The sequence below is a fragment of the Centroberyx gerrardi genome, chromosome 1, assembly GCF_048128805.1.
Source record: "Centroberyx gerrardi isolate f3 chromosome 1, fCenGer3.hap1.cur.20231027, whole genome shotgun sequence".
Lineage (NCBI taxonomy): Eukaryota > Metazoa > Chordata > Actinopteri > Beryciformes > Berycidae > Centroberyx > Centroberyx gerrardi.
Window position 1 is genome coordinate 28,564,824 of NC_135997.1, and position 288,358 is coordinate 28,853,181.

Genomic DNA, 288,358 nt, shown 5'->3' on the forward strand with positions numbered 1-288,358 from the left:
ATTTTACTGCTAATACTTCTATACTTTTACTTAAGTAAACTTTTGAATGGAGGACTTTTACTTTTACTGGAGTATTTTTCCATTATGGTATTCCTACTTTTTCTTAAATAAAGGATTTGAGTACTTATTCCACCTTATTATTACTTATTCCACCACTGCAGGCAGTTCATTCTTGAATGTTGTACAGCAGAACTAAATTAGTATGTTGTAATGTCAAACTCTTGTGACTCTCACAAGTTACCAGAGCATTCCATGTAACTTCTGACCGCTGAGAGTAAAAAAGAGTGTAAAAAATGATTTTTCCAAAAAGTTCCTCTTGGGGATGGAGCCGAAAGTGCAGCAGCAGTTCAAGCATGCAATAAAAAATGTCTGCCGGATTCACAGACTGTAAAATCCCGGTGTCAGAGTGGCCAGCAGTGAGTCAAAGTTCTACCTTATTTTATGTTTTGTCACAAATATTCCCACTTGTCTCTTTTTTGTTCCTATCGTGATGAAATCTTTGAAAGGTGAGGAAATTCAGTCGACTATTTCAGCCCAGCCAGAAAGGTTCGGGGCTGTGAGACACGCTGCTGCTTTGAGCTTTGGGTTGAAGTCATTTCAAAACGGTAATTTTCCCCTTTCTCTGCGAGCAGGTTACCTATAACCACTCTGTCAGCTTTCTGAAAAATCCTCGGCAGGGGATTGCCAGCTATAAAGTGTGCATTAAATAGATCTATCATGGAGCCAGATCATTGGCCGGGACTGGCACTGGTCTCCAATAATACAATCTGCTCTCTCCAATTTCAAATGACAGACAGGGAGACTGGGACAATAAACAGATTTTTACCTCCTCTACCTCTTTCCCCCTCCCCCCCCTCTCTCTCTCCCTCTCTCTGTCCCAGGCTTTTTCCTGTTACTGTTTGATCATCAGATCTGTCTGTTTCACATAGCACACTGAACGTTTTCAATTTAGCAAAGCTATGATTATGTTTCATATTGCTATTATTATGATGAGAGAGAAAAAAAATCCAAAGTGTTGATGGTCTGTTTTGTTCTCTCATTGTACAGCTGCACTCTCTCTAACCTCACCACCGGGACTGATTTGCGTATGAATGTGTTTTTCTGTTTCACCAGTTTAATTTTGCAGCCCCAGCTCTGAAATGGGGTCCGTGGAACATTTCGAGGTGTGCTTTTTCAACACAATAATGGATTTGCAGCAGAGAGGACAAAAGAAAAGGGCTCTTCCTTTCAGGTGGAAGGAGGCAGGCTGTTAGAGACAGGTTGCTCGGAGAGCGGCGGGATTATTCCACTGTTTCATGTTGAACGTTATCATGGGCAGGCAGACTGATGTGGGCTAAAACCAGCAATGCATCACAACACCTCACCAAGGTCAAGCACTCTCTCTCTCTCTGTCTGTCTCTCTCTGTCTGTCTCTCTCTCCTCCAGTCGTTCGGGTAAAAAAAAAAAAAAAAAAAAGTGAGATGAAATGTCAAGAGCGGAGTGATTGCCTGGGAAGGGGAGATCCTAATTAACTCTCTCTGGTGGAGATCTCCCTCTCCCTCTCTCCTGCCATGTGTGTGTGTCTGGCTGCATCTTTCATCTCGTCCCGGCCGCCTCGCCTCCGAGGATGCGGCTCCGCTTACAAAGCCGACGAAAGGACGGAGCGAGACGGAGAATGCAAAGGTCAAAAAATAAACAGTTGGGCTCTGAATGACAGTCTGTCTCCTGGGCCCGGGGACAGACAGCGACCCGACCACTGCAGGACTACAGCCAAAGCAGAGCAAGTGACATCAACTAGGGTTAGACCAATATATGGGGTCAATATTGGCCTTTTATTAAAAATGGGATATCAGCCAGTCAGTGTTGTCCACCACTGATATAATGGATATGATTCAGTTTGCTTGATTCCATATTTGCGGTATAATTACTGCTACATTAATTGTTTAGGGGAAGCACTTAACTTGAATTGATATTTTGATTAGATTCCACACAAGTATGCATGGACATTTTCATATTATTATCATTATTATTATTTTGGGTTTCAATGGTGAGTTTAGTGTCACATGATGGTCTAAATGCGGCTTTTCCACCCTGACAAGCATTACATTCTGGGGGAAACACTGAATACCTTTAATTATTTGTTATTTTCAGCATGAAAATGGTCAAATTTAAAGTCAAGTTTATTTGTATAGCCCTTAATCACAATTACAGTCTCAAAAGCTTTCACAACGGACCCATTATGAAAACAGTAAATGGAAACAACACCCCCCAACCTTACACCCTCAATGAGAACAAGGAAAAACTCCCATGGAAACCACATTAGGAAAAAAGAAATGGAAGAAACCTCAGGAAAGACGTTGACTATTGGCGCAAAATATCGGCTATCAGAAGCCTCAATCTAAAAATAATCGGCATCGGCCTTCAAAAACCCGAATCACTCAAACTCTTACATCAGCCGGAGCTGCCGTGCGCGCTGCCTTCCATTCTGGGAAATGATGAGAAACAGGAGGCTGTGGATCTGCGGAGGCCCGTGGAGGAAGCTTCTCCTGGGACGGATCATCAGCAGCCTCCTGCAGAGTTCACAGATCAAAGCCAACCAATTATAGCAGGACTCACACCACTCTATGTTCATGAGAGGAACCCGGCCACTCTGCATTGCATGACTGTAACCCCACTTCTGCTACTGGCTAGTCTATCCCAGTTACTACCTGCTGTTTTTTGCACTTAAAGGATTCCTCTGGTCTTGGTGAAAGTTGTCTCAATTTCCAGATTGGCTTCTCTACCTTATGAAATTGCTGTTGTTTTTAGTTTTTACTTTTAGACTTTACATAATTATCCAAACTTTTGAAAACCAAACTAGCTTGTTACCAGTAGCTCAGTAGCTGGGACAAACTGTGTGATGATAAAGCTGGCTTATTCCACACTGACTGTTTTCAGGCAGATAAACACTCTTTCATATTTATAGTAATACACAGTTATAGTATTTATGTCAAGTGATATACATAATAGTCCACTGTCTATTGTAAGTCTTGTACTGTGCCTTTCACTGTCTGTTCTGCACAATGTGTGTCAGTATGTACTGTCCACATGTCTCTGCACAAATGTTACAGACAAATTCTGTACAATTACTTGCCTGAGGAATAAAGAGATTCTCATTCATTCAAATTGTCACCCAATGAAAATAAGTATTTGTCTCAATAATACTGCGAGTCAAAATAATTGACCCGCATGCATGTGGGCGGGAACTTTAATCTTTTCCTGTTTTACATTCTATTCATCTTATTTCATTCATTTAATTTCATTCATTTAGCAACACGCTAATCCTGTCAACATAAATCTCCACAGATGCCCACTCGTGTTCACCACCACAGGCTGCGGAGGAAACCAATCATGTATTAAATTGATGGAGCCCTTCATTGCTCAGTATATTGAAGTGGGCCGTATCGATAAAGGTCAAGTGCTCAGTGAAATGTATTGAGGTGCCAAGAAGTTATCCATCAGCCGAGTCATGGATGTGGCATGCATGGTTAATGAAGCCGGGCCGGCCATCACTATGTGTCATCTGGGCACTTTATTGACGGACGGTAACCGCACTGATTCCTGTAAAAAGCATCTTATTAAAATGGCCATTATTATAAAAAATACATACCAGTATTAGAGTACACTAGAGATGATTACAGAGCAGAGGGCGGATTGGAAAAGATCTCTAATTATCTTTGTTATAGACAAGGCTAGATTTCAGTTTGTCATCTTGATGAAACTGGAGGGTTCGTGATATTGATCTGCACCTGTTTGCATGGATTGACAGTAAGCTGATACAAAGTCCTTTTTTTTTTATGAACATGCACAGCGATGAGTCACGATGAATGAATCATTTTCTTTATTTGTCCATGTTGGATACACAATAAGACAAAATAAACAGCAAAAACCTGGTAAAACACTGCACAGCTTCTGGTCTGAAGTAGCACTTGATTGAATGAGATGCCGTCTGGAAAGCATAGTGTCTCCCGCTGATGTTTATCAGGCAGGATATTGAAACGGGAATGGGTTCTGTATTATTTGATTTTGCGACTGAGCCACGTATTTCCCCTCTTGGCAAAATTGCATTTCCTGTAACCGTGCATACTTTATCAAACTCTTGCCTTTCAATTTGTGTCAATGTCCCTTTTTCAATTGCACAAAGTCGGTACATTTACAAGAACTGCTCAAATGAAAAGTCATGCTACAGCAGACCTGTTATATTTTTCTGCACATTTGTTAAACCAGTGTTGTCGTGGATGTCTCAAAAGATCATGTGAGAAAGAAGAGGAAGAAAGGCAGACAGAGTGTACAGTAAAGTGGATATACAGTAGATTATGTAACTGTACGTTTCAATAGGCCTTTAACAGTGCGTTTTGCTGAGAGTGTCTGAATACATTAGATTTCTTGATATGCAGATATTGCCTGTCCATGTCAAACCGTTTGTCTACAGCAACCTTATTTGAAATTTCAAATACAAAAGATATGCACCTACCTATCACTTTGATGCCTCCCGTACAAACATACATTAGCATAATCCTGTTTACATCCAGAACCCCTGAAAGAATCATGAGCTGAGAGGACCTTGAATTTACATTAGTGTTGAGAGTGCTGCATTAACAGCAGTACGCTGCTGTATTGTGTTCAGCCGTTGACTGACAGGAGGCAGACCCTGATGCATGGCTTCAGCGCCCGAAGTTAGAGGCACTCTTCACTTTTTGAGAAGAGTTACACTTTTTAGCCCCCACACTTCTACAGGAGTTCAGCAGCTGTCAACCTCAGCATCAGCTGTCCAGGGAATCTGCTTTCACCAACATTAAGTTTTTCCAAGTCAATAGAAGTATTACAAAAAGGCAGCTTAATACAATAAAAGTACCACCCTGACACAGGGCCCGGATCTACTAAAAGTTTGTGCTAGGGCAGAAAAATCTTTTTTTTTTCTGATCTACTAACACAGCACACAGGGCATTGGTGCTTGAGAATAAAATGGGTCAATCTAGGCCAATCTTTGCTTTTGTTAGCCTTTCATTTGTGGGTTCCCAGTTCTATCTGTGCCTATATTCATTTGTCTTAGTTAAATACCTGGGCCTCATGGGACTAACTGCAGATGCAGTTGTTCTTGCACTGCGCCTTACATTGCACCATGTTAGTAGATCTGGGCCTAGGTTTTCTAAATGAACTTGAGCGATGGTGTGTTAGGGTCAATGAGTGGTCAATATTGGCGTGTCGGTGGTTTTGAGATTAGACAGCTGGGCTTGTGTCCAGAATGCCAGTTAGAGTCCTCAGACCAGCTGGAAAGGCGTGGGTGGAGAAAGTGAATGAATAACATGCCCCCTTTCCTCACAAACTATCATCAGAGTTCATCAGAGTTCATCAGAGTTCATCAAAGTTCATCAAAGTTCATCAAAGTCAAAGTGCCCGAGAGCAAGGCACTTATGCCCATTTGCTCCAGTGGGGCCAACAGTGGAAGACTGTGGTTATACTGGGCAGCTGCCAGGTAGGAATGTGTGGAACTGTGAATGAGAATGAGAAGAGAAAAAACAAAACACCCTAAAACACACTAAGGGTTTTTAATAAACAGCTATTGGTGATGTACCCAGCATGTCTGGGTCCATTGTTGTGTTTGGTGGTGTATTTTTCTTATTTCTGTGGATAGCTGGCCAAAAGTCAGAGCACGTCGAGATATTTCCAGCGCAACTACAGTGGAGTTTGATCACAGACAATTTGTCAGCTATCTCAGACATCAACAGTAAATGTCAAGTTTTGGTGTCAGTCCCTCAGAATCAAAGAGCGAGAGCTTTCTAGACCCATTCTGCACCGACATTCAACAATCATACAGGGAGAAATCTATCCTAAGAGAGGAGAGAGACCAATTTCTCCACTGTAGGCTCAATAGACCAGAATGCAATGCAGCCACAAGACGGGGTGTGTTGGGTGCAGCCAGGATCATAGACACGCCAAAATATTCACAAACTACTTGGCTAGCAAGTCATACTTGCCCATAAACCCACCTTTGAAAACAAGTTCAGACCCCGTCTCTGGAGGTTGTTGAAAGACATTCTGTGAAATGTAGGAAATAATTCAACTGAAGTAGAAGTAGACGAGGCATCCTACGAGTAAATTACAATACTTCATCAGAACATCACAGACTGATGATATAACAATGTAGGAGTACGGGAGGGTGGATTTTTCCTTTAATGAAAAAGCGCCCGCATACTCAGACAACCTTTACTGCATTAATAAAAGTTAAACAAACATTTGCTGACTATTCATGAACTCTCGCAGAAGAATGTGTGCTAAAAAAAAAAAAAAAAATGTTACCATCAAAGAAAAATATACTTTAACTGTGTAAAAGTTGATAGGATTGAAATGCAGACTGTGTTAGCCCATCCTGGGTCATGCTGTTCCCATCCCTGCTGTAGTTTCTGCTCTCACCAGGGAGCACTATTGAAAATCTGCAACCCTCCACTATGTTCCTTCTCATCTTCCCTCCCCCCTTTCATCTCGACCTGAGCGTTTGGTTTTACGTTAAAGTGAAGTCTGTCTTCTAAGCCTTGCTGAAGGAGAGACAAGGTTCTTTGACTCCCAGCAGATCTGAGATGTTCCTGACGAGACCCTTTAACAAACTACACAGTTCGCTGAAGCTCCACATGAAACGGTTTCCTGACGTCTGCAGGATCGCAACGCTCCTCGGTGAACTTGCCAGGAAGGGTTTTGTGGGGCCGTTATGATTGTTATCTGTTATTATCCAGATTAAAGACAAAAGGTCCTGGAGAATTTGCTAACAGCGTCCCCAATGTTCCTGAGGAAACACGATCAGCAAAGTCTGTATCTTCTTTGACAACACAAAGGAAAACTCGTCTTTATGAACTTGTGTCTAACTGACAACTTGGTATTATCTAACTGACAACTTGGTCCTGCTCTCATTATGCTATAGTAGTGTTATTCATTTGTTTTCAATATGAATTCTGCTGACTCTGTATTAGGCAGCCGCGGAAGTTTTCCATAACGTTATCATGTTGCCTCATTTGTCATTAGGCGCTCAGGAGGAGCGCCTAATGACACCTAATGTCCCTCCCTCGCTCCATCCCTTCCTTCCTTCCTTCCTTCCTTCCTTTCTTTGTATGTTTATTCAAAAAAAGGGTGCGCTCCTACACCAGGCAGTACGGTAGAATTTACAAGCAATGCAGAAGCATTGAGAAACAGAATGTGAGAAGGGTGTATACCCTAAAAACACTACCGCTCTTGTATATTATATGTATCTTGATAACTTTAGATTTTAATTTGCTTTCATACTACATATAATTTAATTTGTTTATATATATTTCCATACCGTACATAATATTCATTCATTTTTTTGTTCTACCACTGTTATTTTCCACAACTGTCATAGCCTACATGCTGTAATTCAACTTTTCATTCATCTATTTCTACTTAATACATTCTAGTGTGGTAATTGTCAGTTGTGTAATGTTTGATATCATCCCATTTGCTATATTACTATTTATACTGGACTATACATATCACTTTACATACATACAGTAGACTATATACAGTATATCACTACATATAGACAGTAGACTATACATATCACTACATACAGACAGTAGACTATGCATATAACTACATACAGACAATAGACTATACATATAACTCTACTTACAGTTCAGTCACAGTGTGCATTCTGGTAGCATCATTATGTTAAAGTCAGCTTCAATACATTATTCTACTTTGTTTTGACATAAGCTTATGGTTTGTTTGATTTGTTTGGAGTGCAATTTCTATTAACTCAGGAAAAGCCCTCTCTACAACAACTTGCGAGTATTTAAATGACAAATATTGGATTAAGAGCAGAGACAGAATACAGCATCTGTCCTACCCAGCAGCTCTTTGCTTTCCTCTACAAGAGAAGAAGTCTCACATTAATGAGCCCTGTGTACCCAGGATGCTTTGGGCCAACATTGACTTTTAGCTGTTTACTTGACCATCTCCCCACGGTAAGCTGTCCTGTCAGACAAGTCTTTATGATGTAATTAAATGTTTGCATCAGACCACTGAAGGACTTGAGCCGGTTGTTGTAATTGAGGGTGAATTAGCAGCGTGGCAGGCTGTCTGCTGAGAGAGCCGGTGAGGATGCTGCAGGGCATAGAGCAGTGGCAGCAGGCGAGGGAGCGGGCCCTTGTTGTTCTGTAGAGAGGGAAATATTAAAGAAAAGACAGGAGTCAGGTGCCTAACACACCCTGTGACGGCCGAAGTGGAGGTCCTTTATATCACATTTTCTTAATGAATTACACTGGAAATAAGCAGCACTTCTCAGCGCTGTAGGATGTAATGCTGGAAAATATTAGATTTTGATGATTTTGGTGATCCAAAGCTGCAGAGACTTTGCATTTGGATTACTTAAAGGAATAGTTCACATAAATGTTTTATATTTTTTTTGGAGAAGGCTGCTACGGAGTCATGCTGCGAAGCTCCGGGAGTGTTATATGGACTAAACTTCACCAAAGTTTCAACTGGCATGGGGAATTGAAAAAAAATGTTATTTTTGGGTGAACTATTCCTTTAACTTACCTTTCGGGTGTTGGCTCCCTGCATCTTGAAGCCAAATTTCATCCTCACTAACCAGAAATCACCATAAACTCCACCTTCCAAGGACACGCACAAATCAATACATGAATCCCCCATTCCATAATTTACAAGAATATTGAATAAGGACTTGCAAAAGCTTCTTTCTGTGGCCTACTTTTACCATGTCCACCTCCATTTGTGTATATATGTGTATATATGTATGCATATGCAGTATATATACAGTATATATATGTATAGATGTATACTTGCTCATATTTTGGTGCAATTGTTTACCTGGCTATGTGCTAAAATGTCTTTTTATCTCACAATGTTTTGATACTTTATTATGTGACTATTTATTATTTTTTCATTTTTATCATGATGTGTACCTTTTAAACTAAACACTGTTGTGATGCTCACATATTTCAGATGACTTGTCAGCTGCCATGTGAGTACTTGATAAACTTAAACTTTAATTTACAAAGCTGATGAATTTGCAGGTGAGTTTGTCATTAAGTGATCCAAAGCTGATTGAATTTGTATGTAATCTGAATCCTTTCATCTTAATGAAAGGCATTGGTTAGCATTGGTGATGGCCAATTGAATTTCCTTTCTTTTGAGGTTTTTGACAAACACTAACGTTTCACTTAAATTGTAGTTTTTTGTGGTTAATCCATTTTAAGAGTGAACTCCTCCAAACCAATGCTCAACCCCTCCACTCACCACTTGCTTATTACTTTACAATTGCCTCATGCTACTCATTCTTATTTTGGTGTTATCCAAACTAAAACTGTTACTGAAAATAAAGGTTTCATTCCAATATATTATTTGTCTGTTTCCTGAAAAGAAAGTTTCGCTTGACATTTTGCTTGTTGGTGATAATGAAGCGTCTTATGGCAGACCTAAAAAGGAGCTGTCTTTACTTTTATGTCGAATATTTAAATATTGATCCATGAACCTACTGTTTTGATATTGGACTGGTGTCTTTTGAAACACTTATGCAGAATATTATGTTAAGTTTGATCTCTCTTTTTATATGATTTTGATTCTATCGTGATTTCATACACTGTTTTACCCAGTTCTTTTATGGGATTTTCTGAAAAAGATATTCTCAGTCTGAATGGGAGTAACCTGGTAAAATAAAGGTTAAAACTGTTCCAGGCAACTTTGCAGCTTTCTCTGGATGGAGCGCTCGCTCGCTGCTGTTTGTATTTCACTCCTAAGTTTGGATTCGTCACTCCCTGTGGCTGGAGACGATTTCCCACAGTGTCCATACCAGACAGCAGAATTTCATTTGGGCAAATAGGTCGTATCTACGGTGTCTCAATCACAGGGAATGCAGTGATTTAGGCTGATAAGACAGGTGTATTTACACTTAAAAATCGCCTAGAGCAGCTTTAAATGAACTAAAAAGTAGAAAAGCTAACGGCGCCACAGTGAAAACAGAGTCGGCGTTCGGCCATGCTCAGACAGCATGTCATTGAGAGCATGTTTCCCTGGTTGATCTGTTAGCGGTCGGTCCCTCGGGCCTCCTCTGATGTCCCTCTGACACTATCTGCTATGCTGCAGTCAGACAAGCGGACTACATGACTAGGAAATCAACCAGGGGAGACTATTTTCTTCCCCCGATAACATCGCCCCGCCACTTTGCCAGCCTCCCCGGCCACTATTCAGCACTCCGCTCTTTTCATTTACAAACCGCAGAGGATAACAGACAGACGGAGTGTGTGGCACATGCATGTGGGAGCAGCTGAATGCCAGTCGCTTCTGATAATCCGCTCAAAATGGTGAGGTTCTGCGTCGGGTCTGGTAACACTACACCAGTCAAGAGTTTTTTTTATTTATTTATTTATTTTTGATGGAGGCGGTAGGTATGAGGAGAGGGACGCAGTGACGGGATGCTAACTGTTGAAGTGCCCTTGATTAAGGCATTTAATCCCCCAGTGGGCAACAGTAGAAAACTAAAGGTTAAAAACGGAGAGAGAGGCTTGAAGCTTTGGTGGGGTTTCATTCTGGGTTATGAGGTGTGTGTGTGTGTGGTTCTAGATTCATGGATCTTAACCACACCTCCATCGCTGGATTCATTCTGTGTGCTACTGTCAACTTAGAGCAGTCATGTCCTGAGGTCTCCTGGTCCAGAAAAGACAAGTGGACACAGATCCCTGCTGCATAGCGACTGAATGGTTTGACATGGGAAGGGCAGTTAAGCAGACCAGCAGGCTTCCATAAGGCTGTCAGAGCACCAGGAACCTCTCTCTTAACAGCGTCGGCCTCTTTTCCTGACTATTTTCAATCTGAAGCATGCGTCGGTGCACGTTCCTGACAACACTGAGAGCTTAGCATGTCTTTAGCACTGAGAGAGCCAAGAGCTAGAAGTTAAAAATATTTCAACTTTTAGCAAAAAAAAAAAAAAAAAAAAAAAAGCGGCGTGCTACAAACAGGATTTCAATAATCGCAGAGCAACAGCAGGAGCCGCAACCAGAGTTTCCCACAAGCATGTCTTAAAAAAAAAAAAAAAAAAAAAGGAGCTCAGTGGACGCAGCTTTGTTGGTTCCTGGGGCTTCGCGACCCTGTCGCCCCCCCTCTCTGCAGACCCTCCCTTTCAAACACATGTAAACCGTCCATCTCATCTCCAACCAACACTCATCCCTTTGTACATCGGCATGTTTATTCATGACGCGCCTCTCGCTGTGGCACATCAAGAGGTTGCTGGAGGAAGAGTGGCAGGGTGCTGCGAATCTCCACGCTGACAACATGTCAAAGGCAGACAGACGCACAGGGGTAAAAAAAACAAAAACGCCTGCATTCAATTGCTGTACAACGCGATATGAAATGAGCGCTCAAGGCATTATGCTTGATATGTGCGGCAGCGGTACATACAAATAACTTCATCCAGGTGACGGCTGGAGCGTTGCACATTTCACAGAGATAAACACGCTCTGTTCTCCATCGCTGATTCACGGAGACAAGCCGACGCAAAAAAAAAGAAGACAAGGCGGATCAAAGGCGCGCGGAGCAACAATGTCACATCCTGTAGACAAACATGGCGGACCCTGGGACTCCACCGCCTGTGGCAGCGCGTGCTATCGGTAGCTGATTGCCGTGAAAGCTCTCCTTCATTTGTCAAAGGAGGGCAGACAAGGAGACGGAAGAGACAGACAGAGAGAGAGAGAGAGAGAGAGAGAGAGAGAGGACATATGACTCACAGGAGCGGTGGGTTTCCACCTCCTGCCTCTATGTTGGCCCTATGTTTGAACATGAAGCGCTGTGAAAATAGCTCTACCTCTCTTACGCTAATGGGGCCTAAGGTTAGACGTCCTGAATAAGTAATATGGGGAAAGTAACACCGCCGTGGCCAGGGAGTGTCTTCTAAGCCTCTATACATAATTCAGTCCAAAAAGGAGAAAGAGGCTCTTTTCACTGCAGAAGGTGCTGTCAGGTTGTTGCATATTTTCTTATTCAGCTAACTTTGGCAGTGGGGGAATGCAGTATTCTCCTTTCTAACAAAGGCAAAGTTAGATTGTAAATTTCAATCTCCTAGAGAAGGGGGCAGTTGAGGATAAGAGATAAAGGATCTGTCCGTGTGTGTGTGTGTGTGTGTGTGTGTGTGTGTAGTGGGGGTGTTTTAGCTCCGAGGAGGATGGCCTGCTCTCTGAGTCTGATGCACTGCTACTGTATCACTACCGAGGGATTTACAATAATGTCACAGCCAAGTCTGAGAGTCGTGAAAAAAAAAAAAAGATTTACAGTTTATGCAAAATCTTATTATTATACTGACACAAACACATGCGCATGCCCACACGCGCACACAGGCACACGCACACACACACACACACGCACAGACACACACAGCAAATGTGGGTAAGACGTTGGAATTACTGAGCTGTGAGGCTATTTGAATTTAGAGCGTGTCTAATCTGTATATCACCCAAAATACGAACCAGCGCCTTCACAGCCATGCAGGCAGGGCAGTTTTACTGCACGCGCACACACACACACACACACACACACACACACACACACACACACGCACACACGCACACACATGGCAGAACGTCTAACAAATGCCTGTGAGCCAATTGAGAAATGATTTGTTGAAAATCCTACTGTTAATGGACTATAGATCTTAAAAATATTTGTCCCGAGGCGTATGGGCAATGGAGCTCCACTCAAAAGAGGCAGACTGCAGAACAGACTTCAAACATCTTCATCATCACTCACAGTCCTCAAAGTTAATTGGTTCTTAATCCTTACATCACACATCCATAATCCCAGATCAAAATGCCTTTATAGGTTGAAGGCCTAGAGTTCCTCACAGCAATAAAGTTGAGCAGACACTGAGGGCTTTGTGATTACACTCCAAACTTTGAGGTCGGGGCAGGTACATAAATTAGAGGGGCAAAAAAAAAAATAAAGAAGGGGTGAGGGTCTCTTGACATGACCAAAGTTAATCAAGACTGTACTGTCTATATGTATAGTCTACTGTCTATGTAGTGATATGTATAGTCTACTGTCTATGTAGTGATATGTAGCTTATAGTCTACTGTCTATGTAGTGATATGTATAGTCTACTGTCTATGTAGTGATATGTATAGTCTACTGTCTATGTAGTGTTTGCATAGGACTGGCATTATGCGGGCACCTCATATAATTAACAAATTATTCCCCAACCTTAGCGTTTGGTGAATAGCATTCACACGAAATAAGGAAGTTCACTGAAACCACTCTTGCCCCCCATCAAATACAGCTATATAAGGTCAAGATTTCACAATTTGTCAGTTTACACTGAAAATGCATTCAGAATCTCCCTCCATTTTTCATGACAGGAGGAAGAAAGAAATCAAAGAAGAAGACAAAGAATCTCTGTCTTGACCAAAATAAGGTAGGTAACTTACACCGGAATTTTGATGTTAGTAATTACAGACATGGCAGATTTGCACAGGATTAAAATCACTGACAATCTCTTTGATCTCAATTATTACAAAGCACTGGAAGTTCCCATATGTATCAGTCCCATGCAAACAGGGCTTAGGATGAATTCCTGTCCAGTCATTTGACTTGGTGAGTAAAGACATTTGAAATGTGATGATGCCATTCACATGGGACAACCTACACAGCCAGTCTGACGTTACTGTCACCATATTTCCCCGGGTCCTTGCCATAAGGAGAGCGTCTTAAAGGCTTATTTGGCTTTCTCATCTTCCGTGACTCTGATGCTAAACAGAGAAGCACATGGATCTATAATACTGTAGTCTTCTCTCTCTCTCCTGCTGATACAATGGAACCAGTTCCTCTCAGAAGTGGTACAACAGTGTGGCATCAGTGCTGCAAGCATGCTACATCTGTATTATGCTCATGATGCTTGTGATGTTTTATTCATCTTCATGCAGAAGGAAAGGATATGCACATTGTTGTCCATTCTTATCAGGACTGATCAACATCCTCCTCTCAAATGCCATTTTTACAAAGTTGCTATGGCAACAGGTTGTGTAACTTCCACCGTGGGACTTATGAGTACGGTGGAATATTAATTCGGTTTTGCAAGTAACACCGATGTTGTCGGCAGTTGTAAAAAAGGTGTTTAAACTCTTGAATGTGGGTTAATTAACAGACACACGGTTACACTATGAAAAAAAACAAAGCTGATATTTTCTATGGAAATTACTGACATGTTGCTCTACAACCCGAGCACTGTTGTGGGAGAGAGAGAGAGAGAGAGAGAGAGAGAGAGAGAGAGAGAGAGAGAGAGCTTCATGCCTGATGTCGCTTGAGCTAGGATTATTCACAATAAAACAGCAGCCAGGTATCCATTCAGTTGATGTCGTAGTTAAAGCTTATTCTACTGTTCCACTTGTTTTAAGTTGCTCTGGATACGACGGCTAAAGGCCTGAAATGTAAAATGTAAATGAGGCCCACAAATGCCTGCTGACTCTCACAGAGATTGCAGAAATTCTGCTGCGGAGCCACAGGTGGGTGGAAACTGCTCGACATAGTGATGAAAAGATGGATAAACAAATTCACCTGTTCTCGCTACTGTTTCCCTTCCCAGCACTTCTGTATCCACAATCACTCTAGGGTCACAGCAGTATTTGTTCCATCTATTGTCTGGGTGCTGTGACCTTTGACCTCCTTACTATTAGTTGCTTGTAATGTTGATGATGTAGAAATTGAAGTTTATTCTACATTGACTTTCAGCCAAAGACCTAAAATGTCAATGATACCATTGATGGCAAACAGTTTTGTGCTAAAACTGAGAAAGAAACAGAAATATAAGGGTTCAGCTGTTTTCATTATAGATTGAAATGTCTACTTTACATCTATAATATAACAAACTAGCAACAGCCTTTCTATTAATATTTGCAATATTTGATACTACTAAAACTACTTTAAATGGCCTTACAGTGGCCATATTCCAGTGTATCAGCCTGTGTATTAACCTATGGTGATGCATTGTCAGTACTCTCTAAGCACTTAAAATCATACATAATACATGCTGAACGTACCTCGTGGCGTTGCTCCCTTACCTGTGAACTTCAAAGGCTTCTGCAGGAGCAGTCGAAGGTGTCGGTGAATTAGTCGTGACTCAGTCATTGGCGGGTTAAAGGCCCCCAGGCAGCTTCCTTCCATTCCCACGTCCCTCATGCAAAGCTCCGACGACCTTCTGATTGACAGGCCGGCGAACGGGGGGAGGTGGGGGGTGGGGTGAGGTGCAGTGCCTGGGAGCTTTCAAGCCACGGGATTGGACGAGAGCTCTCTATGTGCATTCTAATAAGACGCCGCGTTCCACGGGACTTGGAGCGATCCAAGGTTAATCTAGATGTCAGCACCTGCTGAGTGTGCAGCAGATTGCTGCGGGGTGACATCCCCCATCTTCCCTCCGCTGTGGAAACTTAATGCGGCAGCTGAATCCTCCCTCCCCTGCAGGAGGAAGCGTGGAGGTTGGTATTTCGGTGCCGCCGTGCATGACTGTACCTCCTGGCACTTTGGCTGCTGACCTGCTTACTTGCTTGCTTGATTGCTTCCCATCCACTCTGGCCACACTCCCAACCTCCTCCATCATATTCTCGAAAGCATTTGAAGAGCTCATTTTTCAGGATGGTGTACAGTCATTTTGGGAAGAAAGAAAAAAAAAATCACCACCTGAAGTTCATTCTTTAATACCTCAAAAATATAGGGGGATCCGGTCTGTCAATGTGTCACCATTGAACTTGTTATCAATTGGAGTTCGTAAGAGCAGGTGACGTTCACCACCCATTTCCACCCACTGTCGTGACAAGACACACAGAATGGAGCTGTGCACAGTCTCACTGAGAAAATACAAACAAACGCTGAGAAAAGAACCTGAGCTTCCGCTGATTTATTTTTTCAGTTGTTCTGTATCAAAGGAAAGAAAGGAAATCCTGCTTCACATGAATACAGTTCTACAGTCATACCGCAGTGTGCAGCCTGGACCGGAAGAAGATACTATACTGTGTACTGCACATACTATAGCTGGTCTGAATTGCAGGGGCTCATTCAGAGACACAAAAACAGCCAAACCATCACTAAGGAGCAGCACCCACTTGACCCTGAACAATTATCTCGACCAACCGCTGTATTTAGGAGCCACCTGAAGCCACGGAATCTCATTTCAGTGGTAATTTTCACCCATTCTCCCACAGTGGAGTCACTTAACCCACTGAAACCTTCTGAATCTCATCCCAACCCCCCCCCCCCTTCCTGTCGCGCTCTCTCGTTTAATCCTCCCAGCACACCACCGCTTTTACATTTTGTCAAAATTCATTTATTTTCCCCGCAAATCAGCCTAATTAGAGGGAAGGCTTGTGGTGGAAATACGTCTTTATTGCTGTCATCATCAATATCACACTCCTTATCTGGGTCACTGCGCACTGATTGGCTGCATGGCAAATGGAGTGGAAATTTCCCATTTTGTTCCGAGCCTTTCATGTTCCAAAACGCACGCCCACTGGGGGAAACGATGTGCATATTCAGACGTGGTAAACAGTTAACAGGTCTGCCTTTTTTTTTTTTTTTTCGAAACACCTTGTTGTTGAGAGAAGAGAAAGAGATGCAGAAATAGAAAATAGGCAAGATAAAGGTTAGCCCGTCTTCTGGGGACTGAAGGCTCTATTCAATCACACTTGATAAGAAAGCCTTGGGGATTAGTCAGAGGCATTCTCCCTGTGTGGTGAGAAGGCGGCATTGGGTTCAGGTACTCGACAGAAACGCTGTTTACAGTGTGATAGCACCGGGGAGCGCTCTGCGGCGGAACAGGAAGCTTATGATTTCTCAACTTATCGCCAGGAAGGAACCATTCTCCATCGAGCGGCGGCGGGCAATTTCGCATTCAAGGTCAGTACATTGGCTTTCGTGTCTGCGGGTAAGAAAGCAGCGAGGCATTTTGATTATATAACGAGCGCATCCTCGGCGTAGCCTCTCGTTTTTGTTTCTCCAACCTCTTTCCTCGCAAATAAGCCCGCCTCTTCATCTCCGCATCAGAGAACAGACGCAGAAAACCCTCAGCCTCCGTTTCCTGTCCTTGTGCATTCTGCAAAGTCTCCACAGTCATCAATCAAGTTCAATACCTGCTTATCCGAGGCGAGCTGACACAGCTGAATACAGTTCTACAATACAATACAGTACAATTATTTTGACGAAATAAGACAGGCCATCTCCAGTAGCGAGAGTGAATCACTTCCTTGTAGTCATTCAGTGTTTTTAAAAGCAACAGACGAGGGTGAGTCACAGATACTTTGGGTGAAATACTTCAAGGTGAATGCACTAGTTAGAGCGATTTAGAAATGATGCCTTTTCTGTAAATGTTTGCGGTGTCACCCAAACGGCTTGGCAGTGTGGCAACACTTAATACTCAGAAGCATATCTGCCCAAAAACCCGACATTTTCACTTTCAGTGCATTTTTCAGAAGAGAGTTTTTGCTGCATTCATGTGACATGGGAAAGACAGTGGATACCGGATTGCTACTTGAAAAAAAACTGTTCACCTCAGCTGTCAGTGGGTAAATACTAGTTGAAAATACCATACAGCTCAGCTTTCAGTTTGGAAATACTTCTAGAAAATGTCGTTCACCTTCAGATTCCAGCTGGGAAATGCTGCTTGGGAACTGAAGATTTGGCGATGGATGTCGATTTCACTGATTTCCTGAATTGTGACGTCACCAACAAGGACATACCTGTACTCAAATGTAGGGAATGACATATTCATTTTAGTCATTTTATGATCACAACTCTTGAAATGCCATGGCAGGATACAACTACTTGAGTGCCACAAACGATTTTTTGTTTGTGGTTGACGTTGCAATGTTTGGTATGCTGTAAAAACATGAACTCAAATGTATCATCACTAAGTGGTTGTGTGTTATCATGAGCAACTAAAATCTACATCTACAATCTCCAATCTACAAATTTCAATAATGCTTTTGACGGCTTCAAGCGAGTTTGAACGCATGAACACTTCGTCATTGCTTTTAACCATCAAGTTGTTTCAATGGTTGTTCCCATCAGGGGCGGAAATTACGGGGGGGACAGGGGGGTCCGGACCCCCCCTTCCTGGGACTAACAGAGAGTTGTCCCCCTCAATATATCATTGTAAACATAACTATATAATTTTAAATAATATAATAATATGCATTGAAAGCACTTGTGCTAATTATAGACGCAAAACAATGCGTTTTTAAGTTTCGAAAGATTGCGTGCCCCCCTCATACGCCTCACAGTGGTTTGGTCCACTGCCTACCTGCCTCCCCGAACCCCCCCACACACACATTAGCCCTCGGTACGAGTGTCTGTGGAGGATCTCTGGAAGTGTGTCAGTGGTGGCTGACCTCCAGTAAGAAGCTACTTTGCAAAGGTTAACTTAAAACAAAGGATGTGTCTGACATTTTTCTTTACTTCTACGACTCAATAGAATAAAATACATTCACAATTGTAACCAGACTACATTTTGTTCGCTCCATTACCTCGCGGTTGAATCTTGTGCGTCAACGTGTTGGTACGGAGCAGCCGCGTCTCCTAATGCATGTATGTGTATGGAGGCAGGAGGTCTATCCACAATTAAAATCATCATAACTCACTGAATTTTCGACCGATTTTCAAGCGGTTTGGTTTGTTACAAATGCCAGACATGTATTTATGATACAGGATACTTGGTTAAATTAAAATGCCGGTTTTCATACCAAAATACTTTATCTTTTGTAGATGGTAACAGTAATATTTCTATAATATAATATTTAAGATTAACTTACCCTACGTAATTAGGTTCTAAGTATATTATTTTTTTCTTACTGCATGTAAAATGGCTGCCACTATGTTATTTTGTTCATAATTTTGGAAATAAATGAAGACTTAATTAATAAAAAAGACATAATTACAACAAACATTATGTTAAAATATAAGTAAGTTTCTGGCAGGCTTCATAGCGTTCTGGACTTTTACACATTGACAGCAAAACATTAGAGATCTGCTTTTTCGGGAAAACTAAATCTAATTAGGCATATATTAGCTTTAGTTCAGTTAATGGGTGTTGCATCTCACCTACTACTGTAAATAACCTGCATGCTGTGTGTGTGTGTGGGGTGTGTGTGTGTGTGTGTGTGTGTGTGTGCCTATTTGTCAGCCAGTCAGTTAAAATGGCAGAGAAAAGAAAAACAGACATCCGATCATTTTTCAGTGCACCGAAACGCCAAGTAAAAAGACCCCACTAATATCAAAGGCAATTTGATAAAATCTTCATAAGAAAGGAATGAAGTGCTTATGGAAATGTTTCATAATGGACCTCTATATACATTTAATACAACAGTACTTTTGGCGGCACCTTTGGTGTCCCCTTCAGGAATTGCTCTTGAGAAATTTTTCTGTTTATTGTCCCCCCCAACAGTGAAATGAAATATCCGCCCTTGGTTCCCATATGACATGAATTCCCAGAAATGACCTCATATTGTCATTGAGATCTCTTTTTCCAGAGACACAGGTGATTTTGGTACCAATCCTCTTGTCACATATTGGGTAAGGTGACCAACGGGCCAAACTCCAAAAAAGTCAGTGTATTCCTTTAAGAAGACACCTATATTTCCAACCTTAATGGCTCAAGCTAGGCATGGAGAGGCTGGGTTAGGTCAGGGTTGGTAAACTGAAGACAGTCTTTACACTGGAGACCGCAGGGAAGTGGAGACTGGACACCACAGACACACACACAAAGAAACCTAAACACACGAAACACTGGGTAATTGCAAATCAATAAACAATTACAGTACCACCATCATAACATACTGCACACTGGCCTCGCATCCCTCAGCGGCCTGCCTGTGTTTCCATTTTCTCATTGTTTGTAAGAGAAGAAGCAGAACAATAATGGAAGGACTGCAGTACAGTATGTGGAGACCAGCCAATCAAGCCTCAAGGTAGAAGAGGCTGTAAAGGCTGTGTGTCTTTTCGTTGTCAGTGTGAAGGTGGGAACTCGAAGTCTCGAATGCTTCACGACATGCCATATGTTCCCAGCTATTGCCACAATTTTGAAAAGTACCAATTAAATAATATGTGCTTCTCATATAATTGTACAATTCCACATAAAATAACAGTTGATGTGCCCTTGAGCAATGTACTTAAGACTGTGGCTGTGCTGGGCAGTTTATGTGAATGTGAATGAGTGTGAAGCAAAGTGGGGCTGAAAAAACATGTGCATTTGTGTGTTGGAGGAGGTAATAATGCTGGTGAAAGCATGAATTACCGAGTTAATCACATTGGTTGTAATTGCTTACAGGCTAGCTTTGATCCTATTTGGGTTATTGCATTTCATTGTTTCAATTCACTAATCTAATGGTTCAAAATTGGTGGTGGACCATAATTCACAGCTGCACTGTGATCTTGGACCAAACCAGCTGAGCCGGGATTGGCTCTGCTGTTAATACATGACTTCTGATTGGTGGAGCTGACTACAGGCTAGTGTTACGTTACTTCTGATTGGTGGAGCTGCCTACAGGCTAGTGTTACGTTACTTCTGATTGGTGGAGCTGACTACAGGCTAGTGTTACGTTACTTCTGATTGGTGGAGCTGACTACAGGCTAGTGTTACGTTACTTCTGATTGGTGGAGCTGACTACAGGCTAGTTTTACGTTACTTCTGATTGGTGGAGCTGCCTACAGGCTAGTGTTACGTTACTTCTGATTGGTGGAGCTGACTACAGGCTAGTGTTACGTTACTTCTGATTGGTGGAGCTGACTACAGGCTAGTTTTACGTTACTTCTGATTGGTGGAGCTGCCTACAGGCTCTTGACTCCAGTACCCAAAATGGAACAAACTACAGCAGAACGGCTGCAGGAACACAGAAGTATTGATGCAAATATTTTGGGCTGCACTGCAGGAGTGAACAACAGGCAGAACAACAGAACATCATCTAGTTCTCATGTATATCAATGGCTCTGCCAATGTGTCAGACAGGCAGTAAAGCAGGCTCTGTTTGAGTTTAGCCCACTGGCTGGTTGATGTTTGAACTGACTACATAGGAAAAGACAATACAGAATATATATAGAATATATATATAGAGAGCAGGCTGTCTGAGAACTTATAAGACAAAATACTTCCCTTGACTAGGTAGCATTCACCTTTGTCCGACTCATACATGAAGCACTGCTGTTTATTGTATACTGTTCCAAACGGTGGCCTAGTGTTTAGAAAGGCTTGATTTGAAGGTTTGATCCCCCTTGACCTTAAGTCTTCACCCTGCTGAAGTGTTCTTGAGCAACACACTGAATCCCTGAGCCTGACCTCTGACCTGAAAAGATGGACTTCTTCTACTTGGGGATCAATAGAGGATCACATCGATGCAAACTGAACCAATGCTGCTCCGCTTTATAAGAGCCAGAGGTTTGGATAAAGAAAGGCTTTTCTCACATCTTTATAAGACAGAACAAAGTGGAAAAGGAGATCGTCTGATTGTTTGAAGACATTTTCTTAAGAGAGTCACATTAATACAAAGATCTATCATGGAATACCAGTATTTTATATACTGCAGTTCTTATACCACATTTTTATATTCTGTAACGTGTACATGATAATATGCCAACTTTGCTTCAAAAAGTGTTCAGTTAGTTCATCCAAGAAAAGAAAAAAACAATTCAACTTTTAAACAATATTCAACTCACCATGAAAAGGATTACAATACCCTGCAAATGCTCACGGTCGGTGTCGTAATGTCTTTAAGCGTTTATCTTTACCACAAGAGAATACACAAAAACTGGATGCTTTGGGCAACTCGTTGGACGTGACCCTGCCTTTCATACAAAATACTTGAAATAGTTGAATGCTCGTTAATGATTAACATAGTCCCGAGGGGGACAGAGACGACACTGTGATACTATGTGTGAATTCATGTCAAGATAATACGGAAAAGATGTGAAGAGTTCAACTCCAAAAATCTATATATCTGGAAAAATTCATAATAATAAAAAAATAATAATTGCCTGAGGTTTATCATTCAAAATCTACAGGATCCAGTCTGTAAAAGTGGTCTCATTTTGCCAAAGACTTAATTACTGTACCTACTATGCTTTAAAAAGTAACATCATTTGGTTTAGTTCTTTTCTGTCAAGCAATTTGTAAGAGTGAGGGTCAAGTTTTTCAAACAGATATCTCATTTTGGAACAAAACTCTTCATGTTCTCCAGTTCATTAAATAATGACCAAAAAATGGTACGCATAAGGAAAATATACCAGGTAATTAGTTTGTCCAGTTGAGTAATTATTGTTGATGCACCATCCATAAACTAATTAACACAAGGATTTACCTGCTTCAGTGGCTTCCTCTCCGGTCACACAGAAGAGATTATATCAAAGCAACAGATGGGTGTGAAACCTCATCATCGCTAAACATGCAAAGGCCACCAGTGCAGGGAGGAGAGAATGACTGTGAGTCATGTACAGTATTGATGGAAAAATATCTGAATAGCGCAAATCTTTTCAATAAAACGAGAATGAGGAAGCCATTACGCTTCTTTATGAACCGTGTGGAGTGACAGGATCCCGACGGTGTCGATCTAGAATGCTTCGAGTTCCCGATATCTTTAGGCTGTATATGCTATATGCACACATCGAAAAATCATGATTTATACTCTCAGTTACAAAAATGTTTTCTTTAGAGTGGAAAAGCAGTTTCACACCAAAAAGCATGAATATGACAGAACAGTTTCTCAAAGCGTGTATGTGTGTTTGGGGGGGGCGGGCCGGGGGCGGGGTGAAAGATATTACTCATCGAACGCGTTGTTCTAGCCATAAAAAGCAAATGAACTGGAAAGTTAATATACGGTTTCATCACCTCTCTGTAAAATGTCATGTGGAGCCGCGGCTCCCAGGCTTCCCCCGCTCTCCAAAGTCTCTCTCATCCAGCGCCCATGGGCGTCTGAACCACTCACTGCCATTCACCAAAACGGACAACTTACCAACACCGAGACAGGTACATCCCAAGATAAATCTTCTCTAGATCAGGATGAAAACAAATATCATAGAAGTATACTTTAACCACTCAGTTCATGTACTCACAGTCAGAAAAGGGAACCAAAATAACCTCCGAAAAAATAAGTTAACATAATTTTGACACATAGAAATTTACAATATGTACATTTTTTTTCTTTTTTAAATTAAAATAGATTTGTCGGTTTTGTCTGATTGGGTAGTTCCTCTACAGAGCGTTCCTCTTCCGCCGTCCAGTGTTTATTCCACAGAGATAGAGTTCCCATGAGAGTTCGGTGTCAGCCAATCGTGAGTGCAGTAAGGCTTCCATCGTCAAGTCCCGGCCAACAGTTTGTCGGTGACGCCTTCGAACGGGGGCCGAGCCCTTTGCAACAGACATGGCAGACCCTTCAACACCTTGACAAAAAAAGAAATAAATATAAAATATATGTAATATTTCTGTATATATATTCATAAAACCAAACCCGGGCTCGATTTTTCCTCTGCTGCGTTGCCTCCATACCATCAGCAAACCGCCGCCGTTTCCCCATCGCCAGTCTGCACGACTTCCCTTTTCCTCTCCATTTTTAGTGTATTTTTTTGCAGTTTTTGAGAAAAAAAGTCTTCTTCAAACCTATACATCTTATACGTAAGTAAACAAAATGTAAAAGTGCGTGTGTTTTCGAATACTTTTTTATCCAGTATATCCAAAAGTGTTGCAGGCACTTAAGTCCTTCCCAAACTTGTAGGTGTTTTTTGTTTTTTTTTCGACAGTGGAGCAGGTTGGTTTGGTTATTCCTGGTTTTCGTGTCGGTCAGTCTGTCCGTTTGTCCCTGTCGGTCTGTCTGTCAGTCTGGCGAGGAACAGGCCGCACCGGACCGGTCGCTAGCCGAGGATGTCCAGGTAGACGGGCGTGGCTTTGCCCATGGCGAACAGGACCTTCTGAATGTCCTTAATGTTCAGTCGCTGCTGCGGTTCCCTCTGCCAGCAGCCCAGCATGACGTCGTACACCTCCTTAGGACAAACCCGGGGCCTCTCCAGAACCCGGCCCTGCGTTATACACTCGATAACCTGCGGGGGAGAAGAAGATGGAGAGGGAGAGAGAGACACTTTTCAGTTGAATTACTTTGGTTCGTACATATTGAGACACTGCTGAGACAGAGCAATCCGTCCTTTGTGGTTTGCACTAATGAAATTGAGGTAAATGAAATAAACAGAGTGCATTCGGTCATAACTTTGTGCCATACTGGTGCGTTTTGGTGCCTTTGTCGCATGTCTTCCGCCTCGCTCTCTCTTTCACAATCCTTCCTGTCTCTCTTTACTTTGAACAGTCTCTGCTGATCTCTACTCTAATTAGCTAGCTTATTCATCTCTATTTTGAAAATGGGATTTTATTGTTTGCGTCAATTCCGGGCCAATGTAGCTCAAGGGGACATAAGGAGGAGATAAGTTCTAACAAGGTTGTTGCAGTTTGTTTTGGAGTGCATTCAGACATACATCAATAACACTATCAGTCATGGGCAGTGCTCAGATGCTGAGGATTATTCATAAATACATTTTCAAAGTGATGCGACATGATGACTGTGTTTTGAAAGCCATTTATTTTCTGTTTGTTCGGGTCTTTTATAGTGTTCTCACAATAGCAAAATTTGGACTTCAGTACTGATACCAGCCCAAATATCACAGTTTGGTTCAAGAGCAATACTATTAAAAAAAAAAGAAGAAAAACTGAAACAACCTAAACCCAGTAATAACATGAACCAATATAGATAGTTAAAATGTATGTATATTTCTACCAGTAGACTTTGTTTTAGAGTTGTTTAGCCATAGAGCAATTACCAATACTGTTGAAGAGGAGGAACTGAAACTTTCCCCGCAGGACATATTTTGTTGTCACGCAATTTCATGCTCTTGCAAGCTAGCAGCACAACGACACGGTGTCAAAATGGAGCATATGATTATCTACTGTCGTCTGAAGCCTGATTTTCTGGAAAAAAAAAAGACAGTATGGCAAACCTAATCTGTGTTTATATAAATATGTGTTTACTCTGGCTTAGGCTTGTGGGTGTGAATTTTATGTAACTTGACGACAGTGAAAACCTGAAACACTATAAAATATCACTGTGGAGCTGTGGGGGAACTCTCGCACCGTTTCATCTGTTTCATCAGTTGCCGAGGTCAAACCACTACTTTCTCTCTGTTGCCGTCTTTTCTATTTCTTATGTGTCACTGACAAATGAAAGTTTAATGAGAGGCTCAGAGGCCTTGTGGGTAGACTTGCCACCCTGAGACTGAGAGGTTGGAGGATCAGTTCCTGCTGAGACACACCAAGCCTCTTTGTGTCCTAGATCACCAGCATTACAAGCAACCAATAGTAATGACTGCAAGGGTAAAAGCCACAGCGCCCAGGCAAGAGATGGAACACAGTAATCCTGTGACCCAGACCATGATCATGGATGACAGAGAACACACTACATAACCTACATACCTACATAACCTCCGATATATGTATATATTTTCAAAAGTGACAAATTTTAGGCTTTTAATTTGAAATCAACACTGCCTAACCTCCGGTCTTATCCTGTCTATCTGTAGCTGCTTGACTCAGCTGCTGATTGTGTTCCTGGAGGCGCTATGAGGCAGCTGTTCACTAATTAATATGGAAATGTGATAGATGGCTCTTGTTGGATAAAACCTTGTGATTTCAGAGTAGGGGACATTTACAATTTAAAAGTTACATGTCAAAGTATTATTGTACAACAACTGGTTTATGTTGGTTTGATATCAGGTCAAACTGTGTTGACTATCTGAGTGTCTCTGCTGGTGCTGAGAACTCTGCTGCTTGGATTAGAAATGCAGCATCAAGTCTGTCCTGACCTGTGTGGCTGTGTCACTGACAATTACATTACTCTTGCTGACAGACAATGGAAACTAAACACAATTAAATCTACCCAGTTAATGTTAATTTACTGAAACTGACAATATTATGATTAATGGGGTCATTGAGTGTCAGTCCATTATATGAGAATGATTAAACTGATAATACTATAGTATAATTTCTGGTAGAATTTGATAAAATTTGAATAATTGAATAACAAATACAATATTTGAATATATAATAGTATTCAGATAATTACATTGCCACAACATGCAGACTACCAGCTGACAACGTTACCAAGTTATGTTGTAGCAATGGAGCCTGGAACTTCACTTTTCCTGTTGTGATGATGCAAGTTGTAACATCGCCACGATGAAACTGTGGTTGTCTGATTACGTTGTCATAATGCTGTGGCTACGTAATTTGGTTGGAAAGTACTAGGTAAACAATTGAGAACCATGCATTGTGCATAGTGAGAGTGCCAGCTAAATGCCTAAAATGTAAATGTGTGTTTCAAACACTTTCTTCGCAGGGTGCATGAAATCTGGGAAATTTCAGTTTATGTCAAGCACAAGTGCATATTGATGTTTCAATTGCATGACTTGCGAGTGCAACGCGAGCTACTTGCCAGGTTATTCTTTTAGGTCAATTTAATTTTCTTAATACGCTTGCTTTACAAGAGTAATCCTAATTGAATTTTATTGATTCAAACCAGAGCTTCCAATGAAAAACCAAACCAATCATGAGTATTATGTAATGCTGCATCATGTCTGGTGGCAAAGCAGCACTAATTTATCACCTCAGTGGGCCAGCTTGATTCTCAGGAAGAAGAGAGAAACAAAATGAGGCATTGGATTAAGATCCATAATGACAACACTCATTTAAAGCTGCTATAGGAATGCTCATGCTTTCACTTTGACAAAAGCAAAAGTCACTGCTCACACCTTCCTCAATGCTTAATGAAGCAAGTTCTATTCCATTCTAGTCTACTTGGGCCTCTGCTCTGTACTATTTAAAGGATGCACTTTCTTTACTTGATGACCCAGGATCATTAAAAAAGAGTGCTGTATGTTTTTTTTAATAAATCCTTACTTGTGCCATCGATGAGAGGAATTGTTTGGAAAAGTCAAATTTGGTTCTATACCACAAAGAATAGTCCAGCAACCAACTGTTTATATGGAAATTCAGGGTAAATACAGGATGAGGGACTTCAACAATGTCTACCACTGGGTGACCTGGGGCTATGATTTTGAATGTGTGCCTTGTTTTGTGCAAAATTCCTCATGCAGTTTCACCTTTAGTGATACCTTTCCACACTTAATATGCTTCATACCTCGTTGTTAGCCAGCTGAAACCAGGGCTGCTTCCCGTAGGTGAAGATCTCCCACATGATGACTCCAAAGCTCCAGACGTCGCTCTCCGTGGTGAACTTCCTGTACATGATGCTCTCTGGAGGCATCCAGCGAATAGGTAGCATGGTGTGTCCTCCAACCTGCCATCCAGATGGAGGGGAGGGGAGAGGAGAGGAGAGGGGAGGAGAGGAGAGGAGAGGAGAGGAGAGGAGAGGAGAGGAGAGGAGAGGAGAGGAGGGGAGAGGAGGAGAGGAGAGGAGAGGAGAGGAGAGGAGAGGAGGGGAGAGGAGGAGAGGAGAGGAGAGGAGAGGAGAGGAGATCTTTATTGTCCCACCAAGGGTGGAAAATGGAGTTAGGCTCTATATCTCAGGCATGGTTAGAACACAGATTAGAAAATTCAGTCATCAAAACAGCTCCCAGCCCTTTTGGGGATTAACTGTCCTCGCATGTAACTGATACGGTGGGCTTAACATCTCATGAATGTCTGCTGTACAGTTGAATGTTGACATTGATGCAATAGAGAAAATCGCTGACTTATCTGCCACCTGCTCTGTATGTATTGAATTGCAGGATGTGAAATGCTTTAGGTTATGGTATTAAAGCATGCCTTTGTTCTTGGTGAATAATAGTAATCTGCAATCCCAGGCCGTTTCTCGAGAAGAGCTGGCATTATGCAGAGGATCAGAGTCTGACAGTATGGAAATGAATGTGCTCCAATCAGTTCTAGACACATCCGTTTCGACCAAGGGGTTAATAAAGCCCCATGCATGCCTGCTGATGGATAATCACAGCAGAAGTCTATAAAGTGAATGCGACTGCCAACGTCATATTCACTATTGTGTATGTCTAAATTCTGGTTGTCACCTACTATAGATAGCCGACTATACATATGACTCTATATGTATACATTCTACATTCAATACTCTCTAACTATGTGTGGTAATAGTAATAAAGATAACACTTGAGGCCGAGCAGATATCAGCTGTGAGCTCTCTGACGTCTTTAAACCAGCAGGACCAGAAATGAAGTCTCCCCCCGCTGTAAATCCTCGGAGGCTGGATATTAATCGATTAAACAATCATCCATTAATCATCCTCGCTCTCAGCTTCCATTAGCAGGCATTGTTTTAAAATCTATTTCCCATTCATGTCAATGGCCGCGCTTTAATCATAGCGGCGACGGGCCGGGCAAGACTGATGTGGGAATGAGCTGCAGGATATTGCAGAGTTTCAGCTCAGAATGGTGGGCCTGTATTAATTACAGGGCTCATTGTGCAGCATATACCGGGGGTCAGAGTACACTATTGACAGAAAATGTAAATAGCACAGTGATTTGATCCATGATTTGATCCGGAGGCTGTGACGGACGGCCTGCTACAGCTGAAGGCGTTGCGGATGGCACCAATTTTTACTGCATGCTGAACTGCTGCTGCACTTTGCTTCAATCCCCAAGAGGAAATGTTTGAAAGTACAAGGAGTCGTCTGCTAAGGAGCTGGCTGAGAGACACTTCAAGGAATCTGAAGTGGTGGGTTGGTCTTGTAGGCCACATTAAATACAGCACAGCACAAAATTATAACAGTAGTGTAAAAGTAGAAATTTAGGTAATCATTCACTTTTCTATGCAATATACACATGGTCTCTGCTACAGCCTGACTGATTGAACTGATAGCAAGGTAAGGACATCAGTAATAGAAAAAACAAAACAAATATGGAAATATATAGAGAATATTACCCTGGATTCCGAGTGTTTTGAATACTGCAAGGAAAAAAAGCTGTGGTCATGAATTGGAATGGTATAAACAGAGTATTAATAGGTATAAATATATAATTATATAGCCAATATGGAGATAAGTACATAAGAATTGACTATTATGATCATAGGTGCAGGCGCTGGATTCCAGCAGAGTGCTATTGTCGTAGTAGTATAATAGGGTTGTGGTACGCAGCTCAGTTTTATGTTACAGTATACTCATTTGGTTCTACTGTATAATATTCAAGAAACAATTATCTGCAGTATTAATGCAGGATAGATGCAAATGTAATGTCTTTCTGCCCTTTTCTGAACTTTAGGTGACTCAGTATATTAGCAGGTGGGTATGGAAACAGGAAAAGGCCTTTCTAACAGAATCCCCTGACACTTTGAGTCCACCAGGACAGGCCAGGCAGTCTGCTCATCAGCACATCGAATTAAAAGTTATTTTATTTCCCTTACTTGTGATGCATGCATTTTGTGGTTCTACCATTTTGATTTTTACTGTCATTTAGCTTCTGTTATCGGATTCCGTTTTAGCCTTTGCTTGCTATCTTGACATTTTTATTTCTTTCCTTGTGGGATGGTTTTATAAGCCCCTCGGGGTTTTCAGGAAGGACTCCTGCAGCGTATCGGAAACACATCTATCATCCACCCATCCGTCCATCCATCCCATCCATCCATCCAGCAATCCATTCCTAAAACCTCTAAACCACTCAGGAAAGCTACACTCTGGTATATTTCCAGATGAGCCCATTTTCCATGGTTAAGGACAAAACAAATTCATCTAACAAAACCAAATACAGCACAGTCACACACACTATAAGCTCTAAAAACATCATTAGGACAGCCTCTCAGTAGCTCGTAGCTGCATTCAATCCCACGTGGTTCCTCTGTTCTGTACCTCTGGGTTACAACACAATCAGATTCATTTAATCATAATAAGCTCTTCTCCCAACTCCATTTACCAGCTCCAACATCTGTGTGCCTTCAGTTGTGAGTGCTGTGTGGCATTTTAAGTATCGAAAAGATCAACTCAAGTCTTGCTAATTACCTCCCAGTTCTGTAGTGCGCTCATTGCACATTTCCTTTGAAAGTCAAACACAATCTCAGCGTCTCGGCTTGATGCGGCAGATGAATCTTCTGGATGTTTTAAAGAAACATGAGATTTGTCAATCTGCCAAAAGGCTGCTCCTTCCAGGGCGTTTACTCAGAACGTCCTCCAGTTTGTACACTTCATCAAATTTACTCGCCGAGTACAGGGGCTCTGCCTGTTCGCCTCTACTTGTCCTTCATCTGTAACATTCTCCCAAGTCCTGAGGGCTGCGGGAGTCGATGAAGGGTAACCTGAGGTAAAATGTACTCTAAAAAACGGCTTTGGGGAACGGTTAGGGGCTGTTTTTACTGCAAACATAAGGGAACCCCAGAAGGCTCCTTGAAGAACCCCCTCATGAACGGTTCATGAACCCAGACAGGACTTCCACAAACCTCCAGCATATGGGGGTTCTTCAAGGAACCCTTAAGGGATATTTTTATCTGGTGAGAAGGTGTTTAGTGTCCTTTTGGATCTTAGAACCCCTCAATGTACCCCTATGTTAAGAGCGTGGTGAATAAGTCAGAGTGCTGTGTAGTGTGGAGTTTCTATACTGTACAGTGATATCATGAGGCCGTACGCCTTCGTTCCATTTAACACAATTCAATATTTATACACATGGCCTGGAGGTCAAAGAGACCATTAGAGACCATTTTCTACAACAATACCCCCTATGCTGACTGTGAATCAAAATCACAGTCCATCAACTGCCACGCTCTTGGTCTTGGTGGTGTTTCAGCAAAGTGAATGGAAGGCATCATTTCACTTCCATTCGTCTTTTAGTGCAAAAATATGTCTATCTAAACAAGTCATTTAACCCTGTATTCACTCTTGTTTTTCTTTTAAAAATTGAAAAAAAAAATGCCAATGGAACAAAAATCATCTCACTTGGTTCAAGACTTTTCTTGAAACAAGTGACAATATCTTAAAATAAGTCAGATCACTCCATTTATCAAGATAGATGTCAAGATAATTTCATTTGATTTCAAGTTGAATTGCATTGCCAGTAAATGAAATTGTCTCAGCATACTAGCAGATTTTTCCACTTGTTTCCAGAAAAAAGCTCATTTTAAATGCAATATTAAATGGCTTGTTATAATGGGCTTTTTTGCAGTGTTTACAGTTACTCTGCATCCTTTCACCCCTCAGGACCTTTTTGTTCAGTAAGGTAATTTAAAAAAAAATTTCATTTAAAAGTCTAGGTTCGCTGAGCGCACACACTATTTTTCAGCTCTCCCCTCCTTCACATTCATACATTTACACACATTTACACCTGGGAGCTGCCCCATGCAACCACAGCCTGCTACTATTAAGTAGCTCCACTAGTGCAAGTGGGGGTTAAGTGCCCTGCTCAAGGGAATCTCTGCCATGTATTTGTTAAGGGAGGGGAGAGGATTTTTCTCTCATTTCCCCAGACAGGTCCAGTCACAATCCTGCTTCTCTAACCTTTAGGCTATGTAAGGGCAACAGAGGTATCAGCAGAATGTCAAAGACAGAAACGTCTTTTGACTCCTAACTCCTCCAGCTCCTCCCTGCCAGCTGAGTCCAAACCTAAACAGGTGAATCCACCAAGACCCTAGAAGACAATCGAAACTGCCTTCAGTTGTAGGACAGAGAACACAACAGTAATTAAGGTTAACTTAAATAACCTTTCTCCACATCTTGATCCATAATACCACTCTCTATCAGCACACGGGCCCCTGAGGGAGTCTTGTGCTGTCGAGGAGGGCCGGCAGGAGGAGTTTTCTCTCGCGTTTTCCCTCAGCCTCATTTGCCAGGGTGCCGCTGCAAGCCAATGGCTAATTGAACAGCGGTCACAGCCGTAGTATTTGACTTATACACCACCTGGCCTCATTAGACATGACACGTTTTAGTATTGTACACAACATTAAGCCAATATTGACGCCGAGACCACTCGCCCCGCTGTGTAAAACCTCTGGGCCACGCCAAGCTAGGTGGGCCGGAAGGGAGGCGAGGGAGTTGGCGAGGGGGCTGTATACCTATTCGTCCCCCTGTGGAGCTTTAGAAAGATTAAACAAAATTAATTAAGTTCCTGTTAGTCTAAATGACTTATCTGAGGTCCACCCTGCCCGCTGCACGCAAGGCTAAACCTCCTCAGATGCATACTAATGATCCAGGCGCCGCTGTAGAGAGCGGGTATTAAAACTGGCTGACTCTCCGCTTCCCAAATGATCGCCGCGCTATCACCTTGGGTTTTTGCGACAAGGCCACGGCAATTACTGCAGCTGGCAATGCGGGGGAAGAGAGAGAGAGAGAGAGAGAGAGAGAGAGAGAGAGAGAGAGAGAGAGAAATAAATAAATAAAACTAAACACATAATAAAAATAAAATAATTGCCCCTGTAATTATCCTCATCTTTCTCACTCAATGTCACATCGCGAAGCTGGCACTACTCTGCGGGGAGCGAGGAATGAGTCTGAGGCTTTTTTTTTTTTTTCTGTTGGTGTGTAAACTGGATTAGTGCCCTGCCTGTCCCACCGTGGCAGGGGAGTGATTGGATTAACGGCGTGGAGAGCACAGCAGCATGGCAGGGGATGGATTACCGGCCCAGTTGGGCTCTTCGATGGGCGCTCGGCGGCCTGCGGGGAGCTCTGGGAGGCCCCCGACGTCTTAAAGGGCCCCGATAACCATCTAGACACACTCTCTCTCTCGACTCTAACCCCGGCGCTATCTCTGCTCTCCCGGCTCAAACGCCGGCGAACACAAATTCACTTTTAGAGGCTATGATGTCCATTAGGTTCCTACCTGCTGAGGTGCTGCCAAGTGGAGATAAAGTGGTATCTACTCCGGCCGCTGCATGCTAGCGGGTGATGAAGGTTTCTGTCTGAGCTCCAGACACCCCCCCTTACCCCCCAACACACGCACTGCCCCTCCATTCCTACCATGCAACACATTCTACATGCATTCAGTTGACATGCTCATCCGGAGCCACTCGCTCAATGCAATGAGTAGGCAGGTAGGGGTTCAGTGTCTTGCTTCAGGACACTTCAACAGGACGCATGGCTGGTGCAGAGATTAAATCTGTGACCTTTCGGTTACCCTGGAACACCCTGGTCTCTTTATTTTTGCACCAGTCTTTTTGCTTGAATGGCTATTTGCTGCCGACTTCATAACTGCACAGTGAACGGGAAACTAGGAGCAGTGGAGGCTTGTGATGCTTTGAATTTTATGTCTCATGTGCTTTGGACAGCGGTCTAGACGAGTCAGAAGAAGAGGAGAAATGATAGAGATAAGAAAAAAAAAGAACTTAAAACCACATTGTACTGCAACAACAAGTCAAAGAATGCAGAATTTACTACCACCACCACCATTCCATTCATGTATCGGACTCCCTTATCCAGAGAGACTTCCACTAAGGTCAACAGTAGAATAATCATCAATTCCTAGATGTATTAGGCCACCAGAGAATGATCCTGTAAGACAGAGGTGCTAGGAAAGAAAAAAAATAAGAGCCAAGCAGGGAGGTAGAACGGACTTTCTTCATCCCCTCACCCAGCTGTAATAAATGTAGCCTGTGTACTCATCAGCACAAAAACTACACACAGTTTTGAGAAGCTGGCCTGATAAATAATGCAGCAAAGGAACGTCTGTTTGATCCTTGAAACGGGGGAGACCTGGGGACCATTTTTCTTCAAAGCCGAGCATCCAGTACAGGTAAGCAGAGGCTTCCTGGCAGAGTCACAAAGAACACCAAGTCCTTGAATCCAAATCATTACAGGGTCATGTTATGTTGCTTGATAGTCATTCAAAAATGCACATTCCATCTTTAAACTAATCCTATTTTCTAAGCGACTGCAGATAACTAATAACTAACTAACTAACTAACTAATAAAATTGCTATTTATTTAACCTTTATTTAGGGAAAGCTGACTGGGCATGCATGCTCTTTTTCAACACCACCCTCCTTCACACTCACACACAGTTACACTCATTCAGATGAAGAACAAAAAAACAAAAGAATGTGGAGAAGCTGAAGATAGATAGAAGACTGATCAGCTACAAGTGTCCCACAGTATAATGAAGGACTTAATGCTCAAGTGTCAGAAAAGTGGTTAAGAATGCAAGAGTGGCTTATTTCCCTGACCTTATTTCAAAGAACTGTCGTAGCTCTAGGGTCCTTTTCAGTGTTAGGGACTCTTCTAGTAAAGTTATTGAAGCCTCTGGAGAAAAGTGTGAAGAATTTTTAATATTCTTTACCAAAAAAGTAGACATAAGACTCCAGATTTCCCTCTGGCAGGAACCTATATGTCAGTGTTGGTAATTCAGCTGTGATGAGGCAAATTCTCTCCTGGTCCTAGAAGAATCAGTGTCTAACATGACAGTTTTCTCTTAAACCAAATTGAAAGGGGGGGGGGTATCCTAAGATGTGGCAATTCTTAGTATTTATGGTGATTCTGGTACTTTGAGGTGTGTAATCAGTAAGTAATCACACAAAAAAAAATGGAATCATGTTACTATGTCATTTCCCCACAGTCACCAACTATAAAACACGCTTCCTTGTACAAGCCAGTCAGATGTCTGAAATTGACCAATCAGCGCTAAGAGGAGGGCAGGCCTTCCAGAATGGCCAGCCAATCAGAGCAGTAGCTCATTAGCATAAGAAGCTTCTTATGTAAAACAACCTATTTTCTTGTAGGTGGGAAACAAACACTGAATAGCTAAAGCTATAACTAAACGATTTTTAACAGATGTATTTTATAGACACCAGGTAATTATATAAAATTGCTTTACGACTTTTCCAGATCTTGTAATGCCACTTGGAAAGAGATTAAGACCAATTTAAAGGTTGCCAGCCTTGTTCCTTAATTTTGGTTTTTAAATTGGTCTTAATTACTAACCAGTCTATTTCTGATTGAGCATAACTAAAGAAAGCTCTGAAACTATAAATGGACAGTACAAGAAAAATGACACCAGGAAATTAATTGTTAAAGGACATGAACTGTGTTTAGTAAAGCAGACAGGATGCATATTGTGCTACTAACCCTGTTCTGTATCAATTTAAGAGTGGACATGCAGCATCGGCATTACATGGTGAAAAAATAAGACTTATAAGAACTGCATTTAAGGCATTATAATATATTTTAATACCTTAAATTTCAGTGGACACACTGCATGAGATCCTCCACCTCGACTTATAAGAACTGCATTTAAGGCATTATAATATATTTTAATACCTTAAATTTCATCGGACACGCTGCATGAGATCCTCCACCTGTCCTCTAGATGTTGTTCCTGCTAAGTTTCTCAATCCGGTATTGGAGTCAGTCTTACTTACTGCACCGTTAAAGCATAGACACTTTTAGGGCATTCATTGTCATTTATACCTGCCTAAAGATGTATAATTCAGTGCTTCACTCTCACAACTCAAAAAACATTTCCAGACGGAGTGCACAGCAATGGTATAAAGTAAGCATCGGGGCCGCTTCTCTTTTGAAACGAGACAAAAGCGTTTTTCAGAGCGGGTCGAGGAGGAAGATATGAGAGATGGATGGATGCGATTTAGGACAATATTCATCTCTCTCTTGAAGTTGTTCCCTCCTGCTGCAAAGTGTCTTGGGAGTCCCAGAGGGCAACAAGCGTCAATATGACTAGTCAGCGATGGGGGGATTGTGTTCTTGGCAGGGTGCTGCTATTTATAATCACTCAACACAGGGAAAGTGTCCAATACTGTTAGGAGCTCCTTATCTCTGGGCTCTGTCAATATTCCTCAGTGTGGGCGGGCAGCGATGCTATCACAGCCACGCAACAAACAGCAGCATGAGGCTGCACATAGAGCACACACACACACACACACACACAGAAACACTCACGGAAACACACGCTACCTACCATGGTGAGGGACCTTAGGCTACTCTCTAGTTTAGTGTGAGTACATGCTGACACACACACACACACACACACACACACACACCATCCTGGATGTTGGCTTCAAACAGTGACATTGGTCTTGAAACCAGCTCTCTGGTTTCCACATAACACCAAATACAATTTCACAAGTACTATCCTCCCCTCCTCACTGTGCTGAGTGTGTGTGTGTGTGTGTGTGTGTGTGTGTGTGTGTGTATTTGTGTGTTTGTACGTGACACCCACTGTAGAGGATCCTCAACTATAACTGGCAGCCTCATCAGTGAAACTGGGCAGCTTGTTGCACTGCTGCAAAACATATTTGTGGAATCAATGAATTATTGAACCATCTAAAATTTCCTCAATACATTCACCACCGAGTTTGATAGAAGGAAGCTGACAGTTCCCTAATACTGGTTTGCCTCTCCGCTCATATGCTGTGCGAGTAAAGGGAGTTAATCCTTCTCCTCACATGTATTTCCAGCTGCAGTTGTCCACACAGTACTTTTTTTGGTAGACACACACACACACATACACAAGCACTGGTCTCATATCTATTTTTTTCTTCTCTCTTTATCTGTATTTATGTCTGCTGTTCTCTGTCAAGCATACAAGCCTGTTTGTTAAAGATAAATTGGATTGGACACACACACACACACACACACACACGTATGCAAGCACACACACACAAACACATGCTTTAGGTAAAAATGCTCTGGTATCTACCCATACATGCTCTGGTATTGAAAAAATGCAATAAAAAGAGATTTATTGATAAATGTGACTTCTTTCTCTCACACACACACTCACAATCCAATGACCATTCACACAGTAAATACACACACACACACACACACATGCATACACACAAATATAACCCAGCTCACACACTCCCTGTAGCCCTGTCATCTGTTCAAGCCTCTTGCTGCTGCTCTCTCTGTCATTCTCTTGACTGGACAGTCACAACACACAGCACTTAGATATTAGTCTTATAATTGTTCAGACAAGCACAATCAACTGATCCATTTCATCTCCTATGAGTGCGGTATCCGCCTGCTAAATCAGCTGTGACTTAGTCTTCAAAGGCAATTAGATGGAGTGTTCTTTGAGCCAAAACCAGAAAAACACACGCAGATTCATCCTTTATTTATCCAGGGAAGATTGACGGACCTCCACCCTGCAGCTTCACAGTTATACTGGGAGCTCAGTACAACCACAGTGAATTATAATATTTACCACAAAACACTATTTTAACACATCAACATATGATACAGTGAGCATGTGTGGTTTGGATTTGCTGCGTTTAACACTGACCAGATCCACAGCACTATTGAAGAGGGAATTAGCGATGGATGAATGACTCTAATATGATGCTGACAATTATTACCTTATTGAAGGAAAGGTAAGGTTGTTCCCATCAGAACTCACTCATCATCACCAACCTGATGCTTTTAAATCCACTGGATGCCAAAACAGACAGTAGGATTGGTTATATTGACACACACTCAACCAGAATGCCAACTCCCAGCACACACACACACGCACAAAATCCTACTGTGGAGAGGTTTTGATGTAAATAAAACAAAATATTCAGATTTGAATGATGAACCCACTACACAGAACAATGTACCAAACACTAAATACATCACACTAAATTTTCTTTACAATCTCATGTGTGCCGAGTGTTTACCCAGCAGTACTTCATAACTGCTGGCGATGCCCCCAGCAAAGTCCAAACTGTGGCCCAGCTGTCACGCTGCGAAAACAAAATCAAGCGCACCTAAAGTCATTTCAGAAGCCCAGACTGTTTAAACTGTCCAGAGCTGCAGCAGCCATCACTCCACAACACCCACTTATTTATTTAGAAAATGCAAAGTTCTCCAGCCCAGCACTTGCCACCTGGTTTGCTGCATTCAGAGTCGCTAATCGCGTTAAACAGTAGAGAGGACATGAATCAGGAGCCATATAAACCAGCCTCTAAGCATGGGGCTGGAGGCTCAGCGGGCTGATCTCCTACCACACTGCTAAGCCTCTCCATCCTCGCCTCCCAGTCTGAATGTCACTGGGCCGGCGCGGGGAAACTGGGAAAGCACGGTGGAGGGAGGGTTGTCGGCTCGCCTTCGAAAAGAGGGAAGAAAACAAAAAACGAGCAAACAAACAGAGACAGAAGAAGAAGCGGCAGCCTTCACCCCTTTGACAACTCTTTTTAGGTTAGCAGCGCCTGACAGGAGGAAGAAGCAGAGATTTTCTGCTCCGCTTCTATTTCCAGGTTCAACCGGCGTCATCACAACCAGCCTGTTCTCAGTGTCTCGGTGTTAATGGAAATGTAGTGAGATACGGCCCTTTGTTGCACATACTGTATCTTCCGCTGAAAACATCAAAGGTTAATTTGAAGCTAATTACACCCAAGCTGAAAGTATTGTTAACATCCACAACTAAAATGTTCCTTCTTGTGTGAGTAGTTTCTGTTCCTGTTTGGTCCTTATGGTGTGTAGTAATGCTTAGGCCATCTTGGCCTGAGGTTAAACTGCAGGAGGAGAGGCATGATGAGGGTCAATGCCCACTTTTACAGACCGGAAGGTGGGACAATTTGTTATTATTGACTGGTTTATCCTCATAGCATAGCCTTGGGGCAAAGTGACTATTGAAAACCGATTTGAAGTGTGGTGAGAGTTGGAAGTGTTTCAACCTCTAGCGCTCGGCGGTCTGAGCTCTGGAAACCCGCTGAGCTCTCAGCGCCGTTGAGAAACATGCATGAGAAACAACTCATTTTAATAGCAAATAGCATGCAAAACAGGGCAGCGCTGCGAAGAGAGGTTCCCCTCACCCTGTAGTAGTCGGTGCTGTAGATGTCCCTGGACATGCCGAAGTCTCCAATCTTGACCAGCAGGCCGTTGCCCACCAGGCAATTGCGGGTCGCCAGGTCTCGGTGGACAAAGTGCTGGGAGGACAGGTAGACCATGCCTGAGGCGATCTGGGTGGCGATGTGCAGCATCTGGGAAAGGCCCAGCTCTCCGTTGGACTGCAGCGGCTGGCCGTCCACCAGGATCATGGCGTCAGGACCGTGGGCTCTGGGTTAGAACGAAACGTAAACGTTAAGCTGGATCTCACATACAAAGATAACATGAACTTTATGGAGAACTGAGTGATATTAATAATGTTTGTCTGTTGTTTTTATGATTGGACATAGGAGCCTTTTTATACCTTTTTAGGTTTTCAAATTCATGAAGTAATAGCTTAACATACTACTGCATACCAGCATAGCAGAACCTAACCTGACCTGACCTTAAATTACTAACTCAAAGTTCCTTCCAGTACCAAACCCCTTAATCCTGGAAGTGTTAGTGCATTGCTCTACCAGTTGAGGGTAATCGGCATAAAGAGAGACTGTCAGAAATATTAGCAAGTTAGCTGTAACCTGCAAGTACCCAGGTATCTATAATTGCCATGATACATTGGGAAGTGTTTGTCCTATGTTTTGTAATTTGTAATTGCTGGTAGGTACATCAGTGGTGGTTTTGCAGCGTTTTACATACAGTACATTCCTTCCACCAAGCTTGTCAGGAATTTAACCGAAGCTCAAGAGTTTCACTAAGGTGAGTCGTCATTTGCCACAACAGGATGCCTACAGATCTGAGAAAAGGTTCTGTAAAAAACACTTCCAAATCAAGCTTCCCTGGTATAATATGTATAAATCAAGAGCTCATTCAGTACTTGGCATTTCTGGGTGACGTTCAAGAACTGATTTCCTCTGAGGAGTTCCTGTTGTTCTCATCAACACCTCGCCACTGTGATTACAGACCAGACACCATGCAGAGACGACCGACTATAACTCTCTCTCTCTCTCTCTCCTCTCTCTCTCTCTCTCTCTCTCGCTGTCTTTCTGGCTCTGTCTCTCTCAATTCTAGCACAATTCAATTTGCTTTGCTTTGTGTGTGTGAAGCTCGACTGCAGAGAGTCTAGCAGCACTTCTGTTTGTTTCTTCATAGAACATTCAACTAATTAAATCAAATGAACTGACTGAAATGATTGAATAGAATGACTTTCTCTCTCTCTCTCTCTCTCTCTCTCTCTCTCTCGCTTCTGTCTCTCCACCTCTGTTTTACTGCTTCGCCGACATCTGGCGGTGGCTAAACGAGTGCCGGCCGCCCTCCGTTCATGTGGAGGTTTTCAATCGTCAGATCAGAGTTGGACCTGCATGTCCGATCCTCTATTCATTCCCATTGATTCCCGGCACATCTCATCTGTTAAATGTGACCAACTGGACCAATAGACCGAACATCAGCCATGTCTTGCACCTTGCATGAAAGAATTTCATCATTCGCGACGTTGCCTTTCATTTCAGGAATGATTCCCCAACTGAAAGTCTTCACGCACTCTCGAACACACACACACACGCACACACATTCAAAACGTAACATGTCATCTTTTCAACTATTGCTCTCTCAAACTTCAAAAACGAGATAGACCACACACACACACACACACACACACACACTGATGCTGTCAAAGCACTTGAAATAGCACACTTCTATCCCAGACTCCTCCTGTGCACAATGACATCAGCTCCAGTGAAGCCTCCCATTACCAAAGCACTAGCTGTACAGGCGCCGTGTCGCTTTTGTCGAGGCTGATCTGAGGTCACTTCCCTCGGTACAATCTGACATTATGGAACAAAAGCACTAAAGCACTCATGTTTGCTAACCCAGAAAACTGTGAAGCTGGCTGGATATTGTATGGGCTACAGGAATTTGACAAGCTCAGAAGCCCAAAAGAATTTCACTTTGTTGGAGTGACCCCAGATGACTTTTTAAAGTTTTACATTTGCATAACATCAGCCATTCACTGGACATCTGCTCTATAGGTTTTAATTCTACGGCTGTTTGATTGGTGGTTTTTTGCCATATTTCCAAATATTCTACCAAGGCCGTCAAGAATTTAAACGAGGCGCTGAATTTAAATGAGGCACTGAATTTCATCAAGGTGAGTGGAGCAGTTAACAGGATGCCCACGGATCTGAGAAGAAAGTCTGCAAGAAACACTTAGCCTACAAATCAAGGTTTCCTGGTATAATATGTAGAAATCAAGAGAGAAACAAGTGAAGCAAGTGGAATTATCTCACCCCACTGGCACATTTTTTTTACTTGTTTAAAGAAAAAAATGCTTTTAAGACTGAATATGAGGCTGAATCATCGCAGTGTAATTAGTCTTGACCTCTGTTCCTGTTACTCTGCTGGACTACTGTCTGAACATTCATATGGTGAGTTTTTACTAGTTTACTCTTCCCCTAAATCCGATTTACTCTGTATTTTAGCTTGTTTACATTGTTGTATGTTGTTTGTCTACAACTGTTCTGTTTGTCTCAATGCTTCTTTCTTGGCCTCTTAATAAGAGATAAAGACTTCACAATGTCCTTATGTCCACAATGTCCTGTGTATTAACCTATGGTAAAATATTGTAAATACGCAATAATACTGTGTTGATGCTTCTTGAAAATTTTACCAATAAATAATGTAAGTATACCAGGGTGTAACAGCATGCTCACATTGTAAGATAAGAAAAGATTAAACAATATTGGGGAATTTAGGTCGTTGCAACAGCAAAAGTAATAGAATTCAGCAGGGAAAAATATCATAAAATAGAATATAAGAACAAAAATAGAATCTAAAATAAGCAGTAAAACAATCAAAATAGTAAAAACAATAACAAAGCAAAAACAAACAAATAAAACAGAATATAAACAATTGTGGGGTTATATAAACACATGCAACCAACAATTTCCACACACATCTAATAGTGTCTGTATGTGTGTGTGTGTGTGTGTGTGTGTGTGTGGGAAACAAGGGGAAAGAGTATGGATGACAAACACTTTTACTTACAGTTGCTACTTACACTATCAGTCACAGACAATCTCATGGGGACTAACCTGGTTAAATAAAAGTTAAACTGATGAACCCCTGGTGTCGGACTGACCTGAGGAATTTGTTGAGGTCTCCATGCTTCATGTATTCGAACACCATGATGAGAGGATCTCCGTCCACACACACTCCATAGAATTTAACGATGTGGTCGTGCTGCAGGTTGGTCAGCAGCTCCGCCTCCCGCTGGAAGTCCTTCCTCGCCGACAGGTTGGGGTCCTTCAGCGTCTGGTGGAGGGAGAACAGGCACAAAGTCAAATCTATTCAGAAAACGTTTAGAATAAACAAATATAGAGGAGGATAGATAGATAGATAGATAGATAGATAGATAGATAGATAGATAGATAGATAGATAGATAGATAGATAGATAGGGGGTTGGTTTTTAATCTTGCATTGGAGTTATGGGAGTCTGGCCACAACTTTTGACTTACTTATTTTTTTTTTACATTTTTTAATATTGGAGTGGGTTTCAATTCATTTCCAATATACTGGAAATGTACACCATGTCTTCAATTTAATGGACAAAAAAAAGGTAAGAATAAATTTGGAGATAAAATAGTTAACATGGTGATGAGTTTAGGGATTTACCAATAAGTTAGTTTCCTGCTCTGCTAATAAAATGTCAGGCAGCGCAAATTTAAAACAAATTATTTCACTTTGAAAGTTTAAGTCTTTGGTCGACTAAATGAGAACATCTCTGCAGACTGGATCTGCTAGATTTAAGTTATATTGAAAAGTAAACTTCTGGTAATGCTTTTTTGCCTCCCGCGGAATGAGGATTCACGGCGCTTTGGAAATGAATTCTTGGTGGTTAGATTCACTTAGACTGGAAAGGAACAGCGCTCCTTTGGCTTAATAGTCAAAACAGCGCAGTGTGTATTGTGGTGAGAAGCTGTCACCGTCATGAACTGCTGTCACAGTGAAGGTGCGGGGTTAGGGTGTCCACAAAGCAAATTGATTTGATCGGTAAAAAGACCAAGCAGGGCGTGCCTTGAACTCCTTTGAAGTGGAGCCCACATGAAATACCACATCTTGATGGGATGTCAGTTAGAGCCGCCAGCGTCAGAAAAAAAAGAAAAAATAACAGCAATAGCACGCCTTATTGCAGCCTCTATTGGAAGGGGGAAAAAAAGACTCGACAATTCATCAGCAACAGGAAAATAGAGCAAGTTGCCTCTCTTGATCTCCTCGGCCTTGACTCCTGCTTTCCCAGCTTGCCGGCGTTATTACAGATGGAAAGACCTTGGGGTGGAAACGCATTTACTCATATGTTCTCTTCTCGCAGTTAAGTGCTGGGGACGCTTGAGATGTACGGCAGAGTAGGTAAAACGGCCATAAAATTCTATTACCAAATCAAACTGCACTCTTAAGGAAATGTTTCTTGTCCGGGCATCCCTCCAAAACAATACCTCCAAGTGCTCGACTACAATAAATTGAAGGAAAGCGCGGCTATGAATTTTCCCTTTGTTGACCTTAATGTGGATTCAGAGAGCAGCTTCCTGCTACATCGACAGGCAGGAGGAGGTTCGACTGAAGCTGCACATCCTCCATTTTATCTTAAAGATGAAGAGGACACTCCAGAGGATGCATAATGGAAAACTGTTTAACCTTCATTTTTTTCTTAAAAATCCAGTAACGTTAAGAAAAGCAACTGACAAGCAGACGTTCCATCGTTTTAACGCTTTGTGTGAATTCTCCTGCTGTCAAGGTCGGGGAGGTTTTCTAACTGTAATCTTATCCTGGGGAGAGTTTTTGCTGAGTCTGCAGGCTCTTGTTCAGTATCACTCTGCTCCACTTCCACACATTCACACTGGGAGCGGTCCAGAACAACCACAGCCTAATGCTGTCGGCCACCGAGCAGCTGGGGGTCGGATGCCTTGTTCAAGGGCGCGGTGTTTGTTGAGGGAGAGGAGAGAGTTTCTCATTCGCTTTCCTCACAGCTCACAGCTGTCCTGGGCCTAGACTCAGTTCTGCTTTACAGAGACTTTCTCACTGACATGATGAAGGGAAAAGGTCTAAACTTCCCTGCTGCTCACAAACTCTGCATCAGCTTCTGCTCAGCCTGGTCATGAGGTCTTGCCTGGGTCCAGACCTTTGAATCCGCCCACTCCACCGAGTTGACTGCTTCTGGTCTGGCATCGTGACATGAAACAGTGGTTTCTCTCGGTTGAAAAATGATCCGTCCAATGAGCGCCGGGGGGGACTAACGATTAGCCAATCAGCGCCACGGGCGGGACTAACGCCGTTGTCAAGCTGTTGTCAAGCGTTGTCAAGCTGTGCGCCGGAACCAAGGAGAGGTAATAACAACAATGGCGACCGCTGTAGACAAGGTAGACACTGCTATCGAGGCTGTTCTAAATCGATTAAAAGTACCAATTACTTTGAAATCTGAACAGCATCTGAACTGCTTTGAAGGCATTTATTCAAAGGGGAGACACACACACACACAATATCCACAATAATAAGTAACATAAGGCTACGTTTGCACCAATTGCATAAAACCCTGGTTGGCATATTCTGATTTCTGTTCTATTCTATTTATCTGTTGTGGCCCAGGTTAAAAAATCTCATTGCTGAGGGAACAAACAAGCTTTTATATCTCGCCATTGTGTGTGCATTTGTTCAAGTGCTACTTGATCAACCCTGATAACTCTGCTTGCCTTCTATAATTCCCTGCAGTTTCCCCTGATCCTTTGTGCTCATGTTTACGAAGACACAAATCAATCCAAATGACATGACATCCAAGGCAGATCTATAAAACAGCTCCAGAATATGACAGTCAACATTAAAGCCGTCATCGTAAGTAAGTAAAATGTCCTTTGTTGCAGTTTCTTTGTCTTGCTCAGCGTGTGTTCACTCAAATTCAGCGGTTCATCCTATGTTAATGCCGAGGTATTTATAGCTTGTTACCCTTTTGATCAGTTCATCAGGATGATGACTTTGCTCATTACCTGTTAACGATGTCTGAGGAGCCAATATTCTGCTTTCATACTAATTGCTGGTCCCTGGCTGACAACAGGACCGGTTTTGGATGGTTAGAAAGATGGATGTAGGGTGGGGGGGCACCCAGCCCCAGATGGGAGAGCATTCATCCCTGGCTGAGATACTTCATCAGACCTGGTTGTTCAACACCCTGTAGCAACACCCACCAACCAGAACACACTCTCTCTCTTTCATCTCTTTCTCTGTCTATCTCTGTCCCAGTCAACTGAGGACAAAGCTCCCTAATATAACACAACAGTGATTCATCCTATATGCAGTTCATGAAAGCTTTTACATTTGCTGTTCTAAACACGCGGAGTCTGGTAAGTCTTTCCACTGGCACATAGGAAGTGATTTGTTTTGCATTTGCGGTTTGTGTGGAATAAACAGAAGAAGAACTGGGTAGTTAGCATGAGCAGTGATATCCACCATGGCTGAACAGACAGAGAAAAGAGCGCCACCTACAGAAACTCAAACTGCATCAACAGAAAAAAGAAAAAGACGTCGCAGTACTGGACACACTGTTTGATTGACAGGTGATCTCTGGGAAGAGCAGTGCAGAGACACCACAGCAATGAGAGCTTAGTGACAAAGATGGAGAGTAAATGATAATAATAAAACAAACAAAACAGCATCTCCAGGATTACCACTTTTTTCCAACGGTGCCACCCCCCCTGCCTTCAGTCTCTGACAGCAGTTCATGATAGTGACAGCTGCAGTGATTTCTCACTTACAAACTCAAATTATACATAAGGTATATATGTAAATAATAGACGGATCTGTTTTTTTTAACTATGAAAATAGTGGTGTGCTGTACATGTCTAAACAAATCTAACTGCTAACCACTGAACCATTGGCCTATTTCTGAAGCATTTTCAAAACACTACAGTATGTGTCCATGTTGGGGAAGAAAATCATTACCACAAGTTTTTTTGTTCAATACAACTAGAGGATCCAGTCTGCAAAAACCACTGAACCTTTGGTCTTATTTTTCCTCTCCTGCAATCTGTCATTCAATAGTGTGGAAACACACACACACACACACACACACTCAAGTCGTACCTTGACAGCCACCAGCATCTTGTCCTTGGTGGGACTGAGGTTGTAACACTCTGCGAGGAACACTTTACCAAATGCTCCTTCACCCAGCTCCCTCTTCAGGATGATGTCCCTCCGCTTTATATGCTGGACAACTGAACCGCAGACAGGCAGGGAACCAGGCAGACAGAGAGAGAGAAAGAGGGACAATGACAAGGATCATTTAATGAAAAACTGCAATACATTCTAAAAGGAATAAACATAATGTGCTATACTTGCAGCAAAATCTATATCAAACAAGCAGTCCCCAGAATGAAGATTTGGTTATTATCTACTCACCTCCATGGCCACCAAACACACAGCGAATGAGCTGGTTAGTTAGTTATCTATGTAGTTGGCCCCCAAAGCTCCATCTCAGCCTTCTGTTAAACTACTGAGGTGAATGGGGCTTGGTTGTTTAGAGCTCCAAAAAGGCCATAAAATTCCCAGCAAATTTATCTAAACAACTCCTGCAGCATAGTCCAAGTGTTTCGTAGCCAAACGATTGCACTGTGCCCAATTCTTTGTCTCGGTTGCCATACTACAGAAGAAGAAGACATTACTGTTTCTTCTACCAAGAACAATGCTACATAATGAAGCATTTTGGACTCGCTTGGCTACAAAACACCACTCTAAACAAACAGGATCCGTTGACTTCAGTTGTTTGGGAGAAGGCTGAGATGGAGCTGCGGTCGCTAACTCGCTGTGTGTCTGTTTGTCGCGTGAACTTCAGTGGAGTTTCCAGTGACATGGAGGTGAGTAAATAACAAAAGGATTTTCATTTTGGGATGAACTGTTCCTTTAACCCATCACACTTTCAGACGCAAAGGGCATTAACAGCGAAACAATGAAATGATGCATATCATAGGTCCTTCCAGACATTTCTCTATTCATTTAGTGATGGAATCATATGATATTATTGAACCATGGGTTGTTGTCAGTGTCACATTGTCATAGTTGCTTGCTGAATCTGGTTCTAATCTGTTATCTGTTGTTTTTGCTTTGGCAAGAACTCCTGTTGTATTTCATGCTAATAAAGCAGCTCTGAATTGAACTGAAAAGAGGAAAACAGGTGAGCGAATAAATTATAAAAGGATAGGGTGAAAAGGAGAGAGAGAGAGATAGAGGGAGAGATAGGGAGGGAGAGGGAAAGAGAATAAGATGCAGAGAGAGAGAGAGAGAGAGAGAGAGAGAGAGAGAATGGGAAGCAAGGAGAGAGAGACTGACAGTGTTGTGCATCCATTGAGATAAACAGGGAATTGAACCCCTAACCCTGGCAGTGTTAATGTCTTGCTCGACCCATCTGGCCCCACAGCACCACTGCTCACCTCTGTGTGAGACAGACAGTGGAAAGCAGTGTCTTGCTGTTAGTTTCTCCAGCGTCTTATTTCAAACCTCCTGCCTCTGGTTTCAGAGACTGGATGAAGACAAACTCCTGACAGTCGCTCCAAACTCAGGAACATTTATTCTGTCTGTCTCCGCCGCATATTCTGCCACTTAAGTCGCCAAGGCACAAATAAACTTGAGATGATGCTGGACCCGCCAAGCTGCAAATCTCTTATCTGAATTGCTTGGCCTTGTTGTTGGCATTTACACAATGCACAGGGGTACTTTCCAATGAGAAGGAAATTGTAAAGTGTGTTTTTTTGTAAATGCATTGTGAAGGGAGGAAAGTAAAAATTCATTAAACGAATAGCTGAACAGAAACAGAAAAAATCCCTTCTATCTCTCCTCATAGCTCTAATTCTATTTTTCCCCCCTAACGCTTCACTCTTACATAACAATTTTAGGGTCCAACTGTTGTCTGGGTGCTGTGACCTCTGACCCTTGATCTCTTTACTGTACGTTGCTTGTAACATTGACGATCTAAGAATTGAAGCTTATTCTGTTGTTGACCTTAATGGAAGTCCCTCTGGATAAGAGAGTCAGCCAAATGCTTAAAATGTAAATATAAGACAGAGAGAGAGAGACAGAGAGATAGACAAGGAGAGAGAGAGAGAGAGAGAGAGAGAGAGAGAGAGAGAGAGAGAGAGAGAGAGAGAGAGACAGTTGAGGAGGTGTAGGAGGTGCTGGCTTCTGAACAGAGCTGCTCTCTTTGCCTCAGTCTGAATAAAACATGACAGCTGGTGGGTTTACCATGAAAACACAGGGAACTCTCTCTCTCTCTCTCTCTCTCTCTCTCTCTCTCTCTCTCTCTCTCCATATATATATACTGCATGCATATATACACATGTGTTTCCAACCACACATTATGATTGGACTTTGGACATTCCATGAGTGGTTACAGCATAATATGTTGTACCTTAAGACTCCAGCAGTATCACTCTGCCTTGAAATATGAATGGAACAAAGCAGGCAAGGATGTTGATTGCTTAGCAACGGGGAGCTCATTTTATCGTCGGTGGAGGGCCAAAATATAATCATTAAATTAAAACCCAAGGCTTGTATTCAATGTTCGGTGTTTGATACCACTGTTAACATGTTGTATAACCATGATACAGCACAACGTTGTGTATGTTATTGCCTAAGTATACGTAATCGGTGTGGGCAAACAAGGTCCTGGGGGGGAGTCAAACCAGCGACCATTTGCTCCAGGCGTTCAGCATGGCCCTGCGGCGCCACAAAACCACAACACAGAGGGAGAAAGCATCCAGGAGACAAGTGCCTACAGCTGGAGCTCGTCAACTGTCGCACCTGATGTCAATCCCAGCTCGTCAGCCGCCCTATAAGAGAGGCAGCTTCAACCCACGGAGGCAGGTCAGCGTGGCTTCGGCTTGTCCCCCGGACCGCGTGCTGTTTTTCTCTCTTTCTGCAGATGAAGGGGCTGACGGACAGGCTGCCTCTCGACCCGGGCGACCGGCGGACACCTGAAACGCCTCCCGACTTCACCTCGCTGGGCCCTGGAGCGCTGACATCTTCCACTATCCACCGCCTCTTCCCCTCACCAGCTCCACGTTTGTCCAGTAAAGTGCCCTCCGGGGCTTGTTTTGTGCCGTATCGGCTATGTCGTCTCGCTCTGTTGCCCAACTGGTGTTTCCCCAACACCACATCTGCCATTATTCATTTCTGTTGGTCGTGCCTATGACGCTCCATCGATAGAGCAAGGCATTAACACTGCCAGGGTTAAGGGCTCCATTCCCACTGGGACAGCCTACACTAACTCACGGTGCTATGGACGCATGCTATCACATTGGGTCGAAGTGTCTAACAAATGGTGTAATCTAATGTTTCCTGATTCATGAACATTGATCACGGGTTCAGTTGTACTGTTCCTCTGTGTTTTGTTTCCTCTTCGGCGTCATCGGCCCATCTGGTCGCGAACATGACGGGAAGGTGATTCATGGAGAACGCCACCTGCTCCTCTGGCGTTCCCGTCAGACGGTATATTACCGCTATTTCTGAAATCAGCGTTAAATATGAAGAAATGCCCTAGTTTGAAAGTAGATCAGAACAGAAGTGTCTCTGCGAAAACTGGCAGCCAGTTTGCCACGCAAGAGCCCCACCAGGGACAATAACACAGCACACATCACTGCTGTCAAAGCTTCATCCTCCATGAAGTCTGCTTTCCAAGAGCTGAGAAAAACAACCTTAAGTCGATACACATGCATTTTAATTCGCAATGTGCTCTGAGTGGATTTCACAGGCCAAACGTCGCTGACACTTTCTCAGCTGATAAATGAACAGCTGAGACTCAAGTTGGAGTTTCAAGAGGTATCATCATCATCATCTTCTCCCCACTGAATTGTACCCCCTCTTCTCTCTACTGTAACTGCTCCCAAAAAATACATACTGTCTCTTTAACTCTGATTTGAATTCTTTCCCTAGTACATCTCTATCATCCATGATTATTCAAGGGTCTCTCTGGATAAGAAAGTCAGTGAAATGCCTAAAATGTGAATTTCATCTAACAGCAGATGAAGGATCAGAATCAGTTATAATCATGAAATCACAAAGCATAAAATGTATATTTTCCAATCCTTTTCTCAGAATTTAGTCTTTGCTTGTAGTCTTGATTTTCGGTTTTGTTTTCTTTCTTTCTCTGTTTTGAGATATTTTACAAGCTCCATGGCTTTTTTTTAATCTCACCTGTACAAATTAGTAATTTGCATCTCTTTTTTATCATCATATTCTATCACTGTGTTTTGTTTTTATACCTTTTCTTCTGTGTTTGTCACTATGTAAATAAGCTGAGCTGAACTAAACTAATTGTCAACCTAACCTAACTATTTTAACAATCCGACCGTCCTTCTGGAGCCTGTTGGCCTTGGCTGAGTGAGTCACATCAGTAATCACATACAGTTACAGCTGAAACCGCTGGACAAGTCCACTTTTCACTGGATGAAAAGTGTTGCTCTCCTGAAACCATTAGAGGTTACAAGCAATGGTCTGGTAGGTCAAGAGAAACCTTTGCGTTACCATACCTAGTTTGGTTCTACTGTATAACATTCAATAAATAATTATCTTGAGCACTGCCGGATAGATACTGGATAAATACATAAACTTCTACAATGGTTACTTCTAAATGGTTACCTTCATAACCTTCCATCGAGCACCAATCGCCCCCTTTTCTTTATTTCCTGGATGTAAATATTCCGTCTAGGTTTGTTTTATTCTGCTGCTAAATAACTGCTGGCCATCCTGTCTTCCCTAGTGATGGGAATGAACCGGCTATTACGGCGCTCGCCTGTCGACAGCAGCGGGGACGCGTTACTTTAACCTTCAGTTTCCTCTGCAGGCGGACTCGGGCTGCATCCTGCAGCCTATTTACCCAGAGTGGCGTGCTGAAAAGCCCTGAGATTAAATCTCTATCCCGCAGCTCAGCATCATTCATTTGTCCTGGCTCACCTGAGGCCTCGACGCCAGCAAACACTCTCCCTGGAGGCCGGGAGACGACGCAGCACTGAGATTTACTCAGCTAGTCAGGTCAGGCTGCTGGGAGAGCACAGATGTTCTGAGGGCTTTGTTCTATACCTGTCTGTGCGGGTGTGTGTGTGTGTGTTTCGACTACCTGCCAACTTTCCCCGGTGTGTGTGTGTGTGTGTATCTCTGCGTGTATGTGTGTGCGTGTGTTTTTGCCCAACTACCTGCCAACTTTCCTTTGTGTGTTCATGTGTGTGTTTCTGCCTCACAGGTGTGTGCACACACGCGTATGTTCATGGGTATTTTTCTGCTTGACAGCTTGCCTCAGTGTGTGTGTGTGTGTGTGTGTGTGTGTGTGTGTGTGTGTGTGTGTGTGTGTGTGTGTGTGTGTGTGTGTGTGTGTGTGTGTGTGTGTGTGTGTGTGTGTGTGTGTGACGGGTCAATCGATGCATCTCTGGTCTCCTGGTCATTGACAACCTGCCAGAGGCTTTTGCAGAGTAGATGCTTTAACACTGAGAAGCTGCAGCTCATTCGAAACACTGATAACATCCCAGCATACACTCTCATTTCCTGCATCAGGCCTACTTTAATACATTTGGTGACACTTTCTATGCCTATCACTCTCTCCACATTATAAAGGCACCTGTAAGGAATTATAATGCACTCACAATGCCTTATGACCATGCTCATGAGAATTTACTGATGCATTAGATCAGCACTCATAAAACATTATTGCTATAACTTATAATGAATTAAAACCACAAATGTCTTATGAATGTTTATGACTAGTTATCTATCATAAGTTGTCTGACAAGGGTTCAATATGAGTCACATTATGCTGCAAACACACAACAAAAGCATAATAAGAGCTCATAGTTTACTAAAATGATCAATGCAGCATCATACTGTAAGTTATCACTAAAGTAAAGTGAAATGCATAATAATGTATTTTAAATACGCCAAGCAACATCATTAGTTATTGTATGCATTCCGTCACCTTGATATGTTTTGTTTGGGGATTTATCTCACCTACACAAATTAGTCACGTTTTCTCCTCTTTTCTCCTCTCTGTTTTCATCATCATGTTTTGTCACTGTGACTTCCAAATAAACTGAAAGTAAAATACTCTTTTTTACTGAGAACACTGTAATGTACTTCTTTACATCTGGCATTAACATGTGTCTCATCTGGATTATTTCTAGATTTCGCTGGATTCCATATATTATACTCCTGGTGCTAACATGCATGTCCAGTGTCCACACTGAAATCAGATTGCTCTTTTCATTGCAAAACTCACATTGTTGCACATCCTCTTGTAATATTTCCCATATTATTTGGAAATAAAATGGCAAGTTCTCTACACATCACGTTACATACACTTTTTCTTACTTTTCAAATCAGAGGAAGTTGTCTTAGACAACAGGTTTACTGTAGGAAACAGCTGTGGAGAAATGAAGCTTTAGTATTTTAAATACCCCTAGTTAGTTTTAACTGACTATCTGAGCTGCCTGCCACCTCCTTGCTTTGCAAGAGCTTCCCATGAACAATTAACACTTTAAGCATTTCTTCAGTTTTCGGTGCTTATTGCTTAGTCTACATGCTGGTATATGGATTGGAAATGCAGTTGCATTTACACTTGGAAATGCGTCACCTCTGGAGGTTTGGCTGATCGGATCTTCAGTGGCTTAGGTCTATCTGAATCCAGTTTGAACAGTCAAGACGCATGTTGATGCCAGGTGTAAAGAGGGTCTTTTTTACAGAGAATATTCTAGTCTGCTCCTTTCTGACTGAGCTGAAAGAACCAATCTTGCTCTTGTGTGACAAATTAAAGTAGGTTGTTTGAATTCACAACTGGCTAGCCTGCAGGGCTGTTCTGTTTCAAACTATAATTCATAGAGCCATAGCCTTGGAACATGATAACTGCCTTTCAATCAATCTGCTCTGCATATTCATTCATTTCCAAGGCTTTCAAGCCGCCAAATTAGTCATTCGCATGTCTCCGCTGGAAACATTTTCATCTTCAAAACATCACCTTGAGCATAATTACGTCTCTGTTATAGCAAAAGCGGAAGGGACAGAGTGGGGGTCTGTCCGAGCCATGCCTCCATATTATATTACCCGCTAATAACATGGATATAATGAAAGGCTATGCTCTATACACCAACATCAAAAGCTATTGTCTAATTTCGGCCAGCGGGATGTGACAAATCCGTAATTAAAATAGCAAGCTGAGCGATAAAACAAAGCCACTTGCTGGGAGACAGGGGATCCGGCTCGATATGGATCTGTCATTAGGCTAAAGAATTGTCCTTTGCCTTTCTGCCTTTATCTCCCTAATGCGGCTACATTTCCCCAGGATTGGCCTTTTTCTGCTCGGCCCGGAAAAGAGCTGATCTCAACGAACGTCCTAATCAGCCGCGTCTCGCCTGTTTATCGCAGTCTAAGCCGAGGCCACCGGTTCATCCAGAAGATGAACCATGTGGACGGCTGCGCTTAGATCTTCGTGTATTTACATCGGCGTCAGAATGAAAACTGTACTCGCTCTGTTCTCATAACGCCTTCATCTCTCAAGTCTGTTTACCGCCGCATGCGTACGGGTCACGGGTTCAAGCAGAGGGCAGCTATAATTTGGACAGCCGCTTTATGTTGTTTCTCATGTTTTTCCAGCAGCGAGGGAAAGACAGCTGCACTTCCACTGTTCTCAGGTGTCGGAAACTGACAGCCAAGATACTTAATCTGCTCTCCTTTCCCAAACTGTGTTTTGTGTGGCGAGAAATGTTTAACCACCGCTAAAATATGTATTTTTGAGTCGGGATTGACTTGAAGATCAAAGATTCATGAATAATGCATTCAGTAAGGCACACTGGAATCAACAGTACGAGTTCTGCAGTGGGCGCTTTCCCATCGCACGCTGCTGTTTTAACAGAAGCCAGTGTGGCAGAGAGCAGCACTGTTCCTCCTCATTGTGGCTGGGACCGATTTCAAAATACAGAGAGCTGAGCAGTGGAGAGCGACGCTGTAAAACACCCAGCGGATCAGTTCTGGTAGCAGGCTGGGACTGACTGACTGGCAGATCACTGAACTATTGATGGACAGAGGTAAGGAGAGGTGTGTGTGTGTGTGTGTGTGTGTGTGTGTGTGTGTGTGTGTGTGTGTGTGTGCACAGGCATGTGTGCATATTTAGGTGTGTTTATATGTGTGTATGTGTTTCTGCATATGTACACTTGGGTATATGTGTCTATATGTGTGTGTGTGTGTGTGTTTGTTGGTGTGCATTTGTGTGTGTATATATACCATATATACAGTATATATATACATACAGTATATATATGTGTGTTTCTGTGTACACATTTTTGTGTGTGCGTGCTTGTTTATGTGTGCATTTGTGTGTATGTGTGTGTGTGTGTGTGTGTGTGTGTGTCTGGCAGCAACATATTCTCCTGGATAAGAAGCTTTCAAGTAAATGAATGAATAAATTATGGATCGGTGGCCAAACATCAATAATGAAGCCATATCTGCGCCCGGGCTGCAGCAGAGTGAAGCTCTGTGGTCGACACGCGAGACTGCAGAACAAACAGGGGGAGCGAGGCCGGCGGGGCAATCGGCACCCCGGGGCCTCGGGGCCCACCCTAGGGACCCCTGACTGAAGACACTTATCAAACTGAGGAAGAGGAGGAGGAAATTGAGGCGGCGTGGGCGGCAAGTTCATTCCACCTCCTCCATCGAGCTACAAGACCTCCCAGTACACACACACACACACACACATGTTAACACAGACACACACATACGCATACATGTAACCATGTACATGCACAAATTCATTCACACACACAAATACACATACAGGTACCTACACACATACAGTATATATATATACATACAAATATAGACAGCCATGCACTCACAAATATATGGACACTCCTCTTCCCTGTGTGTGTCCTGGGGGTAAAGAGCAAGAGATTGGCGGAGAGGGAAGCGGTTTGGAGCCATTTTGTTTTTTCCAGCCGACGGCAGAAAGCAGTGGCCATTATGACCTTGTGATGAATGCAGGGTTCATTTCCTACGCTCACTATTCAGCTTCTTTTTTTTTTTCTTTTTGCAAAGCGCGCACGTGGATTAAATACAAAGATGGCAAGAGATCGCCTACGCCATCCTGTGTATACAAAAAAAAAAGAAAAGCATTCAGTAAAGCCTATGTCAAGTAAGTCGCCTTTAAAATTCAGTTCCACGCATACGCCGGAGGTCTGATTTTCAATTCCAGGTGCATGATAATCGGGGAAAAGTTTCATTTGTGCCCACTGTCATTTATTCATTAGCTCGCAATCAAATCTCCTGTGCAAGGCATGAGGGGTTATAAATCAGTCACTGGTTGGCCATTAACAATTCATGCAATTCATAATACATAAGACCCGTCATTTATTTATCACCTCTAAATGGGATTTCCTTCCCTCTCATTGGCTCCCACTCACAAGTCAACCTCCGTAGCCTGACCGACGGCCATTTTGAGAGCGAGCCAAGATGTAAACAATGCATATCTGAGCCGAACAGCACTATGATGGCAGGGGAACGCCAGATCTATTGGCATTCGGGAGGGGAGGAGAGTCTTTCCTCTGACTAAATCCGGTCGGTTTGACTGGTATCGTCTGGAAAGGAAGCAGCAGGCGGCGGGCTGCGGCTGGCTGCTGGCACAGTTGTTTTCTGCTGTTTCTCTTGAGCAGTTGATGTAATTGTGAGTAATTAGGCTTTAAAGTGGTCTTGTCTCTCCCCAACCTGGAACATGAGTCCCAAGGGGGGAGGAGGGGGAGAGGAGGAGGAGGGGGGGTGGTGTTGCTGTCTGAACGCCAGGAGCTGGTTTACAGAAGGCTGCTTTAGTCTAAGCAGATCCTATATAAAGAGCCTGGAATTGTGCCACCAGATGCGAACACCATATGAACACGCTGACACCGTGGATGACACTAAATTATACAATTGCCCGAGGGCCCCAGCACTTCTCATTGTAAAGATAAACAGCAAATTGCAATGGAGACGCAACAATCGGAACGAGCTTCATGAAGACACGGTGCTGTTTGATATCCGGCTCTCTGGCCAGCTGCTGTTTTTCCTTTACAGTACAGAACATTTGGTGGAGTTTTTTGTCTAAAGTGCCTGGCAGTAACATAAGTTCATACATTTTTAGTATGCTGGCCCCGCAAGGAATGGCACCCCTAACCCCGACACTCTTATCCAGAAGGACTTACAATGAATGAGCAGGTATATGTTCAGTGTCTTGGTCAAGGACACTTAGAAAGAACCTACATTGGCAGTTGTGGGAATCAAAACTGTGGCCTTTTGCGTACAAGGCGAGTCTGTCTAACCACTAGGCCACCAAGCCACCCTTTTCAATGAATGCCCATCAAACCTGAGGCAAAGAGTGTAGGGAAGCCTCTTTCTAAAAGCTGTTACACAGAGATAAAAAGAATGGTTGAGATCAAAACGCATCCCTCATAGCTCACAGCTGAGTAGAATATCTTTAGGAGATCTGAGAGTCTGCGGTGTCGTGATTGAGATGCTTGAATAACATTGGCTCAGGGTCACTAGATGTCTCTATCGAGGAATATCATGTGACGTTTAGAGAATGGTTAGCAATGGTTATGCGGGACATGCCACCAGGATGGAGGAGAGGCAACACATGGGAAAGATGGCTTACAAGCAGTACTTACAAGTGGTCGGCTTGTTGCAGTTGTGTCCATGTCTGAAGTACTGAGGGTTCTCCACCACGGGGATGCGAGTCATCCCTATGACAACCGCATCAGGGCCCGCATCCAGAGTGCAGGGGGTGATAATCCCATGGTTTACATGATGAAGTGGGCTGGCAGAGTCTTCCTCCCCGCTGATCACAGCTACTGGGCCTGGAAGCACACAGAGGAAAGATGAGTTATTTTACAATCCAGTGTAGGCTTGTTGGATTATTATATATTATGAAAATATCATCAATGAAATACTGTGGTTCACTGGCGCATGCACACTAATATGATCTTAACTTGATTAAGGCAATACCTTAACTAAAGCAATTGTCATGTAAACACCTTAGTCTGATTATCTGTAAGGTTAGGATCTGTAATCCTAACTCGATTTCTAGATTTCTGCTCAATCTTTCCATTCATTCGGGCATGAAAACACCTAAGTCTGATTTCTTTAAGTTCTTAAACAGGTAGGGCCTATTCTCTCTGCACCATATCACAATAAGTCTCTCTCCAACCCACCTAAACTAAACCCATATTTTGAATTTGTCAAGTTGTGTTTTACTGTATAATCCAATGTAGTATAGGCCACATACTGTATGTAGCAGTACACATCCACCATTCAATCATTTGCTTGTTCATTTGTTCATTTATTCACCCATCTAGCCACGCATCCATTTATTCATATTTTAGTCTCCAATAATATATGTCCAAAATGAGTCTCCCACTCAAATCATCAATATAAGCGTAAATCATTATCAACATAGGCAATGCCAGTGCAACGAGGCTTGATGCTCTCTGTGGTGACTTTATCAGGTCAGTCTGAATCCAGGCTGTTGAGGTACTGCAGGGTCACGACAGCACATCCCTCTCATTAACCGCCACATATTCATTGCCTTCCTTTAATCAAACTTCAAAAAGCCCACTGACATGTTTTACTGTCAGCCGGGGCGATCCGGGACCCTGTGCTATCATCGGCGTGTCAAAATCAACACAGCGCTCTGACAACCGCAATCTTCACGGGGAGGTGTGTGTGTGTGTGTGTGTGTGTGTGCAGGTGTGTGTGTGTGTGTGTGTGGGGTGGGGGGGTGGGGGGGGGGGGGGGGGGGGGCGGGGTAGCGGTGGTGGAGGGATATGAAGTCAACAGTTGTGGGTCAACAGTGGCTGATTTAGTGGCGTGGTGACAGCGAATCTATTTACCCACAAAGTTGAGTCTCTCCCTCACCTTGACAACACAGTAAATAATAATCAAGATCCAGTCATATCAAATTATAGCCCCTCAGCCGCGGCAGATAGCTCAACTTCAGCCTCAGATGAGACTTCAGGCAGGGGGGTCGGGGGGTTAGGGGTGGGTTGACAAAATGACACGTAGGCAATAATTTCCACGCCTGGCCCACGCTTGTGAGCGTGTCGATTGCAGGCAAGCAGGACTGTCATACCTCGGCATCGGCTTTATCAGAGGGATGTGCGCGGCGGACCGCTTACTTTCAAAGCACGTATTTTCACTGAGTCACTACCTAGCAACCGCCGGAGACAACAAGCATGCTGCAGCTCTGAACCTCAGCCGACGCCTCCGACCCTGCGAGCGCGCACACACACATTTCCAGAGAGGCATACATTATGCCGTACACCGGGGAATACCGCTTCAAACGTCGGCGCGCATTTGGTCGCTTGAAATAAATTCGCCGCATTGAGTGTCATGATGAATCATGGGTGCAAGTCTTTATAGAATGGAAAAAAATACCTCAAAGGGATACTAGTATTATGGTCTGCCTTTTAATACAACATGAAATAGAATAAAAGCTCATCTGATCATATGCCAGAGCCAGATCGATGAGGCCTCAGGGAAAGGCCTGGCCTTGCTCCAATCCACAACTACAAAACAAAAAATAAAACTACAACTTGAGTCCATGGGAGATGAAGTTTTTCTGAGGAGTGAAGGGAGATTGGGCTTCTTGACTTGAGAACATCCCGAAAATTGCATTTATGTTACCTGAGTGATGAAAAGGCCCAACGGCCTCTGAGAGGGGTTTTATCATCTCAGACGCTGCCGCAGCTCTGAATGGGATTCAGGACAGCACATTTCCCCCGGAACGTCTATCTGAGAGCAAAGTTCCTCTCTATTAAACCAACTTTGATTTATTCAAGAAAAGTGAAAAATGAAATGAGCCAACTTTCCTTCTTCTTCCTTTCTTTTCCCCTGTCATCGCCCTCCACAACTTTCTCAGTGGTAATGTGGTTCATACAATGGGTAATTTCAGCCAAGCGCCTGTGTGCCTGGTCAAAGACCCATTTCAACTGTGCTGATGATTCCCGTAGGGGATTCCCGATTCAGACCTTGACTTGAGCGCTGTACGGTTGGGCTTAAGTTGGATTTTAGGCTGGAGTTACCTCGGGTAGACTCTGCCTCCTGCAAGATGACACCATGAGCTGATAAATGAAGGCGTGTCCACCTTCATATTATAATACACGGAATCTGACATTTGTACGCACCTTTCTGCATAGACCTGAAATCCTGTAACATGTCTGGCACTATCATCCGTTTCCTGATATAACAAGAAATCTGCATACTAATAAACACCAGACATCAAGTAGGACATGAATTGCTGAGTCACAAAGTTTGAAGTAATAGCCAATATCATGAAAATTAACAAAATCATAAGAAATAAGAACCATAACGATCTCAGTCCACGAAATCCTTCAGTGAATGCTTAGAATGCGCTTTTAAGCACAGACTGTTCCCTCTCTCGCCTATACGCACTCACACACAGCTTCATTTCACACACGAGTCGGCTGAATCTGTAAGGGATCATCAAAGGAGACTGCACTACCAGGACGCACGGAGGGAGCCAAGAAATCATTTAAATGTGCTGAGTTTGACAGACGGCCAGCGCGTCCAGCGTCTCCTCATGGAGAGGGCTTAGATCATTGAGGTGTGCCGTCGTCTGAAGATGATTTGCAGAGACAGATCACACAGCCAGCATCCCTCCATGTCACTCCAAAGCACATCCCTCCATGTTTCTCCAGGTAACGTGTCGCTTCAGCCCACATCCCTCCATGTTTCTCCAGGTAACGTGTCGCTCCAGCCCACATCCCTCCATGTTTCTCTAGGTAACGTGTCGCTCCAGCCCACATCTCTCCATGTTTCTCCAGGTAACATGTCACTCATGTCAGCACACATCCCTCCATGTTCTGCACTGCCTACTCTTCCTTGGCGGTGGAGCAAACGTTTCATGTTTATGAAAGGGGCAGATCGCAGGTGCATTAGCTAAAACAGCCAAATCAATTGATCAACTGTGACATTTGCATCATGTGTTTCTCAGAGTTTGCAAGTCAATCTAATTTATTCTACAGCAGCAGAGACAGAGCAGCCTTTCCCTCCTCTGGGTCTGAAAATTGACTCGTTCATTAAGGTATTGTCAGAGTGCTGGGCCAGAGGGCCCATCTGAGAACCAGGCCAGGGTGATGAATTAAGAGAGCATATGATTACAGATCGGGGGCGACATATCAGCCGCTGAATAGAATGGAAAACAATAGAGCAGCACAGGCCGCCATAGGATCTAGATGAATCAAGCAGAACAGGACCGATTTAAGCATTTTTGACATTTATTTATCTAGGAAGACTTGACTGAGCACCATATTCAGCACCACCCGCCTTTACATTCATACACTGCAAGTTAAATGTCTTGCTCAAGTGCAGCTTCGACATCAGTTGTTGAGGGAAGGAAGAACGTTTCTTGAACTAGCAACCTTTCAGTCACAAGCCCATATCTCTACTTCTCCCTATACTGCTGCCTCATAAGCATAATCCCACTGGATGAAATAAAACAGAAAACCTTTTAATAAGGCAAAAAAGAAGCTAACCTTTTTCCTTTCCCCAAATACAACAAAAATTAATGTGTCTATTCGCCATCTTGGTTTTTTTTTCCTTTTTCTCTTTTGGGGTGAGATATTTTTATAAGCCCCAGGGTTTTTTTCTCGTCTCACCTACACAGTTTGAATTTATTTCCTTCTCTCGTTTCTCGTTTCACAGTGGGGTTTTTTTTTAATAATTTTTTTATTATTATTTGTGCAAATAAACCCGACTAAAGTAAAACCTGGCAGGGGCGTTTGTCTGTGAAGCTACTTGAGCGTTTGTGTCTCTCCTTCTCTACAAATGGAATTGCTGAAGGTGATACTCAGCAAAAAAAAAAGGAAAAAAACAGTGAGCGGGTGGCTCTGTAGGGTTTTCCCTGTGGTCAGGAATAAATTGTGCGGAGTGTGATTGCTTCCGTTCCACCCCCTTGCGGTAATTATCGCACAGATTCCTTTCAAAGGTAGTTAATTAGGATTGGAATTAACTTGAGGACATGTAAAATGAACAAGAGAACATGGGCAGGATAGCTTACTGAGGCGAGGACCCCGCTTCTAGTTAGGGATGGATTTAAATCGAATTAAACTCATACGTGGGAAGGGTCAGAAACGGGGGAAAATCAAGGCAAACACCTTGTGGCGGTGTAAAACGAAAGATCGCTTCTCGAGGAAACTGACGGTTACGCCACAGCTCTGTAAAGACATCAACCAAACAGTCATAGTGCTCAAGGCTTTGTCATAAATCTACTGAGGGTAGTAATTTGCTGCTCAGCGCTGCGACTGTACAGCTCCTTTTCTCTGTTCGTCTGGGAGGCAGGCCGATGGGAGGCGGGCTGATTCTCTCGGAAACCTGCAAACATCAAATGCCGCTCGCTAACACCGGCCTTTTCAAGTGGGCTCTGAGAGGATGACTAAGCCAAGACCCTTCAACGGCAGGGCTCACGTCCCCAACAACTTTGATGCTAAAATAAACCGGGTACTAATAGCCGGTCGCCTCGCACCATTATTGAAAACCGTTATGACGGTGACGGCCGCTAGCTGAGGAGCGGCCGCTGTGCAAACACGCGGCGAGGGTAGCATTAGCGCTATAATAAGGCCGGTTAATTGCCAAATGCCACAATCGTGTGAAGAGGCCTTGAGGTTGTGTGCAAAGCTCAGATGACAACCCCCCCACCTCCTCCCCCACCCCTCCTTCGCTGCGGTGAAGGAGACATGTAAATAGCTTTCCTGACAAATAGGCTCAACCTGCTCACTCAACCCCTCCGCTCGCAGACAGGCACGCTGAACATGTGACAGCCGCGCGGGCCGGCGGCAAATCCGCGCTAACCCCATTCCTCACCGTGTCCAAATAGCAGGCTCTCTATGGCTAAACACCCCCGGACTCGCGCGCCGCTTCCCTCCTGTGAGCCACTGTGGCGAAATACTGAGCGCTAGGACAGCCGATATTTATGGCCCTCCGCAAAGTAGGCTATCGAGAATTTACAGTCGCCCCACACGGCTCAATGTGCACTCTCTTTATTGTGGTATAAACAACGGCGAACACTGAGGGGAAGGACGGCGGAGTCGAGACAGAAATAAACACACATTTGAGACCCGCTGTAAACCTATCAGTCGTCGCATCTGAAGCCACTCGTACGTCCTCTAAAATCAGCCGTCTAAACTGCGCCGGACATTATCTGCAATGACACAGTGCTGAACCAATTACAGTTGGTGTTGCCGCACATCTCTTGTCTTGATGCTCGGAATGACAGTAAAACACACACACGATTGTTATTCCGTCTCTGTTCCCACAGTGCCCTATCAGCGTTTATATCTTTGACAACGCATTACCCTGTAAGCTCCCCGAAGACAGGCGAACCAATTTTGCACAAGACTGAAAAGTGATGGAAAATGACATCATCCGGCAGCCGAGCCGTCCCGAGTCTATTCCTCCGCACGCGGGCCGCAAGGGAGTCGGGATCTTTACCAAAACAGGCCGCCGTGTTTTATTACCTGTTATGCATCCGAACGCAAATTGAAAACAAAACACGCGGCGATCTGAGAATATATTTGGAGCCGTATAAGCCTGTGCCTGGTTGGGGGTTTCATTCTTCTCCCATGGCAATGTAATCAGAAAGAGCCAAATGAAAAGCTTGTGGTGGCGTTGTTACAGGAACTAGTTTGCATCATAAACTCCGCGGTATAGCTGAGAGGACACACACACACACACACACACACACACACACACACATATCAACAACCACACGCTCAACAGCTATATTTCTTGTCGTGGCATTAGAATCTGAAATGGCCCTCCAACGTCGAGCGTCTGGCACAGCGCGCATGTAAATCACACAGGAGAGTGAGAGCCTCGTCCAGCCGCTGCAGCACACAAAATGGCCTGATGATTGTGTGCATCAGTGCTGCGGGTCAACCCACTGCATACTAATGTGACCCCCCCGCCTTGCTGGGAAGCAACAAGTGTTATTATCTGACAGAGGGACTGACAAGATATTATTTGGTCAATGTGATAAACTGTGATGAAAGATATTATTTGGCTGAAGGGATTGATTATGAGATTTGGGTCACCAACAGACAGACAGATAGATAGATAGATAGATAGATAGATAGATAGATAGATAGATAGATAGATAGATAGATAGATAGATAGATAGGTAGATAGATAGGTAGATAGATAGATATAGATAGAGCATAATGGCACTAGAGATTAACAAAAATAATTATACCAAAAGTAGATTTTGAGGAGTTTGTTTCTGCTGGCGACTGTGAGCATGGTGAATTTTGCTCCATTTTTGCTCTCCAGTGTGATGATCAAAACTACCGGATCAAATTTGGCCATATTTGCAATATCCAATTGACAGCAGGGCGGCGAGAGGAGGAGCAAGAAGGGGAGAGGGTGAAGAGGAGCGAGGGAGGGAAGAGGAGGACGGAGGAGGTTTGAGGAAGAGGGGATGTCTGATCGTCCAAGACGCCAGGCTGTGCGCTGGCATTGAATGTAGGCCATTTACACATTTAGCTTTGGTGAGCATGCAGGCGCATAAGCAGAGCTGACCAAACACTCACACACACACACACACACACACACACACCCACACACAAATGAAAGCGCTGACCCACTGTGGGGCGTCGATCAATCAGGTGTCAATGTTCTCCTCACTCCTCTCTCGTAGCTCTTTCCCTCTATCTCTCGCTCTCCTTTATTCTCTCTCCACCGTTTCCCTCATGAACTCATTTCAATTCAACGGGCTTTACGGTCGGCACGTTTCACATGTGTCGCCAAAGCGAGTGAAAGTAGTAACAGTAACAACAACGATTAGAGTATAAAATGCTAAAAGAATGGCAGCAATTGATCAAAATCGAAATTCACCCGTCATCATGCTTTACTCAAGCAACAGCTGTTTCATCATCACTTAAAAGCATTTTTTTTAAAATACTATTTCATCTCTCCCCATTGTCTCTTTCTGTTTTCCCTCAGGCTCATTGTCCCTCTCTCTCTCTCTCTCTCTCTCTCGCTCACTCTCTCTCCATGTCTCTCTCTCTTGTTTCTAGCCCCAGGAGTCTTGGTTCCTGCTTCAATCCTTTCGTGGCTGCCTCCCTCTGTTGGCGGGTTCAGGACCAGAACAGATTCGTTAGCCTGGGAGGTGGGGGGAGAGGTGAGGGGGGAGGTGGGGGTGCTAATTAGACATCTAGCCGAGACACACGAACACAAATCAACCTTCACACTCCCCCGCCTAACGCTGTCTACTGTAGGCACCACTGTGCATCGTCGCCGTTATCGCACCTGCTGAGGAGAGAGCACCGCGGGACGGGAGTGCTTACAGCAGTGATGCAGCCGTGAAGAGCCATCGCAAACGCATCCTGAGTGGTTAGAGTTTAGATTTCCGTGCAGATTGTACATTTCCCAGTGTATAGGTAAAAAAAAATAAAAAGGAAAAGGCGGAACCGAATGATCACAACGAGTCAAGACACGTTCTCTTTTTGTGGCCTGTTGGCTGTAGTGCGATGTGTATGGAAATGACTTGGCTGCTACACTGCGGGCCACCTATAAACCAATACAAATGCATGAGCACAATCACAGCTGACACTTATGGGAAATGGTGTGCTGAGCGATGATGTACAGCAGGGAGAGGTGACTTCCATCTTGTTTTTACCGCTGCGAGGGCATCATTTCCACCATAAACGGATAAACGTATAATTTCACAATTGTCTGTCCACAACAAATATTATGTCCTGTCATGGATAGATGGATAAATATGTATAAAGATAGACAGATAAGATAACAGAAATATGAATAGGATTGATGGTAACAGGAGTGGGAATTAAGCTGAGAATAATCTCCCAGCATCATTTCACCTCAGTCTGCATCCATTGCGTTATTTACTGTACCTATTTCATATACTACAGTACACACTCTGGCTGCTCCTCGGTGTGGTGCTACAGCAGGCAGGGAGACGGGGTCTTTAATATTTCAGTCAGACTCCCAGCAGACTGATGGCTTACAGGGGCAGCCATGCAGGGCGAACAGCCAAGGTTAGCTGTAACATCAGCGGCCCTTCATTTGTACCTGTGCCCAAGGAGATCGCCCTCTGCTACACCCAGAAAAAGGAGGGTTCTTCATGGGTTCTTGGGTATGGGTGATGGTTCTGCATTGAAACATAATGACTCAAATAAAATAAAATAGCTGGTAAATCAGAATAAAGCACTCAGTGTGGCTCTTAAAAACGTAATACTGCTGATTTGGAACGTTTCATGTATTATTAAATGGGTCTTTACAGCACCATAAATGGTCTATGCAGCAGCATTTGAGCATGGTGCTATAGCATGTGTGACAAATTTCCATCAAAGTGGATTAATCATTTATGCAATTGGCTCAAATAGAACTAAAATAGATTGAATTAATACATTTGAATCTACACAGTTTAATGCCAATGCATTTCAAATGTCTTAGTTTTATTAGCGTCTAAATGAAAAATTTCCATCAGACTGAAATAATTAAACTATACAATATCTGACGACATAGATCAGACACTTCAAACAATTTTAATTAATTGTATCTGTTTAAGTCTAGCTGATAATACACCAAGCAAATTTTTGCCAATACATGTAAGTTCCTATACATATATCTTCTTGAAGCTGTATTTTAGATAAAATCAACATGACCTTTTTTTTCTTAATACCTAAGAGGGTCAATGTTCATTTTTTTGAGTGTGTAGAGAACCCGTATAAAAGGGTTCTTTATAGCACCATAAAGGGTTCAAGATTTATTTATACATCAATAAATCAAGCTTTATTTATAGAGCACCTTTCATGTAGGACCGCAATACAAGTGCTCAACACTGAGACAATAAAAACAATAATAAATGAGGAAATTAAAAAACAATGTATAAGAGATAAATAACAACATAAAATACAATGATTACTTGGATATTACAACCTCCGGGAAAAGCTAGGCTAAAAAAGTAAGATTAAGATTACGTTTAAAGATGTCAACAGATTGCAGGCTGGTCCTGTAGGTTGAGACTGTAGATACTATGGGTTCTGCTATGGTACAAGTCTAGAGAACCATTTTCTTGGTAGGCGGGGTCAGCACTCTAATAATCTGGGGTTGACTGGGGTTCTAAGATCCAAAGGGAGCCAATCAGCAGTTCCCTTCTTCTAGAAGAAATATCCCTGAAGAACCCCGACATCTTCATCTGTTTATAAAAGGGTTCTTCAGGGAACCTTCTATTGCGCTCCTCTATTGCTCCCTGTAGGGAAATCCTCTTTTCAAAGGTCAGGCTCAGCTACAGAGCAGCAGCCCTGGAGCTGGTAGGGATTCAGTGTCTTACTCAGGGACACTTCAGCAGGGTGGATGGTTCCCTTTCAGTTGAAGGACAGTTTCCCTAATCACCGTGCTGGAGTTCCTTCTCCAACCCTGTGGGATTCCTCTGTGTACAATCTGAAGAACCCCTAAAGCTTTATCGCGGTACTTTTTAGAGGGTAGAGAGACTGTTACTTAATCCAATAAACATACTCCCACTTCCCATTTTGGAAAAAAGTTACCTGATGTTTTGATGTACTTTAAAACATGGTGGAGATCTAATTTTGGAATTGTCTCTTCCTAAAGAGCTGGTTACAGCAACACCACTAGATCCACTTTGATGCCAGGTCTGTACTCTTTTTTTCATTTCAAAATCCCAGAATCTTTCCAAACCTTAATTATTTCACTGGATTTGAGGATGTTGGTCAGTGTTCACTCTGATGTCTGCTGAAAGTGGCTGGACAATATGACTATCATATGGTCATTTAGACCATATCACACTCTATAGCTGAACATTATTCTACACTGCAGCTAATATGACTGTCAACTAGGCTGTATACTGTAGGTGATACCAACAAGGTGGAGAGTTAAACCTATGAGCAAAATAGTGATCCTTATACATACTCTCATTGTGCTGATTTCTATGGAGTGAAATAGTAGTGAAATTAAATTATTGCTCATTATTCTGGGGACCCCCAGGAATTCCCTCAAGGACTCCTGGGGGTCCCCGGGCCCCACTTTGTGAACCACTGAACTAGACCATATCACTCTATAGCTGAACATTATTCTACACTACAACTAATATCACAATGTGACTGTCAACTATAGGCCATATCATTCATAAGTGATGACTATCCTTCACAGCAAACAGACCATAATTCAATATGCCATAAAATAACAGAAAATGACAGTGGGTCTAAAACAGCATAAAATATGTGGATGTACATGTACTGGGACTGATCAATAGTTTATTTCAGTTTAAGACCTTGAAATAATCAAATTCATTTTCTATACTTTCTCCACATGGAAGCTTCATCCTGCCCAAACATACTGCAGGATATGTCATACTGGATGTACAAGAGCGTACAGACATTTCAAACAAAACAAACTTCAAAACTGCACAGAAGGCGACTACTGTGGCCAACGCGTTCTAAAACCGAACACATCATTACCCACAGTGGGCTGTCAGTCAGTGTCATCTGCATAGGAACGGGGCTGCTAAATTTAGCTTTCCCACTAGCCTATGTGAATACATCCATGTCAGTGTAAACACAGAGAACTGTGGACTTCACACAAAGCTTGATGAAATCCCAGCGCCTGAATTCTCCGCAAGTCAAACAACCCAAACTTCTTTTGTGACGAGCCGCGAGAGATGAACTGGGACGCTTCAGAGAAACCTAAACATGACACGAGGAAGACCGGTAGCATTGAATCAAGATGAAAGAAAGCAAAACTAAAATGTAGGTCGCCTAATCTGGCTCACTGTGACTGGGGGGTACCGAGAAAGAAGAAGGGAAGCAAACCAACTAATGCAGCCAATTAAACTTCCCCGGCTCCCCCCCTCCCCTCAGCAAACACTTCAAAGTGCTGCCATCAGCGAATGGCAATAAAGCGAATGAGCTCGCTGTAAATGGGCTTGGATGCCGAGGATGCTGAGGAAGGGGGGCTGTCAAATGGCACTCATCACACTGAGAAAACAGTGTTGTAAGGGCAAAAATGGGGAGTCCAAGCACCTTGGGAGCAAAGGCACCAAACCCTCACTAAGCCTGGAGAAACACACACCAGCGAAGATGACTCTCCGGTCAAGGCAGCAGTTACTGTGAATGGACATTACCATTGATAGGCGACGGGCTGGATGGCTGTGTTTGTGTGTGCCGCAAATGGAAAGCTACGTTATTAACGCTCTGTGTCAGAATGTCCTGGAAGAAAGAGCAATCTCGCAGCGGGAGCTCTGAAATGACACCCTCTCCTGACGACCGGCCGCTACCTCGGCTCGGCTGTTATTACGCCAAATCTGCGAAGACCGCGGAGCTGGAGTGTTTTCGTGAAATGGAGGAGAGGCCCGGTGTAAGCCGGGAACGGCCCGCTCCATAGGGGGACGGGCGCAACGAGAGATTTTTATTTTCCAGCTCCAGGTAACACTATTTCAGACAGCGGAATTGGGGCGTCTCATTACACAAAATACATTTCACACAAACCCCTTCCTTTACATAAACCCCCCAAGTTTTTCTCTCTCTCTCTTCCTTTTCCTCTGTCCTTTCAAAAAAATATTTCTCTCTCCCTCTGTCTCTGTTTCCCTTCCAGAGCCCAGCTGTTTTGCGTCCTGCTGGGCGTTGGCGACGGGACGATTTCCACACCGATCTGAGCGCCATTTAAATAAACATCAACAGGAGATGTCAGAAGGAACCTGTGAATAACGCCAGAGGCTTATCCACTTCCATGGGCCGCTTTATAGAGAGAAGAGGCATGCAGCTCTTCTCTGTCTCTCTCTCTCTATCTCTCTCTCTCTCTCTCTCTTTCTCTATGCTGTTTCAATAACCCCCATACAGCATCGCTGGTTTGGCCATGTCCATTTCTTGTAAGCCAGAAAGGCCAGTCCTCTGCTCCCAGAGGGGGGCACAGGCTCCCTGCTCCTCTGCTGAATGGAGCTCTGGAGGGTTTTCTTTATAAGATAGGCAGTCTTTTCTATGTTCACTAACAGGCTCAGTGCCAAGGCCGGCTCTTGGTTATTGTGATTACTATTCCGCAGACAGATGCAAAGGGGAAGCCAGACTGGAACACGTTGTGCACAATGCAGCAAGTGTGAAGATATCCGTGCCTGACAGTAAAGATATGTGAATCTAGGCTAGATTTTGCATGCTGGTGCAAATGGCAGTTTCCATTTACTTTAAAGGCATTTAAGTAATAATATAATAATCCATCTGGCTACTCTCTATCGCCGATTGATATAACGCAATAGTGATTCAACCTATACTCAGTTGATGAAGGCTTTTACATTTGCTGTTCTAAACGCATGATGTCTGTTAGGTCTTTCCTGGGAAAAACCCTCCTATGGCAGCAGCAACAGCATTTTATTTGGAGTAAACAGAAGAAGTGGGTAGTTAGCATAAGCAGTGATAGCCACCATGTCTGAACAGATAAAGAAGCTCAAGAAACTCAAACATCATCAACAGAAAATCCAAGGAAAAAGACGTCACAGTACTGGACACACTGTTTGATTGACAGGTGATCTGTGGGAGGTGCAGTGTATGAAACACCACAGCAATGAGCGCTTAGCAACAAAGAGACAAAAAAAATAAATAGATAAATAAAAAATCTTATTTTTTCACACTCCCATAAATCATCTCATGACCCCAAAATAAATCAAAAGGCCCCCGACCCCCAGGTTGGGACCCCCCCCGTGCCAAAGCTGCCTGCATGCTCTTTTTCATAGTCCTCCATCCCCACTACTCTCAGTTCTCTCTTTTGTATTGCGCTGCTAAGCTGTTGGCAGCGCTTGTCATTTTGTTTCATAAGTGATAGCAATTACTATTCCAGCGCCCCGGATCAAAGAGACACCAAAAGGAGGTTTTTAGACGGGAGAAAACACCAAACACTGCATCCCCCCTTCTGTTTACACTGATAGAGGCTGAGGCCTGGGAGGCAGAATGGCTCTGACTGACAGAATGAGAATACACCTCCTGTTTTTAATCCTGGAGAGGAGGAGACAAAGGAAGAGGGGAGAGGAAAGGAGAGGAGAGGAGGGGAGGAGGGAAGGAGATGAGTGTCTGGTTTTAACAGAGGGCAAACTGTACCATAAACCAGGAGGCTTCCCCCTGCTCACAGTGGATTAGTCAGATTACTGACTCTTCTTCAGGTCTGGGAAAGCTGGGAGCAGTGAACCGAGCAACAATTACACTCCTCATAATGAGACGGCAGGGCCTTGACTTCAAATAAGGAGCCTCTTCAAGACGTTCTCATGCTAAAACACAAATAGATTGTACATTTAATCCGCCCGTGTCATCTTCCCACACACCAGTGATCTTCATGATCTCTTGATTTATGGAATGAAGAGGGGTTATACTGAAACCACAGGGATGGGGTTGGGCTGCAGTGGGAGTTAGAGAGGCAGGCTTGTGACTGGAAGGCTGCTGGTTCAGTTAGTGGGGATGGGAAGCTCTTCTCTGTTGCAGCCGCACTCTGTGACTTCTGTGATTTAGGCTGATAAGATGTATTTGTTTTCATAAAAATCCTGCCTAGTGCACCTTTAATGTGATGTGCTTGTTCTGTCTTGTTTTATCACATTCCCGTCTATTTACTGTACTTTGTTGCTCTGTGAAACACTTTGTGATGAACCTGATAAAAGCGCTTTATAAATAAATTTGACTTGACTGAGATTGCTGCCGCTGCAAAGGGATGCAGGAGTTTACAGCAGCACTAACTGCTCCCTATTCCGATGTAGGGCTGCACAATATTTCAGTGCTAACAATGGATCGTGAAACCAAGTACTTGCAGTTCCTGGGACACCAGAGATTGCAGTATGGCTGAGTCAATAGGCATTATGTTCTATAGATCTACATGTTGCTTATGTTGGCAGCATCTGCATGACAAATGGACCTGAACCTAACAGCAGAGTAACAAAACGATGTAATGACCGGACCAATTAGGAAAAGAGTTGTTTATTTAGTCAGTTCATGCCTGCTTCTGTATCTAGGATTGCTCCAACCATTGAATATTAATCAGCATGCCATTTCGTACAGTCTTTGCAGTGGTATTGTTATTTGGTATTGTGATCAGGGTGGGAAATACACAACAGCCAACAGCTAAGTGTTAAATATTAGCTGTGGCTGAGAAGTTGTTCCACTCCACCAGCCACAGACGAAAGAGCTTTTTTTTTTCCCTCCATCTAAACAAAACATGTTTGGCTGGGAAAAGGTGAAGATGGCTGATGTATTCTGGTATCCATCAGCTCCTGTGTCCAGTGGGGAAAAAAATAGTTTCTTGTCATCTCTTCAAGAAGTACCTCTTCCCACTGAATGATTTCCCCTCTTTCTCTCTAAAAACTTCTCACTACAACTCTCTCCTCTATTTCTTTTCCTAGCACTCGCTTTTAGATGATCGTTTTACGGTCAGAGCAATATTGTGAAGACGCTGACGCCTTGACCTTTGCACCACTTATTTTTGTTTTGGTTGTTATGTTGGTGATCTAGGAATTAAACCTTATTCTGTTGTTGTTCCAAGCCACTCTGAATGCGAGCATCGGTTAAATGCTTTAAATGTAAATGTACATATTGTTGCCCTTGTCACGATGCTTGCACTGGAAGCAGTATTGTTGGATAAAACTGCAGCGTGGTGACAAGCTCAGTCCGCCAGCGTGCCTCGCCTCCCTTCTCCTCCCTGGACGATTCTCCCTGACAGGCGGAGGACAGCTTCCTGGCCCTCCTCCTCTCACTGTAATGGAGGTCGGATGCTGCTTTTCCACGTTTCTGCCCACATTAGCATCTCCAGTTAATTGGCACCATTTGCTCAATGGCATCGCTTGAGTTTGTAAATTACTTTTACAATTGTCACTAATTATCGAGCTCGACGAGTGGAATTGGCGCGATTGGTCCCCAGTGGAGCAGAAACACAACAGGCGGAGGAAGGATTAAGACTCCGGGGGCAGGGAGAGGAGCTGGCTAGCCAAGGAATACAGTAGCGCTACATGCTAATCAACGGAGGATTACGTGCAGATGGAGCCACTGTAGCACTGCCTCCTCCCCGCTGCATGTCTGCTGAACTACTGCTGCACTTTGGCTCCATCCCCAAGAGGAATAGTTTAAATTCCAGTTTTGCTCTCTTTTATGTTTTCCCTCTTTTCATCATCTTCTTTTGGAGGTTACATGGAATGTCTTGTAACTGGCTGGTTGAGCAATTTATGTAACACTCTATAACATTCAAGAAATCATTTCTGCACTACTAATGCAGGATAAGTACATGAAGGGGGCTTCTACCATGGATACTACTGTAACCTGCTAATCCCTTTAACTATCTTTACTACGAATTTACCAAATGATTCCGCTTTCATGCTACACAGATATGCTGATTTAAACAGAAATTTCTGCTGTAGACGTCCTGATGTTTTGGTCTGATAGCTACATCGAGACCTATCAGCGAGTGTGTTTTCCTCTGCCCTCCATAGCAAAGTGTGACACAGTGACTCCAGCAAGCCAGCAGTAGAGTCGTAGCTGCGCTGTGGGCCGAGCTGTTTACCTCCAGCGGATGATTGACACGCACGGCGCAGGGAAACATCCAGCTCAAAGAAGTCTAATAATTGAGAACGGAGCATTTATCTGAGAGACTGTTTTGTCTGTCTTGTCAGTATGAGCTAGACAGTCCGGCCCTCTGAAAGGCCAGACAATTTGTGCTCCAAATGTCATGTTGTGAGAAGGCAAACATGGCCTGGTGGAGGAAGGCCAGGCAGAGACAAAAGCTCAGGTTAAAGACGCGCCAGGCCTTATCATACAATTATTCTGCCAAAAACACACCGAGAGTAGAAACAATAGATTAGCTGCCGCACTTTGTCCTACTGGAATATGCAAAAGATAAATAGTCATCTCCAGCAAAAACATTAATCATTGATTAAAAAAAAGCGCTTTGCTTTTTGGTTTTGCTGGGGTTTTTTTGCGTGGCGGAGAGGAAATTGGATTTTGCCCTCTGGCACAACGGCAGGATCAGATTGTGGCTGCAGCAGCATGGATCTTATCTCCGCTGCAACACTGGTCCAAAACGTATTGCTGCCTCTCTCTCGATGGAAATGGGCTTCTACTGGGCTTTATTATTGATGGAGCGAAGGCACTGGACACACACACACACACATAAACACACAGCACTGTCTCTCATTCTTTCTACCTTTCTCCCTCTCTCTGCACACACACCTATCCACCCTCAAACTCACATTCACACATCCACACACCTATATGCACTATATACACACACACACACACACACACACACACACACACACACACACACACACACACACACACATAAATCTAAAAGATGCCAGCTCTCACATGACCCAGAAAGTGCGTATTGCTGCAGTCGCCATGAAGACGCTCTTAAATCAGAGCTCAGTTCCTGGAGGTGGTGTTAAATCAAGTGCGCCCACACACACGCACACACACACACACATGCACACACACACATACACACACACACTCTCACACACACACACACACACACACACACACACACACACACACACACACACACATGCACGCACACGCACACACAAATGCACTTATATGCTGTAATTTTCACTAATTGTTTTTCTTCATATTCGTATATTCCTCTCATTTGTTATTTATTGCATATATATTGCTATATTCAAAATTCTTCACTCATTTCATACTGCATGTTTTTTTGTCTAAGTAAGTTCTCCTGCTGCTACGGCTGCTATTTCACACACCCTATTACTGCTGTAATCCATACTTTTGTTACATCTACATCTACTTTATATGCTCTAACGTTTATGTAACCCCCATTTGCGCTATTCTTAATTGTATTCTATATTTCTTGTGCTTTTCTTTCTATCCTATTTCTACCAAAGTTTGGACTCATCTTATCTTACGGTTGGCCCCTAAATCACCCGGCTTCACATCCGTCAGGACTGGGGAGATTGGATTTGGAAACCCTCAGCTGCCCTTGGGCAAAAGGAATTGAACCCACTACAGTGAAATGTTCATCACAGCAGCCACAGAGGAGAGTCAGGAGAGCAGCCAGTTCACTCATTAGCTAAAACACAGCTGAGAGCCAGCTGAGCCAAGCTGACAGAGCTCCCATGATACCGCCTCCCCCTCCTCCTCCTCCTCCCTCTCTCCACCCTCCTCCCTCCTCTCTCCTCCCTTCCCCATTCTCTCTCCTCCATCCTCTCTCCTCTCTCTCCCTCCTCCCCATCGCCTCCCCATGTGCAGGGAACATGCTGTGCTCAGCAGACTGGGTTTGTGCTGTTAGCCTGTTAGCCTGTTAGCCTGTTTGTTTAGCTCATCATCACCGCACTCCCCTGGGCTGGATGGAGTTTATCTCCCCCGCCAGTTAGCTGCCACGAAACACAAACACAGAAATAAAGCCACGCTGCCAAACAGCTGAAATGCGATATTACGGTAACAGCGTCTCCGTTGAAAGGCAGAAATGCAACTTTTATAAGGTTTTTAAAAGCTTTTTAATAGGAAGTAGGAGAACTCTTTTGAGAATGGAAAGGCAGAAAAACAGGTTTTGATTAAAGCATAATAGCTGAAGGGTAATGGCTTCAATATAGATAGTGGGCCTTAGTGGATGGAGTGACTGTCCTGTAACTGAGAGGTAATGGGTTCAATCCTACAACAGACAATGTGTCCATTGACATCCATGAATCCTGAACCCCTGCCTCCTCACTCATTGTTGTACAGTGTGATACTTTATGGTTTCCTGCAGGGAAATAGTATTTTCTGTCTCCCCCCTCCACAGGGATGTCAGAGGTCAGGGTCAGCTACAGAACAGCAGCTCTGGAGCTGGTAGGGATTCAGTGTCTTGCTCAAGGACACTTCAGCAGGGTGGGAGTTTGTTAAACCCAGGTCCTTTACTACACCCTGCTGCTTTGTAAACTGCTCTGGATGAAAGTGTCCGCTCAAATATAAATGCTGCTATTGAGCTAGCAAGTTGTACAACACGCGGGACGTATTCAGTCATTACGGCACACACAAATACATAAAATGACAATCTGCCAAGAGAGAGAGAGTGATTGTTGCAGCGACTCCGAGCACAAATAGCAACATCCTGATGCCATCTGGCTGCGTCTAATCAGTGCCAGCGTCATCCATTTAGCTGCTGCTCCTGAGCGTCACGCTTCTTGATGCACGTTTGAACTCAAGACACTTCTGGACCCATTACCAAGTATTAAGGTGTTGCAGAGACGAAGAGGAGAAAAAAGCAAAAAAACGAAACACGGTGACCCGCGAGAGTGCGACCCGTGAAATTGACATAATCTGCTGCCTTTGAGGGGCCAATAATGACCTCTCATCGCAGTGTGACACACACTCCATCTTCATTTCACACCCTCTTAGAGCAGCACAGATGGCCTTGGCATTTCCTTAACAGCCTCTGAAGTCTTTCATAAGCCAGGCTGTGAATCCACAGTAGTCGACGGCTAGTGCATCTCCTGTCACCGCTCACTGTAAAATGTTGAAAAATGCAGGGAGATGTCTGGAAGGTGATCTTGGCCAGAGTTGACCTGTCATTCACTCGCTGTCTGAAGGCTTACAGGCAGCAGCTGCACGCTACTAAACCCAAGAGCAACGTTAACATACAGTAGCAACCACTGTAGAAGTCCTCCTTCCTGTATTTATCCTGCATCTATCCAGCACAATTGTGTACTAACAATACTTTTCCACGGGTTAATACACAGGTTAATGAACTGGAATAAGGCCACTGTAAAGTGTTGCTAAACCAGTCATGCTGGATAATTCATCCTGCCTCTAAAGTATCAGCTACTGCAGCTCTCTGCTCTTTAATTCATTCAAATGAATTTTGTTTTAATTGTTTCATCCTCAGCGCTCACTAACTCCATTAGTGAGGAGAGCGAGAGAAAGACAGAGAGAGGTGGGTGAGATGCAGTGACAGAGAGACACAGAGAAAGGGAACGAGAGAGAGAGAGAACGAGAACGAGAGAGAGATACAAATAGAGAAACAGACTAGGGAGAGACAGAGAGACAGTGAGATGAAGAGAGAGACAGAGAGATACTATGTATGTGTGTGTGTGTGTGTGTGTGTGTGTGTGTGTGTGTGCCGCTATGAATAATTAATCCCCTAGTTGTGATTACACAACAATTACTTTCTAACGCTAAAACTTTAACAACGCTTATGAAAGATGGAGGTTGCTTTCTCTATCTATAACACAGAGGCTGTGGTCTGCCGGTCCCAGTGGTGTGTTAATGCAGACTGGGGAGAGGCTGATGGAAACGTGGGCTGATGGGAAGATTGGAAGAGGGGCTGAAGGGAAGGATGGCTGTCCTCCATGTTTAGCAGAAGACAGACATGCCTGACCAGGATGGATTGGATTGAGGGTTACTGAGCTGCTGGATGGGATCTATACATATAGTAGAATGCTGTCACTGCTATAGTGGAATACTGTCACTGTTATACATATAGTAGAATACTATCACTGCTATAGTGGAATGCTGTCACTATAGTAGAATACTGTCACTGCTATAGTAGAATACTGTCACTGCTATAGTGGAATACTGTCACTTTTATATATAGAGTAGAATACTGGCACTGCTATAGTAGATTACTGTCATTGCTATAGTAGAATACTGTTACTGCTATAGTGGAATACTGTCACTGCTATAGTGGAATACTGTCACTGTTATACATATAGTAGAATACTGTCACTGCTATAGTAGAATACTGTCACTGCTATAGTAGAATACTGTCACTACTAGTAGAATACTGTCACTGCTATAGTGGAATACTGTCATTGTTATACATATAGTAGATTACTGTCATTGCTATAGTAGAATACTGTCACTGCTATAGTGGAATACTGTCATTGTTATACATATAGTAGATTACTGTCATTGCTATAGTAGAATACTGTCACTGCTATAGTGGAATACTGTCACTGCTATAGTGGAATACTGTCACTGTTATACATATAGTAGAATACTGTCACTGCTATAGTAGAATACTGTCACTGCTATAGTAGAATACTGTCACTGCTATAGTGGAATACTGTCACTGCTATAGTGGAATACTGTCACTACTAGTAGAATACTGTCATTGCTATAGTAGAATACTGTCACTGCTATAGTGGAATACTGTCACTGCTATAGTGGAATACTGTCACTGTTATACATATAGTAGAATACTGTCACTGCTATAGTAGAATACTGTCACTGCTATAGTAGAATACTGTCACTGCTATAGTGGAATACTGTCACTACTAGTAGAATACTGTCATTGCTATAGTAGAATACTGTCACTGCTATAGTGGAATACTATCACTGCTATAGTGGAATACTGTCACTGTTATACATATAGTAGAATACTGTCACTGCTATAGTGGAATACTGCCACTGCTATAGTAGAATACTGTTACTGCTATAGTGGAATACTGTCACTGTTATACATATAGTAGAATACTGTCACTGCTATAGCAGAATACTGTCACTGTTATACATATAGTAGAATACTGTCACTGCTATAGTAGAATACTGTCACTTTTATAGTGGAATACTGTCACTGCTATAGTAGAATACTGTCACTGCTATAGTAGAATACTGTCACTGCTATAGTGGAATAATGTCACTGTTATACATATAGTAGAATACTGTCACTGCTATAGTGGAATGCTGTCACTATAGTAGAATACTGTCACTGCTATAGTAGAATACTGTCACTGCTATAGTGGAATACTGTCATTGTTATACATATAGTAGATTACTGTCATTGCTATAGTAGAATACTGTCACTGCTATAGTGGAATACTGTCACTGCTATAGTGGAATACTGTCACTGCTATAGTGGAATACTGTCACTACTAGTAGAATACTGTCACTGCTATAGTGGAATACTGTCATTGTTATACATATAGTAGATTACTGTCATTGCTATAGTAGAATACTGTCACTGCTATAGTGGAATACTGTCACTGCTATAGTGGAATACTGTCACTGTTATACATATAGTAGAATACTGTCACTGCTATAGTAGAATACTGTCACTGCTATAGTGGAATACTGTCACTGTTATACATATAGTAGAATACTGTCACTGCTATAGTAGAATACTGTCACTGCTATAGTAGAATACTGTCACTGCTATAGTGGAATACTGTCACTGCTATAGTGGAATACTGTCACTGTTATACATATAGTAGAATACTGTCACTGCTATAGTAGAATACTGTCACTGCTATAGTAGAATACTGTCACTGCTATAGTGGAATACTGTCACTACTAGTAGAATACTGTCATTGCTATAGTAGAATACTGTCACTGCTATAGTGGAATACTGTCACTGCTATAGTGGAATACTGTCACTGTTATACATATAGTAGAATACTGTCACTGCTATAGTGGAATACTGTCACTGCTATAGTGGAATACTGTCACTACTAGTAGAATACTGTTACTGCTATAGTAGAATACTGTCACTACTAGTAGAATACTGTCACTGCTATAGTGGAATACTGTCATTGTTATACATATAGTAGAATACTGTCACTACTATAGTAGAATACTGTCACTGCTATAGTGGAATACTGTCACTGTTATACATATAGTAGAATACTGTCACTGCTATAGCAGAATACTGTCACTGTTATACATATAGTAGAATACTGTTATACATATAGTAGAATACTGTCACTTTTATAGTGGAATACTGTCACTGCTATAGTAGAATACTGTCACTGCTATAGTAGAATACTGTCACTGCTATAGTGGAATAATGTCACTGTTATACATATAGTGGAATAATGTCACTGCTATAGTGGAATGCTGTCACTATAGTAGAATACTGTCACTGCTATAGTAGAATACTGTCACTGCTATAGTAGAATACTGTCATTGCTATAGTAGAATACTGTCACTGCTATAGTAGAATACTGTCATTGCTATAGTAGAATACTGTCACTGCTATAGTAGAATACTGTCACTGCTATAGTAGAATACTGTCATTGCTATAGTAGAATACTGTCACTGCTATAGTAGAATACTGTCACTGCTATAGTAGAATACTGTCACTACTAGTAGAATACTGTCACTGCTATAGTGGAATACTGTCATTGTTATACATATAGTAGAATACTGTCACTACTATAGTAGAATACTGTCACTGCTATAGTGGAATACTGTCACTGTTATACATATAGTAGAATACTGTCACTGCTATAGCAGAATACTGTCACTGTTATACATATAGTAGAATACTGTTATACATATAGTAGAATACTGTCACTTTTATAGTGGAATACTGTCACTGCTATAGTAGAATACTGTCACTGCTATAGTAGAATACTGTCACTGCTATAGTGGAATAATGTCACTGTTATACATATAGTGGAATAATGTCACTGCTATAGTGGAATGCTGTCACTATAGTAGAATACTGTCACTGCTATAGTAGAATACTGTCACTGCTATAGTAGAATACTGTCATTGCTATAGTAGAATACTGTCACTGCTATAGTAGAATACTGTCATTGCTATAGTAGAATACTGTCACTGCTATAGTAGAATACTGTCACTGCTATAGTAGAATACTGTCATTGCTATAGTAGAATACTGTCACTGCTATAGTAGAATACTGTCATTGCTATAGTAGAATACTGTCATTGCTATAGTAGAATACTGTCACTGCTTTAGTGGAATACTCTCACTTTTATATATAGAGTAGAATATTGTCACTGCTATAGTGGAATATTGTCAGTGTTATACATATAGTAGAATACTGTCACTGCTATAGTAGAATACTGTCACTATTATATATATAGTAGAATACTGTCACTGCTATAGTAGAATACTGTCACTGCTGTAATAGAATACTGTCACTGTTATACATGTAGAACATTTTCAATGCTATAGTAGAATACTGTCACTGTTATAGTGGAATACTGTCACTGTTATACATATAGTAGAACATTTTCAATGCTATAGTAGAATACTGTCACTATTATATATATAGTAGAATACAGTCACTGCTATAGTAGAATACTGTCACTGTTGTACATAGTAGAATACTGTAACTGTTATAGTAGAATATTGTCACTGTTCAATGACATGTTGTTTATACTTCCAGCGATAGGTGATCTGTCATCGTCGCGATGGTCATTGCGCCCATCGCTGAGACTTAAATTGGATTGAACTTTGACCCCATCGCTGGCTCAGTTGTCATGACAACATTATGGAACTCTCTTATCCTAACATCGATTAATTCTCTGAGCTCAAATTAAACGGTAATCAACAGCTCTGGAAGACTGTACTTTTGTAATAGACTGTAGAATAAATCGTACACTGAGGAGACAATTTATGCTATTTATCTAGACCTGGATAAAGACAATAGATTTACTTGAATGAAACTTCTTATTTAAAAAGAAAGAGTGAAAAATAACATTGCAAAAGCAGTTACATAACATGTAGGTACATTAGGCTATTCTGCAGACTGGTTTACAAACTGTATTATTATTATTATTTTCCTTTCAAATGGTTAAATTTTCAATTAGTGCAATTAAGAAAATATATTTCGTTACATGGCGTTATTAAAAGCAGACTGTAGCAGCTGGTTGACGCGCAGTGGAGTCTGTAGGCTCCGACTCGCTTTCAGAACAGACACAACAATAAACTTCACAACCTGGGAATATTTGCATTACTTTGAACTGATGGAAGAAAAGGGTAAGAACATTACTGTTACCTGTACATCTGAGAACTGAAAGCACTTGCCAATGTGTTGTGAGCGCTATCCGCCATATATTTTTTAGACCAGACATGATTAATCAAGGCTGCCTCTGTGATCATACTAGTTTACTATAAAGACGATCAGACCCTGAATAAATGAAAGCTGCTTGTTAAGTAGATAACAGATAAGTAGATAACAGCAGTGTAGACGCTATAGCCTACTAGTGAGAACATCACCAGAAGACATAAAAGTTGTTAAGTTTTTAAGCGGTAACTTGAAAGCACTCGACTGAGTTACTTTTAATAAAGACTAACTTAGTAAAGTAACTAGTTGCTATTTAGAACTATAGTAACAAAGTAAAGTAACTAGATGAGAGCAAATGACTGAACCTCTGCGATGCGTTCTATAATCGCTCTAGTGTTTATACTTTTTATGAGCAACAGCGTCCGAAATCAAAGTTGAGCGATGATGGAATGTTGGTGACTTTGTAGCGATGTAGCGGGCGATCATAAATCGTTGTACTATAAACTGCCCTTTATACATATAGTAGAACACTGTCACTGTTATAGTAGAATACTGTCACTGTTACACATATAGTAGAATATTTTCAATGCAATAGTAGAATACTGCCACTATTATATATATATATATATAGTAGAATACTGTCACTGTTGTACATATAGTATAACGCTGTCACTGTTTTACATATAGTAGAATACTGCATATACAGTATGATAATGCTTACATTTGCACCTGGACATCATCATTGATTTAACAATGAAATGAATTGCAGTGCACTAGTTTGTATTTTGCACCAGTTCTTATCTGTCAGTATAAAAAAAATCCCTTCCCTATCCAGCGTAGGAGTGAGCGTGCAGCTCTCTACATTTGGCTGTTACATAATGTGAGCTGTTCACTGGGCTTGTGGCTGAAATTCACACTGAATTAGTTAATGGTTAGAGGTGGGCTAAAAGCCTTCACAGCATGCTACTCTCTTTCAGTCCTGAAAAATTAACCAGCATCATTCTTTCAGAACCTGAAAATCACCTTCCCACCTCTGAGCGGACGCTCTCTGTTGCGGTATTCAGAGCAAAACATCGCCCTCCACAAGGAGAAAATCCATGCTGGAACCACGCCAAAACCTTCTGGAGGAGAACTAAGGTCTGAAATGTAGAACTACACAAGTAGGATGTTTATTGCTGAGCTATATCTCTCTGTTCAGCCTGTTTCCAGAGCAAGGCTTACAGTGCAGGTCGCTGCCTCTCTATTCAGCCTGCTTTTATCAGCCAGTAGGCTGATAGTGGAGTTGTCCCTCTACTCAGCCTTTGTAGAGGCAAACTTTCTCTGTTTTTTACACTTTGAGCCAGACACCCTTTATCTGCCTTCATATTTCTATTAGCCAAGCTGAATGCTGGGCCATTTTTCTCAACCACAACCAGCCGGCCTTTAACATGGTTTCTGAGAGCTTGTTCCATGGCAACAACAAGGGTAGCACTTGGAAATGGATGATTCTGACAATTTGTAGCCGACAAGGAACAGCCAGTCCAGTATTACAAGATGTGAGGAATGCTGTCCAATCTGGCTTCCCTGTACTCCAAGAGAGTTGTCTAGCGAGACTCAGTCCCTTAATGTTCATTAACTTGGAAGAAACTCATCAGCACTATACTGCATGAGTCTATTTCAAGGCCTCATGTAAATTGCAGAAAATATGCGCGCAATAATCATTAGCAAAGTCCTCCAGGATACAGAATATATGGTTGGTAGGTTGAATGAAAGTTCAAGGCAGAAAATAAATGTGTGCATGACTACTTACTGAGCCGATACGGATTCTCTCTCTTCTCTCTCAGGCTGTCTATACTCAAAAAACTGGAATACTGCATGCACGATATCCCAGTTGCTCAAATGAACTGGCATTGGAGCCAGCAGTAGACTGGTGGTTGCACTGGGCTGTGTAAATGTTATGTAACTGCATGAATGTGAAGCAGGGTGGTGCTGCAAGAGCATGGTGCTGAGCATGCTCTTTAAATAAAGGTTGATACAGGTGTGAAAAAAGCAAAAAAAACATTAAGCAATTAAAGCAATACCAATACACTAAATTGGATCGACACGGAAAGAAAAACGCTGACGTGTCTAGATTCACAGTGCTGTTTTTCTCAATCCAAGCTAAAGTACACAAAAATTCTTTAACAGTAACACAATGGAACAGGGGGTGAAGAGTTCCAGATCAATACTAATTCAAACATGGAAATACATTGTAGAGGTTGCCCTTTTCCTGGATCTGTCCTGCATTAACCGTGAAGACAATTCTCTCTCTTGAATTTCACAGTGCAACCAAATTAGTATACATTTAAAAACAAAACTCTGGTGTCTCTAAACCAACCAGTCCTTTCCTTGTAACTTCCAATGGTTGGAAAACAACAACTCTCCTTGGGGATGCAGCCAAATTGCAGCAGTGGTTTAGAAAGCCTGCAGTAAAAAAAAAAAAAAAAGCGGGGCTTCTCCAGTGGCTCCATCTGTATGTAGTCTCCCACATCCTGACATTTTAAGGATATATTGGTGAAAACTTTGCCCATTAAAGTATTGTTAAATTCAGTAGAGAGAGCAGCCTACTGAACTATTGATAGCAAAGATTTAGAAGGAAGGAAGCTTGTAAACAGCCAGCGGAAAGTGCATTTCAACAAGACCACACTCTGCAAAGCCTGGCCTTTTGCTGTGGGTTACTTTACAATGCGAGGTACAGTGGAGCGCTCTACAGAAAGACACCGAGACAACAGAGGGCACTTAGCTATTAGCAGACCAAAATAAAATAAAAAGATAGTCCTGTTTCCATCGGGAACATCCAGTCCAAAGGAGCGACCCTGGGCCGCTCCCTCCCATTCTATATCCATCCCAGGGACACACAACACCACAGCCCGGCTCCTAGGGAAGGCACTCATGCAACTTTTAAGCGGATAAATAAGTAAAAACAGCCCCTTTTTTTGTATTTTCTCTTTCTATAAAAGGTGCAAAGAGAAGTAAGGGAAGGCACGCGAGAACGTGCTGTCGCTGAGATGCTACAGGCAGGGTCTAAATCCTTTCAGGGTTCACTAAAAGCGCTGGCAGTGGCATCGACAGTGGCGGTACATTGAAAAAACAGCAGCATACGAAGAAAGAGTGGAAGGTGAACTTTACTTCCTGAAACTGCTGTCGTTTCTGGGAAGAGATATGACAAGCGACACTTCAAAATATAAAAAAAAGAGAGAAGCACTTCCCGGTGTGCCTGTTGCTGTTTTCTTGGCAGTCCCCATCTGTCGCTGGCGTTGAAAAGAATGAATTACAGCCAATTAAGGCGGCTGGTGCTGCACCAACTGAGCAAAGGGTAAACACCATTTGTGCAGGAAAGACAAGAGGTTTGTGATTTGTATCTCTCTGTGTCTCTGTTGCTGGGTTTCCATCCAAGTATTTTTACGTGACTTATGGTGTACCAAATTAGGAAAGCTGAATGCAAATGGAAAATTTCCATAAGATTTCCTCAATATTGCAAAAGAAACTAAGAAATGGTCCAATGTTGTCAGTAAAATATCTGTCCACTACGACCTCCCAGAAATGTCAAACATGTTTCTTCCACTTATAAGTCTCCATCATGGTGTGATGGCCTTTAGTTGGTGCATTAGAATATTCAAACTAGCACAAACTGGCTCTGTACTGGCTGCACATGAAAAGCATGCAACACTACTATATACTGAGTCTTTCACCTGTATAACTAAGTTACGGACTAGAGGTAAGGGGAGCTCACACTCACAAATGGAAGAATGGAATTGCTCTGATGATGGGGCAACTCAAAAAACATTTTGCACTTGTTCACTTTAGCATGTGACTTTACTGGTCAGATGTAGAATGAGTTGGAAACCTTGCATCAAGGCTTCTCGGTTTAAGAGGTTTGCTCTTCCATTTGAATTAGAAAATTGCCAAGTCAAATAGCATGAACAATGAAAGATATGAAAGAACAATAACTCCTCACCCAACATTTCATGTGGGCAGTTTACAGTGGAGAGAGACAGGAAAGATGGGAGAAAGAGATGACATACAACATAGGTCCTTGTCCAGATTTGAACCCCTGATGTTGCAGGTACATGGTATGAACCTTAGAGCCACCAAGATACCCCAACTTGCCCAATACTATAATACTCAATTCTTCAAATATTCTTCACTTACTTTCTGCTAATTTAATCTTCCATAATCTTCTTCATACGCAAATGAGATTCAATGACGTCACACAACAGAATAATTTTCTACTGGGTTCAGTTTGCATTGACTAGAGCAATATGGTAATGTATGGAGATGTATATGGCTACATGTTTTCACAATCAAAAAACAACAAATACATTTTATAATAAATGTTAACTAGCAAGCAAAGTAGCCCAACATTACTGTGCTCTAGTTATTGCATCCACTAAGCCAGAGAGATGACATCACATTCAAATAAAATGATTATTAATAAGGTCTATATGTCATCATTGTTGCGCAATGGGACTGGACACAACCTGTATTTTTTTTTTTTTACATAGTTCTACATTCAGTCTATTTATTCAGTTCAACCCAGCTTCTGGAAACACATCTAATTCACATTGAATAGTTGCCGGATCTCAAAAGTTTGCTTAAAATTTGCTTGACATTTGGATGGAAACATAGCTGCAGTGTCTGTCTGTCTGTCTGTCTGTTGGCGGACCTGTCTCACTGCTCGGCGGCAGAGCTTAGTCTGGCCACTGGAGGCCAAGCCAGGCAGTGATGCAGTAAATGCTGCAGTGTGTGTGAGTGTGTGTGTGTGTGTGTGTGTGTGTGTATGTGTGGGCTGATCATCCCCAGGCCTGGTTCAGGTAATGTAGCGGAGAGGAGGGTAAGCCGCCCTGACACACATGCCTGGATCATGGAGGCTAGCAGACCGCCGCGGGATGTGGCTGTGTGCGTGCATGCATGTGTGTGTGTGTGTGTGTGTCAGTGATGTGAGTGGGTGTATCAGTGTGAGTGAGTGTGTGTGTGTGTGTGTCAGTGTGTTCTGTCTAAAAACCTGAAAACTGTCTATTTCAATAAAGACAAATTACTAAGGAGTAGACTGGCCATTCTCCTTTTCAAAATAAAAAATAATGATACATGAAAAATGACAATGTGTCCTGCTGAAGTGTCCTTGAGTGAGACCCCCACCTGTCCACTCTGAACAACAGCATTAACTAAATGGATATGAATGTGAACAGTGTCTGGTCACCTTGACCCGCAGCCTGCTGGCCAGTGTCAATGTGATTAGCAAATCCTATCTATGCTGCCTCATTTGACGCCGAGTGTTTGGTGTCTCAGCAGATATGGATCAGTCAACACCGGCAGTCAGCATATCCGATCCTATAGTATTAATTGGGTTAAAGTAATAATCTTTGATAACACACAATAGTGATTCAGCCTATAGCCACTTTAAGGTTAGGCTAAACAGCTGCAGACTACGCTGAGTGTAGTACAGTATGTTGGGTCAGCTCCTACATTGAGTGAAAAACACCAAAGCAATGACTGCTTATCACTAAGGTGTCACCAAAATCAGGAAGAACATTAAAGACGCATCTAGTAGTGTTAGAGAGGTTAAAGACTCAGGTAAAGGTTCACTGAGACTGCGTTAGGAGTGCAATCTGCACTTTTGTTTTTACCTCAGTTGCTTGGGCTACGAGTGCAGAGTTTTGTCTTTATCACTAAAACATTTATGCATTTCAAGTTGTGGTGCAAATAATCCCTCAGAAACAGCACTGCACAGGAAAATAGCCCCCTTCATCACCAATGGCAAGTGCAAATTTTGTGCTTCAACTTTAATCCACCAAGACCCTTGCACCCTAAAGCCCATTTATAATTGCAGCATTCTCTGATCTGACCTGCGTTTCTAGGACTGAAAACTCTCTCCCTTGCTTGCCGGACTTGCTGGCAACAATGCCTGCGTTTTGCCAGCAAGACATTATCTGATCTGATCTACAAATAATTTACACATGTATGACCATGACAGGTGCAAAGAGGCTTTATTTTTTAACCAGCGCTATTAGACAACTTTCCACTCATGGCGCACGATTTGTGAATAGCATGGCATTCTGATTTTGTCATTTTGGTGACCAAATCAATTTGTTAGAGGGGTTAAAGACTCAGTATAGCAGTGTTAGAGGGGTTAAAGACTCAGTATAGCAGTGTTAGAGGAGTTAAAGACTCAGTATAGCGGTGTTAAAGGAGTTAAAGTCTCAGTATAGCGGCGTTAGAGGGGTTAAAGACTCAGTATAGCAGTGTTAGAGGGGTTAAAGACTCAGTATAGCGGTGTTAAAGGAGTTAAAGTCTCAGTATAGCGGCGTTAGAGGGGTTAAAGACTCAGTATAGCAGTGTTAGAGGGGTTAAAGACTCAGTATAGCAGTGTTAGAGTTAAAGACTTAGTATAGCGGTGTTAGAGGGGTTAAAGACTTAGTATAGCGGTGTTAGAGGGGTTAAAGACTCAGTATAGCAGTGTTAGAGGGGCTAAAGACTCAGTATAGCGGTGTTAGAGGGGTTAAAGACTCAGTATAGCGGTGTTAGAGGGGTTAAAGACTCAGTATAGCGGTGTTAGAGGGGTTAAAGACTCAGTATAGCGGTGTTAGAGGGGTTAAAGACTCAGTATAGCAGTGTTAGAGGGGCTAAAGACTCAGTATCTAGCAGTGTTACAAGGGTTAAGGACTCAGAATCTCATTTCCTGATCAGGTTGCAGACCAGTCGGGCCCATTTCAAACTTGTTTCATTTCCAAGACTCCAATCTGGATGAACTGCTGTCGTGTGAGATGGATGGCTACACAAATCTCTGACAGACACTAGCGATGACAAATGGGAATTGAGAATGAAAATACAAACAGGAACTGATCAAGTTTATATCTGTCCCTGTTTGGTGTCGTGCTATCTTGCAATAACGTGGGCACTGTGATGTGTGAATCCTTATTCCCAGCTCCTCTACAAGTTTGCGCAACCATACTACAGAGAAGTTTGTCATTTAGTGTAAAAAGCTTTCAGTTTTCACAGTCTGTTAGGGTTTTAAAAGTTGTATAGACTGTAAGTAGCATTAGATAATGCTTCTGGACTATCTACTGAACAACCCAATCCCAAAGTGGACGGTGCTTCCTAATGGGCTTTTATCGTCATGGCTCAGATCATCACTTTGAGGAGATTTTATAGTAGAAAATAGGTAAAATAACAAAATGACGTACATTTTAGTGTACATTGGTCGCATCTACAGCAGCAGGGTGGTGCAATTTTCAACCAGAACTTCTGAAAAGATGAGAGGGGAGTATAACACTTATTACTGATACCTTGATACTGATACGTCTTTTCTCTCTCTCTCTCTCTCTGTGATCAACAACAAAAGAAGCATTATTGATTCCCTGCTGACAGAAATCTCTCTGTAAAAGAGACTTCAAAACCCACTGGAGTGGATCACAATGTGAGCGATGAGCCTGCTGTTTACACTGGAAGAAGATGTTGCAGCTGGGAGGTAAGTGGACACCGTATTGACTAGAGCAACAGGTTATCTATGAGTGCATTTTCACGTGCACACACACACACATACACGCGCACACTCGCACAGACAAAGTATCTTTCGTAAAACCATAATTACAAGCACGCGAACAGAGCGGCAGTGCATCAGTCAGGGCTGTAAATGCAGGCCAGCTAGTGGACATACCTGGCAGTGGGCCTTGAGAGGCCAGCAAATCAATTGAATGTAGTACACACACACGTACAAGCACGTACACACACACCTACACACACACATACTCCGACCACATAAAAGAAAAAAACAACAGGGTTTTTATTGGATGCCCAGAAACGGTCGGTGATCAAACTCCAACAACCAAAAGAGCCACAGTGATTTAGTGGAGCGAAAATCCAATATGGCTCCATCCAAAGGTAATGACTTCTTCAGGCCTTCCAGCTGATTCTCCAGAACAGGAGAGCGAGGGGAAATAAAACACACGCATCGGACAAATCAAGCCTTTGTGTGGTACAACGCGGACTCCTGAAAGAGCCCATATTGACATCGCCTCTCTTCAAATCAAGTCTTTTTATACCTTCAATCCCTCCCAATACCAGCGGAGACAGCGGCTGCTCCACTAAAGTCAAACTGGCTTACGCCTTCCCACAGTCTGAGGGTGCAAACCGCTGTGAGAGGAGGAACCGCGGCAGTGCTGGTAATGACAGCTCTTAGTTGTTAGTCGTTACATGAAGGCATAGAGGTGAGCGCTATGCCAACAATAAGCCGGACCGGGGCGGCAACAGCGCGGAATATTTATCCTGCATACCACAGGCTGCGGTACATTCTCCCCGAAACACTGACCTTTAGAGAAACACTGAGAAAAAACTGTAAAACTGCAAGCACTGGTAATGACTGTAATGTGCTCAACCTTCACTATGCTTCCTTTTACTGCGCTATTACAGAAATTTATAAAACTATTTGTGGCCTTGGACAAGACAGCTAACCTCAAATTGCTCCGGGGAAATTTGGGCAGAGAAAATGAATGAAAAATGCTCTTCCCTCGCTCAACAAATACCGTTGAGGTGCCCTTGATCAAAACAGGTAATATCAAAGAGCTGCAAAGGAGCTGCTCAGTAGAAGACTGAGGTTGTACTGGGCAGCTCCCAGGTATGTACATGTGGAATTGTGTGCATATTGTATTGCATTGTATTGTATGAAGCAGGGTATTGCAGAAAAATTGCATCTTCAGTCAGATATTCCTGCATAAGCAAAGTTTTAAAAAATGCCCTACAGTGTCCAGGAGCCGATAAATCACCGGCTTCACCTTCCCTGCCAGGAAACTACTGAAACCCCCTTTTGAAGCACTCTTTTGCTAAGAGTTGAAATAACTCCTAGTGTAGCACTCGGTGCTCTCAGCATTACAACATGCTACGCTCTCAACGCTGCCAGCGATATGAAAGAACGCCTTCTTTCCATTGAGAGTAAAGGTAAAAATAAGGCAGCGCTGTAGAGAGAGGATCCTGGCGGACTCACTGCCCCAAAGTCCCAGACTCACAACTCACCTCTATAACCTTCCCCTTCCCCTAACCATTTATATTTCGCTGCTATATCCATTACAAATGGAAAAGACCATCACATTTCTTAAGATTGTCTTCTGTTTTTTTTTTCATTATACACATTGTCTTATCTGTCAGTGTGGGTGTGGCCACAGGTTGTGGTGAATGGAGATGCTAACATATTGATTGTGAGTCGTGTTGCACAAACTGGATTGTGCATTAAATGAAAATCAATAAAAACATTTGATCACGAAAAAGAAATACGCACTTTCCAGACTCACAACACGCCTCTATAACCTCTCCCTCCTGCTATCCCTTGTATCTCACTGGCATATCATTGTTTTTAGCACTTAATATTGAGACAACCTTGAAAATGACTGTGGATACTGTATTGTATAGCCAAGCAGCTCTGGCAACTTTCTTTCAAATTTCATTCCAGACACACACACACACAAGCTCAAGCTCTGGCTCCATGTCTTAGAGTTTGAGATGTACCTGCTCTCTCGCTGTCTCTTGTATCATCTCAGTTTTATCATCTTCTATGCTGATCTGGATTTGTGTCTTTTGTTTTTTCAGCACATTACCAACCTGTTCGTTGGAAGCGCTTTACAAATTTATTTGACTTGCCATGACTTTTCCAACAGGTTTGTAAAGCCTCATTAACTAGAAGACTCATCCTTCATTAGAGCCAGCTTTAGGGCGACGCAATAATTGCCACCCCTAAATAATTACAGCAGAGAGTTCTTTACCGAGGTAAGTAACAAACTCTAATCCTGCTAAGTAGGTAATTAAGGGGTGGCAGTGGCTAATGCTACTTTACACCATGCTAACGGTATGAAATGAAGAACATGCGTGGAGGGGGGGGGGGGGGGGGGTGGCACGGCGGCCTGCTGTTAGAATCTACTTTGATTACAAAAAACCTAACAGCAAGAAAAACCAACAGGGATGAATGCTACAAGTCTCCAGAGAATCGAAGAAGCGAGCAGGCCGGCGTAAAACAAAAAACAACAGAGAACATCTGGTTAATGGAGTGGGATTGTAGGCTTGATTGTAGGGGGGGGGGGGGGGGGGGTGTGTGTGTGGGGGGGGTGTTGTGTGAGCTATACCCGGACTGTTTATCTCTAGAAACCGCCAAAACAAGAACAGATGCCAATACGCAGCCCGCCAACTGATAAGAGCTGTAGTTAGCGCCCGGGCGGCCAGACACTTAGCCTGAATCACAGGACCTCAGCCGCCTCCCTCCCGTCCCCTCTGCTCTGTTCTCTGTTCCCCGATCAGCGCTGCGGCGGATCGCGCCTCTTCCCTGACACCGACGCCAGGGAGATAAGCAGAACCTGGAGCTGACCCAAAATGAAAGCTCAGCATGCACAAAAGCCACATTAATCCTATTGAATTCCTCAGCGTGATAGACAGCGCCGAGTCCGCTAATTAATTCAGGATCCCTTCTGCGATCGCTCCACATAGCACACACTCATATGAGCATATGAGGTGTACATATGTGTGGGCGTATGTGTGTGCATGCGTATATGTGTTTGCATTGGAGTTTGTGCATGGCTGCATGCGGTGTACTCTACAGTAGCTGATGTAAAAGTTCCCCTTAATGCCTTCATGCATTTATCCTGCATCTGTCCTGCATTGATACTGCAGCCAACTCTTCCTTGAACGTTATACAGCAGAACCCAATTAGTATTGTAACACAAACCCTAGTGCCTCGCAACCAGCCGGCTACCAGACCATTCACTGTCCCTTCCAACAGAGAACAAAAGTTGATTTTTTCCAAACAATTCCTCTTGGGAATGAACTGTATTTCAGTAAACATGCAGTAAGAAGTGGGACTTCTACAATGGCTGCATCTGTACATTTTGTGGTGAAGAAAGGTTTTGAAGCTGGAGGGTATGGATTCTGTGCGATGATGCAACTGGCAGAAAGGGGAAAACAAAGCTAACCGCACGCTGCTAGCCTGTCTGCCTGTCTGTCTGTTTATGTAGACTTACCTTTCATACCGAATTTGGAGCGGCGGCCATATTTGTTGATGAGAACAAAGAGGACGAGGAGGAGGACGCAAGCGAAGCCCGCCAAGCCCACGGCGATGGACACCTGAGGGAGAAGCAGTGGGTCAGACTCAGGCAGCAATGGGAATTTTATGTTCACAAGATAAATATTGCAATCGGCAGTGTAATCCAGTGAATTATACCAATTGAGTAATGCAATCTGATTACTGTTGCTTTCTCAAAGATTACTCCAATCTGGAAAGAACGTGAAGTAACGCCTGTCTTGGATGTGATGTATTTCATCTGACAGACTATACTCCTCATCTACTACCCAGATTTACTATCAGTGCAGTGTGAGCCAGGAAGAAAAATTTACATTGGAAAAAAAAAAAAAATCGCAGCAGCTACTTTATAGTCACATGCTACAAAGCCTTCCCAGAGCCTTGGTCATCATCATCACCTACAACCAGGTTTCCCTTGGAAAAGATATTCTTCATCTCAGTGGGTCTAATCTGGATAAGTGAAGGTGAAATAAATAGATAGCTGAATTTTTTCAGTTACAGAGTACAATTTGACCATTATTTCATGATTCACCATTATTTCATGATTCACCATTATTTCATGATTCACCATTATTTCAATATAAAATGTTTAGGTAAATAATCTGACATGTAATCAACAAATAATCACCTATTCAACACAAATAGGAATAATCAAATCTATCTTTACAGATTACAGTAACCCTTTCACCTGACTTCCACTATTTATGTGTGCCATTAGATGGAGAGTTTTATCCAAAGCACCTTACAGTATCACGACGGTGTGTATTTTTAGATCAGAACAACTCCCCAGCTTTGGTTTCAAATGCCGTACAGAATCCCCACATCCCATTACATAACATTACAAAACAACATTACTCACTGTAGCATGGCATTACCATCATCTACATCATTAGTGTCAAAATGTACAGCTCCAAAAGAATGTTTTCGACATTGTTTTGTGTGTTATAATCTTTGTGCATCAGCGCTGCGTGTCAATGCGCTGTATAAACCCCAACTAGGGTCCTTTGGCAAACAAAAGCCAGTTAGACTTGGTTTGAAACACACGGCTCTCTAGTGAGTCCAGGGGCGACATCTTTAGAAGCTCTTTCATCAACATCATTAAGGAGAAAACTCACCCCGAATGTATCCTCATCTGGCCGGCCCGAGTCACTGTCTGACGGCGCCGAAGTAACTGGAACACAAAAACACAAAACATACGTTAGAGAAATAAAGAGAAATGCCAGAGAAATAAAACTTTAACATCTTGTGGTTTACAGTCCATTACACTAAACATATATAACAAACTAATGAGTATGTTTCACAAACTATGGTAACACTTTATTTTATAATGACCTTATTCCAGTGTATTAACATGTGTTATAGCTATGGAAATGTGTTTTAAGTATACACATAAGGCTGTGTATATTCACTGGAATAGGCCATTGTAAAGTGTTACCCACTGAATTACATTATTCACTAACTAAATAACTAATAAAAACAAATTATTTCACTGTACTGTGGTCTCTTTCCCAGTGTATTAACCTGTGTATTAGCCTATTTTCATTAAGTACTTGCAGAGTATTACAGTATACTTACAATGCATTTGTATTAACCTGTGGAAAAGTAACTAAAGTGCACATAATATTCAGTAAATACACTGACATAAGTGTTACCCAATACGTTACCTGAATGTTGAGAGTATATTACTTTACAGTTTTTCGTATTCCAGTGTATGAACCTGTGTATGAACCTATTTTCGTTAAATACTTACACAATATCACTGTGTACTTAAAACGCTTTTCCACGGGTTAATACGCAGGTTACTAGACTGGAATAAGGCCACCTAGTGTTCCCCGGTGTATTTCACCGACAGCATACTTCACTAATCGTCTCCACACAGCCAAGTGAATGTTTTAATTAATGTTTGATGAAAGTTTTTAATTGATAATTGAAAATGTTTGTGTTTTTCTCCTTTGTATTTCTCTCCTTGTGTGTAAACTGTGTTTCCCTGTGTGTTTTCCTAATGTGTTTTATTAAAATTAATTTATTTTTAATTATTATTTGTTAAATGAAATGAAAGTCCTGTAGTACTCTTGACATGGAGCAATATTCTTCTCATCCCAGGAAGTGTTTGAATCCAATATCCCTTTAAACATTGCTACATGTAGCATTTTTAAACATCAATACATCGTCAGATTAATTGGGATAGTTTGACATAATTACTGTAAACAAATGAAACTATGGTCAAGTTGATTGGTAGCCTCTATCTCACCCCAGTGGTATTGTTAATGCTGGTCAAGACCACATTTCCCATAAAACCCATTGCTTCCTGTCGCAAAGAGGAAGAACAGCACCCTCTTCCTGTTTTGTGCCATAAAGCAATATCCCTTTGTGTTGTAAAGCAATCCAGCAGATTTCATGCCAAATCCGCAAAATGCCACACAAAAAATGTAGTGTAGAGGCTGCCAATCTTTTCGGCAATGGTCTTGTTTGTTTACAATAATTGCACTAATGTCTCAAAATGAATGTGGTACTCATTTCTTGATGTTAAAATGCTGCACGTTGCACCTTTAAAAACCCAAATTTTGGCAAAGGGAAGGACAACAGTGTTTTGGCAAGTGGAGGGAGGAGAGGACTGGAAGAGGACGGACACAGAGCTATGAAATGAAATGAACTGGTGTCGGGGAAACTCCAGTCTGAGGCCTCCAGCCAGGACATCAGAGAGTAATTGTGGGCAAATTAATGGCCGCATGGTAGACTGACTGCCACTGGCTCAGACACACAGTACACTGGAGCACATTACTGTGTGTGTGTGTGTGTGTGTGTGGGTGTGTGTGTGTGTGAGCCCTAACTACCCTCTCCCCTTCCTTCTCCTCTCTCGTCCTTCTCTCCTCCTCCTCTCCTCCTCTCTTCCCTCTCTCCTCATCCTGTCCTCCCTCTGTCCTCCTCCTCTCTCTTCACTCAGCAGCATTAACATCATTCAGCCTATCAGTCTCAGTTCTGTGGCTGAACTCCCTCACATACTGCTGCTATAATGTTTCACACTCTCATCACCTAACCACCTCTCCCCCTTCGCTCGCCCAAGCTGTGTGTGTCTGTGTGTGTGTGTGTGTGTGTGTGTGTGGCAGAATGGCCGTCCTCTGCCTAATGCAGCCAGTCACACAGTCAGTGTCCATCCGTCTCCATCCAGCTTTATAATCCATGGCTGATTAGAAAGAATGGCCTCATATGGAGATGGAGGAAGACTCTGATGAAGGTCAGAGATCAGACCAGCCCACTTTGTTTAACTCCTCGACAGTGAGGCCGGCAGAACGGCCTGAGGCCAAACCACACGTCACACACAGGAGATTTATGATGCAGCGTGAGAGCAGGCCGACACATCGTTCCAGCAATATCACGCACTACTTATTCACAAATATTTACACATCACTGGCTATCAGGGTGGGACACTACCACCACACAAATGCTGGCATGTTTACACTGTAGGTGGTTAGTTAGAGGTTAGAGAAGCAGGTGTGTGAGCAGGAGGTCGCCAGTTTGAATCCCTGGACTGGCCGGACTGATCCAAGCAAGGAAAGTAAATGAGAAACGCTCTCCCCTGCCTCAGCAACTTGAGGTGCCCTCAAGCAAGGCATAAACCCCATTTGCTTCAGCTGTAAAGCTGTTTTGTGACCCACAGTAGGAGACTGTGGTTGTGCTGGGCATTTTGTCGGTTTGAACTGTATGAATGTGAAGCAGGATGCCACTAAAAAAAAGCGTATATGTTCAGCAAATCCTTCCTGGAGATTAATAAAACTGCAAGGATCCAGCTAACTCCCTTTATCTCTCCCTTTATAACTGTTAGCAACACAAAGTGACCAATTCTTACAGTTTTCACTATGGTTAATATCTTGACAGTCTTACAAAAACGCAAAATAGATGTCAGGATTTGGTCCACCAACAATGTAAAATGATTTGCTTTGGAAGGGAATCTACAAGTGGGGGGTACATGTGGTTTTCCTGCAGAACCTGGATCTGATAGTTTGGGCTGTGATTTGTTGGAACGACACCAAAACAAACAAGCAAACAAAAGCACAGATAAAAATGAATATACAAATATTCACCATATTCCACTATTTCTGCAAAAGAGAAGACAGATAAAGTCATGCTAAGTCAATAAATTGACACAAGGTATTAACCTTGGAATATTGACCATGGGGAGAAATTTGCCAGTCTTTGTGGGTTTATCCCCCTCCTCGTGAACTCAGGATGAACTGCAAGCGAACAATCTACCTGACTGAACTGTGGATGAACCCTGGCTGCTTTCCAATGAGTAGGGATCAGCTCTGCACCCTACACCCTGTGAAGGGAGATTTTAATAACAAAACAAGAAACTTTCCCAGGGAAAAGCTCCTATATGTTTGTGTTGTTTTCAACCATCTAGATTTTATTTTACGTATTATTCTTACAACAGGTAGTTTAGACCAAGCAATCCAAGCAGTAAAAGACCTGATCCGACTGTGACGATAATTAATGAATAATTCCCAACAACAGGGTTTAGTTGCAATGTTAACTCTTGCGGGAATTAGGGAGCTACACATTTCACTTTTCACACATTTCTTCCTCCCTCCTGTGTTTTCATTCTTTTAAGTACAGTACTTTGAAGAAAACCTTCCAGTAGAAAATGTGTTGGTAACCATTATATGAAAGCCATAATACCCTTGAGCATGTTATTTACTGTGCTTATGGGGACTTCAGCACTGCCAGCTGCCGGCAATGCATCACTCATCACCCATAATCACCACAGTGAAGAATGCTGTCTCTGGTATTAGTGCTATACTATCAGCTGCAATAGCTGGGTGAAAATTCCTCTTCCTCTCTACGGTATGCAACGCCCTTCACAGGCCAATTCATACCATCTTTCAACAGGCAGATATCAGCTCAGCTCACCGTCCTCGTCGATGTCCGGGGCCATGAGGAAGTGTCCGTACACGGTCTTGGTGACGGTTCCCAGAGGGTTGCTGGCCTCCAGGGTGTAGTTGCCGTTGTCGAAGTGCGTGGGGTTCTGGAAGGTCAGGCAGCCCTCCAGGTAGTCCTGGTAGAAGTCCATCTCAGTCCGGATGAAGTCGGTCTGGAGAATCTCCTGCTGCTTGTGGAACCAGCGCAGCTTGGGGTGGGGGTAGCCGCGCACCGTGAACTCGATGCAGGTGTCGTGGCGCCGCTCGGGTTCAGCCAGTTTCAGGATGACCGGAGGAACTGAAATAAGGAAGGAAGGGAAAACATTTTAGGCATTTGGCTGATGCTCCATCCAGAGCGACTTACAATGAGGGCAACAGCAGAATAAGCCTCAATTCCTAGATCATCAAAAAGTCTGATTTTCAATTCGCGATGAGCTGCCCTCTGGTATTCATGACACTGTTTTCCTGTGAAAACCTCACCAGTTTGGGTGATTTGCATGTTTTAACTTCAGTGGAAGGATTAAATGGTCCTCTATGGGTTGAGAAAATCCTGCCACCCTTGGGCTTACGAAACCCTTTCAAAAACAAAAATCGGATAACCTCAAAAATGTATGGCCAGCAGACTAAAAACAAGACTGTTTTTCTTTGTTCCTTAAAAGTTGACATTTTGGACATACAGGTCTTTTGCCTGACAGCGGCCATGAGCCTTTTGCGGTGAGTTACATATTGCAGCAGCACAATATTGGTGCAGTTAGGAAAACAAACAGATACCGGGACTCCTCTTGCTTGAAATAGATCCCCTTCTAATCCAGTCTGCTGTATAGACAGAGGAGTCTCCTCTGCATAAACAACCACACAGCCTCTCATTCCTGTCATGCAGCAACACACCTCCGAATCCACAACACTGCCAAGCTGAGAGGCAATTTATCACTTTAATACCATCAGATACATTTCATAAACAATTCATCCACTGATTTGTCTTTGCGATGAGTCACTCTTGCAGCTACATCATCAAAAGGAAATATTTGGCAGACGGCGTTACCTGGCAGTCTCTCTCCCTGGCTGCTCTGCATCCCAACCCCCCCCTCTGCTAATATTCTGTTGGTTTATGTCTAACTGGGTTTTAATAAAGCCTGCAGTCTTCTATATGCATGTATGATTAATCCTACCCATACAACCAGAACGTAGTGTGTGTGTGTGTGTGTGTGTGTGCCATCAGCATGCTCTAGCTGCCCTGTCCTGGCCTGTCATTCAGACGCCCCTGCAGCTGCCCCAAGGAATCCCCATCTGCAGTACCATCCCTGTGAGAATCGTGTGTGTGTAAGAGAGAGAGAAAGAGAGAGAGAGAGAGAGAGAGAAAGAGAGAGAGAGAGAGAGAGATGCTGACAATAATGTGTTGTATATAATTATTGTATAGCGCATTTTCAAACTAAATAATCATCTCAATAAGGCTTAAATGTATAAAGTACCTATTGTTTTTTGAAAACTGTCACTTTATAAACTGCTTTGGTGATATTGTTTCTGTTAGACAATTGCGACAATAAAGCCATTCAACTAAAATGAAAGAGAGAGTGGGTGTGTGTCAGTACAAGCATGCCTGCATGCGCATGTGTGTATGTGTGTGTGTGTGTGTGTGTGGGTGTGTGCAGAGCTGTGATTTTGTCTAAAAATTTGAGTGCAGCGAGAAAGAGAAAAAAGATAGAGACGAGAGAAAAGAAAGAGCGAGGAGGCGAGAGAGACATGAAGAGAGGGCGGCATATAGCAGCACAGCTTAACGGGAGAAAAAAGCGAGAGGAAAATACTAAATTCTCTGGTTGATGGACAGTCAGGGACCGATCCATTTTCCCCTCAGCGCGGCTGTCATCCCGGTCCCAGTCAATACAATACAAGTCATTACAGCGTTCCATACTGCTCTATAACAACATGGTGTCCTTGTGGCGCTCATACAGATGACAAGCTTTGATAACTACATGCCTTTGATCAGCGGGGACACTGAATACAAGCCTAGTTCTGCAGTGTTATCTAATGGTAACACTGGTGGCACCTTTCAAATGCCATGTTCCAGCCAGACCAGAGATAGGACATCATGGCCACCGGCGACAGAGGAGAGAATCAGTTTTGCGGGGCAGAGCTGCCAGATATTACTCCCTCCAGGCCATGGGATTAAGATTTTAAAGAAGCAGCAGAGTGACGTCACACAGGGCCCACAAAGATAGCATTCACCTAATTCCATATTAATTAGACATAAGTAACGGCAGTGTGAGGGCCTTGTGAAGAGGTACACAGAGAATTGAACACCTAACCCTGGCAGTGTTAGTGCCTTGCTAGCCTGGTTCCAGGCTCCTGAATCGCGTCTCTTCAGATTTTGTCGAGCGATTCAGAGTCTGGTGTTGCTTTAGTCAACGGCTTGTTCTCACTTGAAGAAACAATCCAGCCAATCTCTAATATTTGTTGAAATCACCCTCTTAACCAACATATTGTCTTTGCAAAGACACACAGAAAATGGCTAACATGTAGGCAATGTCAGGCTGAATAATGGAGTGGTAATGAAATGGCCATTCAGTCTGACTATCAGGCTAGTGCCTTGCTGGACCTATATAGTATCTATAGGACTAAGGGAAAGGCACATGGTGAATCATGTGAGTCCACGCTGCTGTAGAACGGCCATTGTTCCATAGAGGAGCAGAACAATGGGTCTGCAGAAGTTGCATTGTGGTTAATTACAGATTCGCTAAAGAAGGGAGCTCATCTTTGAATGCAGAGAATGTCACTTGACGGCTGGTAATTTCGCTGTCAATCAGATTACTCCCTAATCAGAGCAGCAGTTTAAGCTATTTTATGACATTTCCAGAGACAATAGGCTGCACTGGGGAGGAAATGTAATTACCATCAGAGCATGTGGTGAAAAATTAATAAGTTAATTTGCAGCACCAGCAGAGAGTGTCAACAGAAAAAAAAAATGCCTGGAGATGTACATCCATAGAGTGTCCGTCTGGAGGAAGCCCCGAAAACCAGACGTTGTGAAGCCAATCTGTCATTCCACCATGGTCCTTAGCAGCTCTGCTCCGGTAGGGAGTGTTTGAATTGGTGACAAATCTCCCCTGTCCTGTAGCGTGATGCATTAGAAAGAGCCACAATAGATCCTGCTCTACAGCAGCAAGCTTGCTACAAAGGGAAAAACGTCGGGCTCCTTTGATAAATATTGGCTTTGAATACAGTCTGTCCCAAAAATGCCCAGGGCCAATCCAAAGGGTATACTTACGTAAGAGCTGAGGTCTATAATTCATGGTCAGGGTATTGGAGGAACATGGCTTTTGATGGCGATCAAATCATTGCTTTATCATTGCTTTTATGCTGTGGAGGGTTGAGTTTTTTTTCCCTCTCCTTCTCTCTTTCCGCTCAGATCAAGGCTGTGAGGTTTCATCTGGGCTGGAGGGTGTATTCTTGCTAATTGGCTACATCAATTTCACTTGGTTTGTAACTGTGCAACACCTCATTGCATTCTAAATGTACCTGCATAATTTGGCTGTTCTCCCTGATAATGGAGATTTTTTTTTTTTTTTTTTGTCGGGTTGTAAATTATTCTCTGAGACTGGCAGTGTCATTAATACAGGATATATTTCAGTCCACAACATCGTCTAACAAGTCCATCAAAGCCGCCATCTCAAATCATGCAAAAGAATACCGCCAGGATTTCAGAAGCGCTCATGCTCCATGCATTCGCTCTGCTCACCTGCTGGATTCAAACAAGGCTTTGAAGATCTAAATGCTTTTCCTGTCTTTTTTGTCCTTTGCTGTCTGCCTGATTTTGCCCTTTTAAACCCCAAGTCAGAGGATTATTGCGGCAAACACTGATTCCTACTGTAACAGATTGGAATTGTCCTATAGAGCTTTGCAAATATCAAATAATATAAAAAATATAAAATAAATATATATATATAAAATAAAAATATGAAAAGAATGAAAAGAAAATATCCACACTTGACAATAGCTCCACCTAATGATATACATACCTACAACAATATCTGTTTTTTTTTATCATACTAATTTAGCGTAATGCAACGACTGGTGGTTGATTTAAGTCAATTTAAGATGATTTGACCAAGGACGATGCAACACAATACTGTTGCCTCTGTGACTCCCACTCATCTTTCATTAGCTGTTCAACAAGACACGAGACAGCGGTTGTACCAAGTTTCATGATTCCCAGTGTTTCAGACCTCTGCTTTAGGTCTGAACCTGTCACTGCTGATCGATTGTCTGAATAAAGATAGAAAGCCACACAAGTCAAACTCTACAAAGACTATACTTAGTCACCTCTGGCCAGGAATTAGCTATTTTCAATGGTCAGTCTAGATCACAGCCAGCAGCTATACTGTCTTTAGAACCAGGCAAAAGCTGGTCTAACCCTGATGGCCAGCTAGGTAGATAGTTTCTGAATAGTGAGCAGTAGGACGTTGATATCTGGTTCATTAAATAATTGACTGGGAGAAGACAATGAAGCTGTCAACTGGTCATATCACTCTAGTGCTGAAACTAAATGTCAGTATGTTCAAATCCTGCTGCATGTTATTTGGCCAGCTGGATAATCAGTGGAGACACAAAACCAAACCATACCAAACCATACCAGACTGTACCATACCATGGCAGGCCCCAGGCAGGCTGAAGACAGCTAATGGGGACAAGCCATGTGCTATCAAGAGCCATGTGTATGCAAGTTTTCATTCCAACCAATAACTACACCAGCTGATTTCACTGAATAGCACCTTCAGCAACAGAGGAATCATATTTTAAGCATATGGCCGACAGTTTTATCCAGAATAACTTATAAGTGAGCACATAGGTGCCCAGTGTCATGCTCAAAGATACTTCAACAAGACACATGGTATAGATGCTGTGGAGATTGAATCTATGATGTTTCTGTTACAGTACAGTTGAAACAGTATGGTACTCTCTGAGCACAATGCTGCCATGCCGCCATCTTCTACATTCTTGTCATTGTTGTCTTGGCCTCGGCCTGGTTTGTACACACCTTAGGTCTAACTACCTATAGTTTAATTTTGAAAAATCCTGAATGTGTCACACTGCGGACTCCTCAGCGGACTATGATGCATACTTGTGACATTGTGGGTTCACGTCCAGCTTCTTGCCTCTCCTCACTCCTGTCACTTCTGCAGTGCTTGTCCATTTGAAGCAGAATCTCCCTAAAGCTGTTATAGCAAACCCAAACTCACACTGCACGTTGAGCTGGATGGAGGAGTTGGTCATTCCCACCACGTTCTCTGCGATGCAGGTCAGCAGGAAGTTGTTGTCGTCTCGGCTGATGTTGAAGAGAGTCAGGTTGATGGAGTGGATGTTCGGCCAGTACACATTAGACTAGAGAGAGAGAGAAAGAGAGAGAGAGGAAATGAGAGAGAAGTTTAATAAGAAGCAGGTACAGCATGGCTAATATACAGTACAGTACATACAATTATTAATCTTTTCATCGTTAATTAAGATTAAATCCTTTTGGGAAAACTGGGTCACTGTGGCAGCAAAGTAATATGAATAGCAGAAAGCTGTATCATATTTATTTATTGTTATTTGAAGTTGCATTTTGCAGCTTCAAAGATATGAAAGCATGGGAGAGCAGTGAAGATCAGATCAATTCCAATTCTCACTGACCCATGTCAGCTGTGGACACCCGCAGGTTTTGTGTGTGTGTGTGTGTGTGTGCGTGTGTGCGTGTCTGACCAGGTGTGTGTTGATGGAGTGCAGGCCGGTGACGGTCCAGTCCACTTCTGGCAGCGGCGCTCCGGATCCATTGCAGCTCACCGTCACATTGTCGCCCTCCAGCACCAACACACTGCTGTGGCTCACACTGATCTCTGGTAGGTCTGAAACACACACACACACACACACACGCTCCTGTATATGCATATACATTTTCACAACAAATCAATCAATCACTTTCCATTAATGTAATAAATTTTGAACGAAGGATGCGGCTGAAGGTGGTTCATACACTCACACAGATACACACACACACACACACACACACACTAGCTGTCACAGGGATGAGTCACCACCAGGAGATAATACTGTGGATTCTACAGCCTCTGTCAGAATTAACACAAAACTCCTCACATCAGATTTACCCTCTGAACTCTGTTACATCTCCTTCCATTTCCTCCTCACCTCCTCCTCCCCTACTCCCTTTCACCCTTCACACTTTCCTTTCCTCTTCTCCTACTCCCTTCTCCCTCCTTTCTCCTCCCCTCTCACGCTTCATTCTCCTCCTCCCTACCCCTTCCCTCTCTCCCTCTCTCTTCCTTTCTTTTCCCCCCGCCTCTCCTACTCTCCTCCCCCCTCTCACCTCTACCTCATCTCCTCCTCCCTACCCCTTCCCTCTCTCCCTCTCTCTTCCTTTCTTTTCCCCCCGCCTCTCCTACTCTCCTCCCCCCTCTCACCTCTACCTCATCTCCTCCTCCCTACCCCTTCCCTCTCTCCCTCTCTCTTCCTTTCTTTTCCCCCCTCCTCTCCTACTCTCCTCCCCCCTCTCACCTCTACCTCATCTCCTCCTCCCTACCCCTTCCCTCTCTCCCTCTGTCTTCCTTTCTTTTCCCCCCTTCCCTCCTCCACTCCTCCTCCTCCTCCTCTTACCACAGTTGTGGATGTACATGTTGTGCAGTCGTATCTTGGACGCTCCGTTCCTGCAGTAGAGCTGCTGTGTGTGGAGTCCAGCCTCTCCTCTCTGCTGCCACAACTGGATCCACCGGATGTCACAACCGCAGTCAAACACCACACCGTCCAGACGCCTGCAGACACAAACAACAACAACAATATCAACAACAACAACAACAACAGCAACAACAAACACCACACCATCCACCTGCCCGGACAACGACAAAAATATCAACATTAACAATGACAACGATAACGCAGTCCAGCCTAATGGAGACAACACACATGACAACAGCTGCAACAACATCAACCACAGTACCAACCCCTTCAACAACAATAACAACAGTCACCATGACAACAACATGTCCTTATAAGGGAAGACAAACTACCTCAGTCATGCTTCTTCCGCCAAGCTGTGCAAATCCTTAACCCTCACCATTAACAACAGCAACAGTCACAACAATAACATTATCAACAACACTGACCTTCTCAATAACATTATCAACATTATCAATAACAACAACAACATAATCAACAGTATAAACAACAACACTATTAACGATAACAATCGATCAATATCAGCAACAGCTGATAACAACGTGGCATGCATGGCAGTCACCATAGATGTATGATTACATTGTATAATAGTTGGATTTTTTCAAGTCAGCAGACAAGAGGGGGTGAACAATGAAGGCCTGCACTGTGGCATTCAAATGCAGGAAGGTCAAAGGTCAAAGTGGTGTTCAGGCTATCAGTCTCAGGCTGTATTGAGTGGCAGGCAGGAATTATTAGGCTCCTCTCTACATACATATCATTCTAACAGCACTCTGTGTAATAGAAAGCCACATTATTCAACACGGTGAACCGCCTCCACATTTTGCATACGTCCAATTTGGTGGCTGTGATTGGCCGGTTTTGTAAAGATGAATCCCTGTCCAAATGTCCTTGTCAAGGGTCAATGTGATATTGCTGAAAGCATGAATAATGTATGCAGTGCGTCCACCATGATGTATAAAGTAATGAGAATGGATTCCCGCAGGTGGATCACACTCATATGCAGGTGCTTATAGCTAGAGCGGCCCCATTCCTGCTTCACTATGATGTAGGTGTATTCCACTGGCTAATGCTTACTGCTTACAAGGAAGCTTACACCCTACAGCACCATGCCCTGAAATCAATGCTTATATACAATAACGAAATATCATTTTAAAATATGCAGTATTGAACTTTGAATGTGATCAAATTTACATTTGTTCCATTTCCACCTACAACAAAAGCAACCACTTATGGCACATTTAAAGGGAGGGAACTTAAACTACTAAAAAAAGGTTGGAGCTGTAGAAACCATTTCACCATCACATGGGTAGTATGTGATGCTAGCAAATGTAGCATAGCAGTACGTTTATCAGAGCAGAGCGTTCTGAAAGCATTTCTCAAATACAACAGCATGTTGGATCACTGCCAGTATTGGGCCTAGCAGGCCGGCCCACTCTTCTCATTGGCCCAACCATTTTTCTCATTGGCTCAAAGAACAGAGCAGGTCAGAAGACTTAGATTGGTCAAGCATGATGAAATGTTTCGTCCCAAATACGGCCCCTTTTTTAATATAACGTTAAATCAACAGGGGTATAACATGAGCCTCTCGGGGGGGGTGGCATGCTCATTAAATGCAATGGTACATTAGGCTGCATCTCTTATTGTTTTGGGAAGAGAATTCTGATTAAGAGACATTTTTAAGAAAAACAAGCACAATTTAATTTGTTATTGTTAGGTCAAGCTACCTGAAATATCTAGCCACAAATGAATGTTCTGTGTTTTTTATATGCCTAAGCCTATTTTGCAGCCTACTTTGAGTTATTTAACTTCTTCAGCACTTGGTGGCCTCATTAATTAGGCTGAAAGTCAAGATCCTTGTTATGACACTTGAAATTGCTATTTTATTAATTGGTTTTATATGTCAGGCTATATTTCTATTGTTTTATTTGCCCAGAGAATAAACACTCCATGGCTCAGCAAAGATTTGTTGCATACTTTTTACATTTATGATCACTAAATCACTTTGACCTTGGCAAAAGGTTACACACAAGGATACCACGTTAGGCATATTGCATGAACAGAAGGAGAAACCCATAGACCAATCAGTGGTGGTATTTATGATATTAGCCGGCCTACAGCTTTTTATCTGTAAAGACAGAGCGTGGCCGTCTGCTGTCCTGTCAGCACCACGCTCCTGCACAGGCAGGGCAGAGCAGAGGAGTGTGGTGCTGAAAGGACAGCAGCCGAGCCGTAGGCCATGATGTGCACAGTTCACAGAAAATCTTGATCACTGCCAGTGGCCACACCCAGCAAGCATTTATCAAGGTAGGTCTAGAGACGTTTCAGTTTGGCTGTAATGTCTGTCAGCGACAGCGCAAACCACCAAGTCAATCATGTTAAAAAACTTTTCAATCAGTAGAACAATTAGAAGAAATGGCCCATTCACATATTTCTCTGGCACACTCAAGATTGTGATCCTGGCACCGCTACTGTGTCGGATATCAACTCATAATAACCTTCACATTCTCTGATATCCAGTTTTGCACTGAGATCAGTCCAATAACAAGGTACCTGCACAGACAGCTCCCTAACAGGACCCTATGTAGGTATTTACATAGGCCAGCATAAATAGCTGAGATTAGATAAGGATATAAGATAAAATTGGATCATTGCAGCAGTAAATAGAAGTAGGATACAGCAAAAAATAATAAAACATTAGAATAGAGCAAATGGGGGAATTAAACATAATGCAACCAAAAATTACAACACTAGAACATGTAGAAGTATAAGTATTAAAAGTATGAAATATATTAAATTGCAGCACATACAGCACATGCACAAATAAAACATGAATACAATTATATATACAATATGAAAAAAACAAAACAAAAAACAAACAACAACCCTGAAATGTATGCAGCATGAAAAGCTATATAGGAAGCTGTACAGGCGGCTTCATGCCGGGGCTGAAGGGAATCTCACTGCTAACGGTTTTCATTAAACGCTGAGCCAGCTGAACCACAAGAGGGATCAGAGCTCACCGGAGCAGGGCGGCGCGGGCTTTCCCCTCCTTATAATTATGATAATTGTTAATAAGAACCACCACCTCCATACATTACCCGCTATCCCTCTGGGCAGAGCTGATAGGGGCCAACACGCTGCTGTACAGTTAGCTGCAAACAGCAGGGAGCTTCGCAGTTCGCGCTCCAATAAGAAACCTGCAGTGCCTCGTGCGCGCGGCCTGTAACGTGGCATTGCTTTTTCCCGCAGCATCGTCTCAACGAGCAGCGAGGCAGCATGGGAAACACAGCGAACTGACAGCAGGAAGTTGATAAATGTCTGGAGGAGAGCAGATTAGACTTAGAAAAGAACAAAAGCAAACAGCGGTGTGACCCCGGATACAGAGAGGTAGCAGCGTGATGTTTCCTTGAAGCTGGCTAACGATCCACCCCGCTACTCCAGAGGAGAGGTAATGATCACCACCGGAGGCTGTTTTGCTGGGAAATGTACACACAGGTGCCTTGGCTGAGGAGCCGCGGATCGCATGCAACACTACGCCATATACCACATTGTTGCTCGCGCGCTTTGATCTCAGCTTGAGCGCGCACCTCCCTCTCCTTACGCTGTTGTCAGGAATAATTTTAGGTTTTCAAAATCCTGTGTATTTTTCAAATTGCCTTATTTTAGTCGTTTTCCGCCGCAGCGACATTGATCTCGGGGTGACTGTGTGTTTTATTTCCTGTGATCCCTGCCTCGGCGCAGAGGCGTGTGGTTACTTTGCTCTAGGTGCTGTGTTCCTCAGTGTGTTTGTGTCACTTCTATTACAGTAGGTCCGGATGTTAAGCCCCTTGGGGTGTTTTATCTCACCTGCGCAAATTTGTCATTTCTCTCTCTAGCCTATTTAGCATTGCTTTTTATCACAAGGTTTTTTATCACTTCACTTCTGTTTTATCACTGTGAATGAAATAAACTTAAAAGCGGTAACCTGCAAGGTCTTCTCTTTTTTTATTATTTAGTCTCCATCTTTGTCACTAAGCCCTCATTGCTGTGGTGTTTCTGCACTGCTCTTCCCAGAGATCACCTGCCAATCAAACAGTGAGTCCAGTACTGTGACTTCTTTTTCCTTGAGCTCTGTCCAAGGTAATAACCCTATTTATTCATAAGTGGGCGCAAAGCCATCAGTCTGTAGCATTGACATCGTATGAGTAAGGTGTTTAAAAATGGCTTCTGTGTTTACTGTGTGTAATGTGTACTTTAATACATTCTCCATCGCCGCCAAAGACAAGAAGATGGTACGTGTTCCAGATCAGCCAGTGTCTCTTCTGACTGAGCCGCCGCCATTTGTTTACAGAGGAAATGACTTCTTCATTGGTTGTTTGTTTAGCAGTGTTTTTCATTTAGGGTCCCTACCTGAAACATGCGATGCTGCAGCATTACATATTTTGGACTACACATTTCGCTAAAACGCCTCTGCATTGCACTTTGCGTTGTTGCATGCATTGCTAATGTAGAGTATGTACTGGGCGCCCTAACTCTGAAAGATGTTCAGAAAATTCAAATCAAATTTTGTTCCATTTCCAGCCACCCAAAGGTGCAAAGTATAGTCAGTCAAGTAGTAGTTGGAGATCGAGTTTTGTGTTACAATATGCCTATCTACAGCGTTTGAGAATAGGCTGTACTGGCTGTGTCAGTGCTAGCGGAGGATAGATGCAGGATAAAAGCAGGGTGGCCGCCTCCAATGTACAGTCACTCTAATACCCTTCTCAACAGCAAGAGCTTTTACAGCATAAGCATCTTCCCCTGATCCCTCTCAATTGCCTACACACACCATGCTAAGTCTGTATCATTGTTTTACCACACTGTTAGCCGCTGTTGGACCGGCCGCATCCCTCCCATGCTGTATCTAATGCTCATGTCATGGATAAGGCGTTCGAGTGTGTATAAAGAAATCCACATTTTGTCCCGTCAATGGTTCTCTCTGAGGTTGCGGCCACCTGGGCGGTCAGCGGCCCCGCAGGCTCACTCGTCGCCTGGCTTTTTTAAAACCTCTATAGCATAATTTGTCTGAAGAGCCAGACCTGACTTTGGCTTATCAACAACACCACCTGCACTGCAATCATTTAGAAGAGAGGGGACACCCGAGTCAGGTCAGGGAGGGATTCAGCGAGGAAAAAAAACGGACAAAGTGAGCTTATGGCAAGTTTATTCTTCAGAGTGAGGAGATTTTCTCTGGGACTCTTCAGATACTTGGGGAGGTTATTTTTAGATGCTAGATGTTTTATATGTATTTTATATGTGTATGCGTGTATATCTGTATGTATAGTCTATATGTAGAGTGATATGCATAGTCTACTGTCTTTATATAGGCTGATATGTATAGTGTTTTCTTTATTGCACTGTATATGAGGTCCTGTTGTCCCTGCAGTGTCACCAAGATGGATTCTCATACATTTATTGTACTTGCTGAATAAAGTGATTCTGTTTCAGATAAGTCTGACAAACTAAAGCCAAACCAAAACACACATAAACAAACCAACTGACTCCATTTTAACAGTCAGTTTCATAAGGCTTGCTCTCAGTAGTTGTCGACGGAGAGGAGAGCTTTTCTTCTTCACTTCCCCCACTCACATTCTCCCAGCCAGTCCGGAATCCGAACAGGTGATGTCTCAAACCTCCAGGCGACCGCCCACTGCTGTCTTTTCTTTTCTTTTTAATATGATAATATTCCCTTTTACTCTGCAAGTTACTGTGCAAGTCGGTCTTTGATGTTTTTAGTCAGTCGGCGTAAATGTCATGTATTTCAGTGAGAGTTCGCCCCGACTGCGATTTGTTCCTAACAAAGCGAAGGTTCAAATTTTGTAATTTACCTGTCATATAGCCCTTTGAAATGTAATGTGTAATTCATCCTAATCCACTGGCGCTCATATCAGAAGATTACAGGTTTGATCTATTCATATTCCATCCATATTCAAAGAAAAATCCATTTCGCAGTGAGAGGCGTAAATGTTTGACTTTGCGGCGGCCCCTGCTTCCCAGAGAGCTGGGATTAAAGAAGCGCTAACAGAATAAAGGGATTGGGGATGCACATTGCCTCAGGCAGATGGCTTTAGTTGCTAAAGAAGGAGAATATTTTCTCTTTTTGTGGACCAGATAGACTCAGCTTCCTCGAAGACGGCTGTGTTGGTGACTGCCGCTAGCTCGGCTTCAAATAATCTCCAATCATATCACCCTGGAAGCCACAGCAGCAGATTTAGCATTTAGCCGCCCCTTCACCCTGCTGCTGTTCTCAGGCTTATGATTGGCTGGGTTGTGCACCACACTGCAGTGGCGCCGGTCCTTTGGCTAAAGGGCACACAGACAAAGAGGCAGAGCCGATTATCTGTGTCTCATCCAGAGGCAGCGCGCAGCAGACTTCTATTGTAAAGCTTCAATGTGATGTTGGGGCCTTTTCACGGGAGCCACAAAAGACTTGAGATTATTGAGATTTCACTGATAATATTGTCATTGTTACTGATATTAAGATATTGCCGAGAGTGTGAAATATCTGTGCAGCCAACCTGCAAAACAAAGCAACTGTTTTGCAGTTACACTTTACTAGGTTTGATAAGGAGCGCCTGATAAGGAAGAAACAGTTTTAATGAAAGTTGACTGAGAGGAGCTTTCTTCTACCTCTTAAATTTCAACTGCTGTCTTCTCCTGCGGGTGGCCAAGTGTAGCGGCGCGTGACTGTTGATTCCTGCTCCGATTCTAATTGCGGGATGAGTCGCTGGAATTGACTCCTCGACTACACATTAAACCACAGGGAGCTACGCTGGAAGCTACTGCGTATGTAGTGAGTGAGCACTAGACTGCACCCGCAGCCTTTGGAGTTAAAAGGGAGAAGTCCGGCCTTCATGTCGAAGCGGCTGAACGATTGGTCAAGTGGTATGCCTCTTGACCAAACAGTTATTTTATGTACACAGACAAAAGATCACTAGTTGAGAAAGTCGACAGATACCAGGAGTTGACACTGTTCATTTTCGACTCCCAGAGTCTTTGGCTGAGAGCCAACTCCGACTCTCAAGCCTGTCGAGACGAGGGATCGACTCCTTACGGATTAATCCTCCATCACTAGCCAAACGTCTAACATCATAACACTTCCTCTTCTTGAATAAGACACCTAATTAATTACTTTAAAATAGAAGATGTATGTAGAGTTTCATTGCAAAATTGTCCAATCAGACCGCTTGGCTGAGACTACCAGTTGTTTAATGCTGAATTACACCGGAGCATCAATCCAGAGTGATGCCATCTTCTCTTCATTTCCTTGTCTTGCCTTTTGCATCAACGACCTGCAGGATGCCGGATGTGTATAAACTAGCTCCTCGCTTAATTAGCGCGTAACATATGTCACCATTTCAACATCCCCCCTCTCTTATTTTCATTTCATTTTGCATGACAAGTTGTGAAAGCAACTAGAATGTCGCTTTAAGTTCCAGTGAAGGACCTGAAAGAGAACAATGGCCCTAAATGAAATATTTCATTAATTACCCGATGAAAGCGTTTTGATTTTAAATGCTGTCTAAATAGTCATTTCATGCTTGAAAAACAATTGGTAAATTTCCAGTTCTTTGTAGGTCACTGTCAGTGTGACGCGGCTTTGAAACTGGGACTCTTTCGATGTAAAAATAAAAAATGAGAATAACACTCCCTAGCAGAGTGACTGAGATAACATGGTGTAGCGACGGCTCCGTGGCAAAAGGCCATGCTCTCTATTCGTCACATAAAATGGTAATTATTTCAGCTGGTTTGATCTTCCTCTATTTACATAATATCAGTGTTGTTTAGCAGCGCAGGCCGGCACTTATCAATGACACTGCATTGTGTATTATTCTAATAATTACAGATTAAATGCAATAGCCACCTGGTGAGCCCGCTTCATTTGGTATGATTGACTTAGCAGGCTAATATGGTGTGGGAGAGCACATAGACACAGCGAGCAGAGTAATGATGTCAGGGCCACGTCGCTGGCTCTGCCCATGATAGAGTGACTCATTTCCTATTAGCGAGGCCTGATTCCACATGGCTTCCTTCTTACATAACGCCTCGGCCCACGTCTGTGCCGCCACGCCACTCCAACTGACACCTCTTAACCAAACACGCCGAACGGAATAGACACAAACCCTCACTCCTCATCAGCATTCACTGGGAAGCGCTGGCGTTACCCTGGCCCTGCTTTCCGTGTAAAACAACAAAGACACCATTTGTACGCATCTAAAATGGTTGCTTAAGAAGGAATGGGATTGCACATCAGAGCAAATCATGCTCTGCGAGCTGGAGAGGTGATTTGGAGGGGGCAGGGTGTGTGAGCGCTCCTTACTTCGGTTCGTTGTGTGTAATGTAGTCTATCTAGGAATTTAAGCTTATTCTACTGTGGGACTCTTGTAAATCTACTGGGTAAGTGGATCTGCAAAATGACCCTGATCAAGGTCTTGCCTTGTTTTTACTGCATGTGAGTGCAATGTAAAAGCTGCACTATACAATATACAATACAATAAAATATATACAGCACTATAGACTACACATATGCAATAGTGGGAATTACAAAGCTGAGACAGGCACAAGAATAAATGGACAGTTGGAGAGACAAAAGAAAAGTTACAGAAAACTTCTCCACTGCAGTGGAAGAAGCAACTCCCAACCAAATACCAGGCACAGTGAGCGATTGGGAAACCCATCTGCCTCTGATGACATGATAAGGCAGCGGCCCATAGAGGAGTGACACCTGCGTAACACGGGTCTGTCTGGGGTCGGGCGCGAACCGCTTCCCACACCGGGTGGCTCGGGATCAGCGTTCTGTAATATCCGCGGGTCCCGTGTGTGACAGGGATATACGTCGCCCTGGGTGAGAGCGTCAGCTAAATGCCTGGAAAGTGAAAAACATATACTGTCGATGTAAGCAGGGCTTTCCCTCGGCTGCGCAGCCCGGAGTGTGCAGAGGCAGGACTACCCCAGATCAGCATTGTGCCGTGCTCTCGGAGGACCTGCCCCGCTTCTACCTCTGAAAATAGCACAATAAGGAGGCCTGCTTTAAATAGTCGCGTCTTCTATCGCATCCTGCAGCCCGGCGTCATCCGGCTATACCTCAGCTTTATCTGGCAGGAGCCACAGGAAGGAGTGCGTCCGCGCTCGGAGCGGAGCGCAGGTTCAAATGATGGACAACGCTGACAGGCGTAATGATGTGTAAATTACAAGCCGGTCTACATTGCAATGTTCTCCCCGGTGGTGAAAGAGCAAACTCATTTCATAAACACATTGATCGCTCAAATATTCATAACAAACAAGAAAATGGGGTCAGACTCCCTCCTCCTACCAGACCATTACATTTCCTCCGTGTGTGTTAATTAAGTCAGCAAATGACTTCTAAGATCACAGTGCTGCTATACCGCCTTTAGGTTCAGTCTGCCCTTTTTTTTTTTTTTTTGCCTTCTTACTTGTACTCAAACAAATTAGAGGTTTTGTACAACACAGGCAGGAATTATAATGGCATGCGGTGAAGACAATTTCTATTGAGGCAGATAGTGCGCAGGGAGCGATGATAAATTGCTCTAATCTAATACAAACAAAGCCAAAGTGAGTGTCGGAGCTCGGCGGGCCAAGTCAGACGAGAGCAGGGGACTTACAGCTCAGAGAGTTGGAGGTTCTGGAAGAGCTGCCATGACAGAGTGGTGAGAGGGTTCTTCGACAGGTTTCTGCAGAGGGAAAAACAACAAAATGAAAGAGTTAAAAACAGGCGCAGGAAGGACAAATTTAATTCTTTTACTTTTATTTCCCTCACTTGATATTCATGCATTCTCTGTTTTTTTTGTACCATTCTCCTCAGTTTTGGGTTTTGATGTCCTTTGGTTTCTGTTGCCCAGTTCGCCTGTCTCTCTGTTGGTTATTTTGATGTTTTTTTTCTCTTACTTTTGGAGTGAAAAGGTTTTATCAGCGTCTTGGGGTTTCCTCGATTCAACCCCACAGTTTGAATTATTTATTTTTTTGCAATCATTTGTATGTGCAACTAAACTAAACTAAACAAGTAGAGGAAACAAATATATAGGCCTGCATTCTCGGATGAAATAAGGCAAAGTGCTATTGACAAAGCCAGGGAAACAGAGCTGGCTGCAGGGAGCTGCAGGGCTCAGCCAACTCAATAAAAGAAAGTTGACCGCTTTCAAGTCTAATAATTCAATTGACTTAAGGAACCCCTCTGGGCCGGAAAGCCACTAAATTCAATAGCAAATGGCCAGAGACTCGTGAGTGATTTGACCAGAACCCTCGAATCAGTTTAAATATGAACATCAGCCATCCGGCCATACAATCCAGCGTCTCTCTGAGAGTATTAACACAGCAGTTTGCCATGAAGTACACAATCAAAATCCATTATCAACCCATATGGCGTCAACTCAATTAGGACGCAGGGAAAAAATTTCTACCAGATCATTTGGTTTCTGTGCTGTGAATGGTCACGCTCTCTACCTGCACGCCCACCTAATGACTCATATGTTTTGCACATTATTTTCACTTTGAACCCACCACCCAGCTCAGGGTGTGTGGGAGCTGCGAGGAGTCATCTACTCAGCCACAGTCAATGAAATCACATCAATAACATACTGTACATACACTACAAGATGGAACTTTATCAGAGACATTGAGTCATTGCATAGGATAATAGCATAGAGCAAAGAAAAATGTGATAAACGGAAAATAGCAAATAGGGGTATTAAACATCACACAACAATTTCAACACTAGAACATGTAAGGAAGAAATGAAGTTAGTAGAAATGTTTGAATGAACATATGAAAAAAGTTTGCATTAAGCCGTTGTGAGAGTGTGCAAAATGGCAGCAGAACTTTCTGACAAATAAAAAACAAATATGTATAAAAATATATACAAAATATGAAAATAAAGCAAACATATTAAAATATGCAGTAGGAAATGAATGAAAAATGATAAAAATTTGAATGATTCATACATAAATAGTAATATATGTACAGTATATACATATATATGTGTGTGTGTGTGTGTGTACGCAAGACAACAACGTTATCTTGTTAGGGTTAGTATCCTTTCAATACTGCATTTATCGGTACGAATATTTCCAGGAATCTAATTTACAGCAATTTTTTTCATTTCCATACCTTTTGAAAAACTCTCCCAACACACACACACATGCACACACACAAACACACACACACACACACACACACACACACACACACTCCACAGTAGGTTAATTTGTATGGAGGACCTGTGCAGACGTTTAACTATTAGATACTCCTATAACCAGCAGCGTCGCCATGGCAACAGGGAGCTACGGATGTTTCAGGCCTTTCTTATTTCCTGTGATACCACACACACGCACACACATGCACACATACACACACACGGACACACACACACACACACACAGACATACAAAGAAACATGCACAGACATTTATTATTTGCTGTGATACTAGGAGGAGGAGAAGCTCTCCACTGACAGCGTGTCACACACACCTGCAGGTACACACACACATCCACACACACACACGCACACACACACACACACAAATGTACAGACACACACACTAACAAACTCTGAACAATCTCACTCACTTTAAAACACACACATGCTCTCACACACACAGACACTCACGCACACACACATACACCAGTTGAAATGCATCCTATTAATAATCAGACAATACATCTTAAAAACAATGGAAACCTCTGTATATTGCGTGTGTGTTAGTTGGTGTGTTAATGTCAGCTTGGAGTGTGTGTTAGTGTGAATACGCCACTGCTCTCAGTTCACGGAATGTGTGTGAGAATATGTAAAGATACTGTGAGAAATTTCACCTCACCAAGAAAACCTGTAGTCCCAGGGGGGCTACATTACAGAATACATTACAGAGAGAGAGAGAGAGAGAGAAGGTGGGAGAGCAAACAGCAGCTCATTAAGTGATGTAGAGCAGACACACTTTAGACCACAGATCCCAAAACAGACACACTTTAGACCACAGACCCCCAAACAGACACACTTTAGACCCCAAACAGACACACTTTAGACCACAGACCCCCAAACAGACACACTTTAGACCACAGACGCCCACATATAGACTCACAGTAGACCTTGCTGAAATAGAACCCATATAGGAATATTTTTGTTGTTTATTTAGTATTGAATTGTAGAACTGTACAATGTATGTGGGGAGACAGGCAGTGAAATTAAACTAGTGCATATTTTGCTGGGGACCCCCAGGAACCTCTTGGGGGACCTCCTCAAAGATTTCTGGACCCCCTCAAAAACTTCTGGAACCCCCTCATGGACGCCTGGAACCCCCACAAAGATTTCTGGAACCCCCTCAAGGACTCCTGGAACCCCCTCAAAGACTTCTGGAACCTCCTCAAAGACTTCTGGAACCCCCTCAAAAACTTCTGGAACCCCCTTTAAGGACACCTGGAACCCCCACAAAGATTTCTGGAACCCCCTCAAGGACACCTGGAACCCCTACAAAGATTTCTGGAACCCCCTCAAGGACGCCTGGAACCCCCTCAAAGACTTCTGGAACCCCCTCAAGGATGCCTGGAACCCCCTCAAAGACTTCTGGAACCTCCTCAAAGACTTCTGTAACCCCCTCAAAAACTTCTGGAACCCCCTCAAGGACACCTGGAACCCCCACAAAGATTTCTGGAACCCCCTCAAGGACACCTGGAACCCCTACAAAGATTTCTAGAACCCCCTCAAGGACACCTGGAACCCCAACAAAGATTTCTGGAACCCCCTCAAGGACGCCTGGAACCCCCACAAAGATTTCTGGAACCCCCTCAAGGACGCCTGGAACCCCCACAAAGATTTCTGGAACCCCCTCAAGGATGCCTGGAACCTCCTCAAAGACCTCAAAGTACAGAGGTACAGAGAGAGAGAGACAGATATAAGTAAAAGACTCTTTAAAAGGATGAGTCATTTTCAGTGTCTACTTTGGGATATATGTTTACAATATAGTTTGTGTCAGTACGTGCTTTCATAAATGTACAGTTTGTTCATTGACATCTCATTTGTTATGTACTGTATACTTCTATATTTTAACTTATTTCATGGTGCGGTGAACATATGCCATTATATGCTATTTTCACTAAATATCTGCTCTAATTAGCTATTATTCATCTCCATTGTGAAAATGTGACTTATTTCATGTTCAGTGTTGAAATTGTTGGTTGTGTTATTTTTATATAACCCTCCGATGCTCTATTCTAATTTATATTCAATTTGTCTTCGCTGTATTATATTACTAGGCTATTTGCTGCTGCAATTAACCAATTTCCCCTTGGGATCAATAAAGTTTCATCTTATCTAGCGCAGCTAGCAAACAAGCTACAACAAAAAAGAAAATCAATAATACTGTAGCTGGATTAATGTTAATGCTACTATCATATAGGATATATAGGATACATTTGAGCATTTAATGCTACAACTAGTTAAAGCTTCCTTCACACACTTGTGCAGGTTTGATTCAGATGTAATTTCTGATGCAATGGTTATGGAGAGTCTATAAAATTTGTACTCTGTAATGAGTACTTCAGTTAAAAGTTAAAGTAAGCTTACTTATTTCAAACATACTCAAAAAAGTACAAATACACAAAAAAGCTCCTCAATCAAAGCAACAAGAGTCACTTTAATTTGTTACTGTCACCCTTGCATACAGATGAGCCTTGATCTGGCCTTGATGCCTAACCAAGTGTCTGAGCTACTGAACCAGAGGAGCAGAAAGACAGACAGAAAGACAGACAGACAGAAAGACAGAGAGAGAGAGAGAGAGAGAGAGAGAGAGAGAGAGATAGCACAGTCAGCATGAAGGCAAAAAGGAGGAAGGAGGATAGACTCAGGATAGACTGAAGGTGGAGGAGGAGGAGGAGGAAAGGCATGTTGGAGGTCGACGAGTTCCGACTCCCTTGTCTGGGTTTACCTTGATCTCTCCTCTCTCTCTTTGTACCAGTGTGGCAGAGAGTGAGCTGCAGAGGAGAGGAGAGGAGAGGAGAGGAGAGGAGAGGAGAGGAGAGGAGAGGAGAGGAGGAGGAAATAGGAGGAGGAGGGCGGTTGCAGAGCGTTTCTGAGCAAACGGTTAGGCCTCCTTCACATCTCTGGCAGGAAGTGTTCTGTTTTCAAAGGTCATCCTTCGCATCAGGACGAGAAATGTCAGCTAAAATTGGATTGGGGAGGGGGGTAAATGAATTAATAAATATATAAACAAATCAGCAAATAAGCCATCAAAGCCAACGGGATGCCAAAAGACAGGAGGTGAGGCGGGCCAAGCGGTGTGGAGACGGAGGCCAACGATTATTAAATTAAAAAATTAGCGGTGTAGAAAATTAATCTATTTATAAGAAAGGCAGCTCTGTTTGCAGGCTTGACAAGACAACCCCCGCCCCACACACACACACACACACACACACACACCCCTCCCTCCAGAAAACCACCACTTTGTCTGATCTGTAAAACAGACATAGCGGCAACATCCACGCCACAGTGTGTCAGCCGCAGAGCCACAAATCATCCGAGCTCCTCACCCGCCGCTCATTTGAATAAAGAATTATAATTATGTGATTCACATGAAATTTTCATTGGTTGGGTTTAAAAAAAAAAGTGCTTTACACCATCGGATGTATCTAGGTGTTAATATTGATGACAGCGTAGGCTCCCCAGCCGGAGGGCGATGGGGTGAATACTAAACTGAACCCCGGGTGTTTACTCCTCTGCAGCGGAGGTGCAGCTCCTCCTCCCTCCTTCTTTAATAATTCTGTTTAGCACAGATGCCATTGGGAAGGCTTGGCTACTCGAGAGGGTTGGCTAATTAGTGCGGTACCACTGGCAGTTACTGTCTGAGTGTAGGGGAGCTGTGCAGATTGACATTCAGGACCACGCAGAGGAAAACCAGACAGCCGCTGAGCGAGGTGTCGCAACGGATCAGCAATATGGATGTTGTGAAATCTAGTCTTCATCTGTCAGGCTGATGAGGACCTTTCGCCGCAGTAGCGCGAACTGATTGTTTCGTGATGCGCTCGCTTTCGTTCGATCTATTTTAACATAACTTTGTTAAAGCGCTGTACAATTACAGTTGTTATACAAATATTAACGCCATTTTTTTTAACTGAAATGTCTCAGGGCCCTTTATGTCCTGAGTGAGTTCCAAAAATACGCCATTCAAAATGTGATGTCTAGCTTTAAAATATCATGGGTGTCAATCTGAAAAGAAAGCTGTTTTTCTTCAGTCCTGAAAAGCTGACATTTTGGAGTAGGGAGGTTTCTCAGCAGCACTGTGCAGTTTAAGGAACAATATTAATCTCTTAACCAAGGAACTATAGTATAGCTTTCTTTTTCCCCCTGATTTTTACAGCATTTTTCAGACAGTACACATGCGTTTTAATGAAATCACCACAGCATATAACATATGGACAAACATCAGTGGATAAGACCAGAGAGGGAGTCGGTAGATTGACACAGCGCACTAAAAAGTCAGTGCAAAATACAAAGTGGTTATATAGATAGGGATGGGACAATATGCTAATCTCACGATATGATTCAATACGCGAAATGGGGTTCACGATTCAATATACCATGATACGATGTAATAAATAAAAGTTCAATGGCAAAAGTGTGACAGTGCAGAATTATTTTTTCTGAGCCACACATCTTTGTAGAAATGGCATTGGCTTGCTAGAATGCAAACAACAATTTAAAAATGTAATTAAAAAGTGCAAATAATATAATTTGGATGGAGAGCTTGTGAAATAGAGATGGGCAAGCCGTCTCATTTGTGATGACTACAGCAGAATAAAATGGAGCTAATATCGCGACTCATTTTTCTGCCCCACGATATGTATTGTCACATTTTAGTATTGCGATATATTGAATTTTGATATATCCTCCCATCCCTACAGGTAGAAGATGCCACTAATAGTGTCTGCATAAGCCTGCGCCACTCCAGCTTCAGGCATTACCGCATGTCTACACCTGATAATGCTCAGAACTTATTTCATGCTTTTCATCCTGCAGTATAACTATCTCATGGTCCACTGGTTCAATGCACCATCCCTCTCTACAGCTGAAACCTGCTGCATGCCATCTTGCCTGAATGCACATAGTGATAGAATACTGAATGTATATGAGTCGGGTGATATGTATATTCCCTCTCCAGCCGGAGCGGCAGTGTCTCCCACCCTCCTCGCAGGCTGAAAACTCATTTTTTTCCAACGTCTTACCTCACTTCACCTTCTCTGTCTGAATCACATCTCCTCTCCTCTGCTCCCTCTAAGTGCTCTCTAAAAGAATTCCTTCCATCTCTCCTTAACTCTTATTTTATTCATTTTCCCAGCACTTTGCTTAGATGATCATTAGCAATATTGTCTGGTTGCCGTGGCTCCGGCCTTTGACCTCCTTACAGTTGGTTGCTTGTAACGTCGGTGATCTAAGAATTGAAGCTTATTCTACTGTTGACCTCATTGGAAATCACTCTGGATAACAGGGCCAGGTTAATTCCTAAAATGTGAAATGTAAATCCAAAACGTTCTGATGAAAAATGGTATTGATTTTTGGCAGCAGTTTGTTCATTTCCTAAGGTGAACGCTGAGGTGATTTCCTTTCTTTCAAAGCAGCACTACTCCCAGCGTTTTCCTCATCCGATCCACCAAATACATATCATTTAAGCCCAGAAACACACCTCATCTAATCCATTTAAAACACCGTCATGGCTCTTCTCCCCACCGTCTCCATCCCCTCGTCCTTTCACTGTTCAGGATTACTGGCTACAAGATCTATTCCCTGGGCTTCCTCCTAGAAAACAACATTTTTGTTTCCTTTTCACTGACACTGATAACAGACATCAGCCAAGCGCTGACCGGCCTTACACTGACCTATCAGACCATAACCTCATTCCTACCCCATCCTCACCGCACTCATATATAATTAATGACAACAAAACAAAGTGTTTTACAAGATAAATACAAGTGTGACCAATAAATGGAAACAGTAATGAAGAAGAAAAAATATTTAAAAAACCAAAACGCAAATTCACAGGATAGTTCAAGTAAGCACCAGTGTAAAAATTCATTTTTAAATGTGTTTTAAAGGAGTTGGCCAGTCTGATCTGGTCAGGCAAGTCGTTCCACAGCCTACAAAGCTCCATCACCTTTAGCTTACACTATCTAAAGACTAGACCAGTGATTCTGAAACACGGCCCATCATGACCCCATATGTCTGCAGGATGTCTGCAGCCATCCTCTAACTAGCACACCTTCAACCATGAGGAAGACCTAATTAGTGAAATGAGCTGCTTTAGTGTTCGGTGGGAGTGAAAACCTCCATAGCACATGACTGAAAACCTCTGGACTAGGCCAGATAGCATAGTGTTCACTGTGGAAGGACCAAAAGAGCGCTGCCTGTGGATCTCAGGCTGTGCGCGGGCTCGTAGGGGGTTAAAAGCTCAGAGATGTAACTAGGCTCTAGTCCAAACCAATACAATTTTAAAATCAATCCAACATCGCACTGGTAGCCAAAGTGAAGCTAAATGGGGTTAAAATGCTGTCTCTTCTTAGCTTCTGTCAGGAGTCTGACTGCTGCATTTTGGATTGGACTGTAATCTGGATTAACTCTGCTGGTTAAAACGCAATAGTAACTAACTAACTGTAATCTGGGTTTACTCTGCCGGTTAAAACAGCTGCACAGGGAGTGACAAAATAAAAGTGTTCACAGGTAATTAAAAGAAAGAAAAGCTCTAATTTTGGAAAGTCTCCTGAGCTGTAGAAAACAGGACTGCACCGAAGGCTTAACATGTTCGTCCAGGTTTAGATTGGATTTGAAAATGAAAACAGTTGGAAGATTCATTACTAGAGAGCGGGCCAAGATGGTTTGGGATTTGAGCACTAACAGTAATGGGTCCAATAATAATAATTTCAGACTTAATCTGTATTCAGTGGTAAGAAAGTCAGAGACATCCACCTTTGAAGCTTCAGAAACAGACATGTAAAATGGCCAACTCTGATGTATTTGATGGTAAAACTTGTAAACATGTAAACAATAAAATAATGATTGAAAAAAGTCAAAATGCAATATATATTTAAAAGGTTAAAGACAATTAACACTAGTAAATACAATTACTACAGAAGTTACTACAGAGAACAAAAAATGTTTCTTCTTAAGCACAGAGGCATGGCCACTCTTCATTCAACAAGCATTCTAAAACTTCTTACATTGTCCATTCTTTAAGATGACATTTCTAAAATCCTGAAGATTTCCCTCACCTCTCCATATATGATCAAAGCATCATGGATCAAAAAATAAAGGTCTGTGTGTCTTGATGGATCTCTGAACCAAGGCCTTCCATCTCCAGACCAGGAGTAAATAGTCGAGGTGAATCAAGATGCCTTCTTGTCCCATCAAGACTGTTGATGTCAAATTTAACGGCTGAAGAACGATTCTAAAAGCAAAGTCTGCCAGGATGGAGAACAGCTAAAATTCCTGGATGTTAAAGGTGCTACGTATAACATTTCTAACCATCAATATATCATTGTCAAATTAATTGTGACACCTTGCAATAATCACTGTAAACAAATGAGATCACAGGAGAGTATTGTATTGTTAGTGCTAGTGTTTCCCAAATTTCCCATCAATCCCATGACTCCCTGTCTCAAAAAGGATGTTGGTACCCCCCCCCCCCCCCATGTGCATTTGTTTTCTCTTTCGTTTTACTGAAGAGGATAAACCATCAGCCCCTCACTTGTTCCACTATCTGCCAAGCGGTCTTCTTCCTGTTTTGTGCTGTAAAGCAATCCAGCAGATTTCCATGAAATCCGACTTGGTGGCACACAATGTAAAATGTAGTTTAGTAGAGGCTGCCAATGTTCTCAGCGATGGTCTCGTTTGTTCACGGTAGTTATGCTAATGTCTCAAAATTAATGTGGTAATAATTAATTTATGTTAAAATACTAGACATAGCACCTTTAAAACCGTATATCAAGGATGCATCGTATGTTGACTGTCAAGAATGAAAGGGAAGCCTCAAGAATCATTCCAAGACTGAAGCCTCTGTGTTCAAAACTTACACAAGAACTTTTGAGAACATAACAATAAGCGAGCCAGCAACCTCTTCTCCACCTCTGTTTATCCTTATCCTCTTATTAAGAACACATCTCTCAATGCAAAGGTGATATGCAAGCACCAATAACCAGCACTATAGAATAGGCTGTAGGCTCAGGCTATATTCACACAGTTGGCAAAAAAGTAAAATTGAGTGTAGTGCCTACTCTTACAAAACTGCATAGTCAGTGCTCGCCTTCTGGTGAAGTACAGTGAAGACTTGGGAAGAAGCTTCTCAACAGCGTCAACTAGATATTCTTGGTAATGATAATTACCTTCTATTTCAGGCATCCTCTATTACCAAGACATCACAGACCGGTCTGCCACCAGTCCACCAAAGCCTCCATGGAGACAAACTGTAAATCATCTGTGAAAAGGGTTTTTACAAGGGAGCATTGTAGAATCAGACATATCTCATGATATACTGACAGAGGTATTTCTGTGAGACAGCACTTTTACAATATTATTGATAAAGGAATAAGAAGGAATCTGATTAAAATCTCCCTCCTTGGGCAATTCAATCACTTCAAATACAAAACGGGGGAGTAGCTTCCATAAATTGTGTTGGAGGTACCGTATGGAATTCATTTCATCAAAACAGCCAAGGAGAAACTTCAAACAGCCACGGCTTCATTATAATAGAGAATATTATTCACCCTAAATCTGCATCAAGCATAGGTAAGGTTGGCTCTGGGGAGAGGGATAAAAATAGGGGATTCTTTAATCTCAGAGAAATCCTCTGGTTGTGGTGTGTGTGTGCATGTGTAGCGCTAATCTAGCAGCAGAATCCTTCTCATCTTACTTTAAACCCGTTTGTTCCTCCCTCCGCCATCCAACTGGGTCACACACCGTGCAGCATGTGACTTTGGATCTACTGTCAAAGTGCCCTTGAGCATGGCACACTAACTAACAGTAGAAGACTGTGATTGACTGTGGTTGTGGAACTGGATGAATGTGAAGCAGGATGGGGCTGCATGGAGGTCAGAGTAACTTTCCTGGAGAAATAAAGGTTAAAAAAACGAACCAAAACACGGCGGAATGTCTTGGTGGAATTGAGGCGCTGCTATCTATCCATGCTGGGGGGGAAAAATTACCTACCTAAAATGAATCAGTCAATATTTCAAAAACAGACTTTATCTCTAAACCCATGGCTATTCTGTAAGCAAAGCCCTTATGATGACTCATAACTTTAATAATAATCCATAACATCCTTTACTTTCATTCCAGAAAAGTATGATTATTTTTAAATAAAGGATATCTCGCTAACCTCAATCCTGCCATTTCAGATATTTTTTTATGAGTCCTGGCATCAACACAATAACACCAACAAATTGGTCTCCATGTAGTGGCATTGTTTGGCTGTTTCTAATCTCTATGTAATATTTTTTTTGTGTTATTTCTGCATTATTAGATAGCAATGGGAGAGAAAGGAGATGACATGAGACAGGAGGTGTGAGCCAGGATCGAACCCACGGCTCCATCCAGCCAAACCCACCTCAGGTTATCACGCTATCACAGTTAAGACATTAGTAACTGCCTTTGGAATGCAGCCCCGTAATGACATCTGAGGTTTCAGTTTGCCAGTGTAATTAAAGCAAGACAATATTGTGCACAGTCATCCGTCTACGCTGCTGATTGCAAGTGAGAGTTGTGAGTCAACGTTTCAAGACACAAGAGAACGAAGCCTTTAAGCCATAATTCTGATTATTTTTTGAGATAGCGATGGAGATGTTAATGTAGAGCGAGTAATGTAATGAAAACCGTCATCAATCTAATGAGACAAGGCGAGACGGAGCCGCCGGTGGGCTGACGGCGTTGCCACAGGTAGACGAAAACCTTTTAGCCATAATTCTGATTGTGTTTGAGAATGTTAATTATGGAGATAAAATATGCAGTCGACTCGAGGAGTAGCGCAGTGAAAATTGTCTTCAGTCTAAGGAGACAAACAGAGAGGAGAGAGGCTGAGGCGGAGGTTTATATACTCTAATGGTGGACCGGGGCTCAGGTTCCCTTGGAGAACAGTTGGATCCTTGTTCAGCTGAAGGTACACACTGCCAGCCTGTTCTGGCCTGCTGCTTTATGAAATGCCTCTTGCAGAAATCGATAAAATGTTGGAGTTGATTAAAACACCAATAAAGACACCCAGGAGTATTCTCCTTCAGACGATTGTGAGAAACTCTTTCAACCTTTCTCTTCCCGCCTGCTCTGTACTTTTCAGAGTGCCTCTCCAGCAGGCGAGTCAACAGAGCGTAATATTGTAAATAAATGGACATATTTCCATTTGTTTGCGAGATTGTAAAACTTCATTTTCGGTAATGGAAGCATGGCTCTGGAAAGTACTCTCCTGTGGCTTCAGACGGAGGTAATCATGAACCTGAGGAGCATGACCAGCTAATAAGATCCCCTTACTGGAATTTGGTTATGGAGCCCAAACAACAATAGCTTCCAATAATATCCATCCAGAAAATAGAGACCTTAAAGTAGTCAGGGGGAAGTGCCAGGATGGCAGGGAGTGGAAAGCTGATGAAATTGACTGTGTCTTTGGCACCTTTCCCTAAAGCAGGTCTCCATAAATCCCTTGGCGTGAGTCTGGCCGGCCGAGTGCTTTTTTGTCATAATCCAGAGGTTTCGGGGAAGTGATCGTGGCACTTATACCAAGCAGACCTGCATCCAAATCTACTGCCGCCCGCAGCAGACAGACAGCCCGGCCGGAATACAACATCAGGGCTTCTGTTGTGCCCGTTCGTACTTCCACTGTCCCGAGGTCTGGATTAGACATTGTTTGAGCTAATTAAAACATTACTACAGAGCCACAAGGCCCGGCCCTAGTTTTTGTCTTTGCCACAATGAGTTTTCCTCCCCACCAATAACACAGACAATAGCCGAGGGAGCTGCAGCAGTCCCAGAGAATGGACACAACTCTTCTCAGCACTAGAGGCTCATGCAATCAAAACTGTTATCGTCTGGATGCGGAGCGGGGGAATCCTGCGCCGCTGTCAGAGGCTGTACAGATGGAGCCGTTGGAGAAATCCCATTTTTTACTGCAGGCTTGCTCAAATATTACTGCACTTTGGCTCCATCCCTGAGAGGAGTGGTTTGGAAAAATCTAATTTTGCTTCTGAGCCATCGAGAGTTACTAGCAATGGTTGGTAAATGATTCAGAGATGCTAAAGTTTTACATTAGTTTGGTTCTACTGTACAGCATTCAGAAAAGAAGTGTTTGCAGAAGCAATAGGGGATAGATGCATGAAGGGGGACAGCAGCTACCACTGTATATTACTTTTTTTTGTCTACCGGCCACAGTGGCAGGTATGTCCCAAAATTCACTAGCCACTTTCACTATTTTAGCAGCCAACTAGCTGTTTAGAATAGAACAGGAGTCCAATTGATTGTACAAACTGTATAACAGGTTGTACTGCTGGGTCCAATATGCTACCATAGTCTCTTTACGCCTGTTAGCAGGGCTGAGCAATAATTCAATATTATTGCTTATTGTCTTTCAATAGAATCATATTAGAATTCAATAATGATATTGAGTTATTGTGATACATATTTGAGTATTTCTGTTTTATCATACTTTATATTACCATGCAGTTCAATGCAATGGACATGAATTTGATTATTTAACATGTGATTTAATATATGAACATACCGCGTTATTAGCCCTACCTGTTAGCATTAAAAAGTTACATAGCCAAAAATGGAAAGTCAACAAAGTTCACATGATGCACGTAACATTTTCCAGCATTAATAAGTGTTGATTTTTCAGTGACAATTATTGAGTTGAAAAGTGTTGATTAGAGAGTTGTTTGTTGTTACAGCTGATATGGCTCTGAGGCAGCTGTTCAAAACTATCAAAAGTGTAAATTAACTCTGATGGGTTTGGACTTATATAATCACTGCCGTTGGTTTTTACACTCAGACTTAAATTAACAGTGATGATGTTGCTGTGTGGCAGCCTAGCAAAATATGCAAAATAGGTGTTTAGATTAGGTTCAGAATCTAAAAATACTTGATTTGCATGGGAATCAATGTGCGGAGGTGTGTGTTCCCCGCTGGTGTGTAATTCCTGCTTACTGTACCCTCAAACTCCACTACATGCGTGCCGCGGCGGTGGCGTTGCCATCAGCATGGTGTCAATGTGTCGCTCTAGCTGTTCCACAGAACGCTTTTATTTTGACAGAGAGCAGCAGAGGGGAAAAGCGTCTGGACCAGACTCATCAATATGCAGAAGTATAGCTTTGGTATTTTTTCACACTGTGCACCAATGTGAAAGAAAAAGCTGAGCTGAAACAAACTGCAGCCAGACACTAATATAGTAGGTTACCACTATCAGCCTTTTGGAGTATGTCTGTCCCTTAAAATGTACTGTACGTACTGTACTGTTACATGAGTCAATACAACTAATATCAATTTATCACTTTATTTCTCATTATTATTCAACCACTGAGGATACAGTCTTTTTGAGCTTGGAAGCTTCCGTTGGACGCAATGCAACAGCAACACTTCGCAGCTGTGGAGCAGCTTTCGTTGATTTCAGAGGATCCATTGCTTCCATGGCTGATGGCTGTAGTGTAGCTAGTGTGCATCTCTACATGTATCTATCTCTACATGTATGTATCTGTCACTGTGGAAACCAGTAATTGAACTGCAGCAAATAGTGAAATATACCTGATTGTCTTTTTTTTTTTCTTTTTAATCAAATTTGTTGAAGCAGCTCTGGGAGACAAAACACTGATAAAGTCATTTCTAACAGGCAGACAGGCAGAGAGACAGAGAGGTAGCTGTTAGTATTCCAGTCTCGTGTGGTTTTCCTATATTACATTGTTTCTATAGTGATGCCAGGAAGTTGATTTGTGTCTGTCTGAAGCATCTGCTCTATGTGCACATCACATATGATGCCCCGACAGCAAATCGCATGTTTACTGCACACAGCATTCAAGAGCACGCGCGCCAGCAAAGCAATGACCGGGCGTGTCAGGCCTGCCCACAGTTCGGCTCTCAGTTGGCTTTTGAAAACAGAAGAGCATTTTAACAATCTGACGCATCAAATGAGGAATGCTCCGCTCATTCTTCTCTCGAGTCGGCACTCCTTCCCGTTCGTTAAAAAAAAAAAAATCGTATCTGGAGTACAGTTTCTCCTTGACAGCTCGACAATACCGGCCTCAAGGACACTCAACTTTCCACCACCCCACTCACTAACACAACAACGATGGAAATTTATGGAAATGTAGGTAAGGATGTGGGGAATGAAGATTTACTGTCTAAGCATCTTCAGTGAATGTGTTATCTTAAAGTGATGGCCTGCCACCCGCAGCTTGACAGCTACTGCATACACATGACATGGAGTCTAGACATAGGGGAGAGCGTGTGATGTACGTCATACGCAGAAAGGCCACATCAGCTTCAGCGGGGTGGGCTGAGAATCCCACTGCTGAGGTCAGAGGTCTCCCGCACCTGGAAGAACCTATTGACAAGCTAATGGATTCTTGAATAAATAGACTAAATAATTAAACAAACTGTTCGAGGTAATTAGCGAAACTGACAGACAACCAAAAGCCAGTTGTTAACACATGGCCACTGCAGGGTAGCGTAAGAAAAACAACTCTGACTGAAAACATGCAAAATTATTTCAAGCAAGGCGGCACTGCTGGAATTCTATTTAAAAGAAGCAATCATATTAATCCAACAGGAGGCTTTTTCTGAAATTCAACCGGGAACTGCATCAAAATGAATTATATTCCAGAGGCAGACAATTGGAAGTAATTACTTGACCAGCTCACACAATTATGCTGAGAATTGCTCATAAAAGCATAATAAGAGCAGATTAAAGTGGTGGAGATGACTTTGTATTCCGGTCAAATCATAGCCTGTATGATGCCAATATAAATATAAATATAAATAAGAGGGCTATAAATAAGAGAACTTCAATAGCTCACAGTGGGATCAAGGCAGCATATGTTTAATACAGATTACAGGGAATGTTTAATACAGATTATAGCTAAAGATGGCAGGTAATACAAATGCCAAGCGTCTCCACACACTGTGTGCCTACACTTTGCAGTGAGTAAACAGCAATATAGAGCTATAGATTGCCCAAAACATGAGCAAATTTATACTGCAAGAAAAGTGAATCCGTCTTAATGATCGGTAAATATAACCAGAGGTTTAGTGAACAGCAGCTGTTTGCCAACTCAACTCTGAGTAGTCACGTCTCACATCTGCACTGCCGGCAGCCTCTCTGCGATGGGAGAGATGCACAGTGACTGTGAGCTGAATGACAATGATGAATTCAGGGGGACGGACCTCATGTTTCAGAAACATAACCCTAGCAGGTGACATCCAAATCATTCCCGCTCTCCGCCGGCAGAAATGAGCACGGCGACATTCAGAACATGAAAAACGCCTCTGCCGCCCGGCTGGAGGGATTCATCCTCGCCCAGTTACAGCTGGCTCCACTCAGTGGGCTGCAGGTTGGGCCGCCTCCCTCCATTAGCCTGGAGGATCCATTTATCCTTTCATCACGCTGCACTCCTGCAACAATAACACCATCACCTCGCAATGCGTCACACATCAGGGCCGCTTTGGGCCAAGTGGCGGCTCCTCAGCGCTCCCAGTAATGAGTTATGGTTTAAAGAAGAGAAGAAGAGCTAATCACATGAAGTCAGATCAGGCACTCGGCGCTTGAAACTCTTCCTGGGCGAGAGAGGAGCGAGGAGGGGTGGATGATGGATGGGAGAGGGGGAGGGGGGTGCCGGCCTATCCTCTGACCAATGAGAGGACCAGGCAATGATGACATCACCACAATGAGGAAATACAGCATTTATGGAAGTCTTCGTAACCTTTTTAGCTCACCCTGACTCCTTGTTACAAGAGTAAATGTGCAGAATGGTGAACTCTCACCCTAAATGAAGATTGCTTTATTTTTTTTTTAATGTTTTTACTTTATAATAAAGTGACCCAAAGGGGTCAGGCTATTTCACTTTTATTAATTATTGGAAGAAGCCTAAAGGCAGCAAATATTCATTATTTCACAAAAAACGATTTACATTAAAAATATATGTTTTCAGATTCCACAATAAATCATCTCACAACAGCCCCAAAATCATTTCATAGTGGCCCCGAGTGTTTCCAGCCCCCAGACTGAAAACCACTGACTCACAGGACAAGTTCGGCGAGCATTAAAGTTTCCCCAGAATTTTCTATTTAAATATCAGGGAACAGAACCGAGAGACAGAGAAACAGCCGCTTTGAAAACAAACTGCGGCGTCCCTCATGTTGTACAGTGCGGGCAGCCTGCCAGCCCTTTGAGCTGATCCAAACCTAACTTGTAATCCCCAGTCGGAGGTCTGTCTGGCGGGGGGGGGGGGGGGGCGGGGCAGCTTGCTACATTGTGCCTGTACCTGTCTAGCTGCTGAGAGGGGATCGGGGGGGTGCTTATACAGTAACACCAGGCCTGGGCCTGCCTGGATGATTGCCACTACCGCACAGCAGCTCTCAGCAGCTCCCAGCATCCCCTCTGCCGTAGCTGTCATACACAGCCACCTGGGGCTGCCATCTTGACTTGTTTTGACGAGGCCGGCTGAGTGGAAGGAGTAGCAGGGGCAGATGGTACTGTAAAACTGGCAGGGGTGACGTGGCTGGCATGGAGCCGGGTATCCCTGCGAGTCTCAGACAGCAGGAAGCCACCTTGACCCAGCCGGGGCTGCCAGATCTTAATTCCCATCACCCCACTGGAGACAGAGGGCCGGGGGCCACGCAGATCCAGGCCCGGTGAAGACAGCTCAGACAGCCTGGCCTCCCAGCAGCCCCCGGGTCATTGGCTAGCGCTCTGCCAAACACCCTATCAGGAATATTTTCATACATCTTGGCTGAGCTCACACTGTGCGGCTCTGAGTGCAATAACCTGATGGCTAACCTTACAAATGGGCTCTTTGATGAAAGACGACAGCAGAGAGAGAGACAGGGAGGGAGAGAGAGAGAAGGAACAATGCTAAAAGACCATGGGAATGACAAAGGAAAATTACAAACCACTTCTAATGAATTGACAATATGAGGCAACACCCTTCTCTCAAAGTAATCTGGAACAATTTTCACAAGATAATTCATTGATCAATTGTTTTAAGCCACAATGAAACAGCATTTTGAGAGCATCTTACTTCCTTAATGTGATGTATTTCCTGTTGAAACAGGATATTGAGGCAGGACATAATGCAGGGAGGGATCATTCAAAAGAAGGTGGGATTGTTCAAGAATCTGTGATGGTTTTATTGGAGATAGATTTTCTAAAAAGCTAAAAAGGCTTTCTGCATATCTGAAGCCAACACAATAAGTGCTGTAATGCCGTGTGCCAAAGTATTTTCAAAACCCTTTTTGATTTTAAATAGTGTTTTTTTTTACCTCTTCCTGTTATTTGCCTTGTGTAATTGCGCTTAATAGGTGTGCAAAGCAGGCAGGTCAAGCCCGCATTGCTTCCTCCTCTCCTCTGGGGTCAATATGGAGAGGAAATGAGGAAAACAGGCCAATTAGGAGGAAAGGAACATTCAATATCTAACACCTAACACCCAACCCCGTTCCCACCCCGCCAGCCATGTTCGCCCACAGCGGCCTCAGACTGACCTATTGCTCCATTTATTCCTTGCTCATTTCCCACTTCAAACATGTTTTTTTTGAGATAAGCCATAACAGAGCCTTCATGGTGTCAAAAAAAAAAGAAGCTGGTAAAAAAGGATTAAAGTGTTGGGCATCTATAGGATTAGAAAGGAGCAGAGAAGCAAGCTGTCTGGAGCTGTACAGGAGGAGGCTCTGAAGCTGCTGTTTATTATCATACAGGAACACCATTAAAACCAGAGGCCAGAGCCGTCCTGCCCAGTCCAGGTTAGCCAGTAAGCCAAGAGCAGAGCCAGCGAAGGCTATGCCAATGTTTTACTCTCCTCTGACATGACTTAATTAAAGTGCCATAGCCTTTCTTTAACTTCTTCAGATTTAATTGGATCATTAGCAGAACAGATTTAATTACAGCCAGAGCCGAATGGTTTGCATTAAATCTGCACCTGGAAAACTTGGTCGCCTATCAAAAGCGGCACAAAGAGGGAGCAGTTTGTCAAGGAGAGGTGGCGCAGCAGACTGGCCCCCACACTTAGCTTTAGATTGAGTTTAGTTGAGCTTGCAGCTAATAAAAATGGATAACAGAAAGACGGAATATAAATTGTGCAGTTGAGACAAAGAAACCCTCTGCCACTGATAAAACCACCTCAGTCCAAAAGAAAAATAGACAACAAATACAGAAACAGAAACCATCAAAAACAGAATGTAAAGAAAAAAATGCAGCAAGTAAGGGAAATGAAATAAATTAAAAAGCCTTGATGGAGACAATGATAATGACATGAGAGGAAAAGTGAGAATGTGGTGGTGAAAGGGAGTGTGTGAGAGAGTGTGTGTGTGTGTGTGTGTGTGTGTGTGTGCAGTACAGTACACTCATGGTGACATTTATGAGGGAAGGGTCCACTGATTATCAAAGGCTCCAGTGAGTCTTCAGCTGTGATTGCCAGCATCACTTCAGAGTCTTTTAGACAGTGTGAGAGAGCCAGGGAGTTAGCACTTCTGAAAATTATCACTCAATTGCAATCCTGCCACTGTCTCATCTCTGTTGCTGGGATATGAGGCTCAAATTATTTGTTCAGTGAAACATACCAGCTATTTTGAAAGATCAATAGCCATCTAGACTATAACCATTTAATGAGGCATCTCAATAATCTATACACACTCCGCTGGCTTTGAGGGGACGCTTCACTTGATCGGCACTGAAATTTCATTGTGATAATTAGATATGAACACATACGAATCAATATTAAACAAAGAGAAAAATCACAGTGCAAACTGATGTGTTACGCTGCCATGCCTTTAGTACAAGAACGACTTTATGACTGCATGATTATGGCTAAAACAATAATCTTGACGATTGCTTGACAATCACGATTATAAATCTCAAAAATTTTGGGAACAAAATTACTTTACTGCATATTTTGCATCTTATATGAACACGTTGAATATTTTAAACCACATCAGGCATGTTAAATTAAATAGAATTCATTTTAACGTGTCATTAAAGCTGAAATCGACGATGCTGCCAATCTTCCAGAACAGAAAAACGTGGAATTGGAGCCAGACTGTAACCTCACCGCTCCACAGACAGCCATCTTATTGGCCTCCCTGAAAAAAAAAAAAAACTCTTTCCTTTTTCACATTATCAAAGTCGGTCTCCTCTATCCGTCTCTGTCACAGAGAAATCAGCCCACTGCCACAATCGCACAGCAGCACACAGCATCACACAGCAGCGGTGTGTGCGGGGCCGGAGGCTCCGTCCAGAGGCCAGCGGCAGAGCGGCAGAGCCAGCGGGCCGGGGGGAGACGGCCCGGGCCTCTCCCCCGCGGCACGGTAAACAGCAATCTGCGCGGCTGAAATCCTCATCCTCTTGTCCAAACACATCTGGAGGTTCCTCGCCCGTGTCGTTTGATTGACGGCGCCCGTGTCGGAGGGCTTGGCGCCGTGTACACCGAATGTCAGGCCTCAGCCAGACAACTGTCTGTCAGCGCGCGGGTTGTGGAGTTAGGGGGGAGGATGGAGGAATGGAGAGATGGAAGAGAGGTGAGGGGAGGCCAGGCCGATACGCCCGCCTCAGGAACGCCTCATCTGGCCTGCGGGAGCTGGCTGCCGCTGCCGTTCCCCCTTTTAGCTTCAGCCGCAGACATGCCAGCCAACTAGCTTACGCAGCGTGATGACGGTGTGCGTTCGACCCCCACCTCCGACCCCTCACTCCCCCCATCCTTCCAACATGAGCAACTTGAAAGCACTCCAGCATCTCGGTTAAGAGGACGGAGCTCCGCAGACGCGCTCCCGCACGCGGCTAACGGCAACGCTTTACTGAGATGAAAGCAGCTATTTTTGGTTTGCCGTGTCAATTCAGGTAAAGAATATGTTGTCTTGTCTCGATCATCTTTTTTTTTTTTATCTTCCTCCGGTTGTCGAACACTCGAGAGTTCAAAAGCGACGCGCGGGGGGAGAGCGGAGCCGGCGAGGTGTGGGCGCGGTGAACCGTCGGTGGGAGGTTTGAACCGGAGGCGGCGGGAGAAAGCTCAGTGTCGCAGACGCTATCGATCCGGAGGCCGGTGTCACGCCGGTTGACACGGAGTCCCTCGAGACTGGATGTCCTGTACCGCAGAGTAACTGAAGCCATTATCCCGACGCCTCCCTCCCCCCCCCCCCGCTACCCACAACCATCCACTGCCGTCTCGGAGCCAGCGCTGCCGTCATAAAGCATTAGGCTCTGTTAGACCGCTATGATCGGAGATGTAAAGATCGCCTGCACAGCCTGGCCACTCTGAGTCTTTGAGCCCGGGCCTCTAGGTGAAGGCCTCCCTCTCCCTTAGCAAGCGCTTTCACGCCTAATTTCTCTCTTTCTCCCTCTCTTGTTATCTGTCTCACAGTTTCTCTCATTCTCCATCTCTTTCTCTCTCGTTCTGTCTTCTTTCACACCTAATTCCTTTCCCTTTCTCATTCTGTCTCTCTTTCCTCCATCTCTGTTTTCAGGCCTTTGAGCCGGTCTCTCTCTCTCTCTCTCTCTCTCTCTCTCTCTCTCTCTCTCTCTCTCTCCCCTGTCTTTTGACCACAGTTCTTCTTTCAGTGTCTGCCTCACATTCTCCCCATCTCGCTATCTCGTATCAAAGACGGATTCAGTGCACAACGGCCGGCTGTCAGAGGGGACAGCACTTCATAAACGAAGCATTATTGCACCATATTCATGCACAATATGCCAAGGCATTTTCATAGCCATGCATCACTCCCACATCATTTTGCCAGGACATTGACTGAGTGAAGCAAGGAAAGTAATTAAGACCCCAAAGCGGCTCTGAGTAACACGCACACACACACACTGACAGCTTCCTCCTATTCAATAACTCAGCCTTAAAAAGGACAACCATTGTGTCTTCCAGTCGAAGCCATTGTAGAAATCCTTCATGCATTTACCCTGCATCTATTCTGCATTTGTACAACACATAGTTATCTCCTGAATGTTACACAGAAGAACCGAAGTGTGATCATAACACAAAACTCTTGCGTCTCGTAAATGACTAGCTGCCAGACCATTTCTTGTAATCTTAAATGGCTAAAAAAAAGAGAGCAAGAATGTTTTCAAACAATTCCCCTTAGGGGGGCGGAACAAAACCACAGTAGTTCAACATGAATGCATTAAAATGTGGGACTTCTACAATGGCTACATCTGTGAGTGGTTTTTTTTGGAACAAATTGTATGATAGACCCTTTTCACAAACATGGCTACACGTACTTCCGCTTGCTAACTGGCTAACGGTAATTTCTGCGCTGTTAGCATTTTGTGACCCTCGAACAAATCACTTTTTTATAGTTGTGCTGTCGTCTGACAAGAGAAAGAGAAAGATATGTCAATGACAACACCTGTATTGTGTTATAGGCTATGTTGAAACACAAAATAAAGAAAACAGGAGGCAAACTGGAGGCAAATGCGCACCAAAAGCAGCCTTTCTGCACAACGTTAGCATCCAAGACCTTGTAGCGATGGACGAGGGCTAACATGGATGCTTAAGACCTGCTGGTATCAAGTCTCATCATGTGTGTGTTTGGCCAGCCTCTCTATAGAACAGCACAGCAGAGTCACTTATCTACATGTTGCATTCTAAGCTGCACTCCTTCAGCAGCACCCTATCTGGGCTCGGTGCAATCTATTCACGAGGGTCTGGCTAGCCACAGAGCTCATTCTATAGATAAACAGGGCCAGTATAGGCCCAGAGCACGGGCTGACACCCTCCATTCACTGCCGGTGAGAGTCCCGGTGGCCAGGCCGTGGCAGATAGCCGGCTGGCGAGCAGTGGAGCATTTCTCCCCGCGGTCCACACAGCCGGCAGATAGCATGCTCCGTGACACCAGTATCAGAGGGTGGCAAGCCTCCCTGTTTGTGTTTACAGTGAGATTAGCCACGCGCACATCCAAGCGCCCGCGAATGAGGACGGAATGTAAATTTGAACTCGGTATGAATTTATGAATGTGCTGATTCAATTTGAACTGCTTGTTTGCTCTCCCAAACCTCCACGTCTGGGAAATATGCCTTGCTATATGCCCTGTTTAACTGCCGCGACTAATCTGCTTTTCTCTGTTGTTGAGTTGCAGCTTTTTCATCGCAAAGTCTTTTTTTTTTTTTTTTTGCCGTGTTGGAAAAATCCATTACCCCTACTCTAAAACAGCCAACTAGAAAGCCGTGCTGTAGCAAAGTCCAGTTTGGTTCACCTACTGTACCAACGCAGCAGCAGGCGCAGTAACAACACAACCGATGGTCCGTATCCCACACACAAGAGTGATTTCATGTGGTGCATTGTGGGTGGTGAGGTTTTGTAAAGCGACGGGGGCGGTCTACTATCAAGTCTATCATTAGAGGGAGATCCTGAAGTACCCTTCACCCCTCCCTCACCAGCTATCTCCCACAGCCGCATGGCTGCGGTGCGGCAGGCTGACCCGTGGGAGGAAATCAGGTCTACGCAACCTTTACCCACAGAGCAACGCCAACTTCCAATTTAACACACTCGGAAAGCAGATAGCGCCCACACAGTGCTCAGTGGGCAAGAGCTGTGAGAGTGTGATCTCAGCTGAATCACTGTGGGTACAAGGATGGATTCTGCCATGCCATGCGTACTCGTATATGGCATTCATTCTAATTAATCACTTCTTATGTATCATCTGATTATAAATGAAACCTCCTTTGCTGCAGAGCTCACTGGAATGAACGGTTTTGGTCTCCAAAGGCTACAGCCTCGGTGTAGGAGGAGCTCCTCCTCCTCCAGAGCAATGCTAAATTGAGCAAGGACAGGATAAGGAGAGAGAAACAGCCGTTATGCATTTCTCAAAGGATCAAAATGTCATGCGTTGACTCCCACAGTAGCAAAACATCTACGAGTGCCCACGTTGCCGGATTCATTTCTTAACGGAGTCGAATATTTAATTCAACATATTGTACATTGCTATAATCTCCAAACTGAGAGACAGAAATGTTTTAGTGGAGGAGAGATTTTTTCTTTGACAGGAACTATATCCAAAAACACAACCTTTAATTTCCTCTGTTCCATAAAATTCCCTTTGTTGGCAGATACTGTTATATTAATAAATAACAGCGAGTGATTTTTACACCAGAAATTTTAATTACTGTCTGGTGAAAGATGTTTATGTCTGACATCTATGAAACAAGATCAACTGTTTAAATTGTCAAAACTAAACTTCAGTTCGCCTTAATGCTTTAAACTCTCTACACCTGCACCTGTAGAGGTGTTTTACCATTAACTGGCACAGCGAGGCTTTGTTCACATCTGCAGCCTTTAATGAAAGTAAAGATTCCAAGATTCCCAATGACAGATTCCAACACCACCAGTAATATCAAATATGCTTGCATAAAGGCTCTATCGCAGTATTTTACTGGTGCAGCAATCTATTTTAAATCTTTATTTAAACCAGGAAAGATCTGCACAGCACTATCTGCTCTTTTTTTAGCAACACCCTGCTTCACAGTCACACTGTTACATACATTCACACTGGGAGCTGCCCAGTACAACCACAGTCTTCCCCTGTTGGCCACTGAGCAGCTCTAATGAAGCAATTGCAGTCTGTCTCGTTCACTTCTACCCTCACAAATTTCACCAGCCAGTCTGGGATTAAAACTGGCAACTCTCCAAACCGGTTACAAGTTCAATTCTCTAACTATTAGGCTACTGCCGCCTCAGTTTTGTATATATCACTCAGCATAGATATATTCCAGCTAAAATGGTGCATTAGTCATCAGAGAATATCTGACTAACACTTACTTGACACAGATAAACCTGTTTTTCTTCGCTTTGAGGCCGGTTAAATGGAGAAGTTAAACATACACTTGACAACTCGTCTGCCCACACTAGTCAGGGTGCCTGGGATGAATGAACGGTCACAGGTTCAAACCCTGCAACAGCTAATGTGTCCATCAACAACTATGTGTTCTTTTGAGACGACCTCAAGCGATACACTGAGCTCTACCTTCTCACTCATTACAAGTCGCTCTGGATAAGAGCGTCAGCTAACCGCCTACGATGTGAATGTCAGATGCTTGACACTCACAGTATATCACACAGGGCTTAGCATTCATTTACACCTTGGAGATCACCTCTCTATTTTTATGTGCCTATAAAAGTGGCGGGCGGAACTCCACTGACGTCGCAGGTGTCACCCGGGCAACTGCTTCATTTCCCAGTCAGCGTCGGCTCAGTGTTAATACCTCAAGACCCAAAGAAGTAACTCTTTCAAAAAGACAAGGAGGAGGAGAAGGAGGTATATTTTAAAGGAATGCTGAAGAGGAAGTAGAGGGTTTAAAAGCCTCGGCTGAGTAAACAGAGAATAATCAGACTTCTAATTAAAGGCGGTCTCAGGCCAGCCAGCCGGCTGACCCAAGTGTGAAAGTGACATTTTGGAATAAAAAAAAAAATAAAAAAACACGTAGGCGGGAAGATTTAATGAGAGAGAGTCTCTCCACTTCCTTCTCCCTGTGGGGAGTGACCTTTCCGACTCCCTGGTGACAACGTTCCCTCCAGATTTATTGGGCCTCTCCCTTGGCTGCACGGGAATAAAGAGAAGAGTCGCCTCACCATCCAGACGCTGACCTTTAATTTGACACAGGCGAGGACAAGCAGGACGCGCGACGCCCGGCCGACCAGCGGCATCAAATGGAAAAAGGGACCCGGCGCCGGCGCAAATGAGTTGAAAGCCCGGGACCTTGTTTGCGGTGCTTTTGTTGACGGAGTTCATTTCCATCGGCCGCTTTGTGCGGGGGGTAAATGTGTGTGAGATGAAGGCCGCGGTGGCGTAGCATGAGCGCTGGGTGTTTGTACCCAGACACATGGAGGGATCAAAGGGAGGCTGGACGGAGAGCAGGCCAACAGGACGGTGTTGAAATTACACCAATGGGTCTCCAGCAGTTGGCTGTTGTTTTAATGTATTAATCAGAGATGGGACCAAGTCTCCCTTCCTCGAGTCATAAGTCAGCAACAAGTCATAAGGTCCAAGTCACAAGCAAGTCCATAGTCCCAACCAAGCAAGCCAAGCCAAGTCAAGCGTAAGGTCAAATCAAGTCCAGTCAAATTTAATTTTAAGCTATGAACATTTGCTCTTAGACTGTATGGTACATTGCTGAACAATATGTTGAATTCAAACTGGATGTTATATAAAATAATACACTATTTTTATCAGAAAGGTTGCAATTTATTGTTATCCAATTTTACATTACACACAATCAATGAGTGAAGTAGAGAGAATGGGAAGTGCCTGGTTGACCAAAAATCCTAGATAAGAGGTTATCAGTTTGAAGTCTAATCAGAGACATTCCCACATTCTACTATCTATCAACATGGGACACATAAAATAAAATTACTACTGCTGGCCAGCACTCCGACACAGTAAAACGTCTGTGGACGCACGCACAGATACACAACTATGTCATAACCCAAAGCCTGGGTGGGTGAGCTCCATTTCCTACCGCTGGGACACCTTCCAGTGTTGTATAACCATTTTTAAATGGTGTGTCAACTCCACCTGCTGAGTGAGGTAACGTCATCACTGCTCCACAGTAGCTTGTGGCTTGTGAGCAAGTGAGAGAGCAAAACAGAGCAGACTACAATGAGCAATAAACAATAATGATTTAATAATAATGACGCTAATCCAGTCCAGTCCCTTCGCCATGCTGAGGTAAAAGAATTCACCCCTGTAGAATAAATCACTACAGCAATAATACACTTCTACAGCAATAACTATATCAATAAAACTCTAAATACAATCCAATACCATAACCCAAATCAAAATGAATTTGTAGCTTTAATTGTCTATATTTCCTTAAAAAATTCGAAGTAATTCTAACTGTAAACATCATCCAATGCAGTTGTAAATAACATATATTAAACTAAATTGTCTTTTTAGTTCGGGGGATATATTTGCAAATTTTGAGACCTATGATGAGAAGCAAGTTGAACACACAGCTCCAATATTTGATGATGATGAATACTACATTCTCACCTCATCATCATCCCTGTCTGCCTCATTACTTTCTCTCCTTTCTGTCTTTGATGCCTGCCATAAGAAGACCAGCTGATATTATCTTACCACAACAATGGCTGATCTAGTGTAACAATTCTTATGGCCATTGTTGCTAGAAACAGCCCGTTGTGTAAATATCGATACGAAACCGTCTGAGGCTGCAGCTATAATGAAAATTGAATCTTTGACCACTTTAGATGTCAAAGCAGAGGAAAACAAAATCAAAACATATTTAAGATGCTACTCTCAGCCTCACATTGATTCTTATTATCCTTCTATCCATGAGTCAACTTTACTGTCAGGGTTGGAAATGTAATTTTTTTTTAAAAAATTTCACCCGCCCGCCACTACAGAGGAGATCCTGAGCTGAACTTGTGGGCCGGTACATCTGGAGGCTGGGAAGGTTTCCATAGCAGCAAAATTGCACTTTGGCTGTCACATTCAGCTCCGGCACCACTGTAATAACAATGTGCAGATCTAACCCAGATAAGCTAAAGTTTCCTTTCAATTATTTAGCATCAATGCACACCTCTCACCCCCTCGCTGTGTGCACATCTCCCTCTTCAACCTCTGCTTTGTCTGTCGTGTGGTGGGTAAAGGGGTAGGGGTGGGGGTGGGGGTGAGGGGGGGGGGGGGGGGGGGGGGGCACTGCAGCAGATGCTGATATTCAAACACGGGTGAGAGAGAGAGACAGAGAGAGAGAAAGAGAGACAGAGACAGTGACAGAGAGAAAGAGCAAGCAATGCTCCCATTGCCAATCAGCAGAGATACTTGAGTCATTCTCTGCTCTCCTGTAAACACTACAAAGACAGCAGGGACCTGGAGCCACCAGACATCAGTGGAAAGACTCCAACATTGCAGCTACTGACAGACACAGACAACAACAAAAGCTTCAGGTACTACTAGGAGAAAAGTTAGGGTAGTAACTGGCAACATTTTCGTGTAAATAAAAGTCAATTTTGATACTATTGCTGATTGGTGCCCCAGTGTCTGGTAGGTCTTTCTATGGAGAAATCCTCTGCTATACAGGAAGTGATGTGTTTTACATTTCAGGTTTGTTTGGGATAAATAGAAGAAGAAGAACTGGGTAGTTAGCATGAGCAGTGAAAGCCACCATGGCTGAACAGACAAAGAAAAGAGCGCCACCTACAGAAACTCAAACTGCATCAACAGAAAATCCAAGAAAAAAGACGCCACAGTACTGGACACACTGTTTGATTGACAGGTGATCTCTGGGAAGAGCAGTGCAGAAACACCACAGCAATGAGCACTTAGTGGCAAAGATGGAGACAAAAAAAATAAGTCATGGATTACCACTTTAAATACTATAAATGAAGCAGCAATGCTTGTCATTAAATGTCATCTGATATGGAAGAAATGTAAATGTCAAATATTATAATTAATGCAATGGGAGACTTGAACTGATTTGAACTGAATTGTTACTGAATGTTTATTATGGTATTATTACTGTTAACAGTGGTATTTATTGATTTTTGTTGCTTTAGCAACATAGATTTCTTTCCAGTTGTGTCAGTAAAGCATTTTCTTAATTTAACTGTACTGAACTGGGTGAGGGATCCAGAGAGAGAGACAGGGAGAGAGAGAGAGAGAGAGAGAGAGATAGAGAGAGAGAGAGAGAGAGAGAGAGAGAGAGAGAGAGAGAGAGAGAGAGAGAGAGAGAGAGAACACAGCTAATAGTTGTCAGAAGTGATAAACAACCACTTTAATTAGACCTTACACCTCCTCAATTACACTCAAATTAGTTGATTACATCCAAACCGTCCACCTGGCCCGGGCCACCGGAGCAGTGATGCTTTATTTAGGAAGCCCACACAGTGCATCCATATTCACTGAAAATTATTGTTAACCAGCCAGGCTAGACTCAGCTGCATAAAATCCTCAACTTACGTATAACTGTAGGTTAACCAAGTCAGAGCATGCAATGTAATATAAAACAAAGACTGCCTCCTGCAATATTGTAGTTGTAATAAAACCTTCCCCTGCATTTCAGATATGACCTACTGAATATAGGGAAGAGGCAGTGATGTAAAGAATGGACTTGATATATACATATCTTCCCCCAGGACTTCTCTATAATCCATTTTGGGGTCACAGATTTTTTTCCATCCATTGTCTGGGTGCTGTGACCTCTGACCCTTGATCTCCTCACTACTGGTTGCTTGTAATGTTGTTTTTCTAGGAACTGAAGCTCATCCTGCTGTTACACTCATTATAAATCACTCTAGATAAAGGCGTCAGTGAGATGCTTAAAATGTAAATACTATAAGAGGTTGATGTTGATTTCCTGTTTGCACCTCGCCAGAACATTAATTCAGAGCAGTGATCAAATATTTGTGTCAGAGAGGTGTCTCATTAAAATGTATGCTAAACAAATTTAATATTGGAGAGTTAATCACAGTTTGGAGCTTGGTATTGCCTAGCACGTGTTAAATTTCCATCTGAGTCATTCAGCTGATACTCACATCTGGACTGCCTTGCCAAAGAGTTCGAGGTTCAGTGTCTTTCTCAAGGATTTGCTTGTTGATGGACACACTGGCTGTTGCATGGATTGAACCTGCGACCTTCTGGTTACAACACTAATCTCTGAGCCACCCTGTAACTACTGCTGTAATGTCTGGCCAATCAGAATCGAGGACTCTCTCAGGCTCAGATATAAACAGGCTTGTTATTACGGGCTACAATAAAAATACAGTTGGCCGATCAAGGTCACCTAATAATGACAACACTGATGCTTTGACGAGAGCCAGTATGAAAATAAACAAGGCTACAAAAAGGGATATAAAATGCAGCCAAGGCTGTGTCATTTCTATTCTATTTCTATTCCTTATGAAACAGGTTGATATTATTTTGGGATAGAGCTTGCCGGTCGGCTTATATGCAGCATAAACAAATACAAGGCATAAAAACACAAATTAAGAAGCTAGGGAAGTAGCATTTCAACATAAGATATATATATATATACAAAAGCCCGAGCTAGGAAGGATTTACACTTAAGATGTGGGTTTCATATTAACAGCACTCCCTGTTAAAGTGGTAATCCTCGAGATTATTGTTGATCGTTTTTGTTTGTTTTTTTTATTTTGGCGACAGCTTTGGTGGCAGGCAGTCATTCCTGTGTTGATTTTACACTGAGATACCTACCAGACAGCAGGTGTTTAGAACAGCACATGTAAAAGCTTTCATGAACTGGCCACAGATTGACTCACCATAGCGTCATATTAATCAGTAATGGACATCTATTTATATGAAAATGTTGCAGATTACAGTATTACCTAAAGCATCCAGGGCGCAGGGAGCTCTGCCCTTCTCACCCCTCCATGAAGGCATTGGGTGTCATCGTCGAGTCAAGGCATGCAGCACCATACATACTCAACAGAAGCACACGTGACACATTTGATCAAACAAAGAGCAGGAGAATGACCGGGGAAGTGGGGGGAGGGGGGGTTGTAATTGGGGTGGAGTGTTAATTGCAGTGATCAGGTTGGGATAAAGAGATCTTTAATCTGTTTGATTTAGCCTGTGGTGGTCTGAACCTGTGATGAAGGGATTGGCTTCAGTTCTCCCCACAAAGGAGGCACCAGTTGGGTCTCTGACGGGCCGGGCTTTCAGTAGACCTGCCCGACACAGACATCAATGAGGCCGGTCTTCTGAGGATTAGGGTTAGACATAATAATTAATCTTGTTTGACATCATCATCCTCCTCGTCACCTAGCAACCATCTGCCTGCATAAACGAGTCCACAATAGAGGCTTGTCATGGACTGTTTGGACAGGGGTTTCCACTGGTTACCATGCAAATGCCTCCATGTTGGAGGAGTGAAAGGCCAGGATGTAGTGGAGGGTAAACCCACCTGAGCTCACTTTATCCACTTTTTCATTTGCAGAATAGTAGGGATGGGATGATGTGCTTAACTCACAATATGATTCAATACAACCACGCTACGATGTAATAAATAAAAGTTCAGTGACAACAAAGTATGACTGCAGAATCATGTCATAAATCTTTCTAGAAATGGCATTGGCTTCCTAGAATAGAACCACAATTTAAAAATGCCATTACAAAGTGCAAATAATATAATTTGGATGGAGAGCTTGTGACATTGTGATGGGAAACTACAGCAGAATAAAATGGAGCTAATATCGCGATTCATTTTTCTGCCCCACAATACGTATTGTCACATTTTCTTATTGCGATATATTGAATTTTGACATATCGTCCCATCCCTACAGCATAGGGTTTACTGTTCACTGTTCAGCCAGACATAAATCTTTTATGATGTGAAATGCAGAGGATACATTATCGTGACTAGTATCAAACTGATTTAAGTTATATGAGAATAGAATCTTTTAAGGGGGTAAAGCATAAATTAAGGCTTTTCTGGAAACATAATTAATTTTTGTTTGTACTGGTGAGTGTTACATCATCGCCTCTTCCTCTTCTTTCTTGCCCTTATAATTTGAACACCCCACCACTGGACTGTAATTGGCCGTTTTCTTTTGTTTTGTCAGGGAGGAAGAGGACATCTTTTATTTGTTGTCTTCCAACATGGTCCTGCATTAGCAAGTCCATCTGCTGGAGAGACAATTAAAGTAAAGGGAGGATTTTAATAACTTTCATTCCACTCATTAAATGTTGATGAGCTCCATTAGCTCAGCCAATCACCTCGCTAGGCAAGGATTCAAGCAACACCCCCTTTTTAAAGAGGCGTACACACACACACACACACACACACACACACACACACACAGAAATGTGAACACCACACTCAGATTTCCTATGCACAAAAGAATCTACTTGAAAGTCAACACAAATCTGATAATGAGTTCGCTTTATGCCCCTAAGATATAAGATATAATTTTCAGACAAAAAAAAAAAGAATACCCATTCTTTAGTACTCCCATAGGGACTTCTCTCCCTGCTCACACACACACACACACACACACACACACACGCAGAGGGGTCTACCACACACACACACATACACACACACACAGTGCAAGGTGCAGACAGTCAACAGTCAAGCCCAACAGCAGTCACCCACACTAGAAAAGAGAGACCAAACTACATCTCAGCCGACAACTGAAAATTGCAAATGATAGTGTGTTCAGGTAAAAGACTGTGACTGAGTTCCTCGGCGTGTTTACTCTAACTAAAATTGGGGAATAACAGGCTGTCATATAGTGACACATCAGCCTTTGTTAAAGAAATTACTTTGCTCTTCCCCCCCGCTCTCTGATACTTGGCCTCCTGGACAAATTGTCAGTTCGGCGAGTGCAGACTAAATGGAAGTGCGTCTTCGGTATGTTGCTCTACCGAAGCACAAAGAACCGGGGCAGATAGGAATCCAATTATCCGAGGCAAATAATGGATGTCTCATTTAAGATGTGAGGCTGCTGCGACAGTAATAGCAGTGCCACAATTTTCTCCAGGCCGGTCCCTATCAGTGGCATCATCTTCAGTTCAACACTAACTCGTCTGCCGCCATATACTACAACCTATCAAACACTACATCAAAATACTGCGAATCATACTAAACGCTGTGAAGTCAGTGCAGGCGACAGATAGAAACCCCACAGCGGTGAACGCGGCGGCGTGCGGGGTCACAGCCGCCTTGAAACAGAAAGTGGAGCTGTCAGAGAGGCAGTGTTTACTCACATGTAGCGGAGGTGTTGGTTCTGAGCGAAGACCCGGGCCTGGATCACCCTCAGGTTGCAGTTCATGATGGTTCTGAAACAGAGAAACGGTAGAATACACATGTAACATGTAACATGGTGACAGTTACATGTACATGTAACTGTCACCAAACGACCACAACAAAGCCATTTTGTCTTTTTTCCGTTTCCTAACACACGCACACAATCTTACTTTCCCTATGATACTATGATCATTTAACTGCATCAGGGCTGTTTTAATGTTTTCTCGTTTCCCTTACTTATCCTTGGTGCAATTTGTTGAGTTTTGATGTAATTTGGTTTCAGTTGACTAGTTGACCTCTCTGTTCCTCATCTTGATTATTTTCTTATTGTCTCAGTTTGTTTTACGTTTTGTCTTCTCTATTTTTAAGGCCCAGATTTACTAAAACCTTTAGTGGGTACAAAAACCTTTGTAATGTTCAAAGTCAGCACGAACACTTGTGATAGGTGCAAAATAATTTGCTTGACCAATCAGGAGTTATGTCATAGGTTTGGCACATGCTAAAAGTTTTTGCACCCATGAAAGGCTTCAGTAAATCAGGGCCTAAGTGTTTTATCATTTGTCTGTATGTGCAAATAAACTGAAGCTAAACCAATTTTAAATGCGCATAATCATGAATTTCACTCCTGGCACCCGTTTCGTCAACCAGTTCAGGTGGACTGGGATTCAGTTCAAGACCAGGTGGACTGTTTGATGCTGTTGTCATGTTTTCAGCTGTTTAACTCGGTTGAATTTTGTGCTGACTGCTGCAGTCCGCTGCCAGGAGCCAGACTGCTGCTCTGTCTATTCTAATCCCTCTCCTCTCTTTAACTATTCCAATCCACACGTGTACGCCCTCTATAAGGTGACACTCAAATGGACTTTCAGCTTGCAGAGCGCATCTGGTGAAAGTATCAATGTTGGATTCAATCTTTCGCAGTGGCATTGAAGTCGGATTGAACTTTCAGTTATTGGGATAACACTAGTTCCAAAACTTCTTCATGTCAAGGACCCAAAGCAGAGATGCCTTGGACCACAGACAAAACCTTTGGCAAAGGGTTTGTCCCAGAAAACAACAACACTTTTGTTTTCTGTCTCTACTGTACAAGACAGTGAAACCTCCGATCAGCATTCTTATACATTCCCTCATTGTGTTAACTTGCAGGGAGTGAAGTAACTGTGAAATTAAGCTAATCCTCATTTTGCCGGGGACCCCCTGGAATCCACTCAAGGCCCCCTGGGATTCCCTGTGCCCCAGTTTGGGAACCACTGTGCTTGGCTACAATGGTAATGACTTCTAATCTTGTAATCACAGATGTCTCTCCCCAAAGAAGTCATTGACATCATCAGTGAGCGCCTCATAACACAGTGTGCTGATTATACGCAGCTGTTGGTGCCAATTACGTTCTAGGTCTGATCACTTCTCTATGGTATCTGACTGGGATGTGGCGTTTCATTACCCAACCCACTGGTTCTCAAAGTGGGGCTTCGGGTCCTCCAGGGGTCCTTGAGTGGCTTTCTGGGGTCCTCTAGAAGCTTCCAGGGGGTCCCCAGCAAAATGAGGAACCGTTTAATTTCATTGTTATTTCACTCCTAGAAGTTAGCACAATGATGTACCAAGATGAATGTTGTAATCAGGTTAACACCCTACCTATTAATGACGATTTCATACTAAATCACATCTAACAACAACAGTCTTCTCAGATGGGGTTCCTTAGGACAAAATCTAACCAAAAAGGGGTTCTGTGTTCAAATGTTTATCTATTTTGGGGTCTTGAATATGAAAAAGTTTGCGATGCCCTCATCTAAACCATTGTAAAAACTGATCACAGCTTGAGTCCCTCTGGGAAGGCATCAATTCAACCTGGACTGAGACAGATTGTGCAGGATGGATGTGGATTTAAACCTATTTGGTAAATAAAGAGTAACAGTCAAAGGAAATACAGTTGGTTTCAATATGTTATTTTAAACTAGCCATGAAATTAAGGCTTTTTACATTTCTGCCTGAAGGACATGCCTTGGAACTCCCTTGGCAAACCCAATAGAAGTGCTCTCTATCCTCTTGTCTCTGAATACAAGTGTTTTGCAAAATGTCATCTACTCTAAAATGAATCGTAGTACAAAATTAAAACAAATTATAGTGGTTTTTAAAGGATAGTAGATTGCTTATGTCCTTGGTTGAAAAAAAAAAATTTTTTTTTCAAGACTTGATCCATTATATGATAGGGAATGATGAGCTCCAAGAATAAAAAAAAAAAATCTGATCAGATGGGTTTCTTAGGACAAAATCCCACCAAATGGCGGTCTTGTATTTAAGGGTCTTAACCATGAATCGGTTTGTATGATTATTGAATGATGAACATCAGGGTGGCGCTTGTTGTTTTTTTAATCCAAAATGCATGTATACAGTTTTGGAAATTAATTCAATTATATGAGCGTGATAACAACAGTAATAACATCTGTGCACCTGTAACTTAAAATGTGAAGATATTATATTGTGATCTACTGTAGATATGAGAAAAACCAAATTACTGAATGTGTTTTAGTGCCATCTCCTTATTTTGGAACATATTTTTGTGCTAATACATAACATATCTGAATAAGCCAATGACTTATTTCATCTTTATTCACCATGAAAAGATGAACCGGGTGAAATCTAAAACTAGGTGCTGTAGCTGTCCAGCAGCTCTCCTGCAGTAATTATGCCCTCAGGCCTCCGCACCGCTAACAGCCCCAGGGAGAGAGTTAACACAGGTGGCCATGGCTCCGTCAGTATGTAAAGTATGTAAATGTAGCTCGGTCAGTCAGAGAAAGAAATTAGAAATTTGGCTGGAGAGCGCCACGCAAGGTAACAACCTTTTTCCTGGGAGGGCTGGGAGGGCTGGGGGAGCCGGGGCCCGACTTCCCGGCCAGGGAGGAGCCGCCCGTCCCCAGACAAGACAGCAAGAGAGAGGTGGTGGTAATGAGAAAAATGCTAATTTAGCGGCGGAGATATTGCACTTGGCCTCCCTGATGAGGGATCAAGGAGATCAGGTGAGAGGCCGGCTCTGACTTCGGAGGGCGAAGGGGAATATGGTTCTCTGAGGGTGGAGGGAAAAAAAAGGAGGAGGAAGAGGGGGTGAGGAGGCGGAGGGTGGAGAGAGGAGTGGTGGGGGATGTAGAGGATGTGGCCTCATAGTGCGGGTAGCAAAGCAGGAAAGGAGCGTAACATTGCTTTAAGAAGGGAAGAGACGAGAAAAAAAAATCACAAGGCTACAGCAGGGGCCCCTAATTCAATTTTCCCTGCTGCTTTTTAGCATTATTTGATCAGTGGCTGAGCAAAGCGAGGGGGATGTTCCACCGGCGTGTGACTGTCGAGAATTAAAAGCTTGTTTAAAGATCAGCTTGTGTTAGGATCAGTAACACACCCTTCACTCCCTCTTCTCTCTGCGCAACCCGACTAACACCTTGTCATCTCCTCAGAGAATTAGCCGGGATTGTGTCGCGTTCGGAGGAGTATCGGACATTAAATCCCGATGCCGCGCCGGTGATGCAACAGCTGCAGCCACTTATGCTCCGAGCTGAATCACCGCTCTCCTCTCCAGGAGAAACCCATTTGCCTCTCTGTAGCGGGCAGGCGGGCCTTATGGAAAATAGGGATTAGCAGGAATACAGGTTACACTGTCCCTCTCCAGATCCGCACCGCAGTAAGACTGAAATTCAGTGAAGTATCTCCCGTCCCTCCACATCAGATGACAGTATCAACACTCACAGTCGCTGTAGTCCAGTGTACAGCTCCATATCGACGTCTCTCAGAGTCTGCAGTCCCGTCCAGTTCTCTATGTGTCTGCAAGCAGAAAGAAAGAGAATTGTAAATGAGGGGTTCTTATTCATCTGTGGAGACAGGGGGAAAACAAAGCAGGGGGCATAGCAGGGGGGGAGCAGTCGTTTTTTTTTCAGTCCCAAGTTGCAAAATAACTGGCTGCGTGTTGTCAAAGTTCTTGAATCCATATTCATTTAAATTGCAATTATTGGAACAGTTCTGACAGAGCGCTCTCTGTTGCCCTCTGATAGATTTAATTGCCAAGAGGCTGCTTCTGAAGCTTAATCTATGTGAGGGGAAGAGGAGGAGGGTGGGAGACAGACTAAATAAATGCTGCAGATGACTTTACTTCTACTAAGACTAGCAGACTCCCAGGGAGAGCTGCAGAGTTCAGTGTCGCGGGATAAAAGCACCGGAGCCAGCGCCTCCAAATTAGCTTTAAGGTAAGAGAGCATTTGTAAATGATTTGTTTGTTGTGGTTATGAAACAGCAGTGAAATGGGCAACGCAGAGGGCACACAGGCTTCAATTAAGCTGGGGAAATGAGGAGATGCAACTGAGGACATGGTGAAGGCTTTATTGCTTTGTTTTGGAAAGAGGAAATTATGATTAAAAGCTGAAAGACACTTGTGTATTCGGTGGCATGGTCATCCCAAATATCACGTCAAATCAATGTCTTTAATCCACTGTGTCTTCAGACTGCGAGCAACATGATCAACAAGTCAGCAGAAGTCTATTTATTTCCTATAGAGCTGGGTAACCAAGGAAACAGCTGAGCTTTTTGCAGTCATCGGCTGTCAACAGCCAATCCGATTTACGTTTCCTTATTTCCTTACCGATGTGATTTTGTTTCATGAACAATAGTTCCAAAATGAACGAAAAGTTGATTACAGCTAAAGCTTCCCAGTTCTGTACAACTTTTATTTGAAAGACTGAAGGAATAAACGTCTCAAAAACGATGCTTGGAGAACAATTACTTCCATCATTGGGGTCTACGGTAAGCTTGAAAGTAATTTTATTGAGTTTGTTTGTTTATGTTTGATTAATATTTCCTAATTAGCGCTTGCCTGCTAGTGATGTTAACTCATTAAAACAACATAACGTTATGAAAGGCAATACCAGAGCAGCTAAAATTCATGATTTGCCTGTTCAAAACTTATGCATAACAGTATATATACAAACAGACACATGCATGTAAACATACATACCTAGACACACATACTGTAGGGGTACACTCATACATACACACACACACAGACACAAATACTGTACATACATAGTCACATGCACATAGTATATACACACATAGACACACATATGCATACATACACATACATGCATACATATACTACACACACATACATAGATATACATACAGTGCATACACACATATACACACCCACATGCATAAACACACACATAGACACTCACAAACAGTAGATACATACACACACACACTCATAGACACACTCATACACACTGTCTCTGTGGCCATGCTGAACGGCGACCACCTCCTCCTGCTAGGTGAATGTGTGTGTTGTGTGTAAATGTGTGTGTGTTGTGACAGCCTGGCAGCCGTGAGCTGCTTCACAACGATGGAGCAACACTGTCGATGTTCAGATGAGCGTTATTGAAGGCAGCTGATTCTCGAGGCAAAAAGCCGAGCGGCTAATATGACCCGCTAGCAGACACGACGGCTCGCCCCGGCAATGCTCTGCTTTCGCACAACACTGCCGGGCCGCTGCTGATTTCCCTGCAGACGCCCAGCGACAGGAGGGGAGGGCTGGGTGAGAGGAAATGAAGCCCTCACACTGGGATCGGATCCATGGAACAGTGTCGGGCGGTATCCCAATATGATCGTATACCGGGGTATTTGAAAATGTTTGAGCCGATCATATTCACTACCATGGTACATTATTTGTGTGTTCTACAGGGGCGTACTTAGTGATTTGGGCCTAGGGCAAAGGGAAGCACGGGGCCCCCTGAATCCCAACCCTCTCCCTTTTTAATCCATCCTCTGTTCCTTTCTGTTCTTCTGCCCCACTTGTGTAGCTTTGCTTATTTTTTATGTGTTATTTCTCTCTCAGCTGCTGGTGCAGTGGCAAGGAGAATGAGCTTAAAGTCAAGTAGCAAAATCACACTAGAAGTTGAATAACCCACTATAGCCTGACTGATTAGGGGGGGTGACCATGACTCAAGATTGAAATAATTTATTGTAACAAAAAGAGGGGTGTTTCATTTATTTCAGTAGTTATTTACTGCATTTAAGTACCATTCATAGTGCATTTAGTGCAGTTATAGTGCATTCAGTGTATTAGGCTGCAAAGCTGTGTGAAGACTAGTTTAGAGTTGTCTCAAGTGCTTTAGGTTGTGTTTTATCCAACGACTGTGCATTGGCGATTTTATCTTTTTGTTTTCAACTTTTTGGAGACTGGTTTTATTTAAAAAAGCAGAACTGAAAGGACCACCCTGTCTTCCAATTTTATTTAACTACTGATTTTACAGAATCAATCATTGGTTCAGAATAAAAAATCTTAAAGAGATTTTTGTGTCCTGTGCTGGTTTAATTTCGCAGACACCTACCTTTGCCTAATGTTAAGACCGCCCCTGGTTTTCTATTAAAATATCACATGCATATGCTTGATATTTATTAAAGGGGCACTGAGTAATCTATGACTTCTGTCGACCTCTCTTGGTGACCAGTAGGAACTGCAAAAACATCAACAGGTTTCTGGCAGAGGCCCCACCCTGCGCCCCTCTTTTCCCTCCCAAACTTCAAAACAGAGTACGGGCCAGAAAGTGAGTTTTGAAAGTCAGAAATGTCAGCACCTGGCCAAGTAATCGCTGAGTCATTGGTATTGATCAACAACCCTATCAACTCCCCACAGATATATCATAGTCATTTTGGGGCAGTAAAAATCTTACTTATTGCCCCTTTAACTCTTGTGTAGAACAGCACCACTAGCAGTTGTGGAATGCAAAATACACTGTTATTCTCCCCCGACAAGGGTGAACTAACTTTGAAACAGCCTCTCTGAGGCGAGGTGAGGGAAATTAAAAAGATGGCTACTGCAGCTGTTTGGCAGTTCTTTAAGTCGGGTTTCAGTCAAATGACATTGGAAAGCCAGTTGGAAAATACAACGATCAAATGAAGAACGCTTTAAATCGATCTCCAGACTCACAAAAAAATATTTGTCAAAAAAATGCTTACACTTCCCCAGCATATCTCCATCAAATTATAAAGACAGCAAATTCTATGAACCTTATTTCTGTGTGATGTCTGCAATTTTTGTTTTTATTCAAGCTTGTTTTGGCTGACTTGATGCACTAAAAATGTATTGATGTATTCATCACTAATATTTTTCTCTGCTCAGAAAAACAGAACAGGAATTTGGCCTCTGCAATCATAAACATGACAATATGACACTTGGCTTGCACCACTGAGACATTATTTTGTCTATATTGAGCTAAAATCATATATCCCAGTAAAATATGGAGATGATATTGTGATTATGAAAAAATTGATACCTATGTAATTTATGTGGGCCTGAAGTGTTTTGATTTGCAGCGCTGCTTGGGATTTTGCGATACAATTAATACTTTCCCCATTTTCATCAAGCTGCATTCAACAAACAGCACAGAGGAAACAGGCAACACCTCCCTAAAGACCTGAGCATGTTGTCTCTTCAAAACCTCTGATTGTCCACAGCACATTGAATATGTATGTGGATTAGACTGCGGTGGTAAAGATGAATATGAATAACAAAGATGTTATGGTAATACTGAGTCATTCAATCTCTCTGTCCTCTGTTATTCTGAGATCCTTGGAGGATGCACAAACAAAATGGTACAAAAAATCAACACTATTTGATGGAGATGCCAACAGTTTACATTTTAGACATTTAACTGGACACTGATGCAGACTTACAATGAGTGAAACAGTTCCATTAGTCTAAATTACTACACTGTCAAAATTAAAAGTAACCAATAGTAAGGAGACCAGGGGAGATATTATTACTGGAGAGACAGTGACATGTAAGTGAATACGAATAGACACACACACACACACACACACACACACACACACACACACACACACACACACACACACAAAGCTCTGTTCTTTCTTGTTTCTATCGTTTCATCTGCCTTCGGGTCATATGTTCCCTGTACGGCACTTTGTGACAAACCTGTTTGCTAAAAGTGCTTTCTAAATGAATTTGCCTTGACTTGACTTGATTAATGAGTGGTGAGTACATGGGAAATGAACAGGATACTAACAGAGCAAATTGTACCGGCAGATTCACCAGCTTCCTTCTTCCTGATGTACAAGCCTATGAAATTAAAGCCACTCTCCATCTGTTGGCGACAATCAGGTTTAGAAAATGGCCTCCAACACCAGCATCAATGTGCAAACCGAACTGGGTGGCAGCCAGGGTGGTTTAGTGCTTGAGGAGAACACCCTGAAACTAAACAGTAACAGATTCCAGCCCAGCTACAGCCATCTGTGCTGTTGAAGTGTCCCTGGGCAAGGCACCGCACCCCTACCAGCTAACTCCTTCTAAATTGGATGTGAGCATCAGCAAAAATCCAGATTGCAGTTTTCCACTTAGGCGAACATAACGAACTGTAGAGACCAGATGTTACAGAGGAAGAGGTTGCCGGTTTGAACATCAGACCAGCTGGGTAAATCTGAATGGGGAAAGTGAATGAGAAGCAAGGCACTTCACTACCAATTACTCCAGTGTGGCAGTGACCAATAGTAGAAGACTGTGGTTGTACTGGGCAGCTCCCAGTGTGAATGTGAAGCAGGGAGATAGTAGGAAAGAGCATGGAGCTCGCGGTCAATCTTCCCTTTATAAATAATGTAACAGGTGATTCATGATATTAATTAAAATTATTATCATTATTAATATCAACAGGTGACTGAAGTCAAATGAAAGCCACAGCTAATGAGCTGTGGTAAGATACGCCTGCAACATTGTGATGCCACACTATGAATATAATTACATTCTGCTACACAATCACCAAGCCATCCCCTCAGATGAAATGCATAGTAATACAGCAATAAGCAACGTGAGGCGCGGCCACACCTCGACACAAACACCGAACCGCTCCTGTTTGTCGGTAATCTCCTCTGGTTCTGCCCATTGTTTCCAATACCGCTGTCTCTCTGTGATTTACGACTTTGTTGGGATGATCTACAACGCTCGAGCCGCCGCCTTAATGGGAAAATGTTTAATAAAATAGAATGTCTCTGGTGTGTTCCTGGGATATTGATCTACATTCTGCCTCCCTCTCTGCTTTCACAGAGGCAGAGCAGCACTCCACTATACAGCCCCGGCACTTCAGAGCGGGGCGGCAGTGGCGGAGTAGCTCTCCTCCAGATTAAAGCACACGCCTAACATCAATCAGATAACCTGTTGTTTTTCTTTTCTTTTTTTTTTTTTCCCCTTTTCTTTTGTTGCTTGACTCGTAAGTGTTTACAAGCTGCATTGTAAAGACGAGGCAGGCGGACTCGTACGGGAAGGACACAGGAGAAGCAGCCGCAGAGCCACGCAGCGGAGTGGAGGCTATTTCCTTCGACAGTTACTGCGGCTGGTAGGCTGGAACAAGTCATCCTCCAAACCAATCATGAGCTACATTTGACATTCACAGCTTGTAAATGGGAATCAAGTATTACACCGATCTCTCCGGTTTCACTCGCTGAGACAAACCCACGCCTGTTGCCTCTATGCAAATGCAATCACACACACAGGCGGACAGAAGTACCGGCTTCCTTCCTAATGTATGAGCCTATGAAATTATAGCCGCCTTCCATCTGCCGGGGACAAGCGGGTTTATAAAATGGCCTCCAACACCATGCATTAATATACAAAGCCAATGTGGGATGTCTGTTTTTCAAACCTTTATTTCTCCAGGGAAGGTTGACGGAGCCCCAACCTGTTTCACGTTGACACACTTCCACACACCGAGACATTGAGAGCTGCCCAGTGCAACCACAGTCTTCTGCTGACAGCCATTGAGCAGCTTTATTGGCACAGTTGGGTGTTAAGTGTCTTGCTCAAGCGCACTTTGACAGTAATTATAGTGAGTGGGTGGGGAGGTGGGGAAGGAGAGAGGCATTTCTCATTCACTACACCCCCCCCCCCCCCCCCCCCCCCGCTGGTTGTTCCAGCTGATCTGGGATCTGGGATCACAAGAAATGAAAGGAGCATGCACGCTCAGTCAATCTTCCCTTGATAAAATAAAGGTTTAAAACAAAAATTCAAAAAAATAATGATTCAGTGCTCATATTGGCAGATAGAAACATCATAGAAATAAATGGGCCCACTGCTCTCTCCACTGCACTTTTACTGGAAAAATATGAAAACTCGGCAACAGCAAATTGTGACAATTTGTCTCAATTACATTAACAGCAGAGACTATGAGCTGGAGAATATGACATCGATATAAAAATGACAGACAAAATTGACCAAATTACAGCTATATTAAAAATGATTCCCCAGCACAGAAACGATGGATTCAGCACTTAGGATAATGCCTAAATTTTCCAGCAACTGCAGCTGAAAAATCCATGGGGACAGACAAACGGAGGGAAAGCAGCCCAACAAAGGGACTTCAGATCAATACAAGGCAAAATGAAAACATAGCATGAATGAAATTTCACTTGATTGTCTTAGTTATCAGAGGTTTCCCAGGGATCTGTCCTCTAGGGGAGGGATGGCCCAAATTACTGACGAGCCAAACAGTTGGTACTGACTAAGTGCTGGTCTCTACGGACGCGGCCACTTCAGACTCTATCGCTTTAAAACGATCTTGGAAGAAGATACATTCCCTCCTAAATCTGGTGTGATCTGAATGCAGTAGCACTACAAAGTTAGTGATTGTGTGAGTAGTTTTATTGATCATGATGCGTATCTGCACATCCTCCATAAATGCTCCTGGCACTGGACTGTAAATTTGTAAATCTGTATGTCTGTCAATAGCCATCATACTGAGATTTCTTATTAGTTAGTACAAACTCTTTGAAGACGCTCTAGCTTTAATATATTGTTTACCATATTGTAGCTATTTATTCATATCCTTGAGTACCGTTTTTAATCTTTCTTCTCCAACGTAAACCTTTTCTTTGCTGCTGCACTTACCCTGGGAAGTTCATCGTATCTTTTCTTATATTATCAAAACAATCTAACAAAGCATATTGTTTCAGAAGGTCATATTCTATACAAAACACTGAAACCTTGTAAAGAATCATCTGCAAAATTCTCAGTTGAAGAATCTTATCTTGTGTGTGTGTGTGTGTGTGTGTGTGTGTGTGTGTGTGCGCGCGCGCTGAGGTGGGGAGTGTGTCAGGACTCAACATCCGTTCTGCTGAAAATTATTAATTTGCAAACCCTGATACAGAGGCTCAATCAAGAATATTAGTAATTCTAGCAATTTTATTAATCTCTAATACCACACTCTACCTGCAGCTCTGCATGTGCAGAGGGAAAATACCTGTCAGCCAGTTCACCATTAAATCCTGCAGTGGAAAGCTAACACCGTCACAATGCCACACTGCTTGTGTATGTGAGCAGTGTGTTGGTTCTGAAGCCAAGCCAGAGCCATCAGCTCAGAGTATTTTAATGCAGCTAATATTCCCAGCCAGGACGCCGTCCCACGGCTGGCCCCAAACTGTTCCGTGTCACCGGTTTGCCGATCCAGCCTTCAGTGGAAACTACCTAAGCCTCTGAGTGTCACTGCTCGCTGCAGGCTCAGCCAATCCACAGCAGAGATTTGGCAAGGCTAAACGTCGTGGGAGCATCGGTCCGTGCTCTGAAAGGTATCAACGCTTCACACATGACTAAGCTCAAGCATTCCTGCCCAAAAAATGAAAATGACTATAATTAGTGTGCCATTTTGCCAAGTGTCATCAGGCTATGATCCTCTCCGGATTCAACTGACTACATGCTGGAGTTACTCAACAGCGGCTCAGGAGGCAATGGATCTGCACATCGACGGATGTCACAGTCAACACTATAGACCTCCATCTGCACAGGAAAACAAACACAGCGCTTGGACGCTACGTCAAACAAGACAGCTTGAGTAACCACGGTTATCGTTACACCATTAAATGCTCTTCATTTCCAAAACGCTATAGATCCATTCTGGAAAAGATAAATATGATTGTAAGTTTACCATTTAATATTCATACTATCTAGAGAGAGAGTCTGTAAAAGTGTTGTCTTCCTGTCAACCAAGGACTTAAGGTGCGTACCACTCCTAAAAAACTATCATAATTAATTTTAAATTTGTGCTGTCAAGCATTGGATAAGGTGTTACTCAATTTTCAAATGGTGGATATCTCATTTTGAAATGAATCAATTTGTTCATTCATTAACCAAAACATTTAATCAAATTCCTCACTGAATCTATCTCTTCGTGTTTTGGATCACTTGAGTCAAAAGAAAATAATTTGAACTACTTCAGGGATTGCCTGTTATCAGTATGAACACAAAAGACCAAGTAGACCACGGTAGAAACAAGGCCACAACTTTTTCATACTAGTGTTGACAACTTTTCTTCACATGCATGCATAATGTGTTTTTGAATCTGTCAAAGAGAGAAAGACAAGAAAAGGAAGGTTGAAAGAATGAATGCATTAATAAATGAACAAAAGAATGAAAGAGGTAGGAAGTAAATTTCAAATACTAAAAATCACAGTAATCCTTATATCTCAGGCTGGTGTTCATACCGTTCAGGCCCATTGACCATGAGAAGCTAGCTGGATGACAGAGGGCAGATCTTCCCATTCACAACCAAAACAAAACCTTAACGAGATTAACGAGGTTTTCTGCTGGTATCAGCAGTTACACCTTGACTCTCCTTAAACCGCTCCTGTCCTGCAGAGCACGGTAAATTTTAATCAAATAAGTGATCATATCGCACTGGATTTCTGCCAAAAATGCCATACTGCATGCAAATCTGAGAGACCTTTAGCACAGAGATATGCAATGTGTTTAAAAGACATCCCATCTGGAGGAGTGAATAATTATTGGGACGATACGCATCCTAATACAGTCCCAAAGCAGTCAGACTAATATAGTGTAGTATGTATCATTATATTTTTTCTTATAGTATGAATGGCATTATATGGTATAGTGTATAGTATAGTGTATTTTATAGTACAGCACAGTACAGTACAGTACAATACAGTATAGAATAGTATAGTACTGTACAGTACAGTGTAGTATACTATAGTACAGAGTATAGTGCTATATAGTATAGCATAGCATAGCATAGCATATTACAGTACAGTACAGTATAGTATACTATAGTATGGTACAGTATAGTGTAGTACTGTACAGTATAGTATAGTATGTTAAAGCACAGTACAGTATATTAAAGCACAGTACAGTACAGTATAGTATTGTATATTAAAGTACGGTATAGTAGAGTACAGTATAGTATAACATACTATATTACAGTATATTAAAGCAAAGTACAGTACAGTATAGTACAATACAGTACAGTACAGTATAGTATAGTATAGTACAGTACAATACCGTACTTTGTAGTATAGTATAGTACTGTACTGTACATAGTATAGTATTGTACAGTATTACAGTGCTATACTATCCACATGTAATGTATTATACAGTACCTTATAGTATAGAATAGAATAATATAGTATACAGTAGTATAGCACAGCATACCACTGTTCATGCGGTTCTCTGAGCCGAAAGCTGTGGTTTCTCCTTTGGGTGCCATAAATCTAACTGATGGGAGACAGTTGTGTATGGTGTTTGGTCTGTCTGGCATGGAGTTGTGGGTCTGCCATGGCAACATGATGTTCAACACTTTTAATTGTCCCCTGCAGACTATCAACGTGCATAACTGATTGTTTTCTGACTTCTTCTAAGTGCATGTGAGTCTATTCCTGTCCTCAGCACCTCTTTATGATTCACCTACTTATCGGCACTCAATCGTAGCGTTAATAAGACACCACATCCTACGTTCTACCAACATCTTGATGGATTGGCTTTGAAATACAATCCTCCCACAACGCGTAAAGTAAGCATCTGTTTTCTGACACTTCCATGACCTAATGTCATCTGAGGAGGAAAGGAAAGGAAAGGAAAGGAAAGGAAAGGAAAGGCCCAACGTCTAAGTAGCACTGCAGGAAGAGTCAGAAAGACAGCAAGAGAGAACAAGAGAGTTAAACATGAGAATGGGCTAGAGAGAGACATATTGTGCATTTAGCTGCATTTAAGGGGCTTTGATTACAGATTACAATGCCATCTGTTGTGCATGGTGGTCTAACTGTACATGACAGGCAGTGTATTTGAATTGGGATGCATGCACCTCCTGCTGCTGCTCCTAACGCTGCATTAAGATGCCTCTCCCAAGGCCGGTGGTCCACAGTGGGATAACTCAAGTCCCAGCAGAGACCACGGCGCACGGCTTACAGCATCAGGAGTGGATTAAATGTTCTGCGCACGTCCTTCATGGAGCTAGTCTCCTCCAATTTCAGGATATGATAAATCTGCAGCTGAGGGGCATCTCTCCTGGAGAATTCAATTAGGTAAGAAAAGAGAAGAGGATCACAGCGATATTAGAGAGCTGATCGGAGAGCTCCTCAGCCCTCCCAGTAATGAACCCCGCCGTTCCTCCACCGTGACTAGATTGATTTGACGAGCCGAGCTCAGAGTTCATCCTCTTTTTTAAAGTCACACTCAAAAGGCTGGGGTGTCATTGTAGGCGGACAGGGTGGAAGTTTGAAACTCGGAATGGGTTTGAAATATGAGTGAAGGTTTGGACGGAGGGGCCTGGGAGTGATGTGCCTCCACGCTCCAGACACCTGCCAAAGTGTTGAGATAACCTTTAAGGAACTTTGTGATCTTTTCAAACCCGGCAGAGCTGACGGATCCTGTGGACCCCGCCCGCGATCGATAACTCCACCAAGTGTAATTACTTCACCTCTCAATTATCAGTTAAATGTGCACTGAATGATCGGTCTCTGCTTACTGTCTGGGGAAGGTGGATTCATTCATAAATACAAGGCCGTGTCTATTGTCTCTGTATAAACATTTCTCTATGGTAACACTACTGACAGTGTGCACCGCATACCTACACATTCTTTATGACTCAGTACAATATAGACCACACACTGTAGAGACATTCCTTGTAACTTAAAAGTATACATAGGGTTTAAAGAACTAAAATTCAATTCATTTAATTTGTGTCATTGTTTCTATGTATTACTAAGTTGGAGTTGCAGCAGCAGTAGCGGTACTGGTATCAGTAGTGGTAGTAGTACTAGTAGTACTAGCAGTAGCAGTAGTACTAGTACTAGTATTAGTAGTAGTAGTGCTAGTTGTAGACGTTGTAGTAGTAGTAGTAGTAGTAGTAGTAGTAGTGGTGGTACTAGTAGTAATAGTAGTAGTAGTAGTACTAGTTATATTATTAGTAGTTGTAGTAGCCTAGTAGTAGTAGTAGTAGCACCAGCAGTAGTAGTAGTAGTATTAGTAGTAGTAGTAGTAGTAGTAGTAGCAGTAGCAGTAGTAGCAGTAGTAGTAGTAATAGTAGTAGTAGTAGTAGTAGTAGTAGTAGTAGTGGTAGTAATAGCAGTAGTAGTAGTAGTAGTAGTAGTATAGTGGTAGTAGTAGTAGTAGTAGCGGCAGTATTAGAAGTGGTAGCATTAGATATATATATACATTCTATCCATGTCCACATTTGCAGACGAAACTTGAGTTCGGTTCACAATCCTGAAAGTGAGTCTCAAGGATGTACCTAATTGTGCGGATATAAATAGCATAATTAGCTTTAATAGCATCTGATAAGAATCTCCATTATGAGATTACGTGACAAAGGCACTACTCTCATCGCTGTAATATAAAAGGGTGAAATTACCGCGGTTAAATGTGGCTAACTAGACCTCTCAAGTTTATCTGTATTCAGTCAGCTGTGGACTGCCGCCTAGCGTACCGCTACAGAATTCAAAAAGATGCCCAAAGTTGCTGATTATGCATAAATAATTATTTTTTTCTATTTATTTCACCTTTACGTAACCAGGTTCGTCTCACTGAGATTAAAAATATCTTTCTCAAGGGAGACCTGACCCAGAAAGCAGCATCATGACAAATGTAAAGGTCGCAGACCAACTTCATACAACACTTTGGAATGTCTAACCTTTACTTGCAACAAGGAAGAGTGCAACAAACAATTCAGTGTTGATGCTGAAACCTTTGTTGCACTGTTCCTTGTTGCAGTTAAAAAAGAACGACATTTTGACATAAATTCAAGACCTTTAAAAATAGACCTGTATAAAAGTGACTTTTGATCAGATCTCCCACCTTCCTAATCCAATCAATCCCATTAGGTGAAGCAGCTGTAATTACTAGGTTAAGGTTAAGTTACACTCCACTGCACTCCATTCCAGTCAGGACAGCAGAGTCGCTCCCTGTCTTCCAGTGTCACCTGAAAGCTCAACACATCGCCTCTGCTCTTAGCTTTAGAAGAAAATTTAAAATCCTTCCACCTCTCTCCTCAGCTCTTATTCTCTCATTTCTTTTCCTTGCACTTCTCTATCATCCATGATCATTTTAGGTCCACAGGAATATTTGCTCCATCTATTTTGTGGATGTTTTGACCTTTGACCTTTGATCTCTTTTGTATTGATCGCCTGTAATATTAGTGATCTAGGAACTGAAGCTTATTTATTTGGATTCTTTGTGATTCTCTCAGGATAAGAGCGCTAGCTAAAAAAAAAAAAATCACACTTCCTTAGCAATTATATTCTAACTAAAATACGATATCTCAGTGAATTTATGATGAATAGCCTTATTTTTCTATCAACTGTTTATGTTCAGTGCCCACTTCTGCGGCTCCTCGCCAACTTACCCTTGCATCCCTGAGGATTTCAAGAGTATAAGTGATTCATTAAAATATTATAATTTTTTTCCCTCAGCTTGTAGGAGAAAACTGAGGACAAAAATTAATTGGACTACCTAATGTTTGCCCTACAGGCTGGTACTGTGTAAAACTAAACCCTACAACATCCAGCACACCAGCATGCTTGTAGGAACAGCGCAGAGATGGAATGATACAGTGGTCAACTCAAACCCATAACTCATTTACATTTTATGTTTTAATCATTTAGCTGATACTCTTATTCAGAGACTCCCAGTGAGGTCTGCAGTAGAAAAAGATTAAATTCCTAGATCACAAACATTACAAATTATAAGGAAGTCAAGGGTCAGAGGTCACAGCACCCTGACAATAGATGGAACAAAATACTAAATGGTCATATATGTAAAGAAATGCTTGGAAAGGAAATCCGAGCAGAGGAGAAAAGTAGAACGAGTTTCTTCTTTAATTCTTTTAGCTGAAGACACGAGCAGATAAGAGCAAGTCGAGGAGGAAGATACGGGAGAGGATGTGACTCCGGGAGGAGAGGGAGGCCCGAAGTGATTCTTGAAGACTTTTCGGCTTGTGAGGGAAGAGACATCAGTTCAGTTCGTCATCTAGCAGAAGGACAGAGGGATTACAGCAGTTCTGAGAAGAGAGTGCTGGGACTCTTCAGTCACACATTGATTTAGCAAAGCTGGTTTCAGCACATAGACTGTGTGCATTAGCTGCGTCTAACAGACAGCGGCCTGGAGGTCGACGGTTCGAATCCCCAGACAGGCTAGGACGCCATGGGGCGGGGAAAGTAAACATGAAACCGTCTGAACGGGCTGAAATGGAGCACAGAGGGGAGTCGACCTTCCTCAGAGAAATAAAGCGTTGTTTTGTTTAATTTTTTTCCAATAGAGAAGACAATTTAAAACCGACGCACGACAACACAATACAGTTTCCAAGAGTTTTTTTTCCCTGTGAATACCGGAATGCAGGCTTGGGGGAAATCAAAGCAAAAGGTTAAACTGCATCATGTGTGTAACATTCTCCACCTGAGTCCCCGGCGCTAATTAGAGCTCCTGATAGATTAGCATTTCCATGTTGATGAAGGCCTCTGACAGGAGGAATTTACACCTGCAGCAAAGGAGCGAGGCTTATGCAGCTGCAATTAGATTCGGCCCCGGTGATATTTAGCCAGATGTCAAAATAACAGATGGTTATTTTTGCGGGAACACACATGGCTAACAGGGATGACGGCGAGTAGAGGCGTCCTGTTTTGGGGAGGTAAAATACACCGATACATCCATTACTGCTGCCGCATCGCAGTGGAGGGGAGACGCCATGACAGAACAGCGTTATCATCTCCTCCAAAAGAAAGATCAAAGAGGTTTTTGCTCAAGGTTTTTAGCTTATTCAATATTTTACCACAGGGAGAGATGAATTATGATACAGAAAGGCGGACTACAGAATAGATGCGGTTGGCACAGTCAGTGTGGGATCCTTTCATTACTACGCCATACACCCCTGCTGCAATAGAAACCCGCTGAAGGCTGCACCTCTACAATTCTATCTCTCCGGGCAAATCAGTAAACATCAACTCTCTCAGATTTAGTGGAACGCGGGCAGAAAGGGACATGTGGGAAATGGAGCATTATGGTAAAAGCAGTCTTGGAAAGCATTGGGAGCTTCTTGTTAAATTGCTCCCAAATTTGTCTTCTTGTTTTTTGGCGGCGGAGATGTGCAATGCAGTAACATCTATTCCTCACATACCACTCTCATAGAACTGTACAATGTCAACCAATTACCTCCAGTGGGGAACGAAGGAATTGGGGAGAGTAGAAGCTCAAGGTTGCTGAATATTTGATTTGTTTCGCTATTTCTTTTTTTCTCTTTCGTCGTCTTCCTTTCCTTCCATCTAAGCAACTGCTCTCTCTCTCTCTCTCTTTCTCTCTCTCTCTCTCACACACACACACACACACACACACACACACACACACACACACAGTATTTCATCAAAATGAGCATCTCTAACCCACTGCTAATCCATCCAGCCAGACAGGGTAACCTGAGGATACGTCCTGTCTTCTCGTCTCTCTACCTCAAGAAAAAAAGGCTTTGGCAGTTGGCCCTCGCTTCTATTTGCATGTTTTGGTTTTTTTCCCAATACTGAACATATGATTAGATGAGTCATAACTCAGCCGTATACTGCAAAAAAATTATCCATTAACCTCTCATGCTTAAAGCAAGTCAGGCAGTATTAAAAACAAGTGCAATTATCACTCCCCATTGGCAGATTGGTTTAGGAAAAATCAGATTTCAAGTCAGTTTAAATTGCTTGTTAATATGCATAGTGTACCTTGCCATGTTTGTTTCCGAATCATTTCCAGATGGCTTCTGAAATGGCAATTTCATCCAGAACCCAGTGAAATCAGCGAAATTTGCAATTTCCAAATCGCAAAAGAAGTTTTATGATTTCTTCTCAGAGGTAAAGGTGTTCCAGACAACTTCCTAAACATATCCCATCCACCCATCCACACACACACACACACACACACACACACAAACACAATTTCTAAATCAATTTCAAGCTCAGAAAAATAAATTATACATATCGCAATTGCAATATCCTGCAAAAAAAAAAAAAAAAAAAAATCACAATATATTTTTTTCTGTCAACACTGTGCAGCTCCAATATAGGAGAGACATTCTGCATAACATTGATACAATATTCACTCACTGACACTCCTATCTCCCCTCTAAATAACCAGAAGGGAACAAGTTCATCTTTCCAGTAACAATAAACACATTAGCGATGCCTGACAGGTGATGGCTCCCTCTGAAAAAAGAAGGCTCTACAGTTCACCATGTCACACGCAGACAGCTGCCGCCGCTAGTCACTTCTCTTGACTGACGTGCAAAGCAGTTTCTCCATCAAAGTCCTGTCAAAGCAGAGATACCAGGCTTCCAGATCAAGGCTAATTTTGCCAAAGCACAAAATTAGTTTGACTCCCACTGGGGCCGCTCATGCTAGTAATGTACACACTCATGGCTGTTGTTTAGCCCTATTCGCCCTGTTCGCTTGGGACTAGTGCTACAGTACGTGGGGTATTATGTGGGGACTTTGTGTGATTAATGAATTACAACCCGACCTCTGTGATTCATGAAACACACTCACATGGGATGATGAAATTCACTGTAATCACTGGTGTACGGTCAAGATTTCACGGTTTGTTACTTCTTGATTTAGCAAAGCAAAACTAAAAGTTTGTGATGAAAATGTATTCAAAATCTTTCATTATATATTCCACTACTGCTTCGATTCTTCATGACAGGACGAAGATGGAATTCTAGAAGAAGAAGAAGAAGAAGAAGAAGAAGAAGAAGAAGAAGAAACTGCATGCCAAAAACAAATGACAAGAGTTCGATTTGCACGGGATTTGTATTATCAGGTGACCTCTGACCCTAACCCTCTGTACTTTTATTACATGACATGGTAGATTCATATAGGATTAAAATCACTCACGATCTCTGCAATTAATAGAAACCCCTGCACATCCCCAGGTAACATATTTGCGATTAGGCTTTTAGTCTCAAACCTCAGACAAACTTCCTTATGTGCGAGCCTCTGCTTCCAAAATCCTCCTCCCCCTGGCTGGAGCCATGACCAGAGGTTATAACAATCTGTCCATTCAGCTTCATCAATGCAAACTCTGCACCCTCCCATTTCACTTTACACTTTAGGCATTTAGCTAAGGCTGTTATTCAGAGTGATTTACAATGAATGCAACAATAGAACAAGCTTCAATTTCTGGATTACTAACATTAAAAACACCAAATAACAAGCGGTGCAATGTTCAGAGTCATGGCACCCTGACAGCAGCACTATGACCCAATCATGGACGAGTCAAAGTGCTAGGAAGGGAATAAGAGAAATAAGAGCTACGGGTTTTTCTGAACTTCTCGATAAGAGCATATTATAGAAGCGGAGGAAGAGGATATAGGGAGGGAGGAATATGATTCAGTGAGGAGAGGGTGATGCCAGGTACTTGTGGAAAAGATGAGTTTTCAGCCTGCGAAGGGGAGTGATGGTGGAGTGACTCTGCTGTTCTGACTGGAGCAGGGAAGGTCACTCCACCATTGGGGAGCCAGTAGGGAGGAGAGCTGAGTCCCGGCGGGCCATTTACTTTTAATGCGTTCTCATCTGCCTCCACACACAAAGCGCTGTCAGGGTCCTAAAAAAAAAAAAACCCTGGTGCTCTAAACTCTTGTACGGTCGCTGCGAGTCCTGAGAATGATCGGTGAGTACGGCTGAATGGCCCGCCAGGTCCATAATGTGTTGATGTAGTACAATACGCGCCAATAGTCCGCAGACCAGCACAAATATAGATATCAAACCATCTGAGGCAATCAATAAGTAGAGGCGGCTACGACGCTCAGGGCCGATATATATCTCCCCGGTAGGAAAATATGAAGGTGCATTTGTGCCGTGATGGTTCATCCCGTCCTCGCCGCTGCCGGAGTTGGCGGTCAAGCCTTAATAGCGAGCACTGTAGAGCCATTAGTTCATCATGACTGTTTACCACCCAAACTGTTTCTCGCCGCATCGGTACACACAGCGCCTCCAACAGATCACACCCGCACTGTGCCTGTGAAAAAAAGAACGGGGCGAGCACACCGTGGCCTTATCCTGGTTAATGTGCTGCTTTGCTTTTCAAAATGAGAAATAAATAAACGACGAATAAAAACCACAAATCAATCATTCTCCCATTAGTGAACGCAAGTGTCTAGGCGAGAGCTGCTGAAAGGCTGAAGCAGGAGACATGCGTCACAGATTTTGTGGTCATAATAATATTAATAATAATAATAATAGCCCTGTGATGGACTGGCGACCTGTCCAGTGTGTTTCCCTGCCTTCTGCCCAATGCATGCTGGGATAGGCTCTAGCCCCCTGTGACCCTGAATAGAAATAAGCGGGTGAATACATCATAATAATAATAATAGCAATACACATTATTATTAGGCATGTGAGCAGACAGACTCAGTGACAGCAAAAGCCAGTCAAGGTCACGTTGGAAACAGAGATTTTGACACAATGCAGGAAGAGCAGATGAATGAAATATGAACAGAAATAAACAGGCAAAACGTGTCCTTTGAACAAAAAGGAGAAGCTGCGTCCCCCTCACCCCGAGGAGAGGAGGGGAGAATATCATCCAACAGCATCGATCAGCATGCGTGCCGAGCAGGAGAACATGGCTGAACTTTAGCGAGACCTGAGAGAGCTGAAACCGCTCTGCCAGTCGCTGCTGACATGGAGGAGAGGGGGGGTGACTCATCCTACTTGATAATACATGATGATTGATGTTTTTTTGTTTGTTTTTTTTTCAAAACGCAAAACATCCCACATGAATAATAATCAGGGGCTCCGTTAGGGGGGGGTAATGTGTCGGCAGCGGTGACGGACACAGCGGAGGTCAACTATACATCCTCACCTGGGAAGAGGTTATCTCCGAGGAAATGAACAGTGTGACAGATCAAGAGACAGAGAGAAAGGGGGGGGGGGAGGGGGCGGGGGGGGTTTCCAAGCCACCGTCATCCACACAAAAGCCTCGTGAATCACCCATCAATATCATACAGCGGAAGGAATTAGCTATAATGCTGCTTCAATGCGGCTTGGGTAAGCCAACAGATACCGTGTATAAACAGAGTTAGCTGCAATAAAGTTTCAGTACGGCTTATGCTACTTCACATTAGCCCTAATGCTTTCTGTGATTCTTGCCAGTAGATACCTTATAGCAACAGTGCTCCTTCCTCCTCCATCACCGCTTCTTACTAGTGAGCAATCACACGACACGCAAAAAAAAGAAAAAAGACAGGGAATGCACACAGGTCGCATACATAGAGTGCATGTAAAGAGATGTAAATGGATTGACTATGCACAGTAGAGACATTTCACTAGGATTCATTTTATGTTTTGCTCGCATCCAAGATAGAAATGACTGAGTTTGAATAGGCAAGATGCATGATTTTCCACTCCCTCCAATCTCCCTAATTTGATCAACTGTTGCACACGCTAGCGACACTGACACATAATCTCCTGTATAAAACCAGAAGCTAAACTAAATGTCAACAGAAAGCCAGTGGAATGCCGCTGCGTGGCTTTAAAGGGTTTTTCTAATCCTGGCTGAAAACAGCAGAGCCTTCAGTGTTTTTCACCCCTGCTTCCTCAATGCATCTTTTGATTGTTAAGGCGGGGGGGAAGGTGCTTCATTAGTATGCGTCTTTAAGGCGCGAGGGCTGCCTGCAGATGCGGGGATTGAGGTGGGAGAAGGGGGGAGAAGAGGAGGAGGGGCGAGGGGAGAGGAGGGGAGGGGGGGCGCATGGGAGAAGCTGGGTCAGTCACATGGCCCGGGACTTCTTTCACGGCATCCTCTGCATGCAGGGGATCTGAACGAGCCGCCGCTCTCTCCTCCTAATTCTCAGATGGCGGCCGTGACCTAGTTTTCACAAAGACAGGCTCATGCAAACTTGATGATATGCTTATAACAGAGGAGCCCGTCGTGCGGCGCCCGAGGTGAGCCGCGCAGTGCAGAGGCAACACAGGGTCTCTGTGGTTGGGGCCGAGCGGCAGAAGTCGTGTTGGCGCCTCCTTCCTGGCCGGTTAAAAGGCGGCGGCGGCAGCGGTGATACGGACAGCGTGGGTTTGGAGAGAGAACAAGGCTTTGGAGACTGTCAAGATCACCCCAAACCCATCAGGAGCAAACTTGGAGGGTAATACCACTTAATTCCACAGTCATTTTATAGCCTAGGACAGGCCACTCATTAATGAATCTGAGTAACTCTCTTATAAAGCTACAATGGCAGCCATCAAAAACGTCCTCCTCCTTGCATCTATCCTGCAGCTACCTTGCTTTAGTGCTGCAACAGCCGCTGCAGCCTTTTCTCTCTGAAATGCTGTAGATATAGCTGACGAGGCAGATTGTAACACAAACACCTAATCATACAAACTATTACTTCTTACCAGACCATTCTTCACAACTTCTAAAGGCTGAAAGGGGAATGAAATTGGAAATTGGAATTTTCCAAAGAATTCCTCTCAGAGGTGGAGCAACAGTGCAGTAAATAGAAGAGTAAGGATGTAGTAGAGAGTGGGATTTGTACAACGGCTATGTTTTCATGAAGCAGGCAACCAAAACTGATGTCAGACAGATGTAAAGCCTTGAGCTACTCCATGGGAGGCTGACACGACTCATATGATGTTTGTCTACGTTTTAGGCATAACTTATTTGCGCATTCAAACGATAAAAAACTGAAAAGAGAGAGGGAATACAAACTGTGCAGACGATACAAAGAAACCCCAAGGGGCTTGTAAAAACACCTCGGAAAAAAAACACACAAAAATGAAGATGACAAAGGGAAAAATCAAGATGACAAAGAGAAAAATCAAGCTTACAAACAGATACAGGTGAACTGGGCAACAGAAACCCAGACATTAAACTTAACTCAGCGGAGAATGGAACAAAACCTAAAAAATACATAAAGAACAAGTGGGTGTGTGTGTGTTCAAAGATAAAGAAAGAGGGAGAGGAAAAGAAGGTGTGTTGCTTTGCTTTCATGTTACAGATGTTATAGTAGTGGTGTCAGTTGAGCATTACTCCACCAAATTCACTCTCTGGAGCCGTACAGCCATCTGACAGTCCAGATTAGGGGGCGGGACAAACCCTTCTGACTTGGTCTCGGCTGAGTGGGCCTGAGAAACTCAGCTGTCAATATGTGAAGAGTTCATTTCCAAAACGCCATTAATCTTAAGGTCACCATTCAATATACCTGAGTAAACCAATGACCAATACCTTCCATCTTTTTAAAATGTCCAAAATTTGTTTGGATTTTCAATTAGTCATTTTGGTGGAGTAGGTATCACTTTTCTCAAATGGTGGGCATCTCATTCTGGAACAAAACCCTCCATGTCTCTACACTAATGCCCCCAAATCCATAGTCATTTATTGTACTTGGCAATTAAAGTATTTATCTGACGAACGCTCCCTGAAACAGTGTCCTAGCGGGGGGAATAAACATATTTTACAGCAAATTTAGCGAAAAGGATCTTGCACACAATTAGCCCCATGCATTTTACATTTATTAGGCCAAGCTTTCAGTCCACAAGACCTTCATCAGAGCGTACATTCTTGTAGCTTGGCCTAATAAATGTAAATTGCATGGATTTAATTGTGCAGAAGATCTCTTTCACTGTGGATCTGACTGATAATCCAGCACCTTAGCAAAGCCTCTCAGCCAGGCGAGTGGTAGACATTCAAATTCAGTGGAATTCTATGAAAAGTCACCTTTCAGCCTATCAAATCCCATTCAGAAGCCTTACTGCGAGGATTAGATACCACACATTTTACATCACATATGTGGAGTTCCTATTTATACAGCCACAGTGGAACACGTATGTGGGCTGCACAGGAGTGTAAGAGGTAGGGGAAAACACTGAATTTATGTAATGCGGTGATGCTCAATGTCTGAACCTGGGGACACTTGCAGCCCACGCAAGTCATGTACGCGGGCCTTGGAAACATTCCTGTATAAAACAGATTTCTTTGGCAGTCTCAGCTCCAGCTGGCAGATTTCATATAAAATGTCTAGTTGAAGGTGTCCAGAGATCGATAATTTCAAGCAGAGCTGAGCTGTTTTTTTTTTCTTACTTCTGGAACAAGTTTTCGAGAAAGTCAGTCTAACTCAGATTGACCCAGAATAAGTTTTTCGTTTAATTCTTGAATGTGATGGCATTGGCAATGTTCAGCTGGCGATGCAGCAGGAGCAGGATGTCTGCTGTGACGGCTTTGATTTTCTTCACCTTAAGATAACATGCCCTGTCCTGTTTGATATCACTCTGTGTCCTATGATGTTCAGACAGTGGAGCCAAGACTAGACTGTTTAATGGAATGGAATATGTTCTTTGAAACTGTCTTTTCTGGCCAGCTGGTAGGGATTCAGTGTATTGCTCAAGGACACTTCAGCAGGGTGGGGGTTTGAACCTGCGTCCTCTGGTTCAAGGACGGTTTCTCTGACCACTAGACCACCCTGCTGCCCATCAGCCTCTCTGGATGCAAAGTGTATTGATGTAAAACCTTTGTACACCCCAAAAGAATAAAGCCAAAATGTCAACAAAGCTAGAAACCTGATTCTTTAGCATATTATCTCCTTTGGTTTGTAGAGTTTTGTTCCAAAATGAGATATCCACCATTTGAAAAAAATGACACCTACTCTAAGTAAATGATTGATAGCAGTAACACAAAAAATAATAATGTGATGGTATTTTTTAAAGGATTGCTTAAGTAAGAAATGAGAGGGATCCTCCATATTTTACATATACTGAACGATACATTTCAAGTAGTTATTTCTTTTGCAAAGTAGATAAACAGTAAATCGTTTTGGACGAGAACTCTTGGTTTGTTTGCAGATAAACAGATGGCAATTTTACAAGTTCATATAAATCCCTTTGATAGAAGACAGAGTTGACATAAAAGAAGCCAAAACTATGATACTTTTGGAAGAGCCTTCTCAGCTTTTCAAAGGCAAATAGAGGACTTCTGATTTTCCCATTCACATTTAAAGAGAACAATGTCTCCTTGATGACTGCCTTAGTAAAAACAAACCACCACACACCAGCCTTTCATCACGTCTCCCAAGCCTTTATGAAAAAGAACTATAGCAATCCTATAATAAATTTTAAAAGAATACTATAAAATATCACAGCAAAACTATAAAAGATATATATTATCTTGTAGGAATATACACATTATAGTGATACCATAGGAGTTAAAAAAAAATCATTATAAACTCACTGTTGAGTATCACAGACAGATAAGTCCCTATGGGAATATTATGGGAATATTATAGTGATACCATAGGCAATACCATAAGGTTGCTATAAACTCACTATTGACTATCACAGACACACTATAGGTCCCTATGGGAACATTACTGTAAAAATCTAGTCATTTTTATTAGGGAAATGTACCTTTTACCCCTTGACTTTCACTAACTTTGACAAATTGATTTTCCCTCCCAGTGTCAGTCCTCCAGTTCCAGTCATGCCAGTCTGGTGAACGCATAAAAGGGTGGGGGGGGGGGGGTTGTTGCCGTTATTTTTTGAAAAAGGCGTTTAGTAACTGACACCACGGTGATGAGTGTATGGCTGGGTCTGACACTCCAGCAGCCTGTCTCTCCTCACGAAACAGGCTCTCAGCGGTGATAAAAGAGCCGAGGCTGAACGTCGTCACCAGTGGTGGAGATGCTGATTGCATTCAGCAAACAAACCCACACCTGCAGTCAGAGCCACACTTACACAAACCTTCAGCTGAATGTCAAATACTTCAGCTGCACTCAGAAAACTGGTTTTTGCTTCAACTATCACAGCAAGGCCTTATCTTATCCACTTAAAACAGTGACGCCTCTTGTGATGAATCTCTAATGTGAGAGAACTGGAAAACTATTCTCTGGACTTGGCAGTTTTCTCTGGCTGGCCAATCCTCCCACCAGTTCCTGCTAGGAGCCCTCGCACTCGTTTCCATCTCTACAAATTGTCCCCGTCTCTCCGTTTCCCTCAAGATGAATGAAATAGACTTCATGTTGGCAAAATGCATGCATCCAACCCCTCAGAGAGAGAGAGAGAGAGAGAGAGAGATTGATTTGTATAACAACGTGTTCTCAATTTTGGATCGTTCTGCGTTATTACAAATACTGGTGATAATTATAGACCGACGGTACTATTATAGAATACATGTTTTCAAGCCAAATAATGAATAGCTATTATAGATATTAGTGATTATGTGCTGTTGCATAGCCTACTTCATATTTTAAGCCAAATAATTAATCGTTAGCATAGATAGTGGTGATTATGTTCTATTTCTAGTAAATGCTTTCAAATCAAATAATTAATAGTTATTTTAGATGGTGATTATGTACAGCATTATAGAACAAGTAGTATAAATAGTTAATCAGCTCAGTGGTTTGAATGTATAAATAACATTCAAATGTATGAAATTGAATTGACATTGGGCAGTATTGTCTCTGAGCTGCTGCTGATGCTGTAGTGCAGGGCGGGGGTTGCTGTCCATGCTGAGCAGCAGGAAAACAACCAGGCTGCTGGCGAGGGGCCATCAAAGGCACAGTTAGTCTTGGGTCAATTGCATTAGGACGTCTCAAAGGCAAAAAGGCAATCCAATGCGTGGTTTTGTGCTTATTACAGATATATTTTCGGCTGCTTTTGAAGCCTTTTCTTCAAGTAGACCTCACTGGAAGAGTTAGCTAAATCACTAGAATGTAAATGTGAATGAAACAGGTTATATGAAGAAGAAACACTTTTCCTAGCACTTCTATGATCCATGATCTTTCTATGGGGTTACAGGAATATTATCAGGGTGCAGTGACCTTTGACCCTTGCCCTCTTCACTATTGGTTGCTTGTAATGTTGGTGATGTCGGAACTGAAGCTTATTCTGCTGCTGACCTCATTGGAAGCCTCTCTGGGTAAGACAGTCAAGCAGATGACCAAAATGTAAATGTAAACTGTACTTCAGCCCCAGTGTTTGGAGCAGGCTACCCTCTAGTGGCACAAGAAAGCGATGAACCGTCTCACAAAATAAGTTGTTGTCTTCCTCAAATGGATAAAGGGTAAATGGGAAACCAAGACTGATGGGAGGAAAAGTCTTTTTGTGCGATAAGAAGGTAGAGGAAGCCATGCAGAGAAACCCACAGTCCGTTTGGGAGATTTTTTACTTTATATGCAAATCAGCCTCATCTACACCAGAGGTCTTATTTTAAGGCCTGAGATTCGCCTTTTCTGACTTTTCAAGAAAGAAACCTTTGATGTTGGCAGGAAGGATCGATGCCAGGGAGGGGAGAGAGTGAGGGAGAGAGAGATGAGAGGGGATGAGAGCGAGAGAGGATGAGAGAGAGAGAGAGAGAGAGAGATTGAGAGAGAGAGAGGGAGAGGGAGAGGGAGGGAGGGATGGGATGCAGAATGAAAATGTACTTCTGGGGTGGAGGGGGGGGGGGCGCAGAGAGTCGTGCCGTCATCACTGCTGTAGCTCGTCTGTTTTAACCAACCCCGTCTACCAACACTATATGCAACAATAAAACATTCAAACCGAGCGTCCTGCTGTACCTTCATCTCTGTAAAAATGTCACAAGTGACGTTTTCAACAACCCCCCTCCCCCTCTCCCCCTCCTTCCTTCGCCCCCCCACCCCATCATCTGGAGATAATAAAGTTTGTCGGTCTCCGAGGACGGGAGGCTGAAATGTTACACGTTGTCCTCGCCGCACCATTTATTTCTGTTTCATTTGGTACAATCTGTTGGAGCGGTTGCAGTAGATGAGGACTAAATCAAGTGAGTGGGTAATGTGAGGTCCTCTGCAACATCCCTCTGTCATTTGGCCATGTCGGCCTGCGGTGCCGCTGCAGAGGAGCAACTTTAATTGGGGACACACGCAATTATTCAAGATTCCAGGTTCAGAATCCTTCGGTTTATTGCCACACCAGTTAATAAGACTGCTGGAAATGTGTCTTTGCGCGCTCAAGACAGACACAAGATGGGATGCGCATATACCCTCCATACAATGCATATTATCAAAGACAGAAATCAGGCCACTTAATATAGAAGTGCAAAAAGTGACAAGTGGCAAAATAAAACCTGATCAATAAATGAGGAAAAGCAATCCAATGAAAGAAAGTGCTCGTGATATGTAAAAGCTCAGACGCGTTATTGAGGACGTGACAATTAGGAATTGGGGGAGAAAAAAAAAAAAAAACGCACGGCGCAAATCCGCATCTTACTTACATGGAGGTGATGTTTTTGAATAACTCTGCTATGTCGACACTGCTCCCATTGCTCCCAGTATCTTGCAGGGCGAGTAAAGGGAAAAACCTGCCGTTGTCGGACTTATTGCAATAGATCTCTGTTGGAGAGCAGCTGCAGGTCGGCGGGCAGTCCAGCATGGAGCTCAGATAGTCCTGGAAAACACTCATCAGAAACAAAACCCTCCACCAGCAAATCCGGCTCGGATGAAACCATAGATCCATGTCTCCAAGCAGGGGGAAAAAGAGGTCCCGATGTCCTCTGGGTTTGAACAGAATAGGAGAGGAGGAGGAGGAGGAGGAAGAGGAGGAGGAGGAGGATGGTGGTGCGTCTGAATAGAGGATGCTCTATGTGAAGGTTTCTGCTGTGGATGGATGCTGTAGTGTCCTTGCGCGTCAGAGACTGGGTATAAAGGGGAAAAAAGAAAAAAAAAAAAAAAGACACCAAAAAAGGGAATTCAAAAATAAGCAAGCGTTAAAATGTGAGGCTCCACTCGTCGTTTCACCCTAAAATGCATGGTGTTTCCCCGGGATGCCGAGCTGATGTCGTCGTTTCTCTCCAAGCAGGACCAGGACGACTGGCTAGAGAGCAGAAAGACAGAAAAGGAGAAGTTGGAGCATCAAGTCCCTCCTACCGGCTACAGTCATACTGACACCTGCAGAAACTGCATGCAATCAACAGCGATTAGAACTAATCCTATCATGCAGTTTAGGAGGATGCTGTCCATATAGCACAACAAAAACCCCTCTGTGAATAGTATTATAGGAATATTATAATGACGTACCGTAGGAGATTAAAAAAAAAATACATAGGAGAATAAAAATGTATACGTAAAGCACGATAAAGTCACTATAAAATTGACAATTGAATACTTAAAATACACAATGTATGTAATCGTCTATACACTTACGACAACGAACTATCCTATAATACATTTTAGAAGGGTAAACAAATATCACAGCAAAAGTAAACTAAGCTATATATAATATATAATAGAGATACAAAAAAAACCATAAGGTATGGCAAGGTCACTATAAACTCACTATTGAGTATCACAGTCCCTAATATGAAAGAAATACATAAGATAAAAATATATATATACATAATGTCCGACAAGGTCACTATAAAGTCACTATTAAGTAGACACACTAGAAGCCCCTATAGGAATATTACAGCAAAATTATAGGCATTTTTCACCATTATAGGAATATTACAGTGATTTTCAATATTATGGGAATATTATGATTTTACAATAATATAGGTTTATTATGGTGAGACTTCAATATAATAGGAATATTACAGTGATTTTTCAATACTGAAGGAGAATTTTGATTATTTTTAATTAAAATCTCACGTGATGAAGTGTAAAGTTCTTATACAGAAAGCTCCTGAAAACTCACTGACGTCATGACGGTCAATGAGCTCTGTCTGGGTGGAGTGCAGTTCTGAGATAGTGAGCTCCAAAGTTTTGACATCCCGGCTGGTGAAACTGTTATCTAATGAAATGAAAGCTCAAGGAAGCCTGCACCCCCATGGTACTCTGAGTGTAAAGTATCACAATCCTAATACATAGCCTACATTTGATCTTTAAGAGGGCCCAAACAGAGATAGAACCTCATTATTCATCTGGGTTTGCTTCTATAATGGTACAAACACCAGTTTCAATGGGAAACTGGATGAAAATGATTTAATGGTAAAAATTAATTATCAGTGCAGTTTTTAGATGCATTAAGGCTAGATTGCATCACATTAAACTAATTTTGGTATAGTAGGCTATTTTATATTTGAAAGAGCCCAGAAAAACACAATCGTGTAAAATTGCATTTACTCTTTATTCATATTTTTCATCTTTTTGAGTTATTTTCATGTTAGCAATTTCCTGAACCCTGTTCCCCTGTCTCACTCCTCCTCTCTGCTGTTCTGTTCATCTGTCTCACTCCCCTCGGCTGTTATCCCCTGTTCATCTGTCTCACTCTTCTGTCCTGTTCTTTGTTAATCTCTCACTCCTCTCTGCTGTTCTCCTTTGCTGTCTCACTCCTCTCTGCTGTTCTCCTCTGCTCACCTTGTCTCACACCTCTGTTGTTCTGTTTCTGCTGCTCCCTGTAATAAAAAAAAAATTACAAATTCAGTATAAAAGCTACACATCTTTGTTAAACCCATCTTTGGAGCTACACACCAATATAATATTCATTCAACATCCAATCAGCTAACTCAGTGTGTCACAACAGTTTTGGTACATAAACTAGGATGGTAACCACTGGACAGGAGCTAATGTAACATCTACATACTGTAGATACGTCAGCAGATACAGAGGGGGAAAAAAAACCTAGTTAGGAAACAATAATCATTATTCTAGGCCATCTTTAGGCTATGTAGCTACTAGCCTTAGAAAATAAATGTAGCTAGCCTTAGAAAATAAATGTAGCTAGCCTTAGCTAGTTTGCGCTAGCTTGTGCATCAAGAAGCTAACTTAGCCTATTACTTGTTGGACCAGCAATTAGCCTAAAATCCTAGCTTACCCTTGATTATTTTTGTGAAAAAGTAAAAAAAAAAAAAAAAGATTTTACAAAATGAATATCATGATAATGCTAAGAAATTATTTCAATATCGATATGCAACGATATCTGCTAAAATAGGCTAATCAAAGCTTTTACAGCCTCAAAATGTAAAACTCATGTTTGGCTGTCACATACTGTCAGTTGCTCACACAATCAATTTCATAACAAAAAAAATGTCTTCAGTTCAATAAATCACTATGTAAACAAAGCCAGTAGTGGGGGAGCAGTGTTTCAACAGGGCTGACATAATGCAATTACATCCATGAGATTTGATCTATCACATCAAACAAACTACAGTTCTGTTTTACTCCAAGGATAACAAATGTTAAAATGTAAATAATTCTTGACCTCATATATATTAACATAACATGACTTTAGAATATTGGAATTTTGTCAAGCAAAGGATCTCAGTTACAGTACCTACTCTCCCTTAAAAAGCACCATCATTTGTTTTAATTTTTTGCAATCATTATATGATTATGCATCGCATTATTCCAATGGTGGATATTTCCGAGATCTAATTTTGGAACAAAACTCTTCAAATCATAAAGGCGAATAAACTGATGGCCTTATATCAAGAAAGACAAGCTTCTATTTCTGACTGCTCTGAAAAATCTACCAGAGGAATGACTTTTTCTCAACTCTGTCACTCTGGCATAATCTACCATATGGCCCAACACTGGAAACAGTCCTCATCTGATTATGTTCATTTGCTGCCGGTATTGGTTCATGTTTTTCAGCAGTGGCTCCCACCTACATTGTGACAAAAAAAATATTGGTTTTGGCACACCAAGGTGGCCTACACAGCCCCAAACCTGCCTTTTGTGCAGCCGTTTCTGCACACAGAGCAAGTAAAACAAGACCACCCATGTGCACAGACACAGGTACGCTAAAGTACAGGCCTGGAAATAAAACAAGCCCATCATCTAGAGATTAATGCTACATGTCCAAACACATCAGCCAGCAACTCATCTTTGTCCTTGGAGATTAGGCAATATTCATCAGAAAATTCCTTTTAAAATGTCTACTTTTCCACTCTGGAAGATTCATTGTGGGTAGAGGGTCAGCTGATAGCACCAACCACCTGTCACAGTCCGTCTGCCCTAATCTGACATGAAGTTTAATTTTTTAAAGAACTAAACAGATATGAAAGTCTTCTTTTCAAACGTCATCCAAAGCTCTACCAAAATGTGATTGGTTCCTCAGATGCCACCCGCTCCCGCGATCCCATTTTGAAGTTCTATTTGTCCTTGTCTTTGAAATATTTCCATTAATCAAGTCTGAAGAACTCATGAAAGATCGTATCGAGCGCATGTCAGCCTTCCATCTCCAGTCAAATGAGGATGAGTGGAGCCGCCAGTCTCTGGCTCCATTTGACTTTGGATTTCAGAATCTCCCAGGCTATCTGACTGTCTTCACTTACCATTTCAAACAGGCTGCCATCGCTCCGTCACCTTGTCAGCACCTCCCTCACTGGCGAAGCCGACCTGAAGCCAAACCATTCTCATCTGGAGCCTGACACCAAGCCTCCATCTTACTTCTTCCAGCTCAATCAATTATAGCCCTCCGTTGATCGGCCGCCGTTGCGCGAAGTCTGTCTTTTTTTTAAACGTCTGTTTGTCGTGACATCCACCTCCCTTCCCCTCTTTTCCAGCTCAATTTGTCTGTGAGAATCAATCAAGAACACCCAATATAACTGTACAGCCTTCAAAGGGCCTAGCAGGAGAAGAAGGGCTACATGAGAAGAGCAGGGAGCTGTTGAGGACTAATTAAGCGGAGGGAGTGTTCTGCCATCTCTCCAAACAGAGCGACTTAAAAGACGACACACTCTCAGATCTCTTATACACCAGAGGAAGGAGGGAGAGGCAACTCTGTGGTAAGGCACTGGAGCAGCGACTCAGACTAAAGGTTTCATGGTAGCCTACATTGTGCTTCCAGTAACTGGCTTTCACAACAAAGTACTCCTATAGCTTCAAATAGTACTGCATTTCAGTACAGAGGTGGTGTCCGTAGTCCTGAGCCAGATGTTTTTTTCAGCATAGCACCACCTTTGACAATTGACAATCTGGAAAAATTAGTAATGTGGATCTGGAAATTCAAAGTAGTTTTTAACTTGGTTGGAAACAATTCTGCACTGTGCTGTACATACTGATACATTTCTCTGTTCTGATCCTGTGGATCCCTTCATATATCTTTATCTGCACGTCCTCTACACCAGCATTCAGATATTGACTGGAGGATGGTATGAAAGACCAAGACGTGTTTGAGATAAACTTCAGAAAACTTTTCATGACACTGGGGAAATCCTCTGATCTTCGCTCCCATTGAGTGAATTTTTTAAAAAATCTTGTAGTATCGACCAGTTGTTAGAGATACAATCCTGAATTTATTTGACTGTCTAAGTATATTCACATATGTTCCTGAACTGTTTGAGTCATAGATGTTCCTTGGAAGTTCCTTGGAACTTTCTTCACCTTTCATAGCCTCAAAATACATGTCCAATTTCTGTTTACCATTCAGACATTAAATTTCAGGTTGAAATCTTTAATTTAATAAATCACAAATTAAACTGCTTGTTTAATTTGTGATTTATTAATTATCATAATTCATGATAAGCTTGGCACCAGCTTGGTGCTTTGAGAAGGCATGGCAGTCAAGTCACATTTTTTCGTTTCAGTCTGTGACTTCAATCAGGAAACTGAACCCCTGGCACAATAAAAAGGTTTCTTTAGGCTATATATTCATTTATAGGCATAGCTGACAAGACAGATAAACTAGGCTACAGAGTAATCTAACCCAGAGAAAAAAAGGTAGGCTAAAATACAGCATAAAAACACTGAGCGAAACATTACTATAACATTCCTATAGTATAGGGACTCTGTCTGTTGTACTGCATGGTGCGTTTATAGTGATTGGGTATCATTCATTCATTGGTTTCAATTGGGAAACTGAAATTTTGGTGCAATAAATAAAGAGATCATATATTGATTTTCTATGTCTTTATTGTGTATAGAGACACCCACGAGTCAAAATAGTGTACGCTTCACAGACACAAGTGGTTCCGGCAAAAATAGACAAGAAGCGTAAAAAATGGAACGGCCGCTCCCGTCCGGCTCCCACACTGCAGCCAGTGGACACAGCAACAAACATGGCTGCATGTCAGCTCTGCACACTTCTAAATGCCGAATCAAAAATGTGTCTGTTGGGCCTTGCACCTGTGTTCTCTGGTGTGGCAAACCTATGCTTTTCCAACCAAGCTAAACTCAAAGTGATGAAGCAATCAGGCAAGTCTTTATAGCTTTGTCCCACAATGGCACATGTGCAGTAGATTTTTGGAATTTTTGTGACCGACCAACCAACCGACAGAGTGACTTATACTGGCTGTTGGTCACAGCTAATAAACCAGCAGTGGGATGATAGTGTTTCAGGTGTTGTCACACTGCTATTACAGATTGGGTCTAAAGCAGTACATCTGTCTTCCATTGTTCTTTTTCCAGACTTTTATTTTTTTGACTTGACTTGAAGATTTTGGTTGGTGTACAAATATGACTAACTATGCTACAGTATATCTGTCTAAAGCTGAAGATTATTCTTTACAACAAATATCACAATACATGAAACAACAGTGGGTCCTCCATGACCAAAAATGTGTAGTCATATGTGCACTGAGTCTGAACATCATGCTTTTCTGTGTAATTCCTAAACTTCAAGACCTGTAAATTATCAAATTCATTTTCCATTCTCTTCCGGGCAGATTCTGATATCAGCTGGGGAACAAACACAGGCAGCAGACAGAGAGTCCCTGAAGGTGGTCCAGCCCCCGGTCTTCCTCTTCTGTCCAGCAACTTGTGGTCCAACCTCTAGTTTTGACCTAAAAAAAAATTGTTTTGTTTTATGGTTAAAAACTGTCAAACTACTTTCCTATCGAGATGGTTTAGTCCAGGCAGGCACGGACACAGTGTTCCTCCAGAAGTCTCAGTGTTGCAGTCCACCACAGCTCCTCATCCGCTCCTTCCCAATCAGTGAAGAACAACTGCCTGTCATGGTGAGCTGTCACTCTAAATACACAAAGCCATCTCGTCAACGCCATCAGATTCTGTTTCTAATTGCAGATCTGTATTCTCATGAGGGAAAGATGTGTCTACTTTGATTCACACAACTCACTTCATTAAACTTCTCACTTTACTGCTTGTCCACCCTACAAGAAGTGGAGTAAATGGTGGCTACTGGTAGTACACCATTGTGTTTGGATGCAGCTATATTCTCAAGTCTTTTATAGCCTACAAAAGCCCTTAGCCCTTAAGCCCGAGTCTACCATAGCCATAACTGCTAGTGAAGGGCAAGGGGAAACTATGCTAGCTAGGTGCAGCTCAGCTAGCAGCAGGTTGTCATAAAGAGCAAGGTGTGTTTTGATGTGATCGTGCCCCACGTGGGGGAAGAAAGACAAGGGTCGCGATTCGTTGAATTGAGAACGTGGATATCCAATGATCATAAATTCTAGGATGACAAAGTCACCTCATTATCGTGGGTTGCCGACTTAGATCAAAGGACCCTCTCCAGGATCTGTGTCCCACACAGAGCCGCCGCTCAGCCAGGTTAGCTTTCTTGCCCTGGCCTGCTTTGAAAACCAGATTCTTAATCTCAGTGGGATTAAATGATTAAATAAAGGTTAGATCAAATAAAATACAAAATGCTAGAAGACAGTTGACGACAGACACTAAATCCTAACCCTGACTAACCCTGACGCTGGGAGGAGAGAACCAACATGGAGTTCTTCTCATTTCTTCAGTCTTTGGAGGAACAGGTTGTGGAGAGAAACTAAAAAATAAGTATCGTTCAATACCTGTGGCCTTATTGCTGTCATTTTCAGGCTTTTTCATTGAAACCCTTCTTATGTAGAGGCTGGTATTTGTGGCTTTCATAAAGATTATTGATTGTCTGTCTGTCATCATACTGTATGTTTTTGATCAGCGGTATCAGTTCACACTATTCCCCGTACATTTCAGGCATTTAGCTCACTCTCTCATCCAGGGTGATTTATAAAGAATGAGCAGGCAAGGGATCAGTGCAGTTGCTCAAGGACACTTAGACTGGACACTGTTGATCCCCGCATTGGCTGTTGTGGGGACTGTTCCTGTGACCTTCTAATTATGGGACTCTGACCACCATCCTGCAAGGAAATGTCAATATGTAATTATTTCTCTATTTAGAACTTTTGGCTCATCTGTAGATGTTGGCTGTGGAGAAGATTGTCAAATCCCTCCTGGTTTCTCAATGCCAGCAAGCTTTCGTTACTCAGATGAGGAGAGGAACCAACACACTGCCAGATTTTATTAATATATGGGGCGGTGTCAGCCTAGAAGCAGACAAGCAGTCACTGGTTTGAATCCTCAGACTGGCTGGGAAAATCTGAGGAGGGTTTGTGAAAAAGAAACAACTACTGCCAACGTACCCTTCAGCAAGGCACTTAACCTCTAACTGCCCCAGTGGAGCTGCTCAGTGGCCGACTCTAGAAGACTGTGGTTGTACTGGGCAGATCTTGATGTGAATGTGTGGAACTGTATGAATGTGAAGCAGCGGTGGGGCTGGAAAAGAGCATGGACCTCAGTCAACCTTCCCTGGATAAATAAAAGAGTGCTGTGGAGACAAAATAAACAATAATTCTGTATGGAAGGATGAAAAACACAAGGTGTGCAGGGGAGAATTTTGCTGCTTCATTGGTGCACACTCTCACCGACTGACACTTGACCTTTTGTTCATCAGGAACTAGGTCGCAGTCCCATCTGGTCAACCCTTGGGGAAAAAGTCCAGTCTAGAAAAGTTACATTCGTTCACACACATAGGCTTCATTATTCATGGGAATTCAAATTTCTAAGTATAGCTCATTTAAATACTGCATTATTAGAATTTGTTTAAAAAGTTTAAAGAATCCATTTTCCTGTGTGTTAGTCAAGGCTAATGGAGGAACTCATCGCAATCAATCATTACAAAGTCTAATCTATGCACATGGCGAAGCACCACTTGATTTGAAATGTTTCAGCGTGTGTGAGAGGCAAGCCGTCCTCTCGCCTCGCTTTTTGGTTAAGTGATTTGTCGACAAGCTGTCACAGACTCGCTTTATTCATTCAATTCCTGTTGTCTTCTCCTCCATTGTATCTTGGCTAACGAATCCACAAAGTGAAAGGGGAGCACACCCATACCCAACATAGAGCTGCAGCATTTCAATCGACCCTAGGTACCATGTGATTTTCTATCTTATCATTTTAATAGTACACATGAACGAAATATATGAAGCCTTTCTCCCTTTATAATCACAGATATGAGGCTTCTCCACTCAGTACACTGATGTTTTATATTTTGTGTGAAGGACAGATTGTGTTCATGCAGCCCGCCTGCCAGAGGAGAGAGGAGAGAATGATGATGAATATTTTATTGTATATTTCAAAGATATCTGTATGAATATAATATATGAATTGCGGTTAAACAGTAATATTATGTTATATACATCTAATTATTATTATTTTTTTTAATGCACCTATGCTTGATTATTGCTTGTTTGTTGGTTGGTTATATTCTTGCAACACAAATTGTCCTGTCCCACCAATAAAGATCATTGGAATTAAAAATTTGAATTGTAATTCGTGAGAAAAGAGGGGAAGGGAAAAGAGAGGGGAGGAGGAGAAGGATGAAAAGAGGAGAGAAGAGAAGGAAGAAAAAAGAGGAGAGGAGAAAAGAGAGGGGAGTTGAAAAGGAGGAGTTGGGAGGAGAGAGGCGTCAGCGGGCTCCACAGTGACAGGACGTGTGACAGAGAGCTTGTATCTACTGAGATGGAGGTTTTGTTCTCCAGACTCGTCCACCATTGAGATTCTCCAGCCACTCCTGCTCTGCTCAGGATGCAGCCAACACACCCAGCAGTCCAGAAACCAAACGCACCCCACCACGACAAGCCCCATACTTTCTCTCCTTTCACATCCATTCAGCTTCCGCCATTCAAAAACGCTACAGCCAATTAGTCAAGGTAGATTACACATTATCATCCTGACCCGAGAATTAAACCCCACAGTGCCTCCGTCGGTGTAGCGGGAGAAGGATGTAATCCCCTCTGTGATGACGGGAGATTCATGTTTCTTGGCTTAAATTGGTGAATTTTAAGATTTTTCTCTGTGCGGATTTGTATCACTGTGGACTGTTCATATTGTAGCCGTAGTCTTTAAAACAGATTTATTTGCGCATAGCTGCAGACAAAACTGAGGTTTGAGGGTTAAGGCATTGTTTCATAGTTTTATGTGCTAAAAACAAATAGAGGGTGGCAAGAACCTGGCTGCTACAATGGTGATTTAATCACCTCATTTAATTTTTTACAATTCAGCTGTAACATATAGATTTGATCCCATTTGGGGTTTTACATCTCATTGTCTCAATTAAGAAATCTAATGGTTCACGAATGAGAAGTAGACCATAATTCACTGGTTTTTAATGGCACTTCGCCATCTTGGAGCAAGCCACCGGAGCTGGGATTGAATCATTTTATTTTTTCCTGTAACCTTTATTTAACAAAAAAAAAAAAAAAAGAAAAATGTTGAGGGACAGGAATTGAAACATTCACATTTCAGGTTAATCAGGTTCTTTACCAGATTTCTGAATTGCAATCAACGCATCCAACTACACCTTCAGATTATGCTGTTATTGGCTCCAAGTATATGAAGCTGACCAGAGGTAAGATATGAGCTTTGGACATGAACAGACACCAATGCTGATCTCTTTTCACATAAATTGCGGTCCTGTGCACTTTTTCTATAACACACAGTGATGAGTACCATAGGAATCTCCTTTCCTAAATCTAAGAGCTGAATGGTAGATAGCATCGAGGGTCTTAGATTACATCACCATAGTCTAAAACAGAGCAAGGTTGTGTCCACAATCTTCCATCTAGAGGACATGAGAAAACAGGCCTTGTCTCTGTACAGAAAGCTTCATTTTCAGTTTTCAGGAATCATTATAAGGAATCATAAAAGTAAAATGTGTCATCAGTCCATTAAATAATATTGAGACACTATCTCCAAATGAGCACCATTAAGAGTCTCAGGTTAATATATTGCTTCTGGTTGGTGGAGCTGACTACATGCTTGTGTTACATTACTTTTGATTGGTGGAGCTGAACACACGCTATTGTCACACTGCACTTTAGGAATTGAATGACAAAGGCTGCATGTATTTCTATATATACTGTATGTCAGTGGGCTTGAGATTGCATTTACACAGCTTCTAATGGTTCCCACATCCTCTAAGCCCATCTCTTCCCAGCATGGCCACTGGGAGGAGGGAGACACTGGGGAATGAGTCTATCACTGTCATCTGTAACCAGAAGTGATTCTCCTCAGCTGGACTTGTAACTCACCCAAAGGCCTGGTTTATAGCGGTCATCCTTCAGGATCTACAGAGGGCAGTCTGCTTGGTTACACTGCAGGATGGATGCCCCACCACCACCACCGTAAGGGCACCTGGAAGGATAGTGCCCCCACAGGGACAAAAATAGGTAGGTTGATAAATTGCCTATTTTTCTGCTCAATTCTTAAGAGTAGTGGTGGCGTATTGGCTGTGTTTTGAAAAGAGGCCTGGTTGTTTTGCTGGCTGCCACACTTATACATGATTGCAATCTTTTCTTTTCGTCCACGGTTCAAACCGCTCCAACCTGCGGTCTAAATGTCGAGCGGGGCGCAGCAGACAGCCGTCAGCCTCACTTAAATGAAACATCAAGGCATCTTCCCTGCCACCAATTGATTAAAAATGGATTAATCAAGTTTTGATTAGGGGCAGAACAGTGGAGAGATTCAATTTATCACCCGAGTCTGTTTAAAATGTAATTAAATCACAGGCGTTTGATAGATTTGAACAAGGCACAAAGGTTTTTAGATGTTTCAAATTAGCAGAGCCCTGACACCGCAGCTTCATTCACTCTGTTTAAGCTGGTGACAGCAGCGACGTCCTCGCCAGGCCTGCTGCCTGACAGCCTGGGAGAAGCAGAAGAACCTGACTGTCAGGCCTCCGACAGCACGGCACACTGTAAGAGGAAAAGAGCTTTTTAAACACGTTAACTACTGTGTTCATGAACGTGACCATTCATTACATTATATTATGTCGTCCTTCATTCACACCATACCATCAAAACAGCATTCATGTTCTGTGAAAACACTAGACAGGCTTGGACATTTTATTTTATTTTTTATTTTTTCACAATTTTTGAATAAATATAAAAGACAGGTTCAAACCAGTGCAAGGGTTTGGTTTTGCAGTTCTCCATCCTGCCATCAAAGCTCTTCTCTTTGATGCAGTTAAATTTGATTCATTTCTATCCGCCTCTCCTATGCGTCACACACACACACACACATACACCAACACACATTCACTCAATTTATTTCCCTTGCTTGTTCTTTTTACATTTTGTTGTGCCCTTCTCCTCCTTGTTGAGCTTGATGTGTTTTGTGTCTCCATTTGTCATCTTTATTTTTCTTTCATTTCTTCTGGGGTGAAAAGTTTTAGAAGTCCCTTGGGAATTTTGTCTCACCTGCCAGTTAGTATTTCTCTTCTCTCCTTTTTTCCAGTGTTTTTATCATGTATGCAAACTAAACTAAAATGTGTCCTGGCTTATACAGCGGTAGCCATTATAAAAAAATAAGTCCCTCGTACTGCACTTATCCTGCAATTATCCTCTAGTACTGTAACGCCACTGTGACCTATTCTTTCTGTAATGTTGCAGAGAGAGCAGAATAGACATATTGTTACACAAACCTCTAATCTTTCAAAATACTTATTTGAATTTCCAGAACAATTGCTTTCCAAATCTGAGAAACGGTGCTAGGATAGGTTTGACCCTGGCTGACACTCTGCAGTCAAATGTCTTTTTCCGCTATTTCCTGTCCATTTCCCCAGAAGGGGAGGGATTCTCTGTTTCCGACCTGGAGGCGACAGAAGAAAAATGTATGAAAAGATACTTTGAATTGTAGAAGGCAATCAGCTCACTGGCTGTATGATTAGAGTGGCGGCCCTGACATGGAGAGCCTCCTTGGCTTGGATAATCTGGCGGGGAAAGTAAATGAGAAACGCTCTCCCCACCCTCACCTCCTGCCCAGGTGCCATTGAGCAAGGCACTCAATTCCTAATTGTTTGTGTGGAGCACCACAAAAGAAGACTGTGGTCAGACTGGGCAGCTCCAGTATGAATGTGAAAGAGGACACAGTTGAAGAGCATGGGGTTTAAGTCAACTTTCCCTGGAGAAGTAAAGGTTAGATAAATAAAAAAATACCACTTGCCGCCTATAGGTAAGTTCCTATAAGAGTGAAAAATCTACTGAAACATCAATCTGTCACTTCACAATGCTGGTGCAGTACACAGGAGATTGGAGATGCACTCCAACTCCTTCTACACTGAGTAGGCTCTTCAAAGAAGGTGGCAGGGTGGCAGAGTGGCCGGTGACACCATCCCCTCTCAGCAGGGTCACAGGTTCAATACCCTCAACAACCAATTTGCGCCGATTACTGGCCACGTGTCCCGGCAAAGTGTCCTTGAGCAACACACTGATGCCTTAAAATACATAAATACTCTCCACTCGTGTAGAGAAGAGCTCAGTTTCATCAGCCTGGTTTCCTGCAATTTTGTGAAATGAGCACATTGTCTTCAAATGCAAATAACATGCTCTGTGCATGAAAAGTGAGAGAAATATGATTCCACACTACCAAAGGATTTCATGGAGTAGGCAGTAGTTTAAAATTGAAATAACGTGGTGGAAAGTGCCTCCAGCTCTGATGACCCAGGTTCAATTCCTAACTCATACCATGAAGTCTTCTATTGTGAGTGAAGTTTTTAACATTTTCAACCATGACCAAAATCTTACCCTAACCCTACTATTATTTGAGTTGCCTAACCCTAACCTTAACCAAAGTTGTTTTACTTGCCAAAAGTTAACTGTTTTCTAACTTTTTCATGTGACGAACAGGTGAAAACTTTGTGTCTAATTCATGCTAGTGTCACATAATCCAATTCGTGGTGGAGGAACAGAATCTTCACATAATTTGCGTCCGCAGCACATAATGTGCGCTTCAGAGTTTGTGCTCATTTCCGTGCTTTTATGAGACTGTGTTGGTTTCACAGAGCTCATTTGTTGCTTCAGAAACCTCGGGCTATTGCTGTGATGAAACACCACGTTGTGTTTTTCTGTCGATGTTCTCAATATTCAGGATCTGGGATCATTAACGCGATGCTGAATTCAGAGTTAATGCTCTGGTGTGTTGAGATGGAAATCCTGCATTCATCTGCCAGAATTAGCTATCCAGTTGCTGAGATGCGGCGCTCTGATAACTGGAAGCCAAACTCCTCTGTTAGCTTCCAGCCAAATGGACCGAGCCTGCTGGCAGCCACACCACAGACAGATAATATTCTTATTATGTACACATTCCCACTGTGGAATGATTAGATAAATGAGGGTGCATGTGTGCCTTTATTGTGCCATTAATTATTCACTACTTTTTTTTTTTACTTCTGAGTGAATATCTGTTTCATCCTGCAGGATCTTATGTGTTTTTTTCTCAGCGTAGACGTTTTTTAATGTCATGCTATAAGGTTTCCAGAGCCGCTGCGGACACACGGTGACTCATCGCCGCCCGCGACGCCACACAAGTCGATGCCTGCCGACTTCTATCGACCAATTACTCACCGGGTCTTCGCCGAGGACTCGCCGACTGAGTTGTCAGCGGTGCCACTGAGCAGGCGGTGCTGTGGTCTGTGGCTGGGATTGAATGGGGGATGCGAGGTGGAGAGGGGTGGGGGGAGCGGGTGGCTGTTCCATTGTGTTGGGCTGACAGGCCGCCGGACAGCTAGGCGGCCAGGCGGCGAACATCAGCGAACAGCAGCCCCCGTTCCGCGGCGGTGTAGCAGGTCACTTCCCGGACCTGGAGAAAATAAGGCAGTCAGACTTCATTTGTTTTGCCTCTCTGGTCCCCGGGTGAATCAAAGGGGAAGACATTTCCCGGCCGTCCCGCCCGACTGGGTCCGAGTCACTTAAGAGGTCCGCTTTCCGCCCGCTCCCTCCGAGCTTTGTTCACACATCTCGGAGACATGGCATGTTGGACAGTGGCTTAGCTTGGCCAGAATAGAAGGAGGAGCGGGAGGAGCGGGAGGAGTGGAGGAGGAGGCAGCGCTCGCTGGCAGGAAGGCAGCTGAGAGGACAAACGCCGCTGTGGAGAGATGAGAGGGAGCATTATAAAGGCCAAAGACCCAGAATAGGCCCCTTTCTGTTTCAGGGGATGAAAAAATTGGCTATAGGAGTGGGTTTGCGGGCTGTATGTGTGTGTGCACGTGTGTGTTATTGCCATTGTAGAAGTCCTCCTTCGTACATTCATCCTGTATCTATCCTGCATTACATCTTCACATACTGTATCTCCCTCTCGAGTGTTCTACAGTAGAACAAAATGAGTATATTGTAGTGTTTCTCAACCAAGTCACCTATGACTATGCTTTCAATGGGTGAAAATAGAGCAAAATTAGGTTTTTCTTCTTACTGAATTGGAGTAGCAGTTCAGCAAACATTTAGTATAAAGTGGAGCTTCTGCGATGGATAAGTGCATGTTTTCCTAGGAACCAACGGCAGGAAGAAACCACTAGGACAGCGAAGAAGAAGACATCCAGTGTGTGATAGCAACCCCCATGCTGTTAGCCAGACAGGCGTAGAGGTGAGAATGTGGTTTCCGTCACCCTCACTACACTTCAACAGGCAGCAGCTGACAGGACTAACCAGGGAGTATGGAGAGCGTTGCATTATAAGACTGTCATTCCAAAATGAGATGTCCACCCTTTACAAATATGACACCTAGTCTCAAAGAATGATTGCTGGCATGGAAGTACATTTTTTGAAGTTTTTGTTTTTGTGAATTTAAGTCACACTGAAATTAAAATGATGTTTTTGCCTTTTTAGCTCATTCTCACTATCATACCATACACCTATTTGACAATTTATACCAAAAAATTGTTTTTTTTTCCTCATAACTGTTCAGAAAATCTTTAGTGGTAACTTCCTTGTGTACTAGTAGTCATACATAAAAATAAAGTGGAACTTCTTCAGTCACTACTCTGTATATCAATAATATAATGAACATATTCTGAATGGCATTAATGATTGTCTTCATGCCCAGCACTTGCTCAGGGAAGCTTCAGTATGGGGGCGAAGGCCTGCAGAGGGACGCTGGAGAAACATGTTGTGGGCAATGAACAAAAAAACACAATTCTACCAGGACTGGTTTGTGCCAGGAATGTCAGAGAGAATACTTGGAGAAAGTATTTAAATTATACTAACAATTCAACTTATTTTATTTTTAGTAAATCATAGCTTGGCTGCAAATCATGTGATCGAGCCACTCAGTTCATTTCATCTCAGTTCCATTTAGTTCAATTCAATGTAATAGCTCACTTGATATGCTGTAGTTCAATAAAAAGTTTCTCACAGGTGACCTTTTTTCTTTTTCTTTATTTTATTACATATGGTTGAACTAAAAATGTTGAAGATCAAATCCCATTTTTTTAATCAACAAAATAAAGTGGATTACTCCGACCAGTACTGGAGGCGTAAATGTTAACTTCAGACAAGCATGAAATTCTGTTATATTCTATATTGCCTACCCACTGCAGCTCCTTTGAACCGAGTTGTTGACATTATTTAACAGTCTTCTACTGCTGGCCGCTGAGCAGTTCCTTCAGAGAGGTTGGGGGTTAAGTGCCTTGCCCAAAGGCACCTCCGCAATAGTTTTTGAGGGAAGAAGAGAGTGTTTTTCACTTTCTCTGCACAGATTTCAACCAGCCGACCTGGGATTTGAGCTGGTGACCTTTTGTTCACGGTCCTGCTTCTCTAACCCCTCGGCTACCGGACCACCAGAAATCTTTTCTGTTACAGCACTTTTTCTGCTTGAGGGTGGAATGGAGTTCCTATGTGAGAATATTTCATGGGACTACCATATGTGTGACGCCCCAACGATAAAAAAAATCTCCTCTACCTCCCTCCCTAGCACCTATTTCTTACTTTTTCCCAGCACTTCTATCATACATGATCAGGAACATAGGGATATTTGTTACATCTACTAAAAGGCTACTATGCCTACGGCCCTGGAATGTTGAAGATCTAGGAGTTGAAGCTTATTACCTCTGCCAACGGGAGTTGGACGGGGGTTATGTTTTCGCCCCATTCCGTCTGTTTGTCTGTTTGTTCTGTTAGCAGGATATCTCAATGGATAAGTTATCAATGGATCTGCACAAAACTTTGTGGAAAGTTTGGTCATGGGGCAAGGAAGAACTGATTAACTTTTCACACCGATTTGCCAAAGGGGGGCGTGGCGGTGGGCGTGGCTTCTACAAAAGGCATATAATGTACGAACAGATTCACGTAACACCATCAAACTTTGTGGCCTATCAGCAGACAGACAAAGAGGCAGTTTACTTTAATTATTGGCCCAATCAAACAACATGGGGGAACTGGAGTGCTCATTTCCGGTTTAGACATAACCGCCCTGCCAATTTGACCAAAACTTGGTCCAGTGGTAGAAGGGCAGCAATTTACAATTACAATTTACAATTTCCCATTTGGCAGACGCTTTTATCCAAAGCGACTTACACATGAGATTTTAATACAACACAAGCAAGGTTCTAGTCAGGAGAGAACAACGAGAGTAAGTGCCATAAAGATAAGTGCTGGTCCAACAGGACATAGGTACTACGAGGCAATGCATAGAGTGCATAGAGGCAGATAAAGAGTTGTTGTTTTTTATTTTGGTTTTTTTTGGTTACACAGTCCATCAGGTGAGAAGGTGTTCACTAAAGAGCTGGGTCTTTAGCCTTTTCTTAAAGATTGAGAAGGACTCTGCGGATCGAATGGAGTTTGGTAACTCGTTCCACCACCGAGGAACCACAGAAGAGAAGAGTCTGGCTAGAGACTTAGGGCCTTGTTGTGGTGGCAGCACCAGGCGCCGCTCCTTGGCAGAGCGTAGTGGGCGGGAGGGAGCGTAGACCTGAATGAGGGAGTTCAGGTAGGTCGAAGCCGTTTTGGTTGCTGCTTTGTAGGCGAGCATCAAGGACTTGAACTTGATGCGGGCAGCAACTGGGAGCCAGTGGAGGGATATGAACAGCGGAGTGACATGTGCTCTTTTGGGCTGTTGAAGACCAGACGCACCGCCACGTTCTGGATCATCTGCAGAGGTTTGAGCGTACATGCCGGGAGCCCTGCCACTAAGGAGTTGCAGTAGTCAAGGCGTGATATTATAAGCGCCTGTACTAGGAGTTGTGCTGCATGCTCAGACAGGTAGGGTCTGATCTTCCTGATGTTGTACAGGGCAAATCGGCATGACCGAGCAACAGAAGTCACATGCTCCTTAAAGGTTAGTTGGTCATCAATCATGACACCCAAGTTTCTGGCAGACTTTGTGGGAATGAGCTGAGTTGATTCGAGCTGGATACTGATCTGTACAGAGGGACTGGCTGGGATGACAAGGAGCTCAGTCTTTGACAGGCAGCATTAATGGAAACTGAACAGAGCTGATTGGCCATGTGATGGTGTCATAATTGGCTAAAATGCTTAAAAGTGCATCAGCATCAGCTACCTGTCCAAAATGTAAATATTGTCCTTACACCTCTGAATCAAGGAATTCTGCTGACAATACTGGCAGTCTGCTCCTGAAAGGAGGTCTGGCTTAGAGTGGGATTTTGGAGGTAGCAAAATACACCAGTGACCTGGTTCTCTCTCAGTTGATATCTGTAGCAGTCTGGTATCTGGTAGCGCTGTATGCTTGCGTTGCAGCTGGTGGTGTCACACTACATTCCACTACCGTTCCCTGCAATTAGCCCCCTGTGCATTAAGGTGCATGTAGACAACAATACAGCCACAGTCAGAAAGGATGTTCCTCCAAAGCTGTCAGTCTAAGAATGTGAACTATTACTTGCCTCAGTGCAATTCTGAATAAGTGGTGCCATTTTTTCAGGACTGTTTTGTTGTTGTTGTTGTTGTTGTTGTTGTTGTTGTTGTTGTTGTTTTTCCACCAACAAGACAACCTTAGAAAACGGCTGCCAAAGAAGCAATGTGGCAACATCCTAAAAAAATCTCCATAACAACTGATTCATATCAGACGGTCAGTCCTCATCTTGGCACCAGGCCTACTGCACTACTGATCAATTATCTGGCAATGGCTCAGTGTGTAGTTATCTGCACTAAATGAGCCTGACCAGTACCAACTGGAATGAAGGGAAATAATAGAAATTACAGCCTGAGAATGAAAACACTCAAAGAGAATTTGCATGGCCTTACACATTCAGAGGTGACATGGCTTCTTGTTACTGAGATAATGGATATTAGAGTTTAATAGTAGCCTGTCACGGAGTGTTTGGAAAGTAGTTACCAACACTTACAAGGGACGTGCCACCATGTTCGAGGAGCGACAGCAAAATCAAAGATTGTAACGTTATCGCCACTTCCTGCCTGATAAAACCTGGCGGCTCACTATGCTTGGGATTCTATTAAATGATCTTTTCCCCACTTTCCAGATAAATCTGAACGCCCTACCACCGCACAGACATGAGGCATTTCCGTTGTTTTGTCAAATCTAATATGTGTTGTCATTCATCCAACATGGTCGTTGTGTCCCTCATAACCATTAGTAACCACCAACCTAACACTCTGTGACAGGCTTCAGCTGCAGATGGTGGTAATACAAAGAGTCTACCAGGGTAACACGTGCTTCACATGTAGCGTTTTTTACTGCATGCTTGTAAGAATCAAGTTTTTCTCTTTTAAACTGTCAGAAGTTACAAGCAATGGTCTGGTAACTAGCTGGATGACAAAGAGTTTTGTGTGCAATATACTCATTTCCTTCTACTGTATAATGTTCAAGAAAGAATTTCCTTCAGCACTAATGCAAGATAGATAAGCACTAAGGGGGACTCCACTGTAGAAGTCTCCACTGATGCATCTATGCTACATATATTCTACGTTATTACCACAGAGGCCGTGCTATTCTTTTACAAATGTTTTAAGATAGAAGTGTACTGTACCAAAAAGTTCAAGTTCAAGTTTCTCAAACGACTCTAACTTTTGAAGAGATCATCTGAGAACATCTGAATTTGCTCCCACAGTACAAGCAATAATGCAGCATTAGTGTATTCAGTTTTATTGCAAAGTGGCATGTTGGTATGCAGGGCAACAAAGACTGAGTGAGCAGGTGAGTGTCATGCTCAAGAACACTTGGACAGCACGACATGTGTGATGGATACTGGTGCAGGGACTGAACCTGTGGCCTGTAGGTTAGAGGGCGGTCTCTCTGCCCTAATCTCTATGATCAATCTGTACACTGCAAAAAGTGCAACGTAGTTTCCCATTGCACACATTTCAAGTCGAGGCTTGAAGGAAGAGGTTTAAGGTTAAGGTAATACTGCCAATTTGGGAGAACATGGCTATTTTTCTCGAAAATAACAGGGAGCAAATCCAAAACACCTATGCTATAAATCCTGTTCTGTGTAAAAAGATGCTGTTGCCTCATTTGTACTGCAGTGCCCATCCAAGAGAGATGCTTGTTCAGCAAGAAGACGAGGCAGCAATTGGAGTGCGACATGCAGACGAGCAGACAAGGTGTAATCCATAGATAAACACTGACAAGGAGCAGGCAAACAGGAAGCCTGCAGGAGTAAAAGATGGCTGTACCTACAATACACAAGGCTGGCCAGCCAAGTCAAACAAGCCAGCTGGAGGTTGCTACCACAGCTCCATTTACATGACATTTTACATTCACTGTTTGATTGACATTGAGGGGCGCTGGCAAGGATAAAATACTGGCCTACACGCTGTGAGAAGCAGGGGCATGTTTCATAGCAACAAACATTATGCATTATGGATTTGTATACATTAAACATAACTTGGCTAATTCCCAGTCACTCAAAAGGTGAAGATAGATAGATAGATAGATAGATAGATAGATAGATAGATAGATAGATAGATAGATAGATAGAAAGATAGGTAGATAGATCGATAGATAGATAGATAGCACTTTATTAATCCCCTTGGGGAAATAGATAGATAGATAGATAGATAGATAGATAGATAGATAGATAGATAGATAGATAGATAGATAGATAGCACTTTATTAATCCCCTTGGGGAAATAGATAGATAGATAGATAGATAGATAGATAGATAGATAGATAGATAGATAGATAGATAGATAGATAGATAGATAGATAGATAGCACTTTATTAATCCCCTTGGGGAAATAGATAGATAGATAGATAGATAGATAGATAGATAGATAGATAGATAGATAGATAGATAGATAGATAGATAGCACTTTATTAATCCCCTTGGGGAAATAGATAGATAGATAGATAGATAGATAGATAGATAGATAGATAGATAGATAGATAGATAGCACTTTATTAATCCCCTTGGGGAAATAGATAGATAGATAGATAGATAGATAGATAGATAGATAGATAGATAGATAGATAGGTAGACAAAATTGTTGGTTATTGATACAAACAGTTCTAATTTTGTTATAATTCAGGACATGTGGACTGGAACAATTACACAGTATGTTACACAGTTACAAGTTACAAATTACACAGTGCAGCGGTGTGGATGTGCTGATCCCTGGACAGCTCGGTGCATTAATATCTCATTGATACCTCATTAATATGTCGTTAACATCTCATCCAATCAGCGAGCCTCTGGGCTAACCTCGGTGAAGAGAACGTCTGGGCAGGCCCAGTCAGTCAGAACAAGCCTGATCTGCAACTACACAAGAGAGAGCTTGAAGTTATGTATATCACATGCAAATCTGCAGGCAGGAGCCCACTGTGCAGTCAGGGAACCAGGTAAAAGTCACTATGGGCGACGACGATTACGAGCAACTGAACTCTGTTTCTGTCTCTCTCAATCTGTCTGTCTCTCACTCTGTCTCTCTGCCTGTCCATCTCTCCCGGAAAACAAGAAATAAGCATAGTTGATTTTTTATTTTTTTTGTGAGTCAAGACTTTAAATAACTGTGATTTTTATTTTTTTTTCCAAGACGGCAGCCATTTTCAATCTGCAGTAGCTGTGACTCTGACTGGATAAGCTAATCAGCTCTCGCCTCAGGGATTACATTCCTTATCATATCTCTGCCACCAGTCAGGTTAAGCATGCCGCCACATTGTAACTCTTTTTAATAAAGCTCCATTTTAAATCAAGATTTGGGTAAAGCCACCCACTCAGTTAATTGGTTTCTATTATATTAGGAGGGATTGTATGGCAGCCAACTCAGTAGGTCTGGCTTGGGCTAAAGTGCACCACGGCACTGCTGACTCACACATAGAGACCTCGCCGCTCCAATTTGCACCATCATTGAAAAGTACTTGGGAACTACTTTAATGCACGCCTGATAAGTCTGGGGAAAGTGCAGAGGTCTTGGCTTTTTGTGAATGTCATTACTTGGGTCATGGTGGCTGTGTGCAGGGATGTTATCGGCTCAGCTGCTAATATCCCAGTCCAGAGGATCGCTATCAGATGCCATCTAAAGGCTGAAATGGTTTGAAGTTCCCAACATGTTGCTGTGCAACGCCGAGCATTAGTGAATCCAGATGCTAATCAGGGAATGAGTTCACACACACATACACATACACACTCTTACACACATATGTTAACATGATATGCATGCACCCATACTGTAGGCTACTGCACGTCTGACTGAAAGTGTAAATACAATTATTTTAGTTGACCAACTTCAAGCTGTATGGGCACACATGCACACACTCAAAACACACACAGATGCCTCACTTGATTGAGTAAAGGGATTTGTATAGTGTCTAAAACCAAAGTCCATCAGATAATTAAGATGGTAAGTTTAAAGACCCCATGAAACGGCATCTTTACTTCCTTGATTTGATGTATTTCCTGTTGAAACAGGATGTTGGGGCGGGACATAATGCAGTGAGGGATCATTCAAAAGTGTAAACCAATGGAATATCAGTTAGGGAGAGAAAGGTAATTTTATTTGATTGAAGGGGCGGGATTGTTAAAAAATCTGTAATGGTTTTATTGGTTGGAATTAAAATGTATGCCTACTGGTGCAGCGTTCACCATTAAAAACACACTGGTTTCCAAGAAGTAAAGGTAATGGGAGTTCATTTTCACACTTAATGCCTAAATAATTTCTGTACTTGTATCAGCAACCTACTTTTGAATGACGTACTTTTCACAGGTCAAATCTTTATTGTTTGGTTTATATTACAAATCACCACATCATATGTCAGCCCCTCATCAGCAAACTACAAAGTTCTTGTACAGGCGCAAAATGCTACATCACCCAATGTGCAAATTCAGCAGTCTAATTGCAGCAGGGATCAAAAAGTCCCCGGCTCTGTTCCCCTTAAGTTAGTTACTCTCTTTGTTCTCCGTCTGTGTTTCTGTCAGCCTGTGCCTCGTCAGAAAAGGAACTTAACCGCCTTGTTAAGTCATTTGAAACTGACCTGCCAGTGCGTCAAGCTAAGCAGCGCCTTCAGGTTGACACAACTTTAGAACACATCAGTGGAGAAATGTTTTTTTAATGCAGCGCTTGGTTCGACTAGAGGATGTTAAGTCAAGTGGAATGTATTCATGAAAACACTTTCAAGAATCAGGTTTGTCACATAGTGCTTTGCTCAAAACAAAGGATACAAACGCAGATAAAAATGAGATATGATAAATCAAGGGATAATAAGACTACAAGACAACAAAACTTGAAATAGGGCCACAGCGTGTGTGAGTGTGTGTGTGTGTGTGTGTGTGTGTGTAGATATGAGAGCCAACATAAAATAGTTATAATAAGACCTGGTCTTTTAACAGGAAAAAAGCATGAATTAATGTATTTCCTAAAATATAACAGATTTTTGCTTTATATTGGTGGTTCTTTGCCCTATGACGATCACCACCTAGAAACCCTTCTATTATTTACCACAAAATCACTGCTTAAAATACCATGAGTGCATACATTTTAGTATGGGTGGCTCCAGAAGGAATTGAATCCATAACCCTGGCAGTTTTAGTGCCTTGTTGTACCCATAGAGTTACATAGGAAACAGAGCCCATAATCGTAGCGTTAGTGCCAGGCTCTACCTATTTACTAACAAAGGACCGCAGGATGTATAAAATATTCATAATTACAATTTCCATAACCAGGAAACGTTACTGCAGCTATTTAGAGCTTGTTTAGTAGAGGCCATCACTATGACCTGAGTCAGCCTCTGCCACTGATGATGCTGTTCCTCTGAGAGGCGAGGTGGGAGGAAGGATCCCAACATAAAGAGGCTCCTACGCAAATTAAAAGAGGCCTGTCACAGAGCGCTTGCAGAGTGCTTTTCAATGGCTGCAAGAGAAGAATGGCAACAAAACGAAAAATGTTATCACCTTATCCTCTCACACAAAACAAAATATATCATTCCTGTGCAGCGCTATGCTTTGTCTACTAAATGATATTTTTACATAATAAATTGTACACACAACTGTACCAATTCTTGGCATTTTCTTTGTTGAAGAACTTTTGTTGCCACTGACCACGTAAACTAACCGCTCTCCACATATTCTGTGACAGGTGTCTAATTGTAACTCAACAATTATGTAACTGCTAACTACATTAATTGTGTTCAATAGAGGCTTTGCAGTTGCATCACGAATCATCATGGCGGTCCGGTGGGGAATTAGCTGCGTGCAAGTAATGACTAAATATAACTACGCTAGAAAAAGAGAGATAGCTGAAAAAGATGGCTGTGGTGTGGGAGTAGGTCAATTCAGTCATTCACTCATTCATTTTCTCTATCTGCATAAACCTATTTAGGGTTGTGGGGGATGGAGCCCAGCCCAGCATGCCGCTAGAAGGCAAGGACACCCCGGACATCACACATGCATCACAGTGGGCCCATTCAGTAACAATATGTAAAAGTGACTAGTCTGATAAGGTCAGTTTGTTTCCAAATGTAGGTTACTGTGACACAGTAAACTGTCTTGTCTTCGGCTCTAGTCTCTACTCCAAAACATTCTGAGTTGTAGCTTGAGAAGAGTCAGCTCAGTTATCCTGAACAAACTGTTGTGTTTTTGGCTTTGTTAGCTAGCCAATTAGCCAGCAAGCTAATTTAGCAAAGCAAATGTTAATGTTAAAATGCAACTACTTCTACTAGATATGATTAGCTGTGTGCAAATCAGATGTGTTTACAACAACACAGTGAAGCGATAGTTCAGTGATGAGTTTCAGTATCAGTAATGAGTCAATCAGTTTCCAGTCAAATACAACATAATATGGCCGCTAGAGGGTTTATTACGTCACCTGAAAGCCCTCTTGGTAGTGCTAGGTCTCATCCTTCCTGTGTAGACCTGATGGGAGGATGGGTCCCTTCCTTCCTTCCTTCCCCTGCTCCTCCTCTGCATTCTCAGCCTGTTTCTTATATAACTGCAGTGACTCAGACAAGCCAAGGATCCTCATTCACTACTCAGTTAGTCTGGTTCCTGACAGACTGAGGGAGAGAGACAGACTGGCTGAGAGGCAGACTGGCAGGCGAACTTGCAGACAGACAGATAGACACATAGATAGATAGATAGATAGATAGATAGATAGATAGATAGATAGATAGATAGATAGATAGATAGATCCTGTTCTCTGACCCCCCTGTGGAGGGACCAAGAGAAAAGACAATTATACTACAGGGATTAGTGAGATAAGATTATTATTCATTATCATTTGCAAGGCATTAACACTGCCAGGGTTAGGCATTCCTTTCCCACTGGGACCACCTCTGTTAACTATATGCACCTATATTACTGTAGGTACTTTGGGTAAAAGTGTCCACCAAAATGGTGTAATCTCACTCATGTAATGTTTTCTAATTCATAAACCTAGAGTACCGGATGAGTTTCACCATTTCTGTGTTAGTGGGTTTTTCAGTGCCACCAGCCCATCTGGTCGTGAACATGATGGGAAGGTGATTCATGGAAAATGCCACCTGCTCCTGTAGTGTCTCAGTCAGACGGTATGATACCGCTATTTCTGAAATCAGTGCTAAACATAACAATTTCATTAGGAACATGTGAGTTTCCCACCACCTCCTCTCTTAAAACCCAGAGCTCTGGAGGCGGCAACTCTGACGGCCGTCACGTCCAGAACCAACTAGCAAGCAGGCATGGAAAACCAGCGCTGTATGTGTTGAATATGCAGCATTTAATTAGCAGAATAATTTAATCGGTTGTCACCTTTGCCACAGCTCAGAACAAGGTACGGTAACCTGACTGTCACAGCGGTCACTGCCACAGAAAATTCATCTATCCCATCTTATTAATAGGCTGCAGAATTTGTGTGGCGGAAAGCAGGTAGCTCTGTGTTTTATGGATAAGACCCAATGTGTTTTCTTTCTTATCAAATCAGTGTTCATTTGCACTGTACCACACACTGAATAATGTCTGATTTACTCATGAACTCGTCAGCATAGCCTAGAAGTAAGAGAAGTAGGTTTGTGACCAGAGAGACACCGGTTCAAATGAAGTGAATGAGAAACACTGTCTCCTCCATTAGCAACTAGTGTGAAAGTGCCATTTTTAGTCATTTAGCTGAGCTTGACTTGAGCTAGATAAGAGCCACATCTGCATCTCTCCTCAGTCCCTCTCATCTTTGAGTGCTTTTCATCTTAGAAAGGCAATGCCGATGTTCACTCTAGTTCTGGCTCAGAGGCGGTCGTTTTCCTTTTTAGCAAGCTTGCCTTTTAAATTAATCTGTTTCTTTTTTCTTGGATTTTCTGTTGATGCAGTTTTAGTTTCTATAGGCGGCGCTCTTTTCTTGGTCTGTTCAGCCATGGTGACTACCGCTGCTCATGTTAACTACTTCTTCCTCTGTTTTTCCCCCCCAAAAAATGCTGTTGCTGCTTTGCGGCAGAGGATTTTTTTTCCGGGAAGGAAGTACCTGCTCATAGGGATTCAGAACTGCAAATGTAAAAGCTTTCATGACCTGGATATAGGTTGAATCACTATTGTGTTACAGCAATCAGTGACAGAGAGTAGCAAAACATTGTGGATTATTACTTTAAGTTGGTAGAGAGCAAAACAAATAGGCTTACTGCTGTTATCAAAGTAAAAAGTGCTTCTGCTAAGTATTAACTGAACCACAACCAAAGTTTTTTTAGTTTTACATTGTCAGAAAATTGTCAGAAATGAGAAGCCTTTTGTTTTTTACCTTGATTTTGCTTGTTACTATATCCAAAGGAAAGTGAAAAAGTCTGATTTAATGCATTTTTATTTTAGGCCTCAAGGTAATAAAAACTGGAAAATATGAGCATGTGTGTATACATTGATACCCGCTATACATCAATGCAAAATGCACTCCACATTCGCAGTAATTGCAAGGTTCCCAATAGCGACCTGAGCAAAGGTACAGGTCCTGCCTCGACAGGGACTTGAACCCTGGACCCTCAGACTGCAGAAGCCTGATGCCCTTCCAACTGAGCTACCCATGCTCTAAAAACCACCAGATAAACAGCTGAAGCATACATCTAGACCTCGATGCTGTTACCCACTAGGATGTGATTTTCCCTTTTCCATTTCCTGACCCTCTGAAGAGCGTTCCGAGGCTTGTGGCTCGATGCGGAGGACCTCCTCGCTGTCAGGAAGGAGGACATTAAGCTGAGGAACTCCCAGCCGCTGCAGCCGAAGCCCGAGGCAGAGCTGGAATAACAGAGCGGTAGGCCTACTCTCCATCACAGCAACAGTCAAAGTTCCTCCTAAGTTCTTTGATGTGGGCGGCTCTGAATAAGCATGTGGGTGGACTGGAAATATGTTCATTAAACAGCATTGGAATGACTACAGCAACTACTTTGATCTGGAGAGAGAGAGAGAGAGAGACAGACAGAGAGAGTGCGAGAGAGACAGAGGGAGGAAAGAGGGTCTTCTTGATCATTCCAAAAAAAAAAGCCTTCATTTTCTTTCCCAAACTCAACTTTTTGGTAGCTTTAGTTATTACTTCTATTTTTTTTATTTTAGTTACTGCTTTACATTTCATGCTCACATTACGGTTTTATCCGTTGTCGGGATAAAATAGCAGCAGCATGGATTTTTTTCCCCCTCTTTTGAAGCCTTTTTCATGTTTTACTGTAATATTCTCAAATCAAGGCGAAGGAAAGTAAGTAACTCTGATATCAACTTGGTGGATTTCTCATACTACACACCCAAAAATCTCTCTAATCTCTCTGTCTTACAAAACAACGGTAACAGTAATCCTACCAGTTTGCTGAAATCGTCCTCAACTATAACCGTTTAGTCTCTCCCTGCTCACTGCAGATTGCAACACAGTCGATCTAATACAGCAGGTTGGCCTAGCGGTTAGAGAGACTGTCCCGAAACAGAAATGCCACGGATTAGATCCCCAAAACAGTCGATGAGCGTCCATCACCAGGCGCAGATGCTGTCAAAGCGTCCTTGAGCAGGACGCCGAACCCCTACCTGCTCACTCATTTAAGTCTCTGGAGTAGAGTGTCAGATAAACGTCGAAAACGTAAAGAGCTTCGTTCCAAAAATGAGGCATCCACCAGTGAGTGACAGCTACTCTTACAAGGCTGGTACTTTTTGAAGGACAGGAGATAACTTAAGTCCTTGCTTGGGAACACTTTTTACAGACGGGACCCTCTATTTTGAGTGACGAAGCTCAGGTAATCAGTGAGCATTGGGCTGAAGGCTGGAGAGTGTGACACAACAGCAAACAAAAACACAGAAACACAGAAAGAAGAAGCTAAGAAGAAAGCTAAAATACATCCTTTGGGTAAATGACATGAGCTGCGGTATCCATCTGCGTCATTTTGGCATGGACAATGTGGAGAAAACAGCTTGTTAAAGAAGGTTCAGCTGATGTTCACCTATTCCATGCCCTCTCTTCTTCCTTTATTAATAATAGAAGGGATTCATGGAGCCAGACTTGGGATGGGAAGGAGGGGAGGGGTGTGGGGGATGAGGAGGTGCGTGGGGGGACTGCATTAAATTAAATTTATAATATATCCCAGCATGTTTAGCATTCATTAAATGTTGCACCTCTCTTTTCTTAATTATTCAATTACTTATGTAGCTTTTTCAACTGAATAATCAAATTACTGCATCTTAAATGCTTTAAGTTAAATTGATGTTATATTGATGTTATATTTAGAGCATTCCCTTTATTATCTGTGTTTTTCTTGTCTTTATATTTTTCCTATATGTTTGCTCTTGTTGCATAACGCCTTTGGCAATGTAAGGAAAATCTTACCATGCCAATAAAACTCTCTGAATTGAATCAAGAATTAACAGATATGCTGTAGAGAGAGAGAGAGAGACTGAGAGATACATGACAGAGAGAGAGAGAGAGAGAGAGAGAAAGAGAGAGAGCAGCAACTTTGATCTGGAAAGAGGGAGAGAGACACAGAGAAAGAGAGAAGGGGGGGGTTCTGGCGTCGCCTGCATACCCTGAGCTCCAATTAGAGTAATGCAGAACGGAGGAGGAGGTGTGTGTGTGTGTGTGTGTGTGTGTTTGTGGGGGATCAGGTGGAAACGAGGTCACTCTCTCCCTGAGATATTTACAACCCAGCATGGCCGCCCTGACCAACAAATGGACGGCGACGGCCCAGAAAGAACACACTCCTGATTTGGGGCCTGCTGACTTGACAAAATGAAAAACTCTGTCTCTGTCCCTTCCCAATGTCAGAGAGCAGCAGAGCCCAGATCCATCATCACCTGAGCTGCGGAGATAATAAGAAGCCCTCATCTGCCCTTTCCCCATCCGCCAGATCATTATCATAATTCTGTATTAATCAGCGCCGCCTCCGCCACTCCACTCGGCAGCAGAGATCTAAAATGACCCAAAACTTTGACTTTGCCTCTTCCCGCTCTCAGCGTCACATAACAGAGAGGGGGATGCGTGAGGTTTGTGGACGGGGGTAGGTGCCGAAATATCCCGAGGATCGTGATCCCCCTCCTGGTGCAAAAAGGGGGACCCTTTGATGTGGCGACGGAGCTGTGTTCTAATGAGGCTCGTTACACAGCGATCTGTCCCCACCAGACTAGAGGTGGCATCACAGAGCGGCAGCCAGCCTGCTAAAACACTCCTGCTGTTCCTGGTTTGTTCAGCCAGGCTCTATCACAGCCGGCCCGGTGCTACGCTTTATGGCTATACATCCACAGTTTCAATTATTCATTGGCCTACAGCACCCTGTAAATAAAGGATGGCAAGCACATAGGCTGCTGTTAGCGCACATCTCTCATTTCCAATTGATTTTATTTTTTTAACCTGCTTGCAAGTCTTTGAACCTGGTCAGTAACCTACATATGTAGCATGTATTAGTGTTACACTACTACACTGATACTTAGTTTAGGTGTTACAATAATCCGATTCAGTTCTGCCTACAACATTTGAGAAAGAAGAGGCTGCAGTGGATGATGCAGTAGTGGTGGAGAGTTGCAGGATGTGGGACTTTTTGATGGCTACCACTCTAGATGTCCAAGCAGCTTCTAACATAATACATAGAGTATACAGCAGCACTGGTAACTATCCACAGACACTCTAGTTTATTACCAACTGAAGATTTTGTCTTTCAAGATGCCATCACCATTTGCAAAACTATTTAACACACTAAATTAGAACTAGTTACGTTTATGGCCTCAAGCAAGAACTTATTTCACTACAGACTACATCCTCTATATTTTAGAGATATTGAACGATGAACTTCAGGTAATATTTTCAGATTCCTAATTAGGATATTGACTGTTCTGTGCCTCCACGGCTCTTTATTAATAGAGTTGTGGAACAGCAACCAATGAGTGCCAAGGTAAAACTGTGTTCTCTCTGCCATTTGCAGCCATGTTGAAACTAGAAAATACTTCCTACGTTGTCTTTGGACCCAACAGCACCAGAGTCCTGAGGTTTTATTGAGGAGTGCTGGGTAGTTTACTATTAAACTTTATTCTTTTAGTCTAATACAGTGATCTACACTCTAATTTGGATTCTGGTGCTTAAAGTCAACCATTCGAAAATTCAGGACCCATGCATCCACACTGCGAGCAACTGAAGGAATTAGAATGAATGTATCTTCTAAATACCTTATGCTTCTCACACTCACAGGCTTTAGTCAGTGATTGACTCATATGTTAGCTATCCTCGGTATGTGACATTCATTATGGTATGTCCGAGATAGGAGAAACACTGCATCTGTCATGCTATAAATTATCCTACTCACAGAACATCATGTTTGCCATGCATGGTCCAGCACCAGTAGGAGTAGTCTCATATACATCACACCTCTCTCACTGTGGTATCTCAGTGTACAAACCTTTGATTGTGATTCAACACCTTCAGCATGATCAGGAGTCCCCTATATAAAGCCCAGGTTGAGTTTGTGCATTTTGATACACGTTTTGTTAAGTAAATTAGGTATAATGTACAGCAGGCCGGTCATTATCACAAAAAATCCCGACAGGGTGAATGAAGAGTTGATCCTTGATTGCCCAGAAGGGCCTCACTTGACCAGTTCTCTGTACATTATCTCGCTTATTACAGGGCTATTATAACTGCAACCGGTAACAGTGCTCCAGGAGAGCCTGTCTGAAACCACTGACTGAACTGCTATAATAATAATAATACATTTTATTTATATAGTGCTTTCTCAATAACTCAAAGCACTTTGCAGCTTAAAAACAAAACAGCATTAAAACAGCGTTAAAAAATGGCATCAACAGTTACACAACATTAACAGTTTAAGTATACTTAAAACTAACAATGCAATCATAAGTGATAAGCTTCTCTAAAAAGGTATGTCTTGAGAAGTGATTTAAAAGAACCAACACTGTCCAAACACTGTCTGTGCTATAGGAAGTTACCACACAGAAAAAAAACAACTTGACTGACCGATCATATTAATGGGTAGTGGCCAGAGAGTGGTTATTGAGCTGGCTGTGGGGGGAGTGGTTGTGTATGTGCACTGGCAAAATAGTAGCGTAGGGAAACCGTTTCCAAACAAATGCATTGTAGTTCTTCAAAGAAAGAGACTGAATGTGCACCTCGTGTCCCTGATATTTCTAAGTCCTCTTGGAATTTATCTAAAAATGGATAAATTCCAAGATCAGCAGGATTGCAACCATAGAAACGTCTGTAGCTAGCATCCATGGCTCACTGTAGCAGGACTGCAACCATAGAAAAGTACACAAATCCAGTAAGCCTCTAACCAGCAATGAAATTTCGTGCTCTGTGAATGAATTAAAAGTAATTTTGAAAAGTCTTCCTTGTTTCTAACCTAGGTTAGCCGAGCGTCTGCAGTAACCAAGGAGTAACGTCATTTTGGCACAAGGTGTCGCTAGTTAATTTGATTAGAAATCAACAAAACCAACTGTGGAGTGATTTGATTAGAGGTGAAATAGCGGTCTGTTATTCAGGACTAACAGACCTCAAAATGCAATCATTGGTTAATCAGAAATAAGTATTCAATCCGTGCAATAAGCTTGGATGCTGTCTACCTCCGCAGCTTTTCAGTCTCTGAACTCAATTGTTCCTTATTTGGAATCGGTTCCTTCCTGAGGCTCTGAGTGTGATTGAGCTCCAAACCCTCAACTCCAGTTTTCCAACCCTTCACAACTTCAGCATCGTAGACACTTGAGGTCAGTTTACAGTATTTTCTGTGAGAGCTAGCATGCTAATATTACTAGCCTATTATATTCCTCTCATGAACAAAACCATTGGCAGTACAGTTAGGAACATTAGCTGAGGGCAAACAGACAGTGGTACAGCATGGTAGTGCTCTTTATTTAAAACTTTACCCAGGGAGGATTTTTCCAAGCTCACACACTCTATTACAGCAGTGCTCTGCTTAACATTCATTCAATTATTCACATTCACACCTGTTAGCTGCCCAGTACAACCACAGTCTCTGCTGTCGGTCACTGACCAGCTCCACTGGAGCGGTTGGGGGTTGAGTATCTTGCTCAAGAGCACCTCAGCCGTAATTGCTTTATATTTTGTTTACTGTGTTTATGTGCTGTGTTGTATGACCAAATTTCCCTTCAGGGATAATAAGAACTTGAACTTTAACCTGAACTCAATGTTTAAAGTGGGTCTAGTATATCTGGGTTAGAGGAGACTGCCGGATTGTGTGAGTCACATAATCCTATATACACTGTAAAACCCACACACACATGCGCACACATTTCAGTATATTAATAATAATAATAATAATAATAGATTACATTTATATAGCGCTTTTCTAAGTACTCAAAGTGCTTCACATATCGGGGGGGGGGACGACTCAACTCATCCACCATTCAGTACATACACACATACATACTGTTCATACATATGATATGCACATATGATGTATTTTGAGTGTTTTGTGTTCATGCATGATTTATATAGTTTTATCTGTACCTTCATTTGTGTATGCATCTATTATTATTTGTATGTGTGTATGCATATACAGTATATGTGTGTGATGTATATGCACTACAAAACACGCACATGCACACACTCAGCAGGCAGCCGAGAGGTGACTAGCTGGAGGTGAGAGGTTATAGAGGACAGGATTTACCAACAGTGTGAAGATCACCCTCAATATCACCCTTACACACACACACACACACACACACCTCATGAAGTCACTCCTACATCCCCCATCTGTACTGAGAACGGAGAAATAGATGACAGTTCTTTCTGTGTGTGTGTGTGTGTGTGTGTGTGTGTGTGAGTGTGTTTGTTAGAAGTCACGTCTAATACACATTTGGTGAACTGGCCATGTTTTTTTTGTAAACCCATAGGCTTTTATTCATGCACTTCAATAAGAGTACATGTTTCCATCTTTAGTGAACATGTAATTTATAAATCATTTCATTTAAGGAATACACATTACTGACCTAGATAGTCAGAAACCATAGTTTGTCCTGCCCTCTCGTTTAGATCTCACACTAATGAATTGTTGATTACGAATCAGATGGAAAGGAAGCTAAATGCGACTATGAAAGCACCTTGATGGACTTTCTAGAAGTACGATGGGTAACAGGTTCCACTCCCACAGGTGCCACCATACTAACAATGTATGCTGTAAGGTGCTTTGGATAAAAGTGTTCACCAAATTGCAGATGTTAGGATTGTTCTCTGGGTTGTAACTGTGAACAACACATTTTCATATAATTTATTATTAATATTGGTTGAACTTTCATTGACCATACCAATTACACATTGGCTGTCTTAGCCTGAACAGCCTCAAGATGTCGCTGTCTTTCATTTACATTTACCTACATCTTGAGTCCGAAGGCGATCAATGCAAAACCTTGGAGGAAGTCTTGACCACATATCGTGTGGCAAGAAGCATCTGGCTGAAGACTGCATGGATTAAAAGCTTAAAAGTGATACACGGACCAAGCAAACCCAACAAACCCAATAAATGGCCTGGTATAAGCTTTGGGCTGCAGTGCTAGAGACCACATGGACGAGGAGAACAGCGCTTGCACAGTAGGGAGACTGGTGGACATGGAATTTTCAGTTTCTCAGATGTTCAAAGTGGTTTTCAACAATGAACTTTTGTCTATTTTTTATATATATACTGTATATATGATTTATATATCCTCAAGGAAGCCATTGCATTAGAATGCGTCTTTGACCAGCCTCTTCTTGCACACAGTATATGTTACTAAAAATAACACATAATATTAAATTGGATACAAGTGATATATTAAATTAAAAAAACACACAAGTCTTCACATACATTCAGAGTTTTTCCATTTCTGATATTTTGCAGTAACTTAAAATAATAATGTAATTCTACTTTGAATGCTAAGAATCTGGGGATTTCTCTAGACCATTGACATTTATGGATATAAAATAATTTTCCATATAAAATAACAAGATTCATATTCCCATCTAATATTTCATCATATATAATCATAATCTCCTTGCAGGTCAGTTGTAGCTGTTGTTTCGGAAGGGACAGCCGTGGTTCCCACCTCTTCTCCAATTTCATTGGACATCACACTGGACCAATCATGATTCTTTCTGCCCTCAGAAATTTTTTAAGGAAGTAAAACTCCTATGAGCGCAAAAAAACAACACTTTTAGGTGAATGGGGGGATTTAGGATTGAACACGTCATAGACAGACACATACTGATTATGTATGACATGTCCTATTTATGTATTGTTATTTTAATGTGAAAAAAATTGCGTATTGTAGTTTTCATTCAGGCCATATGTCCTGGGCTGGATTATCCATATATCGCCCGATGCGATATATGGATAAACCAATTTGCCAATTTGCCTTGTCGGGGGGGGGGGGGCACAACACATTCAAACCACAATTATACCTTTATAAGCTTTGTCATATTTTCTTTATATATTAGGCCTACTCTCTGGGGGAATGCATACGCGGCCAAAATTAACCTTTGATACTAAAAAAGAATATGCATAAAGAGAAAGTATCGTGATTGTGTGTAGGTGCTCCCCGCCTCCCCATCACATTTGAATTTGTCCAGTTCAAGCATTTTGTGCGGTAAGAGAAAACCCGTTCACCGGAGGAGCTGCTAAGAAAAGGTAGGCTGAAAACTACTTTCCCAAGTATGTTCGCCGCAGTCAGGCTTTTCTTAACCTGCCTGCTACTGTAAGGGTGAGAGATGTTTTTCACAACTTAAAAGAGTGAAGAACGAACTGGTGGAGTTGATGCTTGTGGAAAGGTTTTCTCTTTGAACTGGATGCGCGGTTTGTGATGCTTATAACAACCATAATTTCTAATAGCCTACGCATTGCAGTACATTCAGGGATGGACTGGCCATCGGGACTACCGGGAGACTTCCCGCTCTATCTACTCTATAAACAGAGTGAGAGAGTGTCATGGGGCCAGAACGCACTGGAACGGCAATCCGGGAGTGAATCTGACGACGGAACGCGTGTTCCGGTTCTGAAAAAATAAATACAGAGCAGTCAAAATTTGGTGGCTTAAACAACTGGTTTGGTTAGTTTTTATACCAACTTTGCCGGCTGGGCGGTGTTTGGACCTTCGAGCCAATCACAGTGCTTAAAAATGCGAGCCCCACCCAACCGGGAAGCCGTGCCACATTAAACAAACTCACATCAAATAACCGGCGTGTTGTGTTGTGAAATCACCAGCAAGGATGGTTGGTGTCCGGCTGATTGTGGTGGGCTGGTCTGGACAAAAGTCCAGGTCCATCCCATTGTCTCAATGTGCTGCTCCTTCCACCTTCTGCAGCTCCCATGGTCACATCAACTCACCTGAAGTGATTGTTTGTTACAATTATTGAGCTTGCTTTATTTGGTGGTATGTGGGGCCTTGTCCATGGTGCTGAAGTTGCATTAGATGTCTGTTTAATGATTTTTTAAATTTTTTGTATTATGATTTTTTTAGTCATGCTCTGTAATGGTTTGGCATTTAGTCTTCATTCAGGCCTTTGAAAATTTATGTTGGAAACAATGATTTTTAGCAGGATGTCTTTGATGTGAGTTGTATTCAAATTTGATACAGTATAGCTCTGTGTGTAAAGCCTAAAATGACATTTGTAGGCTCAAGTCAATCTATGGTGTAAAGTAATTTGTTGGTTAGTACATTGTCTTACATTTGTCTGCAGTATGTGTTGAGTCTGTACTGTTTAAGTTAATGTAAATCTATGATCTTTATTGGCATATTAAATTTCACTTTTTTGCGTGTCAAGTGGACGGAGGGGGGCACTTCAAGTGACTTCACCCTAGGGCACCACACTGTGTTAATCCAGGCCTGCATATGTCCCTTTAAATTTCAACATTATACTGAATGCTCACTGAGCCGCATAAAAACAAGTCCCTGAACAACCTTTAAGCTTTTAACCCATGCTGAATAAAAAGCTGTTCACTGTTCATAAATAATGCAGGATGTGTAAAGCAGACACATTACGTAGTACTCTATTGTTGAGCCACTCTGTTTAATGAATAGGCGTCACTAAGAGCCATTACCTGAAAGCAAAGCCCTCCCCGGTCTCTTCTCCTCCCCTGTGCATTAGGTGACCAGGGTTGTTGTGTTGGGCTGTTGTAGGCCTGGTTCTGACAGTATAATGTCCATGCTCAGTAAATTGTGTTGGAATTGCTCCCCTGGGAGACATGAATGTGACAATGGTCTGTGGGTTGTAAGTACTCGTACATAGACAATATTGTGAGCCCGCTCGCCCTTTTCCTTTGAATAAGGAATTAATTATTCATCCGCCAAGGGGAGAAAAAGGATGTGGTGAGCAGAAGAGGGGGTGTTTTCGTGCACAATAGAATCTGAAATCTTTTTAGGTATTACGAAAGCTGAAATTAAGGCATAGGATAAATGGAAACTCTGGAAACAGACAGGGGAGCATCTTTATTCTAAATGAAAATGTCCTCTTCCTACTCAGTCCTGGACCCACATCAAAGCCAGCCGAGGAAATTAAAGATGTGGAGTGTGGGCATTCATGCCATCATTCCCCCAGTCCCTCCCCTCTAACAATACGCAGTATCAGATCAGTCCCCTGTCAGCTGTTGGCTGCTCACCACATTATTTATTTCACTGGAGGTCTGAGAACTCACAGGCAGTACTTGTATGTTTTTTTTACTAGGGCGCCATGGAGCCAGAGTCAAGTCCAGCAGCCAGGAGGTGAGATACTTTATCCCTCTATACCTGAACACTGTCAATCTACATCACTCCTCTATACCTGAACACTGTCAATCTACATCACTCCTCTATACCTGAACACTATCAAACTACATCAACTCTGTTCTTTATTGAGCAGTATCTAATGAATAAAAGGAAGTAAAAGTTGTATTATTGTGAACATTTTTCTTAAACTATAAATCTTCACATCTTAGCTGCAATTTTTCCCACAACTCCCATTATCCTCTTTGTATGCAAATGATTTACCTTATGTTATACAACTGGGTTCTTCATCTATTAGTTTGCATGGGCTGCTGCCATACAGTGATGTATGGTGATATATAGCTAAATCTTTTTATGATGCTAAAACAACACATACTCAGGCATTCTATGATAAATTACATTATTATATAGTATCAGCAGTGCTGCGATGTATGTAATATGCTATAAGCTATGTTTGCTAACATTACTGCGTTCTCCATAGAAGAGATGAAGGCAGCTGTTCAACCAGGGAGCTGAGATCACATTTTAATAAACCAGTGGTTCTCAATCCTGGTCCTCAGTAACCACAACTCTGCTGCTTTTCCTATTTTACCTGGTAGTTTGATTACATTCACCTGGTGTCCCAGGTCTCATTCAGCCCCTGATTACACCAGGTGAATGTAATTAACTAGCTGGTAGGACAGAAAACCAGCAGGGCCGTGGTACTGGAGGACCACGATTGAGAACCACTGTAATAAACTAATCATAAATTAATAAACTGATCAGTAATTAGGTCTATATGTCATTGCCACAAATGCGCCATGGGACAGGACACAATTAGACCTGTTTTATCTTCGCCCTCCATGATCGCTCCTCCCCTCTAGCGTTCCCGGGGCAACACTAAGCGCACCAGTGTGTCATTTCTTGCAATGACAGGAAGTGGTGAGCAGCCAACAGTGCCGTGCAAACCTCCATCCTGGACCACCATGGCGGCTGGGGGGGAGAGGGGGGTGGGGGCAGCTGGGTATGCGGGTGGCAGGTGCTCTGATGAAGGATCACCGAGACCAAGGGAGGTGCAGAAGGAGAGAGAAGACAAGGCTGAAGAGGAGGAGGAGGTGGTGGTGGTGATGGTGGGTGGGTGGGGGGTGTCAGAGAAATTACACAGCGAGGAGCAAGAGAGGACTATAAATACAAACCTGCTGCCAGCACGGTGGGCAACCTCCAGCCAGGTTGGAGTCGTTTCCATAGCAGTAAATGCCATTTATCTAATGTATTGGCCCATTACGACCTCTCCTTTATGTGTTCCTGCTGAGGGATCCCCTGCAGTCTCACAGCAGGGCCACGGACGCACAATTGATTGGGGAGTCGTTCTATTTCTGCAAGCAGACCCTCACTCATGCTACTGTCTCTCGCTCTTCCTCCGTCTCCCTCCCTCCCTCCGTCGCTCGCTGTCTGTTCCTCTTTATCTCCCCGCCCGCCTCCCTCCACCCCTCTGTCTTTTTCTGCCTCTGTCTCTCCACTCTCTGAGGAGCGGCTACAAGCGCCATTGTCGGGCTGCTCTTGCAAATCAATAATATCATTCTAACTCAAACTGAAATCAAAGGCACAGGGCCAGGCGAACCATTTCTCTATAGACTATCATAAGCCCATGTTTTTCCACGCCATTTAGTTTCTGCCGTTGGTCCCTTCGATCTGCTCTTTAGAGCGCTCCTCTGGGCTTCGCTTGCCCAGCATGTCTGAACAGAGTTTAGACGTTACGTTTGACGCTGACAAATTTGGCATAGTATCCCTGAGTATCCATGAGCACCCGTTTATGAGATATCCATTTCTGTGATAAGTACCCCAGATATTGGCATACAGAAGCACTTCTGCAACAACACAGGAAGAAGCCCGCCTTTAACTTAATTTTAATCTTTCATAAGCTGTGCCAAGAATAAGACAAGTAATTATGAAATCTCAGAAGCCCAATTTCTTAAGAACAATGGGGATGATGGGAAGCATAATGCAGGGGTGCATTAAGCAGTCATGTTTATTCCATTTTAAGTCAACCAGAATCACTTTCTTAACGCGATTATTGCAAATTGACAAACCCTCTCCCCCTGTGGCAATACCAAACCACTAATGTTATTCTGTACTCCCCAAAAATGCTTATCAGCATGTTTTGCCTAATCAGAGAATCATCTCTGATGCTAAAATGCAGTCTGGTGGTACGAGGAGTCGTTTAAGGCCTTGAGGTGCTGTTACAGTTCAATATTAATGGGGTGCTTTGATCATGTTAGCTCCGATTCAGAAATTTTGTGGTTGGATAATTCACAGTCCATATGGGTTGTAGTTTGTTTACCAGAAGCCTTTTGGAAATTAAGTAAGCTGGTCGATGGGTCGTAATGGACAACACAGCAAAACAGCACTATCTTAATAAGTCATTTATTCGCGTGTTGGATGCCAAACATTTTCTTTTCTAAAGCGATTAAATAAAAAATGCTAATGGGGTGAGACAATTTCTTTTTTTCCTCTCAGTTTCTCTCTTAATACAGTTTTTTTTCTACATACAAGAGGCACAATCTTTAAGTAAGACAGATCAGTCCATCTGTTTACAGATACTGTCACTTGCTTTCCTGAAAAACATGAACTGTATTACAAGTTGAATGGTATTACAAGTGAAATTAGATTTTTTTAACTTGTTTTATGAAAAATAAGATTTCAGAACTCCATATAAGCCCACTTTACTTGTTTAGAGGAATATTTTTTTGCAGTAAACTGCTGCACACATTTAAGCAGATAGGTGTTGGGAGGTCATTTAATGGAGTAGTATATTGAGAGGGGTCATTTAATGGGGTAGGATTTGATAGAGGGGTCATTTAATGGGGTAGGATTTGATAGAGGGGTCATTTAATGGGGTACTGTAGGTATTGGTAGAGGGGTCTTTTACTTTCTATTTCAAATATTTTTCACTGCAAGGAAAAATATGTTTTTTCCCTACATTTCAAAACTTAGCTTTTAACTAAAAGCTGATTTTCAGTTAAGGTATAGATGTTGAATTATCATCTATCATCGACGCCTATTTGTGAACATTCCTGTTTTTTTCCAAGCTGAGATCTCTACCTCTTAGCATGTGTTTAGTTAAGACATGGCAGATGCTTCTAAAGCCATCAATTTTTCAGCTCTGACGAGCTCTGCGTCTCTCCCTGTCACCAACCACTCAGGTGATGATGCAGTGGATATTTTTAAAAGCTAAATAGGTGCATTGTAAATCTGTTATACTTGTCAACTTGAAAGAATGTCTAGCAAGGGGGAGCACAGCTGGAGAAAGTTAACTGTACATTACAATATCCTCAGAGAATAAATTATAAACTATAACCAGGCTGTACAAAAGCAGAGACAAACTCACTTCTGTAACATTATCAAAGACAACAAGCAAAATCCCAGGATACTGTTCTCTACTATTGATACATTACGTAACCCAGGCCGAAACATTTCTAACCAGACCACCACTTCCTACTGTGAAGATTTTGCCATATTTTTAAGAAGAAAAAAAAATCTGTAATAACATCCAGCATTGGAAGCACGTTTGTGGTTATGGCACTGGACCTTCCATTAGACTCACCCTCAGCTAATCTAAATGGCTTTGAGCCAATAAATGAAGATATGCTGCTAAAATTGTCATGTGAATGAAATCATCAACCTGCTTACTTGACCCCATTCCCACGAGACTCTTTAAGAATACTTTCTCTTACTGTAATACTCTTAACATTATTAATTCCTCTTTAACGTCTAGTATTTTTTCTAATGCTTTCAAGTATGCAACTGTTAAACCTTTGTTAAAGAAGTCTAACCTTGACAGTAGTGTGCTTAACGAGTTTCACCCTATCTCTAATGCACCTTTTTTAGGTAAAGTACTTGAGAAATTGGGATTTCCTCAAATCAATGACTACTTAAAAGAAAATTACAGCTTGGAAAAATTTTAGGGTAAACCATAGCACTGAAACTGCATTGATTAAAGTTGTGAATGACCTTAGACTAACTGTAGATGCTGGTAATGTCTCAGTTCTTATTCTTTTAGACCTTAGTGCCGCATTTGACACTATCAGTCATAGAATTCTCATTCCCCATTTGGAAAAGTGAGTCGGGAGAAAGTTTTCTGTACTTTTAAATAAATAAATCTAAGTAATTAATAACTAGTAATAAATAGATAATTAGTAACTAATGTTTGTATATATAAATTTTGGAGTTCCACAGGGCAGCATCCTGGGGACCCTTCTACTCTCCTTGTACATGTTACCTTGAATTAATGTTATTCATCAGCATGGAGTGAATTTTCATTGTTGCACTGATGACACACAGTTATATATACAGATATATACTGTACTGTATCAGCAAATCCAAATGACCCAAATGCCATCTCTGCAGTAACTAACCGCCTCTCAGCTATAAATGAATGGATGAATAGAAATTTTCTTGAATTTAATGAAGATGAAACAGAAATTTTAATGCTTCTCAAGTTCAAAAAGAAGTCAAAAACCTGGGTGTCATTTTAGATTCAGAGCTCAGTTTTAAATAACAGATTAATAAGGTTACAAAGTCTGCTTTCCTTCACCTTGAAATATAGAAAAGGTTAGGCTGTTTTTAACTCAGCAGGATGCAGAGAAGCTGGTTCATGCTTTTATCTCAAGTCACCTAGACTATTGGAATTCACTTTTAACTGGTCTTCCAAAGACATCAATTGACAGCATGCGACTCATACAAAACATCTCTTGATTTTTTGTAATTTGTTCCTTTGTTTTATTCATTATTTCTTTTAACTTTGACTTTCAAAGCACTTTGAGCTAGAATTCTTTGTACGAAAGGTGCTATACAAATCAAGTTAGTATTATTGTTATTGTTATTTAAGGGTGTATGTGTTGATAGAGGGGTCATTTAATGGGGTATGTATTAGTAGAGGGGTCATTTACTGGGGTAGGTGTTGGTAGAGGGGTCATTTAATAGGGTAGGTATTGGTAGAGGGGTCATTTACTGGGGTAGGTGTGTTGCAGAGCGGTTATTGTATTGGTAGAGCGGTCATTCAGTGGGGTCGGTGCTGGTGGAGGGCTGGGTCGCTGGGAGGGAGTTGGTTATGGTTGGCTTCCAGTGATAAATGCTTGGCATTGTCCTTGAGCTGCTGACATTGGTGCTGTGAGCACTTAAACTAAGCATCAATCAGAGTGTGATGATTTGGCTCAAACCTACCCACTACCTCCAACAGTATAATACTTTTCAATATCTGGTATTAAATAAAGCATAGTAATGCTTTACAATATCTGCGATTGCATAGAGTATAATAATGCTTTAAAATACTGTATAACTCATTACATAAAGTATACTAGTACTTTAACTCCAATAAAAAAATACATAGATTATACTAATGGTTTACATTAACACCCAGTGCATAGTGTATAACGATGCTTTCAAAAACTGTATATGTCAATGCATAACTTAGAGTGAACCATGACAGGCGTGAACCATGACAGGAATTTTTAAAAACATGCCCAAATGATGTTTAAATGAAGCTAAATCCAATCCATCCTATTATAACCAATTCTACTAATGAGCAGTCGGCGGCAAGAGGTTAAATAAGAGGTGAGGGAGCATTTACTCAATAGTAAACAAGTGATTAATCATTCCACCTTCCGACAAAATGCTCATATCTGTAAATACTGTAGGGGAGGATATTTTTTTTTTTCACACACACTAAAAAATAAAGGTGCCTGAACTTTTTAGAACCATTTCTGCACTCCTGCCCTTGTATAGCCTCATTTGTTATTGCACAATATATACTATGGAGGGGTTTGGTTATTTACCACATTTATGCCATCACCCAACTAAAATTAAGAACCTTTAAATATTTAAAGGTTCTTAGTGGAACCAGAAATGGATCCACTTCTTCTATGGCGTCACTCCAAAGAACCATTTTCGGTTCCAGTTTGCACCTTTATTGTTCTGTGTGGCAGGGCTGAGCCTATAAAAGTCCATGTATCATATTAGATTTTGGAGGTTGTCTCTGTACTCTGTTGCTAGATGAAATGTTGAGGCTAATATAGTAGAATAGGTCAATTGAGTGAGATGTGGGCAAAGTGTAAGCCCAAGTGTAGGTGGTGGTTCTGGTGTAGTGAAGGTGAGTACAGGTCTGATCAGAGTTGAGTAAGTAGAGGTTGGTGTTTCTGGATGTGTTGTGGGTCTAATTCAACTAATCATCTTTCACAGGAGCTTCCCACTTGATAACACCAATGTCAAACCTGCTCTCACCCCTTTTCCTCTAACATGCAAGCCAGGTTTCTACATAGACATTCACTCTGGTTTAAAAGTACAAGGGATAGTTACATCCCTCGCTGTAGATTACTGTTTTCCACAGGAAGGTGTGCAAAATTGGAGCAGTCAGGAAAAAAAAGAAATAAATGAAAAACGCAGAGCCTGTCTTTTCCTTAGAGGGCTCCTGGGGAGACTTGATGCAAATTAAAAACAGGTTGCCAATTATCCTTGAATATGGAGAGAAAATGTATCTGAGATATGTGGGAAGTGATGATTTTGGATAAAACAATAGATAAACAAGATGTCTGAGTGTACTCTAAGGGTCAACTGCAGTATGAGGCAATGGCCTCCCTGGGTCATTTTCTATGCAGAACTGCTGGTCCTCATTTCTCAGCCACACTAATGGCACAGGAGTCTTTGAGGAAAAGACAGAAACGTCATTAACATACGGCTTTACAACACTAACTGTCAAGAATAATTAACGGCGGCTACATCTCAAACTTAAAATGTTCCTGAGAAATGGTGGGACTCTTTGATGCATCAATATGAAGACACAGTCAGCTGGACAGAGTGGTCCAATAAAATAGTATTCACAGGCAGCTCCTCTAGCCCTTCAAACAAGGTGGAATCAGAAAGAAATCCTTAGTTTGACATCTGAAGAGGCAATTCCTTTAGTTACATTCTCTCTTAGAATTGATGTACGACTAGTTCACACATGCACATATACAAGCATGTATAGGTAACTGACAAAATAAGTCTCCATAGAGGTCTAGTCCCTCATCAGTTAACATCCCATCATGCTTAGGATGTGGCGTCCCTCCAATAGAGTTCACTTTGTGTTGGTTCTTCCTTTATTTTGGCAGTTGCCTGCAGATGTGCCAACATTTATGGGAAACTAAAAAAATAAATAAATGTAAAACTAACAGATAAAATGTCCAAAAGAAAATCCTCACCTGCTCCTCCCTGGGCTTTCTTTCTTAGGCAGACAATCAAGAGGAGGAGGAAGAGGAGGAGTCAGGACCTCCTCATCAGGATGGTAGCCATCTCCATCCATCTGCTCCCTGCCTGTTGGATTATCTTCGCCAGCAGCCACCTCGCATCACCGTTAATACAGAGTTGAGCCAATGCATATTTCTTCAGAGCATTTCTCTTCCGTTTTTTTTTTTATTAGTTTGTCAGCGTTTTGATGCTCTCTTCAGGCTGGGATTAAGTTGAGGGATTAGATGTTACATTCATTTGCTGTGACTTTAACTTCATCCCGTGTAACATCAGAGTCCTTTCTCGGAACATTACCATCTATACTATTGAGCGCACAAGTATAACACTACCATTTACATTTCCCCTACATTTTAGGCATTTACAGATGTAGCCAGTGGAGAAGTCATGCATGTTGCTGTTCTGATTGCTACACTGGTGCTCTGCCTCTGAAACAAATTGTTTGGAAAATTCAAATTTGGTTCCATTTCCAGCCTCTGAAAGGTGCAAAGCATGGTCTGGCAGTAGTTTGAGATATCAGGGTTTTATGTTACAGTATTCAGTTCTGACTACAGCATTTGATAGGCTGCAGTGACTGATGCAGTGCTAGAAGAGGATAGCTGCAGGAGAGGGGGCGGGGTGTGTGGGCGGCTTTTTTTGACGGCTATCACTATAGCTGAGGCTCTTATCCAAAGAGACTTGCAATAAGTGAGCAGGTAGGGCTTCATTGTCTTGCTCAAAGACATCTCTCTGACTACATGGCCACCCTGCTACACCTTATGAAGAACACCAACATGATACAACACTACCATCTATTCTACAAAGTGTACTACTGTGATACAAGGACTATCTATACCAGAGGCTCTCAAACGTTTTCATGTCACAGACCTCCAGATAGACGCACAATTAGGCAAGATTTTGTCCCAGGGACCCATATGGGAAGATTTTTTATTGTTGTTGATTTAGTAGTGATTTGCATAACTGTCCTGTTTCTTAAAACAAGTTTCTTAAAAGCCTTTTCTAGATAAATCAGACTTGTGCTGTAATCAGCTAAAGGTGTGGTTGGCGGTGTGATGCTCTGCCTGGGTCCACAGGCTCTGCGGTAACCATCTGTGAGGTTTCTCCTTAACCTCTATGCAGTTTATTTAAAGGAACAAGCCTGAGCCCTTTACAGCGGCAGTATAATATCTGTGCATGTAGAAGTCTACTCATGCTTACAGAGTAACACAGATGGCTTAATGCTGTAAACAAAACAGGCTCTTTTTTTTTTCACTGAATAAAAGCGGTGCTCCTTTAAGAACCATCTGGCTGATTGGTGGCTGTTGATGATGACTCAGCAATAAATGATGATAATCAATCACTCAAAGTGTTATATTGCTGATTTGCCCGATATCACGCTTGTTAATGAAAACCTGGAAAAAGGAAGCCCGGCGTCAAACATTTTCAATCCCGCTCTTCCCTGTATCATTGTTTATTCATAAAGAACAGCTTTTAAACTGGTGTAATAATCGACAAAAAAAACATCCAGCAGAAGTTTGCCAACATTTTAGCAATGCTAATGGAAACAAATGGAAGAGGCTACTGTGCGTCCCCTCTAGCTGTGTCATCTGTACAAGCGAGGAAATGGAGACGAGCCTGCGATGTATGTGCTGATGAGCTTTCTTTAATGGGTCCAACAATAGCCATATGCCGGTTCATCCATCATGTGCAGCCCTGCCTGACTCTTCTGACAGTCTCCAGAATGAGACTGCTGTTTAACCTGCAGACCTGCTGTTTAAAACCTCGACCGGACTTAATTAGCAGCCCTGACTGCCTCCTCCTGTGGTCTTCCTCCTCTTTCACCTCCCAAACCCTCCCTCCCTCAAACCCTCATTAAGTTGAGGTTTCATTTTAATTGCACAAAAGATAAAAACACATCAAGTAATAATCTGTGACATTTTCAGGTAAATAAATGGCTGTTTTGCTCCTGTGTATCACTGATTACTATAACACAATAGTGATTGACCTGCAGTCAGTTCATGAAAGCTTTTCCATTTGCTGCTCTAAACACTCTTTCCTGGGAAAAATACTCTGGTACACAGGATGCATTTTATGTAGCAGTAACAGCTGTTTGTTCGGACTAAAAAGAAGAAGAACTGGGTAGTTAGTATGAGCAGTGATAGCCACCATGGCTGAACAGACAAAAAAAAGAGCGCCACCTACAGAAACTCAAACACAATCAACAGAAAATTTGATTGACAGGTGATCTCTGGGAAGAGCAGTGCAGAAACACCACAGCAATGAGTGCTTACCACCAATATGTCACCAAAATAAAGAGCAAAACAGGATCTAGAGGATTACCTCTTTAAAAGAGAGAAAGAGAAGAGAAAAATATAGGTGAGACAAAAAAAACCTTGGGTTAAAATGTCTGATCCTCAACCCAAAATGACAAAGACACAGGTGAATTGGAAACAAATGACCAAACAAATGGACAATTTAAAACCTCATCCCTCTGTCTTCTGGGCTGCATGGTGTCCTCATGTGACCCTGCTCCCTCATATTAACTATCAATTAGTTTGACATCACCCGTTGTATATCGTTAAGATGAAGCAGCGTGATCTGACTGCATTTAACCCAGACACAGGTTAAATAAAATGCCTTCTGCCTCTCTCCTTAGGTCTTATTTTATTACTTTTGCTAGCATTTCTCTTGTACATGATGACAGGGATATTCTGCCCTGCAGAGCTAAAGAGCAGTAACTGCATGAGTAGTGAAACTGAGAAAAATGACTTCAGCGTTTATCTTCTGTCCCAACAAAAGAATTATTGGTACAGAAATGGACTGTATATCATTTAATAGCATTTATTGGTGTCATTTTCGTTGATATTAAATCTAAAGCCTAGCCATGACCTTTGACCTTCGAAAAGCTGTTTGCCTTTGTAGGGCAGTACTGTCAGGGCACTAAGCCATGACCCTTGACCTCTTACTATTGGTTGCTTGTAATATTGGTGATCTAGGAGTTGAAGCTTATTCTACTGGCACACTCATTTCAAGTCGCTCTGGAGTAGAGAGCAAGCTAAATGCTTGAAATGTAAATGTAAAACTGGGTAGGGGGTATGCACCAAGTCTTGGCACAGAAGGGCCTGAAACCAAAACAAGCAACATGCTCGGTAGCTTTTAATGCAAGCCACAATTTAGTGTGCCTGTAATTGCTGTGATTATGTGGTGATTGCGTTATGTAGATTACACACCTGTTATGGGCCCCCCACAGGCAATTTGTATTTGACTGAGAGCAGGAAATTATTGTGTGACTTTGATTCAGGTTTAGTTAAAACTTTTGTGTAATCACACTAAGAGATGGGTGCTCAAAGGCAGCTTGGATGTTTGAAAACTATAATGTCAAACCTGCAGAGAAGACAACAGTTACTACATCAGAGGCAATGAAGAAAACCTCCAGAGGAGGGACCAGTCGATGCAGATTCCTCCTGATTCTCACTGAGTCTCACTATAAGAGCCATGCGTTTGTATTCAGATTAAGATTTTAGTCATTTAATTGACGCTCTTATCCAGACTGAATTACAGTGAGGTCAACAGTAGAATAAGTTTCAGTTCCGATGACCAACATTACCAGCAACAAATAGTAGTAAATAGTAGTTCAGGAGTAGCAGAGCCACAATGACAAGACAACATTCATGTGACAGAAGTGCAAGAAAAGAACTAAAAGTAAGAGCTAAAGAGAGCAGTAGTGCTGTTTTGTTTTTGTTTTTTGTTTTTTTGATGAAAACAAATTTGAACAAGGAGGACGATGTAGGAGAGGGGTTAGGATGCAGTGGGGTGATTCACTGGTTTGCTGACCCAGTTTGGAAGAGCTTCAGCAGAAGCTCAGTACCTCACCCTGACAATAAACCCAGAATAAATGACCAGCTTCCAAAAGGAAATGGCCACCAGTTGAATAGTGTGACCTCTACTCTGCCAAACTGATTGCTGGCATTAAAGTAAAAGGGATCACTATTGAAGTGATTTTCATTACAAAACAGTAACACATGAAACTATGTTTTTAATCGAGAACATTTTAGAATGAAACCCTTCAGATTTTCTCCTTGAATATGAATCATAAAAACATAGATGGACTGGTAGTCTTCAGTTCAGCAGATCGCATGGGGTCAGATGGGTCAGATGTTTCAGGCGAAAGAACAACTCTTCGTCTAAAACTGAGCTTGGTAATGAACAGGGAAGAGTTTTCTACTGAAAGGACTGCCTCTCTTCTCCCACTAGAGAGAGAATTAGAAGAAGGAAAGAGGTAGAGAGCAAAAGATGGAGGTGGAGAGAAGAAAGAAAGAAAGAAAGAAAGATAAAGTGGTTAGGGTAGACAAGGAAGTATGGGAAGAGAAGGGGACAGAGACAGAGGAAAAGAGGGCATTAGATGGGTTGGAATAGACAGAAAGATAGAAGCGATAGAAGAGAGAAAGAGGGTAAAACACAGCAAGGTTAGCATTGACAAAGAAAGAGAGAAACAGAGAGCGAGAGAGAGAACGAGAGAGAGTTCAGGGGAATTGCAGAGCACTGTTTACTCTCTCCGCCGTAAGGGCATGATGAAATATTGAAATATTGAACCAGATATTTTGCATGGCCAACAGGCTCTCATTGGTGCAGAATCTGTTCCCAGTAATGAGGCCAGAGTAACCTCCTATGGCGTTATGAAGACAGGAATGCAAGAAGAAGGAGAGGACTACTACGGGCGTTAGCAAGGGACAGACATCCAGTATGCGGTATGGCAGTCTGCTCTTTGTTGGTGCGTTCCAGGCCCTTGAGGAACAACACTGACAGAACCGAGTTGATCTTTTCAGCAACAGAGGCCGGGCTCTCTGCAGTCCGACATGGTTGCTGACTTTATGGATGAAGGAAAAACAACATTTCTCTAAGCCGGAGATGTTTCCACCAATAGAAAGTCGAGTTTCTTTTTGGAAATATAAACATTTTTCATCATCATTTATTCATGGCTGTGATCAAAACCACTCATTAATTCCATCACTTGCCGTTTCACCATCACCACCACAAACAAGCGGAAAGTGCAACGGGCTGAACTGCGATCACAAGTTTGCACTGATGGCGTTAGCTACCGAGCCCATATTCTATTGTGCGTCTTTATATTCGCTGCATCTCCCGACCCCACCCCTGCACCGCACCTCCCCCGCCAGGTCTGAAAATCATAATGATCATTGTGAACTTAATTGCTGAAGAAGCATTCACAGCCACCAGCGCATAATCACACGCGATTACAGCCGGAGAGCAGTCGGGTCTGTCGGAGAGGGGCGCGGGACATTTGCATAATGTCCTGGAGCATCTAGCTCAGGTGAAGAAGCCAGTAATTTAAAATGGACAGTGCTGCAGTTCAGGCCTTTGGAGTGCTGGATGCAATGGTTACAGACAGCATGAGAAGAAGCCGGGATGAGTCTCTCCTGTTATACACCGGCTACCACAACGGAATACACCTTTTTCTGTCATGTAGGAGTGCAGATTGTACGAGGCCCACTTTTGAAGGCACACTTGCTGAAATAATAATAACAATAACAATAATAATAATAATACACTTTATTTATATAGCATTTTTCAAAAGAAAGTTTCAAAGTGCTTTACAGTCAATAAAGTGCTTTACAGGATAATTAAGAGAGGACCAAGGATAGCAGAAATAGCATAAAAAGAATAAACACAAAGCAATTACACACCTGAAAAAAACTGAAGATAATGATAGAAGGAGAGGGGGAGAGCCCTCTAGGATCAAGAATAAAAGAGGAGATACCTAGCTCGTAAAATAATAAATAAAACATAAAACAAGAGGAATAAAACAGGACATTATGCATTAGCCTGTTCATTAAAGTATGTTTTGAGGAGTGATTTAATGATGATGCTGATTTAGCTAGCCTTAGTTTCTCAGGCAGGGAGTTCCATAGCCTAGGCACCCTAACGGCATAAGCACGGTCACCTTTAGCACTTAGCCGGGAGTTTGGGACAGCCAGGAGAGCCCTGCCCGAGGACCTCAGGCTGCGCCCCGGCTCGTACGGAGTTAAAAGGTTGGTGATGTAGCTGACGGCTAGACATGTTGAACCTTAAAAGTTGTCTGTAAAATCAATCACATAAAACTAACCGGCAGCCAGTGAAGAAAAGCTAAAATAGGAGTAATATGGTCCTGTTTTTTGTTTTTTTAAGTTTGTTAGAAGCCTTGCAGCTGCATTTTGCTGTCTGTGACTTAGGCCAAAGTAGAGGCAGTTACAATAGTCTGGATGAGATGGGATTAAAAGCATGGATAACTTTCTCAAGGTCTGCAAAGGATAAAAACGACCTTATTTTAGAGATGCTTTCAGCTCAGACTCTTGACTTCAGAATCAGGATGGGTTCGACTCTGGGTTACCGAGAATGGCAAAGAGTATACTCTTAAGTACGTTAATAGAGTTGGGTAGGCCAAAAAGAACAAACTTGTGTCGTTAGTTGAAGGACATTTTGGGACATCCAGCACTTATTATCTGATAGGCATGCCGTGAGCTCCTGGAGTCATTCGTTTTAAGGGGTATAAATACAGCCGTGTATTGTCTGGGTAGTAGTGGTATAAGATGTTATGTTTACAAATGATGTTGCCCAGAGGAACCATGTAAATAGAGAACAAAATGGGGCCAATAATTGATCCCAGGGGAACTCCATACAGGAGCTGGGCCGAAGAGGAGAGACATTTCCTACAACTACAGAGAAAGTTATATTGGTCAGATAAGAACAGAACCAATTTAAAGCAGTGTCCTAGATGCCGACCCAACTTTCAAGGCAGTTTAGAGTATGTCATGTTCAACAGTATTAAATGCTGCGCTGAGATCTAAGAGGACTAGAACTGAGCAGTCACTAGTGTGAGCTGTCAGGGGAAGGTTGTTAGTAACTTTGAGAAGAGCAGTCTCTGTGCTATGGAGAGCTCTAAAACCAGATTGAAATTTCTCAAAGATATTGTTTCTATTCAAAAAGGAGATCAGCTGTGAGGAAATAACTTTCTCTAAAACTTCAGATAAAAAAGACAGTTTGGAGATTGGCCTGTAATTGCTCGGGGCAAGGGGATCTAAATTGTTGTTGTTGTTTTCAATAGCGGTTGAACCATTGCATGTTTGAAATAGTAGAGGACAGCGACAGTGGTGAGGGAGCTGTTTATGATTAGTAAGATGTGCAGGGCAACTGTACTATGGATATCTTTTAGAGATTTAGTGGGGATAATGACCAGTGGGCAACACGAGGATTTCATTTGAGAGATGGTGTCTACAAACAAAGAGAGGGAGACAGGTACCATACTACTGTACTTTTCTTCCATCCCCAAGAAGAACGGTTAGGAAAAATCAGGTTTTGCTACAAGGAATGGTCTGGTAACATGTCGGCTAAGAGACACCAGAGTTGTGTGTGACAATATACTGATTTGGTTCTACTGTGTGACATACACAAAATAATTGTCTGCAGTATACTAATGCAGGATGAATGCAGGAATAAATGCAAATGGCAGTTGAGATAAGGTTCGTACTTTATTGAAATTGTAATTTTGCTCATCTAGGAATTAAGCTTACTCTACAGTCAAACTCATTGTAAGTCTTTCTGGATAAGAGTGTCAGCCAAATACCCCAAAAAAAAGTTTTTAAAAAGTAAGTGAAATGATAGTAATAAAGAACTTACGGTTTAATGGTAAAACACAAAGATTGATGGTTTGATATCTCAACCGAATCAAAGAAACAAAAGCATTATGGGGCCATTAGTGTACAATCTTCCCTTCTGTTCTTCAGCCCAGTGGCGCTAACAACTTTCAGGATTTGTGAGTGCAATAAACAGGCCATAGATTCAAGGTAATTTGCTCCACAATGAGGTGAGACCCAGAGCGCTCACACAAGGCTTGCTACAACGCCAGGGCAGTTAACCTATTCATCGGTCAAAACAAACAAGCCTCACCGTCAACTTATATCAGCCCGTTATTTCATAACCTTGGTGCAGAAATGAGAACCTCTTTGAGTGGTTTATAGGAAGTGCGCAGCGAATGCTGGAAGATGGTACCGCCCGAGCAGCAATCGCTGTGATCTACAGCAATCTATTGATCCAGCAAGCTTGTCCAATCAATACAAAAGAAGAGAAGAGGGGAAACAACATTAGAGGAGAAAATAGCCTATTTAAGGAGCCTGAAGAGTGGGAGAGGGGGTTGCATACACATTTTGATAAGACAGGTATGTGGATTCTGTACGCGCACATAGGGCTAGATGAAAGGAAATGCGTTTTTCCACGGAGACCAATGGCTCTGTATTATTTCCTTTGGAGTGCCAGGAATGTAATGAGAAAACCTAGCGGAAGGGAAAAAAAACACTGTAGAGAGGCTGGTTGGGATGAGATATGAGATGAAGCAATGAAGCATAGCCTGCATGCTGCGATTGAGTCATCTGTGTTAGGTGGACATTACATTATACACTAGTGCACCAGGCAGAGCAAGTCAAGTTTGTCAGTTCTGCATACTGATCTCTTCATACTGGGCAGCAGGATGATCATGTGGATAAAAAGACTCCCATAGAGAGTCACATAATTGTAACATCACAGATTTGATCCCTGCAACAGCCATGTGTCCTGTCATAGTGTCCCTAAGCAAGACGGGCAGCAGCTACAGTAAAAGACAGTCATTCGTTTTTGGCAGATTGGGTAGAAGTAGAGCAGCTATCCTGCTCCATCTGATTAACTTCTTGTTCTTTAGTTTTTAATGTGGTGGACTCTTTTCTCACCAGCCCTCTGCTCTAAATGTGTTTTCAATAGTCATGCAGCTCAGCGGCACAAATAACGACCTTAAAAACAGCACTCTTGCAAGACATTATTAGTTGTTCTCTTTAAAAGCTGAATAATTGAAACAGATATATAATTAATATGGCCATCCTTAAAATCAAAACAAAGATTGCTCTCCACACGTCGCACCGTTGCTATTCACCCTAGGATCTGTGGAACTGGCACACTATAATGCACTGCGCTATAAAATCCTATCCAAAATGTTCTCTTTTTAGGAGGACGTTGTCACTTCCAATTTATTCCTCCCTCTGTGGCAAGCAACAATGTGTGCATGGGACCATGTTCCTGTATCTACATCACATAAAGGAGTCTCCTCTGCTAGCTCTAATTCTACGAGTCAGATGGTAGAGTCCAGGACTGAGAAAGAGAAGAGTTTCATTTCAAAATGATCTATCCATCATTTGAAAAAAAATCAACACCTATGCTTTAAAATGATCAATAGCAAGAAATTAAAATAAATGATGTTACTTTTTGAAGGATAGCAGTTACTTAAGTCCTTGGTTGACAAAATTATAACTGCATCCTCCATCTTTTGGAGATATTGAATAATTAACTTGAGTTAATGCCTCTTCATTTCAACGCTGGTTTGTAATGATCCTTACACTGATGTTCAAAATCTTCCTACATTCACATTTTTTTATTTTTATTATAGTAATTTAGAGACTCATATCCTTGAAACTTGAAATGAGTGAGCAGGTAGGGATTCAGTTTTGGGGACTGAACCTGTGACTCTGGTCACTGTCCTCTTAGCCCCCAGGTGCAACAGCTCAATTTACATGCCATCTTGGTATAGCTCCACTGTAAAACACACAATAACCTCCTAATTTCTCCCTGCCTGACTGTGTTACGGTAATTTTTCATAATTCATTAAGTGTTTAAAAGCTCTAAAACCCTCTCTATTTGACATTTTTACCCTCTTACAGAGAATAATACTAAGCCTGAAAATGTCTCCCATAAAAGCTTAAAATATTACATATGAATCTACAGCAATTAGCTCCCATTCTGTGACGAGGGCCTCCATATATTACATTGACTGGGGCTGTGGAGATGCAAAGCAGGCCATTGTAAGAGGATCTCATTATGCTGCTAAGAGTTTCGCTCCATCTAAATCATGCCACTGACGCGTCTAATAGGGCCCAAACAAAGTCAGCTCGTTTATGAAGCAGCTAATGTGTTCAGTAGAACTCCAGTCGTAGGCCTGTGTTTATGGCCATTATGCTATTCAGGACAATGTTTCTCATTTTTCAACATGCTACAGGAAAAATCCTTTCCTCCGCAGTTAGCCGGAGTCTGCGGCGTAAACTGGAGCTGGAGCTCTGAGCATTTCAAAACAAGTTGGGAGAAAAAAAATATTGGTGGCAACTATTTATTTGGAGGATAAGGCATTAAACACATTTGCATAATCTGAGCAGCGCTGCAGCTGGCCCGCAACAACATCAACTCATACGGTCCTAATTTCACTCTCATCATTTCTCTGCTAACAGAAGAGCAGCAAAAAAATCAACTATTCATCTCTTTCACATTTGTTAGCAGGACTGCATCCGCTGAGTCTCTGCACTGCCTGTGTTCAATTAGAGAGCATGTCTACTGGGATAGATATCATATGTGTGTTTTACGAGTGCGTTAAAAAAAGAAGTAGCCAGGATTAATCACAGACATAAGGCCAACCACTCAGATAAGGCGAGACGAGGCTCTCGGGAGTACTTGTGTTTTCATTGAGGTGTTCTAACGTCATAAAGACATAAAAATGCATCTTTCAGATCCAGATATGAGACGCATGTTAATGCCAGGTGTAAAGAGGGCACAAGAGAAAGTGCTCTCCTTGACCAACGGCAATGCTTATTTTGCAGGTAAGGTCGTCAGAGTCTGTCTCTAGCATCTGGAACAACATTAGCTGCGTTTGGAATGGTTCACTCATTCACTCTCTCACTATTCCCTATGGAGTGTTTGTCATTTAGTGAACTATATGGGCAACGACCGAACAAAGTTCTCGACGCTACATTAAACATCATTGCTTCGAAAAAATGTGCCAGATATTTGTGTGACACATACGGACGCACCCAGTATCTCATAAACAAACCAAGCACACACTGCAATGTGGTTTTGTCAACTAAGGAGCTGTCTCCTAATGGTAGCAAGCTGTTTTGGTTTGGCAAACAATAAGCTGTGAGCTAACAAGTGAACTAACTAATGTTAGCTAGCTCATAATGGCCTTTGGTTTGCAAAACCAAAGCTAGCGAATAGCGCAAGCTTTCATATTACCCCCTGTATTGGTGGCTAAAGTAGTTAGCTAGCTGACCTGCAACAATGATTCCTGTAGACTCTTCTTCTTGTTCTTCTTCTTGTTCTTCTTCTTCTTCTTTGTCTACCATATTGCATTGTGTATACAGGAGAAATTGTAAGGTACATTGTCTGTTCACTACAGTTTGCTGTGCATTGTGGGTCTTTTATAGTGAACTATATAGTGAATCAAATTAACTGTTGAGAATTCGGACACTAGTACAAAATGGCGGACACACTATATAGTGCACTATTTCTGTAATAGGGAACGGTTTCGAACAAAGATATTGAGTATGGCAGAGATTTTGTCCTACAACGGGGGCTGTGCAGGTAGGCTACCTGTTGGGCATTTGGAAATGTGCAGTCAATTCAAAGGTATAACATCTTCACAAAGAAAAAACCAACAACCAACACATACATTTTTTCTCCTTTAAGATGAATTCATCATCATGACAGTCAATCATTATGGTATTCTTACAGGCTCTTTTTTTCAATTAAGGTGTGACTGGTGGTGAAGCGGTCTGGCAGCCACTCCATTAAAAGGAATGGTGGCAGGGTGACAAAGTAGCTAGAGAAACCATCCCACACACTGAAAGGTCACAGGTTTGATCCTCGCAAGAGCCAATGTGTCCATCAACAGTCATGGTGTCCTGCCACACTGTCCTTGAATAAGCCACTGAACTGCTACCTGCACACTCACTGTAGGTCTCTCTGGATACAAGCTTCCACTTGTATATATCCCACACTATAAGGATGCAGCCATTGTAGAAATCAAACTTTTTACTGCATTTTCTGATCTAATGCTGCAGTTTGACTCCATCCCCAAGAAAAATTGATTAGAAAAATCTTTCTGGAAAATCTAGAAAAGGTTTTCTGTTACAGTTTTGTGTTATAATTTGTCTCCACAGCATAACATTTAAAAACCAACTGTCTGCACTACTAATGCAGGGTAGATGCAGGATATACACATGAAGGAGGACTACAATGGTTACCACTGTTTTCTTATCATCACCACCTTGCAGGAGATCAAACAGCAGGCAATACAGCGGTAGACAAACATTCTCAGAGACACATGGATGAATCCGTCTCATCAGATCCCATCTCTTTGAGCGGGACTCCTCCCTTTGCAGCCTCTCTCCCAAGTAGCTTCGCTTTCAATAGAGCCTCACAATGTTAAAACTGTCCAACCAAGCAAGTCATTTCATCACGTATTGACTCTTCTAATTTTATTTTTCCTCAAACAAGTGAAATAAATCTGCCCGTGGTGTGAGATGATTTCACTTGTTTCATGCAGCTTCAGTTTTCAGTAATATCAAGAAGGCTCTTGAGTCAATTGACAATTTTGTGAAATTTCAATGTCACTTGATTGAAGAAAATTCTTGAAACGAGTTCCCCTTCCCCGGAGGCACGCAAAATCATCCCACCCCACAGGCAGCTATTTTTCACCTGTTTTAAGAAAAACACGTTTTTTAAGACTCAATACAAGATGAAATGACTTGTTTAGATGGACAGTTTCAGAGTGCAGCCTCTCACTGGGACCCCACATACACACACACACACACACACACCTCCAAGCAGCTTCACACTCCATAGAGCCCCAGCCCTCGGGGCCCAGGGCTCCATCCTCATCCATCATCCTGAAGGGGGAAAGGCAGGAGATGCACGTTTCCTCGGGGCGGGAGCCATGGCTGGGGCTGTCAGCCAATGGTGATTGATGGGCGGGGTTACGGAGGGGCACCTGGGCCAATGCACACAGCTCGTCCAGGGAGCATGTTGGCTCCTCAACACCAGCTGGGTACTGCTATTCCCCCTACAGTACAGCCTGCCGTACCGACCGTCTGGCACAGAATATGTTGCAAAGCAAGCTATAGGAATGGCTGTGGGGGGGGGGGGGGCTGTCTCTGAACGCTCTCTGTCAGAAGGCTGATTCTTGTTAACAGCGGTAGTTGCAAGGCAGCAGACATGGAGGCAGCGATGGGAGAGTCGTGCAGACGCCCACCACTGGGAGAATGACACATACAAACACAGACACTGACGCTGCTGTTGCAAATACAGTAGCTAAGCAACAGGCAACCTCACACACTGACCACTGACACCACATAGTAATAGAAATATGGGTTACATATCTCTCTCTCTCTCTCTCTCTCTCTCTCTCTTTCTGTCAGACCCAGCAGACGTGACTCCATTCCAGAGTCAGCCTCCTGCAAGATAGCAAAATAGAGCCTCCTCTACAGCTTTCTCCTCCTCCACCTCCTCTGCTGCAGTGTTCTATACCTCCTCCTCCTTCTCCCCAGGGTTCTGCACCTCCTCCTCCTCCTTCTCTACAGCGTTCCCCCCCTCCAGCTCTACAGTACTCTCCTTCTCTACAGCATTCTGCACCTCCTCCTCCTTCTCTGCAGCAACCTTGTCCTCCTCCTCCTCCTGTACAGCGTTCTCCCTCTCCACGTCTACAATGTTCTCCTCCTTCTCTAGCACCTCAGCACCTCCTCCTTTCCTACAGTCTTCTCCGCCACCTCCTCCTCCTTCCTTCCAGCATTATGCAGCGCCTCCTCCACCTCTGTAGAATTCACCTCCTCCTCCTCCTCCTCCTCCACGTCCTCCTCTGAGACTCATGCCACTGCAGCAGACAGGTGTGCATTTCACACGCTATTTGTTTCCCCCTTGAGTCATTCTACTGAGTTCCAGCGGTCATCATTAATAACACCAGTCGCTCTCCCTGCCTGTCTGTCTGTCTCCAGGCCAGTGTTTCCTCCAGCCTGTTGGCAGCGCTGCCAGGCTCAGAGGCTCCGGTGCAGAGAGAGATGGAGGAGTAGATCGGTCCAGACCCGCGGACAGCTAAATCACCCGCTGGTCCAGACAGCAGGCTGGACACGCAACCACAGGAAAGCAAAGTGAGGTTTCAGAATACTAAACGAGGTGACGAATGGAATGATGATCTCACATAAAAGACTTAAGGCACATCATGAATTAGGAGGGGTATATCATGATGTCGGGTGGCATGGTGGCTCAGCGGTTAGCTCTGTGGCCGCGGGTTCGTTTCCCGGTCCTTTCTGTATGGAGTTTGCATGTTCTCCCCGTGTTCTCCTGGTAGTCAGGTGGATGGAGACTCTAAATTGCCTATAGGTATGAATGTGTCTATCTGCGTTAGCCCTGTGACGGACTGACAGGTCGTCCAGGGTGTTTTCCTTCCTTCTACCCACTGCATGCTGGGATAGGCTCCAGCCACCCGTGACCCTGAAAAGGTTCAAGTGGGTAGAGAAAATGATTGAATGAATATCAAGATGCCACTGTATGTATTGTAACATTGTTACAATGTTATTATACTGCTTTGGTATATGTTGCCATGTAGTTGCTTTGCAGTACATTCCCATGTATTACGTTTCCATGCGTTATGTTGCCATGTGTTTTGCAATGTGTTTTGTGTGGTGTTGTAGTATTGCATTGCATTGCGCTGTGTTCAATTAGGTCAGGATCATAATTAATGTGTTGAATGCGTTGGATGTTCATTCATTTCACATGACAATTACTGCATCATTCTGTTGCAGATGCATTGCTTTACGATGAAGGTGTCCCTTAAGTTGGAGTTTTCTACTTAGTAGTTCTACTACTTTCTACTACAATGATTATGCATGCATAAACTAAAATTTTACCCTGTTTTTTTACCCTGAGGTTTTTGTGATAAAAAGATTTTACCAGGGAAAGTTGCATGAAAAATGTATGTTGTAATACCATGCCTGATCACTTTCATCTCTACATTTGAGCAACAGGATCCTGGCATAGAACTCTCTCAGCGACATACATATGCAGTACATGTTAAGTGTGATTCTAGTGTTACAATACGTTGTGTTGTGTTGCTTTGCATTGCATTGTGTTATGTGCTGTGTAATGCTGTGTGTATGGTATGTTCCATGTTCATGATAAATGTTCTATTACAGAACATAATGTAACACTTTGGACTATCTACTCTGCCGAATGAGATATTATTTAGGCTAGAGGCAGGTTGATGGCTAACACAGTGAGATACTGGGGAAACAGGTTCTGCTGTTTATCACCTGCTTTATGACAGCAGCTTTTCTTCACAGCTAAACTGCTGCTCCAACAGGGTCACAGCTTTTCTTTCCTCCCTCCCTCTCTCCTCCCTTCCTTCCCTCCTTTCTTCCTCCCTCACTCCTTTCCCACTTCCTCCTTCCCTACCCCTCCCTTCCCTCATTCACTTCTTCCCTCCCTCCCTCAATACCTCTGTCCATGTCTGCTTCCCTCCCTCCTTCCTCCTTCCCTTCCTACCTCTCTTCCTCCATTCTTTCCTTCCTCCTTCCTTCTCTCCTCCCTATGCGCCCAGTCTGGATCAGTGGGGTCAGGTAGGGATCTGTGTCCCCTGGCCTCTCTGAAGCTCTGTCCGGTTGGTGTAATTATGATGGATGGAGTAATTTCCAGAGGCGCCTTTCACCGAGAGGGTCGAGCCCACCTTGCTTTCTCTCAGCTTTAATGACTTTTTAATAGAGCTCACTCCCAAACCTACATCACAGAGCGCCGGTGAGAGTCACCGACAAATCACTGCTGTTAAATCAGGTAATGGCACAGCGGGACATGGGTGGTCCGGGCACTCTAAAGTCAATCTCCCCCCTCGGTGGCAGTAGCTGTCAGTACATGTGTGCTGGGCTGTCTGCTACCGCGTCTTCAGCATCAGGATTCCTAGACTTTAGAACGACCTGCTTGAGGAGCGTAGGCTGCCAATTCTGTTGCATCTGTTGAAACACTTCTGCAAACACTTCTGCACTTTTACAGACCTGCTTTTATTCAGTGATCTTCTATTAATTGTTTCTGACCTCCCTTTTTATATTTTACTTTCATGATTCTTGCCTTGCTTATATTGCTTTATGGTTTTACTGTTGATGCTGTCGGTTTTTTACTCCTGTAGAGCACTGTGTAACTGTGTTTTGAAAGGTGTTATACAAATACCAATTATTATTATTATTATTATTATTATTAATTGTCATCATCATTATTATTGTACAACCTTTATTTAAATATCAGAGAACACACTGAGGGCAGGGCAGGACCCTCATTTACAATGGTGCTGTGTTAAAGCAAAACAAAACAAAACAAAACAAGAATGAAAAACATCAATTATAGCAACTGCATTCAAATAAAACCAAATTCATAATCAAAAACTGGAAATGCTTCAATGTTACCAGGGTATCAAACTTTAAGATACGTTATAATTCATTGCAGGTATGAGGGGCATTAAATTTAAAAGTAGTCTTTCCTAATTCTTAGTTAACACAATCACACATTCGGGTATTGTAGGTTCCAATCCTCCTGTCTAATAGTGATGTGATGTATGAAGGCAGTTTGTGGAGAAGGGCTTTATAAATGAACAGATACCAATGCTGCATGAACAGAAGGCAATCCCACTGCTGCCTGTCTATATATTACATCTCCATAATCCAGAACAGAAACAAATAGTGCCTCATACCACCTCCCTTCTACAAAACATGAGAAAGCAGGCTCTGTTTTTGTACAAGTAACCAAGTTTCATCCGCAACTATTTGACCTGGTTATCTATGTGGGTTTTGAAAGTGAATTCATCATCAGTCCAGAATCCCAAGTATCTGTGAGTGACTTACTCAATAAGAGTACCACTTAAAGTACATATATGGAAGTTTTCAAGTTTTCTAGCTCCGTAAAACAGCATCAGTTGTGTTTTATCAGCATTCAGCATGAGTTTGAGACTAATAAAAGCATTCTGAAGACCACTCAAGATAAGTAGTAGGTTCTCAATGGCTGATTGTACAGAATCAACGCAGCAGTATAAAACTGTCATCTGCAAAAAGGTGTATCTTACAGGCATCTGTCAAGGAGGCAATGCCATTAGCCCTTTGAAGGACACATACATTTTTGATAAAACTTCAATTTTAGTGACATGGGTTACATGTCATCTAATTAACATAAATTCATGGTCAAATATTTTAGGGTCAGGGTCAAAGGTCATTTAGGAGATGGTTATTCCCAGTAACCACTGTGTCCCTTAAGGGGCAATTTGAACAGTTCATGAACTTTTCCTCATCACTGTCCTGGTCTGCCTCGCTACTGCACTGGTCTTCCTCAACCCTGCCCATGTCACCTTCATCATTGCTCTCACTCTCTTCCTCACTACATGAAGAATACCATGACAGAATATCTTCCACCAACAATCTTGCTACTTTCTGCAGCACTAAATGTTTTCTTTTCCATAATTCCCTGCAATAGCATACAGAACAGAAAAGACACTCAGAGCTGGAATTTCACCTGTATATTGTTTATTTCCCATAGGAAGACACTGAACATTAAAAGACCCCCAGAGGGACAGTGGTCTCTGTGGGAAACTTTTTACTTTTTATTTCTTCCCATAGGAAACACTTTGAAGATTCTAGCAATATGTTCCCAGTGTGAATGATAATGTGATTTTGGGAGCAAGCCATGAATATGTGGTTTCTCCCAGTAACCACTGTGCCTCAATTAACATAAATAGTGAAGAGGACTGAGCCTAATATTGATCCTTGAGGAACCCCTTTAATTCTCCTTAAAACCTCTGAACATACATCCCCTTTACCTTTACACACTGAGCTCTGTCCAACAGAAACATTTTCAAATCCTACAGCAGCTCTGAGTTGAATGCCTTCGACAAATCGACAAAAAGAGCAGCCCAATGTTGCTTGTCAACCAAAGCTGACACACTGTCATTGACATCTACAGATTATTATTATTCTCCTCCTTCTCCAAAGCATTTTCCTCCACCTCTACACCCTTCTGCACTTCCTCCTCTACAATGTTCTCCTCCTTTGTTAAAGCATTCTCCACCTCTTCTACAGTGTTCTCCCCTTCTTCCTCCTCCTTTACATCCTTCTCCACCTGCTCCTCTTCCTCTACAATGTCCTCCTCCCCTTTATAGTGTACTCCATCTCCTCCTCCTCCTCCTCCTCCTTTCACCGCCTCCACCTCCTCTAGTGTTTCCTCCTCTACAGCATTCTCTTCCTCTTCCTTTACAATATAATCCATCTCTATCTCCTCCTCCTCTTCTACAATGTCCTCCACCTCCTCCTCCTCCTCTGCCTCCCCCCTCCTCCTCACGGCTCTATACAAGGTTGTCTGTGACGTTGTGGAAGCTGAGCGACAGATTCCGATGTTTCTCCCCATTGACTGAACCTTCTAACAGTTGGCCTGGTTTGGTGGGTTTGCACTGCATTACCATTCACAATGTCCAGTACTTTATATAAATATCCCATGAGTGGGTTTCTGTCTCTTCCAGTCACCCACGCAGACACACACACACACACACACACACACACACACAAATACACAAACCACAGTCATTTGCTCATGCTTTACTCATACATGGAGATGGTCTTTGAAAACATAGACCAACACCTCCCATGACTGCGGTCAAGCAGCGTACGGTGACCTGAGACATGAAAGCAGCTGGTCAGCAAGTTGCCTCTCCTCCCCACCTCCTCCCTGCCTCCTCTCCCCATCAGCCCTTCTCCTCCTCACCCTCCTCACCACCACAGTGCTGAGCTGTGGACTTGTGGCCTGTAAAGAGGTTTAGGTGCAAACAAACAGCCCATTTAGTAGCATCTCTCCTCCATTTAGGCCGTCATTATGGCCCTCAAGGCCCTGGCTCAGCACTGAATTATGAATTAAGTTGTCAGGAGAGCCTCTGCTTATGAGCTGAGGGGGTCATTTAAATTTAATTTGAAAAGGGATTCTGTTAAGAATGTGTGCTCAGCAACCTCCTGTGGAACTTCTCCATCAGAGTGGAGAGGGGTGAGCACAGACAAGGGCAAATGAAATAAAAATGGATGGAAGAGCATTGACTAACTATAATAATACATAGTGCATGATGGGATGAAAGCTACAAGACACTGACATCACCACTAACGGTATTTGAAATCGTTATCAAAGGCGGAGGTGCTTGTTTTGCTTGCAGATGTCTTGCATAAGGTGTTGCTTCAGCTCTGAGCATGTAAAGTTCTGCTGAGGTGAAAGTTGGGGAACTTAGGGATGAGAGTGTGTGTTGCTGGCAAGCGCACTCACAGAACACAAACAATGGCTGGTATTGCACAGGTATGGTAGCCATCATAAAAGTCCCCCTTCATGCATTTATCATTCATCTCTCCTGCATTAGTCCTGTATACAGTGGTAGCCATTGTAGAAGCTCCCCTTCATGTATTTATCCCACATCTATCCTGCATTAGTACTGCAGGTAATTGTTTATTGAATGTTACACAGTAGAACCAAATTTGTATATTGTAATCCAAGTGTCTAGTGCTACAATCACCAGGCCATCCCTTGTTCCTTCTGACCCCCTCGAAGAGCAAAACTTGATTTCTCCATATGATTCCTCTTGGGGAATGGAGCCGAAGTGCAGCGGCAGTTCAGCAAGAATGCATTAAAAAGTGGGACTTCAACACTGGCTGCCACCATGTGTGCGGTAGGTAACATTATCTAGTGTCGTCCCTCAGGCTTTCCTATCAAAACCGGAGTGTCTTTTATCACTGCAGAAATGTTCAGCGACACTTTCAAGGCGAGATTCAGATGACTCCTCTGTCTGGGGAGTTGTGTGTCACGCTGTTTGTGATCTCTGATGAAGACGACAGCGCAGCCTTACATGGCTCTCGGTGTCTCTCTCTAACAACCTCTGGACAAAACTTTGACTTTCCTAGCTTTCTGCCAGATGTTTGGTCTTGCTGTACCAGCTGCTGTCCCCCCGGTCCCTGGAGACGTCGGACGGGAGTTGCTGCCAAAGCAGAGCCGTTCAGAAACCCCTCAGAGACCATCGATCGTCCTCAGAAAGGTCTTTGGAAGGGGACTCTCCCTCCCCAGGCCTCTGCCAACAAAATATCCACACCAATCAATGAACATCCTGTGTGTGTGTGTATGTGTGAACGTTGGTGTGTCTTTGAAATTGACTTTTTTTTTTTTGGACCATACTTTTTTATTTTTTCATATTTATACTTTTTACACTTTTTAAATGCTGCTTTACTCGTTTCATTTAATTTGATTTTGTGTGTGTATGTGCGTAGCTCTTTGATCACTCTCCTCTCCTCTCCTCTCCTCTCCTCTCCTCTTTATACAGTAGCAGATATTACTGAACCGGTAATTACTGAACCTGTACCAGTCTTCAGTCCATATGCTAACAGTGACCCGGAGGTGTGATGATGCTCCGGTCCAGCTGGTGGCTGGTGGTGAACCACCAACCTCGGCAGCCAATCAGACGGCCCGCAGGCTGGTGGGTGGGGGGTGGGGTGGGGATGGTGGTGATAGTGATGGAGGAAGCCGGGGTCGGTGAGGGAGTTGTCCGACCCTGCTGTACCCTGACGCGATGCCAACTCGCAACACAGCGGGACGCGACCCTAACCCTCCCTCCCCGCTGCCCCGTCACACTCCCATTTCCTCTGCCTTCCACCTCTATCCCAACACCCCATTTGCCACCCCTCTCCCCCCACCCGCCCCTCTTCCCCCTTAACAGTCTGTTTTGGATTGACAGCTCCCAGGGTTTCGTGGGTGTGTGTGTGTGTGTGTGTGTGTGTGTGTGTGTGTGGGGTCACTGCCAAGGAGGTGACAGATCCAGAGACTCGAGGGGGCTGGGAGGCTGAGAGGCTGAGAGGAGGAGTCACCCTGCAGGCCGGAGGTCTGTCTGCCAGACACAGTATGGACGGATCTGTGTGTCTGTGTGTGTGTGTGTGTGTGTGTGTGTGTGAGAGAAAGAGAGAGAGAGAGGATAGAGACAGAGAGGGATGATGGGAAGGACGGATGGATGGATTGATGGAGAGGAGTGGGAGATGGATAAGATAGTAATAGGACACAATACAAAAAAATATATATAAATAAGAATAGAGCGAATGCGGTTATATAAAGATGCACCCTTCAATTTTAACACTAGAACGTGTTAAGTAGAAATATATGCATTAAAGCATGACAATATACAGTATAAATTACAGCATGCATGCAGGGTGTGCAAAATAAAAGCTAAATAAAAGCAGAGGAAATGAATGATGCTTACGATATGAAAATGCATGAAAACTATGACAATATATTCAGTATGAAGAGTGTGCAGATATAGACGGACGGAAGGATGGATGGGATGGAGGAGGGTGAGAAGGAGGGATAGATGGAGGTGTGGAGGAGCAGAACTTCCTCCTGCAGTGTGGAGGCTGGGAGAGGAGGAAGCAGGAGGAGCGTCTGCCTGCTCCAACTGTTACATCCCAGCAACATCACACAGAATCACTCGGCCCTGCTTAATACATGCAGATTTACTCGAACAGGACTTACGAAACAGGAATGGCCGAAAGTGAAATATAAAACATTTAATTTGATGATTTAATGTGTTGCCTCAATTAAAGATACGGCATTACAGTACACTTACTACACATGCTGCCGCATGTAAATCATCTCTCGGGAATGCATGCATTTACATTTTTCACCATTAGCTGACCCATACGGAAAAAATACATACATTTCACATACAGTTCAGAATATGTTAACATATGCTCAAGCAAATCCCTTTGATATCTCTCCTCAGCTCTTATTCTGCTTCTTTTCATAACACTTTGCTCGTACATGATTGCTCCATGGTCAGCGGAATATTGTCTGGGTGCTGTGACCTCTGACCCCTGACCTCCTTACTATTGGTTGTAATGTTGGTGATCTAGGAATTGAAACTTATTCAATTGTTGCACCCATTGTAAGCTGCTCTGGATAAGAGTCAGCTAAATGCCTAAAATGTAAATGTAGATACAATTTAAAATTATGCAAATTTTGGCCAAGAATGTATTTGCACATGTAGATGATATTCATTTTAAATATATTTTGAGTGTGCAAAATATATACTTGAGTGTGCAAAATCTATACTTGTACATATATGCTTTCAGAAAATATATTCCCAGTGTCCAAAATTGATTTCAATTGCATGTCATCTACATTGAACAATATCCTGAAACATTCTGAAATATGTGGAATGTCTTTTTTGCAGTATGGGAACACTACACCAGAGTGACTTACAATAAGCCGGTAAGGCTTCAGTGTCTTGCTCAAGGACACGTCAACAGGACACATGCCTGTTGCGGGGATTGAACTTGTGACTTGTCTAACATTTAAGCCACCCTGCCCCCCACACACACAAATGAAACTGTGTCTTTACATCCTGGGAACAGACTCTATTTTTACCGTCTGGTTGTGATTTGAGATGACGATGTTTACTCAGCCAGTGGAAAACCCAGAAATCACATCTCTGCGACAGGACGGACCTCAGCAAGAGCAACGGGTCGCCGCCAAATCCATTTTTTTTTTGTTTTTCTCAGCTTGCCTGCCCCTGTTGTTGCCTCTCTGCCGTGATGGACGGTAGACTACAGGTTCAGATGGCTCACATCACCCCCCACTCAGTCACAGATCCCAGCCATCACAGCATACGATGCCTCATCCTCCTCCCACCTCCTCCTCCCACCTCCTCCTCCTCCAGTCTGCCACTCTGCTTGTTAGAAGCCCCTCAGCGAGGCAGCATGTACTGCATTTGTTGCATTGTCTAAAAATATTGCCGTGGTTTTGGAGTCTGCTGCTGTGGTACTAGTACTGCATGCTGGATAGTAGCACTGAGTAGTACTGTGTTCTGCGGTAGTAGTACTAGGTGCTGGGGTGGTAGTAGGTGCTGGAGTAGTAGTAGTGGGTGCTGTGTTAGTGCTGTGTTCTGCGGTAGTGGTACTAGGTGCTGGGGTGGTAGTAGGTGCTGGAGTAGTAGTAGTGGGTGCTGTGTTAGTACTGGTGGGTGCTGGGGTAGTAGTAGTAGGTGCTGGAGTAATAGTAGTGGGTGCTGGAGTAGTAGTAGTAGGTGCTGGGGTAGTAGTAGGTGCTGGAGTAGTAGTAGTAAGTGCTGGGGTAGTAGTAGTAGGTGCTGGAGTAATAGTAGTGGGTGCTGGAGTAGTAGTAGTGGGTGCTGGGGTAGTAGTAGTAGGTGCTGGGATGGTAGTAGTGGGTGCTGGAGTAGTAGTAGAAGGTGCTGGGTGGTAGTAGTAGGTGCTGGAGTAGTAGTAGTAGGTGCTGGGGTAGTAGTAGTAGGTGCTGTAGTAATAGTAGTGGGTGCTGGAGTAGTAGTAGTAGGTGCTGGGGTAGTAGTAGGTGCTGGAGTAGTAGTAGTAAGTGCTGGGGTAGTAGTAGTAGGTGCTGGAGTAATAGTAATGGGTGCTGGAGTAGTAGTAGTGGGTGCTGGGGTAGTAGTAGTAGGTGCTGGGATGGTAGTAGTGGGTGCTGGAGTAGTAGTAGAAGGTGCTGGGTGGTAGTAGTGGGTGCTGGAGTAGTAGTAGTGGGTGCTGGAGTAGTAGTAGTAGGTGCTGGGGTAGTAGTAGGTGCTGGAGTAGTAGTAGTAAGTGCTGGGGTAGTAGTAGTAGGTGCTGGAGTAATAGTAATGGGTGCTGGAGTAGTAGTAGTGGGTGCTGGGGTAGTAGTAGTAGGTGCTGGGATGGTAGTAGTGGGTGCTGGAGTAGTAGTAGTAGGTGCTGGGGTAGTAGTAGGTGCTGGAGTAGTAGTAGTAAGTGCTGGGGTAGTAGTAGTAGGTGCTGGAGTAATAGTAATGGGTGCTGGAGTAGTAGTAGTGGGTGCTGGGGTAGTAGTAGTAGGTGCTGGGATGGTAGTAGTGGGTGCTGGAGTAGTAGTAGAAGGTGCTGGGTGGTAGTAGTGGGTGCTGGAGTAGTAGTAGAAGGTGCTGGGGTGGTAGTAGTGGGTGCTGAAGTAGTAGTAGAAGGTGCTGGGGTGGTGGTAGTAGTGGGTGCTGGGGTAGTAGTAGTAGGTTCTGACTAGGAATAGTGGTGAATAAATAAAGGTTAAAAAACTGTAGTGCTGGCAGTAGTGCTGCATGCTGGGATAGTAGCACTTGGGATGGTGGTGGTTGAGGAGCTTAAGGTGGTCTGGCTTGATTGGGATCCAGAGTTCTTACACTGAGCCATCCTCTTTAAAAGATCCTCTACCTGCATGTTTTCTGTGCCGTATTGTGCGTTATATAAAGAGTCCTAATAAGCTTCTGTAGCAAATGTTTTGGTAAGCTGCTGTGAGCGGCTGGCCTTCTTACATCCCACTCAGTCATGAGAGATTTGCATAAAATAAAAAAAGGCGCTCTGTGTAAACATAGTTGAGGGGGTTTGCTGTATTTTTTATGCGAGCAGAGATGTGGAGCAGTCAGGTTGACTCCGAACAGAGCGCTCCTGTTTTCTACAGATGGCTGCTGCTTTCTGAGCGCGGGCTTTGTTTATATGATAAGTACAGATGACACTGACGGCTCATAGTGGAGGAGTTTGACTGTCTGCTCTATTTAAGACCCTTCTTCACTGTCCTGTCAAACGGATGTCAAGTCATTTTATATGTGTTTAGATTTGCGTATATATTTTCATACTTTACTCAGACTATTTTCACAGATAACAATTATTATATGAACAGAGGTTGTATTCACCAACTTAAAGTGCCATTGAAGACATTTGAGGCTTTGACCCAAAGTGTCTTACAGCACCATGAGTGTATTTATAGCATAGGTGGGAATTGAACCCCTAACCGTGGCAGTGTTAGTGCCTTGCTCTACCTACACAGAATCACAAGAGCGAGGTTAAAAATTCAACTTCTGCATTAAAATCAGCTGTAAATCCCCAGTGAGAACGAGGCCAGCGCGAAGAAGCGGCAGTAACCCCCTCTGATCCGCTGGCCGCTGTTTGCAAACCTGCGGCAGAGGCTGAAAACTCGCCTTCGGCCCCGCCCACGTCGCGCTCCTCATCCTCGGCATTTGCTGTCTCTCTTTTACCCTTTCCAGCGCCGAAAAACTGCAAGACCTTTTCTCTGACATTTGTTATCCTGGTGCTATCATGTGCTATCTAATTGGATGAAGAGGTAGACTGTGGGCCAGGCAGGAAGAGGAGGTGAACTATACTGTAGTGTGAGGAGACGCCACGATCCTCCTCTTCCTCGGCATTCCTGCTCAGGTATTTTGGCCTCCGTCACTCTGGTCACATACTGTACATCACGGCAGTTCAATGTTCAAGTATTCACAGAGTAGTAACAACCGTTCACAAATACAAAATTCTCTCGTTTTTGGCTATGGGACACAGCAGTGAGTGCATTAACTGTTCCAGGACATAAGGAAACATATTTGAGTGAATTCTCCTTTAACTACCAGAGAGAGGCTGAGCAAAAGGCTTTCCCTTTTCATTTAACCTTTTGTTTATACAGGGAAAGTCGAGCACGCTTGCTTTGTTCACCCCCACCCTGCTTCACGTTCATACAGTTCAAACATCTTCGGCCACTGAGCAGCTCAAAAGGAGCAGTTGGGGGTTCAGTGCCTTGCTCAAGGGAACCTCTGCACTGGTTGTTGATGGAGGGAAGAGCGTCACTCCTCTTTCACTGAAAAATCTGTAAAGCTGCTTCCATATGCCTTCCTCTGGAGACAGGAGCAGTGAACGTTGCTCTTTTTGGACTTGATCACCTGGAAGTGATGTCAGGTGTTAGAGCTGGTCTGAGAACAGCGGGGAACCGTTCTCAGCCAGCAGAACAATAAGCCCTGTGTCCGTGTGCAGACCAATTCTTCTGACAGTTAGAAATGGCCTTATCAGCTTGCCTTGACCTTCACATCTCACACCCACTGTCAGAGCAGAGCTGCGTTGCACTCAGCCAATCTCACAAACAGCTTTGGCCATCAACACATCTTCCAGCCTATGGGCTTTTAGCAAAGCCTGAAAATTGAGACGGAAAAATCAGAGGCCAATATTTTCAACATTAATAACTCCTTGCCCCTGCAGACACAAATAGAAAGAACAAGCTGATCCCAGGCGGAGAATGGGTTGAGAACATCAGAATGCTCTTACCTAAGAAGAATTATTGTATTCCAAAGGAACATTAGGCTCGGGATGATGATGGATATTTTCAGTATGAGCAAGAGGAAGCCAAGTTGATCAGAAGAGCTCTCTCTCTCTCTCTCTCTCTGCAGTCCCTGTGCGAGGTCACCACACAAGTGTAATTAGGGAGCTTGCCACAGCGCCTCTCTGCGGCTGGTGTGCAAATACTGCCATCTACTGTCAGAAAGTGAGAATTCAGCCACCGAGGCTTCACAGTTCACCTTCAGCGGCCCTGCCAGTCCCACACAGTTCAGCATCAAGTGTGCACTCCAAACAAAACGCCGCTATTAGCGGCGTTTGGTGTTCAGTCCACAGTGCTATTCATGCACTCCAAGTAATAATTGCAGCTCTAAACAGCAACAAAACTCTAAAACCCAACAGGCCAGCTACTCTGAGCTCTCTGTAATTACTACATAATGTCAGGGCCGTCTATTCACTGAACATTAAACTGTGGCAAAGATATTATTTGCCACCAAAACTTCCACTGACCAATTGGAGCAATAACTGATGATTGACAAGATATTATTTGGCCAATGTGGGAAATTATTAGACATATAGGTCACCAAACTATCAGCTTAGAGGGAACATTGGGCCTGTGTGTGATTTTTTTGGTTTTGTTTTCTTTTGTGCTTGATCTTTGCTCTCCATTATAATGATAATAATTTCAATATCAAATACCCACTTATCCTAACATACAGTGAGTGTCCACCCAATTAACACCCATGCACAATGTGTGGAAAAACAATATTTTAATTAATTAATCATAGCATACAACAATGAAATGAATACATTATTGAATGAAAAATAAACAGACAAGGAGACAGATAAGACATGGGGATCATTTTCTGGGCCTTATAGAGGCAGAAATCAGTGTCTCTTTTCTGTGTTTCTCCATCACAGGCTGAGGATGAAGCGGCTGACCTTCTCCAGGTACGCCGGCTTCAGATAGTCCTGCAGTTCGCTTTTCTTCACCCACAGCAAAGGAGCGTCTGCGGCCGCGGGGCGACCGCCGCCCGACAGAACGGCTTTGAAGAAGAACACCTTGGTTCCGGCCGAGCTCTCCGTCCGCACGGCTCTGGGCAGTTTGTACTTGTAAACTCCGCAGGGGGCGTTGCCGAGGAAAGTCGCCTTGAAACCGGCCGCTGCAAAGGAGAGAACCAGCTTTGAGTTATTACGGTTAGGAGCGCCGGGACAAATGGTGAGCTAAAACGGTGATGTTCCCGAACGCTCTCCATTTGTCCCACCTATATCTTATTCTCTCCTGCTGCGACAACCCAGTTTTTTCCCATCTCATCTTATGTAATTTAAATCACTGAGTCCTGTGTAGCTCTATGGGTAGAGCAAGGCACTAACGCTGCCAGGGTTAGGGGTTCAATTCCCACTCAGTCCACCCATAGTAAACACGAATCCACGCCTGCTGCTGTAAGGCGCTTTGGATAAAAGTGTCCACCAAACGCCATATGTTAATGTCAAGCGGAAAGTCTTAATGGGAAGTGATTGATGGCGTTGGCACATTAATAGTTTATGAGCAATGTTCTGAAACCTTTTAACATACTCCGTCGCTAGCGTTTAATTTAACCACTTGATTCCATTGGGTGGAGAGAGAGAGAGAGAGAGAGAGAGAGAAAATAAATCAAAGAAGCAGCCGGAGTTTTGGAGCGTTTTGGTCAGTTTAACAGAGAAACGCAGCATTCAATACACATTCAACACAGCAGCAGTGAATCAAGTCTGACTAAAAAGCCTTTTCTGCCCTTTCTCCCCAGCTCTTTTATCGTTTCCCTATCACTTCTCTGTCATCCATGATCATTCTATTAGAAGTCTCTCTGGATATGAGAGCTTTACTCAATTTCCTCTCGAAGATCAATAACGGTAATCTTATTTAATCTAAATGCTGCATATGTTAAATGACTGTGAGGGTTGAAGGGGGGATGTGTTCCGCTGGTTGGGGATCATATAGAGAACTGTATTTCAAGTATAACATAGATAGCTACTCTAGACTAGATCAAACTTTAATGATCCTTGTGGTGAAATTGGGTCATCGCAGCAGCGGAGAATAGGATATAGATAAGAGTAGAGCAAATGGAGAGTGTTGGAGATAATACAGCCAATAATAGTTGACACTGCGGATATGGGAAGCACTGTTAACTCTGTATCAGGTAGTGTTTACATACTGTTTAGGGCAGGATATGTTGACAGATAACTCTAGATTTCATATGACAGAGAACCATGTTTTAGGGATTCTAAATTGTGAGCACAGTAATGCAGTATTACCGTATATAGTGTTAACCGTATATATCAGAGATAACATGTTTTATTATATTTTAGGGTTAACGTGGAAAGCTATATATTTTAGGGCAACAGATTTTAGGGTTAACAGCATAGATGGCTTCTATTTTAGGGGAAACACAGATGGATACATAACTTCTATATAATTTAGGGTTAAAATAGGTAACTTTTAGGGATGACTGATAACTCTATATTGATAAATAGCCTACACTCACACACACAGTCAAAGGTTTGGACACACCTGATTGAATGTCCTATGTTTTAAGCCATTTTGATCTAAAGGCTTATGCTTAAATGCTTGAAATTTGTTGTTGATGCCCATGTATGAATTTCTTTCCAAAGCCTTTGCCTTTCCATCAAGGCAACGGGTGGCTGCTTTAAAGAAAGTAAAATATAAGATAGTTTTGATTTGTTTTACACTTTTTTGGTCACTGCATAATTTCATTTGTCTAATTTCACAGTTTTGATGTCTTTACTATTATTCTAAAATGTGGAAAATAGTAAAAATAAAGAAACATGTAGTGTGTCCAAACGTTTGACTGGTAGTGTAGATATACTTAAGGAATACCACATACATACACTGTTGGCCCAGTAATATGATGACTAGGGATAACTAGATTTTAGGCATATTACAGATAATTCTAGATGCAGGGAGAACAGATTATCATTTATTATAGGGATGACATAGGTGACTATTTTTGTGATAACAGAAAGCATAGATTACTGATAGTGGTATATTTTAGGAATTACATGGGTAACTATATTTGAGGGATATCATTGAGAACTCTATTTAGGGATATCTGATATTAAAATATATGTTATTTTATGAGTTAATTAATTTATTTTAGGGATTAAATGTGTAACTATATGTTAATGATAACCGACTTGTGTTTCCCCTTTTTGTGTATTGTGAACTGGGATTAGAAGGACAGATCGGTTTGCTGATATAACAAAGCGATATTAACTGTTTATTGAATATGTGATATCTGCTGGTCAGTATGGAGGAGGTTCCTCCCTGACCTCATCTACATAAATGAATTCTTCATTTACAGGCACTAATGTATCCCAGAGTTTCCCCTACCATTGAATAGGTGTGGTGGGTCACCCTGCCTTAAAAAGCTGCTAACCCTAAAAGCATTTCATTAGTCTGGGTTTCAATAGAGAGTTTTAGTGTCCCATGATAGTTGGGCATAAAAATAGTTAAATTTACAGATGCTGAATATCAGCAGAAAATATCAGCTATCAGCAGCTTGTCGACCTTCATAAACCCACGCTGTTGCCTCGCAGGTTACCTGGCAGGGAGGCGAGCGCTCTCTCGGCCGTCTGCCTCAGGTTTTCTCCTTGCTGCCACTGAGCGTGAGGCAGCAGCCACAGCTTCTCAGCACCGACCTGCTGCTCGGCCAGCAGCACCAGGGAGTCGGCCAGGCAGCGGTCCAGCGAGGCCAAGTCCTTCTGCAGGTCAGCTAGAACAGAGACAGGGCCGTCAGCTGCTTTACAGTAGCTACGTTTGCATACAACTTTCAAGTGAATTTTTACACAAACTTTTGAAATGTCGGAAAAAAATTTAATGACAGTCAGTTTCATCTCATCTTCAAAACTATATTCTTTCTTGCTCCAAAAATCCCCTTGCTGACCTCTGAGCCTCGCTGCTGGCTGGAAGTGCTTCAGCTTCTGCTCCCAGGAGTCTTCCAGGTCCTGAGCCAAGACGATCTCCTGGTCGCCGCGGTCTCCCTCGTCGTCAGAGTTGTAGTCGTCTGCCTGCTTACGACTCAGTCTCTCTGCGTCCTCCAGCAGCCGCAGCTCGTGGTCCGACATCAAGCTCTTCTCCAGTTCCATCTGAAATGAAACCACAACAGTTCTCCATCTCAACATCCACGACTTTGCCCAGAGCTTTATTCACTGACCGGACTTGGAAATTGTTGGTTGGTGTCCAATATGTCAACTGCTGATAGAGGCAGGGAAATATAGAACATATCCCTCTATAGCCAAACATACACTACAACTAATATCACAATATGACTGTGTCATACGGTTTACAGCTACATCAAATCTGGAGTAGGACTGTGCAATATGGACAAAATTAATATCAAAATAATCATAAGAAATTATTTCCATATCAATAACAATATCTGCTAACATATGCAAAATCATATGTTGCTGTTCATTACATTGAACTTCATGGTACTATAAAATGTAGTAAAACTGTAAAATTCCCTTATTTTTTTCAGATCTCACTTTGTGAAAGATTTTAATTTGCATTGGCTGTCAACAGAACAGTGACATCACTGCAAGTCATGGATATATGCTGTAATTTCACATATTGTTTTCCTTCATATTCTCGGTTCTACTCGTATTTGTTAAATATTGCACATATATTGAAGTTTTGTAACATTTCATACAGAACTTATAACTTATTCCACCAAACTACATCGAAGGGAGCCTGAACCAGTTCTATAAATTGAGATTTTATTGAAATAAAGTGCTGCTAGGTTAATTATATGTATGCCGAATTGAAGAGTGCCTCCGAACGATTCCGAAAAGCTCGAGTTATAATTTATGAGATGTGTACTTTTGCCGATAAACGAGGGAACACTGATGTTAACAGATTTCTGAACGGAATTTGGCGTGACTATCTCCCCGCACAGGAGAACGGAACGTATGGGGGCTAGTTTGCCTCAGGATAATTACCGACTGGAGGTCACAGTTTACCTTCCTTTTTGTTTCGCTCTACATCACCGTTAACACCCGTTTTATGAACAGTTTTATCCCAGACCTACTTGGTGCATCAGCTGTGTGAACTGCTGCTCTATGGGACTCCAGTCTGCTGAAATGACCGGCAGCCTCTGCAGGCACACCGCTGCCATCAACCTCCACGGCGAACCCACACTTTCCACTTTACTTTTAGTCTGTAAAGAAGCGTGACAAACAGAATTGACAGAAAACTGGCGAAAACCCGTGTTTCCAACCCCTGTCCTCCCAAAACAATAAAGAAACTGTAGTAAAGGGCGACTCGCCATCCTCCTACAGGGCGCAGCCATCTTCTTCTGATGCATTTAGTTGCTGACGGAAAAGTCGTAATTCTCAATTTAATCTAAAAGTATCTAAAAAAGTGGGAAATGGGACTGGGAAAGTGGGAATTTCCTTTTTTGTATATTTTTAGTGACGCAAAAACAAAACATAACACAGGAAGAGGAACAAAAAGGAACCAGAGGATATACAGTGCCAATTTCCTATGATACCTGAGTATGGAAGGCGTGTCAGCAAGTGATGAAAATGGGTTTTTTTTTCATGTTATTTTATCATAATATGTAATTGTTTGGCAGTTTTTGTAAATAATTAATAGTGATGTATGTTTCCATTTTCACTCTTTGTTTAGCTTTTAGTTGTAGTTGTCATCTACATTTATGTAATTAAATTCAAATAAATTTTGGCATGTCTAGTAAATAAAGGAAAACATCGATCGCAAGTATGATGCACAATGTCTCTTCATTTTGCCACAGCACAACGTAGCTTGACGGTGCAACGAGCAGGCGACAAGTCGTATTTACAACTTCATAAGTGTTAATTCGAAGTTTACGAGGTAACATAAAGGCAGCATTTTTCCATTTTCTACCCAGAGTGTTGTGCGTTAGAAGACGAGTCTATTCTGACAATCTTGGGGGTGCTTGAAATCAATGTAAATATTGTTTAACCAAATATGTGTTACTATTTATCTTTTAGAATAACATATGTATGAATTAATTTGATAGTATTTGATTATTACTGTACTGACTATATGAATAATGATTGTACTCGCAACAGAGGTGTTTTATTTATTTTGACTCCCCTCAAATGATTTCCAACAATGGACGGGTCAGGATTAGCATCAGTCTCAATGTCACGTTTGTTGTGTGAAATAGCTCAATGGTAGACCGTTAACTACCTAACAAACTGCTGAAACATGTATAAATTAAACTGTATATTAGTTAGTTCTGTGAGTAAAGTATGCCGACAGGTAGCTGGCTCTCTGAATGCAGGAAACTCTTTGTAAGTGTTTGAAGGCGAAGGTTTACTCTTTAGCATCAGTGTTAGCTAACGTTAGCTAGTTCCAGTAACGTCAGTCTGCTGTAGTTGCTGTAGTTACATGCTAACTCTGTATTAAAATGTTAAATACTGCTGTTTGTATAGTACTCATCTGCATATTTTGTGCATATGGAATAGCTATGAATACGACACCGAAACGAATGTTTGAAAGAGAACTTACTCTGTAGTCCACATGCTACACTGTCTGCAGCATCCCAGAATCCACCAGCCACTCTCCCTGTTTTACCAGTCAAATAGATGTTTACAATAGAATAGGCCTCCAATGATGGTTGGTTACCTGGAGAGTAGACTAATTTACCAGACATAGGCATATACAGGTATTTGTTTGTTGGTGGTTGGTGCTGATTTTCCATTCCAGTGACAGTAACTGATTGATTGATTGATGATGATGATTGTGTGTGTGTGTGTGTGTGTGTGTGTGTGTGTGTGTGTGTGTGTGTGTGTGCAGATGGGGAAATAGTGAGCTGCAGCGAGCAGTATGTTCCAGTGCTGTCAGACTTCAGGAGGCCACACCGTCCACCGCAGACTCTGGGAAAACCTCCAAAGACTTCAGGTGAAATAACGCTTCACATGTACCTAACCCATCCTCAGTACTCCTGTCTTTCTCTCACATACCAGTGTCTATTGACAGCTTGAATCTTTAGGATTTTTTATTATTTCTGTTTAACTTCTGTGCTGTTTTGCTCAGTAACTAAAAGTACAAATAACTGCCAAATAATAATGTTGATGAGATGTTAACATAGTTTTCATCCCTCAGCCATTTTCCTCCAATTCCTGGTCAGGACAGTCCGCTGAGGTGGGGTGGAAAGAAGTTTGAGGAGTTACCAATTGTTCACATCAAAGCCACGTACAACAAGTAAGTGTGAGGAAAAGAACATCATTCACAAGTTGTAGGTTGAATAATGGGGTTGCACAATAATTGTAATAAGAATTGTATATCACTGTTTTTTCCTCAGTTAGTAATCATGAAACATTTGAATATCACAGTATTGCAATGTATTTCATTTAGAACAAAGTTGGAAATAGTCAAGATAGTAGATGCCAAAAGTTTACTAAAATAATTGAATTCTTCAAATCATCGAGGAACAAAATTATTTTGCTAGATATTGTGATTATCGATCAATTCAATAGTCACTGTATCAGTTATTTTGCTTTAGCTGTAATGGTGCAGTCCTGTTGGATGAAACAAACTGCAGTACATGCCGTTCTCTCGTTCTCTTTTTATGGGAGAGATCAAACTGCATGCTGAAATTTGGAAGTTGTTAAACGTTCCACTTTATTTTGTCACTGTTACTAGCATTATTAAACTGCTAAATCTCAGCGTACAGTTTGATGTGACGTCCTCTCCCATAACAGGGAGAAAGAAAGCATGGCACATATTGGCACTAAACCCATTGTGAATGTATTTCATGGAAGCCTAATGCCTAAATACAGTGTTTGAAATTTTATACAACTTACCAGACAGCATACATATGATCAAAAGAGTAGATTCTTGTGTAACATTGCTTTTCCATATAGTCGTATGTATTCACTTCATACAGGCATCAATCAGAACAGACTTCCAACTATTATGTCAAGTAGAGTAGTCAAATACTCAATTAGCCGAAATGGACGGTGAAATCAAGTTTTGACATTCAGACATTTTTTAGAATGGATAATACACAGTAATTACAAAAACTACAATCATTTAACTTCAGTTGAATAAAAAGCTAAAATCCACTGGTTAATCGTCACTCTTCAAATTAATTCTGGCTAATGGTTTTTCATGGGTTTTGTGGGTGGTCAGTTGGGTACTGATTTGTACGACAGGGTTACTGAACCAGAGGAAGCAGGTATGAATGATGGAGAGCCCCACAGAAATGAAAACTGTTTTTATTAATACTGAAGTACTACGCTCAACCAGACAGAACTTTAGTTAAACAAGCCGTGCATCCCACCCGGCCAAAACCGGTGCGGTGGAGGCAGAGGGACTTGGTGTCCTTGACAAACAGTACCTTGGCATTCCCGAGTGTTCCTGAGTGTTTTCCACTGTGGGGCAACACACCTCGCCCCAGAATATGCTTGTTTTCCTTCATCTGGGTGTGACATAAACTAGGGTTGGGATTTTTCTGTTTCTTTTACATCTGATCAGGCTCTTTGGTGTACATTTTGCTGCAATTTTCTTTAGCTATTTATTTGTAGTTTTTGGTTACTGCAACATTTGTGAGCCAGTAACCCAGTAAACTGTCCTGTCCTGTCCTATACCAGCACACACATCCAGGTGACCGACAGCGCTGGCCTGTCCATGGTCAGGACGTCCTGTGGAACAGAAGGCTTCAAGAACGTCAAGAAGGCGACGCCCATCGCTGCTCAGACTGCAGGCATCTCTGCTGCCGCGGTAAGACCAACACCACACCACATTTTACATTCCCATTTAACTGCCGCTGTTATCCAGAGCAACTTACAGTGAGTGAGCAGGTAGGAGGTTCAGTGTCTTGCTCAAGGACACTTCGACAAGACACACGACGGTCTCTCTAACCACCAGGCCTCCCTTCTGTCCCTGCAGCACCCAAACTGACTGCATACAGTCACATTAGTCAAGGCTACAGCTGCTGCTGCTGCCTCAGTTTGTGTCACATAATGTAATTCATGAATATTAAATGTTTGGCTCCGTTGTAAATAAACTGCTCTCACTAAGGACTCGGTGACAAAGTGGAGCAGTTGGCGTTAAATGCTCATTTAGACTTTGTTTTACCCTGATTTATGAGGGCTGCTGTTTAATAAGGTTAAGGTCAGACTGATTCTTCCTTGCAGTAAACACACTTGGGAAATGAAGCGAAGTGTGTTTTATCACATAAGCAGATGGAGTTGTGGTTATGCAACCCCTCTGATTTGTTGTTTGCAGTTGGTGTTTTGACTACAGTGGGAAAATGTTTGATTTTGTTGCCTTTTAGTGGAAATCATGTAGTAGGGTGCACTAAATTATGGATTAAATAATGGAAGATGTTGTGATCATGATTTTAATCACACCTGTTGACATTCATGGTTTTAGGACCAAAATTAACTAGAGTGGGCATTCAAAAAGTTGCTGTTTTGACTCTTGACCTCCTTACTGTTGGTTGCCTGTAATGTTGGTGATCTAGGAATGGAAGCTTATTCTACTGTTTAACTCGTAAGTGTCTCTGGATTAGAGTCAGATGGACGACTAGAAATGTAATCAGGAAATCTCTCTTCCTCTGAACAGAAAGCCACAGCGAAGGGAGTGACGTACATTCGTGTTTTGGTCAAAGGTCTTGGCCCTGGACGTCTGGTGAGTAGAAGAAGAGCATATATTATTGTTTTTTTCTGCCTATTGACTATTTGGGCACCCATTCCAGGGTGTCTGCAGCTTCTGAAAAAGTCTCACATCATACTATCTAACCTGAAGGCCTTAAAAGATCTTGAATACATCATGTAGCTTGACGTCTTAGATTCAGTTTTAGAGGTGCTCAAATGTTGCGGTTTCTTGGTGAGTTATTTTTCTAGCAAGAAATCAACCCAGTCATGGAGAACTATGTTCTGATAGCTGTACACTTGTTTTCATTTTTATGTTTAAATTCAACTTGATGAAACCTGAAGACGCCCTGTCATCCCTACCTGTACATAAGAAGTTATAGGAATATTTGGAAAATGCTGGTCTGCTCTGTCCCAATAACCTAGAGGTAGAACATAATCTGTTTAATTGTGATTCCAATAAAACGGTGATGATCTGGCTGCTGTGGGACTGATGTACAGTATGAACCCACACTCTTGACACGCAGTATATGTAACAGAATCTGTTTCCACATTTTAGCTCTTTACTTATTGTGATCGTATTGTGTTGTGGACTTTGCTGCAAGACAGTTTTCCCATTCTAGTCCAGTTTATCTGCAGGTTTCAGAAAGCCAAATTTATGACTTTTCAATATCATCTGTAATTGAATTTAAAACCAATTTAAACACCAAAATAAAGCTGGCAAAACCAGACAATTTCTGGTTTAGCTAATATAGCTTATGAAAGTTCTGAAACTATATATGAAAAGGGCACCAGGAAATTAATTGTTAAGGGATGTAAAGTCCAGCGGTGTTAAGTAAAGCAGATACGATGAAAATGTTTTGCATATTGTACCACTAACTCTGTTCTGTATTAATCTAAGAGTGGATGTGCAGCACAAAGAAACCTGTCACTGCATGTTGAAAAAATAAGACCTTCAATAACTGTATTTAATTTTTTTTTTTTTTAGACTTTTAAGGCCTTAAATGTAGATAATTGAAGACTTGTTAAGGACCCGCAGAGACCCTGGCCTTCTTGTTCTATTAGGCTTGTTAATGAATGACTGTATTTCTCTCTGTTGTGCAGTCTGCGATCAAAGGTTTGACTATGGGCGGCCTGGAGGTGGTGTCCATCACAGACAACACCCCCGTGCCGCACAACGGGTGCCGCCCACGCAAAGCCAGAAGGATGTGACCGCCGCACGCCGCCTTATACTACAGGAGGGACAGAGGAATCTGTTGTGTTGTACTATGCTAATAAAGTGTTTTGTTGTGTAACTTCGCTGGTTCTGAGCCGGCCTTGCATAATTCATTTGAAGAAATCAGGTTATTAATGAGCTGAACACAGACGTCTCAGCCCTCTGCTGTAATTGTTGACACAGGGATAAACCTTCATGGTCTCGCTGCAGGCGCTCTGATGATGTTAATTAGTAGACGGATGTTTACAGAGGCAGCAGGGTCACACAGACTCGCCGACTGCTTTGTGTGTGGAGGAAGAAAGAGCACAACATGTGTTCACATTGATAACACTGTACACATCTTCCTTTTGGTGGAAACTTTTACCCAAAGCTCCTAACCCTGGCAGTGCCTTGCTCTACATCTAACTACACAGGACTATACATATTGGACATGAAGGGATGAGGCAAACCCAAGCTATTTTTTGTATGAACCAAGTTCTTTATATTGTAGTTGTAGTAAAGTATATTAGACAGCCATATATCTGTATAACATGGTATAAATACACAAAGCATGGAAGAAAGAGCTGGCATGACCAGAGCAAGCCATCTTGTTAAAGAGATTTACAGGTCAGTCCAACATGAGCCAAGTGTTTAGAGACTGATAAAGAATAAAATTTAAAAAAAAAAGAACAATTAAAAGCAAACACAGACATGTAGCCATGTTTTAGAGCAGGGACAGACAACACTACTGATGAGTCAATAACAGATGACAGGGTTTCCACACATCTTACATTTAATAATGCCATACTCTTCCAGACCTCAGCTCTTAGACATTGCATTTTTACCACTTGCTGTTTTACACCTTTAACTATAAGGATAATATTACTAATATTAGGTGGAAAACTTTCTTGTGATTTTTTTTGGTGGTTTTCCATACTTGTTAATGACCAAGAAATGGTCTAAATCTTAAATACCTCTATGGCTTTCCACACATGTGTAGAAACCCTGTGATCTCATTCTAAAATAACCCTTGTTTAGTGCAAATGTTACAGAAGAGCAATGGGGCCATTTCCCTTTTATAGTACAGGTACCTGTGCAGTCAGGAAGTCGATATAAAATACTGCAACAATTGAAATGAGTGACCAGTAGTCACTCATCAGGGTCAACACATCAGTATTTTTGCAGAGGTGGGCTTCAGCCTCCTTACAGCACACAGACACTTCGGTGAATCTGAACATGTCCGAGACGCACCGAACTACTAAACCCCTGGACATGAAGCCTTCTGTGACGACACCAGACAAAGAGCTGCTGAGCTTTGCCAAAAGTGCGTTAAGTGAGACGGGGAAAGATTTATTCTGAGCTCATTCAGTTAAATTCTACTGTGATAAATGTAATAATTTGCTTGTTATTGATTTAAATGGGGCCTCATTTATAAAAATGTTCTTTGACTTTATCCGGCCCACATTCCCTTCATAGCACACAACAAAAAAACAAATCATAATGATGCCTAGTGTTCATTGCTTTGATAATAACATTTCAAAAATTGGTTTTAGCCTCTGATATGTATGAGAACATTGGACATAATCTATGTAACCCAATGATTTTGACATTAAGATGATAAATCGCAACATTAGCTTGAAAGCCCAATATGTGTGTAAGAACCTTTTATAAATGAGGCCCAGAACTTAATCCACAGCAGGCCGAGGCAGAGGATCACTGCTTTATAGTAATGTTGGTGCTACAGTACAGAGGTTGAGGTCTCAGCACCACAGTGATGGTACAGAAGTTGGTTAAATAAATCCTGACTGCACTGTGGTTCCTCACGGTTAGTGCAAATAGCTTTGCTAGCGATTCGCTGCGCCCTCACAAGCAAATGCTCAATATCCAACATCATTTTTAGAGACAAACACACATTAGTACTTACATGGAGACAAATTAGCCCTTTACAAGCAACATTTGACTTGTACAGCGGTAGCCTTTGTAGAAGTCCACCTTCATGCATTTATCCTGTATTAATACATTATACAGCAGAACCAAATTAGGATATTGTACAACCAAGCCAATCACAGAAAACAGCAAAACTTCTTTTACCCCCCCCCCCCCTCCCCCACCACCACTGATAGACTAACTGGATTACTAGCACAAAGATTTGGAGTGTCTTTCCATATTATTTCTCTGTTCAATTCCACAGTAGGGCTGCACAATTCATTTAAAAAAACATGTTGAAATCGCAGCACAGACACTTCCAAACAATTTATTCTGGTGCTGTGAAGAATCCCTGGCCTACAGATCAAGAGGATTATCATTGCTTTTTTTTTCAAACTGGGCAAATCCTAAATCTTTGCATCTCACCCCCTTCTCTCCTCATGCACACTTTTCTACATCTTTTCAAGCACTGGAAATGAAATCAAGTAGAAAAAGCTGTGTCCATGTGTATTGCAATACAAATTGCAATCACAACATTGAGCAAAATAATCGCACTATGACTGTCAATACCACACATCCTCTACTGGGATATTTGCCCTCTTTGGTTGGTTGTACAGCTGCATGTACGGAGACCACGGCATCACAGAGAGAGATATCTATGATGCTGAATGGAAATATTCCTCACCCTTTATCGTATTGTAGATCTTCAAACTGCACCGTGCACCACTAAAGTAGCCCAGAATTCAATGTTTGTGACTGCCTTGATTTTTGCATTTGAAGTTTTTGGGTGGTGTCCAATATGCTGTAGTGGCTGGGCAATGCACCTGCCAGCTAGGTCATGTCACTCTTAACTAAAGATTGTTCTTTACATATGTGAAATGACTGAGGGTCTAAAATGGGTGGCAGGGTGGCGTAGTGAGGAGAGAGACTGGGCAACTGGGTTAAAACCCCTAAGACAACAAGCATCCACCATGAGAAAAGAGGGTTTCCCTATGGAGAGAGGGATCATGTTATTTCAAGGGTATAAAATATGTAATCAGATCTGGAGTGAACAGCAGGTTTTTCCAGACTTTCCATACCTGTGTAGGAAACTACAAACCCTTGCTAACAAACCCGCAGCCAACTGGGAGTTTCCAGCCTCCAATGGACTGTCTGATCTTTATCCTTCCACAAGGATTTCATGCTCTCCCATAGACAGGGCATCCTGTGCCTCCTGTTGCTTTGACATTTACATGAACAGAATACTCTGGACAGCATTTGAAATGCAGAAAAAAGGATGATTATTGCACTCAGTGTGCTACAACAGCAGTGAAACTTAACTTTGATGTGATACACAAGCAGAAGGGCGAACTGAAGGAACTGAAAGAAATTGACAACAGTATAGATGATTGTTACAGCTGATATAAGTTAAAACTGATATATATATATATAAAAAAAAAATGCCAGTGCTGAAAATAGAAGAGATTTTATACATGCTACCTATACAAAAATACATCGCTTTATTTCAAATCTTACTGAACACTTTTCCTTTTTTTTTTTTTTACACAAACATCTAAGGTCTGGGGCAGGCAGAGATCAAATCAACACCACCAATAAAAGATATTGTGGACTCGATCAGACGAGTCCGGAGTCACAGTCTTCCCATCCTACCGGTCTATGGTACACCTGACATCACCCTCACATTCAACATAGCACTTCAGCAGAGCAACGCTGCTTCAAAACCATCACAAAACATAAATAACAGGTCAGATTACATTAAATACATTAGCACAAGCTTGACACATTCGAGACAACAAAATGAGGACATCAGAAGAAGAGCCGGAAGTCGGTGATAAAGACATCCACAGGGGAAAAAAAGAAAACAGTCATTCTTCTGACTTTGGGATTGGTCTGGCTTGGCAAGTTAAACAGGAGCAGTGAGTAGAGGAGTGTAGAAGAGGAGTAATGGGCGGCAGAGGAGATGATGGTTTATCAAAGGTTATATCAGGGTTCCTATACATTTTCCATCTCAAACTCCCACATCTGTTCAAGATGATATAATGGCTGATATAAGTCTGAATTAGGCCATATCACTTGTAACTGAACGGTATTCTTCATCAACAACAAATATTAGAATATGTGAAATGACAGTGGAGTCTACAACGACAGTGAATGTGTATGGATGTGGACATCAGCATTGAATGATGTTTTTTTCCAGACTTTTCCGGACTGTTTGTGTGGTTCCTAAACTTTTCCATGCCTGGAAAGGATAAGATTCAATTTCCAGACTTTTTCAGACATGTGTAGGAACCCTGTTGGAGAATATCACCGGTTCAAATCCTTCCTGTCCGGGAAAAAGTGGAGAAAGTGAAAAAGTAACACTCTCTCTGCCTCAAGCTAGTGTTGATGTTCCCTTGAGGAAGGCACTTGACCCCCGATTGCTCCGGTGAACCTCCCAGTGTGAATGTGTGGAACTGTATGAATGTGAAGAAGGGCAGGGCTGATTTTCCCTGGATGAATAAAAAAAAAACAACAGATACCTTCTGTATGGGTTTAAGTTTAACCCTGATGACAGAGGAGTTCTGTATGTGACACAGCTGGTGCATTTGGTGTCTCTTAGATATTGCACTTTAAAAAGGGGAGATTCGATGCGGTAGTGCTAGAGGGATAGGGACCGATTGTGCATACAGCCCTCTGCTTAGGGCCTAGAAATGGGAAAATAGGTTGGCAGTAGGTGGCGAAGGAGGAGACGGGAGCATAGGGGGAAACGAGTTAAGTGCAGGAGTGGATTTGGTGAAGCGAAGGAGTGTCACAGGAACCCTCCCGAGGCCGGAGCGAGGCCTCCGTTAACTCATCATCACTTCCCCTGGAGGTTGCTGAGCTCCAGATCGTCCTTGCGGCGTTTTTGCTGGGTGAAGAGGGAGCTGAAGGGGTAGAGTTTGGCTTTGGCCGGGTAGCGCTGGCCGGCGATGTCCACCTCGTAGTCCCCGCGGTTGATGAAGTCCGGGGTGATGGGTGTGGGGAGCCCCTCGGGGCCCGGCGGCGGCGACACGAAGCCCAGGCAGACGTGGCGCTCCAGGGTGTAGCTGTAAGCGCTGCTGGTGGTCGTACCGGCCAGCTGGCCGTTACGGTAGACGGGCTCGCCCCACCACGGCCACAGGTCCAGCTCGGTGTCGTGGTCCTCCAGAACCAGCATGACGAACCGCCGATTCACACCGTCCTGACGCTGCTGCAGCAAGGCCTCACGACCCAGGAAATCTGTGTCCTGGTGGAGGGGAGGGAGGGGTGGAGGAAGGGGTGAAGGAGAGGAGAGAGGCAGAGGAGAGGAGAAGGGAAAAGATGAGGAAAAGGAGTAGTGCTAGATATTGTAGGACTTTGCCAGAGGGAAGATAAATGTGTTACACCACTGAATACACCACTCATTTACTACTTTTGAATCTACAGTGACTCCACTTCACAACTTTGTTAGGATGAATACAGGAACACTGCAAGGTGAAACAGTCACTGCTTTTTAATTTTACATATTTTTTCAGTAATGAAAATTACACTAAATTGTAATTTGCTGGAATTTGCTGACGACTTTGTGTTCTGCTGCTCATCTTAAAGCGATTTGTGACATTACACTGCAGAGTCCATTCACTAACGCTGTGTTCACATTGTGGTGTTATGTGGTAGATGGTAAACTCCACCAATGCTGGTGTAAAGTGCCACCTAACGCTCCTGCAGATGCAACTTGGTAACAAAAGTTTAATTTCCCCAACTTTTACCTTCAATCTTTGTGAAGAGGACGAACCAGATATTGAAACTCTAGCTTCATATTCATTTACATTGGGAATCATATTTAATAATTTATGCAAGACCTAGTTAGAAATGAAATGAAATATTGAAAATGAACAGTTGAAAGCAGCATAAGCAAGCAAGCTGATATTAAATGTTGTAGTTAAGATAGTTGGGTTGGCAACAGACCTTGTCAAACTTAACCCTGAACTCTCGTCCACACTCCAGCGGAGTGGTGAAGGCGTCCAGGTCCTGACCCCAGAAGGCGAAGAACTTCTCGATGCGTAGGCTGCGCAGCGCGTAGTATCCTGCGTTACGAATCCCATACTTCTGACCCACCGACATCACCTCGTTATACACATGCAGCGCATACTGAGGGGAGCAGAGGGAAATAATATTACATCAAGTTCAAGTGTTAAACTGACAAAGAAACTTCACCTGTTTCAACTGGCATAAGGGTGAAAAGATAATGACAGAATTTTCAGTTTTGGGTGAACTATTCCTTTAAGAGCATACACATATATAGTGTATATATATACTGTGTATATATATATATACACTGTATATATATATATACACAAACTTACCCTAAATAACACAAGGCAAAGTTACATCACATCCTCTGGAATGAAGATTAAATATGTATGTGTACATGTATGTGTGAGTGTGTGTGTATCCAGTTGTAAACAGTTCCCACCTCTATCGGGATGTAGAGCATGAAGCCTGGCTCCCCAGTGTGAGTCATACTCATCACTCTGATCCCGTTGGCATAGCCCACACTCATCTCCTGTAAACAGGCGCACGCACACACACACACACACACACACACACGGTCAGGTACTTTGCCTGCCAATGTGGCTGGAAGTATAGACAAGTACCAACTACCAATAATCAACCATCAACTGTCCCTTGCTAAAGGTTACTTCTGCTACTATTAACAATACTATTACTACCACAACCACTACTATTGCTACTGCTACTACTACCATCACTGCTACTACTACAATACAACCCCTACAATCACTATTACTACTACTACTACTACTACTACTACTACTACTACTACTACTACTACTACAGTACAACCCCTACAATCACTATTACTACTACTACAGTACAACCAGGGGTTAAAGTGGGATTTGGCAGGTGGGGGAACCCTGTTGCCGGGGTGGGGGGGGGGGGGGGGGGGGGGTAAAATCCATAATTGGTGGGGGGGTCAGAAAAAGATTGTAATTACAACAAATTTCCTGCATTTCTACACCACCTAACCTCTTGGATTAAGTCAAGAAACAGCAACCCTGTATAATGTTAACCAAAAATGTAAAATTATGTTATAATTACTAGATTTCAGCATTGAGGTGCTTACATTCGTGATTTTGCATAGGCATACTAACCTAAAAACCTATTATTGGGAATCGCGAGAAAGTTTCAGAGGACAGACCATGGATGTATTAAACTAGGGACAGACACAGAACGTCCTCGTAACCATAGTAACTCACTCTCACTCCTGCCTGCGTGCACACGGCGCGAGAGGAGAGGGAGAGACGCAGAAGAGCCGCTGACTGAGATTACTCTGAGCAGCATGCATGGGAATAAATGACAATATAATAGATTTGTGTATATTTCTCGCTATTCAGATGGTCTGAATAACTCGCTGCTGCACGGTGCTGCTCTGTCTCGTCTCGTGCGCTGTCAGTGTCTCTTTTCGCGCCGCGACGTTATCAGTTAGGAATTTGTTTTTCACTGCGTGAGAAAATCTCTCGGTCTCACGGTCAATGTGTGAGAGTTGGCAGCCCTGTGAACTCGCTTGACATTATTATGTATGAAACTGCCAATCAGATTTATTTACTTATTAATCGAAGGTGCCGGAACGCCGTTCCGGATCGTTCCGGCCCACTTTAACCCCTGAGTACAACCCCTACAATCACTATTACTACTACTACTACTACTACTACTACTACTACTACTACTACTACAGTACAACCCCTACAATCACTATTACTACTACTACTACTACTACAGTACAACCCCTACAATCACTATTACTACTACAGTACAACCCCTACAATCACTACTACTACTACTACTACTACTACTACTACTACTACTACTACTACTACCATTATTATTAACATTAGTATTATTATTATTGCTACTAGTCTATGTTTCCTACCTTACAGAACATGGAGGGGAAGTGGTCAGGTGTCATGGAGACATATGACAGCTCAGCCAGAACATCCGTGGCACGAGGTCCGATCAGATTTAGAGCTGTGGGGGATCAAGGACCAAGGTTATAAACACTGTGGAAAGACCTTCTGAATAACAGAGCGCAGCCCAGGTCAAATACTCTCAACCTGCATCTTTCCATACTCAATTTACAATTATTGACAACACAATGGCTGATGTTAACAAGGTTTACAGTTATGTGACATTGATTTTTCCATTACAGCAGGGCAAGTAACCACCATTTTGAATCCCATTACCTTCTAAACATACTTGGATGGTAAAATAGTGAAAGTGGCTGGTAAATTGTAGGATGAATCAGCCACTGTGGTCAAAAAATAGTTTTGTTGTTGCAGTATGGTCTGCTCAGTGATAAACCGCCTTCCATCACTACAGGTGAAAACACAGAGGGTGCACTTACAGTGTAGTTTCTTTTCTCAAATTATATTACGGAAGGCAGTGAAGAAATTGAACAGAAAAAAAACACCAAAAAGTTCACCTTCTGTACTTTCATGGAATGGAATGATAAAAGGAATGATGAAAGTGATGGAAAGAAGGTTATTTATTTTCCTTTGAAACCCAAGGAGCTGGAAACAAATGCCATCATAAAGTGACAGATATTTCACACTGCTGCAGAAATATGAAGCAGAAAACACCCTACACCCTAAAATCCCATGAAGATGTACTGAATGGAGCTGGTAAGAGGAGAAGCTGTGTGCTCATGCCTACATTCTGATAAACATTCAATGTTGGATTACCCTCCACACCAAAAAAATGAACCGAACCTTGGTGTCATTCATTTTTTCTCTCAGACTCCCTCTATAACCTACTAAAATCCACAATAGGATTTGAGCAAATTCAATATGAAAAAGGTGCTAAAATGGAGAAAATCGAACAGGAGGAAAACACTTTTCACATAGCACTGTAACATTGATTTTCCAATCTGGTCGGTGAGAAGTCAGCAGGTTTTTAAATCATACTTGTGATACATGTTGCCTTTTGGTAAAACTGAATAGGTTTTCCAGTCCATATCAATGGCTACATTTACATGCACAGAGTAACCTGGCCAGTATTGGCCGTACTCATGTAAAGGTCTTATTCGGGTTAAGCTGTTTATATGAGCCTTTGATACCTTGCAATTGAGTCTCCCTGCTGCCATGAATAAACCAGTTAACAGAATATTGGTCACCACCTGTGGTGTCTCACCCGGGAAAAAGCATGAAACATTATGGTCACAAGCTACTCCCTCAATCTTTGACTGAGCAATAGCAGGTTACTTCTAATACAGGGGAAATAAATTATGATTCCAATAGTAATAATAAGTACTGCTTGCTGCCATGTTTTTTGTTTACATCAAAATGTACTTATAACGTTGAGTCTGAGTTTGCGCAGATTGCAAAAACCAAAAGTGAAAAGAGTAAGATGTTTCCATGCTACAGTAACAGCTAACCACTGGGCTGTTTAATATGGGAGTAAGCCAGGCATCTTAACTGGGTTTCTCATAACCGGAGTATGAGCTTACCCGAGTTATGACATTTACATACTCAAGTAACCAAACCAGGTTACTTGAGTAACTGGGTTAAGAACAGAATTCTTAACGTACGTAAACATACCCTGTGTGACATAAAAATGGGCACAGCAGTAGCTGTATAATAGTGATCAGGAAATGGTGTAACTTTTTAACCAATAAATGTGGAGGAGAGCTGTAAATATGTTGGTTGGTATAGCGATAGTAACAGTAATGGTACCAGTAACCGTGTTGGTTTGTACTGTAGTAATAATGTTATAACAATAGTAATAGTGCTACTTTGTGCTGCAATAGTAACAGTAATAGTGCTAGTGTTGGTATGTGCAATAGTAATCGTAATAGTTGTTTGTGCAGTAATTGTAGTGGTAGAAGTGTTGCTTTGCACTGATGTAATGGTGCTGTGTGCTGACCGGTGTACTTCCAGCTGACATCCTCTAGGTGGAGCTGTGGGTCGCTGGGCATGTGTTTCTTTATCCAGGACCAACAGTGGACCTGCTGGTCTGTTGGTGAGATGATGAAGAAACTGGAGAGTAAGACAGAGAGAAAGCGGGAAGAGGAGGAGAAATAAATAATGGGTTTCACTCCAAAATGCTACCCATACACTTTAGAAAAAAAATGTAACCTGATGTTCACAGCTCAATTAAAAAAAAACAACACTTTATATATGGACAATTACATAATTTACTTGTTACTATTTTGTTTCTCAAGGTAGCTAGTACAACAATATTTAAGTCAGTTTTACTTTCATACCAGAAATCATTTTGTCAGAGCATTTTTCACAATGGTGGATATCTTTGAATAAAACTCTCCAACTTAACATCATCATTTAACATAGGCAAGGCTTGGGGAGGTATCAATGTCTTCAACTAACTTCATCTATCAGTAAGAGAGGAAATATATGGAAGCATGCAGTACTAATATTTAACTGGACTTTAGAATAAAACAATTCTAGGAAATGTAGTGTTTCTAACTATCAGTTTGGATGCAAAATGTGTTACTGACTAGTTTTTGTTGCATCCCACATAACAAAAGTGCTAGCAGTTCTGATGTACTTTGGTCCCAGGGTAAGACTAAAAAAGTAGTATAGCCTGTCACAGAATGTATGGATGGAGGTTGGCAATTGTTACAAGGGACAAGCCACCATCTTGGAAGAATGACAACAAACTAAAGATTGATACCATCGCCTCTTTCTTCCTGACAAAGCAAAGAAAATGCTCATTTCTGTGTGGTAGGGGGTTCACATTGTGTTGTAAAGGGGGAAAAGATATGAAGAGGCATTACAAATCTTTGACTTTACTGTCACACCTCCAACATGGTGAAGTGTCCCACACAACTGTTGGTACCTTCTCCAAGGAGGAGGTCCCTATTTGATTAAACAGTTAAAGAACCCTTGTTGTACATCAGTTCCCTGCATATCTATTTATTGTTGAGTTTAACATCAGTACATCAGTTCACTGTGTGTGCATTTAGCTATGAGGTTTACATTAGTACATGAGTTCCCTGCATTTCCATTTAGCTTTAACATCAGTGCTTCAGTTCCCTGAATGTCTATTTAGCTTCGAGTCTGCAGGTGGATCAGACCTGTTCTTGCTGAGTCGGACCACGCTGCAGTCGTTCTCGTAGCCTCCCCTCTCGTTCAGCATGCCAGTATGGACGATGTGTCCAACAGGAACGTCCAGGTCGTTGGCACAGAGGTGTTGCAGCAGCTCCAGGGCCTGGTCACCCGTAGACTGGGACATCAGGACAGAACAGAAGCTTTAGGTTGGAATCACACTTAATGAGTTGAATGCATCACTCTCTGATGGAAGTTCATTCTTTTCAAAAGAGAGAATGCGTTACCGCTGCATCATTGGTTCTCAACCACATGCCACTTGTGTCCAACACTGATTAACACACCTTCAACCAGAGAGGAGGAACTAATTATTAGTGAAATAAGCTGCTGCACTGTTTGGCTGGAATGAAAACCTGCAGACTCTTAAGGCAAATTTATGGTTTCTGCGGTGTTCGCGGTGCGGAGGGTCTGTGCGGCGAGTGCGGAGCTCCGCAGGGGGTCTGCAGAGGGTCCGCACCGAGCTCCGCACTCCTCTCAAAAAATGAAACTCTGCGGAGGCCTCCACAAACGCTGCAGTCAGTTCAGAGGCTATGATTGGTTAATGGTTGCTATGTTAGTTGGTTACCAGGGAAGTAAGTCTAATCGAGCCAAGTGACAGCTGACAACCGGCAAAAATGGACAATAGGAGATTCTGCGCTCTCCGCGAACACCGCGCTGCTACCGCATTTACCATGAAACGCTGTGCCTCCGCGTAGAGAACGGTCTTGCCGTGAACACCGCGAACACCGGGCACACCGTAGAAACCATAAATTTGCCTTTAGGCCTTAGTGGCATATGGTTGAGAACCACTGTGCTGCACACAGTGCAGTGCCCTTACAAGTGGTGAAGCTTTAATGAATCCAAGGAGCAGGCCTGTATATCACTTAAAACACCTTGAAGTTAGTACAAATTTTGATGTAGGCCTCGGACAGCCATAACCTGGGTGGGAAATGACCACCAGCCACCAGCTGATTCATTTTTGCTGCGGGTGGGTTAGGGTAAGGTCATCTACTCTATCAGCCACTTTGGCGGGTAACAAGCAATTTGTTGTAGTTTTTCTATTCTACAAGTCCTAACTGGCTGGCGAGAGTCAATGTGGTGGTTATATTCTAAAACCACAAACCATGCTCAAGTGGATGAAAATGCCATCTGGTAGAAAAAAGCACACTGAACTAGATAACTATGCTAATTTACAGCGAAGGTGGCACATGAAAGCCAACCATAACTTCTACTGAAAAAGCGCATCATGACTTACAGTCAGTTCAAACTTGGTGAAGGAGGACATGTCGATGACACAGACCGCCTCTTTGCAGCATTTCACCTCTGCTCCAACGATGTCAAACCAGTCTGGCTTGTAGAAGGTCTTACTCTGGTCTAGAGATAGCAGATCTGAACACAAACACAAAACGGACCACAGTTTAGGGAATCGGTAGTATATACAGCACTACTCTGAGGACTTTAAGACTCACTACCAAGCTAACCTATAGCCAGACCGTGTTGTATGTTGTGAACTGTTGTGATAAAAGGAGGGAATTTATTAGCAGCCAGCAGCCGAATGCTGGCCACGTTTGAGTCTGCTAAGCAGTACTGTTAGCAGCCACTTTCAGAGGTAAACAACAATCATTCACAGGTCCTTGTTTGTTCTATAATAGCATGTCTAGTTGTGCTTTATTGGTTGCTATGCCATTTTTATGGTAACTAGGGAAATAGCAATATTGGTTTTCTCCTTATTATTATGTATGTACACTACATTGAAGATAACTTTGCAGACAGTACTCGTGTTAGTCAAGTTGTATAAAAGCTGTAATACACTTGAGGACGTTCTTTATTGGGATTGTGGGTACTTCAGTGCTGTACCTCGTACCTACTGCTTCAGAGTTGTACCTAATGAAACACTTGTACCTACTTGTCACCGTAAAGAACACTTTCTAGGAGATTACTGCTATAATGAGCAATGCCGTCGGTTCTTCAAGTACCCTTTCGGGATTGTTCTTTACCTTTGGGTTCATCACATACCAAGCAGGAACTTAAGCGTCTGGGTATTTGTTAGTGAACTGAACATACAGCATCAAATCTAGCAGAACATACTGTAGGTCTTAAAGATATTTGTATGACCGTAAGCATGTAAGCCGTAAGGCATTGCTTTACTAGTTCTTAAGACATTTACTACACCTGAAAACTGCTTTTGGATGCTTAATGCGCATTGGAAAAGAGCTGCAATGATCTCGCGGAAAGACTTTGAGATGAAGGGAATTTATAATGTCTGTCAATTATCTGTACCTTTCCCTGCAGGAACAAAGTACTTGGCCCTCTCAAAGCCATGTTTCTCCATCCAGCGAGCTCCCTGGGTGTCCAGCCGGTCATACAGAGGACTGGTCCTCAGCTGACGCCCAGTCTGGAAGTCCCAACGAGGAACCTTCAGTTCATACAGCAGGGCTGGACACACAAATACACACACACACATTGGAAACACAACCTTATATTAACAGAGTAAAGCTGAAGTACACCACAGATCACTGGGGTGAATTTAGGATGATTAGCACCTTAAATCAGCCAACAGTCAAGGATAGGTGGGAGTTAGGCCTACTCAGCAGCTAAACCATCCATCACATCTGACAACCATGAGAGACTTCATAAGGTGGATAACCTCAATTAAAAGGCTACTAATGCTTTCTTCGTTATTACACTTTGTTATGGGATCCAGAGGGCTCTATCATGGGGCTGAGTTATTTTAGTTCTTTCTTTTGGGTCTTCACCAGGGAAGGAAACTATATTTTTTAGTCTACAGGTAACAGCGGATTTTACCATTTTACAAGTCAAGTAGATTTTTTTTAATAGGACTCCAAATGATGTTTGGTTAGCTGTTGAATAGACTAACTAACCAGTCACAACCAGAATGTACCAGCATTTGTTTAGTGACTGAGGTTAATTTCCATCACTGATATAAGCAGGGTGGGCTCGACCATGGGTTTGATCCCTGCAAGAGGCAATATGTCCATCAAATTGACAAACCCTCCTCAAACAAGACACTGAATCCCTGCTCATTGTAATTCCCTCCGGATAAGAGTATCAGCTGAATGCCAGACATGTAAACTGTGACACGAGGTCAGTACTCACGCATGACCTCCATGACTCGGTGTCGCAGGAAGGTTCGGCTGCTCTGCAGGTTACCAAAGCGTTTGATGTCCAGCGGCCAGACGTTGGCAGTGGGGTAGCCGTAAGTCATCCACTCTGCCAGGTACCTGGACACAACACCACACAACACAACATTACACCGTACAATCAATCAAAAAATAGCAAAATCACAATGCTGATCACTGCAATTTCCAAATCGAGGCTGAATCTTATCTTATCTTATCTTGAATGTTTCTCTCAGAGGGAAAGGCATTTCAGTGGATTTCCTAAACAAAGTATTCAGGTGCTGCATATAATCCCTGACCTACAATTTAAGTTGCAAGTCAGAGAAAATCCTTCACTTCTATTCAAGGTTAGAGATACGGTTGGTTAAGCTGAGTTACCACCTTTGTCTGGTTTTGAGCCAGGAAAACCCCTGTTGGGTGAAGTTAGGATGATTAGCACCTTGAATCAGCCAACAGTTAAGGACATACTCAGCAACTTTCTCTTCAGTTCACTAAACCCTCCGTCACATCTGACAACCATAAGGGACTTCATAAGGTGGATAACCTCAATTAAAAGGCTATTAATGCTTTCTTAATTATTATATTTCATTATGGGATCCAGAGGGCTCCATCATAGGGCTGAGTTCTTTTGGTTATTTATTTTGGATACCAAGTATCAAGGCAGGAAAACGTTTTTCATCCACAGGCTACATTTATTTTTACCATTTTGCTAGTCAGCTGGATTTTAAGTATAGAGTTCCTCATTCTCAAACTAGCTGACAGACAGGAACTGACAGCGCATGATATTTAAGAGTTTCACAAGTATTTTTTGAAGGATATACAGTATATATAGTGTTTAGATTGAAACTCTTCAAAAACAGCCTGTGATTTTTGCCCCTTAAAAAAAAAGACCTATGGCCATTCTACAGCCAACACTACACTCTGTCTGGAGTATCCGGTTCTTACTTGCCAGCCCCTCCAGCGAAGGCCAGGCCGGAGGAGTTCATCCCGGCCAGGACGTAGTAGCCAGCAACGCCCGGGGTCTCCCCCATCAGACAGCGCATGTCGGGGGTGAAGGACTCAGGACAGTTGACCAGCTGGTGGATCTCTGCTGACTCCAGACCAGGCATCCTCCTCAGCAGGGCGCTCAGCATCGGCTCTGGAGGTGGGGGAGGACAACAACAGGGTCCCTACACATTCTCCATTCACAAATTCCTTTGATTTTTAAACATCAATATACCATTGTCAAATTAATTGTGATAGTTTGGTATAATTGTCGTCAATGTAAAATGGGTCTCCTGTAAAGTTAGTTGAGGTTCATGACGTTTGACCACATTTACCATTACCAAGTATTTTGATCAGTGTTCAATCTGATGTCGACTGATAGTGGTTGGACAATATGACTGTCAACTAGACCATATCACTCTATAGCTGAACATTATTCTTTAATAATTAGAACAAATATCACAAATGACAGTGGCTCTACAACTAAATAAAATGTATTGCCGTATGTGTACTGGGATGGACAAAGTTTTTTGTCTCGACATTCTGTGCAATTCTCAAACTTTTTAAGGCCTGGAAATTATAAAATTCATTTCCAGAGACTTCCAGACTTTCAAGGCCTTCCTAGGAACCGGAGGAGCTGGGAGGAGGAGTGACTGCTCCTACTGGCAAACAAAGCTGTACAGCAGGGCTTAGTGGGGCTTATCAAGGTCAAGGCCAATTCAAGATGTTACTAGCAGAATACACAAAGCATATTTAAAACTGTAGAGCAGCTGATCTATCGTGACAGTCCCTGTGGTGGAAAGCACACTAATGTTGCACTGAGGCTGTATTGCAATACCCAGACCATTTAGCTTGTCCTGCAAGCTACTTCACACACTGGATTTAGTTCAAAATACACCTACCTATATACTATCTATAGATGTGTACACACACACACACACACCCACGTACACACACACACACACACACACACACACACACACACACACACACACACACACACACCCCTCTCTCTTTGGCCTTGGCCTGGTGGTACCAGCTATCTGAGATGCCTTGAAGCAGCTTGGGTGTCAAACAGACAGTAGTAAATCACCAGCCAACCCTGAACACATTGCAACAATTCACCAGGGTCAGCCAGTCTGTCATCTGTACTTCTAAATGTTATTTCACGTCACCAAGCAGTGTTAAACAGGCACAGTCTATTCTTAAAAAATCCTTTGGCAGTTAAAAATAGAACATGTCTAGTGTATCTTTGCTGTGATCCACCGCTAGTACTTAGGACAGCAGGGTGGTCTCGTGATTAGAGAAACCTCCTTCAACCAAGTTCAACCTGCTGAAGTGTCCTTGAGCAAGACACTGAATCCCTATCAGCTGCAGGGCTGCTGTTCTGTAGCTGACCTTTGACCTCACTGGAGGGTGAAAAGAGAAAAGACAATTTCCGAACAGGGAACAATGGAGACTAACACTATTATTACTTTTTGTGATCAGTAGCTAATTATCGACTGTTTGTGGAATCTTCTTCCAAATGCTCAAATGTATATGTTCTTTCTCTACTATTACTACTACTACTACTACTACTACAACAACACAGACACACTTTCAATCATACTGCTATCATAGTTTCTCTTTCATAAACCAGCATTCAAAGTATGTCTGTTGTTCACTACTTGTGTGAGCAGTCGCTAAGTTTGACTTTTTGTGGAATCTTCTTCCAAACACTCAAATCTCCATGTCCTTTCTTTATGGTAAAATATTCAGTATTAAAGCACTCCTTTCCGACTGTTACAGGCCTTGCCACTGATTTAGATTCTGCAGGGTGGCCTGGTGGTTAGAATAATCACCTGACAACCAACAGGTCACATATTCAATCTCCACAGGAGCCACGTGTCCTGTCAAAGTGTCCTTTGACCCCTGAACCCCTACCTGCACAATCACTATATCTCACTCTGCGTACGAGTCATGACTAGGGCTGCACGATTATGGCAAAAAATATTTTGCTAGATATTGTTTTGCTAGATATTGCAATCATGATTATTAGTCTTGATTCTTCTTCTTGATGATTTTAGGAACATAATTATTTTACTGCTCTTTTGAAATGTTATATTGACATATTACAGCAGATGTTCAAAATGAAATGTTCCAAGGTTGCGAACATGCCAATGCCCTGCGATTATTAATTGTGGAAACTAAAATCACAATATATTATTATACATGATTAATTTTGCAGCCCTAGTCCTGACAGAGTCAAAAACAAACACTCAAAGGCCGGGTTAGGACATTAACTGTAGCCTAAAAATAGCAACAGCTCAGTCTGACTGTAAAATCATGACCTGATCCTTCATACCAGTTTGAACAGGAACTGTGCTGCTGCTGCAAGCTCAGTCCAGACCCACATAACGTTACCCCTTGATCACACTCATGTGTCCTATGTGTTGCCCTCTGACAGAAGTTCATTGATCGTAAACAAGAGAATCACTTTACACAGCGTAACTGCACTGCAGATACATTGGGATGCATGTGTGAAATAATCCAAATGTTGTTTTGCCTCATTCTTTGCTAGTTCTCTATGATGCTTTCAAGAATAAACTGCCCTCTTCTAGGCCACCCCCGCACATCCTGGATCCCCTGGAGTTTTTTTAAGGGTGAATACTTTGTATACGTGCTTTAACACTGGCAACCTGCCTTAAAGCACCTCCCATTTGACTCCAACACCACCTCCCCTCCCCTCCCTCCAGTACCGAAGTGGTCCCAGTCCTCCTGCATGTTCTGGATCTCCAGCTGGTTGCGGCCCTCAGTGAAGATGGGTTTGGGGTTCTTCTCGAAGCCTCCTGACAGCAGGCCGCCCTGCCACGGCCGTGCATAGATCCTGCCGTCCATATCCATCACCACTGGGGACAAGACACAGGCTTAGTTAGACCACCTCCACTAGACTTTCATTAGCTTCACTGATGTCTCAATTGCAGTGTTTATTTGAATATAGAATTAATCATTTATTACTGGTTAATTAATGGAAGAAGCCTAGAGGCTGCAAACATTCATCATTGCACAGAGAAAAGGCATTTAATGCAAAGATTACAAAGGAATTTTAGAATCTATCAGCCACTGTGTCTGATGCATGAAAACTGCCCTAGTGGTGAACAGGTCAATGGGTCTTACTGCTCCTAGACTATAATACAGAGGGTGTGTTTGGTGCTTGAGACCTGGTGTGCTGGGTGGGAGGAGCTCCTGGAGAGGTTTGGTGAGGAGGTAGAAGTGTTCGCAGCCATGCAGAGGAACCGACACCTTCACCTCACTGGCCTGGCCCAGCTCATAGGCCCACTGCAGTACAGACACAACGAACAAATTATACCTCTGAATATCTACACATTGTTATCCATTTATTTATCCATCCACCCAGCTGTCTGTTTCAATCCATTCATTCATCCATCCTATATTGCGCCCATCAGCCCTGTTGTAAGTTGGTACTGGGACTCATGTTGCTCCTTCCCTCCAGTTCCCCCCATCATTCCTAGTCCAAGACGCACCTGTCCAGCACAGTTGACAAAGTATTCACACTCGATGGAGCCGCGGTCAGTCTCCACCGCCATCACATGACCTTTCTCCACCAAAACCTGCTGGACACTGGTTCGCTCCAGGATCTGGACTCCTGGACAGGACAAGAAAGAGGAGGAAGATGAGGAAGAGAACGACAAGGGCAAGAAAGGGAGGGGGAGGTGTTGAAAAACTGAAGTATTAGCAGTAGTAGTAGTAGTAGTAGTAGTAGTAGTAGTAGTAGACTTACTGAAAGCTAAAACATATGCTATTCCCACAGTTTCTCTACCATTATTCTCTCCAAAGAGTTCGTTCCAACTTTAAAATATTCAAATACTTTAAAAAATGTGTGGATGTATTCAACATTTTGTTACTCTTTATACCTTTTAAGGCTTTTATTCTTAATTTTGTCTAGTTCTTCTTATAATTATTATTAGTGGTATTAATAAATTATTATATGTTGTTATTTTTTTCAAAATCATCCTGCGCTGGGCTTTAAGATGAACTTATTTGATCCCTGAGGTAAACTGGGTGTAGGTTGGAGAACAACTAAAAATAAAGGTAATAAAGGATAATAGAGATAACATAATAGAGGTGTAGGTTGAGCAAAGAGTAAAAAAAATAATAAAGGATCTGAATAAAAAGGTAATAAAAGACAAAGACCAAAATAGGAATAAAAGCATAAGGGTGCAAGTTGGAAAATAAAATAAGAAAGAGATGTGTAGGTCAAAGAACAAAAAGTAAAAAAGGTAATAATGGATATTAATAAAAAAAATTATATATTAAAGCTGGAATATCTCTGTGTTAAAATGTTTCTCTATGATGGTCAAAATAAAATTTGTCCTTGACGCACTGCCCTGGTTGTCCACCCAAACTATAGACTGCCAATCAACGGTAGGTTGTGAGTTTGAATCCCTCACCTTGTCCGGCAGCAGCCACAGCCAGAGCGTGGTTAACATCGGGCGGCGAGACCACAGCATCGCCAGGGAGATGGAGCGCCCCCACCAAGTCATGAATGTTAACCAGGGGATGGAGCTTGGCCACCTCCTTAGGCTTAATGACGTTACAGCTGATCCCCATCACCCTGGGGAGGGAGAGAGAGAGAGAGAGGGGTGGATAGTGTATCACTTAGTAGCATACAGCCATACAACCGGGGTCATGACCTTTGACCATTAGAACACACAAAAAGCAATGACTGCGTATTGCTGCAGTTTCCCTTTGCACCAATGAAATGTTGCAGCCTAGAGATACAAAAGTAAGTTACCAGCAGTTACTATCACTGAATAATACACATACTTCAAAATACACATTGAACATGTGAAAACTACATGCTTGAAAATACAACAGTGAAAATACACTATTACAAACACATGAGAAGTGTGGAGTATAGTTTCACCTTTGTTTTCACAACAGGAGGCTCTGTCTAATTGGATGAGATGCAATAAGAGCTAAGCTCATTCCTGTTGCACTGGAACAGAGCTAAAACAAAGTGAAATGAAGTTTGGCGATAATGTAGTCTGTCTGATGGCAACTACAAGGCACCTAAGACTCCTTACACCAATACAGTGATCAGATTCAGGAGAACTGCTTGCATTAAAATAAAATGTATCATTAAAAAACTTGCCGGCTGGAAAAAAGTCAGTAATTGGCCATGTGGCTGGCTGCCTGCACTAGTGGAAAACACTGATAATGGATTTTTTCAAGACAGGAACATTTTAGCTAAAGTAGAGGAAGAAGATATAAGAGAGGGGGATGTGAAGAATTCAAAACCACATTCTATCCATCACCAAAAGAAATCCTTTTTCTACAGTTCTCTTTGATGTGAAAAAACTGTGTCTTTTTGAAGTGTCCTTGAGACACTGAACTGCTACCTGCTGACGTGCAAGTCGTCTGGATAAATGCATGAGCTAAATGCCCAGCACGTGAATATAAGTGTGATGTGTCTGGCCAGAGAGAGGGAGGGGTCTTACTTTAGCCGTGATGCTAGGCGCTTCAGAGAGAGGAAGCGATCCTGATTTTGGGCCAGACACACAGAGCCTGTCTTCACATAACCTGAAACACACACAACACACAAACGTTGTATGACTCAGCAGATCTCAAACTACTCAAGGCTCTTCCTTGTGCATTTGGCATCATATTACCCGGTCAGCTGAGTCTAACAACATCCAATCAAAAACATGGGGGAAGAGTACAGAGCAAAGCCCAAAAATAAACACCATGCTAGCCTAGGCAACTCAATGCAGTGTCAGACATATCAGACAAATGCTTGTACAGCAAAGTATGTGGGTACAATGAGAAGCACATTCTGTGGGTTGAATGTGATCATGCAGGAAACTTTACTGTCCACCAGCCATAGTGACTGGTGCATCTCAAAATACACCAGCCACTTTCACCATTTTACCAGCCAACTAGATGTTTAGAATAGGACTCCTGATGGTTGGATACCTGTAGACCAATTTACCATGCCACACCCAAAACTTAAAAGCATTGGGCTAGTGGTCATTTCCCACCCTGGATGGAATATAGTGTGAATAAAAGTAGAAGAAGAAGAATGCCTATGCTAACAAAAACAAGCTTCAACTCTTTAAATGCAAAGCAGTGGTCAGAAACAAATACATTTCGGCACATTGTCTGTTTTTGTTTCACAATGAATAAAAGCAGAACACATCAAAGTGGCTGACCTGTCTTGACCCCAGTCTCCTCCTCCAGCCGTTGGTACAGAGTGTTGGAGTAGTCTGCCATTCGACACTCGATGGAGATGGGCTTGGCCACGCTGACGATGCCAGCGCACAGCCTGGTTGTTCCTGCACCCAGTCTACCAGCACAATAATAAGAGACAAGACAGCATTAGTAGAGAAACAACACCCAGCCCACGTCTCCCTTTACTGTCAACATCTACATTTACAATTTAGGAATTTCTTTGTGATTTCTTTCTTTAATTGATCCTCTTGATTCCTGAAGGGGAAATTGTCTCATCTTGCCCCTCCTCCACAGGAAGGTCATAGGTCAGGGTCAGATACAGAACAGCAGCCTTGGAGCTGATAGGGATTCAGTGTCTTGCTCAAGGACACTTCAGCAAGCAAACAAAGGAGCTTGTACCTGGTTCATCTGGCTGAAAGCTAATCTTCCCACCTTTGTAATTATGTCTTAATATCATCTAAAATTAGAATAAGTGTAGTCTAAACGCTTTAGAAGTAATAATTTTATTATGATTAGAAAAGCACTACAACGTCAACTTGAAACATAACTTGGGTCTAAGTAACAGATATGGAACAGGGACAGATATGGGACAAAACTACAATTATCCTCCCAAGCACCACAGCTGCATAAAATTACAGCAGAAACACTGTAATTACACCACTCTGCTGTCTCTAAAACTTCAAGCATTACAGAGGTTTATCTGCCCTCACCTGCCCTGCTCCAGCAGCACTATCTCAGTCCAGCCCAGCTTGGCCAGGTGGTAGGCTACCGATGTCCCCACAATGCCCCCTCCACAGATCACAACACGGGCCTGGCTGGGCAGGGGGGGCGGCTGGGAGTCTCCAGTGACGGCCAGGCACTGGGGGGAGGTCCAGAGGCCTCGGTGGGCCGACCGGCACCCCGCCTGTGGCAGCAGCAGCCTGGGGAGCAGGGCAGGGGACAGAGCCCTGGAGCTCCGCACACAGCTGCACATGCCTGTGCTTGCTGCAACCAGACACACAAACACACACATATATATACACAGACTGGTAATGTATACTGTAGTATTCAAGGTGACTGTGAGGTGGCTTATATGGTCTACAATGTTGATTTAACAGTCTATGCAGGTAGCTGTACTGCTGGTAATTCAGAAACTGCAGCTCCATGATAACAGACTGCTGGTCATCAAGTTGTTGTTTTTAGCTTAACGTTAACTAGGTTAATACTATGGCTTGAACATCGAGGAATCTTATTACTGACACTTGGCATCAAGATATGGTGCGGTCTGAGAAGCTAGCTGAGGTTAACTTGCAGTGGGGCTGAAGGTGAGAGGCTTGACCTGACGTGATTATTTACAGGTTTGCAACCTCTGTCACAATTAAGACTCACAGCAACACAGCTGAAGTTAACCTGGTTAGCTACATAGCTAGCTTTAGCTTACCTACTGCAGCAACTCCTACGTTATGCCTCATCTTTATAAATAATCCCTGTCCTTCAGCTTAAAGATAACTCGTGTTAGCTGACCTCAGCATTCTGGACATTTAGTAAAAGTTTTCTGACATTTTGGTTTTGCGTCAGCAGGTGAAGTTAAAGTTAGTTTATTATAGTACGCTGCTAGCTAGCTACGGTTAGCCCATGGTAAGGCTAATGTTGATTTGCTACCCTAGTAAACGTTAACGTTAGCTAACTTTTCCCCTTGCGTTTCCCCATTCTTTATAATGACAGAAAACTCACCGAATCACTCCAATCCAGACGTTATGATATGTCGAGTAAAGAACTGAATATCAAATGGTACCAAGTAAATATGACAAACTCTTGTTTACACCAGAGTCAACACCAATGTCAAGCCAGCTACAATAACAACGTCGACTTCCGGTCTCAACCTTCAAAAACAACCGTTTTGTTAATTCAAACTACAGAAATGGCAAATAAAGAATGCATTTTAGGATTAATCTATGGTATATGAGAGTACAATTGCTGTTTGCAAAATGTCATGTTTACAGCATATATGAATAGCCATATTGGGCTTCTAAAAATATACAATATTTCAATCTTAAACCAGACAGCTTTGAAGGGAGTCAACTATCTAAACGTCCATTTTCATCTATTTCTGTGTCCCATTTGTTCATAATGGCAGTAGACTGAGAGCCAGATTTCCTGCGTTCAAGTCATTTAGAATATATTTTAATAATGTAATATTTTTATTTTTATTTTTTTAACATAGTAGCAATGGATAGTTGACACCCTTGCAAGCTAGCAGCAGCATTTACCTGACTTCCGGTCTACATTTTCTAAAATAAAATTCTAAAAAAAATTCTAGGTCATGAAAGTACCAAAGAAATAATAATTAACTTGATTTATGTTGTACGTTTCAAAACATAGATTACAGCGTACTTAACTAACAGGCAATAAAAAGAGACATGACACACAAAAAGAGACATAACACACCAAACAGCAGTGAAAAAAGACAGCATTGACAAAGAAAAAAAACTGGATACAAGATAAAATATGCCAGTCAATTTACACCAAGGTCTTTTGTACAACTTGGTTTTGACGTTTAGACAAATGATTTAAAGATGGCACTGATTTACACAGTCTAAGGAACAAGGTCCAAAAGTAAAGGGCAAATGTGTATAAAGTGTTATGTTTTCCCAAAATTACCTTTTGTAACGTTTTCATGTTTCATGTCTCATTTTGTTACCATTATCATTTACCATTTATTCTCTCGAGGGAAATTCAGTTTGCACGGAAAACATTGTCATTATACACAACACTGGACAACATTCATGATTAGTCAACAGCATGCGAAATAGCATTTATGCTTTCAACAACATCCCCATTAGTGTAGTACTATGAGTAGTATTAGTACTAGTAATAGTATTATCAGTCTGGTATCTGTCTGGTCATTCTTTGCTCATGGAGAGGCCAGCATCATGCAGGGCAGAGGGCAGCATGGCAGACAGTATTCACATCTTACATAAGAAGAATTTTGGTCTGAAATGAGATATCCAAAATATGAAGAAAGTCATACCTACTGTATCCAGGGCCTGGGCCAGGTAGATTCACACCTGGGCCTGCAGAGGTGGTAGCAGAGATAGGATCCTTAACACTACCCTACAACATCACTGGATACCATGTACTAGGATTTGACTGATAGGGGTTTTGAAGGCCGATACCCACACTTTTACATTTTACATCCTAAAATTTGGCCATTTTCTTGGCAAAAATTCTTATCCTTATTCTTAGTCAGGATGGAAAAGCCTCTGAATCTGCATTTAGACCATGGAGCACTAAAACTCCCCATTGAAAGCCAGCATATTATAATAATCATTATTATGATTATCTACCTATGATTATGATTATTACATATTCATACACACCTGTGTGCAAGATGTGGACACACTGCAACACTGCAGATCCCTTTTTTTTTTTTTTTTTTAAAGGCTAATATTGAGCTCATATATTGGTCTAACTCTACCACAGCTAAATTTTTAGCATAGTTTTTTTTTTTTTTTATCTCTCAATAGATTGAATTTATCACTAACAGATACATCCCAAAGCAGTTCAATAACACCCATTTGGTCCTTTCAAAACCCAGATTGCATTTGTGTCTAAAGCATGGAGAACTAAGCCTTCTGGAACACCTGCCAGACTTTTGCATTAAATCTTTTTTATGCATTTAGCTGCTGCTCTATTCCAGAGTGATTAAGAATGAGTGAGCAGGTAAGGGTTCAGTGTCTTGCTCAAGGACACTTCAACAAGCAACACAGCTGTTGCAGGGATTGAGCCTCTAATGTTTGAGTTACAGGATTGTCTCTAGTCTGTGATGGGCTGGCAACCTGTCCTCTGTGTTTCCCTGCCTTTCGCCCAATGCAGTGGTGTCCAACCTCTATCTCTGCTTGAAGGTGTGCTAATTATTGAAATCATCTGCTGTAGTGTTTCTTTGGAAGGAAAAACAGCAGATTCTAGATCATCCATGGAACATGATTGGACACCACTGGTCCAATGCATGCTGGGATAGGCTCCATGCAGCACCCTGAAGCCAATGAATGCATGAATGATTGTCTCTCTTACCACCAGGACAGTGGCTCCCCACTCCAGTCCTCTGGACCCAGAGACCTGCTGGTTTATATTCTAGTCATCTAATCAAGGACTGATCTACACTTGGGACACCCGGTCAATACAGTTAACTAGAAGGATAGAAATCCAGCAGTCCAGAGGAACAGAGTTGGGAACCAGTGGGCCATCCGGTACCCCAGTGGTGTCTAATCATGTGCCATGGAGGGCAATAGTCTGCAGGTTTTCCTTCCAACCAAACGCCACAGCAGCTAATTTCAATGATTAGCACACCTTCAAGCAGAGAGGGAGCAGCTAATTTGTGAAATCAACTGGTCTAGAGATTGGTTGGAAGGAATGGCTCATGGTTGGACAGCACTGCTGTACCCCAACTCTCTGGGCCCTTTTAAAACACACCTTCCAGTAAAGCAAAGTAGTTTTCTGTCACCTGCTTTTTACTTTACTTTTTTTTCTTTATTTCTTCCCATTGTGTTTTACTTGCTTTTTGTTGTCTTTTTCTTGTAGCACATATTTGTAACATTCACCAATTTACAATTTGGTGAATTCAAATCCTCTGACTGAGTATGGGAAGTGAATGACAAACGCTCTCCCCACCCTCAACAACTACCATTAAAGTGCCCTTCAGCAAGGCACTTAAACCCCCAGTTGCTCCAATGGAGCTGCTGTGTGTAGCCCTCCCCTCCCTGCAGCTCCTTCCTAACAAGAATTTGGAATTAATAAGAATGTGTTCTTAGTCGAATAGCCTGGTTATTAAATAGAAATGTGTTCTTAGTCAACCAGACAGGGTAAATAAGAATGTGTTATTAGTTGACTAATCGACTAGCCTGCTTATAAAATAAGAATGTGTCCTTAATATATATCCTTAATAATATGGGCGTAGCACATATATTAAAGGATTTTTAACCTTTTCAATAAAGAAGTGTGCCTTGGACTGTTCTTTTGGGGGAGATCAGCCTTCTTAACCACAAACAATGAGCTTCATTCCCTCTTTTGCCTGTTGATATGTATACCTTGACTCCAAAGAACACCTTGTATATACCTGGTAAGGTCTCACTCTAAGAAATAAATACTAAGTAAATACTATGAATAAAACACCTCAAGACACAGAATCAGTTGCTGCATGACAAGCCACAAAGGAAATAGTAAACTATCTTTATTGACATGTTCAAATTCATCTATTTACAGGTCTTTTTAGTGGGCAACAAAACCGATTCACACCAATACAGTTTAAAGAAAATTCCAAACACTGTTTGTACATACAGTATGCTGGCATCTGTGCACAAGAGCCAGACTGAGACCATGGTCACTTTTATAGACACAATGTTAGTTTTGCAGACAGATCATTGGCATATATACGCATGAATATTGAGTCTTGTATAGTCTTTCAGTTTGGTTTTGCTGTGATATTTTGCAGCGGATTGAAGGAGGGATTTGTTCATTAAACTTGTCTCAACAGCCCTGTCTCAGTAGTGTTTTGGCACAGTGATAAACCAATGGGTTTGTATAACTAGGTAGACTAAGGCTCCGCCGACAAATGTTGAGATTGTGTTATGCATGTTAGCCACAAGGTGGTAGTATAATAAAGAGTGTGGTCCTGCTAGGCCTGAAACCAGAGGTGCTTACACATTTTCAATACCAAGGCAGACCTCCATGTAAGAAGATTTCGCCCTGGGAATCCCCATCTTAGGAGAGGTTTGTTTTCAGATATGATCGAGTACAGAAAGGAATACAATAGGTAAAGATATGATACTTGGGATCAGAGAAGCAATAAACATACCTTCTCTCATTGTGCTCACATCTGGCAGATAAACTGAAACAGTGAAATTAAATTCTTTATTTTGCTGGAAACGACTCAAGGACCCCCAAGGATCCTAAACAGCCAATGAAGAAACGTGTTTCTGGTGTTATACTACTAAGACAACTAATCAAATGAACCAAGTTCCTTTAACTGGTACATCTCCACTGAAAGGTCAAGGTGGTCGAGAACGTCTCTAGGAAACTTGTGACAGTTAAAGGCAAATGGTTTGTAACATTAACAGGGACAGAAAAGAGAAAGGATTGTTATTCCTATGTCTTGGGGCTTGAGTACTCCAACAGGAGTCTCAGATGTATTGTATATATACACATTCGTCTTAGAACTCATTACAGGCTTAATTTAAACTTTTTGGAAAGTGTACTAGTTACTTAAATGACAGTGTGGTCAGAGCAGGCCAATTTCGACAGGGTGGTGATTTAAATAGGAAACAAGACCAGTGAAAATACTTCCAGGGGTATTGTTTTATGGCAGAGGCTTAAAGGTGCGATCTGCTAGACCTCGTTCTGCTGGGTGAGGTCCTCCGACACGCTGTTGAACTCAGTGGCGCGGGTGCTCATCCCCAGGTACTGCTTCAGGAACTCGCTGAATCGTTTCTGGTTGTTCCACTTGCGGGCCGACTTCCGGACGCCGATGAAGCCGCCGTACCTCTTCTGGTACGACCTCCCCGGAGAGATCAGCTTCTTGTAGCCGTGCCTCCCTTTGAGGAAGCCGCCGAACCTCTTGGAGACGCTCAGCCCCACTTCCCCCTGCCCCCTCGCCGCCACGTCGACGTCCCCGTCCTCCTGCCCGGCTTCCTCCTCGTCCTCTTCCTCCAGGGACAGGGCATTCTGGGAGTTGTAGGCGGCATTCAGCTGGCCCAGCCTGCCGCCCAGATCCCTGTCGTCCACCCCGAGAGCCCGGGTCACGTGGTCGAACCTCTGCAGGGCGACAGGCGTCAGAAGGCCTCCCTCCGCCTGCCCCTCCTCCTCGGGGAGCAGGGCCTCCACCTCCTCCTGAGCTCTCTTCAGCATGACGCCCCCTATGGAGATGGAGGAGAACGGCGACAAAGTTGCCTTGCGACAGAGATCCCAGGTGAAGGCTGGGGAGATGTTGCCTTCGCACTCGATGAGACACACCTGACAGAGAGGAAGACGAGAGCTTGTCAGCCTTTAATTCATTTGACATTTCATTTCTGAAGACTTCATATTCAAAAACGCAATATATGACCTAAAGCTCATCATTTAGTATCTCTGAAATATTGACGATTCAGTCTATATAGTTGTTATCATTTTGTTAATCAAGAACATAAGTTGCCCACTGTCCTTTAAAAAACACAGAATTTGGTTTTATCTTGTGCTATCAATCATTTTGAAAGAGTACTTGTCATAAAACTCTTCGTATACAACTTCCAGTTGTGCCTGGCCCTGAAAATGTACACTTTTACATGTCAAAGGTATATTTTATGTATGTATATTTTAAACTTCAAGATGTTTAAGTATTCAGAGCATTAGATTTATTTCTGGAGGTCGTTTGTGAGTGTCTAGGAAGGTCCCAAAAAGACCAGAATATTTCTCCTCCCTTCCATCCTCTTCATCCACTGAAAGAATTCTCATGGACATGGTGTGTGTGTGTGTGTGTGTGTGTGTGTGTATGAGAGAGAGAGAGAGAGAGAGAGAGAGAGAGAAGGTTGTTATGTCTCAGAAGCTTGCCAGAATAAGACTGAGGATTGCTGTAATGCTTAAAATGCCACATTTGTGAATGAACACTGACTGTGCAAAGGACCATCTACTGTCTCCATGAGTCCGCCTGACAGGTGAATCCAGGCTCTGATCCCTTATTGATTTACCTGTAAAATTCACTTCAGTCTTGAAGGAGAGATGGAGATGAAGGAGAGGAGATGCAATGGGGGCATGGATTCAGGAAAGGTCCTTCAACAATCATATATTCTTGAGCAAGACCATTGTAAGTCCCTCTAGATAACAGTGTGAGCTAACTGCCTAAAATGTGAATGAAAATATAAACTAAAAACATTGTCTGCCTGGATTAGAGGAAGGTGTGTGATGGCTGCCATCATGTCTTTCCAAGACTCCCTGAACGTGTTTAAGATCAGCTGAGAGGCCTGGGATCCTGGTGAAGGCTGCAGTGGGGAAATGATGGTCTGCTTTGCTCTGCGATGCACTCAGCATCACCTATGTAATTTCATACAGAAGCTCTCTTTATCACAGAGGAAAGCTGTGTGATCACAATGTGCATCTTCCTACACAGAGGGAGGCAGTACACTGGTTATTAGGGAGACAAGGGCTTGCGACTGGCAGGTCATCAGTTTGAATCCCGGACTGACTGGGAAAATCTGGGCAGGAACAGAGACTCTGTGGTTGCTGTTGTCCTGCACCAGCATATTTACTACTAAGAAATCTGTGAAATCTGTGGTTATGTGTATGAGGCAATTTTCAAAATCGGTTTGGATTTCAAATGTCTTCTGGTGTGTCCTCAGCTGAAACGTCTGAAATGCAGAATAACCAGAGAGGAATAACCACTAGGCATCGCGCATTGAGAAGGGAAACACTCGCACATCTATCCTCAGGAATCAATTAGCCACCACAAATTAAAACTCAAATGCCAAGAGGGTAATTTGGTGAGTCAGAGACGGGGAGGGAGACGGAGGGAGGATGGGATGAATGCAGGGAGGTGGGGGCGAGGGGCTTCTACTTGTTTTATCATCAAATTTAAAGAACTCCCGTGGAGAGATTGTGTTTGTGTGTGAGAGTGTGTGTGTGTGTGTGGTTTTATGTGTGCGTGTGTACGTGCATTCCATATAAGTATGCGTGTGCGTATTTGAGTGTGTGTGTGTGTTTGTTGGCTCTATTACATTGTGAGATAACTAAACCATAGGGCATTAGACATTAGGCAGTAATTGGTTCAAATGTAAAAGGAAATGCCACCACACTCCTGCAAATTCTCTCTTTAAAATAATGATCTGTATGATGGTAAAACCTAGAAACAGTGAGCGTAAAAACACAGTGATAAAAAAGTACAGAGAGAAGATAAACAAGTTACAGATTTGTATAGGTGAGAGAAAAAAACAAAAAACAAAAAAACACAGATGACCAGCAAGGACACAACTCAGTTGGGGAACAGAATTGAAATGACAACAGAACAAAACAATTATCCATTTTTGATGTTTGAATGGATTCATTTCAAGTTTAATTGTAAGTGGTGGATTGAGCTTCAGTGTGTAAACCATGGCCTCTCTATGCTAATCGCTTAATTCAGACGCCACACCTGCAGAATGCAACATTACTCCTGTCAGCATTCTGTGACCCTGAATGTGTGTGATGAGCCTGTGTTTGTGCACCTGTGTGTACGTGTAAGTACGTGTGTGTGTGTGTGTGTGTGTGTGTGTGTGTATGTGTGTGTGTGTGTGTGTGTGCAGTTTGCGCAGCATTGTGTTCTAGGTTTCCTTGGAGCTCAAAATAAGAGATGACAGACTGAGTTGGTGGTAAAAGTGTTTCTTTTAAGCCCCAAATTTTAAACTAAACTAAACTAATTTAAACGAAATGCTCTTCTCTTCTCTGTTGCAGTTCCACTTGTGTGTGTGTGTGTGTGTGTGTGTGTGTGTGTGTGTGTGTGTGGTAGTGCGGGCTGCTCACCATGGTGTTGAAGCTGAGCTGTTTGGGCAGGATGTGGCTGCAGGACAGGCAGTCTGTCTGGCAGTCACTCTGTCCCGGATCACACAGACAGAGCAGCAGCAGAGCCACCACAGTCTTCATGGTCCCACTGTCTGGACAACACAGGACAGCGCAAACACAGGCGTTCAGTATAATAAAACAATGATTTGATATACTTTACTCATCGTCTTTCCTCCCTCCGGTTGGTGTGCAGGATCAGCCAGCTAGTGGAGCAGGTAGGGATTAAATATCTTGGCTGTGTTCAACGTCAACCCCATATAATTTTTGTTGATATTAATTTAAACCCCACTGTATTCCTGAACCAGAAGCAATTCAGGCAGCAACATTTCTCCAAAACAACATTTTGGAATGAAAACCTTCAAATATACTGAGTGTACACAATATTAGGAAGTAAACTGAAAGCCCTGATCCTTTATAGATTTCACCTGTTAAATCCACTTCAGTCATGAAGGACAGATGTGAAAGACAGGTTAAAGAAGCATTTTTAAGCCTTGAGACTGAGACATGGATTATGCAAACGTTTTTTACACTGAATGTCATTAGTATGTATATCAGTATTACAGGAGATATTACATATTCAGTCAATAATTAATTTGCCAGTTGAGACACACAGATTCCAATCATATTCTACATGCATGCAAATGAATGGATGAATGTTCCGGTCATGCCACATCAGTAGCCACATCAATTACACAGAAATAATGTTAGTCACAATTACACAAAGAAAAGGACAACACAATTCACATCACATTCACACAATACAATTCACATCTTTCTTGTTTTCTCGTGTTATTTATTTCTTATGTATGTCAGCTGTATCATTGCACCCATAATCATCAACTCAATCAAATAAACAGCATCCTATTGTGTGTTTCTGCTATATTAAAGTGTCGTTTTGTGGTCTGCTAGAGACAACTGATGGCAGAAGGTCACAGAATATTAAATGAACTTTTCCAAGTCACTCATAATAACATGTTCCCAATACAAGCAGGGTAAATGATCTGCATTCATAGGCATGTAGGCCTTTGACACATTAATGGGGGGGCATGAAGAACAATTAGAAAGAGAGAGAGAGAGAGAGACCAAGAAAGAGGGAGCGAGCAAGGGAGAGAGAAAGTGAGAAAGAGAGAGGGATAGAGAGTGAGGCAGATAAAGTGAGACAAAGAAAGAGTGAGAGAATGAAACAGGAGGAAAAGAAAATTGTTTGACCTTATTGCAGTAGAAACAGCGCAGTCTGGAGAGTCTGACGTCAGAAACACAACCAGTGTTTTCATCTCATTAAACAAACTCGTTAACTCCTTTAATTGATGCCTCAATTATTGCCTCTAGCAATGAACTGAGTCACTGACCTAACAAACACACACACACACACACACACACACAC

The 288,358-nt window shown here is 42.6% G+C and overlaps 5 protein-coding genes across 11 annotated transcripts; 1 reads left to right on the forward strand and 4 right to left on the reverse strand.

Moving 5' to 3' along the window:
* Positions 1 to 23,910: 23,910 nt before the first annotated feature.
* On the reverse strand, positions 23,911 to 175,010 carry ntrk3b (neurotrophic tyrosine kinase, receptor, type 3b). Of its 4 annotated transcripts, XM_078282988.1 has the most exons (18): positions 174,769 to 175,010; positions 148,995 to 149,069; positions 145,226 to 145,297; positions 112,941 to 113,009; positions 103,222 to 103,376; positions 102,313 to 102,455; positions 101,814 to 101,955; positions 96,589 to 96,877; positions 95,580 to 95,613; positions 93,997 to 94,003; positions 92,779 to 92,834; positions 91,605 to 91,707; positions 56,499 to 56,687; positions 45,925 to 46,055; positions 41,935 to 42,107; positions 38,789 to 39,032; positions 27,237 to 27,395; positions 23,911 to 24,096 (listed from the first exon to the last, which is right to left on the reverse strand). In XM_078282988.1, exons 1-18 carry the CDS (start codon positions 175,008 to 175,010, stop codon positions 23,911 to 23,913), a joined length of 2,469 nt encoding a protein of 822 aa, XP_078139114.1. The 4 variants fall into 4 exon arrangements, with proteins under 4 accessions (XP_078139114.1, XP_071753439.1, XP_071753440.1 ...); XM_071897338.2 differs by lacking the exons at positions 93,997 to 94,003; positions 95,580 to 95,613 and adding an exon at positions 32,044 to 32,049 and having other exon boundaries at positions 96,572 to 96,877; XM_071897339.2 differs by lacking the exons at positions 93,997 to 94,003; positions 95,580 to 95,613 and having other exon boundaries at positions 96,572 to 96,877.
* A 71,029-nt stretch (positions 175,011 to 246,039) lies between these two features.
* Positions 246,040 to 250,563, reverse strand: mrpl46 (mitochondrial ribosomal protein L46). 3 transcript variants are annotated; one of them, XM_071906355.2, is made up of 4 exons: positions 250,303 to 250,563; positions 249,160 to 249,361; positions 248,818 to 249,012; positions 246,040 to 246,381 (listed from the first exon to the last, which is right to left on the reverse strand). In XM_071906355.2, exons 1-4 carry the CDS (start codon positions 250,561 to 250,563, stop codon positions 246,134 to 246,136), a joined length of 906 nt encoding a protein of 301 aa, XP_071762456.2. In that variant the 3' UTR covers positions 246,040 to 246,133. The 3 variants fall into 3 exon arrangements, with proteins under 3 accessions (XP_071762456.2, XP_071762455.2, XP_071762457.2); XM_071906354.2 differs by having other exon boundaries at positions 248,818 to 249,015; XM_071906356.2 differs by having other exon boundaries at positions 246,041 to 246,381; positions 248,818 to 248,988.
* An 819-nt stretch (positions 250,564 to 251,382) lies between these two features.
* On the forward strand, positions 251,383 to 256,155 carry mrps11 (mitochondrial ribosomal protein S11). Of its 2 annotated transcripts, none has more exons than XM_078284627.1 (6): positions 251,383 to 251,551; positions 252,057 to 252,161; positions 252,366 to 252,464; positions 253,856 to 253,985; positions 254,832 to 254,897; positions 255,965 to 256,155. In XM_078284627.1, exons 1-6 carry the CDS (start codon positions 251,466 to 251,468, stop codon positions 256,070 to 256,072), a joined length of 594 nt encoding a protein of 197 aa, XP_078140753.1. In that variant the 5' UTR covers positions 251,383 to 251,465; the 3' UTR covers positions 256,073 to 256,155. The 2 variants fall into 2 exon arrangements, with proteins under 2 accessions (XP_078140753.1, XP_078140757.1); XM_078284631.1 differs by having other exon boundaries at positions 252,069 to 252,161.
* Positions 256,156 to 258,233: 2,078 nt separating this feature from the next.
* pdpr (pyruvate dehydrogenase phosphatase regulatory subunit) lies at positions 258,234 to 279,268 on the reverse strand. Its single transcript, XM_071897270.2, has 18 exons — positions 279,148 to 279,268; positions 278,145 to 278,418; positions 277,416 to 277,549; positions 276,705 to 276,786; positions 275,655 to 275,818; positions 274,728 to 274,849; positions 274,404 to 274,521; positions 273,942 to 274,091; positions 271,165 to 271,357; positions 270,197 to 270,321; positions 269,360 to 269,515; positions 268,335 to 268,468; positions 267,070 to 267,218; positions 265,899 to 266,011; positions 263,911 to 264,005; positions 262,435 to 262,524; positions 261,927 to 262,109; positions 258,234 to 261,225 (listed from the first exon to the last, which is right to left on the reverse strand). Exons 2-18 carry the CDS (start codon positions 278,405 to 278,407, stop codon positions 260,818 to 260,820), a joined length of 2,679 nt encoding a protein of 892 aa, XP_071753371.1. The 5' UTR covers positions 278,408 to 278,418; positions 279,148 to 279,268; the 3' UTR covers positions 258,234 to 260,817.
* Positions 279,269 to 283,797: 4,529 nt separating this feature from the next.
* Positions 283,798 to 287,061, reverse strand: pnoca (prepronociceptin a). Its single transcript, XM_071897282.2, has 2 exons — positions 286,936 to 287,061; positions 283,798 to 284,421 (listed from the first exon to the last, which is right to left on the reverse strand). Exons 1-2 carry the CDS (start codon positions 287,053 to 287,055, stop codon positions 283,798 to 283,800), a joined length of 744 nt encoding a protein of 247 aa, XP_071753383.1. The 5' UTR covers positions 287,056 to 287,061.
* Positions 287,062 to 288,358: the final 1,297 nt, after the last annotated feature.

Bases quoted from the DNA above. Each gene is read 5' to 3' on its own strand.
- ntrk3b (XM_078282988.1), bottom strand. From the start codon at position 175,010: ATGGATCTATGGTTTCATCCGAGCCGGATTTGCTGGTGGAGGGTTTTG. The intron at 113,010-145,225 runs GTGAGTAAACAC...TTCCCTCTGCAG, and splicing joins AACCAACACCTCCGCTACAT to AAACCTGTCGAAGAACCCTC. The intron at 95,614-96,588 runs GGACATCGACGA...CCCCACTTGTAG, and splicing joins GGACACTTCCTCATGGCCCC to ATTCCCTTCCAAAGCAAATC.
- mrpl46 (XM_071906354.2), bottom strand. From the start codon at position 250,563: ATGGCTGCGCCCTGTAGGAGGATGGCGAGTCGCCCTTTACTACAGTTT. The intron at 249,362-250,302 runs GTAGGTCTGGGA...GTTTCATTTCAG, and splicing joins TCACACAGCTGATGCACCAA to ATGGAACTGGAGAAGAGCTT. The intron at 249,016-249,159 runs GTCAGCAAGGGG...GCTACTGTAAAG, and splicing joins GCCAGCAGCGAGGCTCAGAG to CAGCTGACGGCCCTGTCTCT.
- mrps11 (XM_078284627.1), top strand. From the start codon at position 251,466: ATGTATAAATTAAACTGTATATTAGTTAGTTCTGTGAGTAAAGTATGC. The intron at 251,552-252,056 runs GTAAGTGTTTGA...GTGTGTGTGCAG, and splicing joins CTGAATGCAGGAAACTCTTT to ATGGGGAAATAGTGAGCTGC. The intron at 252,465-253,855 runs GTAAGTGTGAGG...GTCCTATACCAG, and splicing joins ATCAAAGCCACGTACAACAA to CACACACATCCAGGTGACCG.
- pdpr (XM_071897270.2), bottom strand. From the start codon at position 278,407: ATGTGCAGCTGTGTGCGGAGCTCCAGGGCTCTGTCCCCTGCCCTGCTC. The intron at 266,012-267,069 runs GTCTGATCCACC...CTTACTCTCCAG, and splicing joins GTCCGACTCAGCAAGAACAG to TTTCTTCATCATCTCACCAA. The intron at 262,525-263,910 runs GTAGGAAACATA...GCCTGTTTACAG, and splicing joins TCCCCTCCATGTTCTGTAAG to GAGATGAGTGTGGGCTATGC.
- pnoca (XM_071897282.2), bottom strand. From the start codon at position 287,055: ATGAAGACTGTGGTGGCTCTGCTGCTGCTCTGTCTGTGTGATCCGGGA. The intron at 284,422-286,935 runs GTGAGCAGCCCG...CCTCTCTGTCAG, and splicing joins AGCTCAGCTTCAACACCATG to GTGTGTCTCATCGAGTGCGA.